At 40.2% G+C, this 288358-nt stretch overlaps 2 protein-coding genes across 2 annotated transcripts; one reads left to right on the plus strand and one right to left on the minus strand.

Moving 5' to 3' along the window:
- Positions 1–2947: 2947 nt before the first annotated feature.
- Positions 2948–118162, minus strand: LOC124622213 (myotubularin-related protein 10-B). Its single transcript, XM_047147860.1, has 14 exons — positions 117644–118162; positions 117510–117561; positions 117301–117437; positions 112967–113125; positions 112752–112876; positions 92858–92995; positions 89880–90041; positions 80563–80708; positions 75846–75992; positions 59849–60021; positions 59498–59668; positions 33476–33733; positions 26537–26769; positions 2948–3947 (listed from the first exon to the last, which is right to left on the minus strand). Exons 1-13 carry the CDS (start codon positions 117704–117706, stop codon positions 26560–26562), a joined length of 1941 nt encoding a protein of 646 aa, XP_047003816.1. The 5' UTR covers positions 117707–118162; the 3' UTR covers positions 2948–3947; positions 26537–26559.
- A 129752-nt stretch (positions 118163–247914) lies between these two features.
- LOC124622179 (probable RNA-binding protein EIF1AD) lies at positions 247915–266326 on the plus strand. The gene is made up of 3 exons (XM_047147824.1): positions 247915–248076; positions 248402–248645; positions 265525–266326. Exons 2-3 carry the CDS (start codon positions 248406–248408, stop codon positions 265954–265956), a joined length of 672 nt encoding a protein of 223 aa, XP_047003780.1. The 5' UTR covers positions 247915–248076; positions 248402–248405; the 3' UTR covers positions 265957–266326.
- Positions 266327–288358: the final 22032 nt, after the last annotated feature.

Raw genomic sequence — 288358 nt, forward strand, 5'->3', positions numbered from 1 at the left:
TAGCTGTTACGTAAACACTGTTCAGCCTTTTACGTCAGCATGACTACCAGCAAACTATCAATTAGGATGAATGGGCACAGGCAGAGGGTGTATACTGGCAACATGCAATATCCTCTTGCAGAGCCTGATCTACAACATGACACTCATGACCTTGGTGCCTGTTCCACCACATGTGCCGTCTGGACTCTTCCTCCAGACACTAGTTTATCAGAACTCAGCAGGTGGGAACTAGCACTGCAGCATGTCCTTGATTCTTGCCAACCAACCGGACCTCAATTTACATTAATTTCTTCTGTCTCAGCATTTCTTCACAGTAACTTCTCTTTTCTTCACTACATTTTAGTTTTCTACGTCTTTCATTTTCTTATCTGTCTGTTTTTCGCCACCCTCCCTTCCCACCTATGTTACGAACAATGCACTTAACTTTTCACTCTTATAAACTCAAGAATGACATTTAAGCAGTAATCTCTGGCTTACATATTATCCTCTCTTCCACCTTTAAGGCCTCAGATTTTCAAATCTCATGTGATGCAGTCCCCAACAATCAGTCTTTCCTTCTCATCTCTTTCAGTAAGTCTCCCCTGACCTGTGGTTCTGGGTGACTTTTCCGAAATCTGTCCCTTTCCCTAAACCTCTCGAATCCTTTTCCTTCACCCCTCTTCCTTCCGCTTCAAAACCCTTTTGCCTGAAGAAGTCACTGGCTCTGAAAGCTTGTCTAACTATAATCTTCTTTTATGTGTGTGTTTTGTCACCGCTTGGTGAGCAGATTTTTTTATCCATCCAATTACATTACGTTGTCAAACAATATTATTGTACGAATTATTGTTTCTGAGCTACTATGTAATTCTTATGAAGCCAACTATTCACAGTGTAATCTCATTTTATAAAGCAAAGTAAATACAATAAAGCAATGTTCTATCAATCGTCCTGTCAAGTGAAAATTATCTTTGTAACAGAAAATTGTTCTTAAATTGTGTTTTAATTAATTTTTTCATCTTTCTGCATGATGACTAGCATGGATGTAAGTTTGTTGTGCTGTGTTACATTTGGTGAATAATAATGTTGTATTCAATCTCAAACTATTTTTATTTCAGTAACAACGCAACCTATTATTCCTCTCATATGAAACATTAGTGCTCTATTGTAAACTGTTCATTTACATAAGAGTGAATCTGTATGTTTATTCTGAAGCCTGATAATCTTTTACAAAATATTTTATGTGTGTGAGAATATTAACTTACTTATGAGGTCAAGCATCATCACGAACAACCAATACCAAACTTAGTCCTGTAGTCTTCTTTGGAATTACAAAATAATCAAAAATAATTTATCAGGAAACTTCACAAAGAAAATTCATTTAAATGACTCAATGAATGCAATTTGTTCCATTGATGAGATCCTTTTGTTAAATACTTTGAAATTCATCAACACAAAACTAACTGGTAGACCGGAAGGAAGCAATTCAGCATTCTCAGGGACAGTTCGAAGCTGGGTGATCTAGTGTTAATTACGCAGCCACGTCTAGGGTGTGGAGTGGAATTTTACAACATGAGCAAATGTTTATAATACCATGCAGACAGACACCAGACAAAAAAAAAGGTAAATCCACAGAGAGAGAGAGAGAGAGAGAGAGAGAGAGAGAGAGAGAGAGAGGGGGAGGGGGGGGGGGGGGGAGGTAGGTTTATATTCAACATGGACAGGTACAGTGAAAATCAGTAATGTTACATAAATGCTTTGTATGAAGCAGAAGACAGAAACCATAGTTGAATAATGTAAAAGGAGGAGCAATGGCTTTTCCTAATCTTTTTTTATTTTAGCTCAGCACACCTACATACTTACAAAGTAATTCCCACATCAGTGTAACTAATTTAGCACTATTCAAAATTTTTTTTTGGAATACTTTCAAGAAAATAGGCAGACCTGTTAAACAGTGATCAAATAACATTTCGTGATAAAACATCTTGGAAGATTAAAACTGTGCACTCGACCAGGACTCAAAGGCAAATGCTTTACCATCTGGGCATCCAAACACAGCTCACAACCCATCCCCACCTTATCTCTTATCTTCCAAATTTCACAAAACTCTCCTGCAACACTTGCAAGTCTAAACCCCTGGAATAAAGGATAACATGGAGACGGGTCCCAAGCCGTGCTTGAGTAGCTCAATTGGTGAGTACTTGCCCATGAAAGGCAAAGGTCCTGAGGTCAAGCCTCGGTCTGGCACACAGTTTTAATGTGCCAGGAAGTTTTTCGTCTGTGTACACTCTGCTGCAACAGAAAATTTCATTCTAGAAACATCCCCCAGGCTGTGGCTATGCCTCATCTCTACAATATCCTTTCTGCCAGGAATGCTAGTCGTTTAAGTTTCGCAGGTGAGCTTCTGCGAAGTTTGAAAGGTAGGAGATGAGGTATTGGTGGAAGTAGAGCTGCAAGGATGGGTCATGATTTGCACTTAGCTCAGTCAGAACAGTACTTATCTACAACAGGCAAAGATCCCAATTTCGAGTCTCTGTCCAGCACACAGTTTTAATCTGACAGGAAGTTTCATATCCACACACACACTACTGCAGAGCGACAATTGCACCCTGAAAACATTTTGTGATAACGGAACTGTCGCATCACAATCAAACAGCCCCATAGCAAATGGAAAGAGGAGAGTCATGCACAAGTTGTAATGACAAAATGATAGCTTTCTTTGGTACCAAAGAAAGCTATCATTTTGTCCACATTGCTTACCAGCTGGATCCAGTTTTGCATTAGAGTCCACAACTACTCTACATAACATTAAAATATTAAACATCTATTTTATTTTCTATACTGTATTGCTCACAAGAGTGAAAACGTCTTTTGAAAGATTTGGGATTTGGTTTTAGACTATGAGTCAATACAGAATAACGATAGTGTTTTACACAAAACTGTGAAATCATCCAGTGTAAATTGAAAATAGTCATAATATACATATTTTTATTTGTGTACATTATATTTCAGTTTCTCAACTTGGATATCCACATTTATGTATTGCACACAAAAGTGCATGTACAGGAAGACATCATTATAGAACAAAAGCCGTTTTCATTTACAATGTAAGGTAATAAACTCTGCACAAAATTTTACCAACAATACAAATATTTAACACTTTACAAAGCCAAAAGACAAACATTATTTGAATTCTTAGTTGCTGTAATCATGAATATTCATGTCCAGCAGCACAGCTAATAGAAACTTTCAGTTTGAAAGAGAAATGCCTCACATGCCTCTAAATTTCAAGTACTACATCATCATTAACATCCACTGATAACATTTCAGGGTAAATTCTCACAATAAATTACACATCAACAATTTGAGCTAAAACATTTGCATAAATTATTTTCATGTATAAATATGTTTTATACAGTATATACAAATCAAAATTGAATCTCTCTCTCTCTCTCTCTCTCTCTCACACACACACACACACACACACACACACACACACACACACACATAAACTTTCTTACAAATATTACAATTTTTCCACTGTAAGCAACCACAAATGAAACTGGATGCAGAAATAAGCACCATTGAATGAAAAAAACTTTCCTAATGGACCTACCTATGATATATGGCACAGAACATTCAATACAAATTTCCATATAGTTCAATATACACACAGATCTGCACAGACAAACATGTTTCCATTTACTCAAATTTATACAACAAGCAGGAAAAAAGCATGAATCTGGCATGAATCACCAAGTGGGCAAGTAGACAACAATTTTCTTTGGTAAATAAATTATATGTTTCCTTTGTTTCAAGTTGTTATACATTCTAATACTTGCTAATCATGGCTTATAATAGTGGTGTTAAATGACATACATTAAAATAAAGTCTTTGGAAAGATGTCCTGTGAATAATTATTCTGCAGTCTTCTCATCCAGTAACATCTTCCTACTGCTAGCAACATACCCCTGAAAAAGAAACATATATTATTGAAATATGACATTTTAATAACTTATAGAAACTAAATGTAAAGTTCATAACAACTATAAATAGTCCAGAGCCCTAGAAAATTGATTATTATGGCACCCTTAAGAATTTGTGACTAGGCCTATCCCTTTGGGACACACTGAGTATTGTTTGCACTAACTAAGTTGACACTCAGTGTGATGGCCGATGTGTGCAAAAGTACATGCATTTTCCATTTACAGTCGCTCCCATCAACCACCACACTGCGTGTCAACTTACATTGAGTGGACAGTATAATGAATCGTGTCTGGAAATAGCAACTACCACGAAGCCTCCGAATAGGCTTGAATTTCCAATTCTTCTTGTCACTGTCTAGTCACAAGATATATGTGGTAGGAACTAATACGCTCTCTCACCCTTCTTAAAATGTACCTCCTCTAAATTTTAACAGTACATCTCTCTGTGATGCACAATTCCCTTCTTCTAGTGTGCCACTGTACATACATGCATACATTAATCCTTGTTCCATAGATCATGAATACGACATTTCATTATGATGTGGAACGTGTCACTTTAACATAAGTTTTCTTTACACAAAATAATTTTTTTTTTACTGTTAATGCTTCATATCTAAGAAATCATCTATTGAGTAGAAGGAGTTGTCATTCAGAAATTCTTTTAATTTGCTTTTAAATGTTGGTTGGCTTGTGTCAGACTTTTAACACTATTTGGCACATGACTAAAGAGTTTTGTGGCAGCATAATTCACGCCTTTCTGTGCCAAAGTGAGATTTAATCCAGAATAGTGAATATCATCCTTTCTCCTAGTGCTGTAGCTATGCACTTCACTGTTATTTTTGAATTCGGATGGGTTATTAATGACAAATTTCATAAGTGAATATATGTATTGCGAAGGTACTGTGAATATTCTGAGTTTCTTAAATAAATGACTGTAAGATGATCTTGCGTGGGCTCCAGGTATTATTCTGATTACACACTTCTGTGCAATGAATACTTTCTCTCTTAATGACGAACTGCCCCAAAATATGATGCCATATGAAAGCAGTGAATGAAAATAGGCATAGTAGGCTAATTTACTGATATGTTTACCACCAAAATTTGCAATAACCCTAACAGCATAAGTAGCTGAACCTAACCGTTTCACAGATCATCAATGTGTTTCTTCAAATTCAATCTCTCATCAATGCACACACACACAGAAATTTTGAGTATTCTACCTTAGCAACAGACTTCCATTCATAGTCTATATTTATCAATGGTGTTTTGCCATTTACTGTACAGAATTGTATAAACTGTGTTTTCTCAAAATTTAGAGAGAGTCCATTTGCAGAGAAGCACTTAATAATTTTCCTCAGCTGATTCTTGCTTCTTGGGTGTGACTACTATACTTGTATCATCAGCAAAAAGAACTAACTTTGCATCTTCATGAATATAGAGTGGCAAGTCGTTCATATATATTAAGAACAATAAGGGACCCCAAGACTGAACCCTGTGGGACACCATTCTTGATACCTCCCCAGTTAGAGGACTCTGCTGGTTTTTGTAGACTATCTGTACCGTTAATTTCAGCCTTCTGAATTCTTCAAGTTAAGTATGAATTAAATCATTTGTGCACTGTCCCACACATACCACAATACTTAAGCTTATCTAGAAGAATTTCATGATTCACACAATCAAAAGCCTGTGAGAGATCACAAAATATTCCAATGGGTGATGTTTGGTTATTCACTGCATTTAATATTTGATCAGTGAAAGCATATATAGCATTTTCTGTTGAAAAGCCTTTCTGAAAACAAAACTGACATTTTGCTAGTACTTCACTTTTACAAATATGTGATGCTACTCTTAAATACATTACTTTTTCAAGAATTTTGGATAAAGATGTCGGAAGTGAGATTGGACAGCAGTTGTTAGCATCAGATCTATCCCCTTTTTTATGCAATGGTTTAACAATGGCATATGTCAGTACATCTGGAAAAATTCTCTGTTTCAGTGAGCTACTACATATGCAGCTGAGAATGCTGCTTATTTGTTGGGATCAAGCTTTTAGTACTCTGTTGGAAATGTCATCAATTCCATGTGAGCTTTTACATTTGAGTGAATTTGTTATTTTCCTAATTTCAATAGGAGAGGTGGGTTGAATTTCAATTTAATCAAATTGCGTAGGTACTGCCTCTTCCACACACTGCTTTGCATTTTCTAATGAATAACTGGAACCTATTTTCCTACATCATCATCATCATCATCTTGGACAGTTTCCAGCCACTGGCTGGGTCTGTCGGGAACACAAGCCTCTCCATCGTGTTCTGTCTTTCCACCATTCCCCCTCTTCCACCTTCGTCCAGTTCTCTCCTCTTCTCGTCACACATTCCTTCACTCCCTTCACCCATCTATCTCTTGGTCTTCCCCTGGGCCTCTTCCCCTTCAGTTGCAGATCAAACATCCTCTTTGGAATTCTTCCCTCATCCATTCTCTTCATGTGTCCATACCACTGCAGTCTTGATCTTTCTATCCTGTCCTGTACTGGTTCCTCCTTTAGTCTTTCCCTCACATACACATTTCGCAATCTGTCTCGTCTTGTTACACTCAACCTGCTCCTCTGGAACTTCATTTCACTAGCTTGTATTCTACTTTTGTCGCTTTTGTGCATTACCCATGTCTCACTTCCGTATGCCAATATGGGGACAAAGTAGGTTCGGTATGTAATTCCCTTGGATTTCTGTGGCACCTCCTTGCTCCAAATAAGCCCCCTAATGCATTTGAAGAACTGCCCTGCTTTTCTGCACCTTTCATTTATTTCCATTGCGTTTCCTCCCTTACTTTCAATCATGCTTCCCAGGTACTTTAAGTTCTCTACCACTCGTAGTTTTTCCCCTCCACAAGTTATATCCACATTTGGCCTATTCTTCTTCCTTGTTGTGACAATTATTTCACTTTTCTTTGCAGAGAAATGCATTCCATATTGTGCTGCCGTTGCCTCCCATACATCTAACTGCTCTTGCACCTCCTTCTCGCAATTTCCCCATAACATCAGGTCATCGGCAAAAAGCACTGCTTTCATTTTATGATCTCCAATTGCATCTGATACTTGGTGTAGGATTTCATCCATAACAATAAAGGCGAAAGTGCACTTCCCTGTCGCAGCCCATTTTCCAGCTTGAACCATGCAGTACGTTCCCTCCCCACTTTCACACAACTCTCACTTCCCTCATACATTTTTCTGACTTTTCGTGTTATCTCTTCATCTATCCCTTTTGCGTTCAGCACATCCCAGAGCTTGTCCCTATAGATACTGTCATACGCCTTCTCAATATCTAAAAAGGCCATGATTAAGTCCTTCCCGTACTCATAGTGCCTTTCCTGCAGTTGTCTTACCGCAAATATGAGGTCCGTTGTTGATCTTCCCGGTCTGAAACCATACTGCTCCTCTTGCAGTCTACTTTCAATACTGCTTCTTATTCTCTTCTCCAGGATCTTTTCATAGATTTTTCCACAGTGGCATAGCAGGGTGATTCCTCTGTAGTTCTCACATCTCCTTTTATCCCCTTTCTTGAACATCGGGACTATAATTAATTTCTTCCAATCCTCAGGAATTCTGTTCTCCTTCCACACCACCCTCAGCACTCTGTATACCCACTGGGTTCCTACTTCTCCTGCTGCTCGTATCATATCCACTGTTACTTCGTCCCAACCTGGTGCCTTGCCCCCTTTCATCCTCTTTATGGCTTCTTCCACTTCATTCCAAGTTAGATCATCAATTTCCCCACTATTATAATCGTCTGCTGCCTTAGGCTCTCCATCGCTGTTAGTTACCCACTTGACGGCATTCAACAGATCTTCAAAGTACTCCTTCCAAATCTTTTTGAGCTCGTGCATTTCCTCCACAACTCTTCCATTATTATCCATGATCCTCAGGCACTCGCTTCTGTCGTTCCTCTTATTTCTTACCATGGTGTAAAGTACTTTTTTGTTCCCTTCACTGTCCTCTTCTAACATTCTTGTCCATTTTTCCATCCACTTCTTCTTCTCCGCCCTTACTATGGTCTGTGCCGCTTTCTTGCTTCCCTTATATTTTACCCTAGCTTCCTCTGTTCGGGTCTGGAACCATTCTCTGAAGGCTTTGTTCTTTCGAAGTACTGCCTCTTTACATATGTTGTTCCACCATGGGGTTTCCTTACTTCTCCTCTTTGTGCTAGTTCTTCCGCACACAGTCTCAGCTGCCTCAACTAGAGCCCTCTTAAAATCTCCCCATTCTTCTTCCACTGTTCTCTGATCTTCCTTTGGCAGCTTCTTCCTGATCAGTGTCTGGTACTGGGTCCTCCGTTCATCCTCTTTCAGCATCCATGTCTTCAACCTTTTCTCCTGTATGTCTGTTGCCCTCCTATCTTTTTTCTCTCTCAGGATGGCTACCAACAGCCGATGGTCACTGTCTAAGGCCTCAGATGGAATGACCTTAACATCTGTGAGGCTGCTCATCATCTGCCTATCCACTAGTACATAGTCTACTACTGAAGTTTGGGACCAGTCTCCACTGTACCAAGTTATTTTGTGGCTACTTCTCTTCTTGTACCAGGAATCTGCGATCGCCAGCTTATTCCTCTTGCAGAATTCCAGCAACAATTTTCCTTCTCTATTTCGGTTCCCCCAGCCCTCTGGTCCCATTATCTCCTTGAATCCTTTCCTGTCTGTGCCGACATGTGCATTGAGGTCCCCTATTATAATCTGATTACCTCCATTTAGCTGCTTTTGCATGTCATCTTCAAATTCCTCCTTCTCCTTTTTTGTACACCCCACCTGTGGGGCATATGCTTGGATGATTTCAATGCTTTTTCCTTTCACTCGTACTGTGGCTTTTATCATTCGATCATTGATACCTTCCACCTCCTCCTGCAGACCCTCTCTGACCACTATTGCCACTCCATTTCTTCCCCTCTCATTCCCTATCCAGTACAATTTACATCCTTTACTTAGTGGTTTTTCACCAACTCCTCTCCACCTAGTCTCAGCAAGTCCCAAGACGTCCAATTTCCTCCTTTCCATCATTTCTACAATTTCTTCTAACTTCCCAGTTAGAGTCCTTACGTTTAAGGTGCCCAGTCGTAAACCATCTCGTAATCCTTTTCCATTGCTTGGTCGGTTTCCTTTAAATCCGTTCCGTGATCCGAGGCATGTTCCCTTTTCGAAAGCAGTTGATTTACCCACTACTGGCTTGCTAGGCCTATCGCAGCTATTTTCCTACAACACTTAATAAATGATTATTAAAAATGTTTTCTACTTCTGACTTCTTGTTAACAAACTTTTCATTGTGTTTGATAGAAATACAGTCTTCCTGTTCTCTCGGTTGCCCTGTATCCCTTTTCACAATATTCCAAATTGTTTTAATTTTATTATCAGATGTGCTAATCTCAGACATAATGCACATACTTCTGGACTTTTTAATAACTTTTCTTAATACAGTGCAGTAGTTTTTATAATGTTTCATTGTTTCAGAATCATTACTCCTCCTAGCTATAAGATACATTTCCCTTTTCTGTTTACAAGATATTTTTATCCCTTTAATAAGCCGTGGCTTTTTACATGGTTTGTTACAGTTATATTTCACTGTTTTCTTAAGGAAATGGTAACAAATATACTCACAAAGGTATCATGAAATAGGTTAAATTTTAAATTGGCATCATGTTCCCTGTACACCTCACCCCACTCTAACTGTTGCAAGCTTTCCCTAAAATTTTGAAGTGTTAAATCATTAATGGAACGCACTATTTTGGGGAACTGTTTTGCATTACTGTATGGAGCTATATGCTACACTGTAACTAGCTATGCAATATGACCAGACAGACTATTCTTAATAGGAAAAGTTTTTATTTGATTAAATTTATCTTGGTCTATGAAAACATTATCTATCAGTGTGCTGCTTTCCTGTACCACCCAAGTAGGAAAATCAATAACTGATGTCAAATTGAAAGAGCCAAGTAATACTTGAAGATCAAGTTTTCTATCTGTGGTTTGCTGATGATCCAGGACACACTCATGATAACTAAAGAAACCCATACAAACACACTATTCTTCCTTGAATCTTATCAGTCAATACCACCTCATTGTGGTGACATGATGAGCAATACCCAAGTATCAGTTATCAAGGGTTTTTAATCTACCTATTTCATGAATGAATTACACTTCCTGAGTGTTTTTCTGATGAAGCAACATTTTGCTTATATAACAGAAAATAACCAATTTTTGAGGCAAATGCCCACATCATATATGTAACTTGGCCAGTTTTATCAGTACTTATCCACTTCTGTAGCATAATTTTCTACCTGCCCACTGATTCCACAGTAATGTTGATTATTCTGAAGGGATGTAACTTCTTTACTTACTTTACTTTTACTTTACATGTGGCAAGGGCCTTATCGAACATACGCCTGCTCTATGAGCCTCTTCCACTTCTGCCTGTCCAATGCGCTGTTTGTCCAGTTGCTGCTGCTGTTCATCCTCACTGTGTCCCCCTGAATGTTATCCCGCCATCTGATTCTGGGTCTGGGTCTCCCTCTTCTTCTCGTTCCTTCTATTGTTCTGCTGAATGCCATTCTAGGTAGTCTATCCTCTGTCATTCTTGCTATATGGCCTGCCCAATTCAACCTTCTCCTCTTGAGCACTTCAATGATGTTATGGTGTTTGTACAGCCCTCTTAATTCTTCATTTCTTCTTATTCTCCATTCCATGTTATTTTCGTCGTATACAGGTCCAAAAATTTTCCTTGGTACTTTTCTTTTGAATATTAACAGTTTTTCTTCATCTTTCTTTCTAAATATTAATGTTTCACATCCATATAACATCACAGGTATAATGGGCGATTGATATAAGTGGATTTTGAAATTACTGCTAAGTGATATTTTTCTTAGAATTTTGATGAAACTAAAAAGTGTCTTGTTTGCTGTTGATAAACTGGCATCTATTTCTATATCTGTTCTGTTGTTATTACTAAAAATACTTCCTAGGTACTTGAAGTGGTCAAGAGTCTTGAAATTGAATCCATCTACAGTCAGAGGTGCATCTTTTCTGGTTTTCTTACTCATGGGCAGGTATTCTGTCTTTTCTTCATTAACATGTAATCCTGTTTTCTCAGCAATTTTGTAGTAATTTTGCATCATTCTGATTAATTCTCTTTTGGAACTACTTATTAGTGCTACATCATCTGCACAGGCAAGTCTTGTAATGTTCACATCCTGTAGCTGGATCCCTTGTGGACTGGTTTTAGAAAATTCTCTATCAATCTTCTCTAGGACAAGGTTAAATAAAATACGTGAAATGGCATCCCCTTGTCTCAGTCCAGTGTACACCCTAAAATCTTCAGTTTCTCCTATCGGTGTCTTTATGCGACATAAAGTTTCATCGATACACATTTTAACTAATCTTATTAATTTTGATGGTATTTTAAATTCCTTCATTATATTTAGGAGCGTCTGTCGGTGTATGCTATCATAGGCCTTTTTAAAATCTGCGAATAATATGTGGACATCTACATAGAATTCCCACGCCTTCTCAGTTACTTGTCTTAGGGTGAATAAATGATCTAATGTGGATCTGTTTCTGCGGAAACCGCATTGATAGTCCCCAATCAGTTCTTCTGTTATTGGTATCAGCCTTTTTAATAGGCAGCTTGATAAGATTTTGTAGGTGACATCCAGTATGACAATTCCTCTGTAGTTATCACAAACTAGAGAATCATTCTTCTTAAATATGGGGCACACAATTGCAGTTTTCCAATCTGCAGGAATAGTTTCCGTCTTCAAATTGTTTCTATTAACGCCTGTATTTCTAATTCCAGTTGTGGGCCTCCATTCTTTAATAACTCAGTGTACATCTTGTTCTCGCCACAAGTCTTGTTATTCTTTAATTTCTTTATTGCTTCTGTATTTCATTTACTGATGGGGTAGTAACTGTATCAGCTGTATCAATTATGTCAGGTTCTTCCAATTTAAAGTAAGAGTGTGGGTCATTGCAGTTGAGAAGTTGTGAAAAGTATATCTTCCATCTGTTTTGTATGTCACTTTTGTTGGTCAATATTTTCCCATACTGATTCTTTATAAACTTTTCCCTTTTACTGAATTTACCAAAGGATTTTTTTATATTTTGATATATCTGCCTTGTCCTGTGATGTTGGAAATCATCCTCTGCTTCTCTGATCATACTGTTATAGTATTCCCTTTTCTCTTGTCTTAGGGTTCTTTGTGTTTTTTGGCGGAGTTTATAGTATCTTTCCTTCAGTGTCATATTGTCCCTTCCTTTAAGCCATGCATTCCTCGCATTTCTTCTTTCCAGCACTTTTTCTTGGCACTTTGTGTTAAACCAAATTTTATTAGGTCGTTTTCTTTCACCTATGATTTTGGAAGCTGCTTCTTGAATACTGCCCTTCAGGTGTCTCCATCTGCTTTCGAGATCCTGTGTTTTTGCGTTGGTCAGTCTCGGTTTTGTTAGGTTGCTTTTAATTTCTTTTGTAAAATTTTCTTTTATATCTACTTTCACCAGGTTTCCTATGTTATATCTTATATCACTTTCATTTTTGATATTATTAACACGTGGTCTGTGTCACAATCTGCTCCCCTAAAGGTTCTGGCATCTTTAATGCTGTTTTGGAATTGTTTTCATAGTGTGGACTCATGGAAAGGAGTTTTTACATCACCTCAACTCTGTTCATAAAAACATTCAATTCACTACAGAAATAGGAAAAGATGGTTGTCTGCCTTTCCTGGACATTTTGGAATTCGTAAGCCCAATCACATAGATACACAATGGCATGGTTGGGCTTACAATCATCGAATTGTCATCACACACTATAAGTGTGCTTAGAACACTTGCAGAGTTCACAGTCTTCAGATCCAGGTGGTTTGCCAAAAGAGCTCACTCACCTAAAGACTGTTGTTTTGAGGAAATATTCCACCTGGCATATTAAAAAGTCACTGTCAGCTGGTTGGTCGGTTGGTTGGAGATTAAGGGGACCAAACCACAGGGTAATCAGCCCCTTTTCCCTCATGCAAACAGGCCATGTATTAAAACCATTACCAAAAGGAGCTGGGGAAAGTAAAAAGGCATAAAACTAACTGGGAACCACACTGAAAGAGAAAAGAAAGAAGCAAAACAAAAGAGGAACACATGCACTAAAAGGAAAAAAAGCAGTTTAAGGTATTAAAATAATATAGCAGATAGCCTGGGCTGGTTGATCGCAAGAATAAAAAAGGAAGAACCAGCCACTCTGCAACACGCTATGATCTCTGGTCGAAAAACACAAGGCAAGGGAAACACACATAGGGAAAGACAAATATTAAGGTGAACGAACAGCAAAGAAAGAGTCTGTTTATTGGTAGTTTGTGTCAGCCAGTCAACAAGTTCATTTCCCAGGACTCCAATATGTCCTGGAGTCCTGATGAAGGCCACTGAACATCCAATGTTGCCGAGGGAATAAACAGACTTCTGGATAGTCATCACTAAAGGATGGCGAGGAAAGCACTGGTTGAGAGCTTGTAGGCTGCTTAAGGAATCACTACAGATGAGGAAGGACTCACCTGCGCAGGAGCGGATATGCTCAAGAGATGGCTTCTGACTCTACAGTGAAAGCACTGCAGACATCTGGCACGGAGAACTGTTCAGTATGTCCAGTGTAAATGTAAGCAAAGCCAACATTACCACTGAGTCACCAATGTAGAAATCTCCGAGTCCTGGAACGCACTGAGAATTGAGAAAAATTGCCGGTGGAGAGCATCAGGAGGAACTGATTTTTTTGGGCCTTGCAATAGGTCCAGGCAAAGCTGTGACTGAGGTGTCGACCATGGAGGTGTATGTGAGTGGAGCCACAGCAAAGGTGGTAGAGGGAACGTGTCGAGTTCAGTAAGAAGGAACCAGACACGGGCTGCAATTGGGATCTCTGATCGGGGCTGCAATTGGAATCTCTGATCGGGGCTGCAATTGGAATCTCTGATCGGGGCTGCAATTGGAATCTCTGATTGGGGCTGCCTTTGCAGGAGATGGATAGCCATGGTGGGGAAAAGAGATGGTAATTTGGGTGTTTTGGCAAGTTGCGAATATGCACAGTATAACTGGCAAGCAGTTGTTGTCACCTGATCTACAGTGGAGAAACACCAGCTTCCATGAGCAGGCTGTTCACTCAACTCGTTCAGAAAGCTTCTGCTGCAAATCGAACTCCACAGTGGTGTATAGGGTCCAGCATCCGAAATTCTGAGGGCATTTCTGAACCATACACCACGCTCCCATAGTCAAGACAAGACTGTGCAAGTGCTATGTACAGCTGCAGCAGTGTAGAGCAACTTGCACCCCCATTGGTGTAACTCAGGCATTGAAGAATGTTAAGGTGCCAACACTGCTGCTTAAGCCAACGAAGATAGGGAAGCCAAGTTAAGTGGGTGTCGAGAACCACTCCTAAAAAGTCTCCACTACAGTAAGCAGTTGGTCATCGAGGTAAAGTGCTGGGTGTGGGTGACAGTATGACGATAACAAAAGGGCATGACATGAGCCTTTGAGGTTGAAAATTGAAAGCCATGGGTGACCACCCATGACTGTGTCTTTTGTACGGCTCCCTGCAGTCGACATTCAGCCAAACCAACTGTAGATGAGCAAAGGAAATACAAAATTTGTCAGCATATAAGAATGGTGATACTGACGCACCACTGCTGCTGTAAGACCATTAATGGCAATTAAAAAGAGTGGGACACTCAGGACAGAGCCTTGTGGGACCCCATTCTCTTGAATATGGGGAGGAACTGTGGGAAGCACCAACTCAAATTCTGAACATGTGGAGTGAAAAAAATTCTGTATAAAAATCGGGAGCAGGCCCTGAAGATCACACTCATGCAAAGTAGCGAGGAAACTGGGTTTCTTGAAGGGCAACACAAAAAGCAAGCATAACACTTAAGAGTTGCCATAACTCAGCCAGGTGTGGGAAAGAACCACTGCAATTCCACTGGAGGATGATACTTTCTGTTGTCTGGGAAGGCATGAAGGGACCAAGGAGGCAGGTTATGGCTCAGGGTCACCTGCTGCCACCAGCTGAGTGTGTGTATCTATCTCCATGGCTGCTGAGGTGCTGGCAAGATTTAGGTCTCCAGGGACACTACAATTTCCACATCATCCTCCGACGTGGAACTTACAGGGAGAGTGGTGTTGGGGCCACCTGAGTCTCCTGTTCCTTAACTGATTTCTTCTTCATCAGTTTGTCCTCTCCCTGCTCTTTAGGCGTTTGCTGGAAGGCCTTCCCTAAAACAGCATCAGGTACAGAGGTAAAACATGAAGCCTTTTAACCAACAGCTTGTGGATCCACTTTTGCACTGATGGAGATCTTGGAAGGGAGAGTCCCGATGGACCCCTTCCATGCAAGAGGAGCTGGAGAAGGCTGTTGCTTCTCTTGCTGGGAGGTGGGGACTGAAGTTCCTGGCATTTGGGAAGGCATTGCTCCCAAAGTAGAAGCTTTGGGAGCAACAGACGAAGTGCCCCCAACAACCAAAGAGGCGGGGGCGGATGTAGTCGGGCGATCCTGAGAGCCCACTGTACGAGACAGAGATGAGGAAACTCCATTCGCCAGTGGGGGTGATGTCAACATAGCTGTAGGTATGAAGAAGATAAGGGAATGTGGTGCAACTTTCATATTTCCGTTTAGCCTCTTGGTAAGTCAGCTGGTCCAGGATCTTGGACCCCAGAATTTTCCATTCCTTTTGGAGTACTGTGCAGTCCGGCAAGCAGAGGAAGTTGTGCTCTCCACAGTTGCCACAGGTGGGAGGAGATGCACATGGAGTATTTGGATGCAGTGGACTTCCGCAGTCTTAATATGTGGCACTGGAAATGCATTGGGAAGACATATGCCTCAATTTCGAGCACCGAATATGGGGAGGGACGTATGGTTTTATGTCATATCTGTATAGTATCACCTTGACCTATTCAGGTAATGAACCACCCTCAAGGGCCAAGATGAAGGCACCTGTAGTAACCCGGGCAATGTGAAGACACCACTGTTCTAAATTGGCACACAGCTCATTGTCGGATAGCAAGAAAAGGTCACAATGTAAAATAATTTCCTGGACAATGTTAAGGCTTTTGGCTTTTATGGAGCATGACGGAAAAGGGAATATCACCCAGCTGACCACAGGTGAGCAAAGCCCGGGACTGGGCTTGGGATGCTGTCTGAATCAGGACTAACCCATTTCTCATTTTGGACAGTGCAGCCACTTCTCCAGACTTGTCCTCCAGATTTCCAACAAAAAAAAAAAAAAAAAAAAAAGGGAGGGGGGTGGGGGGGGCTTTGTAGCCAGAAAGGAGTCCCCCTCTGTCCTACTGCAGACGAAATACTGCGGTGAATAAGGCTCTATTTTTTCCAGTCCTATGTTTCTGCCACGATGTAACTATGGAGGAGAACTATTTGGTATCATATGTCGCTGCATTATAGTCTACCCTATTCTTCTTAGAGACTGCCGGGGCCATTCGGCCACGAACAAGAGATTACTTTCTCTGCTTCTTTGCAGGTCATCTGGCCTGACGCCACTCACTCTGATCAGACGCTCTTCCACATGCGCCACTAAACCACAGCATAGGCCACCAAGACGACGAGCACCTACTCCTTGGCATACGTGGGGAGGTTGTAGCTCAGGCATCAGCAGGGCAACCACTGTGTTTCAGGAGGCTACAACCAAGTGGGTACATAATGGCCCCACCATGATGGATTGGCTACCGTGCTGGATATCGGGTGCAGAGAAAGGCAATATTGTCATGGTGGTGAAAGAGGACAGCAAACAATGGAAGTTGATGATGGACCCCATGAGGGCCCTCGCCCAAATAGCTGGATTGTGGTTGGTGTTGCAGAGTCATGACAATAGGAGGTGCAAAAGGTCTAATTGCACAATAGAAATATGTTGCACTATGTAAGGCGTCCTTCCCCAAATGGCTTGCACTTAAGAAAAACTTGGAAGATGTGAAGGTCAAACCCTAAAAGGGAACCCAAACTTATCAGGCCAGAATGTGGGAGACTCCGTTTAGTTGCTTCTTATAACAGCCGGGAGTACCTTGGTCCTATTCTAACCCCCGGACCCGCAATGGGGGTCACTATCAGTTAAACCCAAAAACGAAGAAGTGGAGAAAGAGGAGATTATGCCGGAAAAATCCCTAGCTCTGCCTTCATTTATTAATTGTTCAAGGCAGCCAGGAACTTCTAGAAATCTCTGATTAAAGTGTTCACCATATGCTATTTAAAATTGTCGACTTTTTGCGGATCAGTGAAGGACCATTTGTTACTGTGGAAGGCTGTAATTTACAAAATACCTTGCCAATGTCGTATGGCTTACACTGGCCAGTTTCTGCACACCATTGGAGAACGCTGCACCAAACATTAACATTGCCCTTTCCTGATGCAACCAACGAAGTCTGCTTTTGCTTAACATTGTATCTCCAACAGAAATTCAATGGAGTATGACACAACAATAGTTTTGGCCACAGCAACATCATTTTGGGACCCCACAATCAAAGAATCCATGGAAATATATGTGGCAGAAAATTTGGTGAATCATGATAGTGGGTACCAGTTGGATAATGCATGGAACTCCCATCTCTCCATGAACTGATCAAAATGAAGACTACAAAGTTTGAAGTTTGCAAGGCGAGTGTCAGTCCTGAGGACATCTGAATTCAGCAACACCAGCGATGGCGAAGTTCACTAAGTAGTGTGCTCAGTCAGTCACCACTGTCTAAAACACACACACACACACACACACACACACACACACACACACACACACACACACACACACTCTTCACTAACAAAATGCGTAACAAGAGGTCTTTGTCAGCATATGACAGTTTACCTGAGGATGACTGGCAGGTGCCCAGTCAAAATATCTCACTGTGAAGTGGACAATGACTGTCTGCAAGTCTGAAATTTCTTTGGATAAGGTGTGTTGTGAAAACTGAAGCATAACAAGTAATTTCAACCATATTTGAAGTCACACATAGAACTGTCATTTACTAAATACTGATGTCGAGATACTTATCTGACTCTTTTGTAATCCGCAAAAATGTAATCCCAAACAATGAGTGATGCAATGTAATTTATGAAACATTACAAACATCATATTTCAATGTAATAATATTAACCCCAACACTAGTGAAGGCAGCAGAGGATCAAGTAGGTAAAAAGACGAGGGCTAGTAGAAATCCTTGGGTAACAGAAGAAATATTGAATTTAATTGATGAAAGGAGAAAATATAAAAATGCAGTAAGTGAAACAGGCAAAAAGGAATACAAACGTCTCAAAAATGAGATCGACAGGAAGTGCAAAATGGCTAAGCAGGGATGGCTAGAGGACAAATGTAAGGATGTAGAGGCCTATCTCACTAGGGGTAAGATAGATACTGTCTACAGGAAAATTAAAGAGACCTTTGGAGATAAGAGAACAACTTGTATGAATATCAAGAGCTCAGATGGAAACCCAGTTCTAAGCAAAGAAGGGAAAGCAGAAAGGTGGAAGGAGTATATAGAGGGTCTATACAAGGGCAATGTACTTGAGGACAATATTATGGAAATGGAAGAGGATGTAGATGAAGATGAAATGGGAGATATGATACTGCGTGAAGAGTTTGACAGAGCACTGAAAGACCTGAGTCGAAACAAGGCCCCCGGAGTAGACAATATTCCATTGGAACTACTGACGGCCGTGGGAGAGCCAGTCCTGACAAAACTCTACCATCTGGTGAGCAAGATGTATGAAACAGGCGAAATACCCTCAGACTTCAAGAAGAATATAATAATTCCAATCCCAAAGAAAGCAGGTGTTGACAGATGTGAAAATTACCGAACTATCAGTTTAATAAGTCACAGCTGCAAAATACTAACACGAATTCTTTACAGACGAATGGAAAAACTAGTAGAAGCCAACCTCGGGGAAGATCAGTTTGGATTCCGTAGAAACACTGGAACACGTGAGGCAATACTGACCTTACGACTTATCTTAGAAGAAAGATTAAGTAAAGGCAAACCTACGTTTCTAGCATTTGTAGACTTAGAGAAAGCTTTTGACAATGTTGACTGGAATACTCTCTTCCAAATTCTAAAGGTGGCAGGGGTAAAATACAGGGAGCGAAAGGCTATTTACAATTTGTACAGAAACCAGATGGCAGTTATAAGAGTCGAGGGACATGAAAGGGAAGCAGTGGTTGGGAAGGGAGTGAGACCGGGTTGTAGCCTCTCCCCAATGTTGTTCAATCTGTATATTGAGCAAGCAGTAAAGGAAACAAAAGAAAAATTCGGAGTAGGTATTAAAATCCATGGAGAAGAAATAAAAACTTTGAGGTTCGCCGATGACATTGTAATTCTGTCAGAGACAGCAAAGGACTTGCAAGAGCAGTTGAATGGAATGGACAGTGTCTTGAAAGGAGGATATAAGATGAACATCAACAAAAGCAAAACAAGGATAATGGAATGTAGTCTAATTAAGTCGGGTGATGCTGAGGGAATTAGATTAGGAAATGAGGCACTTAAAGTAGTAAAGGAGTTTTGCTATTTGGGGAGCAAAATAACTGATGATGGTCAAAGTAGAGAGGATATAAAATGTAGGCTGGCAATGGCAAGGAAAGCGTTTCTGAAGGAGAGAAATTTGTTAACATCCAGTATTGATTTAAGTGTCAGGAAGTCATTTCTGAAAGTATTCGTATGGAGTGTAGCCATGTATGGAAGTGAAACATGGATGATAAATAGTTTGGACAAGAAGAGAATAGAAGCTTTCGAAATGTGGTGCTACAGAAGAATGCTGAAGATTAGATGGGTAGATCACATAACTAATGAGGAAGTATTGAATAGGATTGGGGAGAAGAGAAGTTTGTGGCACAACTTGACCAGAAGAAGGGATCGGTTGGTAGGACATGTTCTGAGGCATCAAGGGATCACCAATTTAGTATTGGAGGGCAGCGTGGAGGGTAAAAATCGTAGAGGGAGACCAAGAGATGAATACACTAAGCAGATTCAGAAGGATGTAGGTTGCAGTAGGTACTGGGAGATGAAAAAGCTTGCACAGGATAGAGTAGCATGGAGCGCTGCATCATCAAACCAGTCTCAGGACTGAAGACCACAACAACAACAACAACAGTGATGATGATCTGCTAGAAGAAGAATTAGATGGGACGACTTATATGGAAATAAAAGGTGGTGATATGTATGACAACGGGAGTGCCATTACTTGTCTTAATGATGAAGATGATGTAGGTACACATAGGGAAATATATGCTAGTCAAATCATTCCAGTTGATTTTTTTTTCAGTTACTATTTCATATCTAAAAATTCATCTACTGAACATGAATTGTCATCCAGATTCCTTTAATTTGTTTATAAATACTGGTTGGCTATCTGTCCGACTTTTAATGCTGTTTGGCAAACGACCAAAGATTTTTGTGGCATCATCCCTTTCTGTGGCAAAGTCAGATTCAACCTAGAATAGTGAAAATCATCCTTTCTTCTGATATTACTATGCAATTTGCTTTTATTTTTGAATTGGGATGGGTTATTAATAACAAATTTCTTAAGTGAATATATGTATTGCAAATATACTGTGAATATCCCAAATTCCTTAAATCAATGTCTGGAAGGTGATCTTGGATGGCCTCCAGCTATTATTCTGATTACAAGCTTTTGTGCAATGAATACTTTTTCTCTTAGTGTGAATTACCCCAGAATATGACTCCATACGAAAGCATTGAGTGAAAATAGGTGTAATAGGCTAATTCACTGATATGTTTATCACCAAAATTTGTGTTAACTCTAACAGCATAAGTAGCTGAACCTAATGTTTCAGCAGATCACCAATGTGTTTCTTCCAATTCAATTCCTCATCAATACACATGCCGAGAAATTTTGAATATTCTGCCTTACCAACAGACTTCTGTTCATTTATCATTGATGTTATACCATTTACTGTACAGAACTGTATATGATATGTTTTCTCAAAATTTAGTGAGACGGGGATTGCTTAAGCCAAACAATGGAAAATCCACAATGGAATGTAACAATACTATGAAAAGGAAAGACTCACATCCGCAGTTTTAGGCAACTGAAACCACACTAAACACAACTCACACACATGATTGCTGTCTTAGGCAACTGAAAACACACGAGTGTGGTTTCAGCTGCCTGAAACTGCAGTCGAGTGTGTGTGAGTTGCATTTGCTTGTGTGTGTGTGTGTGTCCGTTTTTGACTAACGCCTTACTGGCCGAAAGCTTTATTTGTGACAGTCTTTTTGTTGCACCTATCTGCGACTCAGGGACTGCTTAAGGATAGATTAGAGAGCATACTACGGAGTATTTTGATAAATTTGGAAAAGTAATAAGGATGAAGGGGTAGTGGATATAATTTGTCAGGATTTTAGACCAGAAAGTGAAATTATAAAAGAACTGTTGAATCCAACTGCAATATCATAGTTGAAAGTTTACAGCCTATTTAAAGTAATGCCCCTCTTTAAAATGAGAAAGATATGGGTTTCAGAGAGATTGAGGAGTGTTTATTATATGAGAGGGAAAATTGGTAACAATGAAATTCAAAGAAGCCCATATATTCATGTCCAATTGGATACCAGTAAAGGAAACTGCCCGACAGATACTGGGAGTCTAATTTGTGGGATCTCTAGAAAATTGAGAGATAAAAATAAAAGAGGGTGTCAGTTTTACTGAATTCTCTGCAATTAGGGTTAAGCTGCAAAGTGCAACAGGGAGAAACAATAAACTAATTACAGAACAGATCCCTCTGCTATGATGATCCTTTTGATACAGAATCTTATAGTGAACTAGTTAAAAGTAAAGCAGAGGAGGTTAAAGAATTAAATTTGGAAGAGAAGACAGAGCTTGAGGCATTTTTATGGGAATTTCGTGATATTTTCAGGGAAAGATCTGGATGCGTAAAAGATTATAAATGCACCTTGAGACTAAAACCCTATGACCCTTTCTTTATAAAGCCCTGTAGTATTCCCAAAAATGGAAAATAATAGAATATAGTTGCAACCAATACAATAATCTGCTGGTTGTTGTAGCAAAGGCTGACAGGTGCATTAGACTAGTTTTCGACTCACGATATCTGACCAAATTTTTAGGATGTGAGCACCTTTTGGCTTAAATGTGTTGGTGGCAGAACTTATCAGGGGGGTTGGAAGAGAACTATTAGATAAACTGACTATATATGCAGATGATATTTTATTCTTAACCAAGACTTGGAAAGAACATGAAATGAGAAAGGGAGGAATGAAATTGAAGCTATCTAACTGAAATTTGCTCTCAAACAGCTTAAGTTTCTGGGACATAGGATCAATGAAGATGGGATGCTCCCTGACAAAGATAAAGTGCAAGCAACTGCTGATTTCTTTCCTCCTAAGACTAAGAAACAACTTAAGTCATTTTTGGTTTCGTAGGGTTCCTTCACAAACATGTGAAAACACAAGCACTAAATGCAACATGTCTCAATACACTGCTTAAAAAGAGTAGTGTCTGGGAAAGGAACGATGAATGTCAATCTTCATCTAATGACATCAAAGCACAGTTAGTGAACAGCGAATTATTACACAGACTTGACTTATCCACCACTTTTTGCCTTACAACTGATAGCAGTGATTTTGGGTGGTGGTCCATGTATCCCAAGAAAAAGAAATAGACGAGGTTAAAGTCCACCATTCAGTTGCCTTTGCAAGTAGGATACTTAAAGAGAGAGAGAGAGAGAGAGAGAGAGAGACTACTCCATTTCAGAAGAGAACTTTCAACTATAGTATGGGGAATCATAAATTTAGGAATTACTTATTAGGTCACCAAGTAAAGGTACACACAGATCATAAAGTTTTAAAGCTATATTGAAGAATGTGAACTCTACCACCCTAGACTGACCCAATGGACTATTTTTCTCCAGCAGTTTAACTTTTCTGTGGAATAAATTAAGGGGAGTGTCAACACTGTGTCTGAAGCCCTATCCAGGCTACCAGTGGGAAATATAGATGACACTGAACATGAAAATAAAAGGAAAGACCTCACCATGGTGTATATAAAGGGGGCAAAGAAAGGAAATAGATCTTAAAATAATTTGCAGTCACCTCAGACGTAATCAGAACCATGACGACAACTGGAAACTGGTAAAAAGTTATCTAGGGGAAAAAAGGGCCCAGAAAAGATACAACAATACTACTACATTTTCAAGGGGGGTACCTTTTTACAGGCACAGCCTTGATAGTGACAGGTGGAAGGTTTGCTGGTCTGAAGAGAACATAGGCACCTTAATATTTTACACTCATACCAGTTTTGGTCATTGTGGGAGCCTTAAGTGTACTCAAAAAATACAGGACTGTGTCTATGTTCTTAATATTGCCTGCAGAGTAACAAAGTGCCTCGCATCCTGTGGCAGGTGCCAACATATCAACGATGATAATCACACCAACAAGGGTCATTTACAAAGTGTAATGCCTAACAAGAAAATGGACCTCATGGGCACTGACTTACATGTGTAATTACCCAGAGCAAAAGGGGAGGGAGGGATACTGTTACATTTTTGTAATGGTAGACCTAGTCTCGAAGTTCATTAATATGTACTCCGTAAAGAAAACAACCAGCAAGAAAATAATTCGAAAAAATGACCCGAGACTGCTTTCTTATAGTCGGTACACTAAAGGCTTTACTTGCAGATAATACATGCCAGGTCACATCCAAAACCTGGAAGGAGTTTACAAATGAACATAACATTAAACATATTCTCATCTCAATCTACTCTCCATCCTGTAATCCAACAGAACAATATGTCTGCTTGTGTCTGTATGTGTGGATGGATATGTGCGTGTGTGCTAGTGTATACCTGTCCTTTTTTCCCCCTAAGGTAAGTCTTTCCGCTCCCGGGATTGGAATGACTCCTTACCCTCTCCCTTAAAACCCACTTCCTTTCGTCTTCCCCTCTCCTTCCCTCTTTCCTGATGAGGCAACAGTTTGTTGCGAAAGCTTGAATTTTGTGTGTATGTTTGTGTTTGTTTGTGTATCTATCGACCTGCCAGCGCTTTTGTTCGGTAAGTCACCTCATCTTTGTTTTTATATGTAATTTTTCCCACGTGGAATGTTTCCTTCCATTATATTGAGAACAATACTTAAGGGAGATATGTCGCCGATGCAGGATGTGTTGTAATAAGGGTCATACCAATTGGTTAGAACATACTGAAAACTTTTCGGATGTCTTAAACAGTCTCCAACATACCACCACAGGATTGTCCCCCTATGAAATAATTTATGATAAACAATCTGCATATTTTGTCAAAGAGTTAATAGAATATCCATTGTGCAAACATATCTCAGCAGCAGACAGGGAAGATGTTATTAGGGAGATTATGAAGCAACATTGCAACAAAAGAAAAGAAAGGCATGATGGTAGGTTAAAACAGAGGCGGTTCAATGTTAGCAACTTGGTCTTAGCAAAAAGTTATGCAAAATCTAAATTCATAAAGAGCAGAAAAAAAACAATCTTCAACATATACATTGGCCAATTGTAGGAAATCCTCACCCTAATACAATAAGCCATAAGTTTTGACACTATCTGTAAAAGTCAGAAATAAGAGAGAAGCAGACACTGGAAGTGACCACCACCTTGTTTTCATCGAGTTCAGATTGAAGATAGTGGAAAACAGATCAAGGCCAATCACAGGAGCAAAGCAATGGATATGGTAAGGTTAAAAGATCAATACATCAAAGAAAGATTTGCCCTTGAACTACAAAAAAGATTTCAGATCCTCTTCAGGAACTGAAACAGGTTGACAAAAACTTAACTTATTGGCAGCTATCTAGATGTTGGAGAGAAGAACTTAGCATTTAACACACACCAAAGGAAAGAATGGTTCTCTGATGACATGTGGGATGAAATTAACTGCAGCAAAGAACTAAAACAAAAGTTTAATCTTTGTAAGACATGAGTGCACAAGATAGAAGTGCAAAGAGAGACAAACAAAAGAGTGAAAATAGGGACAAAATGAGATCACAATAGGCATCATCACAGAGACAGGAAGGGCATTTTAAGGGGCTGTTAAAATTGTGAAGACAACTAGGAGGAATAGGTGAGAGATGTATTAGAGGAAGTCAAAGCAGATCAAGACATAAATCTGTAATGTACAATGGACGAAATTAGGAGTACTTTGAGGATCCTAAAAAAATGCAAAGGTTCCAGGCCTATTTTACAACAGAGCACTGGAGCTCTTAAATGCGGTTACCGAAAGTAGTGTTAAAATGTTCCACCCATTGCTGAAGCACATTTGGCTCAAAGTGAAATCCCCAGTGAAGTAGAAAAATGGACAGGGGGGGGGGGGGGGGGGGGGCTGGAGAGGTCTAGAAAAAGAGGTAGACTTTGGAAAATTTACCCAAAACTGCAGGTCAGGGGAGATTTCACCAGATGGGATGAGAAGGAAAGACTGATTGTTGGGGACAGAATGAGGTGAGATTTGAAAAGCTGAGATCTTAAAGTTGGAAGGTAGGGCAGTATGCAAGACAGAGAATACTGCTGAAACATCATGCACGAATTAAGAAGAGTGCAAAGCTAAGTGCATTGTACTTAACAGAGGTGGCAGGGGGCAGCAAAAAACAGACAGGTAAGAAAATGAAAGACGTAGGAAACTACTGTGAAGAAATGCTGAGATGAAAGAAATTAAAGTACATTAGGGCCTTTTAGACTGCCATGACCACCACAAAATTATCAGTTAGGATGAATGGTCACAGACAGAGGGTGTACACTGGCAACACACAATATCCTGTCTAAGAGCATGCTCTACAAGACAGTCGTGACCTTGGTGGATGTTTCACCACACTCGGGATCCCCCAGACATCAGTTTCTCAGAATTCCACAGATGGGAGCTAGCCCTACATATCCTTGGTTATCACCTCCCATCTGGCCTTAATTTATACTAATTTCTTCTGTTTCAGCATTTCTTTGAAGTAACTATCCTTTCCTTACACCGTTTTCATTTTCTAGATCTTTCATTTTCCTACCTGTCTATTTTTCACCGTCCCCCTCCCACCTTTGTCTTGTACAAACAACATAGCTTTAGCTTTTCACTCTTACTAACTTGTACACAGTGTTTTAGCAGTAATCTCTGTCTTGCATATTACCCTGTCTTCCACCATTAAGCTCTCAGGTTTTCAAATCTCGTCAGGTAGAGACCCCAACAATCAGTCTTTCCTTCTCATTCCATCTGGTTAAGTCTACCCTCACCCGCGGTTCTGGGTGACTTTTCTGGAATCTACCCTTTTTCCTAGACCTCTCCAGCCCTTTTCTTTCAACCCTCTCCCTTCCCCTTCAATCCTATTGCTGGAAGGGGAAGCCACTGGCTCCAAAAGGTTGCATAATTGTAACTTCTGAAAATGTGCATATTATGCTGTCGCATGGTGAGTAGATATTTTATCTATCCAATTACATTATAAGTATTTACGATAGTAATATTTCAAGTTGTTAATGTTTCATATTGCTCCGCTTGCTTTTTTATAAAAGGTGATTTGATTGACTAATGCAGGCGAAACTGCAGTAATTACTTACTTTACTTCCAAATACAGTCCACTTCAGTCAGGTGCATTGAGAAGAGACTGTGAATCCAAGCCATCTCCACCAAGGAAGCTTGTGTTGAGAGTCAACTGGCTACCAAGTAGTGCAACAGCTGCTGCGCCTGTATTCACACCAAAACCACTCTGGCCAAAGGGGAAGAATGAGCCTACTACACCTGGTTGTGTGCAGCACAACACTGATTCTGACCCCTGATTTAATGCTTGAATCTGTAAAAAATATTTTTTTAAGCTGCTGTAAGTTAATGAGGAATGCATTAAATTTATTAGACCCAACACTTACATAACTCAATATATTACATTTAAAAAAAAAAAAATTCTCAGATAATGAGGAATTGTGTATTGCAGTACATCAACACTACTGTAGACGACACACCAGGATTACAAAATCCTGTTAGAGCATACAGCGAAGGCTTTCATGACTGATACATACATATTTGGTTATTTTAGTTTATGGATATTGGGCTGCAGTTGGCTGGTTTTGTGTGTGTGTGTGTGTGTGTGTGTGTGTGTGTGTGTGTGTGGAAGGGGGGGGGGGGGGGTGGCTACAGGACAGAGGTCTATCTGAAGTTAGTGGTGACATCAGCCATAAATTTGATCAAATTCTAATAATACACACAACCGTAAAATCAAGTCATTGATGCCACAGATGAGGAATAAATGAATGAGGTATAAATATAAACAGACTGGGCCAGTCTGCATGCTAGAGAGAAGATGAGCCCACCTCCCGTCAGTTTCATTTTATCTTCTGTACTGATACAGAGTAACACAGTACCAGGATAAATAACTCCTAGTCAAGTAGAGACGAGATCCATGACAGTAAAAGTGAAAAGGTTATAAAATAATGAAAATCAGTAGTACCAACAAAAGTAAAATAAAGTAAGAAAAGCAATCTGATGAGTAGGTGTGTTCACTGTTTTGTGTCCCGCAGGGCTCAGCATGCAGTGGTAGGCATCTCCCCCACAACTGTCCCACCCCCAATCCGTGATAGTCAAACTGCTAAAAATGGGAATACAACCCACTCTCATGGAGGAAGCATAAAAAGCCTATTCAACTCTCCTTCCACTGTCACCTAGTATCAGGTATAAGGAATCAAAGTCTTAATCAAACAATGGAAACTTCAGGTTTCTGAAACAAAGTCTTGCCTTCATGGGAATGCAATACAAGGGGAAGAGGTAACTTTGAGGGAGGGGGGGGGGGGTGGAGGGGAGGAGGAGATATTCCAACACCAACAACTCCAAACCCTCCCCAAAAGCAGTTTAAAATGTTGGATATGAGAATAAAATCCAATTTCTTGGAGTAAATGAAGAACCAAACCACCTGTCTGAACGTTGTCAACATTAAAAGCAAAGAACATGGAAGGCAATGCAAGGCATGGAGATACAGTAGGAGGGGGCATTCCACCAGGATGAGAGCTACTCTCTGCAAGTCTCCACAATCACAAAGTGGTGTTGCTCAGTACTTATGCTCAGTACTTAAGAGAGAATTATGGGTTAATCTGGAAGGAGCAATGCGGGAATGACATAAGACGGTGGATTCCATACATAAGGAACAAAAGGAGCCATGCACTCATAATTTATTTGACAGCATGGAGTTTATTAGAGGGAGCAGTAGGCCACCAGATGATGTTCCATCTCCAATTGTGTACAGGCCTTATTTGCCCCTGCAACTCTCGGTCTGAAATTGTCAAAGCAACTGTTAGACAAGTTGAACAGCTTATTTCCCAAGATACCCACATGAACAGGTATACAGAGAAAGACAACTGAGCAGGTTGTTGCTGTTGAGGTCTTCAGTCCTGAGACTGGTTTGATGCAGCTCTCCATGCTACTCTATCCTGTGCAAGCTTCTTCATCTCCCAGTATGTACTGCAGCCTACATCCTTCTGGATCTGCTTAGTGTATTCATCTCTTGGTCTCCCTCTACGATTTTTACCCGGCACGCTGCCCTCCAATACTAAATTGGTGATCCCTTGATGCCTCAGAACATGTCCTACCAACCGATCCCTTCTTCTAGTCAAGTTGCACCACAAACTCCTCTTCTCCCCTATCCTATTCAATACCTCCTCATTAGTTATGTGATCTACCCATCTAATCTTCAGCATTCTTCTGTAGCACCACAATTCGAAAGCTTCTATTCTCTTCCTGTCCAAACTAGTTATCGTCCAGGTTTCACTTGCATACATGGCTACACTCCATACATATACTTTCAGAAACGACTTCCTGACGATGTTAACAAATTTCTCTTCTTCAGAAACGCTTTCCTTGCCATTGCCAGTCTACATTTTATATCCTCTCTACTTCGACCATCATCAATTATTTTAACTGAGCAGGTATTCTCCAATTAAAACAGCTTCGCGATTGACAATCATAGTGGAGATGGGAAGTGTTGCCGGCGTGCAACCAGATATACTAGACAAGGCTCTGCATGCATCTACAAAGCAGGTAACACAGTGACCATGTGGCTCTGAAGAAAGAACTATGATTGGCTGGCAGCTGGCCTTTCCACTCAACTCACTGAAATGTCAATCACAAATTGGAGTACAGCATGACTAAGACCAGAGAGAAGATCAGTAGCCTGGAGACTGTTCAGTGAGTTACTAGAATTTAAAACAAGATTGATGGAGATCTGTTCAATAAAACATAGGGCACTGTTAATGTTAGAAGTTTTGCTGCATAAACAAAACATTTTCCCATCCTGTCCAAGGGTTTAGAGCCATCAGGGTAAATGACAGTAGCACCTCCTCATACTTCCAAAGAACTCAGAGAAACAGAAAGGTGAGGAAGGAGCGACTGAAATTGAGGTTCCTGAAACAGACCAGATGTAACTCATTGTCTGGATACTAACCAAGGACAAGTCACAGGAATACACAGAGACCACACTCTAAGGGAGCTATGGAGAAGGCAGAGGATCCAGCAGAGGGGCATTGTAACGGAGAAACACATTCAACAGTAGGCATCAGATGGTTGACATCCCTTGTATGAAAAGCAATTTAGTAAGTTGTATGAATAGCAAGAGTTCATACAATTGGAAGTGAAGAGGTAAGATCCCCACTTCGGCAAGCAGACTGCCTATGGGACTGGTCAGGAAGGCACCAGTGGCCAGTCTTCCACCACAACGATGTACCGGGTCCAATAATTTCAGAGATGACGGTAGCACTGAACCATACATTCAATCATAGTCCAATCAAGACGAGACCAATGTCCAGTAAGAATGAAGTAGAACAGCACTTTCGGCAACCCAAGAGCTGTGGGCAAGGAAGCAGTAAGCTTTAAATTTCCACATTCAGCTAGTTTTAAAGTAACAAATATGGTGGAGTCAAGCCATATTATTTCAAGGAGGAGTCACAAAATTTGGAATTGTGCACCACTGTGAACCAAAACAGAGTTGCAGTTTCAGATGAACTGTGGTACAAAGACAGAAATACCTAACTCATGATTAGTGGGGGAAAACTGAAGGCCATGGGAAAGGGTCCAAGCAGAGGCCCTCCAGATGGCTCCTTGGAACTGGCATTCAGATAAGGCTACTGACTGACAGTTGTACAAAAATCAAAAGCCATTGATAAGCAGTTCAGTGGTAACCACAAGTTTGACAGATGTCACTTGGCCATTGATGGTGATAAGAAAGAGTGTAACATTCTGCACTGAGCCCTTAGAGACACTGTTCTTTCGGACCCATAGGGAGTCGAGCGATGTACCACTTCCAACCTGAAACAATCGGAAGGATAAAAACTGGCAGATAAAAGTTGATAGCACACCCTGAAAACCCAATCTTGGAGGATAAGTAAAAAGTGCTGGTGCCAACAAGTGTCGTATGCCTTACAGAATTTGAAAAAGGCTGCAAATGAGATTTTGGCATTTAGAAAAAGCTTGTCAGACTGCTATGTCTAGCATAACCAGATGGCCAGTTGTGGCACCCCCCCCCCCCCCCCTCCCAGAAACGACACTGATAGACAGACAAAAGACAATGTGATTTCAGAACCCATCATTATCATCCCTCTACCATCTATCCAAACAGTTTGCAGAGCATGTTGGTGAGGCTGTCGATGGTCATAGGTTTTTGCCTGGTTTACGGTCAGGATGATGAATTTATCGCACTCAAAGAGAAGGGAAAACATCTTCAAGTGAAATAAAGTTGAAGACCTTGAGTAGATGGGCGTCTGGTTGTCACATCCAGATGGTGGATCATCTGATTATGAATCGAATGAGGGCCTGGAGCCATATCAAGAGATGAGTCAAGAGCCTGTAGCAGTTCCTGATCAGCAAAAAGAACATTACATAATTCAGTATTACGGAGGTAAACTACAGAGTGTCATCTTCAACATGTCTTTTATGCATTGGAATGTAGCTAGATAAGAAGAGATGCTGACATTGTTGAGAACTGGGTCATGAGCTGTTCATCAATAGTCAACACATCCGTAGAATTACCACCATGAAGGAGGAGACTCTGAACAGTTGTTTATCTTTGACGAACCAGTAGACTACTGAGTTTCATCCACACCTTGGATGCCAGAGGCAAATGTTCCCACAGAGGAAACATAGCTCTCCCAGCACTCCTTACTGTGCTTAACTTGGTAGCAAGGCTTTGCATAGAGCCCCAAAGCAATGAGTGTGGTATGTGAAGGAAGTAACTCAAGATATCACAGGGCCACACGACAGTCCTGAGTAGTACTGTGCCACGTCTCTGGTCCAACACACAACCAGCTGCTGATGGAGATATCCCATAAAAAGGGGCACAGTAGTTCTATTAATGTGGGTGGTCGAGTCAGAGACATCTCGACAACCTTTCTGATACAATCTGATGGAGAAGGGACAAATGTAATGGCAAAGGCATACAAATACCAACTGGCTCTTCGGGGACCTCAATACAGTAATGGGTCCATTGGGTGGTGACAAAAAAGGTGACAGGATCACCTGAACGTACTAAATTTCACAAGGATGGTGACGTAGTGCCCAATGTAGAGAAGCCATGAGATCGAGAGAAGATATTGTAATGTCAACATCTGAAAAGATGCCAAGGACAGCACTAAAGTGGTTAGAGGTACAGTCATAGAGAGGAGACATATCAAGATAAGAAAGAAGCTAATCAACTGCAAGGCCTCTACCAGAAGAAGTAGCACTTCTTCACATGGGGTGATGTGCATTGTAATCCCCAGGCAGGAGAAAGGGTGGAGAAACATGATGGATTAAGGTAGTCATCTCAACGTAAGTCAGTGCCTGCCTGGAAGAAAATAAATGTTACAAATGCTGATCACTGATGTCAATTTCACTGATACTGTGGGTCCACTCACTGATGACATCTGTAAAAACTAATGTACAGATCTCACTAGATGCTCTCTCAGGGCCAGTACAGTTAAAAAAGAAAGCATGATAACCTCAACAGGTTAGGGAATGGAATGGTCATTAATGAAATATGTTTCTCAGAGAGCAACACAGATCAAAGAACTGGAGGACATTTGTAGTTTTAGTTCTGGCTGGTGACAATAATATCAATTGCAGTTACGCTGTTTAATCACATTATGGGAGTCCTTGTTAGGTGTGAAGGTGGCAAAGGGACAGTTCATGCCACAGGATCACAGCCTATCATTAGTGGGGAGGGAAAAACACCTACAAACACAGGCTCCGAGTTCAGGAGCACAGAAGGATCTGGTACCTGGTGTGAGAACTTAACTGCTTAAAGAAGCAGTGGGGCCCAAAGTCTAGGGCTCCTTCATACACTGACTGATATAAAAGCTGTAAAGTAATCATCATACTTTGTCTATCAGTGTTGGAAATAACTGGTGAGATTAATCAACAACAGAAATGAAACATTCTCAAGCAATGAATGCTACAACTATAAGAGAAGATAAACATAACTGGATGAAGATGTAATTAAATGAATGGTTTGATGGAGATAAAATCAATGAAACTACAACTCTAAATGGTACCAATGCAAACCATTCAGATATGCCGAACCAGCAATGTAATGGAGATTTGCACCAAAGGGCCTAATGGTTAATGAAACTACTAATGACAAACAGGAAATCCAGGTTAGTCTCAGTCTGGCACAAATTTTAAATTATCGCTATGTTTCCACACCAGACAGCCTTTTAGAACAAACTCTGGAGTTTTATCTCCCAGCTACAACCTGCTGGAAGTAGTGTGGCACAAATTTTTTCAATGGAAAAAAACATTTACAGATGGGCCAAACAAAATTAAAAATAGAATTAATTTATGATACCTAATATGCATCATCTAACAAGAATGGAGGATGAAATGTTTAATTTTAAGTAATGGTTGCTAGATTAGGGGAAGACGGCAATAAGACTTGAGATTACAGATCAGTGTAATTGACTTACCTTAAGTGATTTGGGAATACAGGAATCATTCAAATGCTGTATGGAAGATGTAATTAACTAACTTATTACATCAAGGTAATAGGACCTTAATGTAAATAGAGCTCCCCTACAAATGTTTTGAGTTGAAAAATTTGAGGTGTATAAAAAATAAAGGCCTTTACAAATGAAAATAAAGGAATGTTACAAAGACTGAGGAGCTGGAGTGGGAAAAAACAGTGCAGTCATAGATCCAAAGAAACAAAACAGTAGGTGCAGAATATCAAAGTTAGTCTCCATGAGGATAGCTAAAAAAGTTTGATATGCTTAAAAAGGAAATCTGGACAGCAAAGAAGAAACAAAAAGCTGCATTCACAAGTTGGACCTGTCAAAAGGAATATTTTATGTACGTAAACTAATTTGGACAGTACAAGAAAATGAATATGTTCAAAGAAAGGTTCACATGAACATTTGCAACATAAGCAATTAGACAGCAAATCCAGAATCAATATTTACAAATCATAATCTCAAAAAGGAAAAAAAGTGAAATTATTGTAATTTTATTTAAAAGTTGCACTATATCAGCCAGATATACAATGCACTGACCTGTGCAGCAAGAGCACGAGTAATTATTTCAACTTGCACACGACCACCTCGCTTTATCTCCAGTGGTGGCAGCCACCGATAATAGCACTGCGCCCAGAGTTGCAACGATGAAACTCCACAGCGAGGTGACAGTGGAGAAACAGACGACTTAGAAGGCCGCCTGAACAGCGGATTGTGAAACAGCTCTTGGTCACGTGCTTCTGAGAACTGCTCATCCCAGTCCCAAACACTGCGGAGTATTAATGGATTTTGTGGATCCTGGAAGAAGCAATTTGTTATACATGAAGTAAAAATGGCAATCATTTATTCAAGGAAAAAATAAACCAACAGAACTTTATGGTCACGACTTTCCACTACCATATGAAAAATTCTGTTTAATGATAATTGTTCACTGCAACATAGTAGTTCTGCCCGGAAGATGATTGCATAAAAACTAAACAGCACACAGTAATTCATTACTTTTGAACTTAGATATCTCTCTCTCTCTCTCTCTCTCTCTCTCTCTCTCTCTCTCCCTCTCCCTCACTCACACAAACACACACACACACACACACACACACAAACAAAATGTCATTAATTATTCTCTTGCAGTGCTTCACTTCAAATGGATGGCACTGATCCACTCAGAACTGATCACTACACTTGTCCCAACAATAAAGGAAAGGTATGCAAGTAAACAAAAAACTGCTCTCATAATGATCAAAGAATTAATCTACCATCAGGCATCACTTGAGACATCTAATTCTAGCAGTACATAAAAAGCTGCAAATGCTGTGGTGTCCTCACCAAAACACAGAACTGTGTGTAGGACCTAACATTTAAGTTATTTAAGAATAACTTTCTTCCAACTGTGGACTTCATTGCTCTGTTCTTAGACTTGTCAAGCCACAATTTGTTAATCACCACTTACAGCTACTATTTTTCCACAGATGTATAATCCTTCCATTTGTCTGTGATATAACACCAGTAGGTTAGACACCACACCCCAATGAATCTCCGCTATAAGTCAGCTGCATCATCTCCCTGTATTCTAACATGCCCTGTTACTAAATGGTTCAAATGGCTCTGAGCACTATGGGACTCAACTGCTGTGGTCATCAGTCCCCTAGAACTTAGAACTACTTAAACATAACTAACCTAAGGACAACACACACATCCATGCTTGAGGCAGGATTCGAACCTGCGACCGTAGCAGTCGTGCGGTTCCGGACTGAGTGCCTAGAACCGCGAGACCACCGCGGCCGGCGCCCTGTTACTGCTACATAGTTAAATATTCCTTCCTGCACTTTTGCAAAAGTTCAATATAATCTCAATTGTTTTCAATTATTCTCTGTTGTGTACAATTGTTATACAGTTTGTATCCACTGAGCACACGTGAGCATATAATAAATTTCTCTCCGTTTCTAAAGTCTCACTCACTCTGGTGCCAAAAAGATATCCACAAAGTTCTGTATCAGACAATGAAAATACTATATGCAAAGGAGACTAAAATACTATCCCACTGAGACAATGCAAGTGCTGCCATCCTTAAATGCACAGACGGGTATACCTATTCCAACTGAGGGAAAAACACACACACACACACACACACACACACACACACACACACACACACCTGTTATTCATCGAACTTAATATTACCGAGAATCAATTGTGGCTTTCTTGGGAAGATTCCTAATGTTATCACTGCATATGATCAAGTCAGAAACAACCATTCGAAGGCAGACAAATGAAACACATCCCAAGAAATTGTTGTATAATCATAACAAAAAGACCTGGTACAGGGCAGCACTAATACTTCTAACCGTAAGCTCAATACCCTCAAGGTGAACACAGTGTCCAATATTCCTAGATAGAATGTTTTGTTCATCCACATTACTGGGATGCAATATCTCTGCATAACTTCATATGTACTTCTATATCTATATCTATAATCTGCAAACCACTGAGATGTGTATGGCAGAAGATACTTCCCCACTGTGCCACATATTAGAGTTTCCTTCTGTTCTGTATACACTGAGCATAGGAAGAATGGCTGCTCAAACACATCTATGCATGCTGCAATTAGTTTAACCTTGCCTTTGCGGCCCCTGTGGGAGTGATATTTACAGAGCTGCAGTATATTACTAGATTCCTCACTGAATACTAGTTCTTGCAACTTTGTAAGTAGGCTTTTGTATGCTCTTTTGTATGTGTTCAGTATTCTCTGTTAGTCGTATTCGGATGGGTCCAATACAAAGGAGCAATATTCTATGATGGGTCACACGAGATTTTTGTAAACAGACTGCATTTTCTCAGTTTTCTACCAATGAACCAAAGACTGTCACCTGCTTTGTATATGACTGAGCCTAAGTGATTACTCCCTTACTAACCCCCACAAATGGTTTTATTCACATATCTGTACAAGATCCTTGATCCAATTTTGAAAAACTGGTATGCTAGTCACATGCAGCTACAATTTTTCATTTAGTGCTATGCGCAATTCTACACTTATGAACATGTAAAGCAAGAAAAAGTTCAATGTATCTCTCATTTGTCTTACTCAAGTATGTAAACTATTAATTGTACCAAGATAACCATCATTATTGGTAACATTGTATAACACTTCAGAAAACCAATTTTAACATTTCTCTTCTACATAAAACCACATTCAGAAGTGCCCCTCATATATTGAAAGATTCAATTCACTCGGATTATATCACAATACCTAGATATACTATATCATGTCAGAAAACTGCCCATACAGAGCAACCATTAAGTAACCCTTCTTCTGTCTCCTTGTCCTCAATTTTTTTTTTTTTACATAATGAAACTGACAGACTTGTATACATTTATTTTCCTTCTGATGAATTTCCAGGCCATAGTAGAATGACACTGGCAGTGAACTTTTTCTTCGAATTACTTATGGATATATAAGCTAATAAGTTCATCTGCAGTGTAAATAACTTAAATTTTTATGGAACCTCTGTGCTTCACAGAGAGACTTCTTTCAAACCCCACTTCAATAACATACTTGCTGAATTTTCTATCCCAAGCATGATGAGTTTGTTTTAGATCATAAAGACTTTTCTTCAAATGAAATAGCCTTCATTATATCAAGCAGGTCACTTATATAGATGGTTACTTCCAAATCACCATACAAAAGAGCAAAATCCACATATATTTTGATAAGGTTCGTATTCTGATTTGGAGAAACACTCAGTTATTGAGCAATGAACATACATATCTTAAAACTCTGTTAATAATCAAAACTTCTGGCGAAAAATCCTTTACTACCAGTCTAGCCTTAACTTTATCAATGGAACTGTCAGTACTCCTTTTTATTTTGCAAATCCATTTACAAGGAGTGGTTCTAAAGCCCAAGTCTGATTGTCTTACAGTGCTTTTATTTCTTCATCCACTGCTCCTTTCCACTTACGTTGTTGATCTGATCTCATGACTCCTTGACTTGTTTGTGGATCTACACAATCTATTCAAGCAGAAGCTACATAATCTTCATATGTTATTGGACCTTTAAAACTGGAAACCATGTCTCCTGGTTGTTAATTAGTTAGTTACATGTTCCATGGATCATTTTGTACGATAGATCCTAATGATGTGGAACAAGCCATTTTACATTCACATCACATTTTTTTAATGCTTACCTTCTATACAAAAGATGTTTTAGGCTAAAATGTAAAGTCTGTCATTTATTCCCAGCTGGATGAGACACACAAAACTGAAATTATCATCCACGACTTTTCAGAGAATTAAATATCATTCCTGAAAGTACTAGAGAGAAAACTATGCTCTAAACAGTACCTTAGGGGAGTGATGTAATGGTCTGACAGTGCATGGCCTATAACTCACTACAGGAAGTACCTTGTCCAAGACAAAACAGTATTAAAATGTGCACACATCTTCTATAACCAATATATTGTACTTTCTAAGAATACCGTAACTCCACATCAAATCTCGAGTCTTTTCCAGATCATAAAATCACACAATGGAGATGTAAATAAATGTATGAAATACTTTTATATGACCATGTCCCATCAGGTCATATTAACAAGTAAGGGACCACGTTGTCCAGTATCACACTGACTGTAGCTCACAGGAGTTAGTCATGAATACATAGAAGGTAATGGTTACTATCTGCTATGGAATATTTTGTTTGTATGTGGTGAGATTAATGCTATGGTAACTACTCCAACTGTATCAGTTTCTATGAGAATCATTCAGATTCTAATGACTCCCATTTATTTTCACAGAAGTTAGAGACATAAAGAAATTACAATAACACAACTAAATACAGCTAGATTTCATGTAAATACTGTCATTTTCTTCTACTTAGTCACCATCATTTGTCATGCACTTTCGATAATGATGAACAAGAACCTGCATGCTGTACTCTTAAAAACATGAACAAGCTGAGGCTAGCCACCATCTTACAGCTTTGATGACAGCTATGGAGTCTGGAAAATGTGGGCCATGCAGTCCATCTTTCATAGGCCTAAAGAGATGGAAGTCTGAAGATGCTAAATGATGGCTCTATAGCAAATCTGATAGGACAGTGCAGCTAAAATTAGCAATGAATTCTACAGTTGCAAAACTGTTGTGGGTCATGGTATTATAAAGCTGCAATGAAAATTCAGGTTTGCAGCCTCGTTGGTGTCAACTTGTAGTGTTCTGACTCAATAGCTGCATTAGGCTCCACACCATCTAGAAGAAAAGTCTCCTGCCTACATCAAAAGACTGAACATCACTTTCCTTGCAGGTACCCGTGTCTTATTTGGAGAATTCAAATGTCATCACTCACATTCTGCCAAGTAGTGGTGACACTATGTCTCATCTCCAGTGATGATGGCTTTAAGAAAATTTTTGCCTTCAGCCTCATATTTGTTCAGAAGATCCTGACAAATCAGCATTCAGTGATTCTTTTGGTCTTGTGTTAACATCTGCAGGACCCTTCTCACACACATTTTGCGATAACTGGGGTTGGATAATAAATTGTTTAAGATTGCAGCCAAAAAAATCGTATGTGCACACAACCCCTTAACTGTAATCTGATGACCATCATGAATGAATTGATCAAGACTACACCCAGTCATCCCAGTCTTCAGTCTCACTCAACACTGCCTTAAAGTCACACTCCCAGGCATGAGGTGCAATGGGGCAGGAGCTAGCGAAAAGACATCTGCCACAGCTGCGCTCTAAGAGTTCTAGTTACTCGAGTGCCATTTGTTCAGAGAACTATTACGATGAAACAGGACATTCTGTCAATATTAGCAGGCATGGCATATGTTCTGCTGGACAGATCCAGAACAAGTCAAGGTAGTTCCTGCTGGATTGCCACCAAAGTACTAGCTTAATTTTATTATGAATTTGCATCATCACATTAGATGAACAAAGTATCAATGATCAAATTATCTGATTTACTCTTACAATGAACTGAAACAAGAATGCTTATGATTTATTTTCCCATCACTTTGAGTTCCTGAACTGTGTGAATGTGGCAGTGGTATGTCATCTCACTGTGCAAGATCATCTCAGCTATAATAAGTGGGTAAACTAAAATAAGGATGGAGAGAAGGAGTGTGGTAAAATCACATGTAGATGTAGGTAAAATTTTATTAGAGTGAGATTGATGAAAGCTGCATCATGATCTGAGTGAAGAAGTCCTGGAGAAGGGCGAAGGTGTCCACAAAAACACAAGTCAATATGATGGGAATTCAGACTATGGCTTCTGAAAGTTTGAAAGCTGGCATACGAATACTATCAGTTGACGAAATAAAAATACAGCTTAGTTTTCAGGGACAGACATCCCTCAGCTACAATCTGGTAGAAAAGTTCAACAGAACGCAGAAGGGGACGGAAAAATAGCCTATCATAGAGCTAAGAATTGTCAGAGTTCGCAGGGAGGAGACATTATGTCTATGTCAGTCTGAGAGGCCTTCACTGGAGCCATTGATTTAAACTGTTATAATATTATAAGAATTAATATTCCTAAAGTGGATGGTCTGCTGTCACTAAAATCCATAATGGGCAGCAGCAGGGGCAACATGCGACTATTAGGGAGAATGAGGGTGGTGTTGGAAGAGCTTGGACATGTGATGAATGTCAGCTCCACATCTACGACATAGGAAGCCCTGCTTTTGCTTAAGCTGATTTTACAACATCTAATGGAGTAAAGTTGCTTAGGAAGTGAATTTGATTGCTTTTGACAAAGCATTCTTGACAATCTAAATCAACTTAAATGATGGTAGAAAATGAGCAAAGCTTATGCCAGGTGAGATGGAATCACTCCAACCCATGTTGGTAAGTACAGTGCCATGATTACACCAGCAGTCAATGTCTTAATGTTGTGATTTAATCATCATTGATGACCACTTTTTCCAAATGGTGGGGTTAGGTTATTATTGTGGCTTGGAAAATATTGGGTTATTAATTCCCAGAAGATGTCAAAACTATTCTGGCATTGTAGTTTGAAGCCCCGTGTGCCAGCTCACCTAAATCATATGCTGCACAGCACAGCAGAGATGTGGCTTAAAATTGTAAATTGATTTGCAAATTTTTTTTTCTTTTGTGCTAGTAGTGACACTTCGAAGATGCAAATCAGGTTTGCTTTAAATACATGCTGTAACAGTCATGAAAGTTAGTTACCTTTGAGATTGGAAGTGATGAGTTGATGTTAGTCAAGAATGCCTTTCAAGCAACAAAGACACCATTATCAACACCTCACTGAGTTTGAATGGGATCATGTAACAGGGCTACGAGAAGCTTAATGTTTCTTCTGCGATACTGCAGGAAGACATAGCAGGAATGTAGCCATTGTACACGATTGCTGGCAGTGGTAGTCATAGAATGTATGGATGCAAGTAGACTGGGCTCTGGACAGCCATTTGGCACTATCAAGAGGGAAGACCATTGTGTTCCACTTATGGTTCTGATGCATCATGCTGCATCTACAGCAGCAATTTGAGCAGCAGTTGGCACCACAGTGACACAAAGAACTGTTATAAATCTATTACATCCTACAGTGCACATTCCACTGACCTCAAATTGCTATTTGCAACTTAAATGATGTCAGGTGAGAGCTCATTGGAGGGCAGGGTGTTCTGTTTTCAGATAAAAGCTGGTCTGCATGCTTGACAAACCGGAACTACACCTGGAGTTACAGTCTGGAGTGCAATTTCGTATGACAGCAGGAGTCTTCTCGTGGTTATATGACACACACCAACAGCAAAATCAAACAATAGAAAATCCAGGATGGACTGTAACATATTATGAAAAGGATACTTGCTACTCACTGTGCAGCAGAGATGGTGAGTTGCAGAAAGGAACAAAAAGACTGTTGGAAAGTTAGCTTTCGGCATACAAGGCCTATATTAAAAAATAGACACACACACACACAGCTGACAGAGATGGTGGTGATGTGCATATGGGTTACATTTGTGTGTGCATGTGTGTGGGGGGGGGGGGGGGGGGGTGTCTATTTTTGACAAAGGCCTTGTTGGCTGAAAGCTAATTTTCCAACAGTCTTTTTGTTGGATCTTTCTGCAACTCAGCATCTCCACTGTAAGGCGAGTTATGTCATTTATGAACACCATTCAAGGGAGCGTTTTCCCACCCGATAATGGCCGCCAGCAAACTGCTGCTGTAACCCAACATGTTCTACAGAGTGTTGACATGTTGCCTTGGCCTGCTCAATCACCAAGTCAGTCTCCTATGAAGTACATATGGGATTTCAATAGGTAACAATTCCAACATCATCCACAAACAGCATTAACTGTCGCTGTATTGACTCACCAAGAGTAACAAGCATGGAACGCCATCCCACAAACTGACATCAGACACCTGTCCATACAATGCATGTTCATTTGAAAGCTCGCAGTTACAACAGTTGTTAGGCCTAATGCACCAGGATTTCACATTTGCAATGGCTTATCTCATGCTTACATTAACATGTGATCTTGCAGCATTAGTCACTTAACTATGTTACTTAGCAAATTTATTCCCAAAATTTCATTACTCTATATTAATTATTTTTGGGTGTTGTAATTTTTGTTTCATTGATGTGTAGGATTTTACCAGATATATCTGCTGTTTATTTACACATGTACCAACCCCGCCCAGAGTGTAATTGTCTTAAAACAATTCATTATTGGAATTGATATGGTAGGGCGCAATATACTAGCAACTGCACTGGAGGTAAGGTCGAGTAAGTTTACCACACCAAGGATATCTGGATGGACCTCGAAGACATAGGACCAACAGGTAGGTCTGCAATTCAATAGTTACACACCTTTGTAGACTGCTTCTTCCTGATACAGGCAATTTGCTCACAGTACTTTGTTGGTTAGGGTTTGGACAAAGTAAGTAAATAAAATTGGGAACAGAATTAGAAAAGCGTTCCTTCAACTTAATTGAGATTTGAATGATACTTCTTATTTACTGACAGGACTGTAGACAATGTTTCAACTTGGGAATAACAATCACAATATTTTCCACTTTAATTGGCTGTTACCCTCTAGTTTCGAAAAATCTGCTTTATTATTTAAGTGGTAAGGAAAAAAGATAGCAGTTGTATTTGACAGAACAAATGTTTATTACTGCTATTCTTAATTCCTTATAGTGGCTGAAAGGGATACTTATGGTCCTGTGGCTTATGTTCAGTGCCAAAGAGAGGAAACAAAGCATTACTCGTACACATGGAAAACGCCATGGGCAGGATATGACTTCTTGTTGTCGTTGTTGTTGTTGTTGTCGTCGTCGTCGTCGTCGTCTTCTTCTTCAGCCCAGAGACTGGTTTGATGCAGCTCTCCATGCTACTCTGTCCTGTGCAAGCCTCTTCATCTCCGAATAACTACTGCAACCTACATCCTTCTGAGTCTGCTTAGTGTATTCATCTCTTGGTCTCCCTCTATGATTTTTACCCTCCACACTTCCCTCCAATACTAAATTGGTGATCCCTTGATGCCTCAGAATGTGTGTGACCAATTGATCTCTTGTTCTGGTCATGTTGTGCCACAATTTCCACTTCTCCCCAATTCTACTCAGTACCTCATTAGTTACACGATCTATCAATCTAATCCTTAGCATTCTTTCGTAGCACCTTATTTCGAAAGCTTCCATTTTCTTCTTGTCTACACTGTTTAGTGTCCATGTTTCACTTCCATACATGGCTACATCCCATACATATACTTCAAGACAAGACTTCCTGTCACTTAAATCTATACTCAGTGTTAACAAATTTCTCTTCTTTAGAAATGCTTTCCTTGCCATAGCCAGTCTACATTTTATATCCTCCATACTTCGAACATCATCATCAATTATTTTGCTCCCCAAATAGCAAAACTCATCTACTGCTTTAAGTATCTCATTTCCTAATCTAATTCCATAAGAATCACCTGATATAATTCAACTACATTCCATTATCCTTGTTTTGCTTTCGTTGATGTTCATCTCATATCCTCCTTTCAAGACACTGTCCATCCCGTTCAGCTGCTCTTCCAGGTCCTTTGCTGTTTCTCACTGAATTATAATGTCAGTGGAAAACCTCAAACTGTTTATTTCTTTTTCATGGAATTTAATTCATACTCCAAATTTTTCTTTTGTTTCCTTTACTGCTTGCTGAATATATAGATTGAATAACGTCAGGGATAGGCTACACCTCTGTCTCAATCACTGCTTCCCTTTCATGCCCCTTGACTGTTCTAACTGCCATCTGGTTTCTTTACAAATTGTAAATAGCCTTTCATTCCCTTTATTTTGCATCTACTACCTTCAGAATTTGAAAGAGAGTATTCTAGTCAACATTGTCAAAAGCTTTCTCTAAGTCTACAAATGATAGAAACATATGTTTGCCTTTCCTTAACCTATCTTCTAAGATAAGTGGTAGGGTCAGTATTGCCTTGCATGTTCCAACATTTCTACGGAGTCCAAACTGCTCTTCCCCCAGGTCGGTTTCTACCAGTTTTTCATTCATTTGTAAAGAATTCGTGTTAATATTTTGCAACCATGACTTATTAAACTCATAGTTTGGTAATTTTCACACCTGTCAGCACCTGCTTTCTTTGGGATTGGAATTATTATATTCTTCTTGAAGTCTGAAGGTATTTCACCTGTCTCATATATCTTGCTCACCAGATGGAAGAGTTTTGTCATAGATGGTTCTCCCAAGGCTATCTGTAGATCTAATGGAATGTTGTCCACTCCCGGTGCCTTGTTTCGACTTAGATCTTTCAGTGCTCTGTCAAATTCTTCGCACAGTATCATATCTCCCATTTTGTCTTCATCTACATCCTCTTCCACTTCCATAATACTGCCCTCAAGTATGTCAGCCCTGTATAGACCATCTATATACTCCTTCCATCTTTCTGCTTTCCCTTCTTTGCTTAGGACTGGTTTTCCATCCGAGCTCTTGATATTCATAAAGGTGGTTCTCTTTTCTTTAAAGGTCTCTTTAATTTTCCTGTAGGCAGTATCTATCTTACACCTTGTGATATATGCTTCTACATTTGTCCTCTAGCCATCCCTGCTTATCCATTGTGCATTTCCTGTCAATCTCATTTTTTAGACATTTGTAATCCTTTTTGCCTGCTTCATTTACTGTATTTATATATTTTCTTCTTTCATCAACTAAATATCTCTTCTGTTACCCAATGATTTCTACTAGCCCTCATCTTTTTACCTACTTGATCCTCTGCTGCCTTCACTATTTCATATCTCAAAGCTACCCATTCTTCTTCTACTGTATTTATTTCCCAGTTCTTGTCAGCCGTTCCTTAATGCTCTCTCTGAAACTCTCTAAGCCCTCTGGTTCTTTCAGTTTATCCAGGTCCCATCTCCTTAAATTCTTACGTTTTTGTAGTTTCTTCAGTTTTAATCTACAGTTCATAACCAATTAATTGTGGCTAGAGTCCACATCTGCCCTTGGAGATGTCTTACAATGTAAAACCTGGTACCTAAATCTCTGTCTTACCATTATACAACCTGTCTGAAACCTTCCAGTGTCTCCAGACCTATGCCACAAATACAATCTTCTTTCATGATTCTTAAACCAAGTGTTAGGCATAATTAAGTTATGCTCTGTGCAAAATTCTACCAGGCAGCTTCCTCTTTCATTTCTTACACCCAGTCCATATTCACTTACTACTTTTCCTTCTCTTCCTTTTCCTAAATTCAAATTCCAGTCTCCCATGACTATTAAATTTTTGGCTCCTTTAACTATATGAATAATTCCTTTATCGCATCATACATTTCTTCAATCTCTTCATCATCTGCAGAGCTACTTGGCATATAAACTTGTACTACTATGGTAGGTGTGGGTTTTGTGTCTATCTTGGCTTCAATAATGGGTTCAGTATGCTGTTCATAGTAGCTTATCTACATTCCTATTTTTTACTCATTATTAAACCTATTCCTGGATTACCATTATTTGAATTTTGTATTTATAACCATGTAGTCACTTGACCAGAAGTCTTGTTACTCCTACCACTGAACTTCACTAATTCACATACCAATCAGTCAAATCATGTGAAGCAGCAGTTCACTGACTTCTTGGGCATTACACTTTCAAGAAATCGCTCTCTGCATCTTCCTGGAAACTGAGAGGGTATTTAGCAGTACAACCTTCAAATCTATGGTTAGAGCCGCAGAAGAACATGGCACTGAGAGCACTATATGTTGAAGGATTAAGATCCTGCTGAGCAGAAGCTAGAAGCCACACAAAGATGAATGAAAAAATTGTGATCAACACCAGCAGAGGGTGCCCGCAAGGAGGGCTTTTGTATTCACTACTGTGGAACCTAGAGTGAATGAACTTATTGAAGAGCTAAATACTTTTGCCATGGATATAAAGATGACTGAGTCATGGCAATACTTGGTAAATTTTCTAGTACTGTCAGAACTATGGCACAATAAGCATCGAACTGTTTTATTACCATTACCATTTACGAGGAAGAATATCCAACACACATACTGGAATCTTAAGCTTTTTCATGAAATTATACAGTAGAGGGGGTAGTGAAGTGTCTACTTGTAATGCCGGATCCTCAAAGTGTCTACTTGTAATGCCGGATCCTCATAAAAATAACATGTGTTCCGAGGCGAAATGTACTCTTATGAGGACTAGAAGAGCCTGTGAAAAAATCTGGGGTCTTAATTTCAAAAGTATTTACTGGATTTACACCACAGTAATAATAAGACCTGTGATAATTTATGGGGCATAAGTACGGTGGAACAAAGTAGAACAGATGGTGGCTGCTAGGGAACTTGGCAAGGTACACAGACTGGCCTTCTTAGACATAACAGCCAGGATTAGCAGCACACCCACTGCTGGGATGGAGACATTGCTGGACATGCCCCCTTTACACCTGTGCACTTGGAGGCATCGGCAGGGGCTTATAGGCCAAAAACTTGAAATAACTACACTCCTGGAAATTGAAATAAGAACACCGTGAATTCATTGTCCCAGGAAGGGGAAACTTTTTGACACATTCCTGGGGTCAGATACATCACATGATCACACTGACAGAACCACAGGCACATAGACACAGGCAACAGAGCATGCACAATGTCGGCACTAGTACAGTGTATATCCACCTTTCGCAGCAATGCAGGCTGCTATTCTCCCATGGAGACGATCGTAGAGATGCTGAATGTAGCCCTGTGGAACGGCTTGCCATGCCATTTGCACCTGGCGCCTCAGTTGGACCAGCGTTCGTGCTGGACGTGCAGACCGCGTGAGACGACGCTTCATACAGTCCCAAACATGCTCAATGGGGGACAGATTCGGAGATCTTGCTGGCCAGGGTAGTTGACTTACACCTTCTAGAGCACGTTGGGTGGCACGGGATACATGCGGACGTGCATTGTCCTGTTGGAACAGCAAGTTCCCTTGCCGGTCTAGGAATGGTAGAACGATGGGTTCGATGACGGTTTGGGTGTACCGTGCACTATTGTGTCCCCTCGACGATCACCAGTGGTGTGCGGCCAGTGTAGGAGATCGCTCCCCACACCATGATGCCGGGTGTTGGCCCTGTGTGCCTCGGTCGTATGCAGTCCTGATTGTGGCGCTCACCTGCACGGCGCCAAACACGCATACGACCATCATTGGCACCAAGGCAGAAGCGACTCTCATCGCTGAAGACGACACGTCTCCATTCGTCCCTCCATTCACGCCTGTCGCGACACCACTGGAGGCGGGCTGCACGATGTTGGGGCGTGAGCAGAAGACGGCCTAACGGTGTGCGGGACCGTAGCCCAGCTTCATGGAGACGGTTGCGAATGGTCCTCGCCGATACCCCAGGAGCAACAGTGTCCCTAATTTGCTGGGAAGTGGCGGTGCGGTCCCCTACGGCACTGCGTAGGATCCTACGGTCTTGGCGTGCATCCGTGCGTCGCTGCGGTCTGGTCCCAGGTCGACGGGCACGTGCACCTTCCGCCGACCACTGGCGACAACATCGATGTACTGTGGAGACCTCACGCCCCACGTGTTGAGCAATTCGGCGGTACGTCCACCCGGCCTCCCGCATGCTCACTATACGCCCTCGCTCAAAGTCCGTCAACTGCACATACGGTTCACGTCCACGCTGTCGCGGCATGCTACCAGTGTTAAAGACTGCGATGGAGCTCCGTATGCCACGGCAAACTGGCTGACACTGTTGGCGGCGGTGCACAAATGCTGCGCAGCTAGCACCATTCGACGGCCAACACCGCGGTTCCTCGTGTGTCCGCTGTGCCGTGCGTGTGATCATTGCTTGTACAGCCCTCTCGCAGTGTCAGGAGCAAGTATGGTGGGTCTGACACACCGGTGTCAATGTGTTCTTTTTTCCATTTCCAGGAGTGTAGATACCTTTAGGATATCCTGAATCCCACGACAATATAGGGGATGTGGTAAATATAGGGATGCTTGGGGAAATGCCAGACTACATACAATAACTTCCCACTGCTTCAATAAACCTTTCAATGTAACAACTGGAAGTAGGGAGCAGTGATAGAATGAGCCATGACACTGTGCATGAGACAGTGATTACTGACAGTTCAAACACAGATGAAGGCATTGGATTAAGTCACTGGGGCAGGAGTATACAGTGCACAGCCTATGCTAGAGAGCAAAATCTCTCTGGAGAAGCTGGCCCAGTATTCCAGGTGGAAATATCTGCTATCAAGATGTGCATGGAGGAGGATTTGCATAGCCGCTAAAAAGATCATAGCATCCACATTTATTCGGCAGCCAAGCAGCTCTGAACTCTCTATCATCCCCTGCAATGAGGTTGAAGTTACAGAATGAAATTTTCACTCTGCAGCAGAGTGTGTGCCAAATATGGAACTTCCTGGTAGATCAAAACTGTGTGCCAGACCGAGACTCGAACTCGGGACCTTTGCCTTTTGCGGGCAAATGCTCTACCAACTAGAGATGGGCAGTCTGCTCCTCAATTGAGTCAAAGAGCCCAGCTCTTTCAAAATATTGAATGATGGATGATTCAGAAAAAATGAATGGTAGCTCATCTGATTTCAAAAGCATCTCTGGTGACTGTAACAAACAGGATGAAAACTCTACTCTAGACTGCTGCAACGGTGCCCCACCCCATGTCCTAAAGAAAACATTTCCCAAGCTACAAAAAATGTGTGCGCCATGAGCATGTGTGGATTTGCATACCTTTCTAGTACATAAAGCTTTTCTTTTCCATGAAAACAAAAAACAAAGAAGCTCTGTTTTTTTCCCTTCAATTTATTTTCTAGCAGGCAGTACCCATTCAGCCATCTCAATAGTAATACTAATTATGACACTATGAAAGTAAACACAACACTTTGCCCAGTTTCCGAGAAAAAAGAAAAATCTTTGATCCAATTGGGAATCGAATCTGAATCCCTTTGCCTAAAAAACTGTCACATTGATTGTTTTGTTCTGCTTTAGGGTACAAAAAACAACTGGAGTCCTACGTGCCCATGCCGCATTAACCACGCAGCTAATGGGCGAAATGAGACAAAAGTGCTTCAGTACAATACATTAACACCGAAAACATCTGCAGCATCATGTTTCTGCCCTTGAGTTCAGAAGAATATCTCAAATTTCAGAAGTTCAATAAAAGTTTACATACTTTTGAGTTAGTTATTATTTATTATCCTTTGACTTAGCAATGCACTTGGGATGTGTTGCCAGCAATCATAGAAGCTGCGGCCTTTAGCCACCGTGCGGTTGGAGTGTATTGCAAAGCTCCCCTCCCAAGAGCTCAGGCTCCCTACCACTCTCACCGGCCATCTCACTGCTCCCCACCACTCTCACGAATCAGACTGCAAGACAGCTCTCTAGCTCACTATTCCCCACCACTCTTATGAATCGGATTGCAAGCTAGCTCACTGCTCCCCGCCAAGGCAACTAGCTCTCGTGGATGAGATCACACGGAGCAGACCACACAGTAATTGGAGGCATCACTCCATTCTCTACACTCTTAGACACAGTGATACAGCTTACAACTTGCTTTCTTGGCTCAACACCCCTTCAACCGAGTTCAACTCTTTATTCTTTGTATCCTTATTTGATTTGTTCTAGTCGTCACCTCCTTGTGTTATTGCTCTTCTGTTTTCTTCTTGCGCAAGTGTTCTAGTTAGGTGAACTATTATGTCTTCTTCTATATCTGTTGAATTTACAGTTGTTGTTGTTGTTGTTGGTGGCATTTATGAAGTAAAACCTAATTACTTGGGGTGCACGGAATACTCAATACAATGGTATGTACAATCAACAATTATTTCAACATACAAGTCCATATATAAAAGTTGTCTCACATGAAATGGCCAAACTTCACAGATATGACAGGGATGATAATTTGAAGCAAAACACTAAATATGGACATATGCCCTATTCCAAATGGTTTCTGAGATGGAAAACATTTCAAGTTACTCTTGTAAATTTTTCTTGAACAACACGAAATTCACGACCTCTAGTGCAAACTTGTTGCAGTATAACATTAAACTACATTAAATTTCCTTTAAAAAGATCATATTCATTTTTTCAAGGACTTACAGGTTGCATAAAGAAAGTGAGAGAATATGGAAAGTCTTGCACAACGTGCTTGCGTTGGGTGTACGTAAGCCAGTTTGCGGTAGTTTCCTGACTTGGTAAACCACGTGTCCATATCAAATTATTCATCTTGACTTCATCCAAACTACTATGGTATGTTGTAAACAATGACAATGTACCAAACAATAAAGAAAATAGTAACAATGTCCATTAAATATGTTGTGTTTCAGAAACCATCCAGAATTATGCATATGTCCACATGAAGTATTTTGCTTCAAATGATCATTCCTGTCATATCCCTGATTACGGACCATTTTTCCTGGGACGACCTGTATACTATGTTTAATTTTTTTATTTATTCATTTAACCCAAACAGATTAATACCTTCAGGAGTCCTCTTACACCAGACCAGAGTTTTGTATGTAATTACAAAACTTATCAAAATCACAGTTACTTAAGAACTCATGATATTTTTAATACAATACCTCATCTCCTCTCCGCATATATTAGGCATTTGCCTGTTGTGCCCTCTTGGTTGAAACTGTTGATTTTCCTCAATCTTCCAAATTTCTTCTGCCCACTGGGTAATAATTATCACCAACTGTGGTAATCTGTCATCTTCCATTCCTGTGTCATAATCTTTCCAGTTATATCTCAGTTCTTTTCTGATGTCTACATTCACTTTCCTGCCAGACTGAATGTACCCAGTTGCCCGATGTGCAGTGTCTCTGAGATTCATGAACTGTTTTCACTATTCCGTTACCAAAGGTGCAGGTTTTCCCTTCACGTTTCTGGTCTTTGGGTGAGCATATTTATTGTGTAATATAGTTACTTTGGCAGTACATCCATGGAGTTGGTCTTTAACGTCCAGGAATGGTATGGAAGTCGTCTCTCAAATTATCTCTTGTGCCTCCACTGCAAGTTCAGGCACACTGATACGCTTCAAGTCTCTGTATGTGGGCACAGTTTATTCCTTGCATATTTTGGAGCATTAGTCATGAATATTATGTTGTAAGCCGATATTCCAGGTAAGAATTTCTTTGCTTGTGGATTTCATGCCAAATATTTGTATTGGGGCCAGACTACAGGCTGCATTATGGATAGGGCAAGCTGAAATACTGTTACATCTGAAGAAGAAACTACACACTTGATTTTCACAGTGAAGGGGCAAAATATTTATGTTAGCATTTCTAGCATTATTTGTATGCTCCTAAGTCAAACTGAATTTTGAAAGGTCAGTTTTGAAACATTCTATCCCACCTACTTTCAGAGCTCTGTAGAGGACGCATATTAGGCAAATTTTCTTAATGGATTTGATATTTACGAACATATATTTGACATTTTCTCTTCTTTAGTAACGGATGTAAGTAGCATAGTCAGCAATAAGTTAAAGTGTTTGTAAGCCACTATTCCACTTGCTCTTCTGTTATTTCTGTGGTGTCTTAGGACAGTGAAGTCTATATTTAGGGAACTGGAGAGTGTGCTTGACTTGAGCTAGGTGTCCACGTTCATTAGAAGAAAGACATGAATATTCTGAAATAATGGTGGAGTTTGTCAAAAAAAAGTTGAAAGTGATGGCCAACTATGTTCTACAGTAACAATACAGACACGCTGGTAGAATTAGTGGCTGCATGAATAGACAAGTTAATAGCTCCTAAAGCACAAGTTTTAGTGTTCATTTGCACTGCTTTTTTCCGGCCTTCATCTGCACCATTATCCTGTCATCTCTTGTTCGCATGCTATGAAGCTCAAACTGGATATAACATTAGTCAAAATTTTTATCTTTCAGCAGTGAAATCCCTGCACATAATCAGACTTGCCTTCGTGAGTTTCTTGATCACTATAACTGTTTTAGACCTTTTCGTATGAGACACAAGTTTCACAATTGTGGGTCTAGGCTTTGCAGATCACAACGTTCAATAACCTACTCTATAACTTCTGATTATAGAATGTGCTGCATGTATGTTCTCGCTTTAAGCTTTTACAATTTAAAATGGCTATGTTAATTGTAAATATTTTAATTTTACCAGTGTACTTTTCAGTGCTGCACAACAATATGTCATCCACATTTCTTTTTCCTAGAAGAATTACAAGCAATGTTCAGTAGCATTTTACCAAAATGGAAGAAAAAGGAAAATACCACTACTGAGAGCAGATAACTGCCATGGCTTCTGGCTCATCATCAAGCTGAAGAGACATCTAAAATCGAAGCATCCTACAGTACGTTTGGAATGATGTGGGTCAGAAAGCCAATCAGGATCACCATCAATTGATGTAGAAATTCGAGAAATAATTTCTCGTGAACTGTCCTCATCTGTGTCTGCTTCTACCTCAGGTGAAGTTATTGTGTTGCCCTCACCCTCAACTGATTTTCATTTACGACAAACAATAAGTAATTTTTTTAATAATATTATAAAGTCACTCACATTAAATAAAAGTATAGTATTAGATGTACTGCTTTTAAAAATGATTTGCAGAGAATACCATCCGTTCTCTATAAGTATATATACTTATGTATTTGCAGAAATCTGGAAGAATGCTGGAAAACCTGTGGTCATAAATCTCCGCCAACATCTAACTGAAATGTGGATCACAGAGAAAATTCCCAGAGCACTGGACCTCAGGAATAATCCATCCATTATTTCAAAAAGGAGATAGAGCCAACCCAGATAATTACAGAGGAATAAGCCTTCTGGACTGCACATAAAAAATTTTTTCATGCATAATTTACAATAGGATGAAAAACATTCTGGAACCACAACTTGGAGAATATCAAGGATGATTTCGACCATACAGAAGCGGCTCAGACCAAATTCTTAGCCAGAAACTAATAATGGAGTATTACAAGTAAAGAGATGAACAATTATTCATCTCATTCATAGATTTTAAAAACGTATATGATAGTGTTCACGGACCCACACTTCTAAAATTCCTTAGAGTATATGGCCTCCATCCCAAACTGGTAAGACTCATTTAGCTAACTTTAACTAACACAATTCAAAGGCCAAGATTAGAGGAGAAATGTCAAAAGCTTTCACAATAAAAACAGGACAGACAAGGTGGTGGATTGCCCCCTTTGCTTTTCAATGTGGCCCTTGATTACATCATGACAATCTGGCAAAAACAAAATCCATGTAAAATTAAAATTGGAGGAAAACCAGCAATAAGAACAAACTGCCTTGGGTTTGCTGATGATTTAGTTCTCTTAGCTCTTGACATGGAAGTAGTTCATGCTCAGATCACAAGTCTCCAGAAACTTGCTTCAAAAATAGGATTACAAATATACTTTGAGAAAACTGAAATCATGCCCATGAAAACTCTTTGCATAGATAAAATCTTCATAAATGATCAAGCAATTAATACAGTTTTACAATTTAAATATTGAAGAAATTATTTTGCACAACTTAGGTGAGAAAGCAACATGAATGATAGAACCAACAAAATGAAAAAAAAGCACAATTTCTAACCTGGTCAACATATAATAAGAAATTCCTGTCAACAGACACTAAGATCCAACATTACATAACTGTAACTCTCCCGGAAGCAACTTATGCTTGTGAAACTCTGTTCAAATTAAAAATGAAAGAAGAACCAATCAACTCTTCAAAACTGAACAAAGAATTATCAGAACATGCATCAATAAAAAATAGCAGGTTGATGGAGTCTGTAGAATCCTCCCTAACGAAACTGTCTATTGTAAGATTGGGTCAATCAGCAGCACAATTAAGAAGAAAAGAATCTCTTATTTCTTTCATGTCTTACGACTGCCTGACAACAGGATTTTAAAACAACTAGAGATGAGAAGTCTCGGAAAAAAGACAGGAGGACAGAGTGTCAAAGAAATTCAGCAAGATCTTGAAGCAGTTAGGCTCCGAATTAGTGATGCAGAGAACAAAATTAACACTCCCCATATGAATCATAAATTTTGGGCAGAAATGACGCACAGAAGACTGGTAGAGATTTCAGACAAGTTAAGAAAATTGTGTACGGAACGAATAAAACAGTACTGAGCTGAACTCAAGAAGCAAGTAGTCCAATCTTCAAACATAAAATGAACATGGAATGACTCAAGTGGTCCAATGAGGCCAATCAAGTTAATATATACGACGGTTGGAACTTTAATAGTGGCAACTATTTATTTACAGCACGTACAAAATAGATATATTTTTCAAACTTTTACTGACCTTCAAAGTAGTCACCAGCATTGTGTATAACCTGCTGACAGCAATGTTCACAGTTTGAGCAGCGTGGTCTATTGCCCGACGAATTTGCAGCAGTTCTGAAGCGAATACCGTGAAGTGTTTCCTTCAGTTTAGGAATAGAGTTGAGCTTACAAGGGCTTAAGTCAGGTGAGCGCAATAGGTGGTATAGCACTTACCAGCCCCATCACTCAAACAAATCAGTAACAGCTTGCAATGTACGTGCTTGAGCACTGTCCTGCAAAATAATGGTCAGGTCCTGCAGAAAGTGTCATCACTTCTGTCTCTAAGATGGTCGTAGGTTGTGTTCCAAAAATGGACAGCATAGAGACAGAAGCAATGACACTTTCTGCAGGACATGGCCATCATTTTGGAGGACAGTGCTCAAGCACGTACAGTGCAAGCTGTTACTGATTTGTTTGAGTGATGGGACTGCTAAGTGCTGTACCACCTACTGCAGTCCCCTGACTTATGCCCTCGTCACTTCAACTCGAAGAAAACACTTCACGGCATTCGATTCAGAACTGCTACAAATTCGTCGGGCAATAGACCACGCTGTTCAAACTGTCAACACAACTGACATTTCATACATGAGAAGAGTGAACTAAAGCCATACCTTTTAGAGTGCTCATAATTCAAGGACAGACACACTGCAGAAAACACTCAAACCGAGTAAAGTCTGTTATCCCAAATACAATATCAATTTTCAAATCATTTCCATAACAACACAAGCTGCATCAAATATGAAATTAACTGCCATGCTCCTGAAACTTCCACATATTACCCACTTTGCACATTCTTTAAACCTCACTCTGCAACAGGCAGTTCGAAAGCCCATATAAAAACCATTGATGAGGTCAATATGAGTTGTTATCTTTCTTAAGGAGAGACCCTTTGTTTTAAGCAAACTTGCTGAAATGCAAGAAAATTTAAAAAAGATTGACTGATACTGAAACACAATGTACCAACCAGATGGAACACTACTGACAAAATGTTGCAAAGATTTACTTTAAATACAGATCCTATAATTTTTTGCCTCGCTATTTTAGGTGGAAAATCGATCACCTTAAACTTAAAAGGTACAGATTAGGAGATAATACAACAGGCTTTAAGGATTTTGTAAGTGTTAGATGAGGCAACCAAAGAAGTGTTCTCAGGGAAAACAATATCACTTTTAAAAATGAAAATCTTAGCAAGATTAATGGAACAGCAACTAGAGTCTTTTAAAGATAAAAATAAAAAAATCCTCAAGAAGTAGAGTCATTGGTCGATAATTTGCTTAAAGGGTTATCAGCGTGGCTTGGGGTTATCTCCAGCAATGAACTGATTAGTCAGGCTATATTACTGGACACCCGATTCAAAGGCCAGAATTTTCAGACTACAACATTTTTCAGAACCACTACATGAAGGATATTGTAAAAATGAAAGTGTTGGTTGTTCAACAAGAAAAAAACAGAGCTCACTTCTCAACCAGTTACCACTGTGACACATGAGACTTCTTCAGTCTGGGAAGAGTTCAACGAAACAAGTCATGACCCAAAAGTGTGGCAATTGTCGAACTGAACAATTATTTAGTGGTGGGAAATTTGCCTAGACTCAGCAATCCCTTAAACTGGTGGGAAACAAGAAAATTGTTGTGGCCAGCACTGTATCAGCTGATTCTAAAAATATTATGTATCACAGCAGCATCAGTGACCTGTGAACGAACATTTTCAAAAGCAGGACAAATGTGCACTAACAAGAGAAAGAGACTCACATAAACTAGAATGGGTCAAATTTTATTTATAAATGACAATATTGATTAATTTTTCCCTTATGCGAACATACTGACTGTAAGTGATAACTGCAGATACACTTCAATTGCAATTGTTATAATTTTTATATTTTTTTCCAATAAAAGTATCAAAATATAACAAGAATAAGTCCTCATTCTCAAAATTTTTCCACTTCATAAGAAATATTTAGGATTTTGTTATAATATTTATAATTTTTACAGCAAACAAAATTTTAAACTGTTGTATGTGAAAATTACTGGGGACACAACACAAAATTATTATGTCTCTTTACAAGTTCTTTCACAATAGGACCACATCAGATAAAAATTCAGGTTTAGTGACGAATTGAAAAGGCAACGTACTTCCTTTTACTTATTTTTGTTAGTGAATGGTGAGTGCTGAATCATGAAAAAGAGCTAGTTCATTTCAGTGACTGACCAGTTCTGATCCGATTGCTGAAAAGAACAGTTTTTCCCATCTCTACTACCAACTGAGATACCTAAGCATGGCACATGACCCATCCTCACAGCTTCAATTCTGCCAGTACCTCATCTCCTGCCTTACAAACTTCACAGAAGCTCTCCTGCGAACCTAGCAGAACTAGCACCCCTGGAAGAATGGAATTGCAGAGACATGGCTTATCCACAGCCTGGGGGAGGTTCCCATATTGAAATTTTCACTCTGCAGTGGAGTGTGCACTGATATAAAACTTGCTGGCAGATTAAAACTGTGTGCTGGATCGATTGTCAAACTCTGGACCTTTGACTTTCCTGGAAAAGGGCTCTACTAACTGAGCTATCTGAGTACGCCTCATGACTCATCCTCACAGCTTCAATTTTTCCAGGCCTGCTAGACTGCTAGTTTCACAGGAGAGCTTCTGTGAAGTTTGGAAGGTAGGAGACAAGGTACTGGCAGAACTGAAGCTGTGAGGACGGGTTGTGAGTGGTGCTTGGGTACCTCAGTCAGTAGAGCACTTGCCCGCAAAAGGCAAAGTTCCCGAGTTTGAGTCTCAGCCCGGCAACAGCTTTAAACTGCCAGGAAGTTTCAGGTCGAAGATCACTGCAGAATGACGCAAAGCCCTTGTGAGACTAGGGGAAAGCAACAGGGTAAACTGCTGTGGGTCCCTGGTCACTCAGAAATCAGTGGTAATGAACAAATCAACAGGCTAGCCAGGCCAGCTCCAACGGCTCCATTTCCTGGACCAAAAACTTTCCTAAGCATCATTAAGGCGATAACTATGAAACTAGTTCAGTAGACAAAATGTATAATATTGGACACTATGATCCCAAAACAAAAACTTGGCAAGCTAATGTTGCCAAAGTCATGTTTTAAGAGTAGTTCTCTACTCTTGGCCTGAACAGGAAACAGACTAAGCTCATGGTAGGACGAGCGACAGGCTACGGGAACTTTAAGAAACATATAAAAATGATGGGTGTAGAGAAAGAAGCCCCTAGGCGTAGACTGTGTGATGAGGACAATGGAACTGCATGACAGCTAATCTTCCAATGTGAGTCACTGGAGATCAATAGGCACACAAAATTGTGTCTAAAAAGGAAGTAGTAAGGGGCATTGTAGCATTCTTCAAGAGTACTGATTGGCTTTATTAGAACCACATGGAGTGAAAATTCACAATAAACACTGTTTCAGTGCAGGCAATAGTGGGCCAGGATTGCTGTTGTTCTGATGTCCCTGTTCAAATCAAATCAATGAGATGCAAACTGGGTCACATCATGTTGTGCACATCCTTGCCATCACTACTGAAATGCAATTACCACCACCACACGCTACTCATTTCTAATTTAGTGCTTTATGTTCAACAGTGTAGAATTTAATGACACCATCTCTGTTTTATAAGCATCTCATTGTCAGACACAATTTTGGAATAATATCCTGCTGTGGCTATCTGTCACAAAACTAAGAAACCAACAGAACTTTAGTGAAAAGATTAAAAAAATTAGTACCACACGAACATAATATGGCTCGATCAGTCAAGGTGAATGCAAAAAAAATTTGACACGTTAGGTTCAGAATGAATTTTGTACTATGTTTCTAAAGGGGAGCACAATCAATTCCTTCAAGTATTAGAAGATTTTGTATAATACCTACAACACTGGAGGGAGGATGTTTTGGCTCCAGCACAGCATTTTATTCGGTTTGGTTTGATGCCCTCTCTCTCTGTTCTAATGAATAAAATTTCAACTTCCACTTCATACAAATTTTATCACTGTTGGCTTAGCAAACGTTGCAAAAAGCCTATCTTGAAAGACCAGGATATAATTCAGTTTGGCTATGGAATGTCACTTCTGATAGCTTTATCCAAAATTCTTGAAAAAGTAATGTATTCATGAGTGGCTTCACATATTTGTCAAAATTAGGTACTATGAAAATGTCAGTTTGGTTTTCAGAAAGGCTTTTCAAAAGAAAATGCTATATATGCTTTCACTGATCAAATATTAAATGCAATGAATAACCAAACATCACCCATTGGAATATTTTGTGATCTCTCACAGGCTTTTGATTGTGTGAATCATGAAATTCTTCTAGATAAGCTTAAGTATTGTGGTATGTGTGGGATAGTGCATAAATGATTTAATTCATACTTAACTTGAAGAATGCAGAAGGCTGAAATTAACAGTACAGATAGTCTACAAAAACCAGCAGAGTCCTCTAACTGGGGAGGTATCAAGAATGGTGTCCCACAGGGTTCAGTCTTGGGGTCCCTTATTGTTCTTAATATATATTAACAACTTGCCACTCTATATTCATGAAGATCACTCTATATTCATGAAGATGCAAAGTTAGTTCTTTTTGCTGATGATACAAGTATAGTAATCACATCCAAGGAGCAAAAATCAGCTGAGGAAAATTATTAAGTGGTTCTCTCCAAATGGACTCTCACAAAATTTTGAGAAGACACAGTTCATACAATTCTGTACAGTAAATGGCATAATACCATGGATAAATATAGACTATGAATGGAAGTCTGTTGCTAAGGCAGAATATTCAAAATTTCTGGGTGTGTGGACTGATGAGAAATTGAATTCTTAAGAAACACATTGATAATCTGCTGAGACGATTGAGTTCAGCTACTTGTGCAATTAGGGTCATTTAAAATGTTGGTGATTAACATACGAGTAAATTAGTCTACTATGCCTATTTTCATTCACTGCTTTCATATGACATCATATTTTCGGGTAATCCACCATTAAGAGAAAAAGTAATCATTGCACAAAAGCATGCAATCAGAAAAATAGCTGGAGTCCACCAAAGATCATCTTGCAGATTTTTTTTTTAAGGATTTAGGGATATTCACAGAACCTTCACAATACATGTCTTCACTTTAAAATTTGTTAAAAACCTATCCCAATTAAAAAATAATAGCAAAGTGCATAGCAACAACACTAGATGAAAGGATGATCTTCACTATTCTGCATTAAATCTGCCTTTGAAACACAAAGGAGTGAATTATGCTGCTACAAACGTCTTTGTTCATTTACCAAACAGCATTACAAGTCTGACAAACAGCCAACCAGCATTTAGAAACAAATTAAAAGAATTTATGAAAGATAACTCCTTTTACTCAACAGACGAATTTTTAGACATTAAGTAATAATTGTAAAAATAAATCAATAAATAAATAGATAAACAAATTTAATTATATCACTTAAAGAAACCTTATGGTAAACTGACAATTTCCACATTATTACGAAATGTCATTCATGATCTATGGAACAAGTAATGGTGTAATGTAACTGTAAACCTACATTTTATTTAGTCTGCGAATGGCAACAGCTGAAAATGAAGTAACAAAATGAAAGTTCAACATTCATTGAGTTTTAATTCTGGCGATGCACCAATAAACAAACAAACAAAGGCAGAGTGGGAAAAAACATAATGTGACACAATGCTGAGTTAGCTAAAATATTTCTTTGTCAGACTTATATGACCCAAATTCCAACTTCCTTCTCCAGCAACTACAATGTAAAAAGCTCAAACACTTTTGTTACAATATCTAAGAGGTACTTGGTATATAACAATTTACCTTAGCAGCAACATCACGATCCCTCTCACAGTCAAAAAGGAAGGTCTCAAATACTGAGATATGAGCTGAATCCCATAATGTAGTCAAGTATGTTTCAGTGAACTCGAACTCGATGGGAAACTGCTGTAATAGCTGCCACACACAATCCAGAAACAGCAGGAGTTCAGGGGACTGCAAAAGCACACATCATTGAGTATGATTTCAGTGTTGATTACATTTGTTTTATGGGACAAGTAAAGTTATGGCACAGAACTTTCATGTTTAAAAAATATGTTTGAAATAAATAATGTATTCTAAAATGGAAGTTAGCCAGCAAAGTAAATTACAATAAAGTCTTCAGCACTCACTAACCCTTTCAGAAGAAGAGCGTAGAACATGACCAAGTCTTGAGCTAAATGGATGTCCCAGAGACACCCATTCCTTCTGTATGAGTGCCTGAAATCCTACAAGTGTTCGGTACTGTGGAACCAATAAAAGCTGGCACAGTGATGAGATCACACAGCACATGTCACGTCCCTCCGATTCTTGAAAACACAGAACAACAACAGTATTTGTAAGATGTTGCACATATTACTTTAGTGCTGAATCAACAGTACAGAACAGTTTTGCCACCAACTACTTTAAATAATTGAAACAGTTTGAATACCAGGATCCCATCACAAAATTAGCTATAACAATATCTGAGCATTATGAGGAAGATGTTTGCATGAACTACGTAATGTCCTTTCAGGTTATGTTGGCAGGACTTTTTATGGATGTGCTCACATTTAGATTCCAAATTGTGTACATCAGTGTGTGAAAACACTACTGATGGACTTCAGTCTTGTGCAATATTGCACCAGAATAGTGATCATCATACAGTGCAAGTTCTTGCTACTTCATCTAACCCCCAATAATCCGTCTACCCACATGACTGCACAGTAGACTGATTTACAGTATCGTAACAATTCACAGTTTCTCATTGTTATGCTATATCTGGATGGAGACACATTGAATTAACTACTATACTGCTTGGCAACAGCAGTATGCCATGTCTGGATGGAACACACTGAATTAACTGCTATACTGCTTTGTTGTTGAGTCATATTATATGATTTGAAATTAAGCAAATATTATTAGGATACAAATAAAAGTCTAATTAACAATTTCTCTTGGTGTAGGCCCACTCATCAAGCTTGTCAACTGTCAAATTCCAACAGTATACATTTGTATGGACTCTGGTATATGTTAAAAGAAACTGTACTGTTGGCCCTTGCTAATATACAATTGCGATAATGCAAGTGACAACGGGATCTTACAGACTGACCCACTTCAATATGCTTCATACTTCCAGGATTTGAAGGGCAGTGTCTGGCATCAATTAAAATGCACAATATGATGGAATTTCTCTCTCTTCTTTAAAATCACTGAAGAAAGTCACCTTCGAAAATCGGGAGATTTCCAATTGCTGTTACATATTACCAGCTTACTAACACAGATGCCAGCAGCTGACTGCATAATATTAAACTCTAGTAATTTGTTCAGGGTGTATACGAGGACAAGGAAAAAAATATTCCCAGATTTTTCCTGGATTTCCCAGTTAAAAATTCACTTTTTCCACATTAAGTGACAGTACACCTTCCCTCAGAACTGTAAAACTCATCAGTTCTCTGAATGGTTAAGGTTTTATGCACCGGCAAAGAACTTCCTGGCACTTTAGAAAACAAACACTAGGGAGGGGGGAGGGGGGGGGGGGTAGAAACACGTTTTGGAAAAATATTTGATGGGCAGCAACACATATGCTATATATTCTCGTATTACGATAGGCTGCATAGTTTCATATTACGAATGTATATATTCGAATTCAACCAAACACAGAACATTAATTTCTGAAGCACTGATATCAAGATTGCGATGTCCTTTTGTACGCCAATCATAGCTCACCAGTCGATGATAGCACATATTCAGAGCATAGAACTCATGCTGTAGTTAGACAATAGCAATATCACTATTAACTAGTATAAACACACAAACAGGAAAAGTTAATAGTTTTAATTAATATACATATTGCAGCTACAAGGAAGGCTAAGCTTCCACATATAATATTGGTATTTTTTTTTGCATATGTTACATTTTAAGATACTTCACCCGAAAGTACCAGTAAAATTTTAAATAATGACATAAATGTCTGGCCTTCTAGGCTCAAAATTCTTCCAAGTGGCTGGCCCTCAAAGTGTTAAACTTTAAACGAGAAACAAACACCCTGTGATTTAAGAAATTCAAAGCAGATTCTCACATAAAACAATTAATCTTGTGTGACATGAAATTTACTTTGTAAGTAACACTTTTCAAACCAACAGTCCAAATATTTTCCTGCGACCTGTTAGATAACATTTCAGCAGTTGTCAGAGGGAGCTGGAAAACAGGTGTTACTGTGCATGCCCAGCTACAATGACGTAGGAAGCTCGTATGCTTGTATGTATATAGAATTAAGAAATCTTACATTAAATCCTGAACGAAACAGGATATCACAGGATACTCCAAGAGCTTAGGAATTTTGTAAACTATACTAAAATAAATAATTTGGCTTAAAGTGCACATCAGTATGTCCAGATTCACAAAGAAGTAGGTCCCAACCTGATATTAAGTTTTCCCGTGTGGTTTTTGGGGTGCAAATTTTCTTGGGTTACCAGTACTGTAGTATCTCTGTTTCGTTCTTTATTACGGCATAAAGCCATACATGCCAGACGATCAAAACATGCTCTCGAAATTCAGCAAACAGTTGAAACCAGCCAATAGTGTGGAATGAAACACTTTGTTACAAATAAATTGACTGCCTCTGTGGAAAAGATCAATAAAAGCCAAATTTCTTTAACAAGCCGTCAAAAATAACTTCACTGTTCTGCAAGGCAATTAATGCTTCACTACCAAAAATGTGAAAATAAAATAAAATTATAAAACCGAAACTAATAACATATTTTAGCTTTCCGTAATTATGTGAATACATTTTAATTCGCTTCATAGCTCTCAGCCACAGAAATCAGTAAACAAATACACGACTCATGAGGAGACTAAGCATCTAGCTGCTTATTGCTACTGCTGACAGAGCTACTAGCCACACTTCAGGTAGCCAGAAGCGGGAGAAGGTACTGCTCATAGGGGACTCAACTGTGAATGCGCATGAGCCCACTGGCAACTGCTCAAATGAACTATTGCAAACAGCAGTGACACAGTGCTCATCGGCAGCAGTTTGTTGTTATAAAATATTGCATGGACTTTGTCCTAAAGCCTTTGACAAGCTTTGCTATTGGCAGACACTTGTGTATGCACTGTGTTTTTTTGTTGTAAATGGTGCATTTCCTCTGCAACTCAAGTTTTTTCCTCTCTAGTTTATTTGTTGTTGTTGCAGTATTATTCTGCAATAGTAGGACACACTAAAATTCTTTGTTACAGTATCAGTTTTTACCACTCATAATTACATAAATTTAAATGAAAATAAAAGCAATGACAAATTCCTGGAATTCTAAAAAATTCCCAGGTTTTTTCCAGTTTAATTTATGTGAATACTTACATTTTGATGTTATTTTTAATTAAAAACAGAAATATGTTATTTTTATTAAATAACATGATTCAGTATTTTTATTAATATTTCCAAATATTAATTAACATGGGATTAAAAAATATAAATAATAAAAATAAAAGGTTGGTGTTGGTGAGATCGAACCAATGGTAATGCAATTACTAAACTTTTACTTTACACACTCAGCTACAGGTAATAACATTAATAAGGTCAACATATTTTGTAGATAAGTGGTCAGATAACTTCTAATTTTCAAGTGAAATTTTTTTTGAGCTGTTTTTAGAAATGTACCCCACTACTTGGAAACTGACGTCTGTGCATTTACTTTCACATCCTACAATTATGAAGAAAATATAGGACAGCTAGTCCCTAAGGTCCCCTAATGAGTAAAAAAAGTCCTCTTACAAATTAAGACAGATTAATCTCCTGTGTTACACATGACAACTATTTTATTAGATTTCTGAGCTTAGTTAAAATACCAGTATTTACTGGCAGATCAATTAAAGGCTGGTATGCAATTTGCATAAGAAACATCAGTCCTATTATGTTCCTGACTTATCAGGAGGGACTGTGTGTGTGTGTGTGTGTGTGTGTGTGTGTGTGTGTGTGTGTGTGTGTGTGTGTCGTATGGCCAATTTCAATTTTATTTTGTCCATTCTGGTGTTATTTTTTTAACATGTGGTGTTATCTGCTGATTTTAATGATGTCCTTTTTGCCAATTTTGGTATTAGTTTCTGATGGCCTATTTTTGAAGTACAAACGATTCTCATTTAGTTGCATAGGCAGACCATTTCTCCAAGAATATAGAAAAAACCAAGGAAAGACAGAAAACATTAAAAAATGCTGATGCATTATATTTACTGGCATCACAGCTCACATTTATTTAAATTATTTAAAAAAATCTTTTATGTTAAACCCATTTAATCTTATCAATTAAAATCCAGCAACCATACATCATTGAAAAATGAAAATATTGTCACCATTACTTCAAATTTCTCTTCTGAAACAATATGCTGCTGATAAGTCACCACTTCACTACAGCAAGGAAATCACCTGTATTCTACATTTGCCCCAGTCAGAACATGAGGCATTTGAAAATGTGCCCATTCCCTACTGGCACACAAAGTTGCTTTTCCACTATATTATGAAGGAATGTGTATCTCTATAGAACATCTAAATGGCTGAGATTTGCTATTCAAGATACATTTAACAAACTCTTTGCCATGGGAGCATTACTTGAGGTCACCACCACCACCACCATTATCCTATCACTCAAGCAAGAACTTACGACAGTCAGTAGACACACGCATGGATCTGTGCCCATAGAGGGGTGCAAGAGATCTGTTTCTGGATAAGGCAGGCAAGGTAATTTCAGTCAGCGAAGGCCTCGGCACACTTGGCATATCTGGGGAGGGACTGTTTGTCTCTGCAGATGGTGACAGCTGCAGGTGGTTACTGCATATGGAAGGAACTTCTTGGTATTGAATGGACGCCAGCTGTGGAAATGGGGGTGTTGGTATTGTTACTGGTTGGTGGGTTTGATGTGGAGGTAGCTACTGATGGTGCTATCCCTCAACAAGTCAACATCAAGGAAGGTGGATCATTGAGCTGAGGAGGACTAGCTGAAGTGAATGGTGGAGATGTTGAGGTTCTAGAGGAATGCGGATAGGGTGTCCTTACCCTCAGTCCAGACCATCTCTCTATTCACATTCCTCCACAATCACAACACCTCCACTTCAACAGTTGCCACCCATTCCACAATGTCCAGTCCTTCCATACAGCCCAGTCATCTGTGGTCATTGCATCTGCAATGACATGCAACACAATGTGCTCGACTTGAATGACTTCTCCACAATTCACGCCAGCTCGATTCTACCCATCAACAACAGCTTCTCTGAATTGTGCAGGTGAGGACTCCCTCTACAACATACTCTTCGTTCTCATTAACTCCCCCCCCCCCCCCCCTCCAAATCTTCGCTAGCCCCTACCTCCACGTGCCTCTAACAGCCTCACACATACTTTTCGTTCCCCCAGCACGGTCCTTTCCCCCTTTCGCTTCTGTCAACCCCACCCCTCCTTCTCCCTGCAAATCTCTCTCGATTCTGCACTTAGCAGCCCAATATCCTGTCCCTGCCACAACTGCACAATCTTACAGGGAGCACTACAGTATCTTTTTCCACTTATAATTCTTATTTCTCTCCTCTTCTGTACTCCCAGCATCCACCCCAATCAATATTGCTAAGCTAATATTTACCAACAGGCTACTCTTAGATGTGACTCTCTGCCACTCCACGTCTCCTCTATGTGGTGAGTAACATTCTATCCTAATTCATACAATTTATATTATTATTCCATTCCAAATTTTCCACTGTTAATTTTATGTAATTGTTGAAATCACTGACTAGTGGCTTAAGATGAAGATCCAAATTCATATACGAAGAAATTAGAGTGTTAATATTTTAGGATATCTTCACTGATATCAAACTATTTAACGTTTACCAAGCGAGGTGGCGCAGTGGTTAGCACACTGGACTCACATTCAGGAGGACGACGGTTCAATCCCGTCTCCAACCATCCTGATTTAGGTTTTCCGTGATTTCCCTAAATTGTTTCAGGCAAATGCCGGGATGGTTCCTTCGAAAGGGCACGGTCGATTTCCTTCCCAATCCTTCCCTAACCCGAGCTTGCGCTCCGTCTCTAATGACCTCGTTGTCGACGGGACGTTAAACACTAACCACCTACCTACCATTTAACGTTTGTAGCAAAAACATGTATATCATGTAAGTATATACTGAAACAATTATAAAAACATGCACACACAAATAAATTTCAACAAGAAAATACATTCAAGTATTGATACACAGCATTCACTTAACAGCCAGCAGCTGAAGATGTGTGACACACACAACTTTTCAGACTCTCACAAGAGAGGACAGGAGCTTTACTATTAAGATATTAGGACACGGGAGTTGTGCAGAGCCCCAAGTCAATGGCCAATTCTCGTTTGTTTGTATTTAATTTACATTACTTAGAACACTAGCAACACGTCTTAATGAAATAGCCTTAATGTAAAAACAATGTACTGAAGCACTGTAGATTTTATACAAGTCACTTATGATATTTTTACAGTCATTTTCATTATATATGAACTTCAGATAGGCATAATCTGTAACTCTTCAGGCAGATGGGTTACCTTCATAACATCAAATGTTATTGAATTTAGCATATGTTAAATTTCAGGAGTAAGTAAGAAACACACATTTTTTTGTTTTCTCCAAAAAAATTTCCGCCCTGAGATACAAGCCTCCAAAGATGACACTGCGAACACCATTTTGAAGATGCGAATTTCAGAAAATTTTTTAAAATGCTGTATCTCTCTAACAGTTCTAGATGTATTGTTAGTGACTTTTTTATTCGAAAGATTATTGCTTTATGATTACAATGGTATCCTCCATTTGGACATATCTGTCAGTTCCTTTACTGTCGCCTTTTTATTTTTTATATAATTTAGGTTTTTTTTTTTTGTTTCAAAAATGACAATCCAGAAAAGTTAGATTTTTTTCTGTTGATATAGTTATATATTACTATTTTCTCTATAAAGGAGAGCTTCCACTTTAAAGCTGGTCTGGTTTTATTTTAAAAAAGAAGAAACTACATTTGAAGAAACTGTATTTGAAACACCAAAATGAGAGAAACACGTTGAACCACGTCATTTCTGCAGCTGACATAGATGCATTGTGGAATCATACTTAGACAACTGAAGCAAAGACTAATATCGCCTTGCAAACGTCTAACGGAGAAGGTACTGTCACGAAATATGGCAAATTTAAGTAAATAAAAAATAGTGACCATATTTTCAACGTTTGTCTTAGCCGGGAAGCCATATTTCAACTGGGGACTGTAGCCGGGATATTGTGTTCACGAGATCTTCAACAGTGCTATGAGGAAGAAAATTTTTGCGTGTTAATACCAGTTTCATCAGAATGTGTGTTACAGTGTTTGTGTTCATCGGGAAGTAAAAGTTTTGGAGAAGAAATGTTTCGGCAAAAAATATAATTTTCGACAGAAGAAAATAATTCAAGAATTTTGGTCAACAATCACATGGATGGAAAACGTGGTTTTGCAACAGTAGAAGAGTGTTCCAGATAAGTCACGAAACCCTCGTATTTTGTTAAAACAATATTTTTATCTTGTTTTGTATTGTTGTGTATAAATTTTTGTTCTTCACAATGACTTATGAGATTTTCAAGAGTATTGTGTTTAAAGTAGAAAGTAGTAATTTAATAGACTTCGAACATCAGGACAGGTCAAATGAAACAGAAAGAACCAATCAATTTGATTTAAAAAGTTTTCTTGTAAATTTCACGAAAGAAATTAAACAATCAGTTGACGACAATAAGACTTACTGGGATGAAAAAATTGATAACATTTTGTTGCAAGTCCAAGCAGTCAATACCCAAGTGGGTGAGCTTTCGAACAGAGTTGGCAGTGTTGAGGAAAAAATTGAATCTGTGGAAGCAAAAGTAAATGAAATTGATGTTAAATTGAGCGGTGAAATTAATACTGTAAAAAATGAGTTACTGGTAGATAGGGAAAGAAATTTAATTGATTTTAATGAGATAAAAGGGGAAATTAAAAATTTGGATGAGAATACAAAAGTTTTAGTAAAAAATGTAGAAAAAAAAAAACTGACAATCGTTTGGTTACTCTAGAAGAAAAAGTAGAATGCAATGATTTAGAAAACAAAAAATCTGTCAAAGAACTTAGCGAAAAAATTGAAAGTTTTGACATTGAATTTCAAAGCAAAAATTACAATGTCAACACATGTAATCTTGTATCTAATATTCCAGTGAAGCACTTTTTGGTAGATGGACCCTTACATCCCGTTGATTTTATGCAGTATTGTAAGGATTGTTTTTTACCTCACTCACCAGATGAAATAAAAATTAAATTTGTGAAAAAATTCTTGGAAGGGGAAGCTTTGACTTGGGCAAACCAGATTGTAACTTTGGGGATGACCTTTTCAGAATTTGAATCAAAATTTCTGGAAAAATTTTGGGATGATCTTAAACGAACTAGAATCAAAAGTGAATTTTTGAATGGGCGAAACTATAGAGAATCAGATGGGAACATGAAACAATTTTGCAAAAGTGAACTTCAAAAACTTATTCATTTAACAAAACCTTTGGATGACTTGATCAAAATTGATACCTTAAAGAGAAGATTGCCATCAGCAATGCAGTTGAGTTTAGTTCATTGTCCTGATAGTAATGTAGAGCAGTTTCTCAATTATATTGAAAAGTTGGATAGGGTAACAATAAGAACACACAGTGGGTTTACTCAGAAAGGTAATGGTCAAAATTGGGGAAATGATAACTTTCAAAAAAGGGAACAAAACAATTATCATGGTGTCAGTCAAAATTCAGGGGGATATAACAATTTTGAAAAGAAGGACCATAATTTTTGTCCAAAACAAGAACAACATTTTCGCGTTAATAATCAACAAAATAGAGAACACTTTAGGGATCAAAATCACAGAAATTTTGATAGAGGTCAGTACAATAGAAACTACCAACAATCAGGTAATGTTTGGCATAGGAATGGGATCAGAAATGTTGATCAGAGACATTGGCAGAACCACAATCAGCAGTTCAAACAGGAACCGGAAATAAAAAACGAGTAGACGCCCCCTTGAAGGTCCGCAAGGTTGAGGCAGAAGGTGAGCATGATGAAAGGACCAATGGATGTGACTATCATAAACCCAAACATGACAGTTCCAAACCTAAGCTATCACATGAGGTCATTAGTTGTTACTTATTGAAAAAATTTCAAGAGGAAAATAATGATGATATTGATAAAGATAAAATTTTCAGTACACAAGAACATACAGTAGATAAAAGTAATTGTGATTTAACATAGTTTTACACTTGGGCAGAAAAGAACAACACTTTGTCAGATGATGTAATTTGTAGTAGTTCAGAGATGTGTGTGAATGAAAGAGAGAATGCATGCTGTGAGAATGAAAATGTTGGTGAAAGGGATCAGGTAACTTTAGAAAGGGGAAATAATATTTTGGGGGATAATTTGAATGTGTATGACCTGAATATGTGTAATGATAATGACGTTGTTGATAATGATGGTAATGGTATTGATGATGATGTTGAGGAAAGGTATTTCATTAGTTTAAATAGGGAGTTGGGTATACACATGGTTGAAAATGGATTAAATAGTGAGAATATTATAGAAATTCCCAGGGATGTTACCAGGATGAATAAGGCTCACAAGCTGGATGTATGTGAAAGTGTGAATTTTGATGTTGTTGGTAAAGAATCTGACTACACAAATAACGATGACACATGTATAACTTCTAACCTAAATGAAACTTTTACAGATACTAATGATACACACACATTTCTTATGAATATATGGCTGAACAGTGAAACTATTTCTTTTGACAAGAACTTTAGAAAGATGCTTATTAATGTATGTGAAATTGTATGTCCTGAGTGGTGGAAAAAGATGAGATATTTTATTTTTGAAAAGCTGAAGGATAAGTACTTCAGTAGTATACAATGTGATTTGGATGAAAATTCTTGGCTATTTGAGATAATAGAGAGTACTCATGACAATTTTGTGTCTTGTGAAAATTTTATAACTGTGACAAATAATACATGTAATGATATACCATATGATTCTGATAAGTATAGGTTTGGGGAAATTGAAAGTGATTTATTACATGAGGATACAGGTTCTGAGAAAAGTGATCAATTTTGCAGTCCTTATATAAAAGTTCCAATTGGGTCATGGATTGGTAAATGTTTAATTGATACAGGAAGTGAGATCTCGGGAATATCTGAAAGGTTAAGCAAGAAATTGAAAGTGGGGAAAGATTATGTTGAAATGCCAGTTGTTGGGGTAAAGATAAAAGGTGCTACTGGGAAGAGCAGTAAATTGGTAAAAAGCCAGGCTTTAGTGACATTTTTAATTGAAGGCAAGTTGTTCACACATGGATGTTTTGTAATTCAGGAATTTAATGAGGATTTTCTTTTGGGTATGAATTGGATAGTAAAAGTAAATACAGCATTTGATTGGGTTGGAAGAAAACTTTTGATAGAAACTAGTGAAAGGGAATACATTCAGACAAATTTTGTGAACACACTTGGTGATCAGAGTAATGGAAATTTTGACAGTATCAATTTACTAAAAGAAAATAGATTGGAGAATATTGAAACTCATAAATTTGATACTGATGAAGTTGAATTTGGGAATTTAGTAAATTTGAAAATTTCAGAAACACTAAATTTATCTGGGGAGCAAAAACAACAGTTAGAAAATCTGCTGTGGGAATATAGTGATGTTTTCAGTGACATACCTGGAAGGGTAAAGGGTTATCAGTGTGAGCTTCAGGTAAAACCTCATGAACCATTTTTCATAAAACCATACAGTATTGCAATATCAAAAAGACCTGCTGTTGAGAAAGAGCTGAAAAAGATGGAAGGATGTAATATAATAGAAAGGAGTATCAGTGCATATAATAATCCTCTAGTAGTAGTTTCGAAAAAAGATGGTGGAGTAAGATTGTTTTTGGACTCTAGACTCTTAAAGTTTTGTTCAGACAGACAGACCATCCTGAAAATATTGATGAGTTACTCTATAAATTTACAGATATAAAATATATGTCAAGTTTGGATCTAACTTCGGGTTTTCATCAAGTACCACTTCCGGTTAATTCTAGAAAATATACTGCTTTCTTGTACAATGGTAAGAGTTACCAATATTGTGTTGTGCCATTTGGGTTAAATTCTTCTGTTTCCGAATTTATAAGAGCTTTGGATCATGTACTGGAGCAAGAACTTGCGTCTAAACTGATAATTTATGTAGATGACATTTTGGTTACAGGGCAAAATTGGGAGGAACATCTTTTGATTTTGAAGTCAGTTTGTGAAAAACTTAGAAAAGGGGGGATGACATTGAAATTAGAGAAATGTAAATTTGCAGTTTCTGAATTAAAATTTTTGGGTCATGTTGTCACAGACAAGGGAATTTTGGCAGATCCAGAAAAAATTAAAGCAATTTCAGAAATTCCTATTCCTAAGACTAAAAAAAACGATTAAAGTCGTTCTTTGGGTTATGCGGTTATTACTGAAAACATATAAGTGATCAGAGTCTGAATGCACTATGTTTAAGTCAATTACTTAAGAAAAACACTGTTTGGGTTTGGGATAAAAGTTGTCAGGAAGAGTGTGATAAAATTAAGCAAGAGTTGAGGAAGCAACACTTATTACACAGACCTGATTTTAATTTACCATTTTGTTTGAACACTGATAGCAGTAATTATGGGCTTGGAGCAGAGTTATTTCAAGAAAGAGTAGAGAATGGAGTTAAGATACATTGTACCACAGCATTTGCAAGCAGAATGTTGCTCAAGCATGAGAAAAGTCATAGAAAATCCACACCCTAATGCTTATCGTTTGGTGTATCCTAAGTCAAAGAAATTATTTGGTCTCAGGAATGTTGTCTCTTTAAAACTGTATAAACAGAAATCATAATTTCAATATTTAAATAACCTATTATCATCTAAAACAAAAGTCCTCCACTGGAATACGCTTGTTAGAACAAAACTGCCTGTACAACCAAGTGTGTGTATTTGCATGTATAAATTAATAATTTGAAGTCACATGTTAATTGAAACTGATGAAAAAACACGGTTGTAACAAAGAATGAGAGAAAGATTTATTTTTACTTTTTAAAAAAAAAAAAAAAAAAAAAAAAAAAAAAAAAAAAAAAAAAAAGTCACATAGTGAGCATTTCTGAATTTTTCTAATTTTTGAAAGCTAAGTCTTCCCTGTGGGTGAAGGCATGCATGTGAGGACATGCATGCAAAGGTATAAGTTTCAAAACCAATTTTAGATAAAGCCTCATGATATATGAGCAGTTTATTGTTGTTTATACTGATGTTGTGGGGAGCAAAAGTACTCTTCACAAGAATGTGACTTGTAGTAATATTGTAGTAGAGAGGAAAGTGTACATACATAATTGCAAAAAATTTAGATAATACTGATGTATCTTTAGCTGTACTAAAAGAAGAAAATCATAAGGAAAAAAAATACAAAATAAAAAAAAACATGAGTAAAAAAAATTTTTAATAAGAAAATCATATATACACAAAAGAAAAAAAACCACTACACTATATATGTCCAGTATCATTTTTACTGTTACAATATGTAAGCATAATGAAATTAACATTAATATAAAAAAAATTAATTAAATCTTATTCTAGGAAATGAGTTTTACCTTCCTATTATTTTCAATCTGTACGTCAGAATATTTCTCATGTATGTTTTATACCATGTATATTTGTCATGTCAAATAATTTCTTTACTTGAATTTTTTTGTGTATGAGATTGATGGGGATTTATCATTTTCTTTATAAAGGAGAGCTTCCACTTTAAAGCTGGTCTGGTTTTATTTTAAAAATTCATTTTTTTTAACTTTTAAGGGTAATGTATGTCTTCTCTGAAGTTTTTTCTTACTAATATCTTTGTTACAATGTTTATTTCTATTGTCTTTGTTACAGTCATTTCTTGTCATTTTCTCTGTTGCAGTTATTTCTTTTCACTTTCATTGTTGCAGATATTTTAAAACTCTGTTGTCGTTTCTTGTCAGTTTCTTTGTCGTGGTTGTTCATTGCAGGTTTCTGTACTGTAGTTGTTCAGTGCTAATTTGTTTACTGAAGAGGCTTCTAAGAAATATGAGACCATCCAGTGAGTTCTGTGTTTTCGTGAGGAATTTGCCGCTTGACACAGTTGCAGTGTGTTTTGTGAAAAGGACTGTTTGAAATGGCTTCTTTTGACTGGGGCCACAGGAGAGTAAAGTGTGCTGATTTTTTGCATATCCATAAAAGAGTTATATATAAGACAAACAAAAAACCCGACTTTGTTCAGGTTGGGAATAAGTGTTCTCATTTGAAGACTGTTTCAGAGTGAAGATGTTTCCAGTGATGACTTTTTGTGTTCTAAAGGTCTTGACAGAATAACAACAATGATGGTATCTGAACAAGGTAAAGCCTCCCATGGTGCAGATGATGCAGATTTTGCATCAATAGAGGAAGAATTAAATACCTTGAATCAGTCAGCTACAGAGGTAGGTGTTAACCCTGTTAAGAAACCGTGGTCAGTGAAGTCGAGTCATAAGCTCAATGCATGAAGAAAGCACAAGGAAATTACCAAAGCTATGGATGAATACACTACAGATTCCACAAATATCAATTCAGCTGTTGAATATTGTGCATCCTACAGTGAAAACGTGCAAGTTTTAACTATTATTCCAGAGACATTTTCAAAGAAAACAAATTCGAACCATCGGTATCAAAGTACATGGTACACAAATCAAGAAATGTGATGTCTGTAAAAGGAGTCATTGGAAGACCAGATCCCTATTATGGTCATCCTGTAGAAGCAGTTCGAGTTCAAATAGTGCAGTCATTTACCTAGAAGATAAATGGGACTGTTCTCACCAGAGTGCAAACAAAAATGACACTATAACTGTAACAGTTGAAGGTCAAAAAAGTTGTGAAGTGACGAGGTACATGACTCACGGTATTAAAGAAACTTTTGCAATTTATAAGAGTAACTATACAACTTCACGTATTGGAAGGTCAAAATTTTATGCACTACAACCTAAGTGGGTAGTTCCATACCCATCTAGAGATGTCTGTGTATGTGTGTACTGCGCGAATTTTGAACTTTGTGTGGTAACTTTAAAGAACTTACTGGAGCACGTGACATATAACACCTTGGTTGGGCGAGTGAAGTCATTACTAATCTGCAACATAAAGCAAGAGACCCGTTTGTTTCAAGAATGCCTTTACAGACACTTGGCCTGGAAGACATAGAAGATAACTTGGCAGAAATTACATATGCGACATTGGAGAAAAATCAATTAAGAAAGCTGTTGCCTTTGACAGTTTCATTAATAAACTTGGTAAATGGTCGGTGAAAGCAGTAACACACCAGCATCTGAAGAAATTGCTACAACACATTGCAGAAGTTAAAGAATGTGTACAGGCTGAAGAACTATGTTTCGTGCTTCACTGTGATTTTACTGAGAACTGGTCTGTAATCCTCCCAAAAGAATTACAAGGGTATCACTGGAGTAATGAGCAGATTTCCATTTTTACAGGAGTGATATATTTTCAAAACAGGACCACAAGCGTTGCAGTTATAAGTGATGACACAGGACATGATTCGCACGTGCTTTGCTAGCAATGTGCAAAATTTTTCAACTGCAAACAGGGGCAGAGAAGATCATCATTATTTCTGATGGTGCTCCTAGTCATTTTAAAAATCGTTACCAGCTGGTTGAATTGAGTAAGTCGCTTGTGCCAACTGACTGGGTATACAGTGCTATTGGTGTCACAGGAAAGGGCCTTGTAATGGTGTAGAAGGCCGGCTGAAGCACCATGCTACAAAACATAATCTTTCCAGACCAAATGCAGCTGTGATTCAGAATGCTGAGAATCTTATGCGAGTCGTGAAATCTTACACATCCACAGCCATCATTCTTTTGTCCAAAGAGGAAATCGAAGAATTCCATGAGCAGAAAAAAGAAGAATGGTCCAAACAAACTACTCCTGAGAAAGGGATTCAGAAGACACATTTTTGGACTCAAAGTGATGGGTGAACTCTTATTGCAAGCACTTTAAAGAGCAAGAAAGAAGAAATTTCGTTCGTTCAGCCAACACCTCAGAAACAGCAGGATAATATTCAGATTCACATCCTCAAAAGTGGGATGTTTGTAGCATGTGTGTATGACTGTGACTGGTGGATTGCAGAGATTATAAACATCAGTTATGAGTTAAACAAAATAATAGTGAACTTTATGCTACTACATGGATCAGCTGCTGGATATAGGTTTCCAGCTTAGGGACAACAACAACGCCACCACTTCTCACTTCTGTTCACAATATTTTGAAGATTGTAAATGCTCCAGTTCCTACTGGTTCAACAGGAAGGCACCACTCTATATCAAAGAAGGATACTGAAGCAATGGAACACATTTCTAGTTCATTGACTGGCTAGTTTCAGTACAAAACAGAGTACACAGAAGTTGTATAAATTGACCTTTCACATACATTTTGGAACCATTTAAAATGCTTGAAAAATGAGTCTCTTACTCATCCTTCAAAACTGAAATTATGTTAAATAAGGCTATGTTTTGATTTTCATGAGCCTGTTACATGGTAATGTGGTAATAAAACAGGTTTTATGTATAGCAAAAATTTCAATTGTTTTTCAAATCTGTTCAACCTTAAAGTGGAAGCTCTTCTTTTCAGGGAATGTAGACCTATATGGTACTAATCAACAGAAAAAAATAAAAATTTATGGATTGGCATTTTTGGAAAAAAATAGTTTTCCATTAATTATATATAAAATCAGTAGGCTATAGTAAAATAACTTTGACAGATAAGTTCAAATGGAGGATTTCTTTGTAATCATAAAACAATTATCTTTGAAATAAAAAAAAAACAACAAAATATCTAGAACTGGTCCAGAGATACAGCATTTTAAATTTTTTTTCCCATTTTAATTTTTTTTTCCCAAAAGTCACATCTTCAAAATGGTATGTGCAGATTTTTTCCTAGCCTGCCTCAATTGATATGGACTATGCCGATAAAAGAAATTTGGACACACTGATATCATGTCAATGAATACGAACACGAAATCTTTTACACAGTCTTGGCGGAAGATGATCTGTAGAACAGACATGTACAAAAGTGCTAAAACTCACCCTGAAGAACCACTGTGAATCCTTTTAAAAGATGGGCGGCTGCCTCCAATGCTTTGCACAAACACAGAGACACACTGTGCAACCACCGTGTTAACTCCAGTTGCGACATGAAGTGGCTATCTTGTACCCACAACTGACGAATGGTTTCTAAAAGAAAATAGTCTGTTCAAATTTGACGTTAGACTAACACTGTCAAGAAAGCACAGTATTTACATTGTGGCATACCAATGATTAAAACATTTACTTTTCTATTTAGAATGTACCATAAAACCAACACAAACTCCAGTCAGAAGGACTGGATGAACATAAACTATACGATACTCAACCAAGTATGGTCCTTGTATTTACAAAACATGAGTTAATACATCAATGAACAAACTTTTAATACGCTGCAGATAATGGTAACACTGCTAAATAATCCAGAAGGTAAGTTTAAGTGATGCATAAAACAATTTTGTTGCCCTTTCCATTCATACATAAAAGCTTGTTGGCTGATGAAGATAAACTACTCAGATTACAAGCCACTATATTCAACAGAATCAGATTTATACTTCTTCAGGGGAAGGTGAGACAATAGTAACTCCTACTACAGAACTTTCTGTGGCCAAAACATTAAAGAAGATAAATGTTTTCAATATAATGAGGATATAACATAGAATTTTCGTAGATCATTATTGATTTTCTGATGTGTGTTCACCAGTTGTTTGCATGATGAATTCACAACTGAGCCTGTACTACCAAACAATTACAGGAAGCAATTAAACACAAAGTCAGTGCCATTTGCTTATAATGTCTAGCAAACCATAAGATTGTTTCAATGATGGATTTCAGTAGGGTCACCAGTAACAGCTAACACATTCATGATACTGCTTTCAAAAATAGATTGGATGCCTTATCAATCAAAACACTCAAAATCTTTTGTTCCAATTCATTCTTAACATTTGAAAAGTGTAGGGAGTCTTTTCAGCCACATACTGAATGAGCTTTAATGTAAACATGTTAGGAGTAAAGGACACTACATACTGAACAACAGAAGCGTTGTTATCGATAGAACACACAAAAAAGAAAAAAAAATTGCTAGCTTATGGACTAAATCCTCTGTCGAGTTGGAGTACAACTACTCACACACTGTGCCCCTGTCTACATCTACATACATACTCCGCACGCCACCATACCTTGTGTGGCAGAGGGTATCCCTTACCATCACTAGTCATTTCCTTTCTTGTTTCACTTGCAGACAGAGCAAGAAAAAAAGCGACTGTCAAGAAAACAATGTCACCTTCCTTCCAGGAATTCCCATCTGAGTTACCAGATCATCTCCATAAAACTTTGCTGTTGTTCAAATCTACCGGTAACAAATCTAGCAGCATCACAAATTGTTGTTATTGTTGTTTTTAACCAAGGATGTGCTTTTTCATAAGCTATTTTCCTTACTTGACCTGAGTTTCTCCCTTAATAAACTTAAGAAATCACTATTTCAGGATTCTCTCACAACTGCATCTCCACAACATGTTAGTAAGGTGTTTTTGTTGTGGTCTTCAGTCCAGAGACTGGTTTGAAGCAGCTCTCCATGCTAGTTTATCCTGTGCAAGCCTCTTCATCTCTCAGTAACTACAGCAACCAACATCCCACTGCATCTGCTTACTATATTCATCTCTTGGTCTTGCTCTACGATTTTTACCCTACACGCCTCCCTCCAGTACTAAATTGGTGATTCTTTGATGACTCAGAATGTGACCTACAAACTGATCCCCTCTTTTGGTCAGGTTGTACCACAAATTCCTCTTCTCCACAAGTCTGTTCAGTACCTCCTCATTAGTTACATGATCTACCTATCTAATTTTCAGCATTTTTCTGTAGCACCTAATTTCAAAAGCTGCTATTCTCTTATTGTCTATACTGTTTATTGTCCATGCTTCACTTCCATACAAGGCTACATAAAATTCAAGGAGGATTTCCTGACACTTAAATCTGTACTCAATGTTAACAAATCTCTCTTCTTCAGAAATGCTTATCTCACCTTTGCCAGTCTACATTTTATATCGTCCCTACTTCGACCATCATCAGTTATTTTGCTTCCAAAACAGAAAAACTCATTTACTACTTTAAGTGTCTCATTTCATAATCTGATTATCTTGTATCTCCTGATTTAATTCGACTACATTCCATTTTGCTTTTGTTGATGTTCATCTTATATCCTCCTTTCAAGACACTGTCCATTACATTCAATTGCTCTTCCAAGCCCTTTTCTGTCTCTGACAGAATTCTGTCTCTGACAGAAGTATGTCATCGGCAAATTTCTTCCCCCTGGACTTTAATTCCTGCTCCAATTTTTTTCTTTTGTTTCCTTTACTGCTTGCTCAGTATACACATTGAACATCGGGGATATGCTAGAACCTTCTCACTCCCTTCTCAACCATTGTTTCCCTTTCGTGCCCCTCGAACTTTATAACTGCCATCTCGTTTCTGTACAAATTGTAAATAGCCTTTCGCACCCTGTATTTTACCCCTGCCATCTTTAGAATTTGAAAGAGAGTATCCAGTCAATAGAAATTCTTCCAGTCCATATGTGGCATAACAGCAAACCAGTGCTTAACAGGAGTGCCTCTTGCATCCATCTAGAAAAGATAACCAGAAGATGCCTAAATAACGCAAAATGCGTTGTTTAAAAATAAAGAAAATAAAACTAAAATTGCAACCAAGACTGTTTTTAACAATATATTCCAGTCAACATTGTCGAAAGCTTTCTCTAAGTCTACCAATGCTACAAACGTAGGTTTGCCTTCCCTTAATCTGTCTTCTATGAGAAGTCGTTGGGTCATATTGCCTTGTGTGTTAATACATTTCTCCAGAATCCAAACTGATCTATCCCTAGGTCGGCTTCTACGAGTTTTTCCATTCTTCTGTAAAGGATTCATGTTAGTATTTTGCAGCCATGACTTGTTAAACTGATAGTTTTTCACACCTTTCAGCACCTGCTTTCTCTGGAATTGAGATTATTATATTCTTCTTGAGGTCTGAGGGTATTTCACCTGTCTCATACGTCTTACTCACCAGATGGAAGATTTTTCTCAGGGATAGTTTTCCCTGGGCAATCAGCAGCTCTAATGGAGCTTCATATCACTTCGCAACGTTACGCCCAGATATTTAAATGATGTGACTGTGTGAAGTAGGACATTAGTAAAGCTGTACTCTAAGATTGTGAATTTTTTTTTCCTACTCATCCTCATTAACTTACATTTTTCTACATTTAGAGCCAGCTGTCAATCATCACACTAACTACAAATTTTGTCTAAGTTATCTTGTATTGTCTTACAGTCACTCATCTTCAACACCTTTCCACACACCACGGAATCATCAACAAAAAAACAACAGATATCTGCCCACCCTGTCCACCAGATCATTTATTCATCTAGAAAATAATAGCGGGTCTACCACACTTCTCTGGGGCACTTGTGACAACACCCTTGCCTAGCATGAACACTCACCATCGAGGACAACATACTGGGTTCTATTTCTTAAGAAGTCTTCAAGCCACTAACATATCTGTGGACTTATTCCATACACTCATATCTTCGTTAACAGTCTGCAGTGGGCAACCACATCAAATGCTTTTCAGAAATCTATAAATATGGAATATGTCTGCTGCCCTTCATCCATAGCTCGTAGTATGTCATGTAAGAAAATGCAAGCTGAGCTTCACACATGTGATGCTTTATAAATCTGTGCTGATTCATTGGCATGAGCTTTTTGGCTTCTAGGAAATTTATTACATTCGAACTCTGAATATGTTCTAGAACTCTGCAGCAAACCAATGTTAAGGAAATCGGTCCGAATTTTGCAGGTCCATTCTTTTACCCTTTTTGTATACAGGAGTCAACTGTGCTTTTTTCCAGTTACTTGGGCCTTTGCACTGGGCAAGAGACTCACAATTAGAACAAGCTAAGTATGGAGCCAATGCTGTAGAGTACTCTTTTGTAAAACCAAAGTGGGATTTCATCCAGACCTCCAGACCTGGCGACTTATTTATTTTCATCTCTTCAGTTGTGCCTCTATGCCAGGTATACTTATTACTATGATATCCATATGGGACTCCTTGCAATAGTAAAACATTGGTATGCTTTGTATGATTCTCCTGCATGAACAATTTCTTAAACACAAAATTTAAAACTTCGGCTTTCATTTTCTGTCTTCAACTTCCACCCTGTTCTGGTCAATGAGTGACTGGGTGAAAGCCTTTGATATACTCAGTGATTTTACATAGGGCTAGAATTTAGTTGCACAGGTGTGTGTGTGTGTGTGTGTGTGTGTGTGTGTGTGTGTGTGTGAAAAAGGGGGGGGGGGGTGCATGCTCTAGCTCTGCAAATGATTTGTTCCAAAATCTAGCAAGTTTTCTCTTCCTTCTGTGTGTGCCTGTTGACGACTCAAGGTTTCTGCTGTTCAGTGAGTGGTAGTTTTTTATTCCTAAATTTTCTGCTAATTTCTACTATATTTGTAGTTATTAATTTTCTGCACATGCAATTACCTCTCTAATCAAGCAAATAAAGGCTAAATTCAACTACAAAATTTTATAAATGCATCATAACTGACATGCAAAAATACAATGAAATGCATGCATGCATGTCCTACACGTTACAATGTGTGCATGGCTTTCAATAGAATGAAAAAGTCATGTGCTGTTACAAAAAGTAGATTGCTGACAAACGATTATACACACCTGGTGTACAAAGTTCTCGCAATTTACAATAACTTGTCTGTAGCTCCTTTGGAGTGGGAACTTCCCGTGATAGCTCCAGCACGTGTGGTACTCGTCGTCCAGGATGAGATTTGCGAACTTGCTCCAGCATTATATTTTCTTGAGTTCTAAATGTAATGTAATATGAGAGTGTATGAATTATTACTAACAAACAGATAAAATAGCATAAACCTCAGTAAAAAATCAAAATGTTAATAATAAATATCATTGTAAACCAAATGCAACAACTCTTTTACACTATCATCTGACATCAAAAGTGAGGAGAGTAAACAATAAACTGGGCACGTATCACATTAATATTAACATCCAACATTTAGTAGTGGATGCCTTTTAAGATGACTTTGGAAACTCAAATTTTATACTTTGGTAACAAATATATTGATACTAATTTGCTTACCAACAAATTTCTGCTAGAACTGTATGCACCTGGCAAAAAATTTCATTGTCAATATTTTACAGAAGTTCTAAGTGGTCCAGAAAAGACAGAACTATTATAGATATTATAGATCCAGGTCCAGCTTAATGCCCAAGTAACACAAGCTGCCATTTGAGGCACAGGGCTGAGAGGGACACCAAAACTATAAGATTTCTCTACAGGACATGTCACAACTAGTGTTGGCCACATGGGGTACTAATCTGAGTGGAAGTGCAAGATTTGTATGCAGTGTATATGGCAATGAATACGTGATGAGTAAGTATACAAGGGAATGGAGGGGGGGGGGGGGATGCCAAATAATAAGTAGCTTGTGTGGATAAAAGTTCTTGAACCAGCCCTGTGTAGATCATGGTTTCCAGCAGTGTGTGTTATAGAATATTTAAGTACTATTTGTAAGTGTTTGGTAAATTGGTCATGAATAAGCATATAACTATTAGGGATCAAAGAAAGTTTTCAAAATGAATGGCTTCTGATACACTGTCACACTTACGAGCAAGACTCATGATAGTAGTAACCACATAAAATGGCATCAATTTCCATACTATATTCAGTCAAGTCCCTGAATAATCTTTCCAAGTAGATGAATCATGAGGCAGTTCTTAGCTGCATGTAACAGACTACGAGACAGTGAGAAAGAGCAAACAATAACAATATCACTGCAGCCACTGAAACTTCAGTGTGGATGAGGCTTAGTACCTTACAGTTTTATTATGCAGTTTACAGTGTTTATATTGTCTGTACATGCAATTGTACACATATTCAGTACCTCTGTTACAATGTATGCATGAGTAACGTGGTATATATGATTATTACTGCCACATTTGCTGGACTTTAAGAACAATCAAGTTACTCTAAAGTATTTTAAAGCTGATGACTTATATTCTATTACACCACACCTTAAATAAAGTTCCTATTCCCTTCCTAACTCATATAGTTGTATTCTAACACAGAATGTTTGTCAACTAATTTAGAAATGATACTAAGTTAATCATACAGCACATGTTTACTCTGTAGTGTATGACCAAGCAGAGGTAGGTGTAGACAGGACACAACAAACTTTCAATAGGAAATTGAAAAAGAATGTAGGAAAGTCATCGAAAAGGAAGAAAGTTTTGTTGTTAGGCAGTTCTCATGCCAGAGGTGTACGCCAACTTCTGCAGGAGGAATTAGGACCAGAATACCAGGTCACAAATTTTTTCAAACCAAGTGCTAGTCTGGATCAGGTGACAGAGGATTTAGGTTCACTCTGTAAAGGATTTACCAGGGAAGACACTGTGGTTATTGTGGAAGGGCCAGGGAACAGCATCGACAGAGATCCTGGGTACAGTATAGAGTGTGACCTGGTAAAGATTGCGTCGGCATCAAGACACACCAATGTTGAATTTGTATCTGTCCTGAGACGCCATGACCGGCCTCATTTGAACTCTTCTGTTGGGAGAGTTAATTTGGAGTTGGAACAGCTGCTTGGGTCGGGTGCGGGGGCTCATATTGGTGTGGTTCCTGTTGATTATCTCAGTAGGTGGGACTATACCAGGCACGGACTACATCTCAACAGGAAAGGGAAGGGGAAACTGGCTGGGGTAATAGCAGGAAATTTAAGGGGGGGAGGCACTGCCATGAATGGTAAAATACCAGTGGTTACAGGTGTTGGAGCAGCACCTTTTTTAGGATAGGTAAGACAGAAAGATGTCAAGTTCTACGAGAGGTCAGGATTGAAACAAATCTTCAGTTTAGGAAAGAAATTAAACAGCACAATTCTAGCACATTTGATCACCAATCACAGCTATCAATTATAAATTTTCACCAATCACCAGAAATTTTATCTCCACCACGTTGTATCTCAGTCCTAGGTAATTGCATTGATGAATTAAAGTCACCCAACCCAGTTGACATAATCTGCCTCTCTGAACACCATGTGACCACTGGTATAGGAACTAGGCCTAAGCACAATGAGAAACTCAGACAGGAGAGTACTGCAAATGTTAGAATAAGGAAAGGTTCTCATAAAAGTATAATTAAAAATAATGTAAGTATATTTCACCAAAATATTGGGAGTTTAAAGAATAGAGTAGATGAGCTTCTGGTTTGTTTAGAAGATTTAGAAGCTGAGAATGAAATAGATATACTATGCCTGTCTGAGCATCACATTGTTACTGATATGGATAAGGTAAATGTAAGTGGATATAAGCTCTCTGCACATGTAATGAGAGAAAATATGGAGAAAGGAGGAGTTGCCATATATGTCAAAAGTTATCATTGTGCAAAAAGTATAGAAACAAAAAAGTTTTGTGTAGGGAAACATATAGAAGCATGTGCCTGTGAGCTTAAATTAAATAAAGGCACATTTATAATTGTAACTGTATATAGGTCCCCATCAGGAAATTTTCATCTATTTCTGAAAAATTTGGACTCCTTGTTGTGCTATCTGTCAGACAGGGGGAAGCAAATTATTATTTGTGGGGACTTCAATGTAGATTCTCTGAAAGAGGGTAATAGGAAAAATGACCTTGAAGTATTACTCGGTTCTTTCAATTTGACACCCGTTATTTATTTTCCTACTCGGGTGGTAAAGGATAGCAGCTCACTGATAGATAACTTCTTTATAGACCAAGATAAGTTTAACCAGATAAATGCTCAGCCTGTTGAGAATGGTCTTTCTGATCATGGTGCACAGCTAGTTACAATATATGACATAGCTCCATTCAGCAATACTAAACAGTCCTCCAAAGTAGTACGTTCAGTCAACGATTTAACAATTGCAAATTTCAGGGAAAGCCTACAGCAGTTAGACTGGGATGAGGTGTACCGTGAACCTGATGCCAATTTAAAATATAATTTATTTCATGACATTTTTGTAAATGCATTTGAAAACTGCTTCCCCAAGAAAATAGTTAAATATACTCGTAAGAAACCTTGTAACAAACCATGGCTTACTAAGGGTATAAAAATATCTTGTAACCGGAAAAGGAAAATGTATTTGACAGCAAGAAAGAGTAGTGACCCAGAAACTATCAAAAATTATAAAAACTACTGTGTTATATTAAGAAAAGTTATTAAAAAATCCAGGAGTATGTGTATCATGTCTGAAATCAGCAACTCTGATAATAAAATTAAAACAATTTGGAATATTATTAAAAGAGAAACAGGTCAACCAAGAGCAGAGGAAGATAGTATTACCATCAAATTGAATGAAAACTTTACGAACAAAAAGTCAGAAGTTGAAAATATTTTTAATAGTCATTTTCTAAATGTTGTGGATATAGTAGGATCCAGGCGTTCATTAGAAGATGCTAGGCTGTTAATGGAAGAGGCCATACCTATGCAATTTGATACAATTGAAATCTCACCCACTTCTCCCTCTGAAATTATGAAAATAATAAACTTGCTTAAAAGCAAAAACTCACATGGAATTGATGGCATTTCCAGCAAAATACTAAAAGCTTGTTCTCAACAGATAAGTAAGATTCTCAGCCACCTGTGTAATAGCTCTCTGGAACAGGGCATTTTCCCTGATAGACTGAAATATGCTATTGTTATACCTTTGCATAAAAAGGGGGATAGATCTGATGTCAACAATTACCGTCCAATCTCCCTTCTAACAGCTTTATCCAAAATTTTTGAGAAAGTAATGTATTCAAGAGTAGCTTCACATATCTGTAAAAATGAAGTACTAACAAAATGTCAGTTTGGTTTCCAGAAAGGTTTTTCAACAGAAAATGCCATATATGCTTTCACCAGTCAAATTTTGAATGATCTGAATAGCCGAACACCACCCATTGGGATTTTTTGTGATCTCTCAAAGGCTTTTGATTGTGTAAATCATGAAATTCTGCTAGACAAGCTCAAGTATTGTGGCATGAGTGGGACAGTGCACAAATGGTTTAATTCGTACCTAACTGGAAGAGTGCAGAAAGTTGAAATAAGTAGTTATCGTAACATGCAAACATCAGCACATTCCTCAAACTGGGGAACTATCAAGAATGGGGTTCCACAAGGGTCAGTCTTGGGTCCTTTGTTGTTCTTACTATATATTAATGACTTGCCATTCTATATTCATGAAGAGGCAAAGTTAGTTCTCTTTGCTGATGATACAAGTATAGTAATCACACCTGACAAACAAGAATTAACTAATGAAATTGTCAATACTGTCTTTCAGAAAATTACTAAGTGGTTCCTTGTAAATGGACTCTCACTGAATTTTGATAAGACACAGTACATACAGTTCCGTACAGGGAATGGTATGACGCCATTAATAAATATAGACCTTAATCAGAAGCATATAGCTAGGGTAGAATATTCCAAATTTTTAGGTGTGTCCATTGATGAGAGATTAAATTGGAAGAAACACATTGATGATCTGCTGAAACGTTTGAGTTCAGCTACTTATGCAATAAGGGTCATTGCAAATTTTGGTGATAAACATCTTAGTAAATTAGCTTACTACGCCTATTTTCACTCGTTGCTTTTATATGGCATCATATTTTGGGGGGAATTCATCACTGAGGAATAAAGTATTTATTGCACAAAAGCGTGTAATCAGAATAATAGCTGGAGTCCACCCAAGATCATCCTGCAGACATTTATTTAAGGATCTAGGGATATTCACAGTAGCTTCTCAGTATATATACTCTCTTATGAAATTTGTTATTAACAACCAAACCCAATTCAAAAGTAATAGCAGTGTGCATAACTACAATACTAGGAGAAAGGATGATCTTCACTATTCAAGATTAAATCTAACTTTGGCACAGAAAGGGGTGAATTATACTGGCACTAAAGTCTTTGGTCACTTACCAAATAGTATCAAAAGTCTGACAGATAACCAACAAGTATTTAAGAAGAAATTAAAAGAATTTCTGAATGACAACTCCTTCTACTCCATAGACATTTTTAGATATAAATTAAGAAAAAAAAGAAACAATATTTAAAAAATAAAAAATAAAGAAAAACAAAAAACACAAAAAAATAAAGTTGTTATATTAACTTAAGTATGTTGTTAAATTAACCTAATTATGTCATGTATTGGAAAATTCGACTCGTTCCACATCATTACGAAATATCGTATTCATGATACATGGAACTAGTATTAATCTAATCTAATCTAATCTAAGCCTTTGATGATAGCACAAGAAAAATACAATCTGTGCATGTGTTTTTCCCATCAACAGCCTCATCTGTCATATATACAACGTACACGAGCAGTGGTTTGATGCAATTTATGTAAAAGATGATAAAAACAGTAACAGCATTTATAATTTGTGCAATTTTTATGATAAGCATAGTCTTTGAAGTAACTACACATAAAAATAAATGCACCTATAATATCAAAATCTCTTTAATGAGAAAACTGTTTAGAAGTTCCGTACAAAGTCCAAGTACGACAGGTTGAGTCCAGTTAAGTACGGAGAGTCTCGAAAGTAGAGTCAAGTGAGGATGGGAACAAACAATAACTGAATGAGAATGAGTGAATTCTGCTCCGGGATTATATTGTACATTGCTAATCTGTTCCGCAAGGTGGCACTGTCCATCGGCTATATGTGCCAATCTTGATGCAATGCTAACTTTGATGTTTGATAATGCCACTGACTGGTGGCCAGATCTGAGCTGCTGGGTGCCGATGAGCTGAATCTTAATGAGTTGAGCCAGCAGCTTGCGTACTGTTATGGTAATGATCGGTGAGGTGCTGGTGCGATCGGATTGGTAATAGAAGGTTTCCACAATTCTTTCCCCTTGCCAGGGTGACTGTGAGATTGTGGAAATCCAGCGTCCTTCCTCCACAGTCCAAAAATCAGCCTGATGGTGATGGCTCCAACACAGGCAGATGACCATGGATGCTAATACTGGAGCTGGATTCACGAAGAAATCCGGCGCCTTGGAGGGTAGGAGTAGGAATTGGCTGGTACGGAATCTGCTGACCATTTGGCACCACCATTTCCTGCTGAATTTCGTCCACACCCGGGCCCTGACATTGGTGCACAGGGCTGGAAAAACCATTGGAGATGGGTGAAGTAGGCAAGATTGTACTCAACGTATGAGGTGGGGGCAGAATCAGAGAAGGGTCCCAAGAACGGAGAAGGTGAGGACCTGAATCCATAGAGAGAGGAAGGCTCACGATTTATGTGTGGAGGCCAATTCCCTGGCCCTGGGTGGAGTTGATTTCAATGGCAGGCCACCAGCCTGTCCTCCATCTGCAGCATGAAGATTCTCCTACTCCACTAGCCATGGACGACTGCTGCAATCGAGCACTTGTGGCAAGCAAAAGCATGAGCTCGGACGAGGATCCTGGTGTGTATTGCAGTGATGTCGGTGCCCTTGGAGATATCAGGGCAGGCTGCGGGGATTCAGCACCATGTATGGCTAGCACCTGTAGAGCAGTTCAGTTGGGATCTTCTCATCAACTGAGCTGGACCTATAAGAACTGAGAAAAATCTTTCACTAGGGCGTCTCCAATGCACTACTTCATTTGTCTTAAGAGTCCATGGAAGGTGTTCTGCCTCCCCTTTCAACCAAGAGTGAAAGGAGAGTGCTCTGACGTCATGGACACTATGTTGTGCACTAAAATCTTGAAAATTTGTGAGATAAACTGTGACCTGCTGTCTATCATTATGGTGCAAGGGAGATCTTCAGTGGGGAAGATCTAGGTTAGGGCCCACACTATCGATTCCACCATCTTAGAGTGGTAGTTTGCCATGCATGGAAATCGAGTAGGCACCTATGACCACCAACCTGTAAGCATCCAAAAAGTGCCCGTGAAATCTAGTTTGACACGCTCCCTTGCCGGTGAGGGCTCTGTCCACAGAGAATAACACTGCTGTGCAACAGCCTAAACATTTAGGGCCAGCAGCAATTAAATGTTCAATCTCACAAACTACCCTTGGCCACCAGACATGCCAGTGAACCAGAATCTTGATACTTGATCAACAACACTTGGATCCCACCACTGTGTTCCTCGAACCACTCCATCACACTCCTGGCTTTGTGACATGGTACATCCTCTTGCTGAAAAATGCCACTGCTGTTGGGAAACATAATCGTCATGAAGGGATGTACGTCGTCTGCAAGCAGTGTACAATACTCTTCGGCTGTCATCGTGCCTTGCAAGAGCTCCCCTGGACCCATGGATGCCACATGACTGTTCCCCAGAGCATAATGGAGCTGCCGCCAGCTTGTCTCTGTCCTGCAGTACAGGTGTCAAGGAGCTGTTCCCCTGGAAGATGACGGATATGTGCCCTCCCATTGGCATCATGATGAAGGTATTGAGATTCATCAGACCATGCAATGTTCTGCCACAATTGTAACATCCAGTGCCGAGGGTCACGTGCCCATTTCAGGCTTAATTGCTGATGTCGTGGTGTTAACATTGGCACATGCATGGGTCATTGGCTGCAGAGGCCCATTGTTAGGAATGTTCAGTGCACTGTGTTTTCAGACACACTCGTATCCACCCAGCATTAAAGTCTCATGTTAGTTCCACCACAGTTCACCAACTGTCCTATTTTACCCATCGGCCCAGACTATGACGTCCGACATCTGTAATGAGGGATGGCTGCCCAACCCCACGGAAGTCTGGACATTGTTTCCCCTTGGTTTCGTATCAAGTTGAAGCCACTCACCACAGCAATCCCTGAACATCCAATAAATAACGCAGTTTCCGAAATTCTCGTGCCGAGCCTCCAGGCCATCAAACAACATATATTTTGTGTCAGCACCTTGAAGATAAGAGTAAAGAGATCAAGGCTCGTGTGGAGTCATGTAGACAGTCGTTTTTCTCTTGCTGTATTTGTGAGTGGAAATGACTAGTAGTGGTACTAGGTACCCTCCACCACACACAATGTGGTGGCTTGCAGACTATGTATGTATGTGGATGTAGAAGAAGAAGTTCCAAATGAAGGCAAGTACTATCCATGCTAAGTCCGAGGAGGTATCGAGAGGCTTAAGAGTAGAGACAAGAGAGCGAAATCACAACAGAACGAAAATAAGTGCATCCAACTCTAGGATTAAATAATGTAGGTTTTTAGTCAGTTTCTCAAGGTGGTGCTGTCTGTCGACTGCACATGTTGACCTTGATGCAATGCTTCCTTTAACAATCGACCGTGCTACCACTTGGCGGTCAGACATAAGCTACCAAGCATTGGTGCAGGCAAGCTGCGCATAACGAAGTGAGCCTGTGCCTCACTTTCTGTTATGGTGCAGGTGGTGAGGTGCAGTGAGGTTGGAATGGCAAAACAGGATTATCACAGTTTTGTTCCTAATTAATGTAGACCCATTCTTGAAGCTAAAATATCCAACAAACGGATGTGATACTGCCACACATAGAAGTCAGATATATTTTACTCTTTGATATGTGCTGAAGCACAATGTGGGTAATATGTTGTTATTTGCAAGTTATTTTTCTGCCTATCTGCCATGGCATGATGTAACAGCCACGTAAATATCACTTACACTCTATTATTGAAATTCACAGTATTCCACTTGATAATGGTCACATAGATAAATTTTCACAACTGGATTTTATAAATTAATAATTTTACAGACAAAGGCAAGCATAATGCCTCAAAAATGCATATCTGATTTTTTTCCTATATTATTTCCTTTAGTATTACTCAGTCACTTATGCGCAAAACTACATTACAGGCTAACTTTTTTAATCATATATTGTATACATAAAAGTGTAAGTAAAACTATAGTATTCACTGTCTCTGTAATGAATAAGAGATTTATGTGCATGATTACTGTTCCTCTGAGAGAATCAAAACAACACTGAGTAACTCACCCATTAGGCTCAAATACACAGTGGAGTCAGTGTTTACTCTGTGTACTATTATGAAGAAACATTACTTGCCTGTCAGTAGTAGTTGCATGCAGCTCAGCCATGCGCACCAAAGCAGCACCTTCTGAAGTGCCCCAGACCCACAATGGTGGGCGATGACCTTGGAAATGTGATGCTGCACGTATCAGCTGCTTGTCTGGCAGTGACTCAGGTACTATAAGCCACATAGGCAAACTGTAAAAAATTACATTTTTGATCAATTTTGTCAAGTTTTGCAAAGGCATTCACAAAAATTCAGCCAAAATTACTTTTGTAGTAGCTAAAACCATAATTTCTGGACAGTTTAAATGTTTTTTCTCCATTGCTCACTCAATCTCACCATTACTCCTTATTGTCTCTACAGCTTTCCGTATTGGTTACACTACTTCTGACATTTCTCCTTCTAACCTCACAACCTGTTTGAACATTCACCACTTCGTCCTTCATTATAATTTTCCTCTATTCCATTTCACTTTTCCTTCTCTCCTTCCTTAAAACCTTCACTTTTTGGAGATCCACTACACTATCTTTCACAGAGTAGTATGGCAATAATTGGAAACATAGCATAAATTAAGATCTGTTGATCAGGATTTAGATTTATATAATTTCCCTAGAGCATGATGTATAATTGCAGTTGTAGCTTTGCTAATTCAATGACAGAATCATCAAATTTGCGCGAATATTTTACATCCAATGACACTTTACTCAGATGCTGAAGTTTAATCAAATTTGATCTCGTCATAGAGGAATAATGTTGTGGGGATTTGCTATATGAAGAGAAGACTAATTACGAGAGTATTACATGTAATACTTTCACTGATGTGGACATGGATAAATGTCCTGCTACGCCATTCCTCAGGTGCTGTGGCAGGTTTACACACACTGCTTGGATTTCCTACAGTACTGTGGAGGTGTGTAAGCGTCCTGAGCCACTGATCTCTCACTGCTGTGGACAAGTTATACCATAACCCAGTGAATAAAAAAGTTCTGAGTATTTATCATATAACATATGTGCCGTTGTGTGCTATCATTTGTAAAAATCTTGTTTCAATATCTTGAACTGTTATGAGATATGACAACTGTTATGACCACATGATTTGAAACACACAAGGACATGAATGGGTGCATTGCGCGCAGCTATCCATCACATAATAAAAAAAAGACGTCGTTCTGCTCTCAATTTCAAAAAAAGATCTCAATGTCTTATCTACATTTCATTCACTGCAATGCATGGGCTAAAATCAACCAAATGCAACGTTTACACAATGTGAAACTTCCTGGCAGATGAAAACTATGTGCCGGACCGAGGCTAGAATTTGGGACCTTCACTTTTTGTGGGAAAGTGCACTTGCCCACGAAAGGCAAAGGTCCTGTCAGGAAGTTTCATATCAGTGCACACTCTGTTGCAGACTGAAAATCTCATCCTGTTTACCCAATGAATTTCTACTTCTGCTAATATTTAAAATTTTGTGTAATGTTTTACTTAATCTGATGCAGCACAGTAAGTACCAGGAATAGCAAAAAGTTATTTGGTTGTTTACTGAATGAAGATATCACACTTAATACGTACAAAAGTCCATTTTTTTTGCTAACAGTTTTTGAAAAATCAGATTAAAAGTATTTCATATCGGCTGGAACGCCAGTGCAGGCACCAGCATTTGGCGAGCAGTACAGCCATAACAAATGCTGCTTTCTGCACAGGATGCAGAGAGCACATATGTAGCGGTCAAGGTTAATAGCCCTCATCTTCCACTTTTCAACAAATGTTTTACTTTTCCTAAAAACTTCATATTTCAACAGTTATTTGTAATTTTCATGATCAGAAATGTTCAAATCCAAAATCCTGAGCCACAGTTTTTCTATTTCCAAAAATATAAAAATTTTAAAAAATAATTTGTTAGTTTGTTAATTATTCCAATTAGAAGAACACACTTTTTAGAAACTTTTTGGCAAACTAAAGGAATCACACGCACATTAATACTTCACTCTCGTAAGGTAGTAGCAAGGGTTTTGCCATTCTATTAGTTAAACTTACTTCACTGACTATTGGATTTTTATCCCCTTCAATTTTCCTGTTTTTATGTTAATATCTAAAATGGAATAACTTTAACAGTTTGTAATTTCTGTAATATGCACAAGCATCTCTGAATAGGTGTCATGTACAAAGTCTTAAGTAATTTGTGCCAGTTATACAAACTGTACAGTTACTATGTCAGTTGGTCAGAGCTTGGTAATATGAATGTATAAATATGAGTGAGTAATGACTATGTGAAGTTCATAGTGAATCTCGTAAAATGTACAGTTGCTTTGTTGATTGCTGCCACTTGAAAAAATTCTGAACATTCTTCAAGTTTGTGTATCTAACTGACCTAAGCAAAGACATCTGTCCTATAGTTTATAAAGCTGATCATCAAATTACACCGTATGTTAACAAATGCGAAGAGAAATGAAATATTCTACAGTTCTGTGTACATCATTTAAAACTAGTTAATCATAATCAATAATCACAGAATGAGAATTAAGGTGGATATTCTACGAGACATACGAGGTAGAGGCATATGAACCAGGTTGGTAAGTTACAACTTAACATAGAAATTTTGCTTTCAAAGTTGTGAGTCTTCCAGAGCATATTTTCACTCTGCAGTAGTGTGTGGGCTGATTTGAAACTTCCTGGTGGATTAAAACTGAATGCCTGATCAGTAATTGAACCCGAGACCTTCGCCTTTTGTAGACAAGGTGCAAGGTAGCACTTACCGATGAAAGACAAAGGTCCCAGCCGGGCACACAGGTTTAATCTTGGGTCTTATTACTTATTATTCTATAACATTGTGTCACTTACACAAACATCCAACTGAATAAAAATTGTAGAAAGGATTACAGTGTTACATTTTACACAAAGCTGAAATCAAAAACAAACAATGGAAAGGATTGTATGTTGCAATCTATCCTTTCCTTACTTGTTGAAATCAAAAGCAGATATTCTATGACACACCATTCAATTGATCACTTACCTGGAGGATATCTCAAAGTTTCTGTTAGCGGAAGAGATTCTCCAGCCACTACACTTTGAATTTTCCAGCTCACTTTGCCAGTCCTCCACATCTCTGTACATGCTTGTCAGATGGCGACATGCATAATAGTAGGGTTCTCTGAAAATTAAATATGAAAAAGATAGATATCAAGACATAATTTATCAGAACAATTATAAAGGATGGATTATGAAAATACACAATTTATTTAGCATTGTTTTCAAAACTTCAATTTTGTCACACACAGCTTTGAGCAGATCTAAAGAAAATTATTTTATGCAGGTGTGGGTTCAATATTGTGTTGTTAGCAATGATATCAGTTTAAAGGAGTTGATTCTTGGTTATTGATGGAACAGTGTACATGATTACACAAGGACACACATTTACATTTATTTTACATGCCCTAGATCTTGAGATAGTTACTGTTTCAAATATTTTATTCACATTTTGTAATGTGTTGTAGAATGAAGAATCTACACCCAGCAAAGAAACTATGTAGTAATTGAAAATGAATCAAGAACTTAACAAAACCCACAAAGAAATTAAGTGATGATATAAGATATAATGGTGTGAGGTTTACAGACAAAATGGAGAGTTTATTATTACGTAATAGGCTGTTAATTACTACAAGACAGTCACAGTTTTTTCAGTTATTTTCCCAGTATTTAAGAATGGAGTTTTCTCTGGAAATAATACAACTACACAAAACAGGGTATATGAGGGAGTGAGGCATGGTTTTCCTACACTTAATCAAGCCATTCCCGGAAGAGTCGCCAAAGCAAAATACATTTGGCTGCTCAGTGGCCAGCCTGTGTCTGACTCCCGGTCTTTTTAATTTCCAATATTTGAGGCATTCAGAATGCAAATGGTGCAAGTTCAGAGATGTTAGAGGGTAATAAAAGTAAAAAGACAGCATAAACTTTACAAACATAATTTACTTTATTTTGAAACAGACATGCAAACAGCATACACGAACTGGAAACGGCAACAATGATCGCAATGGAAAAAACTGACTTGCTTCAGTAGTCTCCTGAAAATGCAAACAAAATTGTACACAATATAACAGCTCGATGTTTAATACCTTCAGATATGTTCCTATACTGAATACATTTACCTATGTATTCACATATGGAACAATTCATCAATACCTTCAGACTCAGCATCATTTTCAACAAACTGTTTCTGACGTGTTTTTGCAATGCAAGAAGTATGTTTGAAGAAAGAGAGCTGTATGAGAAAAATTAAAGGCAGCAAATCCGACAAACTTTTCTTCTTTCCATCTGTAACTACTCAACACTGCTTATAGAGGTCTTGTTCCAATAGCTGACTACTGGTCTTCTTTTACCTTTCCTTGTCAAATTAATTTCATGGACCTGTATATCAGGTTTGATGCCGTTTTTGTATTTTGGTGAACACGCACATTCCTTTTTGCTCTCCATGCACTGATGTCAAGCCAATTCACTTTGTGGACATCAACAGTTTTCTTCCAGTTTACAATGGTTGTTTGCTATTTCTTTGTGCATAAAACATCAGTATGCATTGTGTGAACTATTTTAACCCTTTATTTGGCAGTGTTGCTCTCAAGCAACATCAAATTTATGTTGGGCTTATGGGACAACAAACACTTCCCAGTGCCTTTTACTGGCATTGTCACCTCCAGGCAACGTTCCTTTACACACTGCGAATGCCAGTTGTTGTAATAGTTCCAGGTTTTCCACACAAGATGGCATTTTGTGCAGTGGTGTTACAGAGATCTCCTCGTGTGAGCAACAAGGGTGTCTTATTTTGATTCTGGAAGAGCGGATTTCAATAAATTGGCAGTAATCTTAGTAGATTTTCTAGAAGAAATACCCAGAGGTGACTTTACAGCAGAAATATTTCAATCTAATATTGTTTTGAATTACGTAAATAGTATAAAACTTTTATGTTGCCTGTGAGCAAAATTGCCCATAGTTGGGACATGTGCCATTAGTATATTACATATGCTTACGACGTGACAGAGTAGACATTTTTATTTTCAGGGGCTTTTATAGCTATGGATGACAGAATATTTTATGGAATTAATTTTAGTAAGGTGGGCAGACAATAAAATCGTGACACTTGCAAGCTCAATTTGTGGTGTCCAACCACTCTCAACAGTAAAACGATGGGACAGCAATGAAAAAAGAAGAATTGATGTGCCCTGTCCCAGTATTGTATGTCAGTACAACAAGCAACAGTTGATCTTGCTGGTATGCTGATAGAGCTCTACAGAGTACCAATGAAAACTTGGCATTGGTACATCAGATTGTTTGGATTTATGCCAGATCTGAGTGTTGTAAATGCCTGGCTGGTATTTCGAACAGAATCTCTGGACAAGAAGACCTCATTGAAGTCATTCAGGGCAGATATTGCCAATGGTTTGATGTTTCAGGGAAAAGGGAAGTAGGAAGCCCCTCAATAGACATAACACCACCACAAAAGAAGAGGAGGAAGCCAACAGCTCCGAATGTTACAAAAGATGTCCGATTTGATAACATGGAGCATTGACCTGTATACGATCCCAAAGGTCATTGTCGTTATTGTCCATCTGGATATTCTACAGTCATGTGTTCAAAATGCAATCTAGTATTGTGCTTCATTCCAAAGAGGAACTGTTTCCAAACATTCCATTGCAAAAAGAACTAGAAGGGAAAATGAAACAGTTCTATTACACAGCAGGAATGCATAAATGTGTTTATAAATTAAATTATTCACGTACAGGAAATCATTTGCTTGAGGTTATTGGCAAACACATTTTTTTCTATAATATGTATAGATGTGGTCTACTGCTGGCAATGTTGCTTGTAAGCAACATTTCATTATTTTCATAATTTTTGTCAAAAATTTCTAAAACTGACATGTACATAAAACCATTCTTTTCATCAAATGAATGTATTCCAAAGTTGTACATATACAGATTCCTCTTTTAGTATGGTGTTGATGCGGACAGTTTCAGAAATGGGAGTGCCTTCTGTAGATCAAAGGTCAGCACATACAAGTCATTTGAAATATTATCTGCATCTGATTTCAAATTCTCCCTAGCCTGAGCAGCTTTTCATGAGTATACATCTCTTTCCTACATCATTGACAGCAATGCAGCTTTGTTCTGTTCCATTTAAATCTTCTTGTTAATTTTATCACATGAACTGCACCTGTCTTTTGATGGTCACTTGAAATGGAGATTTAATTATGTTGAAAAGACGTAGTAATAGAACAATTTTTGAGGACTTACACCACTTGTACTCCGATCACCTCAGTTCTTGCCTTCAAGGTACATGTCCTCTTTGCAATGAATGCAGTAATATTGTTGTTATAAATATCGTATTTTTTAGAGTTTCATTTCGTGTTTTCCGTAATTTACAACCTACATTAAGTGAATAAATATTGGTGGAGTGTTTATAAGCTAGAACTTTGTTTGCCGTTTAATCATTGTGTGTTGTTTTGGATGCATTATAGTGCTTTACATAATTTCCTGACAGCATTGGTTTAAGAGAGTTGTTAAAAAATATTGTGCATGCCAGGCTTGTAGGTTGGTGTTTCACTGGAGAGACTGAAGCAGGGAAGCTAAAAATGTGTCAGATTAAGCTCTTCCATGGAGTTGTAGATTACTTAGTCAAGAAAAGAAATTCGTGGAACGGGGAAGAAATATTTGTGGCCTCCAGGCAGCATTAGAAATGGCATATATTGAATTACATATGTTGAAGAGAAAAGAGACAATGGGAGCTGGGAGAAGGTGACAAGTAATACACAGAAGGTGGAAATCATAGAAATCACATTTCAAATTCCAGTTAGCAATCCCATTTGACTTGCTAAATGAAGTAGGACAAGAGCCTCAATCAGTTTCTGAGCTTAATACGGTGCAGTAGACTTGTAGGAATTGCTTTAATGCTAGGAGAATAAAGGGGCCTTATGCAGAGATTCTGATGGTGAGCATAAAGTACTTAGCAGGAAACAGCATGGCTAGCAACATAGAATATAGCATTAAAGGTGACCGGGAGGAAAAAAGAGCAACAATGCACATGCTCATGAGGTGTTTGTCAAAGTTTTGTAGTGACATGACCAGCCCTGACTTAATACGGCTGTTAGCCATGTGAACAAAGAGCTTGGCGAATTGCTTTTGACTGAAATGAAGTCTCATATCTGTGATGCACCTGTTGCTGCATTGGGAGATGGGGATACACTAATCATGGCCTGCGCCTAAATAGGAAAAAGGACAAAAGATTACCTGAGCATTTTGTAGAAAATATAAGGAGGGGCGGGGGGTGGCACAAGCACACAAATCCCTGTATCCCTGTGATTACTGGAATCAAAGGGGCACATATTTTAGTTCAGCATCAGGTTACAGACAGAGAATATTGAAAGAAATTAAAGCAGTAGAAGACCATAATATATATAACAGTTTCCAGAAAAATAAAATTAGTTTGTTTCGTCAGAACAGTGGGGGTTTAAAAACAGTATAGATGAACTTATTGAATGCCTAGAAGATGTGAAAAATTCTGAAGAGATAGTTGTTCTGTCCCTCTCTGAACACCATGTAACCACAGGGATTGAGAAGTTAAATACCTTGCATCATTTTAGTGTATGAAGTTAACATGGTAAAAGGAGCAGTTCCAACATACGTAGAAGTTGGACACAAGGTCAAAGGGACCAATGACCTCAGAAGTTTGGTCCCATAGGAACTTACCACCACCAAGGTCAAAAACATTGAAAACAAATACTTTTTGTGTTGATCAGATCCTAGAATCATGTGCTTGTGAAGAGTTACTGAAAAACATATCTCTGATAATTATAAAAGTCTACAGATCCCCTTTAGGAAACTTTCAGCTATTTATGAGAAATCCAGATGCATTTTTTGAGCTGCCTGTCAGACACGAAGAAACATTAGTTCATGGAGATTTCAACGTAGATTTCTTAAAAGATACAGACAGGAAAAATGAACTAGAATTATTGTTTGGGCATTTCAATTTAATTTCAGTAGTCAATTTTCCAACTCGTGTGCAGAAAAGTAGTAGGACACTGCTTGATAATGTTTTTATAGACAGAGCTTAAGTTGAAACAATTAATATGAACTCAATTGCTAATGGACCATAGTATCTGACCATGATGCACAATTCATGGAAATAAACAGTATGGTGCCTTACTACTATGAGGTAGGTTCGAACCAAACAGTGAGCCTTATAAAGAACAGGACACAACATTTTATGAGCAAGCTAAAATGGTTGGTGTGGGACGAGACATATTTAGAAAGAGAGACTATGTCAAATTCAGTTTCTCCATAAGAAATTTGTGTTAATATTTGAAAGTCCCCCTCATGAACTGTGGACCTTGCCGTTGGTGGGGAGGCTTGCGTGCCTCAGCGATACAGATGGCCGTACCGTAGGTGCAACCACAACAGAGGGGTATCTGTTGAGAGGCCAGACAAACGTGTGGTTCCTGAAGAGGGGCAGCAGCCTTTTCAGTAGTTGCCGGGGCAACAGTGTGGATGATTGACTGATCTGGCCTTGCAACACTAACCAAAACGGCCTTGCTGTGCTGGTACTGCGAACGGCTGAAAGCAAGGGGAAACTACAGCCGTAATTTTTCCCGAGGGCATGCAGCTTTACTGTATGGTTAAATGATGATGGCGTCCTCTTGGGTAAAATATTCCGGAGGTAAAATAGTCCCCCATTTGGATATCTGGGTGGGGACTACTCAAGAGGACGTCATTACCAGGAGAAAGAAAACTGGCGTTCTACGGATCGGAGCGTGGAATGTCAGATCCCTTAATTGGGCACGTAGGTTAGAAAACTTAAAAAGGGAGATGGATAGGTTGAAGTTAGATATAGTGGGAATTAGTGAAGTTCGGCAGGAGGAACAAGGCTTTTGGTCAGGTGAATACAGGGTTATAAATACAAAATCAAATAGGGGTAACGCAGGAGTAGGTTTAATAATACATAAAAAATAGAAGTGTGGGTAAGCTACTACCAATAGCATAGTGAACACATTATTGTAGCCAAGATAGATACGAAGCCCATGCCTACTACAGTAGTACAAGTTTATATGCCAACTAGCTCTGCAGATGATGAAGAAATTGATGAAATGTATGATGAGATAAAAGAAATTATTCAGGTAGCGAAGGGAGACGAAAATTTAATAGTTATGGGTGACTGGAATTCGAGAGTAGGAAAAGGGAGAGAAGGAAACATAGTGGGTGAATATGGACTGGGGGAGAGAAATGAAAGAGGAAGCCATCTGGTAGAATTTTGCACAGAGCATAATTTAATCATAGCTAACACTTGGTTCAAGAATCATAAAAGAAGGTTGTATACATGGAAAAATCCTGGAGATACTGGAAGGTATCAGATAGATTATATAATGGTAAGACAGAGATTTGGGAACCAGGTTTTAAATTGTAAAACATTTCCAGGGGGGGATGTGGACTCTGACCACAATCTATTGGTTATGAACTGTAGATTAAAACTGAAGAAACTGCAAAAAGGTGGGAATTTAAGGAGATGGGACCTGGATAAACTGACTAAACCAGAGGTTGTACAGAGTTTCAGGGACAGCATAAGGGAACAATTGACAGGAATGAGGGAAAGAAATACAGTAGAAGAAGAATGGGTAGCTCTGAGGGCTGAAGTAGTGAAGGCAGCAGAGGATCAAGTAGGTAAAAAGACGAGGGCTAGTAGAAATCCTTGGGTAACAGAAGAAATATTGAATTTAATTGATGAAAGGAGAAAACATAAAAACACAGTAAATGAAGCAGGCAAAAGGGAATACAAACGTCTCAAAAATGAGATCGACAGGAAGTGCAAAATGGCTAAGCAGGGATGGCTAGAGGACAAATGTAAGGATGCAGAGGCTTATCTCACTAGGGGTAAGATAGATACTGCCTACAGGAAAGTTAAAGAGACCTTTGGAGAAAAGAGAGCCACTTGTATGAATATCAAGAGCTCAGATGGAAACCCAGTTCTAAGCAAAGAAGGGAAAGCAGAAAGGTGGAAGGAGTATATAGAGGGTCTATACAAGGGCAATGTACTTGAGGACAATATTATGGAAATGGAAGAGGATGTAGATGAAGATGAAATGGGAGATACGATACTGCGTGAAGAGTTTGACAGAGCACCGAAAGACCTAAGCTGAAACAAGGCCCCGGGAGTAGACAACATTCCATTGGAACTACTGACGGCCTTGGGAGAGCCAGTCCTGACAAAACTCTACCATCTGGTGAGCAAGATGTATGAGACAGGCGAAATGCCCTCAGACTTCAAGAAGAATATAATAATTCCAATCCCAAAGAAAGCAGATGTTGACAGGTGTGAAAATTACTGAACTATCAGTTTAATAAGTCACAGCTGCAACATACTAACGCGAATTCTTTACAGACGAATGGAAAAACTGGTAGAAGCCGACCTCGGTGAAGATCAGTTTGGATTCCGCAGAAATGTTGGAACACGTGAGGCAATACTGACCCTACGACTTATCTTAAAAGAGAGATTAAGGAAAGTCAAACCTACATTTCTAGCATTTGTACAGTTAGAGAAAGCTTTTGACAATGTTGACTGGAATACTCTCTTTCAAATTCTAAGGGTGACAGGGGTAATATACAGGGAGTGAAAGGCTATTTACAATTTGTACAGAAACCAGATGGCAGTTATAAGAATCGTGGGGCATGAAAGGGAAGCAGCAGTTGGGAAGGGAGTGAGACAGGGTTGTAACCTGTCCCCGATGTTATTCAATCTGTATATTGAGCAAGCAGTAAAGGAAACAAAAGAAAAGTTCAGAGTAGGTATTAAAATCCATGAAGAAGAAATAAAAACTTTGAGGTTCGCCAATGACATTGTAATTCTGTCAGAGACAGCAAAGGACCTGGAAGAGCAGTTGAACGGAATGGACAGTGTCTTGAAAGGAGGATATAAGATGAACATCAACAAAAGCAAAACGAGGATAATGGAATGTAGTCGAATTAAGTCGGGTGATGCTGAGGGAATTAGATTAGGAAATGAGATGCTTAAAGGAGTTTTGCTATTTGGGGAGCAAAATAACTGATGATGGTCGAAGTGGAGAGGATATAAAATGTAGACTGGCAATGGCAAGGAAAGCGTTTCTGAAGAAGAGAAATTTGTTAACATCGAGTATAGATTTAAGTGTCAGGAAGTCGTTTCTGAAAGTATTTGTATCGAGTGTAGCCATGTATGGAAGTGAAACATGGACGATAAATAGTTTGGATAAGAAGAGAATATAAACTTTCGAAATGTGGTGCTACAGAAGAATGTGGATGATTAGTTGGGTAGATCACATAACTAATGAGGAGGTATTGAATAGAATTGGGGAGAGGAGAAGTTTGTGGCACAACTTGACAAGAAGAAGGGACCGGTCGGTAGGACATGTTCTGAGGCATCAAGGGATCACAAATTTAGCATTGGGGGGCAGTGTGGAGGGTAAAAATCGTAGAGGGAGACCAAGAGATGAATACACTAAGAAGATTCAGAAGGATGTAGGTTGCAGTGAGTACTGGGAAATGAAGAAGCTTGCACAGGATAGAATAGCATGGAGAGCTGCATCAAACCAGTCTCAGGACTGAAGACAACAACAACAACAACAACAACAACAACAATTTGAAAGTTGTTTTCCTAACATTTATCCAGAAGATCCATCAAAAAAAAAAAAAAAAAAAAAAAAAAAAAAAAAAAAAAAAAAAAAAAAAAAAAAGACACATATAAGCTGTGGATAACTAAGGGAATTAAAATCCCATTTACAAGGAAGAGGAAAATTTACAGTAAAGGTCAACGTCAGTCAAGATCTGACATTACTTGCACATTACAAAAAATACTGTAGCATTTTGAGGAAAGTCACTAAAACGTCCAGAAGTATGCAAGTCCTGACAGAAATAAATAATGCAGATAGTCTGATTAAACAAAGGAAAATCCAGAATGGAATGTAACAATATTATGAGAAGGAAAGTTGCTACTCACCATATAGCGGAGTCGCTGAGTCGCGCATCACAGATAGTAAGATTACAATTACATGGAGCATTGTCAAATGGGAGAAAGGACAGCCAGTCAGTGTGGAAGATTCCACAACAATTAAAGTACATGACAATGTTATGATAGACAATTCACAAGTTGCAAGCACCTTTAACAGTCACTTTCTAAACATAGCAGCAAATACAGGATTACATGGTTCAGTTGACGAAGCAAGAGAATATATTAAAAATTTCATTCCACAAAATTTAAAAGAGGAAGTTTCAAAGCTTTTTTCCATAATGTTTGATGTCAATTTAATCATTGTAATTAATTAGTTCTCTTTGTCATTGGGGCTGAGAGCCTGCACAGGTTGTAATCGATAGGGCTTGAACAGCAAAATCTGTCTCAGAACTTTACATACACCTGGTTATGGTATTCCAAGTTCTCGACTGGCTCTATTGGTTAACTCATTGGGACTGTGCACAAAACTTTCTCGAAGCCGTCGGACATCATCCTCTGACACATTTGGTTGGCCTGTGCTTTTTCCTTTACACACTCTCTCAGTCTGTTTAAATTGCTTGAACCAAAGGCTAATGCTTTTGCGAGTTGGTGGTTGAATACCGAATTTGATATTAAATGCCCGCTGCACTGAAATTTGTGATCCACTTTTTGCGAACTCAAGAATGCAGAAAACCCTGTGCCCCAGAGTTGCCATCTCACTCACAACTGACAGTGAAATGGAACGATAGCCCTATTGCTGTGCGAAATCTACCGGCCACTTCTGAAACCATCACCGCCCGCCCGCCAAAAACTTTGAAACTTCCTCTTTTGATTGGTATAAAGCTTGTTCATTTTGGATTTGTACTTGAATACATGTGAATTTTTGAAAACGGGTCCATCATTTAGAATAACCTTGTACAATCACTCATCAAACAGTACAAGCCTTAATAAAAAATATTCCACCAGTTGATATTTTTTGTGATCTTTTAAGGCATTTGATTGAATCGATCATGTTACTCTCTTGAAAAAACTCAAGTATTATGGAAGTGATGGCTATAAGTATAGCTGGTTTGAATCTTACTTAACAAACAGAAAGCAAAATGCTGTGCTGAATAATTCAGACATTGTCAGGAAGGTAAAAATTTTTCATGACTGGGGGAAAATAACAGAGTGTGTCCCGAAGGGTTCAAGTTTGTGTCCCCTCCTATTCCTTACATATCTGAATGGCATTCCACTTAACATTCAACAAGCAAAATCATTACTTTCGGCACACGATTCTAGAGTTATAATAAATCCCATTAGAGAAAAGGCAAAAGAAGGGTTTGTCAATAATATTTTCCAAAGAATTATTAAGTTGTTAACTGAAAATGGGCTCTCCCTTAATTTAAAAACAGGCTGGATTCAGTTCCGTACAGCAAAAAAGAGAGATACCAACAACAGATGTAGCACATGAACAGGCACCACACACATTTTTGGGTGTACATATGAAGAAAACTTGAACTGGAAGAAAAATACTTCTGAGCTTCTCAAACAAATAAGTTCAGTTACATTTGCTCTTCGTATAATTGCTCATCTTCGAAACGAAGTTATCAACCTACTGATATTTTGCATACTTCCGCTCAAATGTCTTGCCCGAATAACTTTCTGGGGAACTCATCACTCAGAAACAATTGATTGCAGAAAAGAGAGCAGTAAAAATAATATGTGGCATTCATCCATGGACTCTGCATAGGTACCTCTTCAAGGAGTTAGGCATTTCAACTACACTATCACAACTTATATATTCACATATGAAATTTGTGATAAATAATCCACCACAATCTGAGTAGAAGTGACGTACATAACCACAACAATAGGGAGAAAAATGACCTTTATTACCAATTGTTAAATCAGACAATGCCTCGGAAAGCAGCCAACAAAAAATTTTGATCACTTGCCCAATAACATAAAATGCCTGACAGGTAGTGAAGCAAGTTTTAAATCCAATTTAGAATAATTTCTCTTGAACAATTCCACCTATTCCAGTGTCGAATTTCTACTTAAAAACTGATAGAAAAAAATTACATGCAGGTACATGAGTAGGACAAAAAATAATAATTGATTCCCAATCTTAGTACAGCATTGTTTAAGTATCAATCAAAAATATTCCATTTTTGTCTGTTAGTTGCATCTTCCATATATTATTTGAACAATTCTTTAATCAAAATGATGTAGAACGACTCATTCCACATCATTTCAAATGATATATGGAAGATGTAACTAACTGAAAAAAAAAAAGGAATATTTTTGATTGGAAACTAAACAATGCTGTGCTAAGATTAGGAGTCTATTTTCTGTGATTCCCAACTATTTATGTTCTTCTGGAAGAATGTGTTAAGGACTAACATGTTGTTCTTGGCAAGTAACCACAAACAATTGAATGTTGTTGTTGTTGTCTTCAGTCCTGAGACTGATTTGATGCAGCTCTCCATGCTAATCTATCCTGTGCAAGCTCCAAAATTGAAACAGAAACAAAAAAATGGAAATAAAAATGGCACAACAGGCAGAAACTCGGAAATGTTTTTGAGAATTTATTTAAGAATAGGGATGTGTATCAGAATATTAAGTTAACAAAAGTACCATTACAAGAATATATTATTAATCACAATATACAGACGTTAAGTTGCAGACAGTAACAATGAAAAGACTGCTATGCATTTCAGCTTTTGGCCAAATGGCTTTCTTCCACACACACACACACACACACACACACACACACACACAAACCAAGTTTTGTCTCTGGTTGCAGTGGCCGAACTAAGTCGTAAACACGCCTGATGGGAGCAGCAATGAGGTGGCAGGGTAAGGATTAGGCATGGGGCAGGGTAGGAGGACAGAAGATTGGAGTGGGGGAAGGCACAGTCCTGCTTGTGGGCTTGGGATATGGTTGGGACATGGTAGAGCTACTAGGCACAGTCGGGAGGTTTGAGTGTGGGGGGAAGGGGGAGGGGGGGAAGGGAAGAAGAGAAGTAGAGATGGTGAGAAAAGACTTTGTGTGTGTGTGTGTGTGTGTGTGTGTGTGTGTGTGTGTGTGTGTGGGTGCGCGTGCTGGTGGAACAGAAGCTGTGTAGTGCAGGAGTGGGAGCAGAGAAGAGGACTGGCATGCAAACGATGGCAGGCTGAGGGCAGGGGGGGTTACGGGAACATAGGACATACTACAGAGAGAGTTTCCACCTGCACAATTCAGAAAAGTTGGTGATGGTAGTAAGGATCCAGGTGGTAAAAGATGTGAAGCAGTCACTGAAGTAAAACACATTATGTTGGGCAGCATGTTAAGGAATTGGGTTGTCCAGCTGTCTCTCAGCCACCAACAAACTGTGTAGGTGGTAGTGGAAGGAGGAATGGTATAGATCTTGCATCTGGGTATGTTGCAGGGATATGAGCCATGGGGCAAGGGGTTAGCAGCCAGGATGGAATAGGATCAGATAAGGATAATGCACAGATTTGTGTGGGCACCAGAATATCATTGTGGGAGACGAGAGGAGAGCAATGGGAAGGATATTTCTCATTTCATGGCATGATGAGAGGTAGCTGAAACCCTGGCAGATAACATGATTCAGTTTCTCAAGTATTGGGTGCTACAGAGTCATGAGGGAGGAGTCATTATTTCTGGTATGACAGAGGGTTTGTGGAGAATAGTAGATGAGTGTGGGGACAAGGCACAAGAGATCTTTTTCTGGACAAGGGGGGGTTATTTCTTTCTGTGAAGGTCTCAGTGAGACTGTTTGGCATATCTGGGGCGGGGGGGGGGGGGGGGGGGGACTACTTGTCAGTACATTTGTGATGGCCACAGGTGGGTACGCTGCTGTATTTGAAGTGACTTCTGGGAAGATAATGATATTTTGGTGAGGGTGCCAGATGAGGCGTACAAAGCCATGTGAGCTACGAAGAAATAATTCCACATAAGAAGCTTCTATAGAGGTGTATAAAGCTGGAAGAAAATTGATATAAAAGATACTTGCACAATCATTTATAGAAAGTGTGCAAGGGAGACAGTTCCCATAACTGAAATAATGTTTCAATCATTCCGATTTGCGAGAATGGAGTTGGAGAAGCCATTAAAAACTGTACGGGGTGTTTCCGTAAGAGTGGGCAAAAATTTAACAGGACATAGAGGATGATCTACTGAACTATTTGAGGTAGGGGACCTGGGGTTGGAGAAGCCACCTTCAGGAGATAATAGGAACAAATTCACATTGCTGTGTACTTTTTTATTTATATTATGTGCAGTTAACTGCAAATACCATCAATGACACAATGAACATACCAGGGGTACTATATCTTACAAAATGCGCTGAACCTGACAGCCATCAACATCAATGCAAGTATGACATCAGAGAACAAGATTCTGACACATCCTGACAAATATACCTGGTGTGTTTCGAATCACGTCACAGCCCGCTACAATTTTAGCAACTAATTCCATCATCATACCCACTGGGGTCTCATACACAAGTGGCTTTATATATCCCAGTAGGAAATACGCATGGGGATTCCAGTTAGGTGACCTCGCAGGCCATGGAACAGGACCTCCCCTTCCAATCCAGTGACTATATGAAATACAGCACTGAGATGGTTGCAGGCATTCACACATAAGTGAGGTGGTGCACTGTCATGCGGAATGGGTCTGTCGCTGATTCATAGCATGTTCTGTAATGGGAAAATGTATATACGGTATCTTATGGACAAGTAAAATAAATAAAACCTGAATCACGACTGCCTAGTAATCAGGCTCGTTGTCCTTATTTCCTTGCGGGAAATAAAGAACTTACATGTAGTTTACTTCCATATCTCCTTAAGCTGGCTCCTATAACCCCAGGTTCCCTACCTCAAATTGTTCAATGGAGCATTCTCTATGTCCTGTTACATTTTTGCACACTCTTACAGAAACACCCTGCAAACCTATCAGCCTCTTCTCCATAATATTTAAGTTGGTCACGGGAATAATTAGTAACTACGTACAAAAAACTGGACTTAAACCAAGCGAAGGGACAAATTAGCTTTAGTTGTGGACATAGCACAATGGACCATCTGCAAGTCAGGTCACAAATTACAAACTAGAGAAACGAGTATGAATTATTACTTTACCGGGGCTCATGGATTTTGAGAAAGTTTTTGACTTGAATTTCAACTAAATCTATGTTAATAGCCCTTGAGAAAAACAACATTGATTCATTCTCTGTTTGACTCACAGGAAAATGTTACCAAAATGCTGAGAAACTTGAGATAACAGATGCTTGAAGATGGACACCAACTATCCTGCAAGCACTTTCTAATGTAGCTTCAAGAACCAGTATGCAATAAGAAATTAAGGAATATAGTACAGCCGCCTATGTATACTTCCATAAGGTCTCAAAATACAATGTTAGACTGATTACAGCAAACACAGATGAATTTAATCAGTCTTTCTTCCTGCACCCCATATACAAATGAAACAGGAAGAAACCCTAATATGTGGTACAATAGAAAGCACCCTCTCCAAGCACTTCACAGTGATTTGTAGACTTGGTTACAATGGTGGATATAGATGTTAAGATGTTGTTATACTAAAGAAGACATACGTGAATGCTACAGCTTTCAATTAGAATATGTATGAAAATTCATAAATTTGAAACTTGAAGAAGAGATGGCAAGTGGAGATATCATAGAACCTTTTCTCAGCAGCCCTAGAGAAAGTTTTCATTACTTAAATTTAAAAAAAAAGAAATGTGTGTCAATGGAACATACGCGAATTACCTTTCTTTCGCTGATGACACTGTACAGTTTGCCTCTAGAACAGACAACTCTCAACAACTAAATGATAAAGTTAATTAACAGCATAAGTCGTGAAGGTACAAGAGCATTTTATGAAATGTATAAGAGTTTGGGTGGCATTAGTACCCTCAACGGCTTTTATAACTGAGCAGGGGTGATCAGTTCAAATAAGATATCATCAAAAATGAAGTTAGCATTTATTAGTTGAAATAGCAGTACAGTTCTGGTTTCAGATGATCATATTTTTTTGTGTCCGAGGTACTCCTGGAGCATTGTGAAATGACACAAGGTCTTATTAGACGTGCTCCCTCACCACGAGTGTTTCCTCCGAGTCTGCAACATTGTGTACTGCGCCATGGATCCCTTCCTAGTTAAGTTGCATGGTGTGGTCTTTCCAACAGTACTCTTTCCGACAGTATTGTGATTCAGTCAGCCACACTTTTCAATAGGTACACCACCAGTTATGCTCCCATGTTTCCTATAGCTGCCACTGCAGCACATGGGTATTGCCATGAACAATTACATCACTGACAATGAGGAGCAAACACCCCCTCTCTCTCAAGATCCAGCAGTTGGTGTACTTAAGTTCGAACATTCATACACTGAACCCATTCGTTATGTTTGCCAGTTGAATAACTTTAACAGACTTTCATAGTGGCCAGGGCTCGACATCTTCTGAACAGGCATTGTATTGACGAGTGACAGATTCATAAATCTCTTGTATCTGTATATATTTTTACATTCAAATCAACTGATGCTGCAAATACAGTAACGAAGTTATATATTATTTTTACTATTCGATTATCCACTACAGAACCACAGAGCATGCAAAGGAAAACATAACATAATCAACATGTATTTGATTTACATCCCAGGAAATGGGACAGTATGCATAGAGTGTCTACAGAAAGGTACCAGACTGTAAAGCCCATTGTAAACTAATACCGAGTTATTCTGTGGATAGTAAATCCAGCAAATCAACGGCATTTGGGCTTTTGCTTTGTAGTCAGAACTTTTTTCTTTGAAGATTTCCTTGCGTTTTCTGAGGTCTTGTCCACCTTGTACCAGGGTGAAACTTAAAAAAAATTAAACAAGATGGAACCCTTCGGGAAGTTTGGAACTAAGCTTGAAAATAAATCACAATAAGAAGAAAACAATCTATAATCACCAGACTGACAAGAAAAATGTACAAATTAGTAACTGGATTATAGAGCTAGCTGACAAATTTTTGTAATCAGGGCAATTAAAGACAACGAGGATAGTTAAATACAATGAGTGCATAGGCAGAAAAAGAAATATACAGAAAAGTAAAAGTGGCCTACAGCACATATGGTATACTGCACAGTGTTTTAAAAACTGAGCTTCCAAGTGTGAAACTGAAAGTTCACGATCAGCGTATATTACCAGTTTTGATCCATCCTGTTGGGATAATTTATATGTATGTGAGAGCACTGCAATACTATGAAGCTAGAGGAAAGATGGTTGACTCAATGATAGTTGTACAAGATCTACAGAAATCAGGTGAGGAATTTATGATGGAGTTGGGATATGTCACTCACTCTAGAAGTCACACTCACCATTTAGTTTGCCAGAGCCAAAGAAACAGTAAAGGTCAAGACATTTTATGATACGCAGCCACTAGCACAGAGAAATAAACTATCATGAAGGAGTATATTCACCAAGTGACAGCAGGGGAACACACACACACACACACACACACACACACACACACACAAAACAAAACAAACAAACAAAGAAAAGGATTGAACTTTCACAAGCTTTCAGAGCCATTGGCTCCTTGGCTCCTCCTCCTGGTAGAAGCATTGAAGGGGATGGAAGAGGGTAAAGGAAAAGGACTGGGGAGGTTTAGAAGACAGGGGTACAGTTCAGAAAAGTCACCCAGAACCGCATATTAGGGGAAACTTACCAGACAGGATGAGATGGAAAGACTGATTGTTGGGACTGCAGTGGACAAGATTTGAAATCCTGAGAGCTTAAAGGTGAAAGACAGGGTAACACGCAAGACAGAGATTACTACTAAAACATCATGCATGAGTTAATAAGAGTAAAAAGCTAAGTGCATTGTATGTAACATAAGTGGAAGGGGGGGGGGGGGCGGTCGAAAAATATACAATTCAGAAAATGAAAGATGTAGATAATAAATTGGAGTGAAGAAAGGAATAGTTACTGTCAATAAATGTTGAGATGGAAGGAATTAATGTAAGTTAAGGCCAGATAGGTGACCAAAACCAAGGACCTGTTGTAGTACTAGTTCCCAAATCTGAGAAACTGGTGGTGTCTGGGGCAAGAATCCATATGGCGTGTGTTGTGAAACAGGCACCGAGGTCATGACTGTCATGTAGTACAGCATGCTCTGCAACAGGATATCGTGTGTTGCCTGCATACACCCTCTGCCTATGCCCATTCACCCTTACTGACAACTGGGTGGTAGTCATGCCAATGTAAAACGCTGAACAGTGTTTACATAATGACTGGTATACGACGTGTCATTTCACAGGAGACTCTCCTTTTGACAGTATATGTTTTGCCAGTTACAGGGCTGTAATAGGTGGTGGTAGGAGGGTGCATAGAGCAAGTCTTGCACTGGGAACGGTAATAGGGGTAGGAGCCGTAGGATAATACTGGATGAGAAGTGAGGTGCTCCAAAGTTGTTTATTAGAGGGGTCATTAGTACCAGGAATGATGGCCCAGGAAATCTGTTTTTGGCCTAGGCTGTGATTAATTACGTCCAGTGAAGGCTGAAGTGAGAGTGGTGGTATATTGCTGTAAACAGTCTGCATCCGAACAAATATGTTTGCCTCAAATGCCAAGGCTGTATAGGAGGGAACATTTGACATGGAAGGTATGGCAACTGTCAAAATATAAGTACTACTGTTTGTTAGTGGGCTTATGGGCAATTCAGGAACAGTCACTGTTTCCGAAGATCAGTAGTGATAATGGACACTGTGCACTCTTTGACTGAAACATCTTTACGGGCAGGAGCTATCATCAGGACTCTTACTTTCAAGCATGGTAGGCTTGTGCATCTTTGATCAACTTCGTTCATCATGATCTCCAAGCATTTTCCATTCCCCATGGAAGAAGAGGGGACACAATTTTCTTGAGGTATGCCCTACTCAACTGAAGTCTCTCATCGAAGATTAGCTCCCAAAGAGCTATTGAATCACAGGAATATTGATTGATATGTTTCAGGCACTGTTCCAAGTAGCCTCAGATATTTTCTGTTGAATGATTTAGCAAGTCAGTTGAAGTGTGATAGGGTGCCTGAATGTTTGTCAAACCAGGAATGTATGCGTGTACCCCTGTGAGCACAGCTGTTGTCATCGTGAAAGATGGGAGTATCCACAGGTGAAGATGAGGAAGAAAGGCAACACTTGGTCACCATAAGTGCTGAAATAAATATTCTGGTTCATGCTCACAGTAACTTGAATGAATGGGCCCTAGTCATAGTACGTATCATCAAAACATCACAGAGCCACCTCCAGTCTGAATTACTATCTCCATACATTGTAGGGAATAATAAGAGTGCTGCTGCTGCTACTACTACTACTACTAGTAGTAGTACTACACACACACACACACACACACACACACACACACACACACACACAAGCAAGCACACCTCACGCACACATGACCGCTAACTCCAGCACTCGGGCCAGAATGCAACATCATGTGAGATGCAAGCAGCAATACTGGTGTGTGTGTGTGTGTGTGTGTGTGTGTGTGTGTGTGTGTGTGGGTGGGTGGGTGGGGAAGGGGGGGGGGGAGAAGATAGTAGTGTACAGGTGGGAAGAGAGATGAACGCTGTCTGCTGGAGTGTGCGATGAACGCTGTCTGCTGGAGTGTGCATGGACTAGACTGCCAACAGGCACAATATCAGCAGGCTGAGGGGCAGGGAGGTGGGGAAAAAAGGAACAAAACAAGAGTGGAGCATGGAAAGATAGACAGATGCGTTGGCAGAGGGCTGCAAATAAACACAGTGGGAGATGAGATCAACGGTAACAAACTGTCCCCACACCCTGCACCCAACAGTTTCCACCCTCACTGTCCTATCATCTTCTCCCAATGCACGATGCTGCAGTTTTTCATGTACCTCTGTGTTTAGGATGTCATATTTCCTGAAATGCGTGTGTCATACACTAACATAATTTTGCAAGTACATTCAGTGGCATACGTAAATACCATCTGCAAAAAAGTGTCACGAATGCACTTAGTAGTAAAAAAGTAATAAATTAAAAGTCACACTTCATGGGGCAGTTTTACTGCAACAACAGTGGAAATGTAGTAAGTGATTAAGTTTTTTCTTTTCATCATTTTGTGGGGATTGTCAATGATAAAAAGTGTCATAAAGGTTTGAAATTATGGGTATAATTTGTTGTAGGTCACTAAGTGCTCTCATTCTCATGGGCTGCACTGCTTTTTTCAACACACCCCTTTCACACATAGGTAGTTCTTACCCTCACAACGATTCTTTCCAGACAACACATGACATGTGTGCCAAGTTCAAGTTTGATTGAAACCAGATCAGTGTAGACACAGCAGTCAAGATTTATTCTGTCAGTTTCTGCAGCAGTAGCAGAAAATGTTACAAAAGACACTGTATGCAGTTCCTCTCGCAATATTTGCCTAGAAACTGGTAGAGGTGGACCCGCATTGATTGATACCAGCAATTCACACTGAATTTTAAAGCAATTGTCATTGTCAAGGCATCTCTAGTCCCTGTCATTAGTGTTTTTACAGCCACTTTTCTTACATAGTGTTGAATGGCTGTGAGTGATTCAATATTCCTTGTAGACTGACTGACTGCTTCGATACATGAAACTGGACAACTTTATTCAACTGGCAGTAATGGACATGTCCAGACAAGATAGCTCCTGTCTGCCATTCTGTCATGTCTTCACATTGACCAATTTTAATGTGCTTGCTTCAAGAGTGAGAGTGAGAGAGAGAGAGAGAGAGAGAGAGAGAGAAGGGAGAGACGGGGAGAGGCTGGGAGGTGGTGGTGGGGGGGGGGGGGGGGGGAGGGAGAGAGGGAGGGGGAGGGAGGGAGAGAGAGAGAGAGAGAGAGAGAGAGAGAGGCTTCAACTTACCTGTAATCATAAGCAAACAACAAATGATGTCTGGAAGGAAAAGCATGATGAAGCAATGCATTTGTCAGCATTTTTCCATGCCCTACAGGTGAGAATTTGAAGCTAAAAGAAAGTACCCTCATATTCTGAAAATAAAGGCAACAAAAATTCATTACTGACTTGTATGGAGTTCTAATACTACGAAGTTCAACAGTATAAAAATTAATTGTACCAACCTTGCAAATTATGTATATCCCTTTAACCTTATTAGTGGACACATTACTGCCGGGAATCAATTTCTTTTTCTTGTCACCAAAAACTTGATACACAATATCAACATTTGAAAGACAAACTTCATTTTCTGCTAAAAGTGAGTTTTGCTGACTTAAGGAGTCCTACAAAATAAAACAGAAAGTAATGAAGAACATACATTGATTACAGAGCTGCTCAACAAACATACATATTGGAAGAAGAGAGGAAGACAAGAAATGTAGTAGCCAGTTGACAGTTGTAGTCAAAGTTGCACAGTATAATTAAAGTACAGCATTAATATTTTACCCCATACTCATGAAAAGTAACATAAAAATATAGAGCATGGTTTCAACACACACACACACACACACACACACACACACACACACACACACACACACACACAGCCGTACACAGATATAATCAGGGTTAGGGTATTTAGGTGGGCACTTTTTTCTTAGTGTAAATTAAAACTCTTTGGGTATCCCTTTTTCCTCCAACCATGCCTGTAATTTATTTATTTATTTATTTATTTTTCCTGTAGCTTTTCAGTACTCTTTCTGAGCGCACTTTATTATTTCTATGAGAAATGACTTGTGAGTTTAATTCCATTTGTATATGATTTCGAATCAATATACCATTTCAGACCGCTGTACAGAACACCAATGGCATATTAAAAATACAGAACTGGAGAAATCGGCAATTGCGGAGCAAAGCCTCATGAACAAACATAAAATAATGTTTGAGGAAACAAAAATTTTGTCCCATGCGTCCACATACTGGGATTCTGTTATTGAAGAGGCTGTTGAAATAAGAATGAGCAAGAAGCACTTTAACCACGATAGCAGATACTATCTGAGCAATGCATGGAAACGAGCGCTTGATGCAGAGAAGCAGCACAGACATTCCTTGAAGGGTTTACGTTCTCACAGAAGTGGTGGCACTGTCTGCGACAGCAGTATGTTATCACCGACCAATCACAAGCTGACAAATCTGAAGCCGTCCACGAGCTATATAAGGCCACGACAACTTCAGTGAAGACAGTCAATGCTCCTGACGATGGAGGCTATTGTCAAAAGCTTGAGATTTTATCCCAAATTGACGTAGCAAGAAAACCGAGAATGTTTTGAGTATAACATGGTCTTGCAGGGGCAGGGGCAATGGAATATTTTGCTTGCATCAGGGAGCAGTTACACGGCTTTGCCAAAGACAAACTTCACTCTGGTCTCACATCTAGAGATGCCATTTGGAATTAATACAAAATTTGCACCACTGGTTTCTGTGGATTATGAAACAAGCTTAAGCATTTACATAGGCATTCTAAATGCTAACAGAAACAGACTAATTTTTAAATATGTAGAAATGCTTAAAGTCTTTAAGTACAACAGCTTCAAGTTTATTTTTCCTTCGTCTGATGGGTAATGATTTGACGTACTTGTTTATAGCTCAATAACCTAGAATTAGTTGAATCACTTGAGTAAATCACTTCCCTTTTCCCATTTTACCTCATTCTAGCACATTTCCCTTCCTTTCTTCATCTGAAATTTGCACATAAAAATCCTAACTCTGGTTATAACACAGAAACTTCAGGTGTGCCCCAGGGAACTTTGTTGGGACCCTTTTTGTTCATATTGTATATTAATTATCCTGTGAGCAATATTAATAGTAACCTCAGACTTTTTGTAGATGATGCAGTTACCTATATTGAAGTTCTGTCTGAAAGAAGCTGCATAAATATTCAGTCAGGTCTTGATAAAATTTCAAAGTGGTGCAAAGATTGGAAACTTGCTTTAAGTGTCCAGAAATGTAAATTGTGCAATTCACAAAATGAAAAAACACAGTATCCTGTGACTATAATATCAGTTAGTCAAAACTGGAAACAGCCAACTCGTACAAATATTTGGATGTAACACTTGGTAGGTATAAGAAATGGAACAATCACATAGGCTAAGTCGTGGTGGTAGATTACAGTTTACTAGTAGACTACTGGGCAAGTGCAATCAGCCTGCAGAGGAGATTGCTTACAAATCACTCAGGCGGTCCATTCTACAATATTGCTCCAGTGTGTGGGACCTGTACCAAATAAGGCTAACAGGGGATATTGAATGTACACAAGAAGAGCAGCACAAATGGTCGCGAGTTTGTTTGAGCTTTGGGAGAGTGTCAAGAGATGCTGAAGAAAGTGAACTGGCAGACTTGTGAAGATAGATGTAAACTAGCATGAGAAAGTCTACTTACAAAGTTTCAAGAACCAAATTTCAATGAGGACTCTAGAAACATACAACAACTCCTATGTATTGCTCACATAGGGTTTGCATGGACAAGATTGGAATAATTACAGCATGCACAAAGGTCTTCAAAGAATCACTCTTCCCGTACTCCATATGTCAATGAAACGGGAAGAAACCCTAATAAATGGTACAATGGGACATATCCTCTGCCAAGCTCTTCACAGTGGTTTGCAGAGTGTAGATGTAGATGCAGCTGCAATAGGTGTCAAGCATGTGGGTACCAAAATAACGAGGAGATAAATGGTATTCTCTTTCTACTGTAACTACTAAGACTTAGAATTTGTGAAAGTGACATTAAAGCAATAATTTGATTTACGTCAATCTCTTGATATCAGGGGAGAGATTTTAGGGAAACTGTAAAGTTTAAAACTTTAGTCTTGACATCTAAAATAGCTCCAGCACTACAGACTGTGGAAACCCGGATGATAAGTCTGGGAAGATTAATATTCTGAATGGACTGAATAAATTTCAATGCCTTAATACTTGCAAGAGGAGAATGCTGGAACTGGGGAAGGTGTGTGTGTGTGTGTGTGTGTGTGTGTGTGTGAATTCTCATGTACATAATTGATAAACAAGTTATCAAAACACAGTATGAGGTGCGCAGCACTTTGCAGAATAATTTTCCTTTGAGAAAGATCTGGAAGACATTCATGGTGCAAAGACAATAATACGATGACAGCTTCATTTGCCAAACAAGTTTCATTTCTAGGAACACCTCACATTAGTATAATCACACCAAGCTATATGACAAAGCCTGGATTTGACATATCTAGGTCACAAAAGAATCTAAGGAGAGGTAGGAGAGATCAAATGGTTGGTCAACACACACACCTTACTCATGCACATCATACATGGCAAAGAAGTAAACCGAAAAATTTTCTTATGAGGCTGCTTATGCAGGTAATTATCAATCTACTCTAAAAGAGTAAAATTCTAAGCCTAGTGGTTACCAATATCTTACATTTCTAATTTTATGAGTAAATGACAGGCACAATGTTTGCAAGTAAATACAGCTACAGTTGAAACAGATATTAGGCCTACTATAGTAACACACTGAAAGCAGAACAACTATCCCAGCATGTACTTTAGGTGGTTTGAGAAAACTACAGAAAACCTACATGGTTCCATAGAGATTTCAACCACCTTCCTTCCAATGAGAGTAAAGTGTTTTCTCATTTTGCCACATCACTTAGCTCAAGCAATAAAATGCACAGGTGCATTGAAGTCCTACTTCATAAATAATGCTGTTTTGGCAATATCTGTGAGCTAAAAATGATATAGAAAGTTGTGGGAGGCATAAAAAATTTGCTACTTATTTCACTGTTGGACCAATATGCCTGATACCTGGGTCCAGTATCAGCACTGTAATCACTTACTAAGAAAATGGTCATGCTGACTATAAAATACTGTACGTTAACTATACTTCATTTAATACAGCTTTGCGCTTGATAATTCAGCAAGTCTAGCCCTTGGGGGCCAAATGAAAGCCAATCACAGTTCTTTCCTCAAGCACTGCATGCTCACTGTTCTGTCAGTTCTGAGGTACAATTACAACAATTTAAATATGCTGAGAACATTTTCCCATTGCACTACAATCTGTCCATCATTATGTTATTTTACTGTATAATGCTCAAAACATTAATTGCTAACACGATGTGTAAGGCCTGTAGGTTCAGGTTTTTGGTGGGGCTACTAGTAAGTGAACAATGTCATGGTACATTATGCACATTGACTGCCATGGGGAAAAGAGCAGTGCAGTCTTACCTTTGTAAAACAGTCTATACCAAAGTCACAACTACTAATCCCTCCGCTCCCACCAAATCACACTAAAACCATCAATTCATAATTGACAAATTGGACAAAAACAAAACAAGAAAAGTTTCTACATGTCAATTTCTAGAAATAATCCTATAACTAGTGTGAATTGACAGTTTTCATAGGACGTTATCGAAATGATCTGTTTGAGTTGTAAGGTACATTGGCTGCCCAAAAGGCAACAGCCTATAAAAACTTTAAATACGACATACCTCTTGTGCCCGATCGTCTGTGGTGACAAATGATAATTTGAAATTGGTGACATAAAGTGTTCCAGATTTGCCATGTTTCTGTTCACTCACTGGAGCAAACATTAAGACATTCTGTGCTTCTGCGATGACGACTTCACCTGTAAATTCACAACAATGTAATTTCACAAGGACCTTCAAGTAATGCATAACTGTACTAAATAATTACCAACCCGCTAAGATTCTTGGGTTTAGCTCGGTGATGGAATCCTCTCCACTAGTATTCTGTTAAAAGATAAAGAAATATCCACTAATTAATGAATCTTTTCTGCTGCGAATGATAAGAGTGCTCTAAACAAGAAAGTACCTGCAAATCCTGATCGTCAAGTCCTACGTAGCTCCGGAAGCTGTTGGTCATTTTATCTGACATAACTGCTACTTTGATTGTGTTCTCGGAATAGAAGCTTAAGTAACCATATTTTCTATAACCCTGTCACCTTACGGATCAGAACGAGATTGTAGAATCAGAACCCCTAGAATCACATTTGTCACACATCACGTACCAGACATTATTTAAAAGCTGTCACTGCCTATTAGTGTTATATTCTTCACGAGTCCAGCATGGCAGCATATTTTCAAAACACATTACTCTCTTCCCTTAAATATTTTTTCTTAAATTGTCACACGTAACTTGTGTATCAGTGGTGCACAGCGTGTAATGCTTCAGAAAGTCCTAGCCGTAGAGCTATAATTTTTTTCATTTCTGTCGAAGTTTTGATATGAAATATAAATTTTGATAACAAATACACATCGATTTTGAATTTTAATAAATTTGGACGTAGAAATAACCCAAAACAATACACATCATAGACGTGACGCGCATATCTTTACACCCTTCAAAAATAATTTCTTTGGTATTACGATGTTGTAAAATCTGTGATACTTTTCTGTTTTCTCGAACAACGATTTGTAAGAAACACCGCTTATCACACAGACATGCATTTCATGCACTTTCTTAGTAATTCCTGGGGTGGTGGCACATCTGGGCCGACCACTATCACAAGAAAGTCCATTAACAAAGCTTTAAGAACTTAATTTCAATGATTAATCTAGCTATATACTACAACACTCTTCGTAACGCTCACATAGGGATCGTGAGGATAACACTAGAAATAATTACTGCACGTACAGGGGCATTCAAACAATCATTCTCTCCGTGCTCCATACATGAATGGAACAGGAAGAAATCCTAATAAATGGTACAATGGGACGTACCCCTGCCACGTACCTCACGGCGGTTTGCAGAGTATAGATGTAAATGTAGATAGATGCAGATGTCGGATCGAAATTTAAACTTATTTGTGCACTTGGCAACAGATGCATATGAATGAACAGATTCCCCCCCAGTGTGTTCCGAAAAATGGCATAAATCTGTTTTGCTCTTGGTGAAGTTGCCGCCTCCAGGATAAATGTCACAGTATTCATTTGTGTCTATTTGGAGCGGAGTAAGACATAGTCATTTTAGTCCTTCAATGATTAAACATCGTTACTGGTACTTTTAACAGTTACGAAATTGTGTTAATAAAGAAATAAAATTTTTTGGGTAATATTTGACATTCTGTGATCAAGCGACCATGCAGGAATACTACAAAGTGGTGATACCACAAAAACGCGAAAATATGCGAGCAGGCATGCAAAGTGAGACGATATCGTTGGCATAAGAGCCGATTCGTATTCAAATATTCAAACTACGAGACAGCTAGCGAATCTACAGAACGATTTACAGATGCGGCTATAAAAAGTCCAGTCGGCTATAGAGGAATAGGAAAATTCATTGTTGAGTAGACATACAGCTGCCAACAAGAGAATTACAGTGGTCAAAAAACCACGAGTGAAGGTACATACGCCGCAGTTCTTGCCAGAAAAATCGGAACATTGATTTTCAATGCTCGGAATACCACTGCCGCAAAATGGATGAAGTTTGCAGTGGCAATGAATGGATTAGATGCTAGGGCGGCCGCTATAATTGCAGATGTAATACTAAATCAGCCACAAGACCAGCAATATATGAGTCGAAAGAAGCTGTCAATCAGTAGAGTATGCAAACCACTGGACCATGAACACAGCAAGTACTGAAAAACGAGCAAATATGAGACAGACCACCCTCTGAATATTGGCGAGATTATGGGAGAGACAGAATTGTCAGGTGCGACGTTATGGCACATCCTAATGGTGAAACTACTTGGGGCAGTCAGCAGTGGTAACGTGCGAAAAGATGATGTCTACCCAGTGGTCATAGTAGCGGACGAAGTTTATGCAACATTGGATACAACATGCATGTCAAGCATAATAATGGATACTGGGGTATTCGTTACACAAGAAACCGTGGCTATCCAAAAAGGGCAACGATCGGACGTCAATAAGCAGGTACACTGCCTTAAAAAATTGATCGACATATTGCAAAAGAAGGTTGCAAGACTGTTAGGAAACAAGAGAACCATGCCCACAATGAGTGAAACTGTTTAATAATAATAATAATAATGTTTATTTGTCCATGTTAACTTTACAGACTTGGACATCGACATTTTTTGTACAATTATATCAATATCATGTCATTCCAAAAATGAATATATACATCAAGTAGCACATTGTATATCATTCCATGCAATAATGTTATAAACACATTAGCACATTATATGTCACTCCATAATACAATGATTATATACACCAATCACTGAGCGAGGTGGCGCAGTGGTTAGACACTGGACTCGCATTCGGAAGGACGACGGTTCAATCCCACGTCCGGCCATCCTGATTTAGGTTTTCCGTGATTTTCCTAAATCACTCCAGGCAAATGCCGGGATGGTTCCTCTGAAAGGGCACGGCCGACTTCCTTCCCCATCCTTCCCTAATCCGATGAGACCGATGACCACGCTGTCTGGTCTCCTTCCCCAAACCAACCAACCATATACACCAATCAGCCAATTATAACAATACCACCACTAATATACTGCAGTATGCAAAAGAATAAACTAACAGTACTGCAACTCAGAATTCTTTTAATGAGTATAAACATCTTTCTATTAACCAATTTTTCAACTTGCTCTTGAAAAGATTGCCTTGGAGTTGCTTTATATTTTTTGGCAACTTACTATAGAATTGTCTCCCAGTTACATATGGACTGTGGTCTGTAGCTTTCTTGTTAGTCCGTATCCTATGATAGTCACTTTTGGCTCGAGTATTGTAATTATGGATGTCATTGTTCTTTACACTATTTTACTTGTTCTCTTTTACAAACATTATGGTCTTAAATACATACAATGAGTAAACAGTCAGTAATTTATAATTTTTAAAATAGTCCCTACAGGACTGGCGTTTGCTTATATTAGCAATTATCCTAACTGCTCTCTTTTGAAGCCTGAAAATGCAATCCATATAGACAGTGGGTGCCCCACCCCAGACCTCGATCCCATATTGCAGATGTGAGTGTATTAACCCATAATACACTTGTTTAAGGACAAGGGGAGCTACTATATTTGCAAGACGTTTTAGTAAGTAAATATTACTAGAAACCTTTTAACAGGTGGAGCTGATATGCTCTTTCCAAGTGAGATGTTCATCAATCAATATGCCGAAAAACTTTCAACTATAGAAGGTGATTGAGTTAGAGTATTATTAAAATGTAGCAAGAACTTTATTACTACAGACTTGTCCTCATTCAGTGTAAACTTATTCACTGTTACATATTCTGTGATCATTTCAAAGTTGTCTTTGTTGCTTTGGAATGCTGCCCACTCTGTATAGTCCCAGCTAATAAAAGATGTATCATCAGCATAGTTCACTAGTCTGGAGTTTTGTGGCTGTGTTATATCATTAATATATATACACTATAAACAAGAATGGTCCAAGTATACTTCCTTGTGGAACTCCACAATTGAGAGTTCTGTATGCTGACTTTACTGTTTGGATCTTACTTTCATCCTTATAATTTAGTTTTGTGCACTGTCTTCTACCGCGGAGATAAGAAGTTAGTAATTTTAGAGCTACTCCTCTTATCCCGTAATTTTATAACATGGATAACAGTACTGCATGATTCACAGAATTGAATGCTTTAGACAGATCTAGGAAAGTCCCTATAACTTTGTTTCCTTCAACCAGCCTGTTCAGTAGTTCATGGAAGAAGTTGCTAATGCTGTTATTGCAGATCGCCCATTTTGAAACCCATGTTCTGTTTTATTTAATAGTTTGTATTTACCAAAGAAGGATTCCATTTGATCTAGAATTTTTCTTTCAAGTAGCCGGCCCAGTGTTGTAATCAAAGAGATTGGTCGGTAGTTATTTATGTCTGTGATAGCCCTCTTTTTATACAGTGGTTGTATCTCAGTGATTTTTAAAAGCTCTGGAAAGGTCCCCTGGTCAATTGAACTGTTAATTAGATGTGTTATTGGTTTTATCAACTCATTTTTGCATTCTTTAAGTAGTGTGGACTATATCTCATCCCAGCCACTAGATGATTTCACTTTGAGTTTTGAGATTATATTCATGACCTCAAACTCTGTTACACTCCTTAGGAAAAATGAATTACTTATTTTCACTGTGTTTATTTTCAGGGCTGATTCACCTCTCTTCTCTGCATGCCTTACTAAAATGTTTAAAGAAGGCCTCACATACAGACTTTGGTTCATTCAACAGCATTCCATTTTCTTCTAACGCAATGTTGCTGCAGCCTGGTTATTCTCTATGTTCACATTGTTTGTTTACAGTATGCCAGGCTGTTTTGCTAATGTTACTAGTTTTTCTTATCTGTTCAGCATAATGAAATGCTTTTAGTCTCTTCAGGGATTCCCTGTATGTCTTTCTGGTGCTTTTGTATTTTGTAAGGGAGTACTGCAATTTTGTTTCTCGGAACAGCACATTAAGGTCCTTCATATTTTCCTTTAGTTTATGTATTTCTGGGGGAATATTTAGCTTCTTTGTGGGATCTGATTTCTTTAGTTCTTTTTATACTATTGGACATGCCTGATTAAAACTATGGTTAAATATTTCATAGAAAAGGCCCCAATTTTCATTAATACCTTGTGATCTATATACCTTACCCCACTTTCTCTCAGCAAGCTTCTTCCTAAGTAAGTTATAATTAATCTTCCTTTTATAAGTGTGTAGGTCACTATGCAGAACTATTTTGTGGTCTGTACTAATTTCTATGGATAGATCTGTATGGTCTGAGAGATATGTTTCAACCACTCTTATCACTGTATGTTCGCTATCTAGATTCAAAAGAACATGATCAATACAAGATTTTGAGTTATTCTGGTTGGTTCATCATTTATTTTGTTATAGTTATAGCAATGCAATAAATCAGAATATCTAAGATAATCATTTATTTTGTTATAGTTATAGCAATGCAATAAGTCAGAATATCTAAGATATTTTACACTACCAGTTGAGTTTAAAGTGTCTATGTTTACATCTCCTGTTATTATTACCTGTTTTTTGTTTGTTGACAGTTTATGTTGGTATCACTGGCGTTATGGCGAGAGAGCTACGAGATATACTTCACCATTTACATGCCCAAATGGCGTCAGTGGCCGGCAGTAGGCGCGACGGGCCATGAGAACCAGCAAGAGCGCCTTATTCAGGGAATGGGGTGGTTAATTCCACAAACTTACCAACACCGTTACAGTGGTTATATGTAAAACGTGGGAAGTCAGACTGTTACTACCTCATTGATTCTGGTTCATATGTCAGCACATTGCAAGTTGGTGAACATGGAGGTGTGGCTGCAACATCATTGATATGCCTCACAGCAGTGACTAGTTTACCGGAATTGACATACAGAAGTCAAGAAGTGGAGGCATACCTAAGATTTCATAAGTGTTATGTGTGGCGATTCGTGCTAGCAGAGGTGGCAAAGCCCATAATCGTTAGTCAGAAGAGGATTGAGATCAGTCTCAGCTCTGCTCAGATTAGGTAGGACTGAGAAGTTGTCACAAGTTTTGTAGACCAGAATGCTATGAATGCCATGGGTTATACAGACAGTTTGATGATGTGGAAGAATAGTAGCAGAGACTCACACTAGGGGTTTCATACAACACAGTGATTTATGCCTAGCCAGGGTAACCCGTCTCAGGACAACTGAGAGGGTTAACACCGGACCATTTTGTGGTGGCAAAACATGACATGCTGCAAAAAGGCATGATATGAATGTCTGATAGCCAGTGAGCGTCACTGACACATCTTGTCAGAAAGAATGATAGAACATGGAGATTCTGCACTGATTACCACATGTTGAATGTTCAAAGGATTCCAGACCGCTACCTAGTAGGGATGTTGACAAGATAACGATATATCAATATCTTTTCCAAGAATTATCGATATATATCGGCAATAAATGTTTCAGCGATATATTGATATCTAAATGGCAATATCGACTGCCAGTATTTTTATTTTATATTTTATTTTTTCGCAATTTTCGATAAATATTTGACATTGTTCTTCTAAAATTGTAGTAGAACATAATTTTACTTTCACTGTATCTAGGGGTCTTACAACTTTTTTAGCTTTAATCACGTCCAGTCTTCTTCTTTGACTGAGTGAAGCAAGCATAGGTGGCACAAAGAAGATGTCTGATAGCACTGGGGGGTGGCGGTGTGGATGGAAAAACAAGATTACCGATGTGAAGAAATAGCAGACCAATTGTGTTAAAAAAGATTTAACGCAACTAGTATGCTACTTCTTCACATTGGCACTCTTCAAAAACAGTTGCTGAAACTGATGAACAAAAACCTAACTGACAAGATTGGTCTTTGTATTGGGCGGAGACGTGTGAGGAGCTCGGCACTACCAACAGAAACTGCAACGTTCAGCTTCACCACGACATTTTGACACTATGACTGCTAGTTCACTGGCGTTTGCAGAAATTAGAACAAAAAAAAAATAGGGAAATCGACCTGAAGTGTTCTAGAAAAATCTGAGGAAACCGAACAACGGACCCACTGGACTCCTTTTATTGCGCAGTTGCCATTGTTAGCAAAGTGGTTATTGCCAAGCATGGACATACATATTTTTCTTTTCAGTTCTTGCTCTAAGGGGGATAAGCAGCCTGCTAACTTGTTGATGTACACAACATCAAATAATAAATCAATATTTAAATACACATTTCCAAAACCGGCAGTATATTTACAATGTGCAGTCGATATTTTTATAGGCCGGTGCTTTGAAACTATTTTCGTTAATATATCGATAACTTTTTCGATTTGTCGAGGGCAATTACTAACACGGTTTAAATATCGATATATCGGATTCCTGATATTTTTAAAAATATTAACAATCCTACTACCTGGTGCCGAAAGTCAACTGGCTTTACGATGTGCTGGCAGGAACAACTATTTTGAGCGTGATAGACTACAAAAAGGCGTACAATCAGATACCAATAGTGGAAGACGCCATACAAAAGACTGTGGTTATAACTCTGTTAGGATTGTTCGAGTGTTTCAGGCTGAAAAGTGCTGTGAAGATGAGGCAGCGTTTGACTGACGAAGTACTGTGAGCACTGCAACGTTGTTTTGCGTATCTTGACGACATTCTGGTGTTTTCAATGTCACCGCCGTTGCAAGAAGAATACCTTAAGGCTGTTTTCGACCACATAAATAAATATGGTGCAGGAGTAAACCAGGTGAAGGGTGTGTTCTGATAGCAGCAATTGACGTTTCTGATCTATGCGATATCACAGCCAGAGTCCGCCCCTTGGAGTACAAAACAGACATCATGAAAGACATATTCACCTGACAGAGTTTCACTAACTCAGATTTTTAGAGATTGTAAGTTTCTGTCGTTGCCATCTGCCAAGGACAACTGAGATACAAGCATCCTTGTCTGCAGCACTAGTGGGTAAGAATGTAACAGACCGATAGCCACTGCAGTGGACCCCAGAAATGCAGAGGGTTTTTGACCAGGTAAAAGCCAGTCTGCAAAAAGCATGGTTCAATTTGCACACCTGGTGCTCCAAGTGCCGTTATCAACAGCAGTCGGCACCAGCCAACAAGCAGTGAGTGTGGCCCTCCAGCAGTATGTAGATCGTCACAGGTAGACTTTACGACCTTTTTTTTGTGCGAGCTCACAGTGTCAGAAGTCAAGTTGGGTGTGTATGACAGAGAGCTGCTGGCGATTTATGAGGCAGTGATATATTTTTGCCCACATGTAGAGGCTAAGGCATTTACAATGTACACTGAACACAAGCCTATAACCTTCACTTTCAAGAAACATAAGGACAACTGCCCCCAAGAAAATCCTGGCAATTACAAGTCATTGGCTATTTCACTACAGATATACAACACATTAAGGGGGCCGAAAATGGACTAGCCAATTTCTTTTAAAGAGTCTAAGCCATCTCCTATACAACAGATTACAGGCAATTGGCTGCCATACATGCTACAGATCCCAAGCTAATGCACTATTTACAGAGCAGCTCTAGTGGACTGCAGTGTAAACAGATAGTCAGAAGAAGGGAAGATTAATATCTGGTGTGATGTGCCCAGAATAAACCTAGACCTTTCGAGCCTAAGGAGTTAAGAAAAGCGGTTTTCAATGTAATACATAACTTAGCCCATCAGAATGCAAACACTAATATGAAGCTCCTAGAAGAAATATTTGTGTAGCTGAACATGAGAAAGGATTACTGTAATTGGAGGAAGACGCATATAGAAAGCCAGAGGTGACAGATATGGAGACACATCCACAAAACAGTGGGATAATTCCTAGAGACAACAGAAGGGTTGGTGCACATGCATTTGGACATCGTGGGGCCACTGACACCCCCAGAAGGATATCCTTACTTGCTCATTGCGATCGACAAATACATGTGATGGTCTGAGGCAGTACAGATTACAGATACCTCTGTTAAGATAGTAGCAAGAGTTTTCCTGTTGACATGGATAGAAAAGTTTGGCTGTCTGTTGCGTGTGACCACATTGTGCTTGGAACCGGTCAATCTGTGTGTGTTTTAGCACCATCATACATGTTGATACCACCAAGCTATTAACAGGATGGTGAAACGCTGGCACAGAACTCTAAAAGCGTAATTGATGTGCCATAAGAAGAGTTGGTCCTCCGACATTGCCATTAATGTTGTTAGGTCTCGGACCATATGCAGCCAGAGATATAGGGGCTTCAACGGTGGATATAGTGTAAGGATAAATACAGTGCTTACCAGCAGAACTTTTTGCAGCACATGCAGAACCAGAAACAGTGGATTTACGGATGTACTACAGCAAGTAAATTACGCAACCAAACTACAACCTTCACGTGTCTCGCGATATGGGGAATTCAATCTGTTCATGCACAAAGAACTGAGCAAAATTTTGAAAAGAGGAGACCATATGATGCAGATGGATTGTAATGGCAAGCAGCTGGCTGTCTCCCTAGAATGGGTAAAATCTGCTCATATGTTTGTGGCAGTTGATGAAATAGGGCATGAACAGCAGAGCAATATTGCGCCTGCTGCGCCAGAGCAAACCGAAAAGAATATGGCACAAGCAGAGAACATAATGCCAGCAACATGTCAAGCAACCATAGAAGAGACTCTGGAAACTCCTATAAACCACACCAGAGCAGGCCGGCACATACACTACAAGTACCTATATGTTCCAGAAGCTGCACAAGACTGCAGGGGAGGGGGGTGGGGGGTTGTGTGGCATTTGCCACTGGCAGAATAAATTGCACAGAGTGTATTTTTGTGTCTTGTTTGGAGTGGACTATGCGATTGTTTGTTTACTGCTTGAATGATTATTCTTTATAATTTATTCTGTTTACAGTTCATAATATTGTGTTAATAAAGAAATAAATTGTTTTTGTGTAGCATCTTGAAATCTTGCGGTCTAGCTAATTTCGTAACGAATGCACAGGATTGCTAAACTTTCATACCTTCCTTTAAGAAGTATTTAATTAATGCTCACATCTCGATTTTTTTTTCATCTTCACAAATCACTACATGGGAACAATAACAGAGTGATGTTCACATCAGAGATCTCTACTCAGAGCACTGATGTGTTTACACATGAACGATGACCTATTATTATGTGGGAACCTAGTTGCACTAGCACTGACATCTGGTGATGATTCCACAAGATTTTCAAAGTACCCTCATACAAAGGAAGGGGGACATACATGTTGGATACGAAAACATATTTTCTGCAGGTCCTAAAATGGGGCTACAAATACACTTATAAAAGAATTTACAATCGAAAATGGAAATTCGTTCGAAAATAATTTCCTACTGACAAAACAAATTTCGATATTTGAAATGTAGGGATTATCTGTCATCTCTTCAATATTTTTGCCCTACCCTCAAAAAGACAATTTTAAAATTTTTATATTTTGTATTAGATCATATTTACAATTCCCAGAAGACTCATTCAAAACCTAATATTTTCTCTCTTGCATCCAACATCAGTTAAATAAGACAATGTATTAAAGTTATTCTATACCAGATTTTGAAGTTACACTTTTTGCAAGTGCACTAATATACATTGTAACGTAATTAGTGGCTGGATGTTCACATTCCTTTATTAAAAGTTATCATCAAGCTAAAATTATCCTTCCATCAAAACCTTCTTACTTCCCTCCCAAAATCCAGAGGAGAGGTGTTTAAGTGTATGCGTGTTGCCAGTACTAGACTAGGAATGTACCTTCAGTACCGCATTAATTTTCACAATTTGTAGAATTAAGTGTTCTGCTGTGGAAATATAAATCACCTTTCACTAATTACCCAGTAAAACTTGGTAAACCACAAATAAATCACAACCATGCATCAGATTACAAACATCTCATATACTTTCACCACATAAATTAACTATTATGTGCCCATGACCACAATGGTAAATGCTTTAACTACCAGCAACCTTTAAAGCAGAAAGTTAATAATGTGTTCATATTAAAACAAACACCATGACTCCAGGCATATGCAATTTAAAATAAGAAAACACATATCATATTGTTGTTGTTGCTTGATGCTGGCCACACAAAATAAAATAATACCCCACATCCTACTGTTGGGGTGATAGCTGTGCACTTACCATACGGGTATAAAATGATCACATTTTCTGTGTTGACTAAGTACAGTAATACCATTATTTTTATCCAACTCTGACTAATTACGTCACTAGTATTTTAATAAATGCAGGATGTCATATAAACACACATAAAAGAAAGTGACATGATATTAAAGTATAAATTATTTTATATACCACTATATATTTTCAGGAATAAATCTCTTTGGGTGCCAGAAGGACGTGCAGGCACACCACTTTCATAATATTATAGAATCTAGGGATCTGTTAGCGACAACAGCTGCCACAAAGAGGAAGCTATCTGACTTGTGACAGCGGCCTGGTGTGGAATATCTGAGAAACTATGATTAATGTGCTTTATGCCTGCCATGAGCTTAAACATGTACTTGCCTTATCGATTACGGAATAAAGTGCATGTTATATGTAACTGTGTTGTTACTGCCCATTACCTTTATCCCATCTCTGAATAAAATCCACATCGGTTACCTGCAACAACCATGTATGGCTCATTTGAAAGCTTCTATGTTTCCAGTTCAGATACTGTGTGTCAAGACGAGGCATCTGGTAACTGTTGAGCACCAGAATTCCTGCACAAGACAGTGGCTTTCCTACAGATGTGTTTAGTGCTTCACAGCGAAATACTCAACAACCGATGTTCATGCAGGCAGACGATCACTCACAGTGCAGTGTCACTAGTACTGACAATGCTACATATGATGCTGAATAATGTATCCCTTCAGATAATCGCGTGATTTCCTTCCAGACTTGACTTCTCATGCATATCATTCCAATCCTGTGCACCAGCTTCTTGGACATGAAAATTTTCGATTGTTCATCAGTTTTGACGTGCCTACCATGCCCCATTCAACCTCGATGGGCTCATTTGCACTGTGTTACATGGTCTAGTCGGTTGGACAGTTTGCAGACATTACTACCAAATTTACACCCTCACCACATTTGGATACTGTGAAATCATGCATCATGCCTCTCCATACCTCGTCCTGGCCATCAGCACAACGATGCACCAATGACTCCACCACTCATTTTGATTCACAATTTAAGCTGCCTTTATTCCGTCCAGACCAGCCTGTGATGTGGTTCACAACTGCTGAGTGCATCCTGGCCTCTCGGATGACAGTGTAAAATACGTCACTTTGCTCAGTTACCTTGGTGAAGAAGCTGACATAAGCAGTGGTATTATATTGGCCTACCTGGATGGCAAAAAATACAACATCATTAAGTGGGCACTACTCCAACACCTTTCATGGACACTGAACCAGTGGGTCATCTACACTGAATTCCTGGGGAACAGAATGCCTTCACAACTTTGACACTGGTATGTACACTCATGGATATTAATCTCATTCCTGGTCACCCACTTCGGAATCTGTGGATCATCAAGCTCCCACCTCAGATACAACTGGCGATGATTTCCCAGGGATACAGGTAACAGGAAAGCAAATTAATATTTGCAGAGAGGCTTTTACTGTTTTGCAACACTGACAATGTATGAATTCCACAGATAGAAAAGCCTCTGACTGTGATTCACAGCAGCTGCTTCACGCCAATCACTTAGACACAGCAAAATCAAACTGACAACACCTAACCAACGCTGAGTGTGACATCAACTCTGTCACAGGGGACAGTGAATTTCAGCTGACCACAACAAACATTCACGCCTAGCATAGCATATTGGCATTCCTGTACAGTGGCAGCTCTGTTAGCTCCAACAGAAATTTGGAAATTTGTGGTAAGGTCTTATGGGGCCAAACTGCTGAGGTCATTGGTCCCTAAGCTTACACACTACTTAATCTAACTTAAACTAAATTATGCTAAGGACGACACACACACCCATGCCCGAGGGAGGACTCGAACCTCCAACGGGGGAACCAGCAGGGACCGTGACAGATACCTCAGACCGTTCGGCTATCCCACATAGCGGTTCCACGCAGAGTATGGCGACACGGTGTGCAGCTGCTGGCCACTGTGTTATTACTCAAAAGCAAGACGCGATCTGCAACAGGTGCATCAGATAACGGTGACAATTCAAATCTCATCACATTCCAATACATCGACGAAACCTCTTCCACACCGCCTCTTGAGCAGAGGGGCTGACTCTACGACTTTTTAGTGCATATTTAGGGTGGTCCATTGATCGTGACTGGGCCAAATATCTCACTAAATAGGCGTCAAACGAAAAAACTACAAAGAACGAAACTTGTCTAGCTTGAAGGGGGAAACCAGATGGCGCTATGGTTGGCCCGCTAGATGGTGCTGCCATAGGTCAAACGGATATCATCTGCGTTTTTTAAAATAGGAACCCCCCTTTTTATTATATATTCGTGTAGTACGTAAAGAAATATGAATGTTTTAGTTGCACCACTTTTTTCGCTTTGTGATAGATGGCGCTGTAATAGTCACAAACATAATATGGCTCACAATTTTAGACGAACGTTTGGTAACAGGTAAGTTTTTTAAATTAAAATACAGAACGTAGGTACGTTGCAACATTTTGTTTCGGTTGTTCCAATGTGATACATGTACCTTTGTGAACTTATCATTTCTGAGAACGCATGCTGTCACAGCGTGATTACCTGTAAATACCACATTAATGTAATAAATGCCCAAAATGATGTCCATTAACCCCAATGCATTTGGCAACACGTGTAACGACATTCCTCTCAACAGTGAGTAGTTCGCCTTCCGTAATGTTCACACACGCATTGACAATGCGCTGACGCTTGTTGTCAGGTGTTGTCGGTGGAGCACGATATCAAATATCCTTCAACTTTCCCCACAGAAGGAAATCCGTGGACGTCAGATCCGGTGAACGTGCGGGCCATGGTATGGTGCTTCGACAAGCAATCCACCGGCCATAAGATATGCTATTCATTGCCGGTTCAACCGCACGCGAGCTATGTGCCGGACATCCATCATGTTGGAAGTACGAGTACATCGCCAATCTGTCATGCAGTGAAACATCTTGTAGTAACGTCGGTAGAATACTACGTAGGAAATCAGCATACATTACACCATTTAGATTGCCATCGATAAAATGGGGGCCAATTATCCTTCCTCCCATAATGCTGCACCAAACATCAACCCGCCAAGGTCGCTGATGTTCCACTTGTCGCAGCCATCGTGGATTCTCCGTTGCCCAATAGTGCATATCATGCTGGTTTACATTACCGCTGTTGGTGAATGACGCTTCGTCGCTAAATAGAACGCATGCAACAAATCTGTCATCGTCCCGTAATTTCTCTTGTGCCCAGTGGCAGAACTGAACACGACGTTCAAAGTCGTAACCATGCAATTCCTGGTGCATAGAAATATGGTACGGGTGCAGTCGATGTTGATGTAGCATTCTCAACACCGACGTTTTTGAGATTTACGATTCTCGAGAAATTTGTCTGCTGCTTGGGCATCATCATTTGTTGCAGGTCGCGGTTGACGTTTCACATGTGGCTGAACACTTCCTGTTTCCTCAAATAACGTAACTATCCGGCGAACGATCCAGACACTTGGGTGATGTCGTCCAGGATACCGAGCAGCATACATCGCACACGCCCGTTGTGCATGTTGATCACAATAGCCATACATCAACACGATATCGACCTTTTCCGCAATTCGGAAATGGTCCATTTTAACAAGGGTAATGTATCACGAAGTAAATAACGTCCCCACTGGAGGAATGGTACGCGATACCACGTACTTATAAGTCTGTGACTATTACAGCGCCATCTATCACAAAGCGAAAAAAGTGGTCCAACGAAAACATTCATATTTCTTTACGTACTACACGAATATGTAATAAAAATGGGGGTTCCTATTTAAAAAAACGGAGTTGATATCCGTTTGACCTATGGCAGCGCCATCTAGCGGGCCAACCATAGCGCCATCTGGTTTCCCCCTTCAAGCTAGACGAGTTTCGTTCTTTGTAGTTTTTTTCGTTTGATGCTTATTTCGTGAGAAATTTGGCCCAGTCACTATCAATGGACCACCCTGTATAGACAATACTTTCTCATCAACATGGGTTCGGATGTGAGTAACTCACCCCATAAACATTCCCCAGCGATGAGCGACGTATCTGCCATTCAGCTTTGCGTGGCGAATAACTGCTGTATTACCACCCATGAATCTGCCTTTCACATTTAGAGGGTTGAATTCCCTCCTTCGAAGGCACAAGATTCCAGAGCCTCGGCTACCCTCGGGGTGTAATCTACGTCTTCGAAGCGCTAGTTGCTGTTGCTGTTACGTTTGGTGTCTGTCTGTCTGTCTGTCTGTCGCCTGCTGCTGTTGCTGTCTGTCCATCTGTCTGCCTGCCTGCCTGCCTGCTCGCCGTCCATCGTCGTCGCCACTGCCTGCTGTGCGTCTGTTCGTCGCCATCCATCGCTGCCGCTGCCTGCTGTCCGATCGCCATCGTCCATCACCGCCGCCGCCGCCGCCGCCGCCGCCGCCGCCGCCGCCTGCTGTCCGTCGGTCGCCGTTCGTCCACCTTGAGCACTCCCACCTCCACTGTCATCTACACCTCTCCCTCCTCCTCTTCCACAAAAAAATGGCTCTGAGCATTATGGGACTTAACTTCTGAGGTCATCAGTCCCCTAGAACTTAGAACTACCTAAACCTAACTAACCTAAGGACATCACACACATACATGCCCGAGGCAGGATTCGAACCTGCGACCGTAGAGGTCGCGCGGTTCCAGACTGTAGCACCTAGAACCGCTCGGCCACTCCGGCCGGCCCTCTTCCACAGTCACTTCCTGGAGTGCCGCCCCTGGCCTTCCTCCTTCTCCCACTTACCCATTCCCATATCTCCTCCCCTGATGTGTATCCCCACCTCTACACCCTTCCTCCAGCCTCCACACCCTCAACAGCTCCCACAGCTACTCCCGTCCTCACGTTCACCTCTGTTGCCACCTGTGCTGCCGCCCCTCAGGTGGTCGGCTTCCCCTCTCTCACCCACCCGATCACTTTATCATCTGCATCCCCCGCATGCATCACATCGCGCCAAGCCACCATCGCCACTGAACCCGCTGCTTCTCCTGGCACCTCCACTACACCACAGGGATCTGCCACCCACCACATCCCTTTCCTACCCATCCCTCTCCCCTCCTCCCAGCCTCCAGTCTCCAAAAAACCCAAAAGCGCGTCATTACCGATTCTGCTCCCGCCACTTCTCACAAAAGTCAACACCACCTCCCCCTCCTCCTGTCGTCTCCATGGACACCTCCCTTCCTCCAGCCACCCATATCCCAAATCCCAGCTCCCAACCTCCACACCTTTGCCCTGTCAAATCCCGATCCTAAGTTCCTGTATGTCTATACCCTCACCATAGAGATATGAAAGTATTTACCTTGTGCTCCCATTTCCAAACTCATAGGGACTCAGTCCTTATCAAATCCCCATCCCCCTCCTTTCACACAGACCTCCTTCGTAAACACCACGAGTTATGTTTGGCCCCCATGCATCTCTGACATCCTTCCTTTCCTCTTCCAGTCCTCATCAGCGCCAGCCTCCCTCGCCCTCTCCCCCCACCTACACCGCTGTGATCACCAAGCTCAGACCGGTGATCATGGAAGATCCGGTGTTGGTGGAACTAAACTCCCACCCAGACCTGGAAATCCTCTCTGCCCACCGTATCCACAATGCCTCTGGTCCTATCTACCTCATGTGGGTCTTCTCTGAGTCCGCCCCTTCCATTGACCATCTCCTCACCCAGGGTGCCCTGATTTACCACCATCGCCACCCTGATGAATCCCCCAAATCCCCTCCCCAATCCTACCAATGCCAGCGATGCCTCATGTATAATGACCACCTGACACCCAACTGCAAACCGCCCCCCCCCCACACCTGTCCCCATTGCAAGGCCTCCCACTTTCTTAAAAACTGCCCCAACCTCGCTGCTCCTCCTTCCTGTAACACACGAAATGGCCCCCATCCCACCTACTCCCACAAGTGTAAAGCCAAACCCACTCCAGCCACCCCTGAGCTTACAGTCCCTGTCCGTCCCATTGATCCCCCTGTCCATCCCAACAATTCCCTCCGTCCACACTCCACAGCCAAGGACATCATCCGGTTCCTTACCATTGTACTCCAAAACATTCACCCATTTCAGCGCCCCCACACCTTCCAACAAATCTCCCTTGCCGCCTGCTCCATTTTCCACCTGAACACCTTTGCCACTTATTCCCACAGCCAAGCCCACTTCACCTTCACCCACCTTGACACCCTAGTTAAAGCCTCTTCCCTTCCCTCTCTTCCCCCCCTCTCTTCCCGCCATGGCGTGGCACAAGTATAGCATCCTCTTCCAGAACATTCGTTCCTTCCACTCCAACAAATACCTACTCATGCACACCCTCTCCCGCCACCAGGTCGACACCTTCCTCTTGAACGAAACCTTCCTCCAGCCTCACCATTCTATCTACACCTCTCCCTATATCCTCCACCGCACTGACACTCCTGGTCCTCGTGCGCAGGGTGGAGTCACGATTGGCCACCTTAAGCTCATCCCCGTCCGGCCACAACCACTCCTCAATGACCCTACAGAACACCTTATCCTCAGCGTCTTCTTCCCCTCCCTCAACATTACTTGTGCCACCATCTATGTCCGCTCCACTGCTCTTCTTTCTTATGACTTCATTTAGCACATTGACTGCACCTTCTCCACCAATGTGATTGCAGCCGACCTCAACATCCATAGCTGCTCTCTTGGCGCCTTCGGTGGTGGCATCAGTTCCTCTCCATGATCCAAGGTGACCTTGTTCCCATTCCCCAGCACACCCGACCTAAAAGTGACATCACCCCAGATGTTGTCATTGCCTCCGCCAACCTCCTTGGGCATATCACCGTCGTCATCCTTGACCCCACAGGTAGTGATCACCTCCCCATCCTTCTCACCATAACGTCTGCTCACTGCCCCCCTCAGACTCCCCACCCTGCACCCCCTCCCAAGGTCGTCCATGACTACCACCATGCCAACTGGGATGCTTACCGGGAATCCTCCACCACCCAGGTCGAAAGCCACCCTCTTACCTATCGCCATCATGATGACATCATCCACGCCTCGTCCTTCCTTCAGAATGTAATTACTGACGCCGTGGAGGCCCATGTTCCTTCTAAAACCATCCACCCCCATCATCCCACTCTCCTCTGCTGGCTGTCCTCCTCCTTCGTGAATCCCGCCGCCTCTATCGCTCCTTCCTGTTCACTCGTGACAGGGATACACTCCAACACCACCGACAAATACAGCGACACGTACAGAACCTTATTACAGCATCGAAACGACGAGACTGGAGTCAGACCTGCACACGACTCAATGCCACCCTCCCTATCAACTCCTGCAAGTACTGGTCCGTCTTCCATTGCCTTACTGGTTCCCATTCCGCTCCCCACTACCCTCTTCTCCATAACGATCGACCCCTTCCTGACAACCCCAGTGAGGCCAACCACTTCGCTTCTCACCTTTCTGAGGTCTTCTCCATCTCAGATGATCCCCACTTTGATTATTCTCTTTTCCTCACCGTCATGGAATGTGCCGATACCTCAGTCACTCCATTTGCTCCTAGTCTCCAGTACTTGGGGCAGTTGCCTCCCTCCGACATCAACACTCCAATCACAGCACAAGACATTAAACTTATCCTCCCATCCAAACGCAACACGGCCCCTGGTCATGACTGTGTCACCTACTGCCAGAGAAAGTCCCTATTCCTTCCTGACTGTCCTCGCCCATCTCTATAACTTCACCCTCTCTACCGGCTTCTACCCTGACCTGTGGAAGACTTCCTGCGTCCTCTTATTCCTCAAACCCAACAAACCCCCTTCTGCCGCCTCTTCCTATCATCCCATCTGCCTCACCTCCGTCTTCAGTAAGGTCTTCGAATCCATCCTCTCCCGCCGTATCCATTAGCACCTTAATCAACACCACCTCCTCCCCCTTACCCAGTGTGGCTTCCGACCCTCCTTCTCTGCTGAAGACCAACTCCTTAACCTCGTTCACCTTCTCTCCCTACAGCTCAACTCCCGTCGCTCCGCCTATTTTGTTTCCCTTGACCTCCAAAATGCCTATGACCGTGTATGGCATCCCGGTCTCCTCTTTAAACTCCAAACCTACGCCCTGCCTATCAATTTTATCCGTCTGGTCACTTCCTTCCTCTCGCGCTGACCTTCCTATGTCACCCTCCACAACACCAACTCCCGTGTCTTTCATGCCACTGCTGGTGTCCCTCAGAAGCTACATAATCCTTGAGGGACACATCAAAAGTTTACAGGTAGATCAGAAAGTGCTGCTCAAATCACATCATTTATCACATAAAGAGAAGTCTTTAAGTAGCAAGTTTTTATTGGTGTGTGAAGGTCTTTTTCGCTTATGGCGAATCGCACATGCAAATACTGTGGAACTTGAAACCACATTCACACATAAAGCATGGGGTCTTCATCATGCATCAAACATCAAAGTGTACAAAGAATAGTACCCTATGGGGTTTTCTATACTTTGGTAAACACATGCAGTGACGGGCAGAGGTGCCCCAGCTGTTTCAGTGCATTTTGTTACTTTAGTTTTCAACACTGTTTCATACTCTTCAACTAATCTCTATATCAGTTAATGTATCTCTTACTATCAATCTACTTAATACGGAATTTTAATGAATAGCGATAATCTATGATTTGTGTTGTGTGAAGAAACATACATTGAATTTACTAAGCATAATCAAACAGGGTGATAATACCTTGGAAACAGAAATTTTTCTTTTGCATCTATATTTCCACTGTGATAATGTGGAATGGTAACCCATCTGTGAACAATTTGTATTGAGCTGGTATTATTCTGAGTTTACTACTGAAGTCTCTGATTGAAATGTAATACAGTTTTCTTATTGCATGAGTTTGGAACTGTTATTTTGAGATCTTGGTATAGCACAGTCGACTTGGTTTTGAAGTTCTGAGATAATAATTTTTTTCTCTGGGAAGATGGTTTGCACATATACCGAAGTTTCTTGTGTCTTGTGATGTGGCATCAGTTCCTCTCCATGATCCAAGGTGACCTTGTTCCCATTCCCCAGCACACCCGACCTAAAAGTGACATCACCCCAGATGTTGTCATTGCCTCCGCCAACCTCCTTGGGCATATCACCGTCGTCATCCTTGACCCCACAGGTAGTGATCACCTCCCCATCCTTCTCACCATAACGTCTGCTCACTGCCCCCCTCAGACTCCCCACCCTGCACCCCCTCCCAAGGTCGTCCATGACTACCACCATGCCAACTGGGATGCTTACCGGGAATCCTCCACCACCCAGGTCGAAAGCCACCCTCTTACCTATCGCCATCATGATGACATCATCCACGCCTCGTCCTTCCTTCAGAATGTAATTACTGACGCCGTGGAGGCCCATGTTCCTTCTAAAACCATCCACCCCCATCATCCCACTCTCCTCTGCTGGCTGTCCTCCTCCTTCGTGAATCCCGCCGCCTCTATCGCTCCTTCCTGTTCACTCGTGACAGGGATACACTCCAACACCACCGACAAATACAGCGACACGTACAGAACCTTATTACAGCATCGAAACGACGAGACTGGAGTCAGACCTGCACACGACTCAATGCCACCCTCCCTATCAACTCCTGCAAGTACTGGTCCGTCTTCCATTGCCTTACTGGTTCCCATTCCGCTCCCCACTACCCTCTTCTCCATAACGATCGACCCCTTCCTGACAACCCCAGTGAGGCCAACCACTTCGCTTCTCACCTTTCTGAGGTCTTCTCCATCTCAGATGATCCCCACTTTGATTATTCTCTTTTCCTCACCGTCATGGAATGTGCCGATACCTCAGTCACTCCATTTGCTCCTAGTCTCCAGTACTTGGGGCAGTTGCCTCCCTCCGACATCAACACTCCAATCACAGCACAAGACATTAAACTTATCCTCCCATCCAAACGCAACACGGCCCCTGGTCATGACTGTGTCACCTACTGCCAGAGAAAGTCCCTATTCCTTCCTGACTGTCCTCGCCCATCTCTATAACTTCACCCTCTCTACCGGCTACCCTGACCTGTGGAAGACTTCCTGCGTCCTCTTATTCCTCAAACCCAACAAACCCCCTTCTGCCGCCTCTTCCTATCATCCCATCTGCCTCACCTCCGTCTTCAGTAAGGTCTTCGAATCCATCCTCTCCCGCCGTATCCATTAGCACCTTAATCAACACCACCTCCTCCCCCTTACCCAGTGTGGCTTCCGACCCTCCTTCTCTGCTGAAGACCAACTCCTTAACCTCGTTCACCTTCTCTCCCTACAGCTCAACTCCCGTCGCTCCGCCTATTTTGTTTCCCTTGACCTCCAAAATGCCTATGACCGTGTATGGCATCCCGGTCTCCTCTTTAAACTCCAAACCTACGCCCTGCCTATCAATTTTATCCGTCTGGTCACTTCCTTCCTCTCGCGCTGACCTTCCTATGTCACCCTCCACAACACCAACTCCCGTGTCTTTCATGCCACTGCTGGTGTCCCTCAGAAGCTACATAATCCTTGAGGGACACATCAAAAGTTTACAGGTAGATCAGAAAGTGCTGCTCAAATCACATCATTTATCACATAAAGAGAAGTCTTTAAGTAGCAAGTTTTTATTGGTGTGTGAAGGTCTTTTTCGCTTATGGCGAATCGCACATGCAAATACTGTGGAACTTGAAACCACATTCACACATAAAGCATGGGGTCTTCATCATGCATCAAACATCAAAGTGTACAAAGAATAGTACCCTATGGGGTTTTCTATACTTTGGTAAACACATGCAGTGACGGGCAGAGGTGCCCCAGCTGTTTCAGTGCATTTTGTTACTTTAGTTTTCAACACTGTTTCATACTCTTCAACTAATCTCTATATCAGTTAATGTATCTCTTACTATCAATCTACTTAATATGGAATTTTAATGAATAGCGATAATCTATGATTTGTGTTGTGTGAAGAAACATACATTGAATTTACTAAGCATAATCAAACAGGGTGATAATACCTTGGAAACAGAAATTTTTCTTTTGCATCTATATTTCCACTGTGATAATGTGGAATGGTAACCCATCTGTGAACAATTTGTATTGAGCTGGTATTATTCTGAGTTTACTACTGAAGTCTCTGATTGAAATGTAATACAGTTTTCTTATTGCATGAGTTTGGAACTGTTATTTTGAGATCTTGGTATAGCACAGTCGACTTGGTTTTGAAGTTCTGAGATAATAATTTTTTTCTCTGGGAAGATGGTTTGCACATATACCGAAGTTTCTTGTGTCTTGTGATGTAGATTAACTTTATCTTAATCAGACACAATATTGTGTTACTTTTGAGGAAAGCGCTGGAGATGATTTTTTCTGTAGGTACATATTTTGTGAAGCAGTTCAGTAATTATAGAGGTATAACTGCTGACTTTAGTTTGATTGAGAGACTGTGTATGAGTGGTTCTGAATGGAGAAAGGTATTTTTGATTGGCAGTGGTTTAACTAGGAACATTTCTGACTGATGCTTGTCGTGCTGTTTAGGAAGTATTTTGAAGAGCGATAATTTCAGAGTTGTATGCATAAACATGATGAATCTAGGGAATACTGTGTGATGTAGATATGGAATGTGATGAGGAATTTTGTTTTAGGATTGCCATGTGAGGGTTATAATGTTACTATGGTTTATTATGGTGCAACTATTGATTGATTTATTTATTTGTCCATATAAATCTCTTTTTCAGTACATATATCCTACAGAGGATATTGGGCAGAAAACTGTCGTAGTGGCCCCTTATCAATTAGCACAACAGACAAGCAATGTGGGCTGCTGACCTCCCTTCAAGAGCTCATATCAAAACATTGCCAGTGAATGTAAACATCAACAGACCTTCCACGTAAACACAGCACTTTTTCGTAAAAAGCCACGTGACAGAGGTCCACCAATTGGAACTAATGTGAGTAAGTGTAGCACTCCGCAGAATCGATGTTATAAGCACGTCAGCAGAGTCAGATCGGCAGTGTGTACCTCCAGCTAGGACAGCTCCAGCCGATATCTACGCCAGCTCTAGCACAGTAGACACTCGCCGTAGTCTTCTATACATATTTGTATCTTGTTGGGCGTAACGCCATTTTGGAACTGTGTAGCGTAGTATGTTGGTTGTTATTATTTCCTTTCATTGTCTTATAACTTTTATCTGGCTTTGCTGCCACAAGAATTATCGTGTTTCTCGTTGTTCCTAGGTTTGGGAATTAGTGTACGCCTAGAAGGCGTTTTAGTTACATAAAGTGTGTTCAGACTTGATCATTAGTTCTTTCCTGCCACCTGCAGGGCACTACAAAAACCTTTCCAGCTGTTGGTTTTGCAAACATCAAACATACATCATTTAAATTTTTATAGCAAATTGGATCTATATGGTTAATAATTACAAGTTTTATTAAATACTGTGTATTTATAACTTATTTTTACAAGTAAAGATACGAACTGCATTTTTTCTTGCATAAAATACTCTGAGGATGAATAGTAGCAGAAGGTAGGCTGTCAGACATTTTAAAGTTCTGTAGTTCAGGAAGAGATTTTATATGTCTTGGTAATCTGTTGTATAGTTTTGTTCCTGCATGACACACGTCTTGGCATACTGTGGTGTTACAGTGACTAACTTGCTCACTGTCTGAACAGAACTGTAGGCATGGGCACTTTTGTTTTGAGGAAAAAGTTTTTCTTTTCTCAGACATTATGTGTTGAAAGAAGGTCTTTTCTTTTAATGCTGTGATTGACTGCTGATTTATACTGTTTTACAGCGATAGTTCTTAACGTAGTTGTAGCAGGCTGACGGACTTGCCGAGGCACCAGTTCTGAGGAGACACTGGGTGACGCATACTGATGCATTTACTATAGTGTGATCCATTACAGAAGCCTTTAGTTTCACAGCGTTTGTGAGTGTTCAGTTTGGATTGGAACCAGCATCGGTAATACAAGGTGGTCTGACTGTATTACCGACAGCCAACACTGAGAACTGCGTAAACTGTTAGACAGTCAGCACTACAGAACAAATACTTCTGTGGGCTACGGTTTTCGTGCAGTGCCGATTAGCGCAGAGCAAGGTTAGTGTCTGATGCGGCTGATGCGAAGTGATATCATGAAATGCGGACCTTTTACCTATTCCGTCGCTGTCGTGTCCCTTGCTGCTACTGGTCTGGTTTCCCAATGTTACGGAAAGTTGTAGTTCATTGATTTTTTGTCTATTCTGTTCACTGCGGCAAGGGCTGGCAGTATTGCTTTACACCCATACATGGGAATGTGGCTACACGTGTCTTCTCAATGTGCGTTATCTGTGAAAAGGGGTATCCAGTTTTGCTAAATTATTGAAGGGTTTGCATCTGCTCCCATGTGGGCGATGCAGTAGAAGTCTTCCCTGTAATCGAAACATGCCGTAAAGATTATAAAGATTAAATATTAGCGATGTAATAGTGGTGTCCAGCATGATTCTAAGTGAAACCAAGGCGTAAGAAGCGGTATGCCAGCATGCTGTAGCACTTCTGGGCAGGGCACATTCAAATTCTAAAAAAGCCATGATTTAGAATCACTGGTGTCTCAAAGGGTTACCACTTTATTCTTAGAAGTGGCGCACCACGGTAATTAGTTATTGTTTACTTTTTGGTTAAAGATGATTTAAATCAGGAGTAAAGCTGTTAAGCAAGACTTCATTAGCATAACTTTATCTTAAGCTACCCTCAGCCATCAAACACCACTGTGCGATTTGTCTGGGTTCTGATGTTTGGGCAGTAACGAGTTACATCGCAATGCTGCATGATAAGTCGGTGCAGTGGGGCATCAGTAATTGTGTAGCATATGTATGGTCTGTAGTGGTTGATGTGCAAGGTGTGTGTATGTCCTTTGTATTTGGTTTACGTGTATTGTGATTCTTGTCCATGGGACCAAGCTAATTAAACTCCGATTTTATTTTTGATCAGTTTTACTAATTAATGATTTATTTAGTAAAACTTTTATTAACGAATGTACACTACTGGCCATTAAAATTCCTACACCACGAAGATGACGTGCTACAGACGCGAAATGTAACCGACAGGAAGAAGATGCTGTGATATGGAAATGATTAGCTTCTCAGAGCATACACATAAGGTTGGCGCCAGTGGCAACAACTACAACGTGCTGACATGACGAAAGTTTCCAACCGATTTCTCATACACAAACAGCAGTTGACCGGCGTTGCCTGGTGAAACGTTGTTGTGATGCCTCGTGTGAGGAGGAGAAATGCGTACCATCTCGTTTCCAACTTTGATAAAGGTCGGATTGTAGCCTATCGCGTTTGCGGTTTATAGTATCACGACATTGCTGCTCGCGTTGGTCGAGATCCTCTGACTGTTAGCAGAATATGGATTCAGTGGGTTCAGGAGGGTAATACGGAACGCCGTGCTGGATCCCAACGGCCTCGTACCACTAGCAGTCGAGATGACAGGCATCTTACCCACATGGCTGTAACGGATCGTGCAGCCACGTCTCGATCCCTGAATCAACAGATAGGGATGTTTGCAAGACAACAACCATCTGCACGAACGGTTCGACAACGTTTGCAGCAAGCAAGTTGGACTATCAGCTCGGAGACCATGGCTGCAGTTACCCTTGACGCTGCATCACAGACAGGAGCGGCTGTGATAGTGTACTCAAAGAGAACCTGGGTGCACGAATGGCAAAACGTCATTTTTTCGAATGAATCCCGGTTCTGTTTACAGCATCATGATGGTCGCATCCGTGTTTGGCGACAACGCGGTGAACGCACATTGGAAGCGTGTATTCGTCATCGCCATTTTGGCGTATCACTCGGTGTGATGGTATGGGGTGCCATTGGTTACACGTCTCGGTCACCTCTTGTTCGCATTGACGGCACTTTGAACAGTGGACGTTATATTTCAGATGTGTTACGACCCGTGGCTCTACGTTTCATTCGATCCTTGCAAAACCCTACATTTCAGCAGGATAATGCACGACCGCATGTTGCAGGTCCTGTACGGGCCTTTCTGGATACAGAAAATGATCGACTGCTGCCCTGGCCAGCACTTTCTCCAGATCTTTCACCAATTGAAAACATCTGGTCAATGGTGGCCGAGCAACTGGCTCGTCACAATACGCCAATCATTACTCTTGATGAACTGTAGTATCGTGTTGAAGCTACATGGGCAGCTGTACCTGTACACGCCATCCAAGCTCTGTTTGACTCAATACCCTAAAGTATCAAGGCCGTTATTATGGTCAGGGGTGGTTGTTCTGCACCCAAATTGCATGAAAATGTAATCGCATGTCACTTCTAGTAGAATATATTTGTCCAATGAATACCCGTTTATCATCTGCATTTCTTCTTGGTGTAGCAGTTTTAATGGCCAGTAGTGTATATATTTTAAAGATAATAATGTCAGTATGCTTTGATCATTTGAATTCAATTTTAACTATCCTCAGTACTTCCATAGTCTGTCTATATCACTGCCAGATTAACTACTTTCACTATGGTTAAAGACTATGGGAACATAGTAAGTGGGCTGTTGCCTTTTACCTGTCTTAGTTGCAGGTTGAGATCGGTGCTTATGACTGGAGGAACTGTGATGCTCAGCATGTCCTCCTTCCCTGATGGTCTTGCAGCCATGTGGCCGGCAGCCCTGTAGCCAGCCAAGAGTACTTGCTTTATCTAAGGCATATTTTTGTTAATAAACGGCATTCAGCTCAGTCTCATCAGTTAATTACCCAGCCCTCCACTCCCAACTACAAAAAACCTGCACAATGATATTGACTCATATTGAATGCAGCTACCAATTAAAAGGTACACTACAAGGATCAGAAAACTTCTAGGGCGGCACTAACTTAGGCTAGTCTTGTTATAGCAAGTTCCATAGATAGGATATAAGGAAAGGTTCACATGTTAGAACTATTGCATATGGACAGAGGAAGGATAGAACCTGTTCTCCAATAAGAGAAGTAAGAAAAGAAAGGGAGGAACTAGGAGCACAAGGACCTAAGAAAGACAGAAGACAGATCCCAATGATTGACACCATTCCTACCCCCACCTCAACTCCAGAATAGCCATCTTGAGGAAGTTCTTCTCTGGTCAGCCAGAGAATAGTTATGCTTGTCTATTCTTCAAGATGGACACCATCTGCTTCACCATCCCACACCCCAAAAATTGGTCCCTACCCCCTACTAAAGAATGCTGATGGATAGCATAGTGCAGTTACCTAGCTTTGAACTGAAGAAGACGGAAACTTGATACTGTGATGTTAAGATTGTACACCTGATTATTCAAATGGTTCAGACATAACTGCTGCTTTCTGTAGAATGGGAGTGGTTTCTACTGAACAACTAAGTACAAAATTTGTTAACCTGTTATCGATTCGCATTAATTTATTGTCAAGTTGTGAGACTGCATTACCCGTTTGTGTGAATCTGTTATTCATATGTGGAAACTATTCTAAGACCACGTGTATGAATCTATCATGATCATACCCCTCTCCATAACAGCAATGTTAATAGTGTTAGGAAATCTATGAAGATAAATAAATGTACTAACATGTAAACACAATTCACAACTGTCTTGTGTTTCATTTTTTTCTTTATTATATTTCGATGCCCCCCCCTAAGAGTTGAGGGGGCGGTCTCTGGCAGCAGCGTAATACACCGCTCTGCAGCCTACAGATAAAGTTATAAATTTAATGAAGAGATATAACAATAAAAAGAGGTGATAAAACGGTGACTGTTTAAATCTGGTACATTGCGGAAAAGTTTTGAAGAAAACATAAAAAACAAAGAGGTCAGTGATGCTGATTAAAAACACTTAGGAAATAGACAGGCACAATTAAAATACACAGCGACAGTCTGGTTTCTGTTCACAGTACTGTAAAAAGGGGACTCACATCACTGAACTCTCACAGAAAAGACCATACTATAGAGTACAAAGGCATATGGGTATGAGGGGGGGAGGACCCAGACAAATGGGAGGGGGGCAATGAGGGGAGCTGATGGAGGGAGAGGGCACAGAAAAAGGGGGGGAGCAGGGTGGTTGCGAGAAAGGAGAGGGAAGACAGTGGTGGAGAAAGAAAAAGGACTCGGGGGGGGGGGGCACAGAATGGAGTCAAGGAGTGGGTAGGTAGATAAAAAACAGGATTAAAGGGGGGGCAGAGGGAGTCCAGTAAAAGGACAGAGGGAGGGAGGGGGAGGTGACGATCGTAGTTGATAGGAGGGATAAGTGTATCATTATGATCCATGAAGGTAAATGTGTTGTGTCATAATAAGTAACTGAAGAGATCTATATCCCATGCTCCATGGCTCCTGTTAGCTACTACTGCCATCGCTGTGTGCTGCTGGTTCCATCTCATAGTGATGCAGCGAACTGCAGCTCCACTGCCAACTTACGTTGCTCTGCTCGACACACCAGCTACTCTACCTCATTTATCTTACTGCTCATTGGTGAGTGATTTGCTTGTTCCTGCCTCTGTAAATGTAGTAACAGTTTTTCATGGTTGTGACTGGATTTATCAGTATTCATCTTCGGTTAAACCACTTCGATCATTTGTGAATGGTCTTGGTCATGCCTGTCTCTTTAATTTTGATTATTAATATCTTGTTGAGTAATATTATTTTGCGGTAATTTTGCTGATCATTTGGTTAGCTATGTTATGTTGATTAGTTGATAAAGCAAGATTCATTCTGGGTTAAACTTCTAAATGAGTTATAAGTGTCCAAGAAACTGTATAAATCTTCTTTGAATGTGGGTTGTATCAATTTTCTTGATGAAAGAGACCTACTCTCGTATCAATCATCTTCTCATGGCAAAAAACTTCCTAATTACTTTTATCTTCTTGGTTTTTAATTCTCAGCCTAATCTTCTTTTCTTTGAGGTTCGTTTCACTTCAAGGTCGCCAAGTGTGAGTGTTTTGGTCGATGTGTGTTACCCATAAACTCCACATCTGCCCTGTAGTAGTCGACGAAATGAACTCTTCTTAAACATCGATTCGACGCCAACTTCTACTAAATCAGTATTCTGGCAACTTGGAGTTATACTCGGATTTTATTACTTACTGACTACACATCAGACAAGAGATTTACATGCACCTTTGTTTTACGCTTACATTTAATTCAAATTATGACACTGAACCAATTAAACGAGATGTTATTAGAAAAAGCTTCAAATATGTTTACACTATTGCTATACATTATGTTTGAGTCATTGACATTCCTTGGAGCCACTCATGGTACAGCTTTTTTTTTGCTGCAATTGCAATGATGTCAAACACCACTCTGCAGTTGTCATAGTCATACAAAGCCCATAAGGGATATCTCATGTAAATAAATAGAACAACCACAACAGAACATACTCTGTAAAAAACCTTCATATCCAATAAACATAGTTCTATCCCTCGAAATGACTCTTCTACTCAACTTTACCAAAACATAACATCTACATACACTTACTCATGTATATATCAATCTAGTGTGGTATTTTCCTATTAATCAAATGGTTTCCTATTTTTAAATTCTTACCAATGAAATAAAGAAAAATCTTGTACCATATGGTTTACGGCTGCCCACCACTATGGCAGTCCTCACTCTCTCGGCAGGAAAGCAGTGTCATGGCATGAGTGATGAATATTAATGATATGTGCCCAACTTCATCATGTCACAGGCCCAACTGCAACAAGTCAATCAACATTACTTTGACACAAAGTTGGAGTTGTTACACATATGGGATGAAAACGAAAGTGTATTACAAACCATTCGCATGGTGTCAGATGAACTCCCTACCACATGATGCCATCTGGCCTCCACTATGACTCAACAATCTCATCCATCTGCTCCGACTGCCCCTAGTATCTCATCCAGAATACTCCAAAACAGGGACACTTACCACTGCATCATGTACAAAAACACTCTCTCGATACACAACATAGGCTAGTAATGTATGTCCTATATACATTCCTTCTGTGTCAACGTATTGTGTTCCACTTCTACCACAGATCCACAAGAGCAATTTAAGCGAAGTATTATATGCAGCTGTACAATCCACAAGTTTACCACCACCCCAAGCAATTCTGTTTGCCACAGACCGCAGAGGTTACTGTCAGACCAGCTCTATATGGCCAAAACCGCCATTGATGAACTACTAAATGCCACAATCATGCAACCTTATTATAGTTCATGGGACTTCCCTATCAAATCAGTGCTGAAGAAAAATGGTAGAGGTGGCTATGAGGAGATTACAGGGCCTTGAATACTCACAATCACTGATAGCTACCTGATGCTATATACTCAGAACTTCGCACACTGCCTCGGCTTTCAGCATCTTAGATCACAACAACGAATACCTGTGGGTAAGTCTGCAGATAAGTGAACAGAATATTCAAAACCCAGCCATTTCGCACCCTTTGGTTTATATGATATTCTGTACATGAGTGATGGCCTCAAGAAGACAGCATAGATCTGGCAACGATTTATTGGTGGCATCATGTTTAAGCTCTCTTTTTACTGTGCATATCTGGAAGACATTTTAATATTCTCTCTTTTACAGGAAAAGTACGACGTGCATCCCAAGCAAATTATTGATGAGCTTACTGGAAACAGTGTCATCATTAACATGCAAATGGTCCACCTATGACCACGAGCAATTGGTGGCATATGTTGTTATCCACCAGTTTAAAGAGGATGTGGAGGGCAGACCCTTCATCATTTACACAGACTACCGACCTTCAGCAAACTCGATACAAAATCCGTTGAAAAATTCCTGCTCTTGACAATTCCGTCACCCAGATTATGCAGTGCAATTTACACTGATGTCAGAAGTATCCAGAATGTTATTACAGACTGAGGCATGGCGCCTTATATCGTTCCTGTCTAGAGCCTGTGTATCGGGAGAATGTCTCATGCATGCGCAGTGACAGATGGTCGGAAGCAGGTTCAGTCGAGAACAAGGTTCTAATTTTCGCCTGCTAGAGGACAGCAGCGGACATGATTAAACAGAAAGAATTATACTGTAGTTAAGAGTCACCGGAGAGACATATAAGAAACAAGATTTTAAACAGTCACAATAACAACAAAGGTGCATCAAAGCAGCACACGGCGCCATAGTGGTATCAACGAGCAGCAGTATGGAGGGCAGCGCTGCCAACTTACGTGATGAGCGGGGATACTTAAACTGGATCCGGCAGACGAAGAGGGTCAGACTCGCAGTTTCAGTACGCCAAGGCTGCAGCATTTCACGGAAGATAAGTTTGTTACATTTGTTGTGTGTGTGTGTGTGTGCAGAAAGACTGAGTATCGTGGAAAGTGATAAATATTTTGTGAATATGATGAAAGAGGAATAACTCTCATTTATTGTAAGTGCTTCACAAACTAGCATGCCCGAACAGAGAGGAGTAGATGTTAAACTAAAAGAGGAGGTTTTTGATGATACTTCTGTGTTATTTACAGACAATGGAGTAGATCCTGTTTCAAGGATGTCAGTTAATGTAACTAGTGGGGATAATGTAAATCCTAAAAGTGATATTAAGCATGAAATCGCTAACAACCAATTGTGTGATGACTATGTTGGAAGTGTTATTGAATCAAATGTGTCAAATGTGGAAACTTAATTTAGTATAGTACCAGTGGAACAAGGTAAACAGGAAACAGTAATGCAGAAAATATAACCTGGAAGAATGGAAGAAATGTTCGCAGCATTAATGGGTTCTATAAAAGATGGACATACTAATTTGGCTGAAACAATTTGTACATAAATTTAGTAAACTTGATGAAAAACTCGAAAAGCAGACTGCTGTTTTAAAAGAAATGTGGGAAAATGATTTGAAGTGGCTAGAAAGTAAAGTGGATGCAAGATTTCTCAAGTTAAGAATAAGTGCCAACAATCCATTAAAACTGTAAAAAGTGAATTAACAGATGCCTTGAAAAAAATTGCTATTGCAAACAAACAAAGTTTAGATTTGATAAAAGAAAGTGTGCAGAAAGTAGAGGTCAAAATAGTGGTGGTAGAGTCTATATGTGTAAATTATCACAAATTGTTAGACAGCAAAATCAATTCTGAATATGCCAAATGTATGAACGAAATAAAATGTGTGTCTTACTGAGTGGGTGTCTCTGAAGAAAATGTTCTTCAGCTAATTAACCAGGTAGAAGAGGTTGAAAATAAATTGGATGAGCATAGCAGTAGATTATGCCCAGTTGAAACTAACCTCAGACATGGAACTAACAATAGTGGGTATAGTTACGCTGTAGAATCGTCTGAAATATCATATGCCACTAAGAGGCAGTTTTTACGTTTTGATCCAACATGGGCATGGAAAGCAAACTGTCCACGGACTGGCTAAACACAATTATTGCAGCTCCAAGGAATGTCGTTCATAAATTCATTAGTTATTTTGAGAGAGTTGAGAAGTTGCTGCATGAGGAGGAGCATGCAAATAATAATGTCAGACCACCAAATAATGCACAACTGCGGCAGAATATAAACGTTAATAGAAATGGCTTGTACCATGGAAATAGCAGGAGCAGAGGCGCCGGGAGGTGGCGCTATCCAGCAAATAGTAGGCGAAATAATGGGGAGGAGCTGCACAATTATCGATAGTATTCTCCAGTGCGAGAGGATGATGTTGCACTGGTTCTACATCAAAAGGGTGTATACGTTAGAAAAGGTACAGAATCCAGAATCCCTTAAACTAAATATCATCTGTGAAGGTGTTAGCATTTACAAGTCTGGAAGTAGTAATTTGAACCCGCTATCAAAATCCTTTGTACATTCTAGCACTAAATAGACAGGGACTATAAGTGAGGAGCAGAAGATGGCAGAAACAACAGATGAAACGAAATACATAAAAACCTGTACATTTAATAGAGGTTCAGGGGATTTTTTGGACAGACATAATCAAAATAAGCACTGTATAGCAGACGAAGTGGGTGTTGTATTAGTGGAAAATGTGAAAGAACCTGATTGCCAGAAAGTCTTTACCAACAAAGTTGAAGTCAAGTCATGTTCTGGGGAAGGAGAAAGTACAGAAGCTGCAGAACTACGGGAGATTAGTGATGTCAGTATAGAAGAATTACTAGCGTCTATAAATGATGACATTTGTGAGGCTATACGGAAGAGTCAGGAAAATGGTGACCAAAATGGGTGTCAGCCAAGTAATTGTGGAAAAAAGGAAGAGAGAGAGGAAAGGGAGAATGGCAAAATGCCGAAAAAAATTTTGAGTTGTCATTAGTGGACAGAATAGTTAGTATTGGGAAGGAATTCTGCAAAAATATGTGTAATTTCTGGAAACAGTGAAGGTTTCGATAGAAGGGAGGTTGTGAACGATTTGTTGGAGGAGGTTTCTGACACTAGTAATGAAAGGAAGGTGTTTAGTCGGCCAGTAACTAGTCTGCAAGTGTGTAGCAAAGAAGTACAGTGTTTAGCAGATAGTGGCAGTGATTTATGTGTTGTAAGTGAAAGCTGGTTAGAATAGTTGCAGAATAGAAATGAACTTGCAATTATGCCAGTGATGTGGATGCAGATAATGGTAACTACAGGAAAAGTTAAAAAATATGTTAAACATGAAGTTTTGTAGCCAGTAAAAATAAATGATGTGCAAGTACTCCATAACTTCCTTATAATCCCTGATCTGTGTATAAAAACGCTAATTGGCATAGATTTCTTTAACCAGTGCAAAGGGAGATTAAATTTTAATGAAAATGTAGTAATTTTTGAAAGAAAAGGGGAAGATGTGTTTGTACTATTTTTCGAAAAAATAATTTGACCAAAGAAGAGGTAGTCTGTATACCAGTTAGGTACTGCAGAAGGATGGAAGATTTAGGAGTAAATGAGTATAGGGATGATGTGGTGATGGATCCTGAGGAATTGAAGGTGATACAAGAAGAAATAGGGAGGGCGTTGCAACCTATGCAATGCTAGGTGTTTGACAACACCAGGTGCTCGAGTTATTGAAAATTCTATTTCAGTTTCTTTTCGCATTTTCAATCTTTCTCTTCTGCCATTCTGAGCTACATCAATCGTCTTTAAATTTCTTCTCTATCAGTGAAGGTAAACTGTTTGAGAGCCTCAGAGGGCGTTATGGTGTCTTACGACAAAATAAGTTTCATGGTGAGAGAAATGGGGGTTAAATTGTAGTGAAGTGAAGTGATGACAAAGTATGTGATGTAGGAAAATAATTAAGGTATGAAGGTGATGATGCAAAGGGAAAGTAGAAAAAGGGTGCATTATCCTGCTGAAAGCCGACAGAAAGGATTGACTTTAGTAATATGAGAAGCTATTCCATGGTATGTGGAGGTGTATAAAGCATTAATGCAGCATTTAAAATAATGGCAGGCAGGAAGGAATATCCTGTTGGAATATTTAAAAATAAATTTCAAGCTGAGTGAAATGTAGGGAAATGAAAGTAGCAGGCTGAGACAAGTGCAGTCAATGAAGAAGATTTTGATGAGTGGTCAGGAAAAGGTGTGTGGTAATGTTGAAAAGGGATATACAGTGGCCACATAGGTAAAGGAAGTTTAAGAAATATGGCGAAAAATATATCTGGATAAAGCTGAAGAACATTTATTATGAAAGAAATATGAATAAATGTGGAGACTATATATATATATATATATATATATATATATATATATATATATATATATATATATATATATATTTGATTTCTGTTCAGTAGTGTTAAAAGATATGAAGAAGTGATGCAAGAGACACTGCATAAAACTGGTAACTAAGTATTATAAAATGTTTGTAAGTAACTGCTTTGTGTGAAATATGTTTTTCACAATTAAATGTTCTCAAGTTGAGTTAAAGTAAATAAAATGTTTAAGTTATGCTTTCTATAGCAACTCGTTTTTTTAAAAAACTCATTAAGTCTTCTAAAGGAAATAACTTCTTAAAAAAATTTGTGGTAGAATTGATCTTGCTGATTAAAGTAAAATAAAGAAGTAACACTCAGTTAATTTACTTTCATTTGAAGTCAAGTTAAATTAAATATAAAATTTGTAAATAATGATTGTGTATTAGGATATGTGTAAAGAAAGTAGCCTTAGATGGAAGAATGGTTTCAGGGACAATATTGCATGTAAATGTGAGAATGTGAGGGATGCTACAATGCAAAGGAGCCATAATCAAAAACCAGGGAAATATATGTAACAAAAAGACAATAGTGATGAGCTGGTGCTAGGGTAGGATAAAATACCATCATTAAATGGAAGGACACAATTCGCAGTGCCTTGAAATAAAAAAGTGAAACAAGTAGTTATCTTCAACAGACTTCCACGAAACATAAACTTAAAAATGTTGAAAAAGTTATTAAAAGTGCTGAAAATATGTTTTGAAAATTTGCGTCACTTTTGTGAAGTAAGAAATGATTTTTCATAAAGAAATTAAAACATTAGGCAAGATTAGTTGTAGTTGCGAAGTCTGGAGTAAGAAATTTCTAATTTTAGTTTATAAGATTGAAAATTTTTTGAAAGATTTAATATTTGAAGCCAGGATCGGTAATTTGTATAATTCTAAAATTTATAATCATAGGGGGTGTGAGGCATGGCACCTTATATCGCTCCTTTCTAGAGCCTGAGTATTGGGAGAATGACTCATACGTGCACAGTGACAGATGGTCTGAAACAAGTTCGGTTGAGTATGTAGTTCTAATGTTCATCTGCTAGAGAACAGTAGTGGACAGGATTAAACAGAAAGAACTATACTGTTGTTTAAGACTTTTGGCCACCAGAGTCTAGTAGTGTTCCGAGACATTCAAGAAGCAGGTCAATAGAATGCTTTGTGAATTTCTCTGTTTATTTCTTGAAGGATTTGTTTGTCTATTTATGTTTGGACAGTTGCCTATATGGTTTTAGTAGCGTGAATGATCCCTGTATGTGGTCTAAAGTAAATATGTAGGTCATTGTTCTACTGATGAACGCTGTACGAAGTAGTGTATGGAAGTTTTAAGACAGTGTGAATGCAGACGATGGGGAATTTTGTATCATAATATGATAAGTACGTTTTTGGTAAAAGGAAAGCTAATTCGAGCGCAAATGGAAATAGTTAATAACGTAAAGTATAAACAAAATATTAGAATGTTAAATATTTATTTTGGGAAAAAGTACAGTTCTAAAGCATTTTATTTGTTGATTGGTTAGTCATGAAACGCGCGGACTAACGTGAGCTTACATGTTTTTCTATTGACCTTAAAGAAAATTGACCAATCAGAGTGTAGTATTCGTCACGAACCTTTTGTCTTGGAGATATACAATGCCTATGGCAGTCTAAGGAGTCGGAGCCCAGCCTTTCAATGGTACAGTCGTGTGTAGTATGAGCTCCAAAGGAAGTTATAATTTGCCGGTTTTAGTTGTGCTACATGTTCCAAAAGTGTTTTAAAGTGAAGGCATATTTATTCCGGTGTGGTTTTTATAGAAAGTACGAATTTTTTAAATAATTTTGTGTGTGAGAAAAGACAGTAATTCCGCGTGGCATATTGAGCAGATTGGTGACTAAAATCTTGAATGCATTAGACACCAATAAACTTAATAGTATGGCGAGCATTTTCATTTAAGAAAAATCCTTGCTTAGCAGCCGTTAAGATTTCGGGAAATACGTTACCATAAACTTGCTAAAATGAATGAAAGGGTTTGTGGATGATTGTGTTAAGATTAGCACGAGCTTGGCAGTGAACGTGTACTTTATCAAGGTTCAGAGTATACCGAAGTTTCGCCAGTATTTCCACCTTTAACTCAGAATGAATACTTTTTCAGATTCTTGGAATTGTTACGTTGTATGCAGCTTGGTGCGAGTGGCAGTACGGTAGGTTTCTGCTTGACTTTCCTACCAGCGATCTGCTGCAACGAGTTCACAGGTGGGTGCAGGTAATGGACGAAAGGAACCATGTCGCTGCAAGATTATATGATAAGAATAAACGCCTACATCACACACTGCGACTGTGACAGATTAACAAAGGCATAGTTGCAAGACTGACAAATTATAGACCTCCTGAAACATTCAACAAACAACTTACATATAGAGAGCTGTCTTGTCTCTGGATCCACCGAGCAAGTACTGCGTGATGTTTTGGGAAATCGAATCTACCTGACATGTCCACATCAACGAGCAAGATCTTATTTGACAAACTCCTCAATCTGTCACACACTGGCATATGCCCATCAACACAATTTGTCAAGGACCAGTTCATATGGCCTAACACCAAAAAGGATAGCCAAGTCTGGACATGCATGTGTACGAGGTGCGGCTAGAAAAAAACAGGACTGATGCTGGAAAAAACATTTATTTACAATTATTTACAATTTCATGTTATCTCCTTCAATGCACTCTCCTCCTCGGTCTCTACACCACTCCATACGAATTTTCCACTGTTCATAGCAATGCTGCAGATCATTTTCGGTAAGTCCATACATTACTTCCGTCGCTTTTTCTTTTACTGCTTCAACAGTCTCAAATCTAGTTCCTTTCAAAGCTGACTTGACTTTAGGGAAAAGAAAAAAGTCACAGGGGGCCAAATCAGGTGAGTAGGGTGGATGATCCAAGATGGGAATGTTGTGTTTTGCCAAAAATGTCTTCACTGACAACGCACTGTGAGCTGGGGCATTGTCTTGGTGAAGGATCCATGACTTTTTTCTCCACAAATCGTTCCGTTTTCTCCGTACTCTTTCACGTAGGGTAGCCAGGACGCTAATGTAGTAATGCTGATTCACTGTTTGTCCCTCTGGTACCCAATCAATGTGCACAATCCCTTTGATGTCAAAAAAAAAAAAAACAATCATCATTGCCTTGAATTTCGATTTTGACATTCGTGCTTTTTTTTGTCGTGGAGAACCAGGAGTTTTCCAATGCATCGATTGGCGTTTAGTTTCGGGATCGTAAGTAAAAAACCACGATTCATCGCAAGTAATAACATTTTGTAAGAAGGTGGGATCACTTTCAATGTTTTCCAGGATGTCAGAACAAATCATTCTTCGGCGTTCCTTCTGTTCAATTGTGAGACACTTCGGAACCATTTTTGAACACACTTCGTTCATGTTGAAACTTTCATGAAGAATCTGCCTAACACTTTCCTTGTCAACTCCTGTTAACTCAGACACTGCTCTGATTGTTAAACGGCGATCTTGTCGAACAAGTTTACCGATTTTTTCAATGTTTGCATCAGTTTTTGCTGACAATGGTCTGCCAGTGCGAGTGTCATCACTGGTGTCTTCGCGGCCATCTTTAAATCGTTTAAACCACTCAAACACTTGTGTTCGCGATAAACAATCATCGCCGTACACTTGTTGTAACATTACAAACGTTTCACTTGCAGATTTTCCTAGTTTGAAACAAAATTTGATGTTAACACGCTGTTCTTTCTGTACATTCAACATTTTACGACGCACAGACAAAACGTCAACTACTTAAAACAGACGCCACGGGCAGACTGAGTGCAGGAGGCAGATGAAACTCGAGCAGTAGGCGGAGCGAGAGTCACGTGACAGGCCACGCGACTTTCAGCCTCATTGCATTCGTTTTATTGTTTCACCAGTACTAGTCCGTTTTTTTTCTAGCCACACCTCGTATTTACCAAGGAAAATCGCCAAACAGGCAAATGTTTTGAAAAGTTATTTTATTTAGATAACCACTTTTGTCACGCAAAAATGCCGTCTTCAGGCCCCTATGCTGTCCATGTACAGATTGTTGTCAAGTCATCGAAGAAAACACTCTAAAAACGAATTCACAGAATCCAGATACTGATGGCTCCAGTACGCAAGTATCGATGTTTGACTGTCTGTACATGACTTGCACAGTGGCCTGAAGATGAAATTATTAAGACGCCAAAACTGGTTTTCTACATAAAATAACTTCTCGAAACATAGAGCTTTATGGCGATTTTCCTTGGTAAATATTTGAGTGGCCGTTGTCCTGATTCCACAATGGATCAACAGACATATGTCTATGCCTTATCAGCGCAGCAAATTTGATCATCATGCACAGCCGTCACTCGATCACTTTGATATTCTGGAAGGTCGATTTCAGCATGTCCACCCCGACCTGGTGGGCCTCTTCCCGAGTCTGAGGGCTATCCCTACATATTCTCCATCAACGATAGCGCGATGTGCTGAGTGGAAGCCATTCTCCTCAAGGACTTTACAGCAACCACAACAGCAAGAGCATTTGTCGACACATGGATGTCACGCTTTGGCTGCCTAATCACTTTAGAAACTGGCTAAGGGCGACAGCTGGAATGAACATATTTAGTGGACTACACAGCCTCTTTGATGTACGACATTACCACAAAATGGCCTACAGTCCACAAAGCAATAGCCTCATGGGACGATCAATGACAGTGAACCTAAGGCATCGGATTGTAGCAGATGTCACAGCTCTTGTGTGTTGTCTGACATTGTCGTGCTGAAGGAGAGAATGCTCTTCGAATTCATACCTTCACTGTTCTGAGGATCTCACAGTGCCTTGCAGATTTTATGGTAGTATCTTTAGGCATGAATTCCAAATGCACCGCAACTTGAACATCCCAGAACACTGTAAGTATTACTTTGCCTGTTGATGGCATGGTCCTGAAATTTTTTGGTGGCAGTGATCCTTTGTGGTGGAACCACACTGATGCTCTCTTGTTTTTTAGGTCAAAATGGTGAACCCAGTGTTCATCACCAGTCACAATGTTGTTAAGGAACTCATCAACCTCACACTGAAAATGCGAAAGAAATTGTTCACAAATGTCCATCCTCCTCTACTTCACGTCAGGAGTGAGCATTCAAGGCACGTACCATGTACACAGTTTTCTGTATGACAGGTCTGCAATAATGGCCTGTACACACTCCCATGACATATTGCTCTTACCTGCGAGCTGTGCCTCTGTTATCTGACGATTTTCTCTGATGAGTTCATCAACCCAATTTCAATGAGTCTTGTCAGTTACCACGCTTGGTCACCCACTTCCAGCTATCTCACATATGTTGAGGTTAACAGCACTGTTTCCTTCATTAAGAGCATGAATAACCCAAAATTGCACATTACTGATGTTAATGCAATCATTATCATACACAGCATTCATTCTTTTATGGATTTCAGTTGGAGGCACGTTTTCTACCGTTAGAAACTCCCTTACAACACGCTGTTTCTCACACTTCAAGATACTTACATTACATGATGCCACATTACATGCTACGATTCGGAGCACTCTGGCTGCAGAGGGTTGCAACTTGCGTCAGCGATGCGTGGAAGTAGACCGAGTAATAAGCATGAAATTTAATATATCAACCCATATTGAGAACAGAACAAAAAATTCAGAGGCATTACTTTTTATCACACTCTCGTATGTGTATGCACTGCTTACAAAGATGATCTCTCTGCCTTCCTCAGAGAAGTTCTCTATGGCGAATCGCTCATTCTGCCTGTGCACTTTGTTCTACAACTACCCACCAAGAGAGACGTCAGAATTCCCTACCCGCATGAGATGATTGAAATGACACATTGCGTGGCTCAGGATACGAACTCCACAGCCACACATTTCTCTGAAAATATTCATCCATAAGGCACAGTCAGACTGCTACTACGTCATGCCCCAGAACGACATATTCGCCCTGCCCTGCAGCCGCCTTACACCAGCCCTTACAGAGTCATCAGCTGAGGTACTAACACTTTCGACATGTTTCTTCATAACCAGCTTACCACTGTGGCAGTCAACCACTTAAAAGCAGCTTGCACATTATGCAGTGTCACCCATACCAATGAGATACAAACTATTCCAACTGATGTGCTTCCACAGGCCCTTTTGAGACCCAGTGACACATCGCCCAGCACAAACACTTATAATACATTTCTGTTCCAACTAGACAAGCAGCACATTCTACTACACGACATTCAGGTCAAATTAGTCGGTGATTTTCTTGTGGTTGATAGGTGGCATGAGGAATGTCGTGTCAAGAATGGATTTATCACCCAATATTTCTCCTGTAGTTACTAAATCCTAAGTGATGAGGACAAAACTGCAACCATATAATGACTTTCGTCCAAGGGCTTCCTCACCGTCATGGCCCCCATCACTTTATGAAAGCCTGCAACAGATCCTGCGGATCATGACTTAAGCACTCCCACAGCCTTACCACACTCACACTCTAGCTCCGCACTATTGAGAATCATCATCGAACATTCTCGTTATGGCTGACCTTGCCACACTTTGCCTCACCTAATCAAATACCATCTATATACCACAGAACGGAATCGACATCATTGCGCTCATCCTACAGGTTGAATGAGATACAGTCCAACTGTGTCCTGCTTTGCAGCCAGCCACGACACAGTTGGCTATGCACACAGATGTGAAGGGGATCGCACGGCGACGTTCACTGACCTTTCTTGTCACCCTGTGCTCCACACTCTCAGGGCGAAGGGGAGGGGGCACTATGGTACACCGGCATTGATAGTGGGTGCCACAGAGAGGAAACTCTCTGACTAACGACAGTGGCCTGGTCGAATATCTGAGGAACTATTATTCAGTGTACTTTATATCTGCCTTGAACTTAGACATGTATTTGTCCTGAGTCGATTACGAAATGAAGAACGTGTTATATGTAACTGTGTCGTTATTACACTTTACAAATACACTCCTGGAAATTGAAATAAGAACACCGTGAATTCATTGTCCCAGGAAGGGGAAACTTTATTGACACATTCCTGGGGTCAGATACATCACATGATCACACTGACAGAACCACAGGCACATAAACACAGGCAACAGAGCATGCACAATGTCGGCACTAGTACAGTGTATATCCACCTTTCGCAGCAATGCAGGCTGCTATTCTCCCATGGAGACGATCGTAGAGATGCTGGATGTAGTCCTGTGGAACGGCTTGCCATGCCATTTCCACCTGGCGCCTCAGTTGGACCAGCGTTCGTGCTGGACGTGCAGACCGCGTGAGACGACGCTTCATCCAGTCCCAAACATGCTCAATGGGGGACAGATCCGGAGATCTTGCTGGCCAGGGTAGTTGACTTACACCTTCTAGAGCACGTTGGGTGGCACGGGATACATGCGGACGTGCATTGTCCTGTTGGAACAGCAAGTTCCCTTGCCGGTCTAGGAATGGTAGAACGATGGGTTCGATGACGGTTTGGATGTACCGTGCACTATTCAGTGTCCCCTCGACGATCACCAGTGGTGTACGGCCAGTGTAGGAGATCGCTCCCCACACCATGATGCCGGGTGTTGGCCCTGTGTGCCTCGGTCGTATGCAGTCCTGATTGTGGCGCTCACCTGCACGGCGCCAAACACACATACGACCATCATTGGCACCAAGGCAGAAGCGACTCTCATCGCTGAAGACGACACGTCTCCATTCGTCCCTCCATTCACGCCTGTCGCGACACCACTGGAGGCGGGCTGCACGATGTTGGGGCGTGAGCGGAAGACGGCCTAACGGTGTGCGGGACCGTAGCCCAGCTTCATGGAGACGGTTGCGAATGGTCCTCGCCGATACCCCAGGAGCAACAGTGTCCCTAATTTGCTGGGAAGTGGCGGTGCGGTCCCCTACGGCACTGCGTAGGATCCTACGGTCTTGGCGTGCATCCGTGCGTCGCTGCGGTCCGGTCCCAGGTCGACGGGCACGTGCACCTTCCGCCGACCACTGGCTACAACATCGATGTACTGTGGAGACCTCACGCCCCACGTGTTGAGCAATTCGGCGGTACGTCCACCCGGCCTCCCGCATGCCCACTATACGCCCTCGCTCAAAGTCCGTCAACTGCACATACGGTTCACGTCCACGCTGTCGCGGCATGCTACCAGTGTTAAAGACTGCGATGGAGCTCCGTATGCCACGGCAAACTGGCTGACACTGACGGCGGCGGTGCACAAATGCTGCGCAACTAGCGCCATTCGACGGCCAACACCGCGGTTCCTGGTGTGTCCGCTGTGCCGTGCGTGTGATCATTGCTTGTACAGCTCTCTCGCAGTGTCCGGAGCAAGTATGGTGGGTCTGACACACCGGTGTCAATGTGTTCTTTTTTCCATTTCCAGGAGTGTACTTCGTTATGCCCATCAATGTAGGCACTGCGAGTACTTCTTACTTTAGCTTTTGCGATTCATAAATCACAACCAGACGCTTGAGTGGAGCCCCTGAGAACTTGGCGTTTATATGTGCAATTGTGGTGCCACTGCAGTATACCACCAGCTACGTTGCCACTTCAGTTCCTTGTGTTAACTGAGCTTTAGAATCCTTCTAACCTCATTGATCGTTCCCGTAATTGTTAAGGCTTCTATATCCTGAATACCTAGTCTAGCTATGCTTGATATGCCATTTTACACTTCCTGTCAATCTTATTTTTTAAACATCTATATTCCCTTTTGCCTGGCACATAGTACAAGATGGCATCGTTTATAAATTTAGTGGTAAATCACTCCGCAAATGTCGGTAAATTACCTTCAGTAAATTGCCTACTGTATGAAAAAATGGTAAAGGGTGTCAGAAAATGTCGAATGACATGTAAATAGTATCAACGAAGTTGTTTCATTTAAGCAAAACTTGGTAAAATTTCGTGTGACTGTGCAGCTGCGTGCAATAACAGTGAAGCTGCTTTTGAATCGTGTAGTGTTGTGGTTGAAGCAAGTGTTTAGGAAGAACTGCAAAAGATCCAAGTACAGCCAGACAGTATACTGAAATGCTGAAAAGTTTGATTCACAATGTGGACATTTCCAGAGATGCAAATATGTAAACAAGATAGTGTGCGTATTTGGTCTAAGAAATTCGTCCACTCCGTTTGCAATATGCTCGTAAAACTCTTCTGTCTTCCACTAATGAATAAACAATATATTATAAACGCAGATAGTGCAATAATGTGGAAACAAAACTTCAGTGCTACAGCAAACTACCCAGAAATGGCAGTAAAAGTTTGTTAGCGTCAGATGATGTTAGACATAAAAATTGTGTTAGTGTGATGTGCAATGAAATGGAACAGAACTTAGAAAAGCAAACAATAGAAAATGATGAAGAAACATATATGCTATTAACCAGTCGTGGCAGGGGATGCTGTGGTGTTCAGGAAGGTATTGTCGGTGAGTGGCTGTAAGAGTATACTCGTATATGATGGCTTAGACAGAATATATATTTGGTGTGATGTATGGCAGCTTCCTCTAAGTGTATAATACTGTTAATGTGAAGTAGCAGGAAAAAAAATTGTGTAATGTTCGAATACAGCAGTAGTAGTGTGATCCTTCACATAGTCACATCGCCCATCGATGAAAATCAGAGGCAGTGACAAGGGGGGGGGGGGCTATACGGGCTATATTCACCCCCCCCCCCCTGCGGGGTGTCGTATTACAATGGATAAAATGACTTCAGAAATCAGCGAATATATTACTTCAACAGATTCAACCATTTATTTATAATTATGTAGCAATATAGGTTGCAATGTATTTCAAACACATTTTAACAAAAGAATAAGAGCGGAGAATAGCTTACTATCTAAAACAATAAATATCATATAACTTAAAACGGGCGTCTTATTATTTGTTAGTGTACATTGGATGTATATTAATGTACGAAAACCACTTACAATAATCAAGAAAGCTAAATATACTGGGAATGCCTACCAACACTTAAATTGCTGACCCTAGATAGAAACTTCGAAATCACCAACCATCTGGGTGAAATCGTATTATTTTTCCAGACACACACATTCTATAGACAAGTTTTTACCCTGGACTCCAAAACAGTACCAAAAACTACTTTAAGCAACACCAAATTTTACCAATTTGTGGAGGACCCCAACTCTCTTTTTGTTAAGCGATATTCCATTCGCCCAACCCCTCTCCGCCCCCCACCATTAGCCCCCCCACCCCTGACCGACTTCTAGAATCGCCCCTGATGAAAGTTTCTAGGGTAAAGTTGCAAAACAGTATGAAATGGAATGAGTATATCGGGGTAGTAACAGGGAAATTGAATGCTCAACTTCATTTTCATGAGAGAATTTTGGGAAAGTGTAGTTCATCTACAAAGGAGACTGCATATAAGACACTAGTCGAACCCAATCTTGACTACTGTTGGGGTGTTTGGGATCCCCATTAGGTCGGATTAAAGGAAGACTTCAAAGCAATTCAGGTGAGCTGCCTGATTTCCTACTGGTAGGTTCAAACAACATGCAAGTATTACAGACATGCTTCGTGAACTCAAATGTGGAATCTGTGGAGGGAAGATGAAATTTTTGTCTTGAGGCACTGCTGCAGTAATTTAGAGAGGCAGCATTTGAGCGCGACTTCAGAACAATTCTACTGCCGCCAAAGTACATTTCGTGTAAGGACCAGTAGGATAGGATGTGCGAATTTAGGGCTTGTATGGAGACTCTATTTTCGGGTGGAACAGGAAAGTTGTTCAAATGGCTCTGAGCACTATGGGACTTAACTTCTGAGGTCACCAGTCCCCTAGAACTTAGAACTACTTAAACCTAACCAACCTAAGGACATCATACACATCCATGCCCGAGGCAGGATTCGAACCTGCAACCATAGCGCTCTCGCGGTTCCAGACTGTAGCGCCTAGAACCGCTCGGCCACCCCGACCGGCGGGAACAGGAAAGGAAGTGACAAGTAGGGGTACGTGGTACCTTGCACCATGCACCATATGATGGCCTGCAGAAGATGTATGTAGGTGTCCTTTTTTTTTTTTTTTTTTAGGTAACACCAGTTTGAAAAATTCCACTTAATATGGGAAGTCCACTGGCTAACGATTGGTCTCTCTCTCTCTCTCTCTCTCTCTGTGTGTGTGTTTTGATGCGTGAAAAATGAGCTGTATTTATAATGACTATCTGCTAGAAAAAAGGTAATAAATTGTTATTGCTTTTTAGAAGTTACAGTATCTGTATAACTTCCCTCGCTAAGGAACTTTGTTTTCAAGGTGTGATTTATGACTATGGAATGGATTGTTTGAGTTTGACTCTGTAGAAAGTGGTCTAAATGTATTACTTGACATGCATTATGTTTCTGAAAGTGAGTGCACTGCAAATGCATGTCATGATCGTAGATGAATGAGTATTCATTAGTGAGTGAAAAAAATATTGCTTTGTAAAAATTTGTAGCATATATGAACAGTGCTGTCGCTACATCCAGAGTAAGATATACAGTGGTGGTCAGAAACAGTCTGAATAGCTTGTAAGGGTGTTGCAGAAAAGGTTGTGCTGAAAAATATTTGTGACGAAAAGAATTCGATACGTCACGCTGTTTCCGAGTTATTTAGCAGTGAAGTTAGCCAGTCAGATCGTCGTGTGCCCAAATTCTCGCACTCTGCCAGAGGCGGTGTCACCAAACGCACCAAACGTGGTCTTCGCTTTGTATCCTCAAACCATACAAACGTAGACTTTGCTCTTCTAGCTTAAATTTATCACTTCCGAAAAGACACATTTCAACTGGTGATGAGTATATTAACAAGTGGTATATCATGGACCCACAGATCTCTGTGCATTACCGCATTTTAGCGCGTCCAAGTGCTTGAATTTACGTCTGTAGCGACCACATCAGCTAACTTCAATGCAAAATAACTCGGGAACGGCGCAACGTATCGAATTTCTTCCTTAAAAATTGTATCCTAGCACAATCTCCCCTGTTACACCCTTACAAGCTTTCAGACTGTTTTTAACCAACCTGTATATAATAGACGAAGCTTTAATAAACTGTTTTTTTCCCTACAAGTTGTAATATGTGTTTACTTCTGTCATACATATTAAGATATTTCCCTGGGAATAGATATGATGTAATATGATTGGCTCTATTCTTTTTCATAATGTTGTTGTTGTAGTCTTCAGTCCAGAGATTGGTTTGATGCAGCTCTGTGCTGTGAATTTGTAAACCATCCTGTTGAGATATTAAATATTCAGCATTTATATTATTTCTTGCTCTATTCTTCCAAAAAAGTAAATGTCAGCTGTCTGAAATGCTGAAAGCAGTCTTGATTTGTTATTAAAGGTTGTGCACAGCCCCTGTGCGAGTGCCCTAGTGGATATGGTATTGAAAAAATTAACTTCACAGGCGTAACAGTTATACAACCTGAAAAATGTTTTGGCCTGGTACATAACTTAGGGTGATTCACGTCCAGCAGCCAATGTGTTAATTAAATATTCTGGTATTTATAGATTATTAGAAATTTCATCAGCGAGCATGGCTATCATAGACAACAAGTTAATAATGAAGGATTCATGCAAACATTAATGCAACTGTTTGACCAATTAACTGAAGAAATGAATAGTAAATTTTCTAAAAGAGATACCAGATTCAGTCAAATAGCGGAGAAAATGTCCGATTCCACATTTCAAATCAAAGGTAGGATTGATCGTTTAGAGACGAGATTATGCATGGGACTGAAACACGTTGAAGACAGAGGTTTGTAACTAGAAATAGTGGAAGGGAAATCAGATAGCAAAATTATAACATATGTTGTTATTATGGTCTTCAGTCCAGAGACTGGTTTGATGCAGCTCTCCATGCTACACTATCCTGTGCGAGCTTCTTCATCTCCAAGTAACTACTGCAACCTACATCCTTCTAAATCTGCTTACTGTATTCATCTCTTGGTCTCGCTTTATGATTTTTACCCTCCACACTGCCCTCCAATACTAAACTGGTGATCCTTGATGCCTCAGAACGTGTCCTACTAAACGATCCCTTCTTAGTTGTACCACAATTTCCTCTTCTCCCCAATTCGATTCAGTGCCTCCTTATTAGTTAGATGATCCACCCATCTCATCTTCAGCACCCCTCTGTAGCACCATATTTGGAAAGCTTCTATTCTCTTCTTGTCTAAACTATGTGTCGTCCATGTTTCACTTCCATACATGGCTACACACCGCCACTTCCAGAAAAGACTTCCTGACACTTAAATCTATATTGATGTCAACAAATTTATCTTCTTTAGAAACGCTTTTCTTGCCATCGCCAGTCTACTGTAGCCACCACTGCCACATGTAGATGTTGGTGTGCAGTGGAGGAATGTAGGACATGGATGGAAACAATCAGAATGCGCCGTATTAAAACTCGGCTGTGATCTTCAAGTGTTTTATTTTTTCCAGCTACAGTGCCACGTTCCTCTCCGTCTATGTCACAGAGTCCAACGATGCCGTGGACACTACTTTGCTGTCTGCTAATCGGTTTGGTTCGGAAGGGCTAGCTCAGAGATCCATGCAATGTACTGTGGCGTGCCAGCCGTGATGAAGTCAGGATGCACCGGCAGCCGACTCAGCAGCCGTCGTCCCTGTTGCCTCAGCGCCAGTTGCTGGGAGCCGTAAGGCGGCCCGCTGCATGTCGTGGTTAAGATCGAGGTGACAACAAACGCCTGTGATCCAATAGCCAAAGCTGCGGACCTCACCTCGTGGTGCCTCTGGCGTGTGTTGGGAGCCAACAAGACTGCCCATGGTAGCAAGCCGTCGAGTGGCCCGCCGCTGGCTGTCTACGGACCCTGTGGTGGCCTCAGAGGGTCGAACCAGTGACCCGCCATGGACTGGAATGTTGCGCCCCATCTGCTGCTGCGTGTAGCCGGTGGTGTGACGTGCTCTGCCATCCAGGAGAGTTGCCACAGTTGAATCCCCCTCGTTAGAAAACCGGCACCTATTTGTACGCGGCTGTGCACCTCTGTTTTGCTAACGTGCCGCTCGGAGTCATGTACTCATAACACCTAGGTTGCGCCGTGGCCCCTTCTGCCTGTAACTTGCGCCATGCAAACCGCTAGGGTTACTCTTTTCAGCAGTTCAGTTGCCCTGTGGCCTCCATTCTACTTCGCAACTAGTGGTCAACGTAACTTACTGTCAACAGGTTAACACTTGGCTATAACTTGTGTGCTCAGAAATATTGCAACGGATCTAACCTTCCTGTCATAAAGGGTGGTGCCGCTAGATTATTCCCTCCTTCGGAAAGACCCGGTCCCCGGGTCGACCTCTAACTACTCTTAAACTTGTTTTGGTCAGCACGTTCTTATGACATATTTACTACTACTATGAGAAAACTTACATGTGGTCTAGTCTTCTTAAAACACCTGACATGAGACAAAACGTAAAAATTCCTTACTGGATGACCACTCCACTTAATGCTCGATCAACCCCTTACCTACCCATCTTACGCCCTCGGTATCCAATCCACTGGGATTTGGACTACCATCGGTTCCCTCTTGGAACTGGCTCTCCGCTTGATCAGAATGAAAACAACACACAACAAAGTTAAGGCTGTGGTGGCACCTAGCACTGAGGTGCTCAAAACGATCGTTACTTGTCGTTGCCTTTCCCTATATTGAGCGACATGCTGCACAAGCTTTTCAGCTGATATGCACCCCTCTTGCTCTGAAATGAACTGGTTTACGGGTCTCAACACACCTGATTCCAGAGTTTGATTAAACAAGGTCAGATTCTGCCTTGGCAAAATCTTTAAAGTTGTTTCTGGACAGTACAGCTGTGACTGTGTAATATTCAATTGCGTGACTCCTGAAACTGATGCTGGCAGATGGAAGGTTGGTACTATTACGTTACATGCAGTTCCATTGATTAAAATTCCGCTCCCCTCGAGCTCTATACGTTTCGCTTCTGCAAATACTCTCTGCTCAAAACAACTTGCTACTGCTATCAAATTTTTGTAGGTGGAGAAGATCCAATGCATCTGGACCCATTGCAAGCTCAATTTTGGCTCCACAGTGTCCCTTGGACAGTCTGTTTCTTTCTCTCTGGCTAAAAATAACTTCACCGTGCACATGTCTGGATTGGTGCTTATCACCCTGACTGGACATACCATTACCTGCCCCCTATGGCAGCTCCACAATATCTCCCTTGTCATCTCGGGGTACCGGCTGTTAGCTGCTGAGATCAGCAATACCTCGTCAGTTTTTCTTCTGCAAACTTGCTCAAAGCTCCCCTTTTCAGTGACCTGAGGACAGGGATCACTATCAACCTTCCTCCCTCTTCAAAAAGACTGCTGTCCCCTGCAGGCTCACAATACTCGAAAACAGATATAACATGTGAAATACAATGCCTAATTAATCTACGCAAACCCAATGATACATAACAGGAAAACAAAAAACTACAAATACTCTACTACTTCCTGGTCGCAAAGCATACCGTACATCATGTTGTACTCTATCTTTCTGCTTTTCCCTACGCTTAACACCTCTCTCCACTCTCTCTTTCTTCCTCTTCCCTTCCTGTGACATGCTTGGAACCACATCCAGACAACCCTTAAATGGCCGCAACCGCCCAGTGTTTACTATCATTGTTCTAGTTGGCAGCTGAAGCTTAACATTAACGGGGGATGTGGTTTCAACTACTTGGTATGGTCCTTGATACCTTGTGACAAACTTCTTCATTTTCCCTTTTGCCGTATAGGGTCTGGATAGCATTACTTATGGACCTACTCTATACTGCGGTAATCTTCCTTTCTGCTTCACTGCGTCTTCCTGGCTTTCGAAAGCCTTTGTATTCGCCTTTGTACCCGTTTCCAAACATACCGAATTGTCCTCGTGAATTGACGTACAGATTCACCGCTTCTTTCCTTTCTGTAGCTTCACAAAATCAAACAGTGACCGCATTTTTCGCCCATACACTACCTCAAACGGAGATAAACCGGTATTGGTATGGATTTTTGCATTGTATGAGCATACAATGTGCTTCACAATAAAGGATGGCAAAATCTTGACATACAATATGCATCAAATACTCATCCCACTGACGGTGATGGAAATCCACATAAAAATTCAGCATCTTCCCGGTTGTTCTGTGTACCCGCTCTGTCCTTCCGTTCGCCTGTGGATGCAACGCACTCGTCCTCAACTTCTCTATGTCCAACAATTTACACAGTTCCTTCATTAAATCCGACATGAAGTTGGTCCCTTGGTCAGTAATTATTGTCTCCGGTACACCAAACTTCAAAATCAGTTGTTTATTAATGCCTGCGCGACCATTTCTGCTTGTTGATTTGGCACAGCCACCATCTCCACATACCCCGAAAAATGGTCTATTATTGTCAGAACGAATCTGTTCCCTGAGGGTGTTCGACTGAAAGGTCCTAAGTCATCAACTCCCAAGACAGAAAATGGACATGTCGCTCCCGGCAATCGTTGTAGCTGAATCCATTTCCGAGTCAAATCTGCTCTCTGTGCACATGGTATACAATTCTTGACATACTGATCCACATCTACTTTCCTACCTCTCCACCAATACCTCTGTGCCACTCTCCTAACCGTCGCTCTAATCCCACCATGGCCAGATAACACGTGATCATGTGCTTCTTTTAAAACCTCATCTCTCAGTTTCGCTTGCAGTACTACCTTGGCCTGAACTTCGTTTCCCTGCACAGAAGACCGTCATACAAATTAAATTTTGGCTGTGTCCAATACAGTTTACAATCATTGCCAGTGTGCTGTAATTCTTGCCATACTGCTAGGTCATAACCTATGACTTCTACTTTTGCCGCCTTTCTACTCAGTGCATCCGCATTACCGTGCTTCTTCCCGGGCTTGTGTACCACCTCATAGCTGAATTCACTTAGTCTCACAGCCCACCTAGCGAGCCTAGCGGATGGATCCTTCAACCCCAACAACCGCCTCAACGCACAGCATGATCTTTCACTACCCAAAATCTTCTCCCATATAAATAACATTTAAAATATGTGATTCCATAGATTACACTAAGCATCTCCCCCTCTGTTGTTGAGCAATTCCTCTCTGCTGCACCCAACTGCCTAGATGCTTAGGCTACAGGATGTTCTTTCGCATCAATTTCCTGACTAAGAACACACACGAATGCTTTATTCGATGCGTCGCATGCTAGAATAAATTCCTTTTCAAAATCTGGAAACACAAGAACCGGACTTAATGTTAAGACTTCTTTCAGTTTGTCAAACGCTTTCTGACACTCTTCTGTCCACTCAAATTTTACACCCTTCCGTAACAATCGCATCAATGGTTGTGCTAAATCTGCAAAACCCTTCACGAACTTTCGATAGAAATTGCAAATTCCGACGAATGATTGCACTTCCTTAACTGTTTTTGGCTTCCGAAAATGCCTTACAGCCAGTACCAACCTCGGATCTGTTCGCATTCTGTCCTTACTGATGATATGACTTAATATTTCACTTCTTCCAATGCTAAATGACACTTCTCCAGGCTCAACCTCAAACGAGCTCCTCTTAACCTCATAAAGACTTCCCTTAGCCGCTGTCTGTGCTGCTCCATACTACTTGGAAACACTATAATGTCATCGAAATAGACAAGACATTGCCGTGGTTTCAAACACACTGTCTAGCAAACTTTGAAATGTTTTAGGAGCGTTTTTCAAACCGAATTGCATTCTGATGTACTGGTAATGGCCTCCAGGAGGAGAGAAAGCAGTTTTTAGACGATCTTCTGGAGCCATCTCTAACTGATGATAACCATTTGTCAGATCCATCGTAGAAAAGTACTGGCACTGTCCTAAGTGATCCAAAGTCTCCGATATGTTTGGAATGGGGTATGCGTCCATTACTGTCTTATTATTGAGATTTCGGTAGTCACAACAGAACCTGTATTTCTTAGTCCCATCCATAGATTTTTTTAGGCACAACGACAATGCGTGCTCCCCAGCAACTATTACTACGCTCTATAATACCGTCCGCAAGCTGCTGATCAATGAAATCCTCCACAATCGGCTGCAAATACCTCCGTATTCCGTATGGTTTACAGTAAACAGGTGCTTCGTTCCCTGTTGGTATCGTATGTTGAACTAATGGAGTTGCTGGTAACAGCCCTCGCAGAAAACACAAATCCTTTAATTCCCACAACAATTATTCCATATTCTCTTTTTCTCCTCCTTTCAAATGCGTAACTTTTTTACGCAATGCAGTTCTATCGGCAGTTGGTGGTTGATCGCTACGCCTACCTCTCGAACACCAGTCTTCGGCATCTGGTACATCCAAAATCGCTACTAAAACTCCTTTTCCCAAATTCGCGTCTACAGCGCTAAAATTATCCACATTCATGGGGACTACTCTCCCGTCGTTTCCCTCTTGTATGAATACAATACTACGTTTCACAAAACAACCTAATGGATCCAAAACTTCATTATTCTACAATGGTTCAATAACAAATTCCGTATCCACAGGTAGATTTGACTCTACACTTACCCAAAGCGACTTCCCAGTGCCACTAGACACACACTCATGCGAATTAAGCTGCATCGACAACAGCTTCCCCTAGCTGAAATAACATTCCACCAAGTTCCACAGTTCGTTGTCTAAGGTCAATTTTGGCGTGATGTTGATGCAAGAAATCTGCTCCTAGAATCATGTCGTAGCCCTCGATTACCCATGGCACTATCTCTATGCATGAGCCAAATCGGACTTTTCCTATGCGAAAGCCAACTTTGACTGACACCAAAGGTGTAACCTCCTTATCCCCCACTACACGCAACCTATAACGTGGTGGGTCTAACTTCCTTCGTCCCGTTAAACTCTTAGTAGCCACTGAAACTTGCGCCCCTGTGTCCAACAAAATCTTAAACTTTTTAGTTCCTATGGATCCGACCACTGACCACTCCACCTCTGCATACGTATTTGTAGCATTGAAATTAAACGGGAGCTCCTTTAGGTGGGTCTTGAGTCCCCTCTGCCATTTAACGATTGTCCACCTCTACTCACTCCACTTCTCCATCCTCTACGCTGCTGATTTCCACCCCTTCCTGTACTCCTCTGTAACTGGGTATATTGCCTCTGCACATGTCCCGTACGATGATGCTCATAACATTTTACACTCCTGGAAATTGAAATAAGAACACCGTGAATTCATTGTCCCAGGAAGGGGAAACTTTATTGACACATTCCTGGGGTCAGATACATCACATGATCACACTGACAGAACCACAGGCACACAGACACAGGCAACAGAGCATGCACAATGTCGGCACTAGCACAGTGTATATCCACCTTTCGCAGCAATACAGGCTGCTATTCTCCCATGGAGACGATCGTAGAGATGCTGGATGTAGTCCTGTGGAACGGCTTGCCATGCCATTTCCACCTGGCGCCTCAGTTGGACCAGCGTTCGTGCTGGACGTGCAGACCGCGTGAGACGACGCTTCATCCAGTCCCAAACATGCTCAATGGGGGACAGATCCGGAGATCTTGCTGGCCAGGGTAGTTGACTTACACCTTCTAGAGCACGTTGGGTGGCACGGGATACATGCGGACGTGCATTGTCCTGTTGGAACAGCAAGTTCCCTTGCCGGTCTAGGAATGGTAGAACGATGGGTTCGATGACGGTTTGGATGTACCGTGCACTATTCAGTGTCCCCTCGACGATCACCAGTGGTGTACGGCCAGTGTAGGAGATCGCTCCCCACACCATGATGCCGGGTGTTGGCCCTGTGTGCCTCGGTCGTATGCAGTCCTGATTGTGGCGCTCACCTGCACGGCGCCAAACACGCATACGACCATCATTGGCACCAAGGCAGAAGCGACTCTCATCGCTGAAGACGACACGTCTCCATTCGTCCCTCCATTCACGCCTGTCGCGACACCACTGGAGGCGGGCTGCACGATGTTGGGGCGTGAGCGGAAGACGGCCTAACGGTGTGCGGGACCGTAGCCCAGCTTCATGGAGACGGTTGCGAATGGTCCTCGCCGATACCCCAGGAGCAACAGTGTCCCTAATTTGCTGGGAAGTGGCGGTGCGGTCCCCTACGGCACTGCGTAGGATCCTACGGTCTTGGCGTGCATCCGTGCGTCGCTGCGGTCCGGTCCCAGGTCGACGGGCACGTGCACCTTCCGCCGACAACATCGATGTACTGTGGAGACCTCACGCCCCACGTGTTGAGCAATTCGGCGGTACGTCCACCCGGCCTCCCGCATGCCCACTATACGCCCTCGTTCAAAGTCCGTCAACTGCACTTACGGTTCATGTCCACGCTGTCGCGGCATGCTACCAGTGTTAAAGACTGCGATGGAGCTCCGTATGCCACGGCAAACTGGCTGACACTGACGGCGGCGGTGCACAAATGCTGCTCAGCTAGCGCCATTCGACGGCCAACACCGCGGTTCCTGGTGTGTCCGCTGTGCCGTGCGTGTGATCATTGCTTGTACAGCCCTCTCGCAGTGTCCGGAGCAAGTATGGTGGGTCTGACACACCGGTGTCAATGTGTTCTTTTTTCCATTTCCAGGAGTGTATATCTGCTGTAAACACTGTTTGTCTATCGTGAACCCCTGCTGCCACGTCTATTTCCTCACATTGGATTGCCAGCTGAATGGTCGAATACAAATCTTTTGGAGTCCCTTCACACACTTCCCGCAAAATATGCGCCGGTAACCCCCTCAAGAATACATCAAGTGCCCTTTGCTCGGCCACCTGCAACAGAACACTACTCACTTCATCGCTCTGACCCAACTCGCAAGTAGTTAATTTCTCTTAATCTGTCCGCAAATTTCTCTACCGTCTGCTCCTGTCTCTTCGTCATTGTACTCAACCCCTCCCTAAAGTACCAAGCGCTATTATGTTTCTTGTACCTCTGTAAAAGCCCCTCTTTCAACTGCTTAAACTGTCCTGCCTTTCTTAAGGCCTGAGAACACCTTACATATGTCTCTGCTTCACCCATTAATCTAATCTGGGCTACATGTAACAACTGTTCATCAGACCAACCATTCATCACAGCTGAAGTTTCCATGTCCTCCACAAACGAACGCACATCCTCAGAAGCCTTGCCAGAAAACGGATTAATCAAACTCGTGGCAGCTGGATCAATCGCCTGCTGCAGCATCCTAGGCAACAACGACTGATCAGATGCGGTTTCCTGCTCACTCATAGATGTTAATTCACTTCTCAACTGCGAATTGTCCACTGTTAATTGTGCTACCTTTTCCAACAAAATCTGTACCACTGCTGGTTCTGAAACACCTTGCGTCCTTGACTCTGCCATTGTGTTACTTTCGTTCCCAGTTAGTCCCATTTCAGCCTATAAAATCCAACAGAAACAAAACATTTAAGTACAAAAATAAACTGACTTCCTACAGGTCAGTATCTCATCTTACGTTTTAGGAGGAGACAAATAAAACATCATATTCAACCCAATACAAAAGAAATTAAATGCCCAAAAGAAAAAAAATCTTACTGCCCCAAACACACTGACACTTACTCTGACAACGCAAAGAAAGAAAATATCCAATACTCAAAAAGAAAAACTGGTCAATGCTCACCATATTTTGTGACTGTAATGCAGGCAGTGGGATTGCTCGTCATACTGTACAGTCAACGCCCGCTATTTTGACACCAAATGTAGCTGTCACTGCCAAATGTAGATGTTGGCGTGCAGTGGAGGATTGTAGGACGTGGATGGAAACTGTCAGGATGCGCCGCATTAAAACTCGGCCGTGATCTTAATGTGTTTTATTATTCCCAGCTACAGTGCTGCATTCCTCTCCATCTACGTCACAGGGTCCTGCAATGCTGAGGACGCCACTTCATTGTCTGCAAAACAGCTTGGCGCGGAATGGCTACCTCAGCGAGCCATGCAATGTACTGCGGTGTACCGGCCGTGTACAGCCGCAGAGTTCTGATGACATCAGGATGCACTCGCAGCCGACTCTACGGCTGTCGTCCTTGTTGCTTCAGCGCCACTCATTGGGGCGACAGCCAAATCTGCGTCCTCACCACGAGATGTCTCCAGCCTGTGTTGGGAGCCAACAAGACTGCCCGTGGTAGCGAGCCGACGAGTGACCCGCCACTGGCTGTCTACGGACCCTGCATTGGCCTCAGAGCGTTGAACCAGCGACTTCCCGTTGACTGGAACGCTGGCGCCACATCTGATGCTGTGTGCAGCCGGTGGTGTGACACAGAGCTGCCATAGTTGAATCCCCCTCGTTAGAGAACTGGCACTTATTTATACATGGCTGTGTGCCTCTGTTTTGCTAACGTGCCACTCGGAGTCATGTACTCATAACACCTAGGTTGCGCCGTGGGCCCCTTCTGCCTGTAACTTGCGCCATGCAAACCGCTGGGGTTACTCTTTTCAGCAGTTCGGTTGCCCTATGGCCTCCATTCTAGTTAGCAACCGCTGGTCTGCGTAACTTACTGTCAAAAGGCCCACGCCTGGCTGTAACTTGTGCACTCAGAAATATTGCACAGAATCTAAATTTCCTATCTTAAACGGTGGTGCTGCTACACTAAATTTTATATCCTCCCTACTTAGACCATCATCAGTTATTTTGCTCCCCAAATAGCAAAACTCATCTGCTACTTTAAGTGTGTCTTTTCCTAATCTAATTCCCTCAGCATCACCTGATTTAATTCGACTACATTCCATTATCCTCGTTATGCTGTTGTTGATGTTCATCTTATATCCTCCTTTCAAGACACTGTCCATTCTGTTCAACTGCTCTTCCAGGTCCTTTGCTGTCTCTGACAGAATTCAAATGTCATCAGCAAACCTTAAAGTTTTTATCTCTTCTCCGTGGATTTTAATTCCAACTCCAAATTTTTCTTTTGTTTTCTTTACTGCTTGCTCAGTATACAGATTGAACAACATTGGGAATAGGCGACAACCCTGTGTCACTCCCTTCCCAACAACTGCTTCCCTTTCATGTCTGTCAACTTTTATAACTGCCATTTCGTTTTTGTACAAATTGTATATAGCCTTTCGCTCCGTGTATTTGACGCCTGCCACCTTCACTATTTGAAAAAGAGTTTTCCTGTCAACATTGTCAAAAGCTTTCTTTAAGTCTACAAACGCTAGAAACGTAGATTTGTCTTTCCTTAATCGATTTTCTAAGATAAGTTGTAGGGCCAGTATTGACTCGCGTGTTCCAACGTTTCTATGGAATCCAAACTGATCTTCCCTGAGGTCGGCTTCTATCAGTTTTTCCATTCATCTGTAAAGAATTCGTGTTAGTATTTTACTACCATGACATGTTAAGGTGATAGTTCGGTGATTTTCACACCTGTCAACACCAGCTTTCTTTTGGATTGGAATTATTCTATTCTTCTTGAAGTCTAAAGGTATTTCGCCTGTGTCATACGTCTTACTCACCAGATGGTAGAGTTTTGTCAGAGCTGGCTTTCCCAAGGCTATCAGTAGTCGTAATGGAATGTTGTCTACTCCCTGGGCTTTGTTTCGATTTATGTGTTTTAGTGATCTATCAAATTCTCCATGCAGTATCATATCTCCCACTTCACATTCATCTACATCCTCTTCCACTTCCATAATATTGCTCTCAAGTACATTACCCCTGTATAGGCCCTCGACATAATCCTCCATCCTTTCTGCTTAACTTTCTTTGCTTAGGACTGGTTTTCCATCCAAGCTCTTGATATTCATACAGGTGCTTTTCTTTCCTCCAAAGGTCTTTTTAATTTACGTTTAGGCAGTATCTATCACATGCCTAGAGATATAAGCTTCTGCATCCTTACATTTTTCCTCTAGCCATCCCTATTTAGCCAATTTGCACTTCCTGTCGATCTAATTTTTGAGACATTTGTCTTCCTTTTCGCCTGTTTCGTTTACTGAGCTTTTATATTTTCTTCTTTAATCATTTAAATTCAAAATCTCTTCTGTTACCCAAGGATTTCTACTAGCTCTCGTCTTGTTACCTACTTGATCCTCTGCTGCCTTCGTTATTTCATCTCTGAAACCTACCCATTCTTCTTCTACTTTACTTCTTTACCCCGTTGTTGTCAATCGTTCCCTATTGCTCTCTCTGAAACTCTCTACAATCTCTGGTTCTTTCAGTTTATCCAGTTCCCATCTCCTCAAGTTGTTACCTTTTTGCAGTTTCTTTAGATTTAATCTACAGTTCGTAACAAATAGATCGTGGTCAGAGACCACATCTGCCTCTGGAAATGTCTTACAATTTAAAATGTGTTTTCTTAATCCCCTGTATTACCATTTTATGATCTGTTTGAAACCTTCCAGTGTCTCCAGGCCTCTTCCACGTATACAACTTTCTTTCATGATTCTGAAGCAGTGTTAGCCGTGATTAAGTTATGCTCTGTGCAAAATTCTACCAGGCGACCTCCTCTTTCATTGCTTACCCCCATTCCACATTCATCCACTACTTTTCCCTCTCTTCGTTTTCCTACTATCGAATTCCACTCTCCCAAGACTATTAAATTTTTGTCTCCCTTCACTACCCGAATAATTTCTTTCATCCCATCACACATTTCTTCAATCTCTTATTCATTTGCCTCCATAGTTGGCATATAAACTTTTACTACTGTGGTAGGCATAGGCTTTGTGTCTATGTTGGCTACAATAATGCATTCACTATGCTGTTCGTAGTAGCTTAGCTGCGCTCCTATTCTTTGTTCATTATTAAACCTACCTATATAATATAATATTATTTATAATAAAATAATGGTAATTCCTACAAGCAGTCGATGTTTTCATAAAAAATGGTCTTACTGAAGCTGAAACTGATCTCTGACACACAGAAGGAGACGAAATGGAAGGCCCATGTTTATCACAAGCAGCCAAGTGTCTACATGGAGGAACAGGAGTTCTACTTCTCCCTGGAAGTAGATTTTAGATAGGTGTGCATTTTCGGAAGCTCCCGCAGTCTCATGGCGTTCTGATGCTATTTTCGGGAGACTTGACGAAGATTCAGCACTCACTGCTTCTTTTGCTATAATTTTTCTTCTCTGTTCTAACAAATATTATCCTCAAAGATTTTGTCCTTCGCACGAATTACAGACATACACTTGGAAAACCACACAGCGTTTTCAACCTATGGATTGTGCATTTCTTCTCATCTTTCAACCCTCCACTACAAAGGAAACTCATGGTTTGATTCTTGTTACAAGTATAGAAGAATCCAGCTTCAGTTAGTTTGTTAGGACGTTGCTCAACGGTTTACGACGAACCATCAAAGGATGCTAGGCTGGCATCATATTTGCTGTATTTAGGCTGATCAAACCGAATATACAGCACACATCACATGTTGAACTGCGTAACAGTGCTGATTCAGGAGATAAATGTAGGGGTATTTTCTCTCTGTAAAGGTCACAGGTACACTGTTACAGACATCCAGTACGTTAGAGACAGACTTACTTTCAAAGCCCCCTTATGTACCCTGAAGATCTATGATGACTCCACTTCTACTCACGCCACCTATTGCACATTTGCTTGAAGATGCAAGTCCCAAGCTCACCTGTACTTTTTTTCTGCTTGCTTGTTGGTTTGTCATATGTTCCTACATTTCTACGAAATCTAATCTGATTTTCTACCAAGTGGGTTTACAACAGTTGTTCAACCCGCCTGTAGATAATTCATATTAGTACTTCTACAACCAAGTTTTAAAAATAAGTAAAAAACTAAAATCTGTAAATATACTTTTTGTTTATCTTGAATGTTACTGGGAAATTGAACGACCAGCGTCTGTGGTGAAGCTCAAATTCCCGCCGTTATCAAGGGATGCTCCTTCAGTTTTAGATAGAAAGACAGAAAAGACATGAAGTGTATGAATGCAGGGAACTTTAGGTGCGCAGTGACATCTGCATCCACACTCCACAAGTCACCTTATGGGTCACGGGAGGGACGATTGCTGGTAAGCCTCCAAGTGTCTCGAATCTCTCCTATTTTGCCTCCACGGTGTTTTCTCGAGACGTATTTAGAAGGAAGCAATCACAGAACACTTCTCTTGTAGCGTCTGGCGCTGGAGTAAGCTGAGCATCCACACTAACGAAATGAACTTGCGATGGAAGGTGCTGCCTGTCTACATCAATCATTTTTGGCCGCTTGGTACGCATACTGCCATGGAAATTACTGCTTATATTCTTTTATTTGGTGATCACTACTGCTTTCAGAGTCCTGTTCGCGTAGAGAGTGGGCTGAGTTTTAGACGATCACTGGTTTCAGAAGCCATCTTGATTTTTTCGGTTTCAGGAAATGTCACAATAGTGAGGCCTGTACTTCGTGGTGAGAGGCAAATATGCAGTTTAACATTAGTTTGTAGGTAATATATGCCTGCACGTTCACTAACATTGTATGTTTTACTGTTGCATTTAGCTGCTATGTCTGAAATCATAATAAAATGGTGCCTAGATGCACTCTCTGAGTTCATATATATAACTTCACAACATGATATAAATTCTTATTCTTAAACGAAAGTGCACTCAAGTGTTTTTTATCACAATATATTTGTTTTTCACGCACCATAAATGCAATCCATTCACTTGGAAAACAATAACAGAGTGGAATTACCATGAAATTTTCGCTTGAGCCCCAAGTGCTAGAACGGTTGGTGGTCAAACGAAAAATAGTAGCGAACACTAACACCGCTCAGATGCAATATTGTTATACTAGGTGACTCAAGCAATGATTGAGCTAAATGAAAAGAAAGTCTGGACGCTCTGTCAAGATGCAGCTGACCTGACATACATGTGTCATGACTGGAGCGATTTTGCAGATGGTGCGTGAACTGTAGACACATACGTATGGCGTTAGGCTTGTTACCTCAGCACTCGCTATAACACAGGCTTTATTGATGGACGTCTGCTACTGTGTGTGGCCGCTTTCAACATTGTATAGATAAGGTGTCTAGCATAAAATTTTACATATCTGAAATAGAAAAGTACTTATTTTGCTTAATGGCTGGTCACAAAAATTATTTAAATCACAACTAAGTTTGCTTTAGTGTTCTCGTGCAAATAGTCCACGAGGTACGAGGGCGAAACTACACACATCAAAAAAAGTTCTGCATCACCTCGGGTCCGAGAGTTCTGGAGCCTGCACCGAAAATTGGAATAGAGAGCAACATAAACATCATTTCCACCATTTTTATTGCTCATGAAAGCCACACATTGCAGGTTGTACCACCATACAGCGAGACCTCCAGAGGTGGTGGTCCAGATTGCTGTACACACCGGTACCTCTAATACCCAGTGAAAAGTGGCAACACTGAGTCACAGCGCCAGAGATTGCGCCAAAGATTATTATCCTGCCGCCCCCACTGGCAGTAGTAGTTCAGAGGATGTCGAGGGCAGTTGTTGTTCTGTTGGGCGAGAGAGTAGATGCTGTTCGGTTCATGTACTGTATAGATGAAAGAAGTTGCAATTGTCACAGTGTATTTGAGAAAGGAGATGGGCCTTTGATTTATGATGCTGGTGTAATGGAAAATTTTCATCAATATACACTCCTGGAAATTGAAATAAGAACACCGTGAATTCATTGTCCCAGGAAGGGGAAACTTTATTGACACATTCCTGGGGTCAGATACATCACATGATCACACTGACAGAACCACAGGCACACAGACACAGGCAACAGAGCATGCACAATGTCGGCACTAGCACAGTGTATATCCACCTTTCGCAGCAATACAGGCTGCTATTCTCCCATGGAGACGATCGTAGAGATGCTGGATGTAGTCCTGTGGAACGGCTTGCCATGCCATTTCCACCTGGCGCCTCAGTTGGACCAGCGTTCGTGCTGGACGTGCAGACCGCGTGAGACGACGCTTCATCCAGTCCCAAACATGCTCAATGGGGGACAGATCCGGAGATCTTGCTGGCCAGGGTAGTTGACTTACACCTTCTAGAGCACGTTGGGTGGCACGGGATACATGCGGACGTGCATTGTCCTGTTGGAACAGCAAGTTCCCTTGCCGGTCTAGGAATGGTAGAACGATGGGTTCGATGACGGTTTGGATGTACCGTGCACTATTCAGTGTCCCCTCGACGATCACCAGTGGTGTACGGCCAGTGTAGGAGATCGCTCCCCACACCATGATGCCGGGTGTTGGCCCTGTGTGCCTCGGTCGTATGCAGTCCTGATTGTGGCGCTCACCTGCACGGCGCCAAACACGCATACGACCATCATTGGCACCAAGGCAGAAGCGACTCTCATCGCTGAAGACGACACGTCTCCATTCGTCCCTCCATTCACGCCTGTCGCGACACCACTGGAAGCGGGCTGCACGATGTTGGGGCGTGAGCGGAAGACGGCCTAACGGTGTGCGGGACCGTAGCCCAGCTTCATGGAGACGGTTGCGAATGGTCCTCGCCGATACCCCAGGAGCAACAGTGTCCCTAATTTGCTGGGAAGTGGCGGTGCGGTCCCCTACGGCACTGCGTAGGATCCTACGGTCTTGGCGTGCATCCGTGCGTCGCTGCGGTCCGGTCCCAGGTCGACGGGCACGTGCACCTTCCGCCGACCACTGGCTACAACATCGATGTACTGTGGAGACCTCACGCCCCACGTGTTGAGCAATTCGGCGGTACGTCCACCCGGCCTCCCGCATGCCCACTATACGCCCTCGCTCAAAGTCCGTCAACTGCACATACGGTTCACGTCCACGCTGTCGCGGCATGCTACCAGTGTTAAAGACTGCGATGGAGCTCCGTATGCCACGGCAAACTGGTTGACACTGACGGCGGCGGTGCACAAATGCTGCGCAGCTAGCGCCATTCGACGGCCAACACCACGGTTCCTGGTGTGTCCGCTGTGCCGTGCGTGTGATCATTGCTTGTACAGCCCTCTCGCAGTGTCCGGATCAAGTATGGTGGGTCTGACACACCGGTGTCAATATGTTCTTGTTTCCATTTCCAGGAGTGTATAATGAGGTAAAAAGGTATTACCGTTTTCTTTAATGACAATGCCTCTTGCTCACAGGTACAGTCAAAAAAGCATCTGGCTCGTGTTCATTTATTAGATTTGTAATTCCGGTTTCTATGTGCAATTATAGTATTTCTGGGTTTTCAATTAGTTCGTTGTAAATGGTGTTTAAAATATTTTGTCGTATTGAAAAAGAACTGAGCCAGATACATGTACGTTGAGTCACACTACCACACACAGAACAGTTACACTTGTGCTTTGTTGTTTCGTAGCTTGTATAGTTGCAGGGGACTTAATTAATCAATTGTGTTAACGGAAATTCCTTGTCATTCTTTATTTTTGCTTTATGCAATCAGATTGCATGCCAATACTAGTCAGGGACAACTGGTTACGAGACTTCGTAACCGGTCACATAGCTACTAAAATTACTGCATTTATGGTCTTTCCCTTTTAATTAAGCCCCCATGCACCAGTAGTACGTCCTCTTGCATTGACGCATACCTGGATTCGTCGTGGCATACTATCCACTAGTTCATCAAGGCACTGTTGGTCCAGATTGTCCCACTCCTCAACAGCAATCCGCCATAGATCCCTCAGAATGGTTGGTGGGTCACATCGTTCATAAACAGCTCTTTTCAATCTATCCCAGGCATGTTCGATAGGGTTCATGCCTGGAGAACATGCTGGCCACTCCAGTCGAGCGATGTCGTTATCCTGAAGGAAGTCATTCACAAGATGTGCACGAGGGGGGAGCGAATTGTCGTCCATGAAGACGAATGCCTCGCTAATATGCTGCCGATATGGTTGCATTATCGGTTGGAGTATGGCATTCACGTATCGTACAGCTGTTACGGCTCCTTCCATGACCACCAGCGGTGTACGTTGGCCCCACATAACGCCATCCCGAAACAGCAGGGAACCTCCACCTTGCTACACTCGCTGGACAGTGTGTCTAAAGCGTTCAGCCTGACAGGGTTGTCTCCAAACACGTCTCCGACAATTGTCTGGTTGAAGGCATAATGAACACTCATCGCTGAAGAGAACGTGATGTCAGTTCTGAGCTGTACATTCGGCATGTTGTTGGATCCAGCTGTACCGTGCTGCATGGTGTCGTGGATGCAAAGATGGACCTCGCAATGGACGTCGGAAGTGAAGTTGCGCATCATGCAGCCTATTGCACACAGTTTGAGTCGTAACACGACGTCCTGTGGGTGCACGAAAAGCATTATTCAACATGGTGGCGTTGCTGTCAGGGTTCCTCCAAGCCATAATCCGTAGGTAGCGGTCATCCACTGCAGTAGTAGCCCTTGGGTGGCCTGAGCGAGGCATGTCATCGACAGTTTCTGTCTCTCTGTATCTCCTCCATGTCCGAAAAACATCGCTTTGGTTCACTCCGAGACGCCTGGACACTTCCCTTGTTGAGAGCCTCTCCTGGCACAAGGTAGCAATGCGGTCGCGATCGAACAGCGGTACTAACCGTCTAGACATGGTTGAACTACAGACAACACGAGCCGTGTACCTCCTTCCTGGTGGAACGACTGGAACTGACCTGCTGTCTGACCCCTCCGCCTAGTAGGCGCTGCTCGTGCCTGGTTGTTTACATCTTTGGGCGGGTTTAATGACATCTCTGAACAGTCAAAGGGACTGTGTCTGTGATACAATATCCACAGTCATTGTCTATCTTCAGGAGTTCTGGGAACTGAGGTGATGCAAAACTGTTTTTGATGTGTATTTAAAAAATGAGAGCTAATTTAAAAAAGCATTGTTTTTTCATTTATTAATAAATACTAATGCATCTACCAATATCATATCTGTTTGCAGTGCACTCACTTTCAGAGACTTTGATGTGTATTTAAAAAATGAGAGCTAATTTAAAAAAGCATTGTTTTTTCATTTATTAATAAATACTAATGCATCTACCAATATCATATCTGTTTGCAGTGCACTCACTTTCAGAGACCTAATGCATGTCACCAATAAATTTACACGACTCTCCACAGAGAACTCAGAGAATTCATTCCATAGGTATAAATCACATCTTAGGAACCATGTTATTTAGCGAAGGAAATTATACATGTATTGTAACTTTTAGAAAACGACAATAATTTCTTACATTTTTTCATGTGCCCAGATTTTTTGATACAAGCACTTTTTTGTGCATCGAAATCCCCTGCCATACAACAATATTTACCAAATAATTGTATTTTATACACGCCAAATTCAGTATGTATGTAAACTCGTCGATGGGTGGCTATTAATCCCTCCTTCTCGGAACCAACACACGGGCTATGTTGCATTATACCTCTCACAATGTCACTGAATACATTTTTTACATTTTCACTTACTGGATATTTTTGATCATCAGCAAAACTTATAGCATCACATAACACCCAGAAGCTTGCAACAGTTTGTAATTTAAGATCGTCGCTATTGGTGTTGCTGTTGCTGCTGCTGGGGAAAACATTAATGTTGATTGATCCTGGTCTGAACGAATTGTTTCATTGGCTCTCAGTGTACAAAAGTCTACTGCACAAGCAATATCACTATATTTGCATGAACTGAATCTTCCTATGATGTATCACTACCTCTATTTCGGCTACCATCTCAAACTCACTGTCTGATGGAATGCCGACTCTGACACATTGCGAACCATAGGTGATCAAATAAAATAATCTTGTGAACAAGATGAGCTGGTGGATTTATACATGCATGTAGTCCTTCCATCCCCAACCCAGATGCTGTTGTCTGTACCTACCTAAGTATAGCGACTTCATTTAGTATCGTTCTCCAAGGCGAATTCGATAGACGGTGGGGGGGGGGGGGGGGGAGAGAGAGAGAGAGAGAGAGAGAGAGAGAGAGAGAGAGAGAGAGAGATGTGTAAAAGTGCGCCTAAACGCGTGTGTATGCTCCATACCTATGCTCGACATTGGGCTCATAGGCCCTCTGTTCTCTGTGAGAAGGCACCACCATCCACTGTACAGCGACTTGTGGAGTATTCGTTTAGACCTTGGAACATCTAACCAAATACCCTGTGATTTATGTTGATCATTTCAATTGCAACGAAATACACATATATAGGTCTCTTGTCCTAATATTGTGCATCAAGTGCTACCTATAGACCTTACTGTGTGTAGCGTATTGTACATCTGTTGGTCAGCTAAATGCAAAAACTTGTGCGTGGCAGGTGCTCTGCAATATCTGTTTTGTTTAACACACGCTACACATTAGCTGTGGCAGTGGAGTAGAGTTTCTGTGTAAATGTACTAATCTTAATACTGTTGACACCGTGCAAGATACATGTTGTATAAGATGGGATTATCGCGAGAATTACTTTGACTTTCTTCCACAGACCATCAAAAACACACACACATAGGTTGGATATAGTGAAATACTAGTGTGATTATAAATCTATGATCGCTATGACGCTGTGACACAGAATTCTGACTGGAGAGGCAACCATCTGTGGCCTGATGTCAGTACTTTGTAAATAATCACATGGAAACGACATTCTACAGAACACCTATCTGTGGTGTCAAAATTATACAGCCGCTCCCATTTGATACTTAACTGATGTGGTTTGATTCCTGGAACACTTGTGGCAGTGGTGGGTATTTGAGCACTGACTCTTTGCTAAGTAACTCTTACGCTAATATTTACTGTCATTTTACAGATACACCATGATGTTATTAATGCTGTGATGTATCTTTTTTTAGTACAGCTCAGTTGAGGCTTCTTTGTGATAATAGTAATAGGCTCTGACTGGAGTAAGGGACAGAGAGAAATGAGTGCGATCAATTACTTTTTTAGTTAAACACCAATCCGAATAACTCCACTTAACATCGGAAGTCTCCTGGCTAAGAATTGTTATGATTATGATCAAAGCTCACCCACCTCACCAGTTACTGGTGCCACAGTAGCGTATAATGCATTCTCTTCCGTATATGGTGTTTGTGACAAGAAGAGATTCAGTTGCTGTTGCTGCGAAGGCATCTCAGTATATCTATTCCACTGCATGCACATCCTGCATCTGGAAACCTTTTTTTAAGCCAGATATATGTCGCTGGCGTGAATTTGAGTGAGAGACAGAATAAAGGAAGAAGAGTAAATGAATGTACCAGCAATGAAAATAAGTCATAAGATGTATTTGTATTATAACTAAAGTCTGTTAAAACGATGATTATGTAAAAAATGGCACTGCACAGACAGTATCATGATTCATGAACAAAGGTTTCAGTTACTTGTGGAAGCATAGTGTTAAGCATCACGGACTGACAGTGATAGTGACTTCGTGAGTGAAAGAGAAGAATAGGTGGCTATACCACATGCTGCTGTAATTACATTATTTTGTCTCTTTTTCTGTAAACATATTTAAAAGACACGAAGATGTCGATTTCGTTTTACATACGGCATCTGATAGACAGATCTCACGTTAACTGCTGGACAATATATAGTCAATGAGATTTTGTACAGTAGCCAGCTTGCCGAATAATTTTCACACAACGCTGTTGTCGAGGCTGACCCGCGGTTCATATGTATATACGGTAGCGCATTACTAAACAAACGCGGTTTGGATGGAACTGTAGCTTCTGGTAGAGAGAGAGAGAGAGAGAGAGAGCAGCTGACTGTCGTCCACGTGACTCGGATATCACTCGTGCGTGTACGCTCTCGGCGAAGACCACTTGCCTGCGACCAAAGGATTCACATTGTTATGCGCCTCAGAGGTAAGGTAGCGAGCATAGTGTTTATCTGGTGCGTGCTCTGCCAGCGCAACGTTGCGGCGACACCACGCTGGGGTTTAAATTGTAATTATTATAACACTTTTACATAACAAATGTTTAAGTCAGCCATCTGTGTGTGGTTTGGAAGAGGAAGTGCACACTTTGTAGATACTCTGGTTAAGGGAGCACTCACATCTCCAGCTGGTGTTGCTTGAATTGCTAGGGCTACTCCCTACTCATAGAGTAGTGCTAGATAAACAGTAGCTATCCTCCTACGCTGTGCAGTTATTGAAGTAGACTGGTTGGGTTTACTCCCTAATGCTAGTTTAATTGCAGCTATATTTCCGACTCCCTTGCTTCGCAGCCAGAGGAAAAATAATTATTAGTTAGGTATACATTTGTTTCTGATTACATTCTCAATACTAACATGGTGGCTGTCTTGCATTGGGGAGTGTTAGGAATTCACAGTAGGCAGGTACATCTGCATTTTTGGTGGTACACAATACATCGGCAACTGCACCGATACCTTGGTAAGTAGCAATAGTTTGTTTTCTGAAATATTTTTCCTAGAGTACATTATGGTTGTCGCATCTTTTGGGCTGTGGAAGGCGATTAACAATGGTTTTAAAGCCAATGCCCTAAGCATATTAAAGGCAGCCATTTGCCTAGAGGATTTAGTATTTTTACAGGCATTCTGTAATTATGCTAAGATGTCCTTAACTTATAATGCCTAAGTGTCTTATTTCGCTGTTACTTGCAAAAGAACCTGATCATTTTACTACAGGGTATAAATGAAACTGCTGAAAAGGAGGAGTTGGAACTAATTTATTATCTTAATGTCAGACAGCTACTTACTGACACATCTGCATTTTAATCTATATTACCTATTTAATTTCAATTTTTACAACCAATACTCCAATTTTATAGAGAACTTACAGATTTTGTGGCCAATCTCTCAATTTTCTATCAATTTTAATGACCAATTTGCCTATTTAATTATGGTCATGGTCTTTATCGGTCATCGCAAACCTCTCAACACTATGAATAGACTCATGCAGTTGTTCTATTCCATTGCTGGGCATGTAAGTTATCTTTTTAGAAAAAATTCTTAATAAACCATTAGTTGTATTGTTATATCATTGTTATTATTTACAAACAAATATTTCATTGATAAAGCTACTGTCCACAGGATAGGTTTGAGAAAAATAAGACGATTTTGTATGACAATATTATTTATTATTATTTTTTGGAATACCATTAAAACAATACATTGGTTGCAGTAATTCATCATCTTTAAATACGTCCATCGATTCTTTTTTCACTGACGAGTTGTGATGACAGGAACAGTTGTTGTGCTGCTTTGCTTGGTTCTGTAGTTCTGCTGCCAGGGAAAGAAATAGTAGGCATAAACGAATATATTAATAATGGCATTAATAATAATAATGAAGAGAAAGCTACTTACTCTTCAAGTGTGGGTAGGGGTCTCTGTCTGTTTTGCACAACTCAGTCATTTCAAAAAGGAGAGGTAGTTCCAGCAAATCTATCTCATTGTCTTGGAGAAGTCATGCATCTTCAGACTTATACATCTCTTGATTCCTGGATAATTCGAATAAACTCTAATTATGTCTCTCCATTCTTGATGTAATCACTACCAGTTCATGCATGGTGGAAGAGATAGACTTGACTCAGATTTCAAAAAGCATAAGCCATTCCGTAAAATACTGCTCATTTTCTTGGGAAATCCAACCAGGTCATGCATCTTCATACCATCCTGCTGCATTGACGTTATTTGTTGAACAATATGTCTACTTATACGTCTCTTGATGATGGGTAATCCGAGTAAACTGTCATACACTCTCCAATTACTATTTCTTTCCAGTCTTGACGAGGCCATGAATACATTCCTCTGATGGATACTTGCAGTAAATGCGCTTATTAAAGACCTCTCTGCTTGAAATAAGTGCCTCATCAATTGAGCACATGAGACCTGACACTTCCTGTAAGGTACAAACCTCGAATGAGGAACAAGCACATCTTTGTAATAAAAAATGGGGGAGCAGAGCATCATACTGTTTGGCCTAGAGCAACAGCACAAGCTGGAATGTGATTGGCGCTTGCCCAAGAACATCCTAATGCAATTGGTCAACCTTTCCCCCCCCCCCCCCCTCACATCTCTGTGGCGGGGAGATAACCTGGAATATGACATGCACAACTGTGTCAGCTGTAATATGACACCAATAACCATTTCAAGGCTGGCCAGAATGCCCATGATGCCCAATTACAGCTGTCGGGGCAGCTTCTGGGCGCATGGAAAGAGGTGTTAGGAACAGTAAGCCAACCCCAAAGGATTAAAATTTTTGTTATCCAGAGGTAGTAAGAAGACAATGTAACAAATAAACCAATATTTTCAAAAATTCTGTTTAAAAATACTGCATCAGAAAGTCCAATATGCACATAATAAATCAGAAAAATTAGACGTGTCATTAGCTGCATTTTCATAATGATGTTAAGAAGAATTCCACTAACAGCTCCCAAAATTGTTGTTTTATTGAAGCACAACCGGTTTCACGCCTAAAGTCGCATCATCAGGTGCAACAGTAGTAAAAGGTGATAGGTGTACCCATCGCTCCTAGTCAAGATATTTTACTCAGTGAATGTTGTCTACATTACATTGGTGAACGAAGGATGACAATGTAGTAAAGACAATATTCACTGAATAATACAATCTTGACTTGGAGCAATGCAGACAACTATGAGCTTTTAACATTGTTGCACCTAATAATGCGGATTTAGACAGTGAAACTGATTGTGTTTAAACAAACATCCAGTTTACCAGCTGATAGCGGAAATATTCTTATCGTAACAGCGATACTCAGAGTAAAAATATTTAGCTATTTTCATAATGACAACACGTGGTTTAAAAGAGATTGAATTGAAGATCTTCACCCTAATGGGATGCAAAAATGTAGCATACTATTGCAGAACTAAACATAAGTGGAAGAGAAGAAATATAACTGGACAGCAAGGTAAGGGACCACACTCTACAACAGAGCTCAAATTTCAGATATTCTGAAAGCAGATATTCTGAAAGCAGTGCTTGTGTTTTCACTGGAAACAATATAAGCACTGCTCACTCAGCATAAACCGAAAACCAAGGCGTAATTAATAGAAACGTTTGAAGCTTAATACAATGGTGTGCAAAACTTAAGTACAAAGTGATTTTTGCGTGATGTACCACTGCAACATAGCTTGATGAAACTTGGACCATTGTATATTTCTTTCAATTACCTTCTGTACTGAACTGTAACAGTATGTAATCTATGGTCCAAGTTTAATAGAAATATGTTACTTGGCAGTGAAACAACATGCCAAAGCTACTTTTGTACTTACGCTCTGCACACTAATGTAGTATTCCTTCGCATGCAGTACCTAATGTGATACTACACAATATTTTTGGATTAGCTTTGTTGATTTTTCGTGATTCTCAGTAAAATTCGTTAGGCTCCGTTTCAGGTAAGGAGCGTTGTTCTCTGAATGGACTGTACAAGCAGTGGCTGTATCGCAGAGAAGCGCAGCTACCTGCTATCTCTAGTTCCCAAGTAACACACTTGGTGTCATACCACTCAGAGCGAAATCTTGAAAATCGTAGGACAGCACCGGTGTGAATGTGGCACGAGAGTGAATGTGGCACAACGTTGATAATCAGTTTCCAAAAGGAGAAGATCTTAAGACAAATGGGTACCCTACAACTCACCCATACATCATAGTTATAAACCTTGCATATAACATTTCAATGTGAAGCTTTACAACAGCAACAAATGGATGTTAAAATGCCCTAATATGCATAATCTGAAAAAATCGCCGAACTTGCGTATCTTCACAGTGAATATAATCATAAGCTGAAGCATCATTTAAAACATTCTTCTGTATTTATAGCAGTGTAAAATCTGATGCAGAATTACTTGAGTGCTGCTGTTTCAAACATGTGAACCTGATCTCATGCTAGTTCTTTTCACCCTCCATGATGTAGGAATTGTCACGCATGAAGAGATATCGCAGTTGCGAAAATCAGAAGTAATCTTCCTCAGACGCTAAATGTTATCCGCATTAAGCCCACATTTGAACGAACTGAATTTATCCAACACTCACAACCTCCACAAATGTAGTATGACTCGTGACGATTCCTAGGAACACTCAGTTTTTATCATAGACATTTGCCACATGAGTCAGAAATACGAACTCCACTCACCAACGTCCTCAGTGGACGAAAGACACACAGCAAGAAGATGTTAGAATGGACACTGTACATGCAAATCCACATTCTATCACAAAAAAGCTGGTCTCATGGAAACAGATGTGGTCGCCTGCCCTATTCCGAATGCACCACCACCGAGCGAGGTGGCGCAGTGGTTAGACACTGGACTCGCATTAGGGAGGACGACAGTTCAATCCCGCGTCCGGCCATCCTGATTTAGGTTTTCCGTGATTTCCCTAAATAGTTCCAGGCAAATGCCGGGATGGTTCCTTTCAAAGGGCACGGCCGACTTCCTTAGCCGTCCTTCCCTAATCCGATGAGACCAATGACCTCGCTGTCTGGTCTCCTTCCTCGAACAACCCAACCAACCCAACCGAATGCACCACTGATGTTCACTATAGACACTAGTGACACTGTGATCCAGCCATCGGCGCAATCCTTCTACAAGTAGTGGACAGCGACATACAACTCCTCTGCTTTTCCTCAAAGAAACTTACGGCTTTACAATGAAGGTCGTCCACGTTTGCGAACTTTTTACCATTTATTAAGCAGTACTATACTTTATGAAGGACATTAAAGGGTGACAGGTGGTGGTATACTCAGACAAAAAACAACTGGCAGATGTAGCATGTCATGTTATCAAAGGATATCAACCGCCAATTTTTTCGGCACCTCGACTTAATATCACAAAATGCAACCGATTTTCGACAGTTACGTGGCACTGATAATATGACTGCAGAGTACCTGTCACGCATCAACATCAGCTCACTCCACTTGGACTTTGCCACCATTGCAATTGAGCCAAAACTCTAACCATGAATCATAGACTCAAACAACAACAATGCTTCAAACCTACAAATCGAGCAACAAGCAGTGCTATGTATGGACGTTCGTTTACTGCATCATGTTTCACAAAATAGGGCGAGGTACCCAACACCATGCACCAATCGATATTCGATCAATTTCACAACCTGGCTGACCCAGGTGTCTGCCCCATTGTGCAGCTTGTGACTGAATAGTTTGTGTGGCTGTATGTCAAATGGGACTCTCAGACCTGCGTGCAGATTTGTGCACCATGTCAACACAACAAGGCTGGACATGCACAACCACCACTTGGTCACTTTGATGTAATGTGCTCCACTTCTGGCATGTGCTCTTGGATCTCATCAGTCCCCTCCCAGTATTGAAGGATTTAAATATATTTTGTCAGTCATCGACCATTTCTCATACTGAATCAAATCAGCACATATTTACGATATCATAGTGGAATCCATTGTTCAAGTCTTAATCGAGGTGTTGGTGACACAGTTGAGCTGCCCTGAGACAATCACTGAGTCTGCACAATGCAACGCACCCATGAAGTACATATCCACAAAGTAACAGTCTAGTAGAACACCGGCATCAAAGTCTTAAGACTGCAATCACGTGTCATGCAGAGAGCGGAATGGAAGAATTATCATGAGTGTTGCTTTGCATCCACACTGCATATGAAGAAGAAGTACTGTTTGGGTAACCCTAATCCTCCCAGTAGACTTTGTCCTACCAGCAACCACACCTGCCCTGACTGACCTACTGGCTTTAAGCAACAAATGAAACAGCACATTCCTATTCGCAGATAACACCCCTGATGGCACATGCTGTGCTGAAAACATTTACGCACAAAGCGATAGCAGAATGTGAATATGTCATACCACATGACGATGCCATTTGCCTATTCTTACAGCCTCCTTTTTCTGGACCAATCCAGTTCGTCAGACATGGACCACAGACTTTCGATATTCTCTTCAAAGGTAAAGTGACTAACATCTCCCTCCATGAACTTAAGCCAGCATGGATACTCCAGGATTCCGGCAATGCTGGTGATGCCAAAGCAGTTGCACCCCAACTGAACAAGGATGAACAACTTAACAGTGATGTGAACAGAGAGAGTAGACTACTTCTTGAACCTGGAGTCAGCTCCATCCATGTTCACGACTTCCAGCCTGAGGAACTAAGCACTGAACTTGTCAATGACAACTTAATTGTTGATGCACAGCATGACCTTCTAGACATGTCACGCACTCCAACCATCCAGATACTCACTCACATCTACTGCCTACCTACTCACATAGACTCCCTCATCTTCTTTTGCTTACACCTTTGTTCCACAGTTTTGCGCAGGGTCAGCATGGTTACAACAGATTTGGTAAGGTTAATTTGAAGGGATACCCTTCCTGCCGCTACCCCATACCCCACGGGATGGAATCAGTGTATCCCAGCTGTCTGCGTCTAGTGTAAGTCATGAAAGGGTGCAAACGTGTTGCAAATGTCTGCGAGTCGTGTAACGGAGGCGGAACGTGGGGACCAGCACGGTATTCACCTAGTGGGATGTGGAAAAAAGCCTAAAAACCACATCCAGGCTGGATGGACCATCAATCGAGCCGGCGTGCCTACCCAAGAAGCAGTGCATTAGCACTCTTGACTAACCTGACAGGTCCACCTATTCACATTGACTGTGTAGCCTTATCCTCATGCCTGTCATTGGATGGCATACTTACCATCAGCATACTGACACAGAACTTTTGTCAGCAGTTAAGCCACTCCTGGCACCACAGTAAAACCAATGTCACAACTACGTTTATTGACAACACCGTCCCCAAATCAATCTAGATTCGGCCGCCCTTCACAGCCATCGGCGCACCTGGTACCATATCAATTGTATACCGTTTCTGCCAAATTGCAGATGCCAAGAAATAGTCCAGCTGTGCAGCTCTGCCTCACACAGCAGCCAGCCATGACATGACTGGTCACTTACATCTGTGCCTGGGTCACACCATTCTTGATGAGTGCCATCGAGCTCTCCTTTTAGTACTCCCCACTATGGCACGGTGGGGTGGGGGGTGGGCACGACTCCGTGGGGAAGCCAGTACCAATAATGATCTCAGCCATGGAATGCAAAGTCTGTGAGGCTAAGACTGGAGGACAGTTTTGTTTAGCACATAGTGCTGTGAAGTCGTGCTGTACTGTACTCGATCAGAATAAAGTTTCATTAATCATAGCCATGTTGCCTACATTATTAGTGAATCTCCCCACATATGCAATGAAGATCTACCACAAGTGTTAGAACTAGCACATAATCGCTAAAAGATTCATGTGGATCTTTTCTTTTTATTTAAGGTGAGATGACGATTACATATACCCCTGGAGAAATGCATCATACAATTTGTAGAATTTTATTGTCAAATGACTCCAAACTGCATACTGTGAAACTGTAAAACTGTTCGAACTTATTGTTACTATTCCTGCATCCTGTGTCTCAGTTGAGAAAAGCTTTTCAGCTTACAAATTTAACTCTGTTGTCAACTGAAAATGATCTCCTGTGGCATCTGAGGCCTGAGTTTTGGTGATCAAGGAATTTGCCAAAAGGGTAATTTCGTGTTTAAAAATTCCATTTTATTCTATTGCAACTGTTTAACATAACGAAATGTTCAGTACATGCCACTGGCTGAAAGACAGTGGCTGTGCAAAAAGTTTTTATGATAGTGTGAGGACATGTAAAAAGCCCAGCAAGATGTACAAAAACATAAAGCACATTGACATACCATGTTCTGTCAAATACGTCTACAGGCAGATAAAACGTCCAAGTTGTGAATACTGTTTTTGCAGACCATTTGGACAAACAACTGAACTGCAAGATAATTTTTTTGTAGACCATTCTGGACAGACAACTGAACTGTGGGATGTTGTAAAAGATAAGGGAAACGTAATGGCTGAAGCCAGACAAACTAATTTTGGTAGACCAGAAATTTTTCTAGCAGCAGAAAAATGGGATGATACGTATACAGATGGCGATCTAGCAGAGATGGGGAATCTTCCTGTGACATATTAAGCCACCATATAAATATAGGTTTTCCTAAAGTATGCAGAACTAGTGGCTATAAACAAAATAAGAAATGTAGCACCATGGAAATGAAAAAGTCATGAAATGAATTAATTGTGCCTTGCGAAAATTAGCAGAAAGATAACAGACAGGCCAGTTACGAAGCTTACAGATGTAAAATGAAAGAATACAATATTAATAATAATAATAATTTCATTAGACCATTGCACCAATAGACGATGGCGCACACGGGGTACAGTTAAACTAAACTAAGTAAAATTTGTCCAAACAGGTGTCAAAAGACCAGAAGAATGCTGAATCAGACTATAGGAATCACTGATGCGGTGATGGAGGGGGTGTGTTGGCACACTGCTCTCTCAGCTACTTCTCTGGCAAGTAGAGCCTCAATTTGCTTCACAAGGAGCAAGTGCACCCTCTTGGCCAACAGCGCTCAGTAGATGAGAGGGTCATTCATCCAAGTGCTAGCCAAGTGTGACAGCACTTAACTTAAATGACCTTAAGGCTACCAGTGTTACCACTGTGTCAAGGCCGTTGGCCACATAGTACAATAAAACTGATAATTTAAAAGAAATAACAGGCTACTTAACAACATCACACATTTATATTACAGTAGTAGGGGGACAAAGAGGGCATTGGTGCATTTTGTTAGTGTAGGTTGCCTACATCTGGGGCAAGTATGCACTCGGGGGCAAATCTATAGACCCTCTGTGGATAATCCACCCTTTTGATTGACAGGTTATGATCCCTTGGGGATAAACTACTCTTTTGATTGACAGGTCTTTAACCTACTGTACCCCCACGCCTCCCCCCACCTCCTCCTCACCCCAAACACTCAGGAAACCTCCCACCCTCCCCCTCGCTGATGCAAGCACACTTTTCATAGCAATTTGTTTGATGAATTAATTAAATCGACCAATTAATTAAATCTACCTTCTGGAAAACACCCTAGCTCTCCTCCTTCCCTTTCCATCCCGGTAATTGGCGGGAAAAAGATCCAGTTGATCAGTCATTTGGAGGTAATTGGATTGCAATGTATGGAATATCGTTTAAACAATTTAGAGAATGTGTGGAATATTGTTTATTTATGGCAGTGTATGGAATATGGTTTATTTATTTAGTTAAAGAATTCCTCAGGAAATCGATTTCAGTGTCTGGAATATTGTTTAAACAATTTAGACAATGTGTGGAATATTGTTTATTTATTTATGGCTGTGTATAGAATATAATTGATTTATTTTGTTAAAGAATTTGACAGGATAACGATTGCAGTGTAGGGAATATTGTTTAAACTATTTAGACAATCTATAGAATATTGTTTATTTAAAAAAAAATTTGGTTCATGGTGTGGGTTCCTGTAGTCATGTCCTAGTTCATGAACCACGGGCAACATATGAGTGGCCAAGTAAGTGGTCCCAACAGTCGGGATACCAGTTACTTTGGAATAAGGCTGGGCATCTCAGACATATTCTGAGTCATGGTCACCTTTGTGCTCATATGGCAAAGACTACTAAATCCACCGGTTAGTCCCACAATCGTTAGGGGTAAAACTCAATGGGACTCGGGGCCAGTAAGGCTAGCAACCTGCTTGCCTGGTACTTTAAATATGATGCTGGCAACAATCAGAGCAAAATGCCTCGGACCTTTGGAGGTGACAGAGTCCCACCTCTAACTGACAAACCAGGGACTCCTAAGATACAACTTCGCAAGCAAATGGTAATGAGATGGGGAGCTATTAGTATCAATGGGGGCTACTCTGGCAAGAAGGTAGAGCTGGCAGAGGCTGCAAGTAAGATGGGGTTGGACATTTTAGCTGTTAGTGACATTCGGGTAACGGGTGAGAAAGAAGAGGAAGTGGGAGAATACAAGGTCTACCTGTCAGGAGTCAAAGCAGGAATAGCTTTACATCAGGAAAGAGATGGAACCAAGCGTATTTGCAATAAGGTATGTAAACGAACGACTGATGTGGATAGATTTGACAGTGTCTAGCAAGAAAATGAGGATTGTGTCAGTATATTCACATTGTGAAGGGACAGATCAAGATAAGATGGATAGTTTTTATGAGGCACTCAGTGATGTAGTTGTTAGAGTAAAGGACAAGGACAGTGTTCTGCTCATGGGTGATTATAATGCCAGGATTGGAAATCGAACAGAAGGCTATGAAAAGGTTATGGGTAAATTTGGAGAGGATATGGAGGCCAACAGGAACGGGAAACAACTCTCGGATTTCTGTGCCAGTATGGGCTTAATAATCACAAACTCCTTTTTTAAACATATGAACATTCACCGGTATACTTGGGAAGGCAGGGGAACCAGATCTGTCATTGACTATATAATAACAGATCAGGAATTCAGGAAGGCTGTGAGGGACACACGTGTATTCAGGGGATTCTTTGATGACACTGATCATTATTTAATCTGCAGTGAAATTGGGATTGTGAGGCCGAAAGTGCAGGAGGTCAGGTCCATATGTAGGAGGACAAGAGTGGAGAAACTTCAGGATAAGGAAATCAGGCACAAGTACATAACAGTGATCTCAGAAAGGTACCAGTTAGTTGAATGTAGTCAGTTACAGTCATTGGAAAAAGAATGGACAAGGTACAGGGACACAGTACTAGAAGTGGCTAAAGAATGTCTTGGAACAGTAGTGTGTAAAGGTAGGATGAAGCAAACAGCTTGGTGGAATGTCACAGTCAAGGCAGCCTGCAAAAGGAAAAAGAAGGCGTATCAAAAATGGCTACATACTAGAACTCAGGTAGACAGAAAAAGTTATGTTGAAGAAAGAAACAAAGCCGAACAGATAATTGCAGCATCCAAGAAGAAATCTCGGGAAGACTTTGTAAACAGGTTGGAGACTTTGGGTCAAGCTGCTGGAAAACCATTCTGGAGTGTAATTAGCAGTCTTCGAAAGGGAGATGAGAAGGAAATGACAAGTATTTTGGACAGGTCACGAAAACTGCTGGTGAATCCTGTGGATTCCTTGGGCAGATGGAGGGAATATTTTGAAGAGTTGCTCAATGTAGGTGAAAATACGATCAGTAATGTTTCAGATTTCGAGGTACAATAGGATAGGAACGATGATGGAAATAGGATCATATTTGAGGAAGTGGAGAAAATGGTCAATAGATTGCAGTGCAATAAAGCGGCTGGGGTGGATGAATTTAAGTAGGAACTCATCAAATACGGTGGAATGTCAGGTCTTAAATGGCTACACAGGATAACTGAAATTGCCTGGGAGTCGGGACAGGTTCCATCAGACTGGACAAAAGCAGTAATCACACCAATCTTTAAACATGGAAACAGAAAAGATTGTAACAACTACCGAGGTATCTCTTTAATCAGCGTTGTGGGCAAAATCTTCTCAGGTATTGTTGAAAGGAAAGTGCGAGTATTAGTTGAGGACCAATTGGATGAAAATCAGTGTGGGTTTAGGCCTCTTAGAGGTTGTCAGGACCAGATCTTTAGCTTACGGCAAATAATGGAGAAGTGTTATGAATGGAACAGAGAATTGTATCTATGCTTTATAGATCTAGAAAAGGCATACGACCGGGTTCCTAGGAGGAAGTTATTGTCTGTTCTACGTGATTATGGAATAGGAGGCAAACTTTTGCAAGCAATTATAGGTCTTTACATGGATAGTCAGGCAGCAGTTAGAGTTGACGGTAAACTGAGTTCATGGTTCAGAGTAGTTTCAGGGGTAAGACAAGGCTGCAACCTGTCTCCATTGTTGTTCATATTATTTATGGATCATATGTTGAAAGCAATAGACTGGCTGGGTGAGATTAAGATGTGTGAACACAAAATAAGCAGTCTTGCATATGCCGATGACTTAGTTGTGATGGCAGATTCGATTGAAGGTTTGCAAAGTAATATTTCAGAGCTAGATCAGAAATGTAAGGACTATGGTATGAAGATTAGCATCTCCAAAACGAAAGTAATGTCAGTGGGAAAGAGATATAAACGGTCTGAGTGCCAAATAGGAGGAACAAAGTTAGAACAGGTGGACGGTTTCAAGTACTTAGGATGCATATTCTCACAGGATGGCAACATAGTGAAAGAACTGGAAGCGAGGTGTAGCAAAGCTAATGCAGTGAGCGCTCAGCTACGATCTACTCTCTTCTGCAAGAAGGAAGTCAGTACCAAGACTAAGTTATCTGTGCACCGTTCAATCTTTCGACCAACTTTTTGTATGGGAGCGAAAGCCGGGTGGATTCAGGTTACCTTATCAACAAGATTGAGGTTACGGATATGAAAGTAGCCAGGATGATTGCAGGTACTAGTAGATGGGAACAATGACAGGAGGGTGTCCACATTGAGGAAATCAAAGAAAAACTGGGAATGAACTATATAGATGTAGCAGTCAGGGCGAACAGGCTTAGATGGTGGGGTCATGTTACACGTATGGGAGAAGCAAGGTTACCCAAGAGACTCATGGGTTCAGCAGTAGAGGGTAGGAGGAGTCGGGGCAGACCAAGGAGAAGGTACCTGGATTCGGTTAAGAATGATTTTGAAGTAATAGGCTTAACATCAGAAGAGGCACTAATGTTAGCACTGAATAGGGGATCATGGAGGAATTTTATAAGGTGGACTATGCTCCAGACTGAACGCTGAAAGGCATAATCAGTCTTAAATGATGATGATGATGACGATGGGATTCAAGGCATTGTACGGAATATGGTTTATTCATTTAGTTAAAGATTTGCTGGGAAATTGACTGCAATGTATGAAATACTGTTTATTGAAACAAAGTACAGGGTGGTGTATCGAAAATAGTTTATTTACAGAATTTTTCAAGAAATCGATCACAGCATTGAATATTTAATCAATTGCGGCACATTTTTATTCTGATAGCGCTTGGAAACTAGGAGTAGGCTTTTTTTGTACCCGCTGCCGGCGTCAGGTATGTTAACGCTCTTAATTTCCTCACTTTTCGAAGCACACTGGTGTCTAAGACGGGAAAATTGGAACAATTACACATCTTAAACCGTATGACATATTTCGAAACACACCGTCACTTTCTGCAGATGGGCAAATTACAACTGCAAGACAGAGTCCAGTGCGATGTATTGAGAAGCACTAAACACGACAGACATAAACTGCGATCCAATCGATAGTAATAATCTGTTCGTGGCTAAATGTTCAAATGGCTCTGAGCACTATGCGACTCAACTGCTGAGGTCATCAGTCGCCTAGAACTTAGAACTAATTAAACCTAACTAACCTAAGGACAGCACACAACACCCAGCCATCACGAGGCAGAGAAAATCCCTGACCCCGCCGGGAATCGAACCCGGGAACCCGGGCGTGGGAAGCAAGAACGCTACCGCACGACCACGAGATGCGGGCGTGGCTAAATGTCAGAGATCGCTATTGATCGAGAATCTGACGTCGAGATTGGGTTTTTAAAGCACTATGTAACTCCTAAGCTGCTTCTCTCTGCTACATTAGGAAGTAGGAGAAAGGGGAGGGCGTACTGCGTGATAGGGTAGAGATAGGAGCAAATACCACTGCAAGACAGAGTCCACCATGATGTATTGAGAAGCTCTGAACACGACACACTTAAATCACGATCCAGTCCGTAGCAGTAAGGTGTCTTGGCTAGATGATGGAGGCAGCTGAAAGTATGTGCACATCCCATTCACTCACCTTCCAGACGTCCACACGTGGTGCCCCCGCCCCCCGTCAACATGTACACTGCTAGCGCAGACATAAAGAGGTCAGTGAAAACCACCGGCGTGGCCGCAGTCGCAGTCACAGTGCGTGTATGCCCGAGTGCGCAGCCCCCAAATTTGTTTTTCTTATCTGTCACGTCCTGCATTACAGAATTAGAATATTAAACTCATTTTTGGCACATAATCGAGTGCTAAGACCTTTCTAGGCGCTCAGTCAGGAACCGCGCGACTGCTACGGTCGCAGGTTCGAATCCTGCCTCGGGCATGGATGTGTGTGATGTCCTTAGGTTAGTTAGGTTTAAGTAGTTCTAAGTTCTAGGGGACTTATGACCACAGATGTTGAGTCCCATAGTGCTCAGAGCCATTTTGCTAAGACCTACCACCGTCACAGGACGCCTCTTCACGTTCAGCCTCTCTCTTAATGTAACAGCACAGAGAAGTTGTATATATAAGCTTTACACTACGTATCACTTTACAAATTCGGTAATACATCTCCCAGTGTAAATGAGAGATTCAAATATAGTTAAAAGATATCGCCGCGACGAAAAAAACGCCAAGTCAAGAATCATATCTCTGTTGCCCAAGCCAATGCTTCTATCTGCCAGATGGCATGACATTGATGCCAAATTGATAGGCTAATTAATTGAATTGATAATGAGAGTCACTTTACATGATGAGTAATTTTTCCTTTTCAGTAGTCAGATTACGCTCACCAGGTAGTTCCAATGGGAATCCCTGGAGGGAAGACGATGTTCTTATCGAGAAATTTTGTAGTGAACTGACATTTGAAGCTGACCACACTAAAGAACTCTTCCGCTGGCAACACACATTTCGTGTAAGTACCGCACAATTAAAGATGCGATCACGACTATGTTAGAGTCACCCAGCATAAAAGCAGTCTTGGTTCTACAAGCATACACAAGAGACGCTGATAGCGCTACACTTTCTGATAGAAATGTATTTGCGATTTGGAATCAAGTCTATCTAACAACCACATGCCTATATAGGATCCTATGGAGACGTCTTTTAATGATTACAGCCACTGGCGAATTATATTCAAGACACTCTCATATCCAGAAATGTGTCACATTTCTCGAACCTATCTTCTACAGCAAAACTCCAATGTGGATTTAGACAGTCCCTCTGCATCTTGTACCTGTTTCTCAGTTCTGCCCTGGCCTTCCTGCAGCTTCGGCCATTTGATCATCCCAGTTTATGTCGGAACGGAAAACAAGTTGGAGAGCGCTATATCTACCAATTTCTGCACCAAGTGGAGAAACATGTTGACGTGAGCTAATGCGACAGGACTGTCTTCCTTGACCACTCTATGGAAACGGGGGCATTTTGTCGTAGCTCTGGCGACAGTGTATGATGTGTAAGGCCAGCGCCATGATGATGCTTTCTCCTGCAACACGAGGTAGTACAAAAATTGGTACGGGAACAGAAAGAAGGATGAGGATTTGGCTACTGCATTGCTGTGTGTCTCCAAACTACTTGCAGGTACCAGCATACAAAGGAGATCTGCCTGCCTCATTTTGTATTCACTCTTGTCAACCATTCTGTCTATCATCGTTATATTGTACCATCCAACAGAGAAAATCTACGAACTATAAAAGCTCTGCTAACTTCATCGGACAGAGAACTCAATAAGATTTTACCGCATCTCTCTCTTCCAATACATCGAAAACAAATACCGTCTGTGTGCTGACATGAAGCATTTGTGGCGATCCTATTAAATATACAGGTATTGATCCATTTGAGCAGTAGCCAGTGATCGAAGTCGTTTGCACAGACCAGTGTAAAATTTCATCACCTGTGCTGTAGGAAGACCATATCCCACAGACTATACTGTCAGTCCCAAGAGAGGGTCCCTATTTTGTTGTTTGATATATTGTTTTTTCTGCTGTAATACGCTTTGTACACTGCCATACATTTTGTTTTTCCGGCATGACTTCGAGGTCTGTGTCAGGTTCTAAATTGACATTAACACATTTTGATCCATTGCCTCGCACAGGAAACTAGACGTAGCACAGAAAACAGAGAAAACACACTGTAACTGTAGAATATGTGGCTGGAGGTGACTGTGCATTCGAGTACAGTGCTGCAGTATGCCACATAACCAGAAAAGTAGTGTGTTCGCACTAGCCCTTTGCAAATGTACAACAAGCAATTTTAGAATACGGAATGAGAAGTGATGCCATGATCGCATGGGTAGAAATGACATAAAATCGATAAAATTACGAAAAATGATGGAAAATGCGTATAAATTGAGGGAAATACGTCGAAATTCGGAGAAATTAAGGGAGTACTGGCATGTCTTCTGCTTGGTGCAGAACAATTCTTGTATGTGGGAACGAGTATTTGACAGGAAGAGGAATACGAGAAAACGCTGACATGGAAGCACCGGGAACCAGGGAAGCAGACATTTTCTATGTCGAGGCAACATTCCACTGTATGTCTATTGAGGTAATAGTGATACACGGGGTTTGACTGCTGTCTTTCATGATTTCCTGGAAAAAAGGGAGCCATTGCCTCTAAACTTACTTGCGATTGTGTTAAAGGATAACCGAGAGTGGATGGAGTGATCAGTTGAGATGGAGTTGTAACAAGGTTTGATATAATGGTAGACTAATGATGCATTCTAGAGAGAGATGGAGATGTTACTGCAGGCCATATGATCATTTTTTTCCTCTGTTCTGTTGGGATGCAAAGGTTGTGTGACATAACCTGCGATCGACTTGTATACAACTTAGAGCACGGTCTACTTGCGATCGTTAACAGCAAAACCTCTAAGTCATCAGAGGACTTCCATCTCACGTTTGATGCAACATGCCCATCTGGTTTCGACACATTCCTCTGGGTGAACGAAGATTTATTTGATGTACTCCATTCCCCTGCCGCGCCTTGGGCGTAAACTCGAGTCTTCAGTTTCATAACTACAGTGATTCTAAGTTGCAACAGGTGTTTGTGAGGTACTGCAGTCCTCGTGTGTACATATGCTTGACAGATGTACTGTTTACGAATTTAGTGGCGGCATGACGTGTAATTTCACATGTCAAACACCAGTGCTATGCATTTGTCTCTTTCTTTGTAAGAGGTATTCTTCGTAACTAACGATCACTTTATGCGAGTGTAGTATAATTTCTGAACCGTGATCGGATGTACACAGTAGGCGCTGTAAACCTCTGGAAAGCTATATTATGCATGTATCACACAGAATCGATGTTTTAAGGAAGTAGTTTTTTTCATTTTACAGTTTGTCACCACAGTTTATCGCAGAGAAACCTGCAAGGAGAATGTACGTCATTCGCTGGAATTATATTTCTTACATTGGAATATTGAGAACGTTACATTCCACATGACTAATAGGTAGGAAACCACACCGCTCTAACATTATAGCCTGTTTTACGTGCAGAAATGTGTAGCCTTAGGAGTGCATGTATTTCTGTTCTTTCTTACCAATACCTTCTTAGAATTGATTCCAGACATTAGAACAATACTTCAGAATTGATAGCGCGATTGATTTGCGTAAAATGCTTCAATTCCATCAGCCTGGAGCACCGTCATGAATAAAAACCACCCATTTCTCCTTCTTCTTAACGGTCCGCTATTACATCACAACACTTTCATATCTACTACTATACTCTTGGGTGTGTGCAACAGCAGTTATGGACTCTGCTCGCGTTGTTCCTTCATGAGATGCAGAATATAGCGGTCTACTTCTAGATTAAATTTATGACAGTGCAGCAAGGAGGGACAATGCGAGGAGATCTTTCAGCTTCTAACTTTATCCTAAGAATGCGAGAATGCCTGTGACTCCCATCCACATAGAGAAAGATCGTGAATTATGCAGTGCTCGCAGTGCTAGAAACATTTGTATCGCTATCTGGTATACTTGTATGTATATGTTTGAGAATTAACAATGAATGGACGTACTGCACAGTCATCTATCTACATTCGCAATGGTACCGCAAAGTGGAGGAGGGGCAGTTTAGCGATGATACAGAAATTGGAAAGCATGCTGCCTCGTCATTGGTCAGTGTTGAAATTATGGTAAAGTTGCTAAAACTGGTCGCATTACCAACTGTGATGCTTATTACAGTACATTGACGGTGTCTTTTCAATCCCACCCGATCACTGGTACGTTGTTGATTAACACATAATTGATCTACTGAGGATCGCTTGTTTGAGATGAAGAACGAGTCCCGGTGGAGGGGCGACACCTTCCGGGGATGGCTAGCACCGAAAGAGTGATCGCATACATCACTGCAATACGGGGAATCAATAACACTCCACGACACCGCAAAACTCTTCCTGTTCCCATATGTTAATGACTGCCTTTTATTTAAAATCATCCAATGTGTGTGCTGTAGTAGCAGCAGCAACATGATTTACACTGTGCGAAGTCTAGTTTTCTGTGAGAGGCAATGGATCAGAGCGTGTTAATGTCAGTTTGGAACCTGACACAGACCTCGAAGTCGTGGCGGAAAAAACAATGTTTGTATGAATGTATGAAGAATCCATTCTCGTTTCCTTAAGAGAATTAATACTATCATTTAGCAGTCACTGAAGTATACGATGCTGTGTACAGTATTTCTCAATGGAGAGCATTGCTACTGCTGTAAGCCGCTCTTGACTCTAAATGCTTCTCAAAAAAGCCTTTATTCTCTTCGAATTATAGAAAGATCGCACCACCTCAGATGTTGTTACCGACATGGTAATAATCACGTTCAGGAGTGTCACGAAAAGGTTCTGCAAATTATTTTCGAATTCATTCCTTGTGTGTAGTTTCCGAAACTCTGTTCTCAGCTTATTCCATTCAAGGGAAGGATATATTTTGCAAGAACTCTGCAGCAACTTTTGCAAAAATTAACCTATATGTGAAACAAACTTTGCCAGAACTTAAGGAGATTCATAAACGTTACTAAATAATTATATGTCGCAGAGGCAGAAGAATGGATGATATGAATATAAATTTCACATATTGCTGGTATTACTGATAAATGAGAATTCTTGAAGCCAAGATCGCGTGCTGACACATTTTTGTTTTTTCAGTGACCGGTTTCGATAGATCTAGCTTTCATCTTCGCATCTGCAATATGTCCGGAGAAGAACATTACTGTCACAGATTGAGATTTTCACTCTGCAGCGGAGTGTGCGCTGATATGAAACTTCCTGGCAGATTAAAACTGTATGCCGGACCGAGACTCGAACTCGGGACCTTTGCCTTTCGAGGGCAAGTGCTCTAGCAGCTGAGTTACCCAAGCACGACTCATGGCCCCTCCTCACAGCTTCACTTCTGCCAGTACCTCGTCTCCTACCTTCCAAACTTTAGCACTTGCCCGCAAAAGGCGAAGGTCCCGAGTTCGAGTCTCGGTCCGGCACACAGTTGTAATCTGCCAGGAAGTTTCATTAAAATCACACTTTGCGTAACTGTACATCAGTATCCAAGAAGAAACATCCACACAATAGCCAGATCACAATGTTTTACATACCTTATGTAAATGATAAAAGGGACATTTAATAAATAACGCATAGTTTGGTATAACTGTAGATTGTTTGATGTAACAACAATGAAAATTGTGTCAGATGTAGTTGGGAGCTAGAGGAAGAAGCATGTGTGTTTGTTTTTTTGCTGTGTACTCTTAACATAAAATTGGCGAGATGTAGAAATGGACCCTGCAGGGTTTAGGGTACTGTGACTGTTGAAGACCAGAGGCCGAACATCAGGATAGAAACTTAACGCGGCAAAAATCCGGCAGAAATGCACAGTACATTAAGTGAATTTTGTGAAGCGTTTGTAGTGGTTCGTAGCACAGTTTCACGATGGATTAATAGTTTTCGTGGTGGTCGTATGGGCATAGACAATAATCCAAGACTTGGAAGGCCAAAAATGTCAATAGATAAACGAAGTGGCAGATGCTCTTGAAAAAGATCGCAGTGCGACTTATGAGGAACCCTCTGAAGCACGGGAATTCCCCCAACGTCGTATTCCGTATTCTGGAAAATGAAGAAGAGAGAAATTCTGCGAGATGGATCCTACACTGTTTGGCTGCTGAAGAGAAGCAGAAGCGCCTGGACATTGCAACCTCGCTCAAACAACGATTCGACCGTGAATGTCAAGGATTCTCATGTCGAATTGTCGGTCTTGATGAAACGTGGATTGGAGACTTTGAACCGGAGTTGATATCACAGTCCAATGAGTGGAGAGCTTCAGATTCTCCATGCTCAAAACAGTTTCGACGTGCTCAATCAAAGCTCAAGCAAATGATTTTTACTTATGGTCACCAAGGAATCATCATGACAGATAGAGTCCCTTTTGGAAGAAGTGTCACAGCAGTACATTGCTGTAAAAATGGTTCAAATGGCTCTGAGCACTATGGGACTCAAGATCTGAGGTCATCAGTCCCCTAGAACTTAGAACTACTTAAACCTAACTACACTAAGGACATCACACACATCCATGCCCGAGGCAGGATTCGAACCTGCGACCGTAGCGGTAGCGCGGTGCATTGTTGTAACTCTGTGTAAAACCCGCGCAGAAAATTGCACAAAACCCGACCTCAGATGCTCGAGGCTGGGCCGCTTATTCTCCACGACAATGCTCGCCCGCATTTCGGCTATGTTGCAGCCGTAAAGCTGCGCAAATACGATGGGAAGTCCCTACAGCGCGGACATCAGTCAACCAGACATCGACTTGTTCCCAAAGTTGAAAAAACTATGCATGGAGTCCTTACCTTTCTTTGGATGAGCTTTCTACCACCGTTAGCCGAACCATTCGACAGATGAATGGAAGTGTGCGCTGGATAGAATAACAGAGCTTCCGAGACTTTGGGTTTCAGTCGTAGAGAAGCAGGGAAACCATATTGAACGACTGCAGAGAGATACTGAAAAAATAAACGTCTAACTAAAAAAATTGTGTGCATTATTTATGAAACTACTCTAGTATTACAGTGCATAAATCGTAAAACTACAACGGCAGCACAATGCCCTTATAAAACACAGACGCCGCACTGAATTCTCAAACACGTAAAACAGAGTAATTAAAAAGTACACAGCATCAATAGTGTATCCCGTTGTGGAGGCGAGGGGATGAATGATGATGATGAAGACGACACAACAACACCGAGTCATCTCGGGGCAGGTGAAAGTCCCCGACCCCACCGGGAATCGAACGCACCACCCTTTGCTAGCGAAGCGAGAACGCAACTGTGAGACACGAGCTGCGAACTGTAGAATAGATGTATAAGTTTATTATAGTCAAGATTTTGCGCTCACAAAACAAAGCCTTACATTTTGCCTTACATACAGAACCATAAATTACCCTAATACCCTTCTTCTGCAGTGTTAAGATGCTATGCACACAAATGGAGTTTCCCATAAAATAATACCATACGCTGTTATTTTCTGGAAAAATGAAAAAAAGGTGTAAGATGTCTGCTCCCTTGTTCGTATCTATCTCAATCAAGTTTCTCCCTAAACCAACTGTTTTGATACAACCACAGTGATCGGACTAATGTTTGTGCCGCGCAGCTTAGAGTGGGTACCTTATTCCCATAAAATGGGATTGGTTGTTACTGATGCATGTTCTGTCAAGTCACCACAGCCGGCCGGAGTGGCCGAGCGGTTCTAGGCACTACACTCTGGAACCGCGCGACCGCTACAGTCACAGGTTCGAATCCTGCTTCGGTCTTGGATGTGTCTGATGTTCTTAGGTTAGTTTGGCTTAAGTACTTCTAAGTTCTAGGGGACTGATGACCTCAGCAGTTAAGTCCCATAGTGCCCATAGCCAAAGTCACTTAAAAATTTTCACACTCAGTTAGTTTCATTAGATACTGAAAGGATTTGATAGATGACACTGACTTCATAGAACTGGAAGTTTTATTGTCTCTAGTACAATGCACAGTATGTACTAATTCATCTTATTTCAGCCTGTTATTACTCATCTGAGGTAACCATTGCTTCTACCGATCTTTGCTAATGACTTGCTTCTAATATTGATGAGTTCTCAATCCCATCCATGAACACTGCAATATTTAATCGATATACCAAACTTCTTATGGCACATGGCCATGTATCATCGAACATCGTCTAGCCTTCAGCCATGGCTTCCTACTATTCATTACCTTCAGGGCCGCCTGTCACAGTTGGCACCATACAGAGCTTCTCGATCACTGGGGGTTTCCCTGACAGCAGTGCTGTTGCGCTATGCTGTTATGTATAAGGTACAGATATCGATATTCAAAGGGTAACTATATCTGTAGCCTTAGACAGGATGTTATAACATATACAACAATCCACACGTTGCCACAACAAACAAATTACTCTTGTCAACTTACCCCTAATATGTTGCACATGTTAACCCTAAGATGATTTATCTTCCAAATACACTCCCAAAGGCCTAACATATTTTGGATTAACCCGCACGACTGTGTCTCCTATACTCAAAACCACCTGTTGTATTTTGTTTTCATCCAGCAAGAACCCAGCCGCTTTAAAACAATAGGATGCCTCATCTATTGTCATTACAACACAAGTTTTAAGTTTACTGAATTCATTACTACTGTGAAAAGAAATTGTTTCATGAATGTATAGCACTGCACTGGTCTTAATAAATGATGGCAGGTCATTAATCATTACTAGGAACTAGGAAGAGACCAGTACAGGTCCCTGTGGGACACCTACCTTAACTTGCTCTATAATGGACACTGCTTTGCCACCACAGATAACTTTGTTACGATTATGTAGATATTATTTAAATAGAGTAAGACTGTTGCCTCTAATGCCACAGAAAACCATTTTTTATAGAAGTGGTGTACACCTTACACAGTCAAAGGCTTTGCTTACATCACAAAAAGTTGTTTGAGCAAAGCCTTTATCAGCCGGCTGGTGTGGCAGAGCAGTTCTAGGCGCTTGAGTCTGGAACCATGCGACCGCTACGGTCGCAAGTTCGAATCCTGCCTCGGGCATGGATGTGTGTGATGTCCTTAGGTTAGTTAGGTTTAAGTAGTTCTAAGTTCTAGGGGACTGATGACCTCAGATGTTAACTCCCATAGTGCTCAGAGCCATTTTGAAAGCTTCTATCCTCAAGCATCCAAAGTATGTATTTATCCACAGAGTCTATAACATCAACAGCTGATAAGCTTTCATTAAAACTATGTTGTGATTGACTAATTATTCCTAGATTTTCAAAGTAAACAGATAAAAATTGTTAAATTACAAATTATAATACTTCAAAAAAAGTTTAGAATATGGAAATTGGCCCATAACTTGAATATGAGTCTTCTATTTACATTTTATTATACTGCAACTACCCTAGTGACTCTAAGCTCATCAGGAAAATATTCCTGATAGAAACAAAAAACGTTGACGTGAACTACGTTCAATTGAGAGGAAATATGTTGAAATATGTAAAATCGCGAAAATCTAATAAAAAATAAGAAGTTTGACTGACAAAAATATAAAATTAGAGAAAAAATAATATGAAACGAGTACTGACCAAAATCAATAAAATTGTGTGTATTGGAGGAGAGTGGACTGATGTTACATAGTGGAAAGAGGAGGCATTCTAGAAACGTGATGTCGAGGCGAAACGGCCATATTATCCCACACATGGCCAATACAACCTAAAATCATGGCATGATATCTGTGTGCAGGGGGAAGGTTGTCAGAGGCCGTGGTAAACTGCGATAAGACTGTTACATCTCCTCTGGCTACTGATTGTGATGTTCATTTCCTCATAAGATGTAGCACTTTCTTTGTGTGCAGTTTCAGTTGTCAATGTTCATCTTATAGAACTGTTGTGAATATATCATAATTTCCGAATCAAAATCGGGCTTGAACTTCGTAAACAGCTGTAGTCATCCACCTCCAGGAAACCTATATAGTGTTTGTTTTACAAACAATCGATGTCTACTTTGGTGTGAAAGGTAGTTGTCTTATCACCTTACAGTTTGTCACCATAGTTTATCAGAGAGAAACTTGCAGGAGAATGTATGTCATGCACTGGAAATATATTTCTTACATTGGAATATTAACAGCGTTGGGTTTCACGTGACTAATGGGTCGAAAAGCTCACAGCTCTAGCATTACAGTGTAATTAAATGCAGAACCGTGTAGCCCTTGGAACTTGTTTATGTTCCATGACCATTTCTCTCTTACCGATACCTTCTTGGTATGGACACCAAACACTGGAACTGTACTTCAGAGTTGTTACCACAAGTGATTTATGTAAAATGTTTCTATCTCCTTTTATAAGTCAGTGACAGGGGTTTCTGAGATATAGCAAACCCTGTGTATACGTTTGCTTGGTAGTTCTTGTACGAGATGCGACAATAAAGTAAGGAGACTGATGTGAAAAAAAATGTTGTTTACCGCTTTGGCCAAGTTTAGTGTTGTCTCCTTCAAAGTAGTTCCCTTCTGATTTCACACACTTTTCCAGCGCTTCTGCCATTGATGATAACATTTCTGGAACTCATCTTCTGTAATATCCTCCAAGACCCTCGAAAAATGGCTCTGAGCACTATGGGACTTAACTTCTGAGGTCATCAGTCCCCTAGAACTTAGAACTACTTAAACCTAACTAACCTAAGGACATCACACACATCCATGCCCAAGGTAGGATTCGAACCTGCGACCGTAGCGATCGCGCGGTTCCAGACTGTAGCACCTAGAACCACTCGGCCACTCCGGCCGGCTCCAAGACCCTCGTCTCAGCTTTTTGGACATCTTGTGTTGTTTGAAAATGGTGTCCCTTGATCGACATTTTGACTCTTGGAAATAGAAAAAATTCGCACGGAACGATATCTGGTGAATAAGGTGGCTGTGGTAGTACTGACATTTGTTTTGAGGTTAAAAATTGCTGTACTGACTGAGCAGTATGGCATGGCGTATTATCATGATGCAGAATCCAATTATCAGCAATGTTGGCACAGACACGAAGAACACTTTTACGAAGTCTTTCTAAAATTTCTTTGTAGTAATATTGGTTAACAGTTTGTCCAGGAGGCATCCACTCTTTATGAACAATTCCCTTGGAATCAAAGAAGCACACAAGCAGTCATTTCACTTTTGAGTTTGACATGCAAGCTTTTTTTGGTCTGAGTGATCCCTGTGAGCACCATTGCGAGCTTTGCCGTTTTGTCTCTGGATTGTAGTGAAAAAAAACAACTTTCACACCAGTGATAACACAGCTCAACAATTCTGGATTGATTTCCGTTAGCTCTAACAGATCGGCTGCCACATTTCCCGTGTTTTTCACTGTTGTGGTGTGAGATTTTTGGGACCATTTTTACACAAATCTCTCTCATACTAAGATTTTCAGTTACTATTAGACGAACCGTTTTTAGATTGATGTTCAGCTCTTCTGCAATCGCTATTTTGTCGAAAGTCGACATGTTGAGAAACGTGGCTGTTGTACTTAAGGTTTATAATTTATATAAAAAACAGCTACCAGCCACATGTATGGTTTAAAAGGGTTTATTATCTTCAGACCATGACCGGTTTCGGATTTTTCTTTACAAATCCATCTTCAGATGGCAGTTACAAGCATTCTTAGTTGGACCTAGTTTTGTTTGTGTTATTTGTTTGCTGCAGAGCCGTGTAGTTCTGCCTGCCGAAAGGCTGTTTCATGCATTTTCCATAGATGACGATTATTTTATAGGAGTGATGCGAGCATGGTATAATTTCTGACCATAATCTTGTGTGAAGGGAGGGCACTATACACCTTTGGAAAGCTATGTAGTGCCCATATCACACAGAATCTATGTTATTTCTTTGGTGTAGAAGGTAGTAGCTTTATTATCTTAAATTTTCTCGCCATAATGAGTGAGATACAAAATTTGTGCGGTGAATCTATGTGAGGTGTTGGAAATATATTTCCACACGAGTAATATATTACAGCATGTTTAAGTTCAGAACCCTGTAGCCTTAGGAATGTGTGTTTATGTTCCAAGATAATTTTTCTCTATCCATTACCTCCTTGGTAAGGACTCCCGACACTAGGACAATACTCGAGAATTGATAGAACAAGTGATTTAAGTCTGTCTGGAGCTCCACTACTCATAAACCACACATTTCTTCTTCTTCTTAACTGTCAGTTATGTCGCCACAACACTGTCACATGTTTCAGGCTCAATCTGTTATACACCAATAAGTAGCGATAACCACCTCAATACCCACACATCTAGGGAGATCATGTGTATTTGGATAGATGCCATGAGTAAGACTGGTAGGGAAGAGTCTTCGCTGAATGGCAGTTGTGAAGTTGTGATACTGGGCTGAGAACGCTGGTCTGTATCACTGGCGTTCAGTCGGTTGTGTCAGTGTGGAACACGTGTTACGCTCTTTCGAAAGCAGAATGTTGAATTGTACTGATTACCTCTTTCAGTTTACATATATTGTAATATCTTCCACAGTTTCTCTCTTCTTTTGTCTACCACCCTGTGTGTGTAGTAGGAGCAGCCTACCTTACACTCTGTGATGTTCAGTTTTCTGTGATAGCCAATGGATCAAAATGTGTTTTGTCGGTTTAGCACCTGACATAGACCTTGAAGTCATGGTAAGAAAAAGAAAAAAAAAGTATGCCACAGTACAAAGCAGTTGTCATTCATTGCTTGTCTGTGTCACAGCGAAATAATTATGTATGAAACTATTTATGAGGCTGTATCACAAGAAATCTCCATTGCGAATGATGGTCTGTGGGATATGGTCTTCCTCCAGTACAAGCGATGAAACTTATGCCGATCTGTGGGTGCAACTTCGATCACAATACATATAGATTTAATGGGATCACCACACACGCTAGATGCCAATATTGAGATGGTATTTGTTTTCAATATATTGGAAGAGAGAGACACAGTAAAATCTTATTGAGTTCTCTACCAGGTAATGCTGGCGAAGTGTTATTTCAATGCACGGTATAGAGCTTAAAAGATTGACTGTTTTTCTGTTGGATGGTACAAAATGAGGAGGAGTGAGAGAGAGAGAGAGAGAGAGATGTCTCGGTAACAGACCTGAATGCACCCTGAGAGATGTAGATGTCCTTCGGACTGCAGTACCTGTGTGTAGTTTGGAAATGCACCACAATGCAGTAGCAAAATCCTCGTCCTTCTTCCAGTTCCTGTATGAAGTGGAGTCTTCCTAATTTTCTCGATAAAAAACACCACCATAACTCCTCATACTGTCTTTTCTACTACCTCATGTTGCAGGAGAAAGCTTCGTTTGGCGCTGGCCTTACACACTGTAAACAGTTGGCAGTGCTATGACAATCTGTTCTCATTTCCACTGAATGATCAAAACATGGTCCTATCGCATAACTCAGCTTACGGGATGCAGAAGGTGGTAGATTAGCGCTCTCCGACTTCCGCTCGGTTCCGACTTAAATTCCAACGATCATGTAGAGAAAGCTGTAGGGAGGGTGGGGCAGAGACTAAAGAACAGTTACAAGATGAGAAGAGACTGTCTAAAACCACGCTGGAGTTTTGCTATATGTGGTCCGTAGCAGAAAGGTTCAGAAAAGATGACTCATTTAGAGATATGGGAGTTCCACAAATGTGATTCATCAGGGGCTGCAATCATTAAAATACATCTCCATAGGATCAAACGCATGTGTGTGGTTGAATGGAGAGACTTGATTCCAAATCGCAGCCAGCATTTCTACCAGAAAGAAGTTCTTCATATGGTCAAGCCAGGCGCTATGGTAGTCTCGACTCCCATTTGGTCATTTCTGGTGTCACACCAAGCTTATGTGAAACATGGGTAGATGAATGCAATAGGAAGGTGCTTTCAGTAATTTCTTTCTTCTGCTGCTGGGAATTCAGCATGCATTGGTGAGCACAGCGACATGTAAATATTTTAGCCTGCAGTTTCGTAAAATTGGTGACTGTAATAGTGATGTTACATATTTTTAATAAATCTTTCCACTCACAGCCATTCGCTGAAATTTGGAACTTATTAAAAATGGTCGGCCTACTCCCTGTGTCCACAGTTTAAAAGACAGACAACAAAACCATAAAATTTATACAGACATTTAATTCTGGTGTTTAGAACAAGACAATAGGGTTATTTCGCACTGAAACACTGTGAGAACTTATCTGTTGGCCATGCTTGTTGGTTGGATGGGAAAAGTGTCTTTGGAACAGTAAAGCTCGTGGATATTCAGGCCTTAATAATCTTCACACTGAAATTTCAAGGCTCAAAAAATCAGAAGCTCATCTCCATTCACTGTTAGTCCCGGCACCTTCAGTAAAAGTACGATTGATATACAGTTAAATGAACAGAAATATGGAAGCATTTTAAAGTACACTGAAGCAGCAGAACAAAACTGGGAAATACTTAAGAGACTAACTCCAGCCACTTACATTTTAGGACAGCAAAAGTTAACATTTTGAGGACACAGTGAAAGCTGCGACTCCAACAATGGAGACAATTTTTTAGAGCTAACTCATTTGTCGGCTAGCTTGATGACAAATCAAGAACCCACTTATCTACACCCTCTGTGTCCACTGTAAAATCACCGTCCATTCAAAATGGTTTAATTCAAAGTGTATATGACGCTATGCTCTACAAAATAAAAACTCAGATGAAAGACGCGACATTTGTTGATATTTTCCTATATGAAACATTATGTTACAAATCCTTCACAATTCAAATATTTCATAATCTATTTCTAACATATATATATATATATGTGTGTGTGTGTGTTGTAACCTCCCCACCGTAATTTTTAAAGAAAATAGAAACAATACTTAATAGAAATGGGAGCCGAGTGTAACCTCCCCACAAAATTTTGAAAGTAAGCAACACGACAATATTTAATTATGAATGCTAATGGACATTGCGCTAATTGTAACCTCGCCCACAATGAGAGGTATTGAAAATGGCAACAAAAATGTGAAATTCGCAATCTGACTCAAATATAAATCCTTCAAAAAAAAAAATTAAAGTCCATTCAGTGACAAAAAAATTCAATTAAACCGAAATATCGGTCTTTGGCCCTGTGTAAAACAATCAGAATTAAAGTCTTACCTCAGAATAAATGGATGTCACATATCTGCTCTTGTTGTTGCGCACCGCTTGGAGGAACTGCATTGCAAATAATAATATTCTCTTTTTTTTTTGTGATTTTAGTGGAATTTTTCTTCAAAAGAAGTGGAATGAAATGGGAAGTGCAACGAAATCTTGAGTTCAATAAAAAATTAAATTTTTGAGAAAATGCTTTTGAAATAAAAAAATTATTATTGGGAGACTTGTTGGAGAATAATTACAATAAATAAAATTTTTCGTTATCTAATGATTATATTAATTAACAGTATACCTTACTCCTCATCTTGACCATTGTTGCCGACCGCCTACATCACACAACCGCACTGGGCTGCTACTACTGACCGACCGCTCTGCATGACGACTACAGACAGAGTACTGCTCTCAACTAGACAGAGCTACAGACTCGCAACGACTGACTGACTGCTACTCTGCATAGCGACAACTAACTCGCAAAGACTACCACTGACTGAGAACCGCTCGCAACACTCGCGCGGTCAAGCGCATACTCTCTGGTCACAGATGCTACAATGCCTCGCCATCGCTGCTGCGTTACATACGTGTTTCATAACCCTCCACTCGGGGGGCAAAAATTTGGCAGCGATGGTGAGTCATTTGGACTTGCCAAGCGCGGCAAAATTTTTCTTTAATTAACAAAATCCTACAACTTACAGAATATTTAAATGTTGTGCACACGCACTAAGTACAAAATATATCAGACAAGGACAAAATGTGAATACTAAACATAGTAGCAAATCAGAAAAAAGTATATACAAACTTTTTGACAGATAAAGTGCACAGGCACTGAAAAAATTCTTTAGCATATGCAGAACAAATAAACAGACTGGCAAGAATAATTAGATGTAGTACATAAAGTAAATGTTGTGCACACGCACTAAGTACAAAATATATCAGACAAAGACAAAATGTGAGTACAAAACATAGTAGCAAATCAGAAAAGTATATACAAACTTTTTGACAGATAAAGTGCACAGGCACTGAAAAAATTCTTTAGCATATGCAGAACAAATAAACAGACTGGCAAGAATAATTAGATGTAGTACATAAAGTAAATGTTGTGCACACGCACTAAGTACAAAATATATCAGACAAAGACAAAATGTGAGTACAAAACATAGTAGCAAATCAGAAAAGTATATACAAATTATTTGACAGATAACAAAGTGCACAGGCACTGAAAAAATTCTTTAGCATATGCAGAACAAATAAACAGACTGGCAAGAATAATTAGATGTAGTACATAAAGTATATGTTGTGCACACGCACTAAGTACAAAATATATCAGACAAAGACAAAATGTGAGTACAAAACATAGTAGCAAATCAGAAAAGTATATACAAATTATTTGACAGATAACAAAGTGCACAGGCACTGAAAAAATTCTTTAGCATATTCAGAACAAATAAACAGACTGGCAAAAAATATTATGTTGACAAGTGTACATGCACTGAAAAATGTCTTTAGCATTTTCACAACAAATAAACATAATGGCAAAAAAAAAAAAAAATTCATGTCCAAAGTGCACATGCACTGAAAAATGTCTTTAGTATTTTCACAACAAATAAACATAATGGCAAACATCATGTCGACCAGTGACATAAGTGTACTCACACTGGAGTTTAGCTAATCGAAAAATGTATAACCTATGAACATAAATGATGTTACCAAAAAAATTTTTTCTTTATGTGACAAGAATCAGGATAGGAAAGGGAAGGATTGCATCATGGTTGTAGCACTTTAGATTGCACACAGCTGCTCTGAAAGTCCATATCTTTCCACAGTAGTACAACACCAAGTGACACAACTTGAAGTTCTTTTCCCATCAGAATTTATCAGTGTAGCCAAGACACTGAACTGTCGTAGTAATGTTCCATGTTTTCATTTTGGCAGTACATTAGGTACACCAAACAGTGGGACCATAATAATGTCTTCATCGCTCATGGTGGTGGACAGCATGTCGTGTCAACACCACACTCTTACAAGGCACACCAACGTAGAATTAGTGCAAAACCAAATATAGTGCTCCATGATCACTGGGATAAACAGGACAAATGGACATTGCAGTAATTCAGGGTAGTCAGCTTATGAGGTGAAGGACATCAAGTCACATAATATTGACAATTACAGTCTTCATTGATAGTTCGTGGCATTCATAGCCCAGTTATTGAACATTTCTGTACCAAGTATGTAGTATTACAGAAAAATGTTCATTAATTGTTTTACATAGAATCAGTAGCCTTCTTTTCCTGGTTACAAAATATTATGAAATAATCGCATTCTTTTCAGTTACAGAGTATAATTAAGAATCATTAACCTTTTCCTAATTACAGTTAATTAATCATTTGTCATTAATTAATCATTTGTCTAATTACAGTTAATTAAGCATTTGTATAATTACAGTTAATTAATCATTTGTCGTTAATTAATCATTTGTCTAATTACAGTTAATTAATTAATCATTTGTAGCCTTAATTAATTACAAAGCATTATTAAACAGTACCATAGTTAATTAATTATGTGTCATTCCAATCTATTAAGAATCATTAGTCTTTTCCTAATTACAAAGCATTATGAAACAGTCACATTTATTTCCAATTACAAAGTATGAACATTGAAAACAAGAGTTAATTAATGGCATAATTAATAACAATTTCGTTGATTGACATTAATTATTGGCACTCAGTGGCCATCAAGTATTGAATAGAATAAAACATAGTTCATCATTCAGTATTATTCAGATCATTACAAAGTCATTATTAAAAATCAGTTAATTACAGTCAAATCATTAGTAATCACAGGCATTACAATAAACAGTGGCAGTTATTAGCTAGTGACAAAGCATTATTTTGAATATAGTCTCATTAATAGGTCATTACTCGAGTGACATGCTATTCAGAGTTGATCAGTATTATTCAGAATTATCATAAACTAGTGACATTATGTGGGACTGGTAATACATTTTTTTGGTAGCAATGCATTGCGTTGGGATCGATAATTAATTGCTGAGGCATAATACTTTTTGCTTTTGACCTATTGCTGCAAATGAGGATAGGTAACGTCATTCGTCATGAGTCAGCTGTAGCAAGATTATGTAACAAGGCAGTACATGTGATCACATTTATAAATGATAAACACAAATGGGTAAAAAATATAAAAATGCAAGTACTAGAACAGGTATAATAAGTAACAGGTTTAGTAAGTGTCATGAAAAACTTCTCCTGGAAAAAATACAAAAACGGATTATTGACCTGAAAGAAGAAACGCACACTATGCTGAAAAGTAGTGAACTTCGAATTAACAAGTAGTGAAATGTGTATAAAATGTGTTCCATAGCTGTCCTTTCCAAAACTTTCCGTCATCCTACTATGCAATGTAACACCTGCTGTCAAAGCAAACCGCAACAAATACTTAAATAACTACGTGGCATAAAGAAAAAAACTTCATTATCCATATCATCATAGCTTCACCATTATCATCACCTGTAAAGAAAAACTTCATTATTCATAATACCATTTCCTTCATCATTATTCATCAGTATTCACTATCATCTGCAAAAAATCACTTCATTACTCATTACCTAACTATTCCTTATCTCTAGCATATTTCATCACTAAAAATAAGATGTGTAGTTCTCTCTGACAGCCTGCATCAATCACCTTGTATTCTGAAAGAAAAAATTAGTTAAGACTGCTATTCTGTGATGAGTATAGTATAGTCTTGTTAATGCTTGTTAATCCTGATCCCTTTACTCTTCCTCATAAAGTTATTGCATCTCCTTTCGTTTATTCCGTAGGTGAAATTCCCATTTATGTTAAATTTATTTCTTAGAATCATCATTCCTTTCTGAAATTGATGAACAAAGATTAATGTCTTGCATTTAAATCCTATACCCACTAAATAATGACTGGTTTATGGTGACACAATTAACCATACAGCATAACATGACAGAAAACGTAATATGTCCAAGACATTGACAGTGTTCGGATGCGAAAAAATGTACACAGAATAATACAATGCAGTAGCAAAAAAAATGTGAAACAGTCACGATGTTGAGATGTCATAAGGCAAAAAAAAAAATGTCAAAGTCGACTGGTGTGTGTTATATCTTAACTATTTCATAGTGCATACAAACAAAACTGGAGTACAGTCATATACACAAAAAATGGAAAATGTGCACGGTCTGATGTGTAACGACAAGAAAAGCGACCTGCTAACCTTACCTTGCCGGGCACTTGCCAAGAAAAAAAAATACGATAATCATCAATAAGTAGTCACATAAATATAATTGCAGAAATAGTCGTAAATGTGTAAATTCATCTGGAAAAATATGCACGGTCTGATGTGTGACGACAAGAAAAGCGACCTGCTAACCTTACCTTGCCGGGCACTTGCCAAGAAAAAAAATACGATAATCATCAATATTTAGTCAGGTGAATTAATTGCATTAGTAAATGGCATCATAGTGTGTTGAATCATACAGTGGTTTCACTCAATAAACGGTTTAATGTTTGAGATATGGTGATTGCCTTTCGATTTTCTGGTTCTCAAAGTTTCGACGTGTACAACATTGGGGTGAGGGATGCTGCGAATCCGATACGGACCTGCGTATAGAAGTTCAAATTTACTGCACTTACCTTTTAATTTGCTGGATAAATAGTGTGTACGTACTAATATCTTCTGTCCAACGTGAAAGTCGCGGCGTGTACAAACCTGTTTTTGCTGTCTTCTCCGGCGCTCTGCGGCACGTTTGATGTTGTTCAGCGCAATGTCAATTATTTCGTGGTGTCGTAGGCGACGATTTTTGGGGAATTCTATTAATTCTTTAATTTTGTTCGGTGGTTCAACGTTTTTCAGTATAACAGTCGGAGATAGCATAGTGGATTCATTTGGAATGGAATTAATTACATCTTGGAATGAGAGTATGTGTGTATCCCAATCAATATGTCTTTTGTGGCAGTATATTCTGCACAGCTTACCAATTTCCTTCATTAATCTTTCACAAGGGTTCGAAGAAGCGTGGTACTTGGATATATAGATCGGAGAAATGTTTCTAGCTCGTAACATGCGTGTCCATACACTACTACGAAATTGAGATCCATTATCAGAAATTACTTTCATTACATGCCCTACATGAAATAGAAAATGTTTTACAAATGCTTTCGAAACAGTTTTAGCAGTAGCTTTGCGTAACGGAGTGAAAGTAACAAATTTTGAAGTGAGCTCAACAGCGACAAAAATGTAGCAAAAACCTCTGTTAGTTCTCGGAATCGGACCAAAAATATCTACTGCGGCCATGTGTCTTAATTTCACAGGTATAATGGGATATAAAGGAGGAATATGTGAAGTGGTGTCTGATTTAGCTTTCTGGCAAATTTTACAAGACGCTAAAACTCGTCGTATACGTTTTTCCATGTTGGTAAAATAACAGTTCTGTCTCAGTATAAGAAAACATTTTCGTGCTCCGTAATGTGCGTAACTTAAATGAGTGTACCAAATTAGTTTGTTAACCAGTTCGTCAGGAATGCATAATAACCAAATGTTGCTGTCAGGATGAGAGCGGCGAAACAGAACGTCATTGCGTACAGTGTAATGGTTTCTAATCGTAACATTTTTTCTATCTTGCCAAAGGTGTTTAATTTCTTTCCACACATTGTCTTTATTTTGCTCCTTTGCTATGTCCTGTAATGACGATGAAATAAAGTTTTCAAATGCAACTTGCTGAATGTACATGACACTGAAATTTGTTTTGCAGAAGTTGGTTGTTACGTCTTGCTGATTGTTACTGAGAGAACGCGATAGTGCGTCTGCTATAACATTTTGCGTACCGGGAATGTGAACTATTGTAAAATTAAATTCCTGTAAATATAGTTTCCATCTGCTTAACCTGTCGTGAGTGAATTTAGCTGAAAGTAAAAATTGTATCGCTCTATGGTCTGTGTAGACGGTGGTATGTCTGCCGTAAAGAAAGTGCCTAAATCTCATGAAAGCCCATACAACACATAATGTTTCAAGTTCTGTGACGGAATAATTTCGTTCAGCAGGTGACAAAATGCGACTTGCAAATGCGATGTTTTTAATTACTGTAGAACCATCTTCTTCTATTTCCTGGAAAATGTGTACGCCTAAGGCGGTGTTGGAACTGTCGGTAGCAATGGAAAAATTTCTAGTAAGATCTGGGTGCGATAAAAGTGGTGCATTCAACAGAGCATGTTTCAAATAACATTCTCGTGAGCAAAATTCTGCGTGTCAAAAGTAATGTTTGCGTTACTGTAATATGCAATCTGTGCTGTATCTGGTTAAATTCTATCGTACGTGTTATTATTTACGGGAGAATGTTGTGGCATATCCACTGTATGAACTGTTCTGTTATTTCATACTGACGTGTTACGCTATGGATGACACCTATTGTCTGGATCATTCATGATAATGTGTTGTTGCTAATGTTCTTGCTGCTGAAAAGATCGACTGTTATTAAATGTACGCTGAAAATTGTGCTCATCATTTTTACGTCTGTCATGATAGTAATTTCTATACGGCGCATTGCGATACGAGTTGAAATAGAGTGTTGTCTGTACGTAGTTATTTCTTTGCTGCTGTGCGTTACCATTTGTTGGAGCTGGGACTATACGTGCACGCGGCGAAACATTAAAAGTTTGGTTGACCTTGTAGACTGCATTGTTGGTTACGTATGCTAAGCGGCTGACTTTCATGCTGTTGTGGTGAAAAGGTCTATTGTTACCAAAATGTGGTTCCTGTTACTGATAATTTTACACATACTGATGATTACGATTTTATCTGTAATTAAAATTACGGCGGTACTGGAGTGCCTACTGAAAATTGTCACAGTCGGTAAAGATTTGTCATATCCGGTTTTCATTACATATTTTTCTTAATTCTACAAAGAGCAATAGTTAAAGAGCAGTTTGGATAGATATAAAGGATAGTAGAAGAAAAGGCAGCAGTGCAGAAAACTAAAGATGAAACAGCACTACTACAGCTCGGGGCCCTATGCTCGCTACGGCACATATTCATTAAAGCGTAATGAATCCCCTGAGGTCTATTACGCACTGAGAATAAATTTTAGTTTTTGCGTTGCCAGCAATAGCGGTAAAAATTCAAAGGCAAATTGTTGTATCCGTGCTAATTCAAATTTCTTCATTGCAGGCAATGCTGTTGTAAATACAAAAATAAATTGTCGCATCTGGTTCAAAGCTAGCTTTTGCATTACAAGTAATAGCGGTGAATGTACAAAGATAAATTGTCGTATATAGTGTAAAGCGTGTACCTGTACGCTGTCATTATTAAATTCCTTGCATTTTCTGGCGGATAAAAATTGCTCGTAATCTACGTTCTCGTCATTGAATTTGAAAACACGCTCAGGCTTGTGTGTGAATCCGCTCGTTTGTGTCATTTCGTACTTTAAGTTGTGTAGCTTTTCAGATTTTAATTCGCGTAGTCTCTGTAAATTGCTCACATTATACACGCTGCGTGACTCTGATAAATGCTCGCAACGTGGCGGATTCTGCGACGTATTGGTGACTGAAATAATTGTTAATTCTGTTACTTTAATACTTTCGTCAATCTGGTTATTGTGTCGTTCACTTTTCTCGTCAACTTCCGTATTCGGAGTGTATGAAACTTCCACTGACTCTAAATTAACTTCGTCGCGAATCTGTACTTCGTTTTTAGGACATTCTTCAGTGACTGCATTAATTTCGTGTATCAGTGTTTCGTTTGCTGAACATTGTTCAGTGACTGCAATAATCTCGTCTTTATGTGATTCGGTTGTGCCTACACGTGTGCTACTGAATTCTTGTGCAACAGTGCCAACCTTTTCATTACTGTTATTAGCACAAGTCTTAGTATCATCACGTAGTTGTTCCTTACTGTCCTGACATTGCACGGTAACAGCTGTAATCTGCTCACTAACTTGTTTGTTCTGTTCTTTACGGTCGTCTTGTTTTCCGTTTGTGAGATCGACACTTTTATCAATTGTTTCGCTAAGTTGTTTGTAATGGTTGTCAAAAATTTCATCAAGTTGTTGTTTGAGTTTTTTGTTATCTTGTTTGATATCTTCCCTAAGATCGTTCTTAAACTGTAGCATTATTGTCATAAATTGATCCAAACTTAAAGTAGCTGTTGCATTCTCAGTACTGTTTAATGGTGTACCTGCAGTTGTCGCGCTTTGTGTGACCATTTGGTCATTTTGCAACTTACAAAAAGGATTATCAGTCGGATGTACACTGTCAGACATTATTTCGGAATTAAATGGATCCGTCATACTCTCACTACACTGATCATTTTCATTCGAAAAATTCGTCTGTACATTACTTGGATTTTCTAAATCGGGTGTGTTAAACTCGGCAGCGCTCATTACCATAGAGCATTCTGCGTCATCAATTGTCGTCAAGTTAACAGACGAGACAATTGAGTTCGTTTGTTCATCATTAAGGTGAAAGTCATCTTTAGTGGTTGGAATGCACTGATTGTTAGTGAACGCAGGATTGTCATCATTACGTTGCGTATCACAATTACTATCGGTCACGTTGTTTAAGTCGGTAATTTCATTCACAATACTTCGCGATACACTATTCACAGTCTTTCGCGGCATTTTTACAATAGTCAAAATTTTTCACAAAACAAACCAACACAATGCAAAAGCAACACACAAATACAACAAAGCAACAAATTGCCGTTGACCTGTAGAGAGAAAGTCACAAGATTAATAAAAGCGTAGCGCCAAATCCTAATTATATCTAAGCAAACAAGAGCAGATATCTGACTGTTGTTCAAAAGACTCTCAACGAAATACGATCCTGGACTGGGTGTCGCCAAGTGTAACCTCCCCACCGTAATTTTTAAAGAAAATAGAAACAATACTTAATAGAAATGGGAGCCGAGTGTAACCTCCCCACAAAATTTTGAAAGTAAGCAACACGACAATATTTAATTATGAATGCTAATGGACATTGCGCTAATTGTAACCTCGCCCACAATGAGAGGTATTGAAAATGGCAACAAAAATGTGAAATTCGCAATCTGACTCAAATATAAATCCTTCAAAAAAAAAAATTAAAGTCCATTCAGTGACAAAAAAATTCAATTAAACCGAAATATCGGTCTTTGGCCCTGTGTAAAACAATCAGAATTAAAGTCTTACCTCAGAATAAATGGATGTCACATATCTGCTCTTGTTGTTGCGCACCGCTTGGAGGAACTGCATTGCAAATAATAATATTCTCTTTTTTTTTGTGATTTTAGTGGAATTTTTCTTCAAAAGAAGTGGAATGAAATGGGAAGTGCAACGAAATCTTGAGTTCAATAAAAAATTAAATTTTTGAGAAAATGCTTTTGAAATAAAAAAATTATTATTGGGAGACTTGTTGGAGAATAATTACAATAAATAAAATTTTTCGTTATCTAATGATTATATTAATTAACAGTATACCTTACTCCTCATCTTGACCATTGTTGCCGACCGCCTACATCACACAACCGCACTGGGCTGCTACTACTGACCGACCGCTCTGCATGACGACTACAGACAGAGTACTGCTCTCAACTAGACAGAGCTACAGACTCGCAACGACTGACTGACTGCTACTCTGCATAGCGACAACTAACTCGCAAAGACTACCACTGACTGAGAACCGCTCGCAACACTCGCGCGGTCAAGCGCATACTCTCTGGTCACAGATGCTACAATGCCTCGCCATCGCTGCTGCGTTACATACGTGTTTCAGTGTGTGTGTGTGTGTGTGTGTGTTAGAAATAGATTATGAAATATTTGTAGTGTTTAGTGACGTTAGCAGTGACATTGGCAGAGGCCATAGCAAAGGTTGCAACAGATCATTGTGAAAAATTTGTTGGTGTGGCTTTCAAATGATGTACAAATAAAAGTTAGGGAATTAGTTCCACATGCCATAGTTGTGCACAGCTACACTCACAAGATGAATTTTGCTTTATCACAGGCATTGTGTGTCCACATAGAGTCTTTTTTGCTAATCTTACCAGTTTTGTGACTTTTTTGTGATACTCCTCGAAAAGAAAAAGACGATGTTATTCAAGTCACTTGGTGCAAACTTTGGCAAATGGTAGGGTTGGACTTGAAGATTTGTATAAATATATTTTGGAAAATCCGCATAACTGGGAAACAACTACTACAGCAATTAATGAAGCAAATAGATTTCTCATGATGTTACAAAATTTTTAATTTAACTTCATTTTTTTGTCGATTTGAAGAACTGTTTTCACTGACAGATGTCACATGCAACATAGTGCACTCAAAATCTTGAGACACTACATTTTGCAGCAAAGAAATGAAAGACATGAAAGAAAAACTGCATGATCAGAGATACAATGGCTGTGAGGAAATGTGGTGTAAGGCTGAAAGCATATGTAATATTCTGAGGAGGAGAAGAAAGGAAGGATGACTACAGGAGGATGTACCTTGAGACAGTTGATATTATAATCTTGCAATTAAAAGACAGATTTGATTCGCTGTCTGACTTGAAGTTTAGTGAAATATTTGACTAAAATAAATCCTCAAGCTTTGCTATTGAGTTACTTGAGGAGATGTTTGAAAACTTAAGGACAATGTGAAGCAAGTTTTTTGATATTCTTAGGTTAAAGTCTGGTGTGATAGTTATGTTTAAATCACAACATCTTAAAGCCAAGTCTGTGAATGAAATACTGAGTTTTCTGTTTGAAAATGAGCTTCACACTGGACTTTCAGCGCTCTATACACACTGTGAAATGATTTTATCCATAAGGGCTACATTGTCTTCGATAGAACAATCGTTTTTGTCACTGAAAAGGGCACAGGTCTGCATGAGTAACTTGCAAGGACGAATTTATCTGTCTGCACTCTATATCCTGCCTGTAGAAAAATATCTGTTGGCGCAAACGAAATTTCGCAACTCGTTTTTCGACATCATCGCTGAGAAGTTCTGCAAGAAGAACCACAGAGCGGAGTTCCAATTGAGATAGTACAATCCGATAATTGTGACAATAAGCTTTAAAAACAGACACGGCAGTTTGTGCGTATCCTGTTTTGACATTAGAGCAGCCGTAGCCAAGTTGGCGAGAGTGTTTCACAGCCAGGAAGGCGTTGCGCCAAAGTGGGTCGCACGTCACTAACTGTTAATCAATAGATAACAACACACTTTCAGTCACAATGATTATTGGATGCACTGAGTATGAGAATTTTAGGCCTGGTCAGGCAAACTCATACTCTGGTCGCATAGTCAGAAACATCCAGGTTTCATCTGGTTAAAATTTAATGTGAAGCATTCAGCAACCAGAAAAAAGCAAATAAGATTAAATCAAATGAAAACTTAATGCAGCTAGTTATAGAGAAGCCTGTATCATGATTACAGACAGAAAATTAAAACGAGTGTGTAGATGTAAACGCGCCCTCAATATGAAGTTCAGTTTTTTAAGTTATTTCATGTTAAATGTTTCATGTATATAACGAACTGTAAAAATTAATATCTCAGTAACAAGATAAGCGATTTTAATGAATGATGTGTTTACGGATGGGTCTCATTGAACACCATCAGATTATTGTATTAGATTTTTTTTATAAACATTACCTATTTTGAATTATAGGCAAGTATATATACTCCATGCATAAAATCTGAATGTTCGCATAAATAAGATGTGAAAAGTAGTGGCAGCATTATTAAGTAGGCATAGTTAGGGATGTATGATTGCATCCAATTTTCGTTGGTTGTAATTATTAATAACAGATATTTATTTAAGATAAAATTTATAGTTTTAAGTATGTTGGGAAAGTCACAAGTGTTTCCATTGTACCTACATCAGTGTGAAGGTGTAAAAACTGGCCGCCATATTTGCATGTGGCTTTTTGGTCTTCACTTGGCATTCATTTGGCAGTCAGGCTTGAGTCTTGGAGCATGAGTATGTATGTGTGGCATTAGGTTGCATATCTAACCTGATGAGATTTCTCCTAAGTGTTGAGTAGTCGACATGTGATACTCGTGTTGCTGACAAATAATTCTGGAATATTTTCAACGTTTGCACATAGAATCTTTCATGTTAGGTTAAAATGTCACCCTTACATGTGTGAGAGGAGGGAAGCATTTTAATTACCATTGATGTTGAGTGAGAAAATATGTAAAGTTTCTCTAATTCTGTCTCCAGTTGGACAGTGGTAATAGTGAATTCTCAATCATACCAGCAGAGCAACTTAACAGTTTGGGCCTCCATCATTCACAAGTATTAAGACGAGTGAAAACTAGAAACTTTCAATCATGGTTAATGAAAGATCACATCATAACTTGCCTGCTCATATGATGAGATACTCAACTTTGATATCCTCAGGGATTGTTGCTTCAGAAATTTCCAGATTATGGCGTCGATTTTGTACTAATTTTTAAATAAAACAAAGAGTATATCACTTTTCTTGTCTTACACTGTGACTGATTAGAATGTACATTGGTGGGATATACAACGGCCATCTGACAGCCTCCAAAAGTCAATAATGCAGACTGACATCGAGGCTCATGCATCACTTCCTTTTATATAAAACTAAACAATCAAGTAAATTGTTAAATGTATTTTCAAAATAACAATTAAAAGCCATTAGATGATTTTGGAAAAGTTTGCTTAATGTCATATAAAGTTTCAATGAACTTTACAGTACAACAATTTAAATAACATTTTAGTTAATTATAAACAAATCACTTTGAATAAAATATTGTTAACAGTATTTTGGTTTGCTCTCAAGTAGAGCTATCATTTTAAATGATCATAATGAATAAACATAGCCGTGCAGGATTAGCCGAGCAGTCTAAGGCACCGCAGTCATGTACTGCGCAGCTAATCCCGGCAGTAGTTTGAGTCCTCCCTCGGGCATGGGTGTGTGTGTTTGTCCTTAGGATAATGTAGGTTAAGTAGTTTGTAAGCTTAGGGACTGATAACCTTAGCAGTTAAGTCCCATTAGATTTCACACACATTTGAACATCTTTTTTTGAATAAACGTAGCTCTTGAGAAATAGGAGAGAAGTAAATTTTCAAGATTGTGTGGTGCAACATGACTGCACAGTTCATACTACGAAATTTTGAACTTGGATTATTACCAAACAGCTTCTTCCCCGTAGCTCCTAATATAAATTTGGTAATCTATTAATGTGAAATTTAATCCGAGATAGTAAACTCATTTGCACTAATTTTTAAAGGACAGTTTGCTACTGGAACTGGTTACACACATAACAGCATCAATTCTGGAAAGTTAAAAGTTAGAACTAAAATGATCCCTTCAGAGAATGTTGACATGTTGGGGGAATTTCAGATAAAGATGAGAAGTAAATCCCATTCCTAGATCATCTTGTCTGGCTCTAAGAAGTTTACTATGGTTATCTTTGTGAGTCACATGCATGTAGGCTTTAGTTAATCCACAATTGCAGAACTTTAACTTTACACTTGTCATAAAGGAGTTTTGACTATTTTTCCATGGTTTGTCCAGAGCTTTTTGCAGATGTGAGGTACTTTTCCATTTCGTTTAAGTCCTCACTCAAACAGTAATTGTATCTGTGATGAACAGTTGTTAACTGTGTTAAGTGTTCCTTTAACTGAAATATTTCAGTATTATACTTAGAGTAATGAACATTATTTTCATCACAGATTTCTGCCTGAATTTATCTGAACTTTGTGATGGGAATTTTTAAGTTTAATGTGACAGATTCATTGGATGGCCTCTACACTGCAGCGAAACCAACACTTAAAAATCCAACCACACATTTTGGAGGTCCTATATACAGTGACTCTTTTTTTTACAATTTTATTGTTCATGCAGTTGTATGTGGGAACTCATGAGCTGTTGAGTGAAAAATTATTTTGTGGAAGCAACATGGTTTAGCTTCTCTATCTACATTTATTATTCTTGTAATCACATATGGTTGGTCTCATTTGAGAACATTATGCTTATTGACGAATGTCACATAAATGTACAGCAGTTAAGTTTCATGCTGCATGTCTTACCAACAATTTAGGATGCACCTCTGACTGTTTTTCAGCTGCAAATCTTCCTGAAAGTTTGGTTTGTTTCAACGATTTCCCTGTTTACATGAGAGTTTTAAATTAAGTCGTGTTGGAGGGGGACACTTACAACAGAAATCTTTGCTTGTGGAATTTTTCCTAGCGATTCTTTCAGTGCTCCTACAGCAAGGCTAATTTCATTTTGATACACATTATTTCCTTCTCTGATTATGACACAGTGTTCACCGTTTTTTTAATGCTGTTCCACTGTTTTTCAGCACTTCCGTTTGCAGCTCCAGTCCTTGAAACTCCAATAGCTTTTCGCTCTGAGCTATTATCACACACGATCGTGGCTAGACCCCTATCACGACTTGTTGATGTTACATATATTTCTTCTTTTTTATTTAATGTTTTTTTCTGTGTTATACCGCATTTCTCTACATGCTGCTCTTATGCAGTTTTTTACATCTAATCGGGAAAATGATCTATGGAACATGAAATAACTAAAAACTAAAACTATAGCACATGATGTTAATGACTTCCAATGGAACCAATTTGGTCAGTAAATCTTTCTGAGCAGTTTTCTGCAGCACTGAAAATTTTTTTTCCACGCTTTTGGACTGTCTACATTTAGAACGTAGTCCAAGAGTAATCCCAAAAGTAAGGTCTCCTAGTTTTTTATAAGTACATAGACCTGTTTATTTCTATAATGGTTTACAGCAGTTTACAGTTTGAACATTTAGCTATTTTTCAACATAATCACCATTACTGTCGATGCATTTTTGTAGACGCTGTGGCAGTTTTTGTATGCCCAAGCCATACCACCTCGCCGCCATGCAGTTCAGAAAGTTATGAACCTCTTCTTTCACCTCGTCGTCGGAGCTGAATCGTTTTCTGGCCAAATGTTCTTTCCACGTAGGGAACAGGTGATAGTCACTGGGCACCAAGTCAGGAGTATACGGTGGGTTGGTGATTATGTTCCACTGAAACTGCCGCAGGACAGCAACAGTTTGCCGAGCAATGCGTGGGCGAGCGTTGTCATGGAGAATGTGTATGCCCTTGCTCAACATTCCTCTTCTCCGGTTCTGAATTGCCCATTTGAGTTTTTTCAGAGTTTCACAGTACATGTCAGGGTTAATTGTGGTCCCCATGATTCAGCTCCAACAACGAGGTGAAAGAAGAGGTTCATAACTTTCAGAACAGCATGGCGGCGAGCTGGTATGACATGGGCATACAAACACTGCCACAGAGTCTACAAAAATGGATCGATACAAATGGTGATTATGTCGAAAAATAGCTAAATGTACAAGCTGTAAACTGATGTAAATCATTGTAGAAATAAACAGGTCAATGTACATATAAAAAACAGGAGACCTTACTTTTGGGATTACCCTCGTATTTAATCGCTAGTGGAATGAGAGCAACTTTTGTGTTTAACACATATTGGTGGAATTTCTGAGGTCTAATATGTACACTCTTGTGTTACTTAAGTCGTTTTACAGTTCTTCTGTCACATTTCAAGTCCCACACTGCGCATTTTAAAAGCAGTTTCACTACTGTTGCACTCACTTCCACAATAAATCTTAGTTTTTTACTCAGTTTTGCTACCCCCAAAACAACAGGAATGACACCATTTATGTGTCGCTGGACATATTCTGACACCTTGTCTCAATTGGTTTCACATTCCGGTAGTAGACAGTTTACTGATGGTAATTTATCGATATGTATCTAGAAATAACAAGACTGTTCCCCCACCAAAACACAGGAATTGACGTTGTTCACAGATGTTAGCACATCAAGTTGAAGGCATTGTGAGTATTGTCTCTGAAGACGAAATTTTTGGCCGATGGCAAGGTTTGTGTTTGTTATTGTTTTCCTTGTGATTCCAGCATACTTCACCAAACTGTAGTAGTAACTCAGAAAAAGCCATCAATCTGCTCTGAGTTTTAAGAGATGAAAATCAGAATGACAACAGTGACATTCATATGAACTCTTATCTTCTCCTTCAGCTTCGTCTTGTTTCAAAATACAAATTTACAATAGTGTCTTCAGTTTTCCTACATGTCTCCTGTTGTGGTTCATAAGTTTCATCATTAAACATTTAAGCAGCTGAAAATGAAATTGAAGAACTCCATTAATTAACTCAAAAAGTTTAAATATTAGTTAAATTTCAAACTCGACTCCCAATAGTCATTACAATAGTATTAAGTTACATACAGTACAGGTGTGTACCGTTTCATGTTGCAGTTACAGAACAAGGTAACCGCTAATTTGCACACAGCTTTGAAACTAAATCTGTAGTTTACAGCACTCCTCAGTATAACACTCCACTTGCAGCTTGAATAAAAACGTATAAACACCTTCATTCTGTCGAAAACATGGCTACAGAAACTGCGAAACACCCAGCATCTCTACTCATTTCGAATTGAGAGTGAATCTTAAATAAATCATATGCCCTTATATTATATAGAAAAATACTGTTCCAGATGCATTAATTTTAACCAATCAGCTTACACTTACCTCACAGAACTAGAAATGTGTAGTACATTCCCATTTCTTTCTCCAACAATTTTGCAAACACTTTGATTTCCGATTTTCTTCTCTTAAATTTCGGAATAGCTCAAGCCTTGTGCTGAGTTACTACTACAGTCCGGTGCAGCACACTGGAATCTTGAGGAAAACAGTAACAAACACACTTCGCTTCCTACTAAAAATTTCGTCTTCATAGACAGTACTCACAACGTCTTCAACTGAATGAACTACGTCACTTTTCATGTTTTTACAGAAACAATCTTGTCTAGACCCATGGCTGGGGGAGTGTATCGTACCAGTAAAATGCCTGGCTGCACTGACGTTTTGGACTGGAAACTGGTATGACATGACCATATCCACCAAGCTTGAGAGAGCACCTGCTGTGCTTGTTCTCCCATTCCGAAAGTAGCTGCTCAGATGTGCACTATACTTGCCTACTACCATATTGCTTGCTTATTCTCATTTCACTTGTTTCTTTGTTATTTTTTGTTTGTTGTTTTATATTTGCTGATAGAATGTGCTTACTTTTATATAGTTATGCTGTTAAAGAGATGAATGGAATAAGCAGGTTCAAGATTATGTAGGTTTCATTAATTATTCCGAGATGAAGAGGCTTTCATGGTAAAGAGTCTTTGAACTAAAGATACCAACAACAACAAAAGCATTGCTATGATGATGATTGTCACTGTTTTTCTGCTATTCGTCGCCTGTTTCGTTAGTTTTAAAAAAGGAGAGTCATCATAGTATAAATAAACAGTAAAGGTAGGATACCTAAACTCTTAAACAAGAGTTTGCAGGAGTTTCTAGGTTTATATCCTTTATGATTCTAATGATAGTTTTTTGGTATTCTGAAAACTCCTTTTGCTTCTGCCAAATTATCCCAAAATACACCCTCACATTTGAAGTGGGAGGGGAAGTAGGCATAATAGGTACTCTTAACTGATTTTTCACATGGCATTTATATTTTAAATAACACTGAAGCTGGTGCCATATATATTTTCCTTCACAAACTCTGTAACGTATTTAATAACTATATTTGTTCAGATGGTTAGTCATACAGTTAGATTTCAAATTGCCATGATAGGCTCACAGTCAGGATGCATATAGCAAGCTATTAAAAGCGGTCTCATCCTTCATGAACTAGGACCCATTGTAAATGAAAAACAATTGCTTACATGCTATACTTTCTTCTGTCAAAGTGGTCTTTTTTGAATTAGTCTCTATGGAAAATATATTGTTTACCAACAGTATTCCTTTGCAATAGCAAACAGCCAGAGATAACGAAGGAACATTGAATATGTGAGTGAATCATACAGGTCACCACTCTCAATGATTTATAACATTAATTATATAGACATTTTACACGAAAAATTCCTTATTCCAAAAGGAAACAAAACATGAGTGAGTCAATATCACAAAGATGTGATGTATACCGCTTTTAGACTCAATAAATCTTAGTAGTTCTAAATTCGCTGGTATGAATATGTCAATGAACTACCTTTACCGGTGATAAAAACGCCTAGAAAAATATGAGAGTTTTGTATCATATGCCAAGCATTAACAGAGAAGTGTTTATGACATTTGAAGGTTGTATACTTTGTTTGCATAAAGAGTCATATGAAATTATAGTAATGTATGCACATAGAGTAATAATTACATTAAGATGTCTATATAAATTTGATGAGCACTGTTCAAGAGGCTCCAGAAAGCCCTACCTTTCCAGTGTTAAAATAGCTCTTGTGAATTACATGCTTTCAGGAAGCTGGCGCCATATATATTTTCCTTCACAAACTCTGTAACGTATTTAATAACTATATTTGTTCAGATGGTTAGTCATACAGTTAGATTTCAAATTGCCATGATAGGCTCACAGTCAGGATACATATAGCAAGCTATTAAAAGTGGTCTCATCCTTCATGAACTAGGAACCATTGTAAATGAAAAACAATTGCTTACATGCTATACTTTCTTCTGTCAAAATGATCTTTTTTGAATTAGTCTCTATGGAAATTATATTGTTTACTAACAGTATTTCTTTGCAATAGCAAACAGCCAGAGATAACGAAGGAACATTGAATATGTGACTGAATCATATAGGTCACCACTCTCAGTGATTTATAACATTAATTATATAGACATTTTATACGAAAAATTCCTTATTCCAAAAGGAAACAAAACATGAGTGAGTCAATATCACAAAGATGTGATGTATACCGCTTTTAGACTCAATAAATCTTAATAGTTCTAACTTCGCTGGTATGAATATGTCAATGAACTACCTTTACCGGTGATAAAAGCGTCTAGAAAAATATGAGAGTTTTGTGTCATATGCCTAGCATTAACAGAGAAGTGTTTATGACATTTGAAGGTTGTATACTTGGTTTTCATAAACAGTCATATGAAATTAAAGTAATGAATGCACATAGAGTAATAACTGCATTAAGATGTCTATATAAATTTGATGAGCACTATTTAAGAGGCTCCAGAAAGCCCTACCTTTCCAATGTTAAAATAGCTCTTGTAAATTACATGTTTTCTCGGAAAGTATTTGAGCTAAAAAGTTGAAACTCTTTCAGGTTATTTATTGCACTATTGGCTACGACATAAGACAAGGGTTTTTAAAAATTTGATTTCAGTAGCTAGAGATTAAGTTTTTCTATTTTAATGAAAATTCACTCCTTTTTTGTGCCATTTTTTGTTTATGAATTCAACAATACACAGGTTTCTGAAAAATATGTGTTAAGTTATGCACAAGGGACTGTGTAACATTTCCTGAAAATCTGAAGCAAATTGGTTTGGTAGATCCTGAGAAAACATGTACCTTTTTAGTGCATTCTGGGTCCATAGGATGAATTATCTTCATCTTCTTCAAACTCCTACTCCAGCTTCCTCTTTGTCCTCCTCCTGTTTACCCTGGTTTGTATTTCTAGGCTACTTACACCCTGTCAGCAGCCCAAAGACAATCCTTGTCTCAAGAAGCATCATTCGTACAATGTTGAAACCTATCTTCATTCTGCATTTGGAAATACACTCCTGGAAATGGAAAAAAGAACACATTGACACCGGTGTGTCAGACCCACCATACTTGCTCCGGACACTGCGAGAGGGCTGTACAAGCAATGATCACATGCACGGCACAGCGGACACACCAGGAACCGCGGTGTTGGCCGTCGAATGGCGCTAGCTGCGCAGCATTTGTGCACCGCCGCCGTCAGTGTCAGCCAGTTTGCCGTGGCATACGGAGCTCCATCGCAGTCTTTAACACTGGTAGCATGCCGCGACAGCGTGGACGTGAACCGTATGTGCAGTTGACGGACTTTGAGCGAGGGCGTATAGTGGGCATGCGGGAGGCCGGGTGGACGTACCGCCGAATTGCTCAACACGTGGGGCGTGAGGTCCCCACAGTACATCGATGTTGTAGCCAGTGGTCGGCGGAAGGTGCACGTGCCCGTCGACCTGGGACCGGACCGCAGCGACGCACGGATGCACGCCAAGACCGTAGGATCCTACGCAGTGCCATAGGGGACCGCACCGCCACTTCCCAGCAAATTAGGGACACTGTTGCTCCTGGGGTATCGGCGAGGACCATTCGCAACCGTCTCCATGAAGCTGGGCTACGGTCCCACACACCGTTAGGCCGTCTTCCGCTCACGCCCCAACATCGTGCAGCCCGCCTCCAGTGGTGTCGCGACAGGCGTGAATGGAGGGACGAATGGAGACGTGTCGTCTTCAGCGATGAGAGTCGCTTCTGCCTTGGTGCCAATGATGGTCGTATGCGTGTTTGGCGCCGTGCAGGTGAGCGCCACAATCAGGACTGCATACGACCGAGGCACACAGGGCCAACACCCGGCATCATGGTGTGGGGAGCGATCTCCTACACTGGCCGTACACCACTGGTGATCGTCGAGGGGACACTGAATAGTGCACGGTACATCCAAACCGTCATCGAACCCATCGTTCTACCATTCCTAGACCGGCAAGGGAACTTGCTGTTCCAACAGGACAATGCAGGTCCGCATGTATCCCGTGCCACCCAACGTGCTCTAGAAGGTGTAAGTCAACTACCCTGGCCAGCAAGATCTCCGGATCTGTCCCCCATTGAGCATGTTTGGGACTGGATGAAGCGTCGTCTCACGCGGTCTGCACGTCCAGCACGAACGCTGGTCCAACTGAGGCGACAGGTGGAAATGGCATGGCAAGCCGTTCCACAGGACTACATCCAGCATCTCTACAATCGTCTCCATGGGAGAATAGCAGCCTGCATTGCTGCGAAAGGTGGATATACACTGTACTAGTGCCGACATTGTGCATGCTCTGTTGCCTGTGTCTATGTGCCTGTGGTTCTGTCAGTGTGATCATGTGATGTATCTGACCCCAGGAATGTGTCAATAAAGTTTCCCCTTTCCTGGGACAATGAATTCACGGTGTTCTTATTTCAATTTCCAGGAGTGTACTTTGCACCTTACAACGTTAGCATCGTTGAAAGTAGCAACAGCATCATACACACCAAAGTCTAGTGTTTCTATTCTAACAAACACAGTTTTGGGTATTCTTGATCATATAACACTATTTCCACTTTAATTGGGGTTTAGAGTTTTTCCATGAATATACTTTTTCAACAGCTCAGGTGCTCCTAAGTCTCTGAAAATAGGTTATTGCATCATACAGACTATGTTTATGAGTGTATACTTCCCCAGCTTAGCAAATCCTTGTACTTACACCAACTGTTTTCTCCTTTGGGACACAGGTAATGAAGGCACATTCATCGGTCGAAAAAGTATGAAAAAAATAACCCAAACAGCCTTCTTCATTTCATCGACACTGTGTGTGTTTTACCTATTAGTCATTCCATAATAGTCCTGTATTTTTTCAATTACACTGTCAATTAACCTTCCCTTTCCATCCAAACACTTACCATCACTGAGTTTTTATTTTTTATACAAAACCCTCAGTTGCCAAAGTCTTGATCCCATTAGTTTATGTACATGTCCAATACAAATTTCAGCACTACAACAGCATCGCCCTGGGGCTTCAGTTCTTGAACATGTTTGAAACTTTTTGAATAACAGTCACCAAATTAATTCACATATTGCACTTTATCACATGCAACAGAACGTTGAAATATACTAGCAACACCTGCCACTTCCATTCATCCACTACTGCCACTTTAGTTAGCTGTGCAATTATTTTCATGAGTACCGTTATTTGTTTGTGGACACCTACAATATTTAGATATTATTGCTACATCTAAAACTTTCTCTATATACATACTGGTGGCAGATACTACTCTATGAAGAGATGTGTGTCACCGTTTATGCCAGGTACCATCGAATGGTGCAGTCAAGTGTCTATTACCACCCTTCTTTATTACTGCCTCTTCCAAGCTTTCATTATAGGGTCTATACAGACATCTTCTACTTTAGACCCTATAAATCTACTATAATTCGTAAACTTGATTGGGGAATTTGGAAGATTCATCATGCCACAGAAGACTACATCTGCAATAGCACCCTTATCAGCTGTATGCAAGGCATAAACAAATCTAGTGCTGTGTTCAACAATTTTCTTCATTTGGAGTTACTACAACACTGTCCCAAAAGGTGGTCATGTATGAACACTTACCACAATTCAGTTCCATTTCACTAGCAAGTTCTGCATGATTTTTTACTGAAAGTTCCAGACTGACTTCACTAACAGTCCATACACCTTAAACAGTTTGCAAAAATTCCGTTGAGAGCTGAAATACGAAATATTTCATTTACACCCGATTCACTAACTGAACCAAACTTCCTCTGTGAAGTAGTTTCTTTCTCATTTTTATTGCAATGGGCAGGTGTACCAGTAAGGCTGGTTTCACACACTTAGTTATAGTTTTCATTGTTTACGGTGTGGAAACGTGGGAGTAGTCAGTGATGTGTGCTTCGTTTACTCCATGCAAGTGCAGTGGACGTTTGTGATAAGTTCCTACTCTTTGACTGTTAGCTGAGTTAGCCATTCTTTTCCGAGTTGGAAAAATAAAGTATTTTGTTCAAAGCTGTATGTGGGTTTAATTTGTCACCTACAATGGTAATAATAACTATCTTCAGAGGATTTCTAGTTACTTTACGTTTACCCGTGATTATCATTCAATAAAACCGAGACTTCAATGAAGAGAATTCAATACGAGTATTGAGAGGTTCCATGCCCTCTTTTGCATGTCTCCTCTCATTTTCATCAATTTTATTAATGTTCTATGTCATTGCATGGTAGTAACAGACCGAATACGGCTATTGTAATTAGAGTATTTGTGCTGAGAGCTCAAAAAATACTTTTCACTTGATTCCTAAACATGTTGTTTTACTTCCCTGGGTGGCCTGTGCGAGGCGAGCATAGGAGGACGTGGCACACTGTGTTTCCGGTTGGGGGCTGCATTTCCCTGAATTCTGTGGGGTTCGTACAATAGGCTTAAGCGCCTGGTGGAACGACTGACTCGGTCGAGTTTCGCCTATTGTATGCAGGGCGACACGACCTGCGAGACGTCTGAGTGTCGCCGCAGTTTATGTGTTTACCATTCCAGCGCGTCCGGAAAGAAGATTCCTGGCACCGACTGACTGCATTGTCCCCTTGTTTCTGAGAATACTTGAGGAATGTGCCCTGTTGATTGCAACTGTCTGGTGCCCGATGGCCGGTGGTCTAGGCAGGTTGTTTTCATAGCCGATCAAACGGGAAGTTCAGTGCCCTCAGCTGAATAGCAGAAGCATGATTGGTCAACTTGAACTGAGGGTAGTAGACGTCATAAAGCCCTGCTCGAAATTGGAGGGAACGGTCGCTATTGGCGTGAATGATGTTCTGAGACAGCGTGGGGGAATTTTGGAATCAGAACCGAATGCTAATTCGCAGTTTTCGAGGAGAGTAGGGAATAGAGCATTGTTGGCTTCGGTCTTGCATTGCATGGGCAGGGATTCGGGATCTGATCTTCCTTGGAGTCGGACGGTCTTGCGACTTGGTCGCTCGTTTTCGGAAGAGCTTAGAATTCTCGGACAGCTTTCGCGGCCAGGGGTTGACATAGAGTTGCTGCACGGCAGAAGTCGGCGCCTACATCATCAGGACGCTGCCTACCGACAACGTGCTGCAGATTTCAGTACTGGTACAGTATTTTGCGGCTCCGGCATTGTAGGACCTTATCAATTTTATACGGAATACCTCAGTAGCACGCGCGCTCGCTTTGCTGCAAGTCCACCTTGCTTGTTTCTCCATGTGATACCATTTGAGCTCTCACTACTAATTGAGATATTGCTATATAGTTGGGAGATTAATATTTGATTCATTAGGACCTCCAGTCATTATTGTCAATCTATTGCATCACAGTGAGTAAGACCCTCTTGATCTATAGCCAACTCTTATAACAATAATACTTCAGTATACCCTATCCTTTAACCTACTGTGTGTGTCGACAATCATGTGCATTTATGTTTTGATGTATAATAAATCTCATTGTAATATTTAATCCGCATACCATTTAGTAGACATATGCAGAATCCCATTTCCTGTTGTTTATTATGATAAAGTTCTCTTTTTTGAGTACATTACGATTTTTGTTAAATTATTGTGAGTGTGCACTCCTTATTTTACCAACTAGCAGGGTCCACCATCATTTCCTTCCATTACCAATGTGCACATAATTAATTAGCTGGTAGATAAGGAGGGGGTCGAGTGCATGTCTCGTTCTCATGCAAGATTCGTCTGAATTAAAGAGGTACAAACTCTTTTCCACCCTGGTGCCTCGCAATATTTTCAGGATTACAGAAGAGTAGTAAACATGAAACACACGACAATCGGGCGAGCGATATATATCGAACTATCACAGGTTAGCCACAACACTTAATTGGTAACACTTATTTTCTCTTACATCACTAAAACGTACATGATGAGCATGCAGATTCATGAGTACAACATTTGACAGCAGTTTAACAGCGCCATAGCTGGTCACACTCATGAAGAACACATTTCAAAAATACACACATAAAAAAGTTTTGCATCACCCCAGTTCCCAGAACTCCTGAAGATAGGCGTTGACTGTGGATATTGTGTCACAGACACAGTCCCTTTGATTGTTCAGAGATGTCACTATACCCGGCCAAGACGTAAACAACCATTCGTGAGCAACACGTATAAGATGGAGGGAGTCCTACGGCTGATTAGTTCCAGCCATTCCACCAGGAAGGAGATACACTGCTTGTGTTATCTGTAATTCAACCATTCCTAGACGGTTAGTACCGCGGTTCGATCGCGATCGCATTGCTACCTTGTGCCAGGAAAGGCTCTCAACAACAAAAGTGTCCAGGCGTCTTGGAGTGAACCAAAGCGATGTTGTTTGGACATGGAGGAGACACAGAGAGACAGGAACAGTCGATGACATGCCACGTTCAGGCCGCCCAAGGGCTACCACTGCAGTGGATGACTGCTACCTACGGTTTATGGCTCGGATGAACTCTGATGGCAACGCCACCATGTTGAATAATGCTCATCGTGCAACCACAGGATGTCGTGTTACGACTCAAACTGATCGCAATAGACTGTATGATGTGCAACTTCACTCCTGACGTCCATAGCGATATCCAGCTTTGCAACCATGACACCATGCAGCATGGTACAGATGGGCACATCGATATGCTGAATGGACCGTTTACGATTGACGTCAGGTTCTCTTCACTGATGAGTGTTGGATATGCCTTCAACCAGACAATCGTCGGAGACGTGTTTGGAGGCAACACGGTCAGGCTGAACGCTTAGATACATTGTCCAGCAAGGTGAAGGTTCCCTGCTGTTTTGGGAGTGGCATTATGTGGGACCGACGTACGGCACTGGGGGTCTTGGAAAGCGCTGTAAAGGCTATACGATACGTGAATGCCACCCTCCAACCGATAGTGCAACCATATCGGCAGCATATTGGCGAGGCATTCGTCTTCATGGATGACAATTCGCGCCCCCCCTTCGCACATCTTGTCAATGGCTTCCTTCAGGATAACTACATAGCTCGACTAGAGTGGCCAGCATGTTCTTTAGACATGAACCCTATTGAACATGCCTGGTAAAGATTGAAAAGAGCTGTTTATGGGCGTGACCCACCAACCACTCTGAGAGATCAATGCCGAATCGCCGTTGAGAAGTGGGACAATCTGGACCAACAGTGCCTTGATGAACTTGTGGATAATATGCCATGACAAATACAGGCATGCACCAATGCAAGAGGACGTGCTACTGGGTATTAGAGGTACCGGTGCATACAGCAGTCTGGACCACCACCTCTGAAGGTCTTGCTGTATGGTGGTACAACATGCAATGTGTGGTTTTCATGAACAATAAAAAGGGTGGAAATAATGTTTATGTTGATCTCTATTCCAATTTTTTGCACAGGTTCTGGAACTCTCGGAACCAAGGTGATACAAAACTTTTTTTTAAGTGTATATTTTAAAAATAGTCGTAGTCTTCTGAGCTGAATAAATTATATATCAATTGAAAGGTGATAGTCCGTAGATTTTTATTATGCAAAAAAGTAAAAATTGAATTTTGTATGATTTTGAACATTTCCAGAGCCCCTTAATCTTCAATATACGTGCACAACATGGTTTCATACATGTGTTACAGAAATAGTAATAACACACTTTCTTTATGTCAGGAAAAGTTCTTAAGCACAATTGAAATGTAATTAGCATCATATTTTCCCCTTTAATATCAATCAGCCATATTAGTATACTCGCTAATTTGTTCAGTGCCTATGGATGACTGAGGGATCAAAATGAGGAAAAGTACACGAATTTTATATCTATGATTATACAGTCACATTCCACTTGAACATAGAGTTCCATATCAGCTGATCATCTGTCATTGTAGACAGGTGTATATAGCACAGAATACAAAAATATCATAAGTGCAAGGCTCATATTACGAAATGGAAACAGAGAATGATGGCAGTATTCCAACTGGCGTGGCAGTGAACTTTGAACAATGCTATGAAGTAACGTGACATGACAGGATGGCCAGTGAGGATGCTGCCATTTGAAATGCATTTCAGAATGTTTCAACTGGATGTGATACGACATGATATGACAGACAGTGTGAACTGGTTTGTCTTCAAATAAGTAAATAAATACCTTCTAAAGTTGTAAAATGTGATAGGAACATCTTTCTAGCATTCAGCAACTCTTAATAATCACTTGTTTGTAACAGAGTAATACAGCTTCGCTTGAAATGACGAAATGGATCAAAAAGTATTGTAATGGAGAGTGTGAACTAACTGATCATATTACTATCGAACAGTCAGAGCTGTGAAGGAATTTTTTATTTCAGTATAATGATGAAAAAAATTCTTTTTCGCTTTAGACACGATTAGTTTAGTTTCAATTTTCGTTCCATAGACCCAAAAATTATATGATTTTCGTGGATGTGGAACAAGTCAGAAAGTTAACATAAAAAACATAATACATCTGAATATAATACTCACTTCCGTGATCACTCTTGATGGGATTGTCAAAATATGTGAACACATTACAGTAAACTTCCATTGCTAATATTTACAGGATTAAAACGCTGTCAGAATGAAATACAGTCATTGACTGTAAACATTACAGTAAACAGGAAATTTATTTGTTGCTTTACAGATTTAAGACTGGTCGTGACCCCCATTAAAAGTATATACAAATATAACAGCGTTTGTATTTGCACTATCATTGAGTAATGACTGTTCTGCACCATAGTACAAAGTTTTACTGCAACATATATTTGATCTGTTGTCACAGTTGGAAACTGATGAGCCACAAATAGATGTAGGAGTAGACAACACAACAAACTTTCTTAAAGTGTTTGAAAAGTAAAAAGTCAGGAAAAGTTGTGAACAAGAAGAAAGTTTTATTGTTTGGTAGTTCACATGGTAGAGGTGTTGGTCAATTGTTGCAGGATGAACTAGAGGCAGGTTACCATGTCATAAGTTTTTTTAAATCTGGTGCAATCTGGGTCAGGTGACAGAGGATGTAGGTTCACACTGCAAAGATTTCACAAAGGAAGACACCATGGTAATAGTGTGTGGGGCAGGCAACAGTACAGATAGGAATCCTAATTATTCAATTGAGAGTGACCTGATAAAGATAGCTTCAGCAACGAGACATACTGGTGTTGGGCTTGTGTCTGTTCTGAGGCACCATGGCCAGCCTCATTTAAACTCTTCTGTTAGGAGAGTTAATTTAGAGATGGAATGGCTGCTTGTGTCAGATATGGGGTCTCATATAGGTGTGGTTCCTGTTGAGTCTATCAGCAGGTGGGACTATATTACGCATGACCTCCAACTCAACAGGGAAGGGAAGAGAAAATTGTCTAGGCTAGTATCAAATAACTTAAGAGGGGGGCACTAACACAAGTGATAAAGTACCAGTGGTTACAAGTGACAGATCAGCAGTTTTTTTAAGGGAAGGGAGGGCAGCAACAAAAGATGTTCAGAGACAAGCTGAAAATAACATTCACATTGATAAAACAGGCAGCACAGATATGTTAAATGTTACAGGATTCAAATTAGCTTCTTACTTTTCTACAGTAAATACGGAGAAAAGAGGAGTTGCCACATCTGTCAGAAACTGTTTTGATTTCAAGAATATTGATGTTAATAAATTTTGCTCAGAGCAGCACATAGAAGCTTGTGCAACAGTAGTAGTATTTCATAATAAGTCCTTTATAACAGTAGGTATATGCAGATCACCTTCAGGAAATTTTAACCTCTTCACAAAAAAAATCTTGAAGCTCTGCTGTTCCATCTCATGGTAAAGAACAAGGGAATAGTGGTTGCTGATGATTTTAATGTGGATTTATTGAAAAACTCTGTTAGTGAACGATTACTGCAGTCAGTAACACTGTCATTCAATTTAAAGCCTGCTGTGAACTTTGCTACTAGGATATGTAAATGCTATGAAACTGCTATTGATAGTATCTTTGTAGACAAATCTAGGAAAAATGTCATATCACAAAACCAATAGTAAATGGGCGATCTGATTGTGACATGCAGCATCTTGCGTTAAATGTTGAAACCAGTCAGGATTTAACAAAAATATCTATTAAATCTGAGTACAGGTGAGTAATTAATAATTCGAAAATTGAGAAATTTGAAAATTGCTCAAAGACATGAACTGGATAGAGTCTTACAATACTTCTGACTCAACTGGAAAACACAAAGCATTCATTAATAAAGTTACCTCCACTTTCGAAAATTTTTTCACCCAAAGGTAACTGAAATCACACAGAAGTCAAAAAATGAACTGCAGATTACACAAGGAATAAATATATCACGTGGGACAAAAAGGAGACACTAACTACAATCTAGGAACAGCTCTGATGTTAGAATTTTAATGTATTGCAAAGAATACAGCAAAATATTGAAGGCAAGTAATCCAGAAATCAAAGCAGCTTTATTATGAGAAAAAGGTAATTATATCGGGCAACAAAACTGTATGGGATATAGTGAAGACAGAGACAGGTGGGGCCAAAAATGAAGAGGAACAGATAATTCTAAAAACAAATGAGACTTTGGTAACAAATACATGCAGTGTTGCAAACCTCTTAAACAAGTACTTCATTTGTGTTACTGACAGTTTCGGGTTATCAGGCTTGGTGAACAGTGCAATGGAGAATCTGAGACAAGTCATTAGAAACAAATTCACTAAAATGGAAATGACACTCACGTCTCCCAAAGAATATAATAAAAATCATTAATGCAGCCAGTGTGTAAGTTTCTGTGAAAAAAAGAGTTCAAACGATTTTTTGATCGGCAAGTCCTTCTACTCTATAGATGAATATCTTAACAGAGACCGTTAAGCAAGCTTAAGTAAAAATGTCTGTAAGATTTCAGTCTTGACAGCACTTGGTCACAACAGTCAAGATTAGGTATTTTGTGTATGATAAATTTATTAATAGTGCATAACAATGTTTCATTTTGACAGTGTGTTAATTCTATAAATTTTAGCTGTACCAGTTTACTGCATTGTATTCACCTATTTTGACAATCTCCTGACAAATGATCAAGGTGGTAAGTATCATATTCAAATGTTTTATGTTTTTATGTTATACTTTCTGATATGTTCCACATCCAAGAAAAGCATCTCAGTTTTTGGGTCTATGGAACGAAAACTGGATCTAATGTAATCTCTACAATGGTGAAACTGCATATTTACAACACCTGTTAGCTATCATAACCTTGACTAACCCTAAAAATGAAAACAAAAATGAACTTTTGGGGAAAAACCTTACTTTCTAATCTATCTTCAGTGTATTGTAGGCAACATAAAAATGTAGAGACTGTGTTCTTCAGAATGTAATACGTATGCAGGGTGGTCCATTATCGTGACCGGGCCAAATATCTCACGAAATAAGCATCAAACGAAACAACTACAAAGAAAGAAACTCGTCTAGCTTGAAGGAGGAAGGGAAACCAGATGACGCTATGGTTGGCTCACTAGATAGTGCTGCCTTAGGTCAAACGGATAACATCGGCGTTTTCTTAAATAGGAACACCCATTTTTTATTACATATTCGTGTAGTACATAAAGAAATATGAATGTTTTAGCTGGACCTCTTTTTTCGCTTTGTGACAGACTTATAAGTACGTGGTATCAGGTAACATTCCGCCAGTTCGGACGGTATTTGCTTCGTGATACATTACCCGTGTCAAAATGGACCGTTTACAAATTGCGGAAAAGGTCAATATAGTGTTGATGTATGGCTATTGTGATCAAAATGCCCAACTGGCGTGTGCTATGTACGCTGCTCGGTATCCTAGACGACATCAGCCAAGTGTCCGGACCGTTCGCCGGATTGTTACGTTATTTAAGGAAACAGGAAGTGTTCAGCCACATGTGAAACGTCAACCACGACCTGCAACAAATGATGATGCCCAAGTAGCAGACAAATTGCGCGAGAATCGGGAATCTCAAAAACGTCGGTGTTGAGAATGCTACATCAACATCGATTGCATCTGTACCATGTTTCTATGCACCAGGAATTGCATGGCGACGACTTTGAACTTCGTGTACAATTCTGCCACTGGACACAAGAGAAATTACGGGAAGATGACAGATTTTTTGCACGCATTCTATTTAGCGACGAAGCGTCATTCACCAACAGCGGTAACGTGAACCGGCATAATGTGCTCTATTGGGCAACGGAAAATCCACGATGGCTGCGACAAGTGGAACATCAGCGACATTGGCGGGTTAATGTATGGCGTGGCATTATGGGAGAAAGGATAATTGGCCCCCATTTTATCGATGGCAATCTAAAAGGTGCAATGTATGCTGATATCCTACGTAATGTTCTGCCAATGTTACTACAAGATATTTCACTGCATGACAGAATGGCGATGTACTTCCAACATGATGGATGTCCGGCACATAGCTCGCGTGCAGCTGAAGCGGTATTGAATAGCATATTTCAAGACGGGTGGATTGGTCGTCGAAGCACGTTCACCTGATCTGATGTTCCCGGATTTCTTTCTGTGGGGAAAGTTGAAGGATATTTGCTATCGTGATCCACCGACAACGCCTGAAAACATGCGTCAGTGCATTGTCAGTGCATGTGCGAACATGACGGAGGGTGAACTACTCGCTGTTGAGAGGAACGTCGTTACATGTATTGCCAAATGCATTGAGGTTGACGGACGTCATTTTGAGCATTTATTGCAGTAATGTGGTATTTACAGGTAATCACGCTGTAACAGCATGCGTTCTCAGATATGATAAGTTCACAAAGGTACATGTATCACATTGGAACATAAAATGTTCAAACGTACCTATGTTCTGTATTTTAATTTAAAAAACCTACCTGTTAGGAACTATTTGTGTAAAATTGTGGGCCACATCTTTGTGACTATTACAGCGCCATCTATCTCAAAGCGAAAAAGTGGTCCAACTAAAAAATTTATATTTCTTTACATACTACACGAATATGTAATAAAAAATGGGGGTTCCTACTTAAAGAAACGCAGTTGATATCCGTTTGACCTATGGCAGCGCCATCTAGTGCGCCAACCATAGTGTCATCTGGTTTGCCTCTTCAAGATAGACAAGTTTTTTTCTTTGTAGTTTTTTCATTCACGTGGCGGGCCGCATCAAACCAGTCAGTAGACTGATGACCAAAAAAAAGTTTTTTCATTTGACGCTTATTTCGTGAGAAATTTGGCCCAGTCACGATCAATGGACCACCCTGTATATTACAGTGACACCTGTGCCAGACATTTTAGTGTAACTATTAATTTAATGCCAGCTGGCACTCATCTTACATACATTTCTGCCTCAAAAAATGTTAATATTGGTTTTACTCATTCGAAAATGATTTTCGAACGAAACATCGTCCTCGGGAGATAATTCCCTTTGTAGCGTATTAGATTTTACTAAGCGAATCCTACGAAATGCCCATTTCCCGCCCAATATTTGTGTGTCACTTGTTTCGTTCTTGAAAGTCGCGTAAGTAGTATTTCCAACTTCGATATGTGGAAACCCTAGCGTGCATTTAAGCGTAGGGGCGAGGGAATGAACATGCAAGAAATTCATGTGGAAACTCGATTTAACGCTATCCCTTAGGCCAGTATTTCACTATCATATTTCTTTGACAAAGTTTTGATCAAAGATATGACCAAATATTCGTTAAATTTGTTTGACAAAGATATTTGACGTGCCACTAAAAGGGAGCATTACACTGTCATCATATTTTTCGTCAAAGTTCAAGATGGCTGACAACAACAACTTATTGTTACGCGCAGCGGTTGCATGTACCACAATTGCACTGTGTGCTTATTTGGAAGAGAAGTGGGCGAGAAAAAGGAAACGTACCTGCGTGAAACCGTGAGTTTTAAGACGAGACGATAAAAACATTCAACAAAATTTGTTACGTGAGCTTCTAGTGGAGGACGTCAAGTCGTACATAAATTACGTAAGAATGGACGAGCACACGTTTCAGTATTTTCTCAGTGAAGTGTCTCGTCATATCACAAAGCACAATACTCACTCAAAATCTGTTAGATCTTCAGAACACGGGCTCACAGTAAGACTCCGATTGCTTGCTACAGGAGAGAGTTACTTTAGCTTACAGCACAGGACTCCCTCCACAGTTATCACAAACTAATATAGCACCTAATACGTGTGAAGCAATTTATAAAGCACTAACGGACCAATATTTCGAAGTAAATAAATATTCTATACACTTTACGTGCATTAAGAACTATTTTTATTGTAGATCAAAGTAGTGATTAGATTTTACGTCCCACAACTACAAAATTAATAGAAATGTATGAAAGTTGATAAGGCGCTTTACAATGTGAGGCATCCTCAGTGCATGAAGAGCTCATGAAATAAATATGCCAATACGTACTTTCGCTTTCTCGTGAGACTAGCTTGAGCGGAGGCCATTAATTTTCTTTTTCAAGTCGTCAGCCGTGCACCCGATTAGTATCTCGCGGTAAATGACCTCTGCAATTTTTTTGTACCTCTCCAGTCTTTTTAATCTATTTTGTACTCTGGGTATGTCACGTTGTAAAGCGCCTCATCAGCTTCATACATTCCTATTAATTTTGTAATTGGCGGCAGACACGAATTAAACTCCGCAGTCATATTTACAAACATACTACTGGTGTGGTGACAGAACGCTAAAGCGATGCTATAGCTCCAGGGACAGTGCAGTGAACAGAAGACAAGCGACTTTAATGATCAAATCTACAGCGAGGCCCTAGATTTGATCATATTTATTTGACGACAGGCGACATTTGACAAAGTTCCCTATTACACTATCAAATACATTTGACGTATCAACTTTGACAAAGAATTATGGTGTTGTAATACCGGCCTTACTGGCGCGACTCGCTCCCCATGTCTCGACCACGGCCCACTGTTATCTCTGTTATGTGAGGTTCTTGGTTGACATCCTTTGACACGCGTGGTTATCCGGTTTGCCTACTGTTTACGATTACGTGCGGAAGGGGACGTGATTGAAGTTTTTGTTCTCAATTTGTATGCTTCGTTGACAACTGGATGCTTTGTTATACGTCAGATATGAGTTTCCTAAACTAGGTAAATAGCTAGTTCGTGGTGTTAAGTTGGTTTCGTAGTACATTTGTAGTCATAGATAACCTGTTTGTTTGTTTGTGTGTTTGTTTATGGGTCATCACTTTTATTGCGTGGTAAGAATTTTAGTATTTAATGTGCAGATTATGGCGCACAAAACGAAGGCGTAGTTACAATTTCTAAATGACATGTGGGATACTGGTACATGTAACAGTAGCACTGTATTGCCGTCTGCATGACGATTCTTTACAGTGAAACGTTTTCATTTCCTGCTGTAGAATGTCTGTTGCTAAAAAAACAGTGAAACGTTTTCATTGCCTTACTATTGCAGGAGAATGTCTCGTGCTACAAAACGGAAGCATGTTATCCGTGAAGTCTTGGTAGAAGAGATACGGCCACCAACTGAGGAACAGTCTGTTGTACAAGTCCTTGCCGGCAGAGGAAATAACCTGCATCTTGTTGCTCCGGCTTCAGGAGAACCTTTTCTTGCCTCAATGCCCACAAAATTCCGTCGTAACGTATGGATTAAACGTGGAGATTACCTGCTTGTAGAACCCATACCGGAAGGAGACAAGGTAATTCCAATTACTAACTTCTTTACGTCGACATAATCCGAAGTGGGAAATTATCTGGTGGTGTAGGATAAAACAAGTGATAGATTGAAACTTACTATGTCTGGAAGCAAAGGTACTACTTACATTTATAATGTATAGTTTGTCAAGCAACAAGCGCATTGGGACAAAAGTGCACTTAGGTTGTCTGCAGCCGTGAAGTTGCGTACTGATGTAAGTGATAATGAGCCTTATGTAACCATTACATGTGGTAGTGAAAGTAATCTGTATATCGTTGTGGGCGAATTGTCCGGCTTTGTTGTATCTATTTTCCAGTTACACTGAATAAGTTTTTTTCTTGGATGTAATGGTTGTGTATCAGCCGAAAATATTCTGCTTTACTTGTTTCACGTGTAAGATAAATAATCTAAGAATACATAGCATATCTGTTAAGTTAATGTGAATTGTCACTGTTTTAGCATTCCAAGGATAAATGCAAATGTTACCTATACATAATACACATGCCTAATTTTACAGAAGCTGCACAAGAAATAAAAGTAATCTACATAAAAATGTAAAAGTTTTGAAAGAAGTTGCACATGAGGTTGTTGTTAGGGCAAGACGCAGAAGAATCTAGGGTGAGCATGAGCTAATAATTGGGCCCTTCTGTGGACCACCAGACTTGGATAAAAGTTATTTATTGAATCCCCACCCCCGTTTTGCATTTTTTAATATGGAGCTGATGTAAATAATAGGCTTTATGCTGTTCAGTTTGTTACCGCAGCCAGATTTTCAGCTTTCACATTTTTTGATTTTGTAAACTCATAACCAAATTGTCACTTTCCAGCATAATAACCTAGTTGTTGGGCTGCAATACAGATCAGTCTTTCATCCCAACCAAGATTTCAGGTGGGATCCAATATGTAGCTTTATCTGAGACTCGCTGAAAATTTTAAATTGAACCTCAGCTTCATATTACATATTTTCCCCCACCACACAGTCTTCATTGGAGACACCTGATTCATTCAACAACCAGAAGGATGACAGTTTTGTAACTGGTAAGTGTGACAAGACATCGTTCAAAACAATGTAACATGTTCTCTGAACACTATTGGGATAGTTTTGAAGCTCATTCATAACAGAAGTATACTAGATTTCATGTCAACAAATAGACCTAACCACTTTGAATACATCCCTGTTGAAACCTGCATAATTGATAATGATGCGGTGGTTACCAAACTACAGAGGGCACGTAAATGAGATAGAAAGATTTGTATGTTCGGTAAAGTATGTAAGGACTTTACCTACTGCCCTCTTTTGCATATCTGTTAGTAAAATTTTTGGACTCCCCACTGGTTCCAGAGAAAAGGTGATTTATAAAGTATAGGAGTAACTTTACTTTATAAATTTTACAAAACAGAGTTACAGGAAGTTGAAGCATATAATAATAATAATGACTTCAAAGTTCTTATGTTAAAATTCTACGAAAACCCGATGAAAGTGTTTTTAAAACCCCTACTGCTTACCACCCACCATGAAAGCTGGAACACGCACTACAGTCAAATTAAAATTACGTTAGAGTTGACGTCTTGTCATGTGCAGCTACAGTGTTGCCACATGAGCTGCTGGTAGATTGTAGGACTCACACACACACACACACACACACACACACAGAGTGGGTCAGTTCACAAATGCTCTAGGTGTGTAATACGACACAGTGTAAGTGGCCACTGCGAGGTTTGTCGCAAATGAGGGATGCCCCTTCGACAGCTGACTTTAAGTGACTGGTGACTGAACTGCGGCAGACAACACTTTTTGGAACCCTGAGTTAAAACTTATGTTGTAAACTAACTGCAACTTTGTGAGCCGTCGTCTGAAACTATTCTCACACTGGCTACAAGGGATGCCATGTTACCAACCAAAGAGCAGGCCTCGTTAGCACTTGGTTACAGGTTAAAGGCTACAGAAATAAGCCGATATGAAGTCAGTACAATGATGAAAATGATGCAGCAAAGAATTAGAAATAATATTAAAAAAAAATTACATTTGAACAGATTAACAGAACAAAATTAACAATCACTTTCTTGAAAAGGTATAGAAATTTTAAGAACATCAGTATATTTCATAAGAATCGAAACTACGACCTACTAAAAGTGGGATTTTTACGCTAGTCATTGCGCTACACCATAATACTGTGGTGGTATATTTTTGATTGTTGTGACCTAGGCACATGGATGAATTGCAGGCTTCAAGAATTTGGCTTCACGCAATGTCGTGAAGCATACCAGATGTAAGACAATCTCTTTGATTATGACAAGGGTATATGTGATGCTTATGTATCCAGTAGTCAGTCAAAAAACCATGGAAGTGATCACAAAACTCGGATGGACAACACTGCAACACCCGCTTTACAGCCCTGACCTGGCTCCATGTGACTATCTTCTCTTTGGGAAACTGAAAGACTCTCTTCATGGAACAAGGTTTGAAGATGACTCCCCCTTTGTGCATGCTGCCAAACAGTTGCTCCAACAAGTTGGTCCAGAATTTTACTGTACGGGTGTACAGGCGCTGGTTCCGAGATGGTGCAAGGCAGTTGAGAGGTGTGGAAATTATGTGGAGAAATGAAAATATTGTTCCTAAAGGATGTATCTACACACTGTAAAACTTTCAAACATGTGGCATAAGAGATGGATTAAAAAAAAAAGTAGTAGTGTGCATTTCTTTGGGAGTGACCCTCGTAGGTCAAGGGAAATGTCAGATTCCGCTATTCATGGTTATAGTTGGCAGTTGTTTTGGCATTGATAGCTGCCGTTAAACTATATAGCTCAAGGGAAATGTCAGATTCCTGTGGATTAATTGGTGTAGCGAAGTGTTGTAATTTAAATGTTTTTATATTATTTATTTAGGATGGTGCAATGTTTTTTCCTTGTTGTGTATTTAGTGTCTCCCTGCCCTAAATACAGTTTTCCATGGATGTCCTGTCAGTTTCATTTCATTTTTGGAGTGAGATACTATTGTGTTATTTTTATTGTTGTCTGCGTTTTTTGCTGTGTGTATGCAGTGACATCATTTGCGGCATTTTTTATACACTGAAAGTAGTCTTTTTCTGCCGTATTGATGTCGTAAAGATCTGCACACATGACTTTCAATTCAGATCCTTATCAATATAAATATGTAAGAGTTGAAAATATTGTTTCATTTATCGATCAACCTTCACAGATTATTTATAACTATGTGGTCAGCTCTTATGCAGTACCGAATTGCGTGTATTCTGTTTTATCGAATTTCAGTTACAGTCCATTTGTAGAGAAACTGTTACTAATTTTCAAGAATATACTGTTTACGTTTTCAAGTGTTGATGTTCCTACATTTTTACTTGCACTCTTAGCAGAGAGAACTATTTGTGTGTCTTGTGTGTACCATTTATATACAATGAGAAGAAGAGCAGGCCCAATATTGGTCTTTGTGGTACACTCGTAGGGATTATTTCCCATTCTCAGATAGCTGTTTTGTCCTGTACACCTAGGAGAATCAAATGCTTTTGAAAAGTCACAGAAAATACTAGTTGGCAACATTTTTATCATTTATGTCTTGCATAATCCGATGCATGACACGTACTGTAGCACATTCTGTGGAGAGATTGTGCAATCAAAATTCAGACCAAGTATCTTACTTTGAGAGGGTTGTTACAGCTCTTGCACACACAATGTTTTTTCAATACATTCAAGGAGGATCTAAGTAACAAGACCGATCAATAATTACAATTATCTGTTTTACTGTCGGCCTTGTAAACAGGTCTGACATCAGCATATTTAAATATGTCTGTAAATATCCTTAGTGATAGTAGTGTATTGTATTTCTGACTAAATACACTGCATATATGTGAAGAACAGAATTCCAGCATTGTGTTTGTGATATTATTAACTCCATAAGAGGAGAGATTTTGGGTTAAAGTTTCATATTTTGTGCATATCCGGAAAATAGTACATTTTCAGACACAAGTTTCTATTCTAAAATGAACCGTTTTGGCCGCCACTACACACCTTCAGTGGCTGTAAAGGGAATTTATTTACACCCTGTTTGTGCAAACATAATCCATTGAAACTGTAATGGCTACTGTGGCCATCTGGCTGCACTGAAGCACTTTCTCTCATTTTACTTTGCAGGAAAACCAATTCACAACAACACATTCACTCAATTTATGTAATTATTAAAACTAATATAAGACTATAATTGATCTTGAAAGAGCATCTTTTGTACAATCGACCGAATACTTCATGGCCACATACCACGATGGAAACAATGTTGGAACACACAATATCAAATATAAAATCAACCGTTTGGAAAGCCCATCTTCCCCTTGGAGGAGAGCTAATGTACTGGGAGATGTTCAATTTGATCTCCCACCTACCATCACCCTTTCTTTTACTGATAATTTTCATGTCCATAATACATTATGGGGCCACTCGAAGACCACTAACTGTGATAACTTAGTGGGGTTTTTTGAATTTTGACTTTTTCATGTTATGTAATAGCACTGTCACTCATTTTAACACAGCACCAGGATCCTGTCCAGCCATCGACAATGTGGTCCGTTCAGTGGAAGGTTCTTGATGAACTATGTGGTAATGGTCACTATCTGATTGTTTTATCCCTCCCACATTGATACTCAACTGTGTGGATTCTTAAGAATGCTGACTGGCACATTTTTAGAACTTTCATAATGCTGTATATGCCTCACTGTGGGACCTCTGAAGAGACCGTCAGACTCACAATGACCATCACAGCACTGCTCAGATGAACTAGCGACACTGCTTCCCTCAAGGCCCCCACCCCCATCATACGCCAGCCCCATGACGGACACAGATCACCACAGCCATAAATGCTACACAGGGAACTCCCGACACTATAGGCAACATCTGTCAAGGGAGATTTGTATCCTATTTTAACGTCTCCAAGCCATAACACACTTACAAAAGAAGCAATGCTGGGAAAGTTTCATATTCACCATTGGAACTTGTATCTTCCTCTCACAGACATGGGAAAAAGTCTTGGTGTATTTGTGATTAACAAAAGGTGACTCTTATTTGAGGCTTCTATAAGGATGGCACACTGTTGTCATTGCTGACCACCTGTTGATGCACTATGTCCAACCATTGGCATCTGGCAACTCTCTCTCATCTCCACAAAAGACAAGCAGACAGTATTATCCTGTATTGAAACATACAAAGTTTGAAACTCTTCAATGTTAAAAAAAAAGAAGTAAGAACTCATCAGCACAATGCACTTACAGTGTACCAAAATACAGCTCCAGATCCTGATTGAATACATATTCAAATGCTGCACTGTCTACTTATAAAATGCAAGCACCATAGCTTTGCTGTTTTTTTAATCAAATTCAGCTTGAGGGAGAGTTCAATTCCCAGTGGAGGGAAAGTATGACTATCCCAAAATCAAAATCAAGGAACCCTCACAGGAGATGGATAGCTACAGACTCATCTGCTGTAATAACGTTTTTTGCGTGTTCAAGAACATAGTAAGCTAATGACTATGCTCAGCACTCAAGATGACTGGCACCTTGTCTAGCAATTGGTGTGCGTTTTGGAAGGGCTGATCTGCTTGTGATCATCTACTGTGCCTAAAGCCTGCTATTTGAATGGCTTTTATCCATTATCAGCATCTTATCACTGTCTTTGGTGTGCATAAGGCTTATGACGCTGCATGGCAGTACCATATCACCAAAAACTTACTGGTGTGCGCCTTCTGTGACTCTCTCCCAATCTTTATTCAAAATTTTCATTCTCGACAGTCCTTCAGTCAAAATCAGTAATTCCCACTATGCTCCCAACAAACAGGGAAATGGAACCCCACAAGGCTCCATTCTTAGACAGACCCTCTTCTGAATGGCAATAATCAGACTTGCAGATACAGTGGATTTATAGTCTCACCATCGTTAAATGTTGTTGACCTCTGCATCTGCTATAGTTTTTCCCATATGAGGGTCATTGAATGATGATTACGTGGCAGTACAAGGAAAGCAGACAGTTGGGAATGTACACATGGCTTCAAATTTACCACTACATAAACTTGTGTAATGTATTTTTGACAGTGCAGAATTATTTGTCTGCAACCAGAACTCTACCTACATAATGACCTGCTTCATATGGCCGAGACTTAAAATGCTTCTTAAGACTCTTGTTCGATTAGTTAACTTGAGTAACCCTTATATGACAGCTTAAATGGGTGTGCCAGTTAAATTTTAATGTCCTACGCTTTCTCAGTAATACCTTGTGGAATGCAGACCATTGCACCACTTTTCAGTGCTACAAAGCTCTCATTTTATCACATTAAGCTTGTGGAAGTGTGGGCTATGTGTTGGCAGTGTCATTGATATTACAACTCTTATATCTGACCCACTGTTGTGGGACAAAGCTGGAGGATGGTGCCTATCAAACAAACCTGTGGGCAGCCTTCTGGTAGAGGCAGCGATTCCCCCTTCACAGCTCAGGCACGACCAATTATGGCTGAACAGTGCTGTACACATCTGTAACCATCTAGAACAACCGAGTCAATACCTTGTGTTTCAAGAAAAGTGACCTTAGTCAGAAATTCCAGTATCGATCAAGTTAGTCTGCCCGTTACTAATTTTGTTTACCTCCAATCAATCCTCATGTTCCATCACACTTACAAATGCCCTAATGATGGGTGCCTTATCCTTATATTTGCCTTGATCTTTTTCTTAACCCGAAGGATGTGATAGACCTCTTAGATTTCTGTCAGTTATTCATCTTGATACTCAGTGAGTACATCAATTCAGAATATAATTTATACTCATAGCCCAAGAGTTGAAGGACAGACAGAGCTTTTACATGCAACAAGAGTAGCAAGCAACACTCCCTGGTTAGTGGAGGCACTATCCTTATAATGGAATTGATGGAAATATGGTGTGCCATTCACTGCATTCACATTGAATAACATGAGCCTCTTTTAAATTTGCAGTGACTCCACAAACATCATCCAGGCTATAAGCCACTGTTAGTCCTGGCATCCCTTAGTAACACTCTGCATTAAATGCTGAACTTTCTGGGGTCGTAGCTCATGATGTCAACCCAGCAAGTACCTGTCACAGCCAGTAGATGTTACACTGAATGAGTCATTCTTTTCAAGACTTGCGAAAATGACTGCAATGTATTTGAATTATTGTTGGCTTTGTTACACACCATGGTCACACATCTGCTTGCACAGATTTTACACCTGTGAGTGTATACATATGAGCTTTTATCTGACTAGGACACCTTATGGACTGGCCAAGTCCGATTTTCTTTGTGTATTTGTAGGATTTGAAAGCGTTTGCCCGGACAACAATTTCCGAAAACATTTCCAAGATGTTTTGTATGTGCTTGTAGCTGTATCTGAATGTGTAGTGTCGCAGATTGGTGATGGAAGAGTCTGGTTTGAATATCCTTTACGACATTTATTTTTACTTTTATATAAATTATATATTTGCTGTCAGGAGGAATTTATAATAGAAAATATTGATTCATAATTTTATAATGAAAATAGCATTTTGTTTTCAATTAAGTCATTTGAAACAAATTAAAATTTGATAGAGGTGTAAAAGTGACTTGCATACATCAGTAATACTCCAGAATGAATTTTCGCTGTGTAGTGGAGTTGCACTGAAATGAAACTTCCTCACAGGTTTTTTCGTACACCACCGCACTGATAATAATAAATGAACAATTAACCTGCAGGTAATATGCCAGGTAGTTTCATCTGTAACACTGGTCCATTTCGTATGCTCGTTTCTCCACAGAATGAAGAAAGGAGAAACTACTGGGCATTAGCAGTAAACAGAGGAGATATAGAATCAAATTCGTCATGGAGTATTATAGATGTATATGTCATTTCAAGTGCCTGTATTGGATTTTAATTGTTTCATGTGACACGTAATTCAGAAAAGTTATGATTCAGTATTTTTTATTATAATTTCCATGTGACAAAAAATGCAGAATTTAAATAGCAGTAAAAAAAGAAGTGTTATAAAAGGAGATTTGAACTGGGCAGACTATACAGTCACCAGTCTTAGACACTGTGTGTTCAGTTACAGGTGCCACCAAAACATCTGCGAAATATTTTGAAGTTACCAGTCATTGAAAATCATCACATTTTTAGAGGCAACTTTCACTCGAGTTTTTCTTTTTTAAAATTGTGTCACGCTGCTGTAGAAAATTGATATGTGGACACAGACTTTAAAGTCCTACAAATATATGTAAAGAAAATCGAACACAGCCAGTTCATAAAAGCATAAAATCTTTACAAGCTGCTGTGTGACTGGAGTGCAAATACATACAGAGTGTGTAACAAATCTGACAATAATTCAAAAGCATAGCAGTCTTTTCACAAGCCTTTAAAAGAAAAACATGTTGTGTGACATCTACCAGCAGTGCCAGGTACTTGCTGGCCTGATGTCACAAGCCTTGACCCCAGAAATCTCAGAAGTTAACTTTGAGTTTGGTAATGTTCATACAAGATCTCTTCTTAGGTATCTATGACGAGAAGGCTTTAGTATTTCGCTGGTCCTCCAGTCAAGTCGGTATTCCAGGAAATAACTTCGTGGATTGGCTCACCAAAGAGGCTATTGAGAATGTTGCTCTGGAACTGAAGATGGGGACCAACAGGGAGACCAAAACGCATTGCTAACTCTGTGGACTGGAACAGAGAATGGGGAATCATGGCCACAACTAATAAGTTACAGATTATAAAAGAGTATGACTGTGTGGCAGTCGTCCCTTTGCTTGGCTCACCGTGAATCCAAAATCATCTGCTGCCTCCACATTGGGCACCCCAGTATGACCCACATGTACATTCTATGACAAGCTGTCCTACCCCATTGCAGTTGTAGCACACACCTGATGTTCACTCACTGTTTGAGTACCTCACCTTTACTGCTATACAGTGAGCTTCACACCTCCCCAGTTGCTTCCTGATAACCAAGCTGATGATATCCAGGAGGCGATTCAGGTTTTAAATTTCATACATCAATGTTGACTGTATATTTTCAGATGAAGATTTTGTTGTTTTGGTTCTGATGCTGTTGTATGGAGATGGAGGGTTGCCTTCCACTGCATTTTTAGCCTCAAGGGATTTCCCACTGCCCCTGGCTGGAGGATGAATTGATCCATAAAATAACAACTTAACTTTAATGTCTTAATTGCATTGAAATAAATTGTTGTCATGCTCTTATTAGCTAGCCGACTTGTCAACTCTTTACCTGCTACAGTGGGCGGAGAGCCTGCTCAGGTGTGGGAGTATGTCTTCTGCCCCATGACTGACTGCAGTAGGGCTCTAAATGCTCTTGGCTGATGTATGATGTCTATCACACCCTATTATATTTCCCCCCCTCTCTCCCACCTCCCCCCTCTCTCTCCCACCTCCCCCCTCTCTCTCCCACCTCCCCCCTCTCTCTCCCACCTCCCCCCTCTCTCTCCCACCTCCCCCCTCTCTCTCCCACCTCCCCCCTCTCTCTCCCACCTCCCCCCTCTCTCTCCCACCTCCCCCCTCTCTCTCCCACCTCCCCCCTCTCTCTCCCACCTCCCCCCTCTCTCTCCCACCTCCCCCCTCTCTCTCCCACCTCCCCCCTCTCTCTCCCACCTCCCCCCCTCTCTCTCCCACCTCCCCCCCCTCTCTCTCCCACCTCCCCCCCTCTCTCTCCCACCTCCCCCCCTCTCTCTCCCACCTCCCCCCCCTCTCTCTCCACCTCTCCCCCCTCTCTCTCCACCTCTCCCCCCTCTCTCTCCACCTCTCCCCCCTCTCTCTCCACCTCTCCCCCCTCTCTCTCCACCTCTCCCCCCTCTCTCTCCACCTCTCCCCCCTCTCTCTCCACCTCTCCCCCCTCTCTCTCCACCTCTCCCCCCTCTCTCTCCACCTCTCCCCCCCTCTCTCTCCACCTCTCCCCCCTCTCTCTCCACCTCTCCCCCCTCTCTCTCCACCTCTCCCCCCTCTCTCTCCACCTCTCCCCCCTCTCTCTCCACCTCTCCCCCCTCTCTCTCCACCTCTCCCCCCCTCTCTCTCCACCTCTCCCCCCTCTCTCTCCACCTCTCTCTCCCCCCTCTCCCCCCTCTCCCCCCTCTCTCCCCCCTGTCTCTCCCCCCTCTCCCCCCTCCCCCCCCTCTCTCCACCTCTCCCCCCTCTCTCTCCCCCCCTCTCTCCCCCCTCTCTCCCCCCTCTCTCCCCCCTGTCTCTCCCCCCCTCTCCCCCCCTCTCCCCCCTCCCCCCTCTCCCCCTCCCCCTCTCCCCCTCCCCCTCTCCCCCTCCCCCCTCCTCTCCCCCTCTCTCCACCCCTCTCCACCCCTCTCTCCACCCCTCTCTCCCCCCCTGTCTCCGGCCCCTGTCTCCGGCCCCTGTCTCCGGCCCCTGTCTCCGGCCCCTGTCTCCGGCCCCTGTCTCCGGCCCCTGTCTCCGGCCCCTGTCTCCGGCCCCTGTCTCCGGCCCCTGTCTCCGGCCCCTGTCTCCGGCCCCTGTCTCCGGCCCCTGTCTCCGGCCCCTGTCTCCGGCCCCTGTCTCCGGCCCCTGTCTCCGGCCCCTGTCTCCCCCCCCTGTCTCCCCCCCTGTCTCCCCCCCCGGCTAGGCCCTAGCCCATGGGTGTCAATTTTCTCCTGCGAAGACTTGTTTTATGCACTTTTGTTGGCGTCGTACTGTCCATCCCCACCCCGAGCTCTATCTTCAGGATGCCATGATCAGGGTTGTTGACACTTACCGTTTTCTGGGATTGCTGTTCGATGCCCGGCTTACTTGGCTTCCACATACTTGTCAGCTCAAGCGTCAGGTCTGGCGGCATCTGAATGCCCTCCGCTGCCTCAGCAACACAACGTGGGGTGCAGATTGTAATACGCTGCTGCAGCTCTACAATGCCTTCGTGCTGTCCCGACTGGATTATGGGAGTGTGGCGTATGGCTCAGCGTCGCCCTCAGCATTGCAACTGCTGGACCCCCGTTCACCACTGTGGGATTCGACAGGCGATAGGTGCATTCCGCACCAGCCCTGTTAATAGCCTCCTTGCTGAGGCTGGGGTTCCTCCACTTCGTATTCGGCGTCAACAGCTGTTAGCCAACTATGCTGCCCACATCCGTTGTTCGCCCCGTCACCCTAACTACCGTCTCCTTTTCGCTAATGCAGCAGTCCATGTCCCACACCGGCGGCCGCAGTCAGGCCATACAATTGGGATCCGTGTTTGGTCGCTCCTTAATGGACTCGAGTGTTTGCCTCTTCCATCTGCTTTCCAGGTCCGCCCACATACACCACCTTGGTGTATTCGTTGGCTGCAGCTTCAGCTGGAACTTTCCCGATGGCCAAAAGATTCAGTTCCTCCTGCAGTCTTGCGCCGCCAAATCCTTGCTCTCCTAGGCGCATACCATGCCTCAGAGGTTATCTATACCGATGGCTCGATGGTTGATGGCCGTGTTGGGTACGCTTATGCTCATGCGGACTATGTCGACCAGCGCTCCTTGCCGGAAGGCTGCAGTGTTTACACCGCAGAACTGACAGCCATTTTTCGTGCCCTTGAGCATATTCGTACCAGCACTGGAGAGTCCTTTGTCATTTGCAGTGACTCGCTCAGTAGTCTGCAGGCTCTTGACCAGTGCTACCCACGCCATCCCATTGTTGGTGCCATCCAGGGGTCCATTCACGCTCTTGAACGGCGTGGTCGTTCGGTGGTGTTCATATGGATCCCAGGACACGTTGGGATCGTGGGAAACAAACTCGCTGACAAGTTAGCCACAGAGGCTACCCGCAAACTGCCGTTGGAAGATCGGCCTCCCGGAAACTGATCTCCGAACGGTTTTGCACCGTCGGGTCTTTGGGTTGTGGGGAGACGAGTGGCGCACTCTGTCTGCATCCAACAAGCTGCGGCAGGTAAAGGAGACCACGACTGTGTGGGGTTCCTCCATGCGGGCTCCTCGCAGGGATTCTGTTGTTCTGTGTAGGCTCCGCATTGGCCACTCTTGGCTGACGCATGGTCATCTGCTGCGTCGAGAGGACCCCCCTCATTGTCGCTGTGGTGAAACCATGACGGTGGCCCATATATTGTTGGAATATCCTCTTTTAACCGCCCTCAGGCGAACTTTTAATCTCCTGGGTGATTTATCATCTCTTTTAGGTGACAATGTCTCTATGGCAGATCGGGTTTTAAGTTTTATTCGCGCAAGCGGCTTTTATAGGTCCATTTAATTTTTTAACATCACCCTCTTTTGAGCTGTATCTTTTAATTAGTTTTGTGTTGTAAATCGACTCCATCCTAATCTTTTAGGCTGGAGGTTTTAACGTGTTGCAGAGTGGCTGGCTCATCCTATTATTTTCGTGATCAGCCAGCCACAGTCCTCTGCTGTGCAGTTTTAATTCCTTCTGCCTTTCTTCTCTATGTTGTTTCTGTTGCTGTGCTCCGTTTTCCGTGTTTATTTATTATTGACCTTGGGGATTTTCTTCCCCTGGAATTCTTATCTTCTGCTTCGAATGACTAATGGATGGTTTCCCTGTGCTCTGTGTGTTTATGAAACAAGGGACCGATGACCTCTGCAGTTTGGTCCCTTTAATCCTCAAACCAACCAACCAACCATCTCCCCCCCCTCCGTCCCCCCTCCGTCCCCCCTCCGTCCCCCCTCCGTCCCCCCTCCGTCCCCCCTCCGTCCCCCCTCCGTCCCCCCTCTCTGTCTCTCTCCCCCTCTCCCCCCCCCCCCCCCCTCTCTCACCCCTCTCTGTGTGTGTGTGTGTGTGTGTGTGTGTGTGTGTGTGTGTGTGTGTGTGTGTGTGTGTGTGTGTGTGTGTGTGCGCGCGCGCGCGTGGTACGCATAGGGCCCAGAGCTATTGCCGCTTTTCTTCTCTCGTGGTCTGCATTCTCTTTCACCTATCTAGACCTTCCCATTCTAGCTCCTCCCCCTCCTATCCCCTCCGTGTTTCCCTTAATGAATACCCTGCTATTTCGTTGTCTTTGCGATTACTTTTCGGTCTTGTGTTGCCACTGTCCTTCCCCCCCCCCCCCCCCCCCCCCCCCCCCCTCTGCCCCCTTCCCTTCCTCAGGTTCCCTTTAGGGTTTGACCTCCCTTTCTAAATTCTGTTTCTGCAGTGTGCACCATTTGGGGAACTACCTTCCTAGCATCTCCAGTGTGGGTCCTTCCCCCATTCCAACCCCCCACCCCCTTCCCACCAGCATGTGTAGCCAGTCCATGTGGTGGGGTTATGTACCCATCTGGCTGAGCCCCCTGACAAAACAGGGATCACACTTCTGGCACCTGAGCTGTCACCTCCCTGTGTGTACGCTTAGAAGTGGGTCATCTTTTTGGGGCATCGAAACTCATAGCAATGACCGGTGTGCCAGGCAGCCCTTGCTGCAGCCGAGTAGTGCCCACAGTGCGAGCCCATATCAGTGGTACCATGGCAGACACACTACAATCTGCACGTGAAGTGTGCTAAGCTCCCTACTTTCTAGCCCCTCTTCTGCAGCCTTCTCTGCTGCAGCCTTCTCTGCTGACAGGAGCGATTCTCTCTCTGCTTTTACTTTTGCTTCCTCAGCCTGGGAGGAGAACCACGTCTGCTGGCTTAGAGCGAAACCCTTTCCCCATTACTTGGTTTGTTCCAGGGCAGTCGAGGAGACTTTCACCGCTACCAAACCACACTTTTTGTAGAACGTACCAAAGGTAAGTTTGGTGAAATTGACTCACTTAGTAAAATGAAATGTGGTTCCCTGCTGATTAAAACATCTACTGCCAGTCAGTTGGCGTCTCCTTTTATGCTTGAGTGTTTAGGAGACATCCCATTGAGCATCACTCCTCACATGTCCTTAACTATGACCCAGGGCATTATTTTCCATATAGACCTCCTCCTTCAATCTGATGTGTAATTCAGGACTAATCTGCTGCAGCAAGGAGCTCATTTTGTCCGGCGAGTCCTTAAGAGGTTCTGAGGACAGCCATGTTATTACCTGCACTTTCATCCTGCCTATTGGGGGGGGGGGGGGGGTTAAGATCGTCATCCACATCTGGTTCCTTTCTTCTGAAGTCTAGTTTTGCCCCCCACCATCTCTTCTCCAGGCCCAATAATGAATGTTTTCATGGTGCAACCCTCATCCACGGCTCTTGTCTTGACGTATCACGAGGTCCAAAACAGCTCATCCTGAGGCCCTCTGCCGCCAGTTCTCCATTATTGGTGCGTTTCATGGTTCACAAGTAGTCTGTACTGATGGCTGTAGTGTTTTCACTGTGGAGTTGATCGTCATCTCTTTTGCTCTTAAATGTGTCCGTTCATGCACCACTGAGTTCTTCCTTATCTTGAGTGACTCTTTGAGCAGTTTACAATCACTGGACCAGTGTTACCTCCACCATTTCTTGGTCCTGACTGTCCAAGGTTCCCTTTTTGCCCTCGAACAATGTGGACACACAGTGGGCTTTTTCTAGACCCCAGATCTTGTTGGGATCCCAAGCAGTGAACTCACTGGCAGGCTGGCCAAATTGGCTACCGCTAAGCCACCTCTTGAGATTGGTATTCCAGTATCGGGCCTTTGATCAGTATTAAATCGTCAAGTTTTGAGGATATGGAATACAGTAAGGGTGGGTGGGGGTATGTCACCCATCGCACTTCCTGCCTTTTGGGGCCTCCAGTTTCTCCACGTATGGGGCACCTCGACCGCATTTCTTCCTTCCCCCCCCCCCCCCCCCCCCTTTTCTTCTTCCTTGTTTCTTTCGCTAGGCTTTGTTGACCTATGTTAGACCTAGGGGGGTTTTCTTTGTTTGGGTTTTGTGCACTAGGCCCTTCTTTTGTGTTTAGTTTTGTTGACTTGCCTGTTCCAGGTTGGCAGGACTGATGACCTCATAGTTTCATCCCGTAATCATTAAACAATCCAACCCGTGTATTATATTTTATCTCCTGAATCTTAATTTAACATCTCTTACGGATGCTGTATGCCAGTTTTTCCCTCCATTTTTTTACTTGTGACTAGTGAATCTGGCTAAGCTTTGCATTTGCAAAATGTGTATGTATATTGGATGTGTATCCTAATCTCCTCATCCCCTCTCTCCTCTCCCTCTCTTTGCCCGTTGCCTTGTCCTGCCCCATCTCTCTGTCCATCACCTCCTCCTCCCCCTCTCTGTGTCCATCTACTCTTCCTCCTCTCCTGACCTTGTGCCTTGTTTATTGTTATTGCAAATTCAGATTCTGTTGTAGCATTCTAATAATAAGTCAGTAAGTTGTAAATATAACTTCTCTGTTCTCTGTGAAAAACTTGACTGTGACAGAAGAAAACAAAACAGCACATCGATGTGTATACCATTTTTATTTAGAAATGTGTGTAGTGAGACAGAATATGTATGGAAGAAACAATTTTTCTGATAGTTTAAATGCCATACTATCATAGGTAAAACTGATTGCGAGAAAGAAAACAAAACTGCAACACTCACAGCAGAGCAAACAGAGCATTTTCTTTCTCACGGTCATTTTTGACAGAAAACCTGTTCATTTTTATTTAAAATATATTATCTCCTTTTTCCATATGAAAGTTTATTAGAGTGCCCTGTAAAAAATTGCAGTAAATTGGCCAAAAACTTTGACGTCCCAGAGTCGGTCAGGCCAAACAGTTCTTTTCCTAATCTGATTAAGACACTAATTCAACAATTGGTGTTAAGGATGGAACCAGAGCCAAAGGTGGAAAAGTGTAGTGCACTAAGTCTGTGCTGAGAGAACAACTGACACTAATTGTATGTGGTGGACTGTTTCTTTATGCAATTGCAGTGGCCTGATTGGCTAAGTTCAGTGCTAATTAACTCAAATGGTGCAGTGTATTGAAGCTTTTTCTTAAGAATTATTTTTCAGCACAATCTTCCCAGCAACACTCTTATAAGCTCTCAGACTGAGTATGACCATCCAGTATATATAATAAAAATGCACTCCAGCAAGTATATAAATTCACATATTCGATTGCGACATTGAATCAGAGATTTCAGATGTTGAACAAATGAACATTTACATTTTTATTTGTATATAGATATAGTAATCAAATGGTTTTTCCTTTTGTGTCTGACACGTCAAGTATGGAGGAACCCATTACCATTACAGTTGGTACTTTAACACCCCTATTCCTTCTATCCATGCCTCACCTCTTGAGTTATTTCAAAATGTAGTTCTTAATATGTTGGCTATCTGACTGTCATTTATTCTTTGACTATTTTCTTTAATATAATATCGTCTGATTTCTCTTTTGATTATAGCACATATAATTTAATTTTATTAACTGAATTATTAATTTCTAGCATTATAAAAGTGCATTTTGATTTTCTAGCCTACGACAGTACAGTATTTTTCATGATATGTAATTAGTCCTACTTCCCCATTAGTTCTAAATATTTCAAGCAGTTCCCTTTTCCCTGGACAAGTTATTTTGATTTCTTCTGTAATCCAGGGCTCTTTTTTATGTCCTTATTAGTGTCTTACTTCTCTGTTTGGAAAAGCAGCTGTTAAAAATCAGTAGAAACCTACCTATTACCACATTAAATTTGGTTTTGACATCTGTCATGTTATACATATTTCTCCAGTCAGCTTTCTGTAAGTCTGTATTGAAACTTTCTGGTGTCTATTCATTAATAGTTCATAAGTTTTGTTCTTGATACTGCATCACTGTCATCAAGTTCAATTTATTTTTATGGCTAGTTGTCCATCAAGGCCAGATTAAAATTTATATAATTAAGTGTTCACCTTCAAATACATTGTCTATTCATATTTAGAGTACACATTTATTATACACACACACACACACACACACACACACACACACACACACACACACTCTTTCTCCTGTTATGTTTGCATTATAATATGCATCTTTTTCCTTCTCCATGAAATTGTTTAATTTTTTTAGGTGAAAGCTGAGATTGTCACTATTGTTACAAGAGATCATGAAAAGTTCTATCGTGAGCTTGGAATTTGGCCTCCAGAATTTGATAAAAATGGTAGTGGCGCAGAAAATCTCAAGAATGGAAGAGAAGTGGGAGATACAAGTGAAGATGAAGATCTCTTTGTGAACAAGAATAGACAGGTTGTGGAAGTGAGTGAATCAGATGAAACTGAAAGTGATGACGATGAAAGTGGGAGTGATTTGGATGATGGAGCAAGAGAGAGTGCCAGTGACAGCTGTGAACCTGTTTCTGTTGAGAGTGAAGCCGATGACAGAACAGGAGATAGTGACAGTGATGGAGGTGAGCCAGAGGTTATCAAAGATACTTGTAGTTCAGATAAAAAGCAAATTACCACTGATAGTACCTTGGAGAAACAGGAGAACTGTAAGGAATAAATAAAAAAACTGTTGATGTTGTATCTGGCAAAGCATGTTAACAACTGGGAAAGAAACACTGATTCCAACCCTGTTACAGATAATTGGATGCTTACTACATGTGGTTTTAATTATATAACGTCACATATGGATTCAGATTATGTATGTGAGTGTTCTATGCTAGTTGTTGTAAGTAGACAAATGTTTCAGACGGCCACTTTGTAAAAATTATGAAGTTGTATTGAATATTCATAGTATGTGAATAAGATGTACTTCATATTGTTTTTCAAAATAAGCAACAAACAATTGAAATGCAAGATATATTAAAGAGTTTATATATACAACTGTTTGGCAAAATAAACATGACTTATTAGTTGCTGTTTACATTTAATACTCTGAACATAAATTAATGTTTCGTTTCCCTATTCCAATAATTCTCTCTCTCTCTCTCTCTCTCTCTCTCTCTCTCTCGTGTATGTGTGTGTAGCACCAGCTGATTTACTGAATAAGGTTTTTTTTGTCAGCAGATATATATGGTGTAGAACTAATGCTGACACCTGTAAAAATATCAGTATATGAAGTGTGTAAGTAAAGTGATGAGACTGAAAGTCTACTGTTTGATCTGACAGCACTGGTGGTGCCAGACTTGGAGGACAGGAGAAGGTGATACACAGTCAGTACATGTTGGACAACACTAGTGTCATGTTAGTTGTCGATAGCACTTTTTTTTAGTAAAGAAGGGTTTGCTTCTGCATTCTAGCAGTAAGTGACATGAATTTTGAGCAATAGTATGCGATCAGGTTTTGTTTTAGTCTTGGACACAGTGCAACTGAAATATTTGCAAAACCTTTGACAGGCCCAAGGAGACAGTGTGTTGTCAGGGTGGTTTAAGGCATTTGCAAAATGAAGACAGTCAATTAAAGATGAAATTCACAGTGGAGAGCTATCGATTTCATGAATTGATGTGACAGACTCTGGAATCTTTTGTGTGTGTGTGTGTGTGTGTGTGTGTGTGTGTGTGTGTGTGTGTGTGTGTGTGTGTGTGCAGATCAGCAGTTGACAGTCAGAATGATTGGAGCAGAACAGAATTTGAATCATACAACCATTCATCAAGTACTGACCAATGAATTGGGGATGAGAAAAATCTGCTCAAAACTGCTTCATAGAAAATTCACACTGGAGGACAGGACATGAGGAAAGGCAATTGTGACAACTTTCTGGATCCCATTTTCTGGAATGTCATTTTCAGTGATGTGTGGAATTATGAGACAGATGTACACTCGGACTTAAAGCAATAATCTTAATGCAATGAAGACAGCTGCTGATAGAGGTGAGTATTACTGAACCAACATTGCATGAACCATGGTAACTAAGTATCAACATGAATTGTTTACGGAAAAATGGAACAACTGCAAGCAGACCAGGGGAACAACAATTAGGATTTGAAAAATGTATGAATGTGCAAAGGAACACTGCCCTTATGACTTAACGAAGATAGGTTGAGGAAATGGAAATCAACTTTCATAGATTTGGAGACAATTTTTAATGTGTAAAAATTCTGAAATTGTCAAGCATATAATTCAAGGAGAAAAGGACTTGGAAGCACAGTTGAATGGAATGGGTAGTATGTTGAATATCAACAAAAGAAAAACAAGAATTATGCATGGAATCATATTAAATTAGATGGTAAGTAAGCTTTCGGCCAAGAAAGGCCTTCATCAAAAACAGAGAACACGCACACACACGACCAGTCTCTGGCGTTTGCATGACTGCATGATTGTATGTGTGTATGTTGTCTATTTTTGATAAAGGCTTTTTTGGCTGAAAGCTTACTTGCTGACAGTCTTCTTGCCATGCCTATCAGCGACTCAGTATCTCTGCTATATGGCGAGTAGCAACTATCCTTTTCATAATGTCATTATTCCCTATTGGATTTTACATTGTTTAAATTAGACGGTGGCAAGAGAATTAGGTTTGGAAATGAGACACTAAAAGTAGTAGTTATTCCATTTGGACAGCAAAATAACTGATGATAGATGAAGTAGAGGGTGCTATAAAATGAGTGACAGGAGAAAGAATACACATATGTCAACACTGAATAGAAATTAAAGTATTTAGGAAGTCTTTTCAGAAGACATTTGCTTGTTGTGGATCATTATATATAAATTAAACTGGAACAATAAACGCAACAGACAAAAGGGCACTAGAAGCATCTGAAATATGTTAGAGGAGAATGCTGAAGATTAGATCGAATATGTAATGAATGGGTACTAAATTGTGCTGTGGAGAATTGTTTTATACTACAATTTGATTAAAAGAGGGGGTTGACTGATAGGACACATCCTGAGGTATGAAGGTATAGTTGATTTGGTAAAATAAGTGTTTTCAGAGGCTGATGTTAAGGCCCCTGTAAACAGTCAAATTCACTGTCTGCTTTTTGTGGATTTGCCAAACAACTGTGCAGATGTACAATGTTTGCCAAGCGTAGGTTAGGTGGGCATAATGCTCTGAAATTTTCAGTTTTATAATATTGTGGTCAATAAGGGGTAGTTGTTCCCTCCAACTTCAAACTGAAGTCCGGGGTGGGTTGTTATGTATATCTCATCCAAGTTCCAGCTCTGTTTGATTATTAATTATAGATAAATTTAAAATTTAGCTAAAACATTGAGGTAAATGTGGATAAAAATTGATGACTGCATAATAAAAACACTTGAAATAACTCTTTGTGACATTGATGATTTGTAGCCAAGTTATCCAACATAATATTGAACTGAAATACCTCATAAATTAGAACAGTGCTTAAAAATACTTTCTTCTTCACGAAAGGAGAAGTAGTAGGGAAACCCGAAACAAGTTTAATTACAGAGGCTAAGCTATATAGGTAACCAGTAATAGTATACTTTTTAGATCCTCTTATTCTATCTTGAAGTCCCAGGATCTTCTTCTGTGGATGTTTTTCGCCGTATGGTAAGTCCATATCTATATCTAAGCTACAATCATGATTTGAGATACTTGAATCTGAGCATGAAGAATATTTTTTTTTTTTTTTTTTTTTAAATCCGTGTAATGAAAACAAATTTACAAACAGTGGAAAACCCAAGATGGAACAATAACAAATCCAGCTTATGTCAATTTGTTTCTACATCACACTCTTTTTATTTCTGTGGTAAGTCTTTCCATCTTAGTAGCAAGATTTTCTTTTCCCAAGCATTCTCCTTCCATTCATTCTTTATTAGGTGTTTTTCAGAAGCATATATTCAAATGCTTTGCTCGAAAGTTCTCCCAAATCTTCATTTTAGACAGCAGAATTATATTTTCAGGTGAGATAATCTCAGGCAGTGTTTGTTGAATGTCATCTTCTGAGGGAGTTATAATCAAAGAACTGTCATTATATTGCTGGAACTGTGTGGATATACCCAAAAACACCTGTCAGGATTTGTCCCATTTCACTATTTTCTGACAAGTGCTCTGTTGTTGATTTTGGGGATCAATTGGAACAATTATTTCCATATGAAAATGAAGCTTAAATGCAGTAATATCAAGGAGTAATTCTCTGATTATTCTTTTCAAACCCTACATTATACAACACCAAAAAGCACACTATTAACCACTCGCACCAAGAAATCTGAGAGATCAAAGAGCAAAAGCTACTAAAACTAAATATTTAAGGCACAAATATGCCATTTTCAATGAATGTTTTAGTCATCGTGTGTCCCTAGAAATGTCAAACATTTTGTGTTGCCTAATTGTGTTTACTGTGTTGTCTACTCTTGATGATATTTCATATCTTGTCATGAAATTTGTTGTAGGTTTTTACTGACTTACGTAACTCCATTTACATAAAGTCACTCATCATTATTTTATTTGTTGCATCTCGGATGAGCTTGATTATAATGCTTGTATCGCCAGGAAGGAGAATTCTAAATACCTCCCATATGTGTATATCACAGTGGTTCTCAAAATTTTTTCCTGTGCCCCACCTTGTGAGGAAAAAAGAGTATCAGCTCCCCTCACACCAACCCATTTTATTAATAAAAATAGTCATTTTGTATTTTCTTAGCTTTATTTTCTGTTTTACCAAATTCAGTTTTGAAGGATTTTCTGCAACAGAAACTAAAACTGCACGAATTATTGTAACGAAAGTGTGGAACAAATTGTTTATGTTCATCACATTTTCATTTATTCAGGAATTATGAAATGAACATCATTTACAAATTCAGCAAAAAAGGGTTACAAAAGCACTAAGAATTAAGTGACAGATGAGGTTGCTTTTGAGAAGAAAGTTTCTCAATACATGGTGTAATAGCGGAAACATCCACTTGAAGTTGTTCTCTTACATTTAAATTTAAATGATAGTTCAACTCCAAAGCTGAAAAACCAGTCTTGCACATGCATGTTGGTGCAAAAGGAATCAGGATCTCAGTGCAGGGAATTCCTTGCTAATATGTAGCCAAAACTCCAACACACACACTTCATTAAAATTACTCATCACTGAAGTACAAGAGGGATCGGTAAGTTGTTCTTGCTCTTTTATGTTTAGATAATAGGATTACATTTATCAAAATTGTCACTGAAATACTTTTTGAAGTGAACTTTGTGTTGCAAGAGGAAGAAGGAGGTAGGTTTTTATCTCCATTGGAAGTACTGGATTATCTGTGTCCTCTAACAGTATGTTAGAGTAGGAAACATACCTATCATGCCACTTTCAGCTCAGTTTTGCCACAGCTCTAATTTTTATATGAACACTTACCTTTTCCATCCGCAGTAGTACAGTTACCTGATTACTTTGCAGGGAAGTGTCAAGAATATTTAGCTTTTCAAAAACGTCAGTGAGGTAAGCTATTTTCAATAGAAAATCTCCGTTGCTGAAGCTGTTTGTTGGAGAGGACTTTTCTCCTTCAAGAAACAGAATACCTTGTTCCTCTGTTCAAACATTCTTTTTAGTATTTTACCCCTTGAAAGCCAATGAGCATTACTAAAAAGGAGCAGCTGAGTGTGTTCAGTCTCACACAACACTTCAAAGTCTTGAATTTTTAGGTTTAGCTTTGATAATATTAAATGTTTCTACAACTGTTTGCCATACTTCATATAGGGAGCTTCCCAATTTATCACACAGTGTGTCCGTGCAGTATCAGGAGCTACAGTTGTAACTTTCGTCAGAAATCCATTGTGAATTCCGCACATTGAGAAAGCTCCGTCTCATCTGGGCATAGTGCAGTACACCTATTCCATGATACACCGTTTTGACAAAAAAAAAAAAAAAAATATTTATGTCAAAAAGACTTTGAGCTGTAGCTGTTTTCTGTATCTGTTCACAGAAAAGCGATTCGTCTCAGATGTTAAACTCGTCAATGAAATGAACATAAGCAATCATATGAGCATCTCGATGAGTATAAGTTACTTTTCCCACTTGAAGTACCAAATAGTTGTGATGCAATTTATTGGTTTTAACTGCTGGAGTAAATCATCAGAAATATCAAAAATTCTTCGACATACTTTGTCATTAGAGATAGGAATACTTATCCATTGCCAAACAAATGAATCACCAAACAACGTTGACACTATTTCAGTCAGTGCTGTTGAAATGAGGATTTCTGAACTGTGTGTGGTTTGTTGCATTTAGCAATCCTATTTGAAATCTAGTAAGAGGCAAAAAGGGCCTTAGAGGTCACATTAATTGTTTTGGCAAAGTTCGTCTGTGTAGACAATAAAATGTTTAGTTTCCGGACAAAAAATTCGTTTGGTTTTTCCTTTAGTTCAGGCTGTTTGATTTCAAGGTGTCTGTCTAACTTGTTAGGCTTCATGCTATCAGCAGCAAAAAAGGTTAAACAAATTCCACACTATAGGCATTCTTTGTACCGCTGACTGCAGTTTTCGTGAAGCCTAGCAGTAAATAGTTCTCATCATACCTTTTCATTTTTGCCTTAGTAGTATCTCCCTCCCCTCCGCTAGTTAGTGGATTTCAAGCAACACTAAAAATATGACTGCAGTTTCATTGTCATTGATTGCATGCAGATCGATGACATCATCTTTGCTTGAAGGAAAAGCAAAACATCTCTCTGCCTTTCCTCCCCTTGGGGTAGTGGCCCACAGTCTGAGAACTACTGGTATATCATACAACATACAAGCTGAAACTTCCTGGCAGATTAAAACTGTGTGCCCGACCGAGACTCGAACTCGGGACCTTTGCCTTTCGCGGGCAAGTGCTCTACCATCTGAGCTACCGAAGCACGACTCACGCCCGGTACTCACAGCTTTACTTCTGCCAGTATCTCGTCTCCTACCTTCCAAACTTTACAGAAGCTCTCCTGCGAACCTTGCAGAACTAGCACTCCTGAAAGAAAGGATATAGCGGAGACATGGCTTAGCCACAGCCTGGGGGATGTTTCCAGAATGAGATTTTCACTCTGCAGCGGAGTGTGCGCTGATATGAAACTTCCTGGCAGATTAAAACTGTGTGCCCGACCGAGACTCGAACTCGGGACCTTTGCCTTTCGCGGGCAAGTGCTCTACCATCTGAGCTACCGAAGCACGACTCACGCCCGGTACTCACAGCTTTACTTCTGCCAGTATCTCGTCTCCTACCTTCCAAACTTTACAGAAGCTCTCCTGCGAACCTTGCAGAACTAGCACTCCTGAAAGAAAGGATATATCGGAGACATGGCTTAGCCATGTAGGAAGTTTCATATCAGCGCACACTCCGCTGCAGAGTGAAAATCTCATTCTGGAAACATCCCCCAGGCTGTGGCTAAGCCATGTCTCCGCTATATCCTTTCTTTCAGGAGTGCTAGTTCTGCAAGGTTCGCAGGAGAGCTTCTGTAAAGTTTGGAAGGTAGGAGACGAGATACTGGCAGAAGTAAAGCTGTGAGTACCGGGCGTGAGTCGTGCTTCGGTAGCTCAGATGGTAGAGCACTTGCCCGCGAAAGGCAAAGGTCCCGAGTTCGAGTCTCGGTCGGGCACACAGTTTTAATCTGCCAGGAAGTTTCATATCAGCGCACACTCCGCTGCAGAGTGAAAATCTCATTCTGGAAACATCCCCCAGGCTGTGGCTAAGCCATGTCTCCGCTATATCCTTTCTTTCAGGAGTGCTAGTTCTGCAAGGTTCGCAGGAGAGCTTCTGTAAAGTTTGGAAGGTAGGAGACGAGATACTGGCAGAAGTAAAGCTGTGAGTACCGGGCGTGAGTCGTGCTTCGGTAGCTCAGATGGTAGAGCACTTGCCCGCGAAAGGCAAAGGTCCCGAGTTCGAGTCTCGGTCGGGCACACAGTTTTAATCTGCCAGGAAGTTTCATATCAGCGCACACTCCGTTGCAGAGTGAAAATCTCATTCTGGAAACATACAAGCTGTCTTTTTATTGGTATTTGTCTTCCTGGGTTTAGTATTATAGAGCTAAATGTTGATGCTTATCCAGTAGACTGCAATTTGTTTTTGTGGAAGAGTTTAATGCTACTACTGTTTAAAAGACAACAGTGCACGTTTTTATTTATTTTGACAGCTCAATGGTTAAGTGTCAGACTAAAGATCCAAAGGTCTGGGGTCTGATCCCTGATCAGTGCCAGGATTTTTGTCTGCTGCTTATCACTTCTGGCAGTGTCCATTACTGTGAAAAATACTATGTTGCTTCATGATTCAGAGTCCACATTTCACGTAGTTTTCCTATAACTCACTGGATAAGTCAGTTCAAAGGCCAGAGGAAGGCAAGTCACATCCAATAGGACCTTGCCTCATAGAGAACTGCAGTGTTCAAACCAATCTATGGGTTGATGACAGCCTTAATTTATTTTCTTGTTTTTATTATTTGTACTCTCTAATCATAGTAATGTAATTAAATCTCCTGTTGTAGTGACCTGTCAGGCTGTTCCAGTGTAGTAAGGACTGTTGAGCCTCAGGTGCTCCCAGAATACCATAGAAACGCTGACAGCTCTTAAGTGCATGACGTTACTTGTTTGTCCTCGCCTGAGGGTGAATGGTAGACATTGGTGGGGTTACATATCTCTGGGCAGCAGGTGAGCATAGGTACTTCCCACAAGGCTTTCCCTGGACACCTTAGCAATAGGTAAGAAACACTACCCATTTCTGACAGCACAACTGAGCCAGCATGGAATGCCTTGGCAATTGGCCTGTCGGTACTGGCGCAGGAATGGGAGTGGAGGTTTACTGGTGCAATGGATTCTGGTCCTGACAAACGATGGTTCTTGCTGCAGTGGGCTGGCATGTGTGCCTTGTAAGGGTATGGCACGTGTGCCTTGTAAGGGTAAAGGCAAACTTAATGAACTTGGTAGGTGTGAGTAAAATAACTGTGCTCTTCACAGTAAGTATAGTGGGAAAGTAGTGAGTTTCAAATACAGAGCATTCAGATAGTTTTAGTATTATTAGTTACGGTATTAATATGAGAGTCTGGGTTTGTCTGCTTGTTATTTTATGTTTGAGGTGTTCCTTCAGTATTGGGCATCAACAAATGATTTCCATTCAACATGCTCACATCATCGCCTGTGTTTCCTCAGAGTCTGCTGCACAGTGCCCTGTGCCATGGAGCCCCTCCATGCAAAGTTCTGTTGCTTGGGCTTCACAGCAATTCAGGAAGTTCTCTCTGACTGTATTAAACAAAAAAGGAAACTGTCAATTAAGAAATGTCAGATCGTTAAGTTTATGCCAAGTGTCTGAGATGTAAAATGTATAGACTATAAATTAGATAATAATTTGTGATATTCGCTATTTTTGACTACATTAAAACAGCAAATACGAGTAGTTAATACTTTCAGCCAGAAGGCAGATACTTGTTTGTAAATAATGATTAATGTATAATGAGGCGTCGCATGGCGACGGTGGAATTTTCTAAATAATGTAATTCGTCGTCTTTGGGCGGCAATAAAAACGGAAAAATACGGATAGATATACGATCCTTCACTATTTTGTTCGCTGGAGAACAAATGAAGCCTTGAGCACTAAAAAGACTTGTACTGTTTTTCTCAAGTAAGACGGACGCAGATTTGTGGCAATCTGATCTAATTTTTACTAAATGTATAAAAACGTGTATGTCTGAGTTGAGTGAAGTGTAAAGAACTGTTATAACTTACCGTGACGACGCACGAGCGACTCAAAGAAGACAATGGCTATATAAAAGAGCGCTCAATGGACATGATACGGACATAAAAATCTACCGTCATTGTTGTATTAAGCTTAAGGTACGATATATGTTTTAGTTATAATAAATATTTGTTCTGGGAATACTGAATCATTTAGCAGTGCTCATTCCTATTATCTCCTCAGTATTATTTTAATTATGCATTTTGCTAAGATTACAGACACGGAGCTCAGCAGTCCAATGTGCGTGTTACATTGATAAAAAGAAAACTGTTTTATCGTCTTCTTGCATCAGCTTTAATATCGAATTTCCCTTTTGTGTGATGTTACAGTTGTTTTTGCGCCCTTAAGAACTTTCTGGTCCCTTAGGAAATTGTTTTGTCATAACAATAACTTCACAACCGGGTATGATCGTATCTACGATCATGAAGTAATTAGAAAGACGATAACGCAATTTCTTAATCAATAGCACGCTAGTTGAGACTGCCTCAAGCCACGCGAAACTGCAAGTAGAAACTATTCACATCTCATAATGCAATATTTTATGACAATGGTCAATCCATGATTCTTACGCCAATTGCGATTGATGAAACAGTAAGCTAAATCTCAATTTCCAACTTTCCATTGAATAACAACATCACTTTTATTTTGTAACATCACAAATTCCAAACTTTGTTCTGTATACGTGACCTTTTACTTTGAAGTAGGAGTTGCATTACATGCTGGCAGTAGCTTGTGTTCTGAATGTCATACACAAAAATTCACTTCAAGACTGTTGGAACCCTCACAGGTGGTGACTGTGCATTAGAAAACCTCAAAATACACACCAGAGCCTTGAATACGCAGACAAAGTCTGTAACCTGTCAGTGTTTTGATATGTGAGTAAAAGAATTTCAACAAGAAGACACATGCAGGATATACTGTGGCAGCCTTACAAGTAATGACTGCTCTATGGAAGAAACAATTTAAATGAAAAAGGAGGAATAGCAAAATGCTAAACAGAAACTAACACAAATAATTATGATAACAGTGTGGTGATATTGTACTGAAGTATTAACAACTGTGCAACATAGAACTTAAAAATTGTGACTGCTACCTCTGATAAAAGCAATGTTATTTATTAAAAAGACAGTAAGCTGAGCTTAACCATGTGAAATAAATTTTGCACAAAATATTAAGAAATCTGACTTAGCGACAGCAATGAACATGAGGTTGCCAGGCAGATAAACAAGTCTTCACAATGAAGTGAAAGGATATTTAATTGAAAATAACTACCTTGATTAAACTCAGCCATTTGTAAGAAGATTAATTGTCAGCTGCAACACATATTTCCACATTGACATTAAGTCTAAATTAGACCAATAATTTGTCAGTGACTGAGCACATCCCCTCACTGCTGCTACCCACAGGTATGCCAACAATGGTTGGAAGCATTCAGTGAGATCCATCTCTTTGTCATGCAACATCAGGTCACAGCACACCACTCCAACAACTGGGTAGCATCATTAGCAGTTACAGCAGCCAACACAGAAAATGGACAACTATCCAGTAGACCACATACAATTCTATTGAAAACAGTGATGTGATACATGTAACATTGTGTCAGACAGTTATCTACAATTTTTGTGGGAATCAACTAAGAAAGTATGTATGATATGCAGTGTCCGCTTGCAGATATTTGTTAGAATTAACACACTAACTGCCATCTGTATCAAATTTATACACAAGGTGACTTTCCTGGCAGGCCATATTCACAAAATTGATAAGTGTCTCCCAGATCTTGTGTATAATTTGTATATACAGCTCCACCTAATTCAAATGAATGTATAGTTACCCTGGCCTCCTGGAGAAGCCTTGCACTTTTGATTCTGAAATTTGTTGGCGGATAGACTGGTAGTCAACTCTAGAGTTTTCCCTGCAGTTAACTGTTCTCTTGCATTTATGACCTTTGTTACACTTGTGGTAACTCATGTGGCAACATTGCTAGAAGTTACGTGTGTTTGCAGGCATGTTTCCGTGAAAAATTGAGCTTGTTTTCTTACGAGTTTGTGACAAAATCTGACAGGGAAACAGTTGATTGCTGGTTAGAGAAGGAAAGGGGATTTGTTGAGAGTGAACCCAGTTTGTTTGGTGAAGTAACTGATGGCAGTGATCCTAAATACTATCCTGAGAGTTCTGATCATGATTCTGACGAATCTGATGCAGGCAGACTGTGGAAAAGAGAAAGACCAACCTTGGAGAATCAGTGAATGTGTATCCCAGAGATGTCTCCTAAGTTATTGGTGTGATATACCTGGAAATATGAATGAGCTAACTCAACCTGTTATGAGGGAATTGCTAATCATGTGAAGAGAAAGGGACTGCAAGATCTGATGACCCAGCTTTGGAAATGATTGTCACTGAGATGAATCATTATGCCAAATAACAAATTGTTGACAGTACTGACAATTGAAAATGTACAGAACAAAGCAGGCTACAGCCACGGATGGATGTGAGTAATGAAGAAATGCTACTTTTTTGGATTTGTTTTGTGGACTGGTTTGGATAGAAAATCTACACTCCAAAACTATTGGTCAAAGAATGTAGTGAACAAAAATGAAGTAAGTAAATCCTTGCCCCACAATAGGTTTGAGGCTCTTTTGAGTATGCTACAGTGTTTGGACGATTCTGGCACAAACAAAAGGCAAACTTTACAAAATGATACCATTAGCTGATCTAGCTAACAATAAATTTCGCAAAGTGTATTGTCTTGATGAGAAAGTTTGCATTGATAAAGGAAGCTGTGGTGCTAGTTAGAGGAAACCTGGGGTTCTGCCCGTATATTCTGGGGAAACATCATAAATTTGGTCTGAAGCCACTCAAGCTGTGTGTTCAGGGAGGCTAAACATGACATATGAAAGTGTATGCTGAAGTAGAGATTGTTGCTGCAGATCATGAAGTGTGTTCCCGTGAAGTTATGGAGTTGATGGGTCCATTGTTAGATGTTGAATGTACTCTACAATTACTATGAAAGGGTTGCCTTAACCCAAAACTGAATGAATATTCAACCCACTTTTTTGTTACATTGTTGAATAACAGAAAAAACACTCCAACAACCACAGTGAAATGAAAGATCAAGAAAGTCGAGATACAGGGTGAGCACAAAACTTGTCCTGATTATAAAAATTTATAACAGAATAACTGTTTGACATAACAAGTTACATTTGATGCCGTTACATAGGTTAGCGCTGCTAGTTTTTTTTTTAAAGACCACTTATGTTAGTAAACCTCAATGTGTGCTCCCTTGGTAGCTCGGAGAATGTCGAGGTGGTATTCCAGTTCCCGCCAGGTGTTTCGTAACATGTGCTCTGCCACAATACCCACAGCAGCTTGCATCCTAGCCTTCAGTTCATCAATATCAGCAACTGGTGTGACAAAGGCCCTGACATTGATACAGCCCCAGAAAAAAAAGGCAAAGGGTGTAATGTCTGGAGAGTGGGTTGGCCAGGGTGTTGGACTGTTCCTTCCAATCCACCGATCCAGACATTACTCCCCTCTCCAGACATTAAGCCCCTTGACTTTTTTTTCTGGGGCTATATCAAGGACAGAGTCTTCGTCAACCCAGTTGCTGATGTTGATGAACTGAAGACTAGGATACAAGCTGCTGTGGGTACTGTGACAGAACACAAGTTGCGAAACTCCTGGCGGGAACTTGAATACCACCTCAACATTCTCTAAACTACCAAAGGAGTACGTGTTGAGGTTTACTAACCGGCATCAAATGTAAATTATTATGTCAAACGGTTATTTTGTAATAAATTGTTATAATCAGGGCAAGACTTTGTGCTCACCCTGTATTATGCATGCAGAGTAACACAAATGTTATTGTATGAAAACTGAAGACCAAAGTTCACAGAAAAATGTCTCGCAGGAAACATGCAGCAAGGAAAAGATATGTGCATCATGTTACTGATGAGACTATCTTGTTTCTGACCACAAAAAAGTTTCAGAAGCTGTAGCAATGACCTCAAGAAAAGGAGCAATCAAAAAACCATCCATGTTTTTGGAATATAATACAGCAAAATACTTCATAGATGTGTCAGACCAAACGGAATCTTATGCCTCAACTTTACAAAAATGAGTGAAGTGGTACCACAAGACTGCATTCAGGCTCCTCACAAAAATGGTAATTGTCAATACTCATGCTATCTACAACCAAGTAATTGACAAAAATCAAACAATGGAAAATTCAGGATGGAATTAACGGCCGAAAGCTTTAATGGTGAGAGTCTTTCTGTTGTGCCTATCTGCAACTCAGCATCTCTGCTAAATGGTGAGTAGCAACTTTTCTCATTATATGACAAAAATGTGCACATTTTTCGAGAGAAAGTTGTTCTTACATTGATAAACAATAGAAACCTGAAAGATGTACCAGGAATCCCAAGTTCACAGAACAGTGTCTCCCAGGAAACTTGCAGCAAGAAAAAGATATGCGCATCATGTTACTGAAGAGACTATCAAAACTTTGGTCAAGCTGAAGCTGCAAAGAAATCAAAGCAATTCATCACAAACTTTAATGCTATCCTAATGAAAAGTTCATGTGATTGGAATGTTTCTTCAGTATTCACATACAACCTATTAATTAATTCAGATAAGTTGTTACATCTGCTGTGAATTTATAAACCATCCTGTTGAGATATTAAATATTCAGATTTTTATATTATTTTTTGCTCTATTCTTCCAAAAAAGTAAATGTCAGGTGTCTGAAATGCTGAAAGGAGTCTTGATTTGTTATTAAAGGTTGTGCACACCTCAGGTACACATGCTCTAGTGGACACAGTATTGAGAACATTAATTTCACAAGCATAACAGCTATACAACCTGAAAAATGTTTTGGCCTGGTACATAACTTTGGGTGATTCACATCCAGCAGCCCACGTGTTAATTAAATATTCTGGTATTTATAGATTATTAGCAATTTCCTCAGCCAACATGGCTATCATAGACAACCATTTAACAATGAACGATTCATGCAAACATTAATGCAACTGTTTAACCAATTAACTGAACAAATGAATAGTAAATTTTCTAAAATAGATACCAGATTCAGTCAAATGGGGGAGAAAATGTCCGGTTTCACATTTCAAATCAAAGGTAGGATGGATTGTTTAGAGAAGAGATTACGCATGGGATTCAAACACAATGAAGGAAGAGGTTTGTAACTAGAAATAGTGCAAGAGAAACCAGATAGCAAATTAGAACATCTGTTGTTTTTTGTGGTCTTCAGTTCAGAGACTGATTTGATGCAACTCTCCTTGCTATGCTATCCTGTGCGAGGTTCTTCATCTCCAAGTAACTACTGCAACCTACGAGGGTCACTCCAAAAGAAATGCACACTATTTTTGTAAAAATACAGTTTTCATTCTGCATGTGTGAAAGTTTTACAGTGTGTAGATACATCCTTCCCACTTGTTTTCAAACTTAGTTCAACCTGTTCTCGTGAGTGGCGCCATCACAGCATGTCTTCAAGATGTCTGCTACACTTGACATTCGTCAGAAGCAACGTGCTGTCATAGAATTCCATTCCTGTGCTGTGAAAACGAGACAGTGGGAAACATCCACAAGAGGTTGAAAAAGGTGTATGGAGATGCTGCTGTCGATTGCAGTACAGTTAGTCGGTGGGCAAGCAGGTTACATGATGAAAGCGGGCACGGCAATATTGAGGATTATACTCGCAGCAGCAGGCCTCGTACTGCACACACTCCAGACAATGTGCAGAGAGTTAACGAATTGGTGACTGCTGACAGATGCATCACAGTGAACGAATTGTCATGCTACATTGGGATAGGGGAAGGAAGTGTTTGCAGAATACTGAAAGTGTTGGCGTTAAAAAAGGTTTGTGCCATGTGAGTTCCCAGGATGTTGACAGTGGCTCACGAAGAAAGAAGAAAAACCGTATGCAGTGAACTTTTGGAACAGTACGAGAATGGTGGAGATGAATTTCTTGGAAGACTTGTGACAGGTGATGAAACATGGCTCCATCATTTTTCACCAGAGACGAAGAGGGAATCAGTGGATTGGCATCATGCAAATTCACCCAAGAAAAAAAAGATTCAAAACCACACCTTCTGCTGGAAAAGTTATGGCTACGGTGTTTTTCGATTCCGAAGGACTTGTGCTTGTGAACATAATGCCAAATGGAAGCACCATAAATTCTGATGCATATGTGACAACACTGAAGATACTTCAAGCTAAACTGAGTCGCGTTCAACCACATCGGCAAAAGAAGGATGTTTTGCTGTTGTACAATAATGCAAGGCCACATGTCAGTCAAAAAACCATGGAAGTGATCACAAAATTCGGATGGACAACACTGAAACACCCACCTTACAGCCCTGACCTGGCTCCATGTGACTATCATCTCTTTGGGAAACTGAAAGACTCTCTTCGTGGAACAAGGTTTGAAGATGACGACTCCCTTGTGCATGCTGCCAAACAGTGGTCCAACAGGTTGGTCCTGAATTTTACCGTACGGACACAGGCGCTGGTTCCAAGATGGCATAAGGCAGCTGAGAGGGATGGAAATTATGTGGAGAAATGAAAATATTGTTTGTAAAGGATGTATCTACACACTGTAAAACTTTCAAACATGTAGAATAAAAGACGGATTTAAAAAAAAAAAAAAAAAAAAAAGTGTGCATTTCTTTTGGAGTGATCCTCGTACATCCTTCCAAATCTGTTTACTGTATTCATTTCTAGGTCTCCCTCTACGATTTTTGTACCTCCCCATTAGTTGCTTGATCCACTCATCTAATCTTCAGCATTATTCTGTAGCACAATATTTGGAATGCTTCTATTCTCTTCTTGTCTAAACTATGTGTCGTTCACATTTCACTTCCATACAAATACTTTCAGTAAAGACTCCCTGACACTTAAATCTATACTTGATGTTAACAACTTTCTCTTCTTCAGAAATGCTTTCCTTGCCATAACCAGCCTACATTTTATATCCTCTCTACTTCAAACATCATAAGTTATTTTGCTCCCCAAATAACGAAACCCATCTACTACTTTAAGTGTCTCATTTCCTAATTTAATTCCCTCAGCACCACCTGATTTAGTTATGCTACATTCCATTATCCTTATTTTGCCTTTTTTGGTGTTTATATTATATCTGCCTTTTTAAGACACCATCCATTCCATTCAACTGATCCTTTGCCGTCTCTGACAGAATTACTATGTCATCAGCAAACCACAAAGTTTTTATTTCTTCTTCATGGATTTTAATTCCTACTTAAAATTTTTCTTCTGTTTCCTTTACTGCTTGCTCAATACACAGATTGAATAACATTAGAGATAGGCTATAACCCTGTCTCATTCCCTTCTCAACCACTGCTTCCCTTTCCTGCCCCTTGACTCTTATAACTGCCACCTGATTTCTGTACAAACTGTAAATAGTCTGTTGCTCCCTGTATTTGACCCCTGCCACCTTCAGAATTTGAAAGAGAGTATTCCAGTCAACATTGTCAAAAGCTTTCTCTAAGTCCGCAGCTGCTAGAAATGTAGGTTTGTCTTTCTTTAATCTATCTTCTAAGATAAGTTGTAGGGTCAGTACTGCCTCACGTGTTCCAACATTTCTGCGGAATCCAAACTGATCTTCCCTGAGGTCAGCTCCTTCCAGTTTCTCCATTCATCTGTAAAGAATTTGTGTTAATATTTTGCAACTTATTAAACCGATAGTTCAGTAATTTTCACACATGTCAACACCTTCTTTCTTTAGGATTGGAATTATTATATTCTTCTTGAAGTCTGAGGGTATTTCGCCTATCTCATACACCTTGCTCACCAGTTGGTACAGTTTTGTCATGGCTGGCCATCCCAAGGCTATCAGTAGTTCTGATGGAATGCTGTCTATTCCCGGGCCCTTTTTTGACTTGGGTCTTTCAGTGCTCTGTCAAATTCTTCACGCAGTATTGTATCTCCCATTTCATCTTCATCTACCCCCTCTGTCATTTCTATAATATTGCCCACTAATGCGCCACCCTTGTATAGAGCCTATATATACTCCTTCCACCTTTCTGCTTTCCCTTCTCTGCTTAGGACTGGTTTTCCATCTGAGCTCTTTCTATTCATACAGGTGGTTCTCTTTTCTCCAATGGTCTCTTTAATTTTCCTGAAGGCAGTATCTATCTTACCTTTAGTGATGTATGCCTCTACATCCTTACATTAGAACATATACATAATATTCAATCAATGGAGGATGAGTTAGTTAAAAGAATAGAGATTTTGGAACTAGATGAAAGTCTATAATAGGGCCAGTGGCTTGCTTCCATGTTTTGTGCAGGAATGTCGCCAGTGATTGTTGTCAGGTATGATGGGAACAAAAGAAGGTGTGTCAGCTTATTTATATTATGCAGCCAATGAGAGAGCAGCAGGCAGATGATGTGTTTCAAAATAATTCATTTGGAAGGAAGGGTGCAACATTGCTGTAAACCAGATTATAAATGTAATTGTTCCTTGTTTGAGATGCAGCTGTTAAAACTATGCTAGTATCTGCAAACCAAGGATAGCATTGCAACCCATGATATATTCAAAAAAGCAGTGAAATATTTCTCTCCACTGTGCTGCTATGCAATCAATCTGCACACTAAGTAAGTGTAGCAGTGTTTTTTAATTAAATCATGGGATTATGTAGGTGGGTCAGTGTTTTTAATTATATCATGGGAGATGGTAGGTGGATCAATGTTTTTTAATTAAAGCATGGGAGGCAATAGATGGATCAATATTTTTTAATTAAATCATGAGAGGAGGTTGGTGGATCAATATCTCTTAATTAAATCATGGGAGAAAGCAGGTGGATGAATGTTTATTAATACATTGAACATGCAACTCTATTATGAATAAACATTGATCCACCCGCCTCCTCCTATGATTTAATTAAAAAACCTTAATCCCTGCACTTGTTGTTCTCATGCAGATTGATTGTGTATTCATTTCACCACCATATTTGATACTTTTTCTGTCAGTCCACTTCATAGCACTCGCTGCCATAATCACAAGATATTTCTCTCAAAATCCACTAATACACTGAAAAACAGCAAACGAGACAATGGTTTCAGTTTAGGCTCTAGAAATACATTGTGTTTCTTCTCGCCTTTCATTGGTTATGTCAAAGAATGGTAACACTGGCTACACCCGAAGCTGACTTCTTGCCAACCTATGAGCAACAGATAAGCACCACCATGACTGCCGCTGGCCCTGATCTAGACCTTAAACAAAGAACTACTAGAAATGAAAACTATCTTACAGAAAGTGACATATAGGAATCAGATGTAATATCCTTAATAAAAATGAACTGGAGCCAAGACTTCAAAAGTTAGAATACGAAATACGAAGGGTGGGGGGTACACTTACAGACAACAACATACATAATCATAACAAGTGTGTGTTGAAAGATGATTTGATTTCATCATTCACCACAGTACCAGTAGGTGTGTAATATGTTTTGGCTTTACAGCCATCATATTCAGGTACAAGAAGCTCCACTTAGAGCAGTTGAGAAGGCAGCAGTGGGAAGATGACATAATGTGGTGCGAGGTACCGATGACAGATGGTTTTTTTAGGTAAGGGAATCATGAGAAAGACACCTAAATTGTGATCCTTCTCTGTGATGGGCTTCTGCATTCAGAAGTTTCATGTCAAAATGACAATCTTGAGTTATTAATATTAGAAAAACTAAACAGTGAATTTACTTGCATTTCATGTAAAAGCATCTCTCAACAGCTGGCTATCATTCCTTTACTTCAAAAGTGTTAATTATTAGTAGTATGAAAAACAATAGCTAAACGAAAAGGCAGATGAAGCGCTTCAGAGATTTTCAGATTGCACCTAACTTGGATGCCAGATGAAGTAGTTCGATCAGAGCTGGTTCGGCATCCTCAGAGGACAGACATGTTGTCTGCCACAGTCGGTATCGTTTAAGGCACTATTAGCAATGTCTAGTTTGTAAATGAGAGCTGGTTTTGCAGCCTCAGACGACAGACATGTTGCCTGCCATGGTCAGTATCAGTTAAGGCTTTATTAGCAATCTCTGGTTACTTGGACTTGTTGTTGAGAACAGTGTGATAGTAACTATGGAAACATGCACTGAATTCTTTGGTTGAAGAATGGAAATTATTTTTGACTCTAAAGTGGAATGTAACTGTGCAGTTTCTTGTATTCTGCTAATAAAAAGTGAGTGGCATCCCGCACAAATAAAATAATTGAAAATGTAATTGTTGACATAATATCAGTTCCTTGTTAAGAGTTTCTTACAGCATCAGAATGGATTCATGACCTACGTGCTGTGTTCTGCACAGGGGGCAACAAATACAGAAAACTACAGGTTGGTGAACATTTATTAGAACTTACGCATTCCACTCAGGACAGTGGAAACAAATAGGCACCTCACGTTTATTGCAAACTTAGTACAAATGAGATCAGTGACATGTTATCTGTGGTAACACAGAGCAGGTATGAAAGAGAGAAATTTTTGAAGGATGGGTTTATCATATGCACATATATATCCCTCATTCCCTCTCTCTTTTTCAACTTGCCATACATGGCATCCCTTGTGGTGAAGATCTTCGAAGTCCAAGTCCTTTGGAATTGTGAAGCTAGATTTTATTAGCGAGACCTGTGAACTGTAACTGAGCAGTGAACTGCACGAGAACTGTGATAAGCAGGCTTTGAACTGTGTTTGAACTGATTTTTAATTTAAGTGCAACTATAATACCTGTTGCTGCAAAATCAAATTTTCTGTTATAATAAATGTAGTATCGGTGATTGAGGAATAAGAAGTGCTGAAGTGCTATGAGAAGAAAAGTTAGCATTATGTTTGTGGTCCATGGGGTTATGTTACTAATCATCACTTCAAGATTCTTAATGCTACGGCACAGCATGCAGAACAGCGTGGGGCAGCCACAGGTAACAGGTGCGGAGGCAGCAAACAGCAGCCAGCACAGTTGGCAGTACAGGGCATGTTTGGAGTGTCAGCTTCAGCACACAATGACAGCGGGGTTGCAGCCAGCGGTGCAGCCCACAGCTATGAGAATAAGTGGCAGTATGTCAAGGAAGAAAAATAGTGTAAGTGTTGCACATGTGTATAGCAGTCTAAGATTTGTGATTTGAACATCTGTATTAGTAAAATGTCTGGGGAAAAGGAAGTAAGATATGCGCTCAGAGCCGGCTGCGGTGGCCAAGTGGTTCTAGGTTCTTCAGTCCGGAACCGCGTGACTGCTATGGTTGCAGGTTCGAATCCCGAAGTTCTAGAGGACTGATGACCTCAGATGTTAAGTTCCATAGTGCTCAGAGCCATTTGAACCATTATGTGCTCAGAAGTAGAGAAGGAAATGAGTCTCACAGTAGTAGTGACGACCAGGTGGGTCAGATACAAGTAAATCGTAGTGAAGTCAGATTGTAGTCACAAATGACCCAAATGAAAATGTAAATCCAAACTTTGCTGATGAATCCAAAACAGCAAATTCAATAAACAATAATACATTGAGAATTCTGAAGTAGCCACGAAAGATTTTACTGGATATGTAGAGTTGACTTTTAATGAAGACAGTGAAAATGTAGATTAAGTGGGAAACAATGACAATATAAATCCTGAATATGTGGTACCTCATCAAAATGAAATGATAAATTGGAATGACAATGCCAGAGAAAATGACTATGACATCAACATTACCAATGAGCCAATAGGTGAGTTATGCAAATTAAATCACTGTACAGCATCAGTTGACACTTTATCAACTCAGGACGATGATCAGGATATAAGGGCTATACTAAAATTAATTTTACAAGAACAAAAAATAGCACAAAAAGAATATGAGGAGGAATAAAGAAAAACAAAAAATGATATAGAGAAAATAGATAAGAATTAAGCAATCAAATAGATAAGGGGTTAGAAGTAATTAATGTAGGAATATCTCAACTTAATGCTATGTTCAATACTTTTGAACAAAAGCTCTCACACCTTGAAGCTAAACTGAGGGATGTTGCAAGGAAACAGATTATCAAACAAAATAATGGGGTAAAAAATTAGAAGCTTGTAAGACAGAAATGAAACCCTTTGTAAAGGCAACACAAGTGTGATTCAAGGTAAAGTGAGAGAAATAGAATAAAAAATATTCCCTGTGATGTAAGACAAAAAAGAAAATGAAGTTAATTTGGCATGAACAAGAAAGAAAGAAAGCTACTGATTATGTAAGTGACGTAGCAAATCATGCTAATGCATCTAAATTCCATGATTTCTGTTGTAAAGGAACTGTACACCCAGTAGCCTTCATTACGCAGTTTGAGGGCATCATTCCTAAAAACATGACAGAACAACAAAAAATCAAATTCGTGGCCAGTAGCCAAGAAGGAGAAGCAAGGGAACAAGCATCAGGAACACATGTAAAAAATTTAAAGAATTTGTTCAAGTGTTTTTGACTCAATGCTGGTCTTGCAGCACACAAAAGAGAGCAAGAGGTGAGGTAGTTGTGAACAGAAGGTTTTATGGTGAAAATATCATTATACCACAAATAGGAGTAAGGTCAAGAAAGTCCTGTACTGAAGTACAATGGCATCAAGATATCAATAAACATAGACTTGACAGCCAGCTTTTGTCAGAGGCCGTTAGCAAGAAATGGTCAGAGGTCTACTACATTCTTCTATGGGAAACAAAGCTATCATTTTGTTCTAAGAAAAATCATATAGGGGTAGATTACATTATTAAATTTGAGAAAGTTGTGAATGAAGTGCCTCATTCTACCGTGGAAATAATGCCACAACAATTATTGGATGAAATGTCAATCAGCAACATCAAAAAATATTGTGACTACTAAACCTCAGGAGGCAGTAACATTCTTTGTATTGCTAGGTAAATTAAGATTACCAGGTGCCTGAGTTAACTGACAACATACTTAATTTTATTTTTCTGCTGTTAGTTCTCCCCCTTCTTTCATTCAGAACCATATCTGTCTTTTTTAACATCCTGCACTATCAACATTAAGATGAGCAAGTTTTCTTACACTGAAACTGACAACAAAGAAACAAACTATGATTCACACAAAGTAACTCAGCAGAATAAACATCTGCATAGTGCAGGTGAAAAACAGACATTTACTGGCATTATATAGATAGGCCCAAGTGTACGAAGTATAGGATCACAGGTATACCAGCAAGAGGACATAGTATATAGTTACAACAAGACAACAGTACCAGATGAAAGCGCATAACAAAAACATGCCATCCAGTATCTAGTGGAACAATTTTTAAATGTTTACAACAACAATACATAAACCTTTATACTTGAAAACATAGTAAGAATAGGAA

Source organism: Schistocerca americana, chromosome 7 (assembly GCF_021461395.2).
Source record: "Schistocerca americana isolate TAMUIC-IGC-003095 chromosome 7, iqSchAmer2.1, whole genome shotgun sequence".
NCBI lineage: Eukaryota > Metazoa > Arthropoda > Insecta > Orthoptera > Acrididae > Schistocerca > Schistocerca americana.

Bases quoted from the DNA above. Each gene is read 5' to 3' on its own strand.
- LOC124622213 (XM_047147860.1), bottom strand. From the start codon at position 117,706: ATGTCAGATAAAATGACCAACAGCTTCCGGAGCTACGTAGGACTTGAC. The intron at 113,126-117,300 runs GTATGTCGTATT...TTTATTTTGTAG, and splicing joins CAGACGATCGGGCACAAGAG to GACTCCTTAAGTCAGCAAAA. The intron at 112,877-112,966 runs GTTGGTACAATT...CTTTATTTTCAG, and splicing joins GGATATACATAATTTGCAAG to AATATGAGGGTACTTTCTTT.
- LOC124622179 (XM_047147824.1), top strand. From the start codon at position 248,406: ATGTCTCGTGCTACAAAACGGAAGCATGTTATCCGTGAAGTCTTGGTA. The intron at 248,646-265,524 runs GTAATTCCAATT...TAATTTTTTTAG, and splicing joins CCATACCGGAAGGAGACAAG to GTGAAAGCTGAGATTGTCAC.